Genomic DNA, 243,793 nt, shown 5'->3' with positions numbered 1-243,793 from the left:
GCTGCATTCCCCACCCCCACCCCCTGCTGTAGAAGGGTAGCCTCAGGTTCTCCCACTGAGGAAAAGCTTCGTGTGGCTTTAAATTGTAAATGGAATCTAGACAGGGGCTTGGAGCCAGGTCTGATTGAGATTTGCCAAATCCCGAGGCTCTACTCTGTCTGCTTTCTGCTGGGAAACAGGTTTCCATTGTCTACTGACTAACTGAAGCCAGGAAGAAATCCTCCAAGGCCTGAGGACACAGAGTTTAGGCCGGTTCTGTCTGACTCATCTTGGGAGGATTGAGAGGCCAGCAAACATTCTTGGTCTCAGACGCTAGTTTCCCAAATTGCCATATATAATTAATTCCACAATGAGAGTCTTTACAGAAGAGGCGTTGAAAGGGGGTTCTGAGAGGACCCCATTAGCACTGTATCACCTGAGTTGTGGCTCCCAGGTGCCTGCCATTACAGCCTGTGATTCACCCAGCCTTGGCTGGGCTTCTCCCTGGACACCCACCTCTAGGGATGAGGCCTGTCTGTGGGTTCAGACTCCATGGTACAAATGGTTACAAATACAAGGCTCTGAGACGTTTCTAGCATGCAAGTTTTATTTTTTACTTTTTTGGGGGGTATCAGAGATTGAACTCAGGCACAGTTGAGCACTGAGCCACATCCCTAGCCCTATTTTGTATTTTATTAGAGACAGGGTCTCAGCTAAATTACTGAGGCTGGCTTTGAACTTGAGATCCCCCTGCCTCTGCTGCAGGGATTACAGGCGTGCGCCACCCCCACCCAGCTAGCATGCAAGTTTTATTAAAATAATTTTTGGGGTGTGTGTGCGAGTCTCACAGTACATAGCTTCAAACTGTTTGGAGACTCCTGATGTACTCCTGGGATATTTTGGTTGGGGAATTAGGTATAAACCCTCGGCTTACAGGATTTAAAATTTATACTAATTTGATACAATTCCTGGTACTAGAATACACCTAATCTTGTTTAGACAAATTCTCCCAATTTCTTTACGGAAAAGGTTTTTATAAAAGGTAGCTGGAGAGGGCTGGGATTGTGGCTCAGCGGTAGAGCGCTCGCCTTGCATGGGCGGGACCCAGGTTGGATCCTCAGCACCACATAAAAATAAAGGCGTTGTGTTGTGTCTATCTACACCTAAAAAAAAAAAAAAAAAAAAAAAAAAAAGGTAGCTCAGCAAATACTTGTGTATCCAACTAGCTCAGCGCCCCTCGGGGCTTCCCTTTCCTTCCCACCCTCTAGACATCTCCATTGAAAGATCTGATGGCCTTCTACTGACCCCAGGAGGCCCAGTCCTTCCACTTCCAAGGGGCCCGCAGGCACCTCCGTGACATTATAGTGATGCCAGGACATGGGGTGGACCAAAGAGGTAGTCATGAGATAGTCAGGGCCCCCTTGTAACAGGCGTCCACTTCACCTTTTGAATATAGCACTGAGGTTTTTGTATTTGTTTATTGTGGTGCTGGGGATTGAACCCAGGGCCTTGGGCATGCAGGCAAGCACTCCACCAACTGAGTTATATCCCCAGCCTCTGAGGCTTATTTTTAAAAGGGACACGTTTTCCTTTTCCTCTTCTCCCTCTCCCTCTCTCTAACCTGGGGACGGGGAACAAGGTTACCTAGATTTATCTGTTTTCCACAGGAAGGAGATGTCTGCCAGAGGATCTGGGGAGTGAATAACTCCCAAACTCACAAGTGAATCCTAACACACCAGCAAGGTGCCCTGGGACCCCCTACCAGAGCACCCCTGGAATGCAACCCTTGACGAGTTCTTTTAAAACCCCCCTGTTCCTTCTGATGGGCAGAAATCGCAGCCTCTGGGACAGGAGGAGTCCCCTGAGTTTCTCCTTTACTAGCAAAGCAATAAAACTCCTTTTCCCAAAACTGCGTCCTCATTATGAAATTTGGCATTAATTGGCACTTAGGGACAAGGACCAAACTTTTGGTTACATCTTGAAAAGGGCACCTTAACTGAGCTTGCTATTAAAAGCATGGTGTGTGCTTTCCCACCTTAATTCTCAGTTTGTCAGGTACCAAAAGTTTGTTACCTGCCTTACTCATCCACCCTTAAATGACCTTATCAGCTTCAGAAACCAGGTGCATCTTCGGAACTAGGTTTTCTAAGGACCAACAACATTGGGGGCTGGGGTGGTGGCTCAGTGGTAGAGCGCTTGCCTAGCATGTGTGAGGCACTGGGTTCGATTCTCAGCACCACATATAAGTCAATAAATGAAGGTCAATCAACAGCTAAAAAAAAAAAAAAAAAAAAAGAATAACATTGTCCAGGAGCCACGGAAACAACAAATTCTGATTCTTCCATGGGAGAACGCAAGAGTCCATCCAGCCAATCACAGACCACCTCGAGGTGAAGATATTAGGAAGCAAAGACCGTCACCTCACCATATATCCCAGGCTAAAATAACACTGATTTTGCTCATTGGAGGGGTATTCCTGTGTCAGGCAGGGCAGACCCCCCTACCCACCCACCCAGCACAAATCACAGCTGCGCAGATTGCCCTTCCCTTTGCCAGTGATTGCTTGGGCCCAGGGTATTGGACTATTTTGGCCAACGGGACAGAACCTGAAGGGGCTGGAGGCAGGTTCTGAGAAAGAACCTCGTGCTGCCTTTGAATACAAGGGTTCTGAACATAGACGGCACGACTCTGGTTTAGTGTGTCATTAGGAAAAGAAATACATACACAAACTCCTAGCTGGAGATGCGTCCCAAAGTGGGAATTCATTTCTAACCTTCACTGGGTAGGGATTATTTAGTTGCTTTTTGTTTTCTAACTATAGACAGACATGATACCTTTATTTTATTTATTTATTTTTATGGGGTGCTGAGGATAGAACCCAGGGCCTCACATGTGTTGCTCTACCAAGGAGCTACAACTTCTGCCCCTATTTAGTTGTTTTTTAAATAAGAAACTGTAATGCCAGATTCATGGGACCCCAATAGACCTCCAGGAGCCGAATCCGATGCAATCACACAAGACTCTTTATTGCAAGCTCGAGCCTGGACTCACAACCATTCCCGACGCAGCGGTCCCAGGGAGTGAGTTCCGGCCCTTTGTTCAGTGAGATTTTATAGGTTTGGGGGGATACTCTATGAGTCACAACATCACACAGCAAATCATTCCATACCACGGGAAAGTCAAACAACAACTCTTAACATTGATTAGCACATTCAATGGCGGGAACAAGTTGGGTAGGGGTGATTGGTTAGTACAAGAGGGGGATTCGTTTGAACTGATTGGTTTAGGCCACGAGGGGTGGACTTGCTAAACTACATGGTTTCCCAACATGTTATCAACCACCATAAACTACTGGGAGGTCATCTGGCATCCCAGGTATTTCCCTGTCTCATGCTGATTGGAGGTTGCTAGGGGGTTGGAGGTTGCTAGGGCGTTGCTATGGGTCCTCACCTAGCCTAACTGAGTCAGGGACACCTGGCGCCTCAGATCTCTCCTGTTATTTACAGACAAACAACTCAGCAGGGTGGGTTTTTCCAAGGACAAGGGTCACGCCCCCTTCCTTGCACAGGCTTTGCTCTGAGGTAGAGGCTGGTTTCTCAAAACCACAGCAAATGCACTGAATAGCATTACCCAAAGGAGAAACGTCCTCTCCAGGATGCAGTTCCTTCTCTGCCGCAGGTGGCTGTTGGTGGCATGCTGACTGGTGGCTGTGTGCACAGGCTTTGGTGCTAGATCATTTGGGTTTAAAGTTTTGCCTTGTTTTCTCCAAGCTCTTGTCACTGTAGGCAAGTTATTTAACACTTCTGTGCCTCAGTTTCCTCATCTATACAAGACTAGTATCTGATATCATTGGTACCCCAAACTCTTCAAATCCAGGACTTGCCAGTCCCGTTGTTTGTTTAGAAGCCCGATTTCCATCCTGAGAAACGCATCATCATATACCGGCTCCCAGGTAACCACTGCTTTTGGAGAGAGACAACTCTAGTTTGCAAAAGGCTTGGCTTATTCTTGAGCAGGGAGACAATATTCACCCCAGCTGCTTGGGCAGGGATAGGATCTGACCCAGGGTAGCTAACCACCAAGCTGGTCATGGACCTGTCAAAGCCTTTGGTATGGAAAGCAATGCTCACCCAGGCAGGGTGGTGGCAAGTCACACCATGGATGTTTCCTGGGGCCTCCAAAGACCTGAAGTTGAGAAGAGTTGCCTTTCTCTAAGGAGTTAGGATCTGAAATCAGTGTCCATCCGGGACATCTACAAGTTCTCTCTCAGGGGGTCCAACACAGCCAAGTTTTCCTCTAGGGATGAGCTGAACACTAAATGAAGCTGATTTACAGTCAGGGGACATGTCATACCAGCTTTAAATACTGAAACCACACTCAGTGTCCCAGACACCCATGTAACGCACGACTCGGGGGAACTGAGACTGTTGGAGGGAACAACATATGTCCTGCCTCACGCTTGCTCTGGGGCACGTGGCCACTGATTGCAAAAGCAGGTGGCAACAGACAGGTTCTTCTTCTTTTTTTAAAATCTTTTCTCCCCTCCCACCCCAAATACAGGCAGTCAAATTTGTGGGAGTTACAAATGTGACTTTGAGATTCTTCCCTAGGACTGAATGAGGCTCATCTTCCTTATCATGAGCTGCATGTCCCTGTTGTTTGACCCTGTCTGGCCATTGGAAGAGCCCAGTGGTGGCTTCTGGCCTCTGAGAAGAAGGTCTGACCTTCGCCATGATCCTGTCTTCAGACTTTGACTTTCTCAGAGCAAAGTTCCTTCCCCCAGGCGGATGCATTTTCTAGGATCAGAATTTTCAAATGGCCAAATCATCTAAGGTCACACATACTAGTAAGAGAAAGCTGTGGCTAACTTTTCCCATGTCCCACGTTCTGTTTTGCTTCATTTTTCTGATAGGAGGGTAATGACAGGCTTTAAGGAAGGATATAAATAGCATCCCAGATGGGCGAGTGGGAGGGGTGACAGGTCTTTTGCCCAACTCTACAAGATGTCCCAGCCAAATCTTTTTTTTTTCCCCTTTTTGTTTTTTTATTTAGAGACAGGGTCCTGCTAAGTTGCTTAGGGCCTTGCTAAGTTGCTGAAGCTGGCTTATTATTATTATTATTGGTATTTTATTTTTAAAATTTTTTTCTAATTAGTTATACATGTCGAAGAATGCATTTTGACATATCATACATAAATGGAGTATAACTTCTCATTCTTCTGGTTGTACATAATTAGAGTTACACCAGTCTTGTACTCATTATCTGCACATAGTAGAATGAATCGGACATTATTACCCTATCATTCCTACCTTCATATCCCCTCCCCTCCCTTCATTCCCCTCTGTCTAATCCAAAGTACCTCTATTATTCCCTAGGTCCCCTGCCTTATTATGAATTAGCATCCACATATCAGAGAAAACATTGAGCCCTTGGTTCTTTGGGATTGGCTTATTTCACTTAGCATGATATTCTCCAGCTCCATCCAATCACGAGCAAAATGCCATAATTTCATTCTTCTTTATGGCTGAGAATATATATTATATAATATATAATTATATAATATATAATAATATATTATATTTATATATATATACCATATTTTCCTTATCCATTCATCTGTTCAAGGGCACCTAGATTGGTTCCATAATTTAGCTATTGTGAATTGAGCTGTTATAAACATTGATGTGCATCACTGTAGTATGCTGATTTTAAGCTTTTTTGATATAAACTGAGGATTGGGATAACTGGGTCAAATGGTAGTTTCATCCCAAATTTTCTGAGGAATCTCCATACTGCTTTCCAGAGAGGTTGCACCAATTTGCAGTCCTACCAGCAATGTGAGGGTACCTTTTCCCCCACATCCTTGCCAACATTTACTGTTGCTTGTATTCTTGATAATTGCCATTCTGACTGGAGTGAGATGAAATCTTTTTTTAAAAAAATATTTTTTATTTTTTTTAAGGTGGACACAATATCTTTATTTTATTTTTATATGGTGTTGAGGATTGAACCCAGCTCCCCGCGCATGCCAGGCAAGCGCACTACCGCTTGAGCTACATCCCCAGCCCGAGATGAAATCTTCAGAGTAGCTTTAATTTGCATTTCTCTAATTGCTAAAGATGATGAAAATTTCTTCATATATTTGTTGATTGATTGTATTTCTTCTGTGAAGTGTCTATTCAGTTCCTTAGCACATTTATTGATTGGATTATTTGATTTTGGGGTGTTGAGTTTTTTGAGTTCTTTATATAACCTGGAAATTAATGCTCTATCTAAGGTACATCTGATTAAGATTTTGTCCCATTCTGTAGATTCTCTTCGCATTCATTGTTTCCTTTGCTGTGGAGCAGCTTTTTAGTTTAATTCCATTTTATTTAATTTGATTCCCACTTATTGATTCTTGATTTTACTTTTTGGACTGTAGGAGTCTTGTTGAAGAAGTCAGTTCTTAGGCCAACATGATAAAGATTTGGGCCTACTTTTTCTTCTGTTAGATGCAGGGTCTCTGTTCTAGTGCCTAAATCCTTGACCTACTCTGAGTTGACGTTTGTGCATGGTGAGAGATAGGGACTTAATTTCATTTTATTGCATATGGATTTCCAGTTTCCCCTGCACTATGTTTTAGAAGAGGCTATCTTTTCTCCAATGTATGTTTTTGGCGCCTTTGTCTAGTATGAGATAACTGTATTTATGTGGGTTAGTCTTTGTGTCTTCTTTTCTGTACCTCTGATCTACATGACTATTTTGGTGCCAAAACCAAGTCGTCGTTGTTACTATAACTCTGTAGTAAAGTTTAAGGTCTGGTATTGTGATGCCTCCTGCTTCACTTTTTTTGCTAAGGAGTGCTTTGACTATTCTGGGTCTCTTATTTTTCCAAATGACTTTCATGATTGCTTTTTCTTTTTCTTTCTTTCTTTCTTTTTTTTTTTTTAAATAGGGGTTGAACTCAGGGGCACTCAGCCACTGAGCCACACATCCCCAGTCCTATTTTGTATTTTCTTTGGAGACAGAGTCTCACTGAGTTGCTTAGCGCCTCACCGTTGCTGAGGTTGGCTTTGAAATCACATTCCTCCTGCCTCAGCCTCCCGAACTGCTGGGATTACAGGTGTGCACCACTGTACCCGGCTGCCTTTTCTATTTCTATGAAGAATGTCATTGGGTTTTTAATTGGAATTGCATTAAATCTGTATAGTGATTTTGGTAGTATGGCCATTTAGACAATGGTAATTCTGCCTATCCAAGAACAAGGGAGATCTTTCCATCTTCTAAAGTCTTCTTCAATTTCTTTCTTTAACGCTTTGTAATTTTCCTTGTAGAGTTCTTTTCACCTTCTTTGTTAGGTTGATTCCCAAGTATTTTATTTTCTTTAAGGCTATTGTAAATGGGGTAATCTTCCTAATTTCTCTTGCAATGGATTCATCATTGGTGTATAGGATCACATTTGATTTGTGGATGTTAATTTTTTTAATATTTATTTTTTAGTTTTAGGTGGATGCAATATCTTTATTTTATTTTATTTTTATGTGGTGCTGAGGATTGATCCCAGTGCCTCACACATGCAAGGCAAGCACACTACCACTTGAGCCATATCCCCAGCTCCTATGGATGTTAACTTTATATCCTACTTATTTGCTGAATTCATTTATTAGTTCTAGAAGTTTTTTGGTGGAATTTTTGGGTCTTCTAAATATAGAGTCATGTCATCGGCAAATAGTGATAGTTTGAGTTCTTTTTTTCTTATTCGAATCTCTTTATTTTCTTTCTTTTCTTCTAATTGTTTTCACTCGTGTTTCAAAGACAATGTTGAATAAAAGTGGTATAAGAGGGCCTCCTTGTCTTGTTCCAGTTCTTAGAGGGAAGGCTTTCAAATTTTTTTCCATTTAGAATGATGTTGGCCTTGGGTTTAGCAGATACAGCTTTTACAATGTTGAGGTATGTTCCTGTTATTCCTAGTTTTTCTAGTGTTTTGAACATAAATGGGTGCTATATTTTGTCAAATGCTTTTTCTACATCTATTGAGATAATCATGATTCTTGTCTTTAAGTCTGTTGATGTGATTAATTTTGTTTATTGATTTCCATATGTTGAACCAATCTTGTATCCCTGAGATGAACCCTACTTGACTGTGGTACACTATCTTACAAATATGTTTTTGTATGCAATTTGCCAGAATTTTATTGAGAAATTTTGCATCTATGCTTATCGGGAATATTGGTCTGAAGTTTTCTTTCCTTGATGTGTCTTTGTCTGGTTTTGGTATCAGGGTGATACTAGCTTCTCATAATGAGTTTGGAAGGGTTCCTTCCTTTTTTATTTCATGGAATAATTTGAGGGGAATTGGTGTTAATTCATCTTTGAAGTTCTTATAGAAAGCAGTTGATCCTGGGCTTTTCTTAGTTGATAGGCTTTTGATGTCATCTTCTATTTCATTGCCTGAAATTGATTTGTTTAAATTATATATGTTTTCATGATTCAGTTTAGGTAGGTCATACGTCTCTAGAAATTTGTCAATGTCTTCAAGATATTTTTACTTTCTTGGAATATAAATTTTCAAAATAGTTTTTGATTGTCTTCTGTATTTCAGTAGTGTTTGTTGTGATATTTCCTTTTTCTTTTTCTTTTTTTTTTTAAGAGAGAGTGAGAGAGGGGAGAGAGAGAGAGAGAGAGAGAGAGAGAGAGAGAGAGAGAGAGAGAGAATTTTTAATATTTATTTTTTAGTTCTTGACGGACACAACATCTTTGTTGGTATGTGGTGCTGAGGATTGAACCCGGGCCGCACGCATGCCAGGCGAGCTTGCTACCACTTGAGCCACATCCCCAGCCCGATATTTCCTTTTTCATCATGAATTTTAGTAATTTGAGTTTACTCTCTCTTAGCATGGCTAAGGGTTTATCAATTTTATTTATTTTTTCAAAGAAACAACTTTTTGTTTTGTCATAAACATATGTGTGTGTGTTTTGTTTTACACTATATGTATATATATTGGGGGGGGGGTACCAGAGATTAAACTCAGGGACACTCAACCATTGAGCCACATCCCCAGCCTTATTTTATATTTTATTTAGAGACAGGGTCTCACTAAGTTGCTTAGTGCCTTGTTGGTGCTGAGGCTGGCTTTGAACTCACAATCCTCCTGCCTCAGCCTCTGGAGACGTTGGTAGCTGCTAGGATTACAGGCATGTGCCATCATGCCTGGCTAAAAATATTTTTTTAATTATAAATAGACACAATACCTTTATTTCATTCATTCATTTATTTGTTTGTTTATTTATTTATTTTTTTATGTGATGCTTAGGATTGAACCAGTGCCTCACACCTGCTTGGCAAGTGCTCTACCACTGAGCCACAACCCTAGTCCTGTTTTGTCAATTTTGAATTTAATTATTTCCTGTCTTCTACTGTTTTTGGTGTTGATTTATTCTTTTTCTAGGGCTTTGAGATGTAATGTTAGATAATTTATTTGTTGACTTTCTCTTCTTTTTTAAAAAAATTTTGTAGATGTTGATGAATCTTTATTCATTTATTTATACATAGTGTTGAGAATTGATCCCAGTGCCTCACATATGCTAGGCAAGTGCTCTACCACTGAGCCACAGCCACAGCCCAACTTTCTGTTCTTTTAAGGAAGGAGCTCAATGCAATGAACTTTCTTCTTGGCACCACTCCCTTATAGTGGCCCAGATTTTGATATGTTGTATCACTATTTTCATTTACTTCTGAGCATTTTTAAAAAATTTCATCCCTGTTTTATTCAGCTATCCAGTGTTTATTCAATAGCATATTATTTAATTTTCAGGTGTTAAGAGTAGCTTCTATTTAAAAAAAAATTTAGACATTGAAGGACCTTTATTTTAGGCCATTTATGTTCAAGGTTATTATGGAGATATGATTTGTGCTGAGAATTGAACCCAGTGACTCATACTTGCTAAGCAAGCACTCTATCACTGAGCCACAAACCCAGCTCTATTCTATTTTTTTTATCATTGATTTCTAATTTCATTCCATTATGATCTGATAGAAAGCAGCATATGATCTCTGTTTTTTTTTTTTTGTATTTGCTTAGAGTTGCTTTGTGGCATAAGATATGGTCTATTTTAAGTGTATTCACTCATTGATGGATAAAATACTCTCTATATGTCTGTGAAGTCTAAATTATTGGTTATATTATTTTGTTCTATAGTTTCTTTCTTTAGTTTTTGTTTGGAGGATCTATCTAATGGTCAGAGAGGTTTGATAAAGTCACCCAGTATTATTGTGTTGTGATTTATTTGATACTTTTTTTTGTGTATGTGGTGCTGGGGATCGAACCCAGGGCCTTGTGTATGCAAAGCAAGCACTCTACCAACTGAGTTATATCCCCAGCCCTGATTCTTGAATTTGAGATGGGTTGTTTGATGTATATAGATGATCCATTGTTTGGGGCATAAATATTTATGATTTTTATGTCTTATTGATGTATAATACCCTTAAGCAGGATGAAATGTCCTTCTTTGTCTCTTCTTTTGCTTGAATTCCATTTTATCTGATGTGAGGATAGAAACCCCTGCTTATTTACAAGATCCATGTGAACGGCATGTTTTTTTCCAATTCTTTCACTGTCAATCTGTGGATGTCTTTTCCTGTGAGGTGAGTCTCTTAGAGACAGCATATTGTTAAGTCTTGTTTTTGAATCCAATTTGCCAGTCTTTGTCTTTTGATTGATAAGTTTAGGCCATTTATGTTCAAGGTTACTATGGAGATATGATTTGTATTCCCAGTCATTTTGGTTTATTTCTGGTTTTTAATTTGAAGGTTTCTCCTTTGGTCGATTATTCCTTTAGTGTAGTTCTTCCCTTTGCTGGTTTTCACTTTTTCTTTTCATTTTATCTTCACGAAATATTTTGTTGAGAATGTTCTGTAGTGCAGGCTTCCTAGTTGTGAATTCTTTTAACTTTTGTTTATCATAGAAGGTTTTTATTTCATTTTCAAATCTGAAGCTTAATTTTGCTGGATATAGAATTCTTGGTTGGCATTCATTTTCTTTCAGAGCTTGGTATGTATTATTCCAAGACCTCCTAGCTTTGAGGGTCTGGGTTGAGAAATTGGCTGAGATCTGAATTGGTTTCCTCCTAAACATAATCTGACATTTTTCTCTCCTAGCCTTTTAAATTCTGTCTTTATTCTTAATGTTAGGCATTTTTATTACAATGGAAATTACAGCCTTGGTGTGCGTCTTTTGTAATTTTGTACATTTGGAGCCCTGTAAGCCTCTCATATTTGATTTTCCATTTCATTCTTTAGGTTTGGGTAATTTAAAATTTTTATTTAGTTGTCAATGGATCTTTATTTATTTAGTTATTTTTATGCAGTGCTGAGAAATGAACCCACTGCCTCACTCATGCTAGGCAAGTGCTCTACCACTGAGTCATGACTCCAGCCCCAGGTTTGGGTAATTTTCTGATATTATTTCATTGAAAAGATTGTGCATTCTTTTGGTTTGTATCTCTGTGCTTTCGTTTGGAAAATCTTAAATTTGGTCTTTTTGTGTTATCTGTTATTTCTTGGAAGTTCTGTTCATGTTTTTAACATCTTCTCTCCATGGTCAACTTTTATTTTCATGATTATATATTTTGTCTTCACTGCCTGAGAGTCTGTCTTCCAAGTAGTCTATCTGTTGGTGATACTTTCCATTGAATTTTTAATTAGGTTTATTGATTCCTTCCTTTTGAGGATTTCTGCTTGATTTCTTTTCAGAATCTCTCTTTATTAAAGTGATCTTTCACCTCCTGAATTTTATCTCTGATTTCATTCCTTACATTGCTTTTACATCACTCAGTTTAACTATGTACATTTTATCTTTTTTTATATATATTATTTTTTTTGGATACCATACCTTTATTTATTTATCTATTTGTATGTGGTGCTGAGGATCAAACCCAGGGCCTTACACACACCAAGCAAGTGCTCTACCACTGAGCCACAGCCAGAGCCTCTTAACTCTGTACATTTTAGACTCCTCTGACATTTCATCTACCGTATTGTCAATGGATTCTATTATTGGAGAATCTTGGTTTGTTTGAGGTGATTTGTTCCCTGTTTGTGTGTCTCCCCATCTAGCTGTGTGGATCTGAGGCAGTACAGTTTCTACCTTGTAGACTTACAGTTGTCCCTGAAGGTTTTCAGTACCTCGCCTTTAAGGGGAAGAAAAAAAAAAAAAAAAACAGCCCAATGAAAAATAATACACAGCCTTAAACCAAGTAGCTCTACCAAGACATCTACCATTTTTGTTTTGTTGGAATAAACAGAAATGATATTTTCAATTACTGCCTACAATACAAACAGTAAATTAGCAAAAGAGTTTACAATTTCAAATGGTTGACAAAGAGAGAACAGAAGTGGTATAGGATGTGATGTTTATGAGGAAGGAAGAGAAAAGATAAGATAAAAGTAAAAAATTATAGGAAGGGCTAGGGCTGTAGCTCAGTGATAGAGCACTTGCCCAGCATGTGGGAGGCCCTGGGTTCAATTCTCAGCACCACATATAAATAAATGAAGAAACTAAAGGTCCATCAACAACTAAAAAACATATTTTAAAATTATAGGAAGAGTGAAAGAGGGATTAATAGAGGTTGGCTTTAGCAGGAGAAAAGAGAGAAAGAGAATCCAGGGAAACAGATAACAGGAAAAATATATATAAAGTAAAATTTTTTTGTAATTAAAAATTGAAAAAAAAAAACCACACACACAACAAAACTGTAATATACTATCCATACATCCCAGGCTTCAATGAACCAATGCATAAAAAAATACTTGGATTAAAAAATGGTATACGGGCTGGAGATATGGCTCAAGCGGTAGCGTGCTCGCCTGGCATGCATGCAGCCCAGGTTCGATCCTCAGCACCACATACAAACAAAGATGTTGTGTCCGCCGAAAACTAAAAGAATAAATAAATATTTTTTTTAAAAAATGGTAGACATGTGAGAGGAAAAAGAGAAAGAGATGGGGGGGAAGGGAGGGAGGGAGAGAGGGAGAGAGAGATCGAGAGAGAGAGAGAGAGAGAGAGAGAGAGAGAGAGAGAGATCTCGATGAAAAATTGTTTCTATTGGAACTCAAAACTTTCTTAGTTCTCCTTCTCAGCAGTTAGGTGGAGTTGTCTGGAGTAGGATGCTGGCTCCACTCTCCGCATGGGTGGGGTTGCTAGGGTAAGGGTTAGATGTACAGGTGGAACTCCTGGAGGCAGGGTGCAGGCTTAGGTGTGCTCCAGTCTCTTGGCTGGGTGCCAGTCGGTCTGGAGATTTTACATCAGTGTGTTTCCAGCACTCAGCAATTGCCATCCCACCCCACCAAATCTTTTTATGGCATATGTTTCATAATCTAGAAAAGTCGCACTGAAGTTTTGGTAGGGCGGGTAAGTTAAGTTAGATTGCATTCATTTAAAGAGCCTGGGAGGTTTGGAGATTCTACTTGGAAACATACTGTATGGTTTCATTCAGGATACTAGAAATAAAACCAGCAAAGAAAAAAAGGAAAAAATGAAGGGCTTAGGAAGGTCAGGTTTCAAGTTTCTCCCCAGGGTCTTTCCCACTTCTGCAGAATGCTGCTAACAATTGTTCACAAGACTGACTACAGCCCTGAATGCCAGCTGGATGTGGAGATGTTTCTTCCCCGGAGTTCCATGGTGAATTCCAAGTTGGAATGAGGGCAATTGGCAGCTGGATGGTTCCCATAATTAAAAAAAAAAAAATATTTATACAGCAATAGCAACTGCTGCTTATCTGGTTGAGGTATTCTGAGCAAACTCCACCCTGAAGGGGCTCAGATGAAGTATAACTAAACAGCCCGAGAATCCCAGCCCTTCTCACATGAGAAAGGCCAGCCCTCTATGGGCTGATGAGGCAGAGGATAAGTAGATTCCCCAGGAATTGTTCAGTCCTCCAGGAAGCAGAGACATCAGTGAGCCCTGTGTGTATCAGACCTTGTTAGAATCCTCCTACCTGATGCCTCAATTTTTAAAAAAAAAATTTTTTAGTTGTAGTTGGATACAATACCTTTATTTATTTATTTATTTTTGTGGTGCTGAGGATCAAAAACCTAGGGCCTCACATGTGCTAGGCGAGTGCTCTACCACTGAGCCACACTCCCATCCCTGATCCTTCATTTAATATGACCACTTCATGGATCTTCCTGGGTTGGGCATTTCCCAACTACAGTTGCTATGGTTTGAATGTGTCTCCCCAAAGATCATGTATTAAGAACTTAAACCCCCAGAGTCATATGTTAGTGATGTCTGGAGGTGGGAACTGTGAGAATTAGATGCGGTCATGAGGATGGGCCCCCTAGATGACATTAGTGGCCTTATAAGAGAAAGACCTAAGCTAACACACTTCATCTGTCGCACCATGTGATGCACAGGCTACTGGGAGGAAAGGCTGAGACAGTGGAACTTCTCTGGGAGGAGGGAGAAGTGACTGTATATGGCAAGCTCCTCCTGTCCTGTGTGCTGGGCTGGTGGCCTAAGACACTAAACTGAATGATGGTGTCCAGGTGATATCAGAAGAGCCTCTTGTCACCTGGTGAGTTGACACACACAGTGCCTTGGTGTCAGCAGACACTGGCATCCTGTGTCATTTAAAATTTATATCCACTTTGTTTCAATCTTGGCACAACTCTCCCCTGTTTAGTACCCCTTGGATATAGTTTCCAGGGCCTTGGTTGGCATTTGTTCACACATTTAACACTAAACACATCCTGTGCACCTCTGCACAGCCTGGCAGCATCCAGGAAGGGTCTTGAAGGGTGATCTTCACAAGAACCCGTATTACAGCAAGACAACTGTGGAGGGGAGGAAGCAGAGGAGCCCTCTAGCCTCTAGTCCCTTGTGTTAAATTCTCAGAATTCCTGGAAACGGCAGCAAGGGCCGTGACCCATGAGGAACATGGACTTAGGATGCTGTTTGAAAGCAGACTCAATGTAAGCTTGGCGGTTTGAAAGCATGCTAATGATGAATGTCACTGGGGAAAAATAATCGGACAGAAACAAAATATATTTATTAGAAATATTACAGTCACACATCTTACACTTTCAGGTTAATACATCTATGTTAGCATGTCATGTCCTGACAGTGCTTGGTTCGATCTAATGTGCTCTTTGTAGAAACTGGGCCATGGACGTATCAAGTGTACTCAACTAATGCAGTTAAAAATCAGTGAACTACACAGGATGTTATGGGTTCAGCAAAACTCCAATCTGGGTCAGAGGACTGAAATGGCCAGTGAGCAAGGGCAAAAAGTATTAAAAATATTTTTTTAAAAGGCTGCGAGGTTGTATGTTCTACTGGTTCTCAAAATGGCTCTCAAAACGTGGAATGTAAGAACTAACTTCTGGGTTTGGTAGGTGGGCTTGTCTCTAAGGAAGAGAGTTCACCATCTCCACAGGCCAGTGACACGTCCACTTCCTCTATGGGGAAGAGGGAAGGCAGAGACTGAGAACTGACATTTGTCGGTTGTGGGGAGGAGAACACAACAGCTCTCCGTTCTCATGAGAGGCTAATCACTCTGATAATTTTTTTTGAGATGGCATCTTGCTCTGTTGCTATATTGTCCAGGCTGGCCTCAAACCTGGGGACTCAAGTTATCCTCCTGCCTTGGCCTTCCAAGTAGCTGGGACTACTGGTGGCTGCCACCATGCTCAGCAGGACATTTTTGTCTTCCACCCAGAGCATCTACTTTGGATGACTTCTACAAGAGCTGCCCATCAACAACAGAACAAAGGACAAAAAACAGAAGACCAACATTGTTTCTGAGGTGTGAAGGGCCTAGGAGGCAGGTTCCTCACCATGCTGCCCTGGGGAACACCAGCCCTACCACCAGTCAGCTGAGGAGCAATCCAGGAGGCAATGCAGTGCAGAGAACTGCCACTTCTCTTTGTGTCTTAACTTCTCAGGATCTTGTATTTTGCAGCTTTTATGGAAAAATCATACATTAAATTTTTTTCTGCAGAACCACCAAATAATTTTAAAGTAAGTACCAGCTGGGGGGAGATGGAAGAATCATGGCTATGATGGTCTCTAAAATCCTCAAGACAGACAACTGGAAATGGTACAATTTGCTGAGAACTAGAGAAAACAGAAGATGCTATTTAATTTTCTTAGTTTACCAGTTTTTCACGGTCAGTTTTGTGCTCTGAACGTTCCCAAAACTTGCACCTCCACACTCAGATCACATCTTCGACAGTAAGGGAAACTCCTTGAATTTTAAGAACAAACTGCATGTGGCAGTTTGTTTCACAGGACGTTTTCCCCTCCTTCTTTACTGATAAAGAAGGGTCAGTGTGGCCAGTCATGGGTAACGTGGGCTCCTACTGGAGACGGCACGACTACACATGGCTCTGCCTGGCCCAGAGCTCCTCTGAAGCCCTTTTCACATCATCATTGCAAACAGAGTGTCAATCAGGCTCACCATCCCTCTGTGAATCCCAAGACCTCAACTGCTTGTCCCATACAAAACCCTGGGGTAATCCCAGTTTAGGCACCACCACCCACAGCTCAACCCAACTAGTTGGAATATACGTCTCTCCACTTTGATGGTGGCAAAGGAGAAGCTTGGGAATAATGAAGATGCGCCAACAATGTCACCTGCGATGTTAACACAGGTGCAGGAAGCAGCACAGGCAGGGACTTTCATTTGAACACATTCAGCTGAAGGAGAAAGTTAAAACGGTTACAGCTGAATCCCAAGCTTCCATTTGAAAACAAGGGGCTAGTTACATAATGAATGCTGGTCCCCAAACAACTGCTTGGGAGCTTGACTGCTGCACTGCTGTGGGGCCACAAAACGAGTCCCCGAGGCCTCGGAATGACATACCACACATCTCTGCTCCCATTCCAGGTATTCTGACTCACTGATCCAGGGAGGCTGGGCATGTGGCTTCTAGAAGCTTCTCAGAGGATTTGGATCCAGAGCCACAGCTGAGAACCACAGACCAGACTGGGAGGCAGAGGTTCCAGCCCCACGCAGGTCACAGCAGTTTGAGAATCAGGGCTGGCCTCCCTGATCCACTCCCAAGACAGGGAGTGGACTTGAAGTCTCCATAACCTGTCCCTGAATGAGCGGCTCAGATCAGCAATCAGGATTCACTTTAAAGAATTTTGGCAGTCGTTGTGATTCTGGGGGACTTAATGTAAAGACACCCTTTGTCAGAGGGGTACTAACAGCTATTTGGCACTTAAAACAGCAAGTCATGGACATTTACACATCTACCTTGACTGCCTGTGTGAATGGCCCCCTCATTTGCTACAGAATACATTTATTTGTCCAAGTAGAAGACTAGCCACCAGATGGATACCTAGACCGAGCACCTTGGGAGGTCCCCGCCTCTACTAGGGTAACCAGTAGGATATTAGGGGAAATGCATTTCCCTCCATTCAGTGATATTGGAGCCATCAAAGCCCACCCCCAAGAGCTTCTTTTTGTCATGCAAATATAAAAGGTCCAGTATGAAGTTCCAAGGACGAAGTCGCCTGGAGTTGGAATACTATTTGGATTTGCTGTCTATCCAGAACCCAGAGGGACATACATCCTCAGCCTGTTTGTGCAAAAACATAAAGACCACAACATACACAACATTGCACACACACAAGTGACTCTATCAAATTCTTCATGTGTGACAAATGTGCGTGGGTATGAACAGGAGGTGAGTAAATGGGATAGAAGGCGCTGTGGACAATGACTGTGGTTTCCCTTTCAGCCGGTAAACCATCCACTGTACATGCTCCCTGCTATGAGACACCTCAGGGGACCTTCAGCAAGGCACCGCAGGCTCCTTTGCATACTGAAGACTCAAATAATTGAGTTCTACAGAGCCAAAGTGTTTCCAAGGTTGCTTTGAAGCAAAGCAAAAGTTTCTTTGTTTTTTGTGTTTTGTGGGGCGGTTGACAAGGGCAGTTTTTATGAAAGCAAAAGCCAGGGGTTTTAAGTAAAAAAAACAAAAAAACTGGTTTGGAGGTGTTGTACCTCAAGAATCTCTGTGCAGATTACGCATCAAGTCACCAAGTCACAGAAATATGCCTGTGGGATCTTGGTTTGGGAGAAGGAAGGTCATCCTCTTTAGAAACCTGCCATGGAAGAGCAAAGATTCCCCAACTTATAATTCAAATGCATTTGCATTTGCAATAGGGACACTGTAGAATCCAGCTCTAGTTTCTTCTTTGAGTGTTGATTCACTTGGTTTGAGCCTTTCTTAGAAATCCAGGAGGCTGGGCAGTGGGCAGAGCAAGACTGGTGGCAACCAGGTGCTTCCAGGACAAACTGTCGTTGGTGGCAGTTACTTCTTTTGGGCCCTGAGGTTTACGTCTCAAAGTACTTGTAGATCTGGGCCACATACTGCATCACGCTCTGCCAGTCAGGCCGGTCAGTGTACAACATCTCACTGAGCTCCTGTAGGGAAAAGGAAAGGGGACAAGTTAGTTACAAGGGGAATGTCACAGACCCCTTGCCACTAAGGGACTCATATCCAGGTCTTGGCTTTTACTGCCTGAAAACTCTCCACCTACACAACGATGTAGTGCTAAATGTGCCAAGGTAAAAAAGACTTTTCATCCTATTTATTCCCTTTTAACAGATGCAAGGCATGGCCTCTTGTTGCTTTTGTTTTTAAACATGACAGCATTAAGAAAGATCTGCAAACAGATGATCTCAGCCATAAATTTGCTATCAGAAAATGATTTCTGTTTTCCTTAATTACAGTCACATATAATTAGTCTCTGACTTCCAGGGTTCCATAGCAGTGGACATGTAAGGTATACTCTCTGCTCCTTCATGGACTTTTTCATATGCCATTCCCCACGCTGCTGGGTTGTTTGGCTGGCTCCCACTGTGCTGGATGCACTCTGTCTAAGGGGACTGCTGCCCAAGGTTGACAAGACATGTAATTTATGTTCACTTCTTCACTGTTCCAGAGTTCACAATGAACATCTCTGTGCAGGACTGTTTCCTTCCATTGAATTACTTAAGAGAAATTCCTAAGAACAGAGTTGAGCCAATATAAACACTTATTTTGCTAACATTAAGTCATATAATTTAATGTGTGAGTTTTTGTTGTTGTTGTTTATTGCATTAATTTAGTAAATTTCTTACATTTACATATTTACTTTTGCTAACCTCTTCCTCTTATTTTAAAAATTTCATTTGTTTATTTTTGCTAACTTTTCAATGCGCAAGCTAATACAGAGGCTATAAAGTGACAGGGAAGAGGACTAGGCATTCTGCAGAGCAGTCAGTCGAGCTTTTTGAAAATTTGTGCCACTGGATTTGTTTAATAATTAACTTTGGGTCTGAATTTGTATTCTTTTGTGGTCACAGGAGAATAATGGGAAAGAACCTTGATGGAAAAGCCAGAAGCAAAGATGCAATGGAAAAAATAAGGCTGAACTGAGCACATCTGTTCCTGGGCGGTGACACGACTAGCTGAGGTTGTTAACCAGCCGTTTATCCTCTGATTCAACAACATCTAAATATATTTTGCTTCCTTCTTTGCTTCCTGGTTATGCTAAAATTATCAGTGTATCATTCATTATTCATTGAGAAGGAGTCAAAAAGGAGTAAGTGGAACAATCTACATAGAATAATTTTAAAAGAAAGAACAAAATTTCCCCAGATTACAAGGATCAAAAAGTCTCTTTCCATCTGGGCATGGTGGAGCATGACTGTAAAATCCCAGCTGCTCCAGAGGCTGAGAGGCAGGAGAATCACAAGTTTGAGGCCAGCCTTGGCAACTTAGTGAGACCTTGTCTTAAAAATAAAGGGGCTGGAGATGTAACTCAGAGGTGAAAGTGTCCCCAAGTTCAATCCCCAGTACCAGAAAAAAACCAAAAACATGATCAAGAAAGAAAAAAAAATCAATAAATGGGACTTTATAAAAATTAAAAACTTAGGCTGGGGTTGTGGCTCAGTGGTAGAGCACTTGCCTAGCATGTGTGAGGCCCTGGGTTTGATTCTCAGCACTGAATATAAATAAATGAATAAAATAAAGATCCTTCAACATCTAAAAAAAAAAATTAAAAAAAATAAAATTAAAATTAAAAACTGCTCTGAGAAAGAGTGTTAAGAGAATTAAAAGTTACAGAGTGTGTGGCTGGGGTTGTAGCTCAGTGGTAGAGCATTTGCATTGCATGTGTGAGGCACTGGGGTTTGAGTCTCTGCATATAAACAAACAAATAAATAAAAGTCCATTAATAACTAATAAAATATTTTTTAAAAAGTTACAGAGTGGGAAAAAATAGCTAAAAATCACATATGATAAAGGACTTTTATACAGAATATTGAAAAAATTTTAGGGCTGGGGCTGTGGCTCAGGGGTAGAGTGCTCACCTAGCATGTGCGAGGCCCTGGGTTTGATCCTCAGCACCACATAAAAATAAATAAATAATAAAGTATTGTGTCCAACTACAACTAAAAAATAAATATTTTTTAAAAAAATTTAAATCCAATAATAAGAAAGCAATCTGATTTAGAAATGGGCAAAAGATTTGAATAGACACTAGACCAAAGAAGATATGTGGCCAATAAATAGCATATAGAAAAAAGCTCAACATAATTTGCCAATAGAGAAATGCCAATTAAAACAAGATACTCCCCTACCACCCCACCCTATACTGGGGAATGAACCCAGGGGTGCTATATCACTGAGCTACATCCCCAGCCCTTTTAATTTTTTGAGATAAGGTGACTAAGTTGCTGAAGCTGGCCTTGAATTTGTAATCCTGCCTCAGCCTCCCAAGTAGCTGGAATTATAGGCATTATATACTTGGCAAGGTACACCCCTATACCTTTTAGAATGACTAAAATCTAAAAACATGGCAGTACCAAAAGTTAGTGAGGATACAGGAGCAAAAACAAAACAAAACAAAACAAAATAAAACAAAACAAAACCCACCTCTTTTTCAACTTACTTTTTACAACTAAAACCACTGCAATAAAAACAATCAGCTGGGCGTGGTGCTATGAGACCATAATCTTAGTGATCAAAGGATTGCAAGTTCAAGGCCAGCCTGTGCAATTTAGCAACCAGTTTTAAAAAGCTTTAAAATAAAAGGCTGGGGCTGGATGTGTTGGTGCACACCTGTAATCTCAGCAGCTAGGGAGGCTGAGACAGGAGGATCAGGAGGGGCTAAGCAACTCAGGAAGACCCTGTCTCTAAAGAAAATACAAAATAGGGCTGGGGATGTGGTTCAGTGGTTTAGTGCCCCTGAGTTCAATCCCCAGTACCCCTCACCCCCCCCCCCTAAATAAAGGCTTGGGATGTCACTCAGGGGGAGAGTGCCCTTGCATTTAATTTGCAGTACCGAAGGTATTAATTTGCCCAATAATTTTCCAGACAAGCAAACACACAAGAAAGCAGCAAGTGGATGCCAGGGTGAACAGGGCTGGGGTTGTGGGGCAGTGCTTGACAGCAGGATGAAAACTAGGGGCAATATTTTTTTGGTTGGGTTGGGGGTACAGGGATTGTACTCAGGAGTACTCAACCACTGAGCCACATCCCCATCTCTATTTGTATTTTATTTAGAGACAGGGTCTCCCTGAGTTGCTTGGAGCCTCACAGTTGCTGAGGCTGGCTTTGAATCCGAGACCCTCCTGCCTAATATATAATGGGGAGGGTGTCCAGGTAGCATTCAACCTAAAAGAGGATCCCATAACCCCCGACTTAATGTTGACGCAGGCCTTCTCAGAGGAATTTGTGCTAAAGGCATTGGCTAGCCCTATTCACTTAAGAGAAAAGGTGAATTTAGTGAAATTCCTGCATTTCTGTGATAGTATCTAGATAATAAAGCCTCAAGTGGATAATCATAGAAAGTGACATATGAGATTTTCTGTTTGTTTTGCCAGGAAACATTCAGTTATACTCACTTGGCCATCTAATGGACCTATGGTCTTTTTTTGAACATGATCCAAAGTTAGGGTTTGAAGCCATCTGTCTTACAAAAGCCAGACCCCATGATATAGGATCGAAGAAGTTTTTTCCCCTCCCCCCCAAAGAGATTTTAACTGGATTTTTTTTCAACTAATGATACAAAAATCTAAAGAAACTTGTGAAGCAAAATGACTGCAGAATCCCTCTAGATGTTTATAATTGCCTTTAAATAATAATTTTCACTCTGATTAATATAAAATATTAATTTGTGATTTAATGGGTTATTATGAAGCAAATATTATGTATAATGACCAACCAGATCAAGAACAGACCCCTTTCCTTTCACAATCTGCCTTGACAGGTTGTCATTTGTGTCTTTCAGAATCTTTCGCAACACTAATCTGGCAAGAAGAAAACTTCTACTATTCATATGAAGCTGATTCTGATTTTAAGATAGATTAAGTACCCTTTACAATTGCTACATCAGTGCTAATACAAAGAAATGATTCTTCAATGAGGTGGATACTATGTATGGTTTCCCATGGAATAAGAATCTAATTCTGGGCTGGGGTTGTGGCTCAGCGGTAGAACTCTCGCCTCAGACATTCGAGACCCTGGGTTTGATCCCCAGCACCACATAAAAATAAATAAGTGAAGTAAAAGTACTTGTGTCCAACTACAACTAAAAAATAAATATATAAAAAAAAGAATCTAATTCATGGAATGCTGAAGACAAATAAAATGGAAGAGAAAAAAGTTCCAGCCAGGATGAAAATGAATTTGATTTAAAAAATAATGACTATGATTTTCCTCAATACTTTGATGTTAATGAGCTTATAATTAACATCAGAAATGTACTAAAGTTTCCTATTTTATTCACTTAATAACACATAGTTGTTAATTACAATCTATAACCTGGAATTGTTCTAAGAACCTTTTAACTTAGTTAATAACAAAGGCAAGTCATGTGTATGCCCATGTTCATGGAAGTACTATTCACATCAGCTAAATCTGGAAGCACCCCCAGCGTCCAAAGGATGAATGGATGAGCAAAGGTGTGGAACAGACATAAAATTGGGATACTTTTCAGCCTTTAAAAGGAAGGAAATCTGAACATATGCTAAACATGGATTAAACTCTGAGGACATTATACTATGTTAAGTAAACCAGCTGGAAGGACAAATACTGTATGACCAAAGATTATGTAAGACAAATACCACTTATATAAGGTACCTGAAATAGGTAAATTCATAGAGACAGAAAACAGAATGGTGTTTGCCTGGCTGGGGATGAAAGAATGAGGAGTTAGTGTTTAATAGGCACAGGGTTTTAATTTTATAAGATAAAAAGAGATGGAGGGGATGTGAATATACTTAACACCACTTAAAAATGGCTAAAAATGGTAAAGCTTATGTGTATTTTACCACAATAAAATAAAATCAATATCATTTATTGACTTAGATGATTATACTAAATGTTTAAAAAGACAGTTGGAAAAAAAGTAAGGCTTCTTGCTCTTGAGAGATTACAACCTTGTAGGGGTGGAGGGAATGGATATAATCAGATGAATCATCATATAGTAGGGCATGGGGATATCAAACTATGAATAAATTGCTTTAAGAGCCCAGAAGGAAGACAGGGCTGTCACAGAAGCAGTGTTACCCAGAGGTGATAGGCAATGGCTCTAGAGTCTGCCTGCCTGGCTCGGATTCTTGCCTCTGATACTCATTAGCCATGTGATCTTTTTTATTAACTGCATGTGCCCCTGTCCCACCTGCATCATGTATCTACCTCACAGGATTTCTGTGAGGGTTCAGGAGGGTCAATATATGGAAAAATCCTAGAATTGTGTGTGATATATAGTAAATATGAGAAAAATGTGTGTGTGTGTGTGTGTGCGCACGTGCGCGTACGCAAGCCTAATTAAGCTCAAGGTAACTATTGAAGCACACATAAAGTTTACACCAGAATAGGCTCAGTCATGCCTAACGTATATTTAAAATCCTGAGTTGTAATGACATTACTCCATTGGGGCCCAGAGGAACACTATCTGTGTGACTATCCTGTTGGCTGCTTCAGCTCACTTGGTGAGCAACAGCCCTCATGGGCTAAATGAACAATGAAACAGTGTCCCCCCACTAAGCCACAGACAATCAGCCCTGAGGACACATTACTGTCATTCTGTGATAACGACAATGATGCCATATATCCTCTCTTACCCAGTGCTTTCTGTAAGGAGTTGCTCACCCCAGTGATGTGGCAAGATAAATCTCTCTCATTACACAGTGGCTGGGGAGGAATGCTGTCTAAAATTTGGGAGACACTGAAGAACTTCACTTTTTAAAGATTTTATCCTTGTTAATCTGCTATACCCAGAAACCTAGCTGTACTTAAATATGTAATTATACATGGAAATTTTTCCTGCATAATCTTAATAGAACTTAATCAAAGATAGGGTTAATTATGATTGTCACTTCTGATTGGGTGTAGTTTTAAAAGTGTTGAAGGAGCATCTCATTATTAACCTGACTCCATTTTGCTTCTCCCGGATCTTTCCTTTTCTGAGTTGCTCTTTTGAAGAAACCTCAGTGTATTTTAAATTCCAGGATTGCAGGGGCTGATAAGCATTCTGAGAACTAAATGGAGACTGTTCCCTAAGAAGTGGCAATTTCCTTGAGACTAATAAGATTCTGGATGACCAGGCCCAAGATAATGATCAACCAGATTATGACCTAACTGGGATTGCCTTTGTTCTCTCACAGCTATATAACCTCAAGGTAGCTCCTGATTCCCCAAAGCCAGCCCTAAGATCTGTCTTTCCAGTGTGGCTACACTGAAATTGAAGTTCTCTTCTTGTTTCACCACTGACTTCTCTACCTGTTTTGTTTTTTGAGGGGGGATAAGTGGCTAAATCTAATTTGTTGGGACCCCTAGAGTCGGGCTTCTGCGCTGGGACTGTGGTAATGGTGTTGAGTGTAACTCAATACATGGCTTTTCAGTCCGTTTCAAGACACTGGAAAGTAGAGGCTGTGGGTGTAGCTCGATGGTAGGATAGGTGTCTAGTATGCTTAAGGGCCTGGGCTCAGTCTCTATCACCAATAAGATATTTAAAATCAAATTTAAGAACATAAGAAATTTCTACTTTGCTGTATAAACTGGTTACATTGCTTACAAACATTCCTGAATGCTTTCAGGATTAGTTATCATGTCAGCAGCCACTTTCAACTGTCTATGCAAATGAAATTGTTGACTCCAACAATCAGGTCAAAAAATTATCTCATTTATGTCCCAGGTCAGTAACTTCTATAATGCTTTAGATGAAAATTAAGAAAAAAATAGCAAATTTAAAAAGAAGCACATATACTATAATACTAGAAAGAAAAAAAAATATTCTTTGTATAATATAATTTCCTAACAAGTTTTTATCATTTCTGGTCCTTATGTAAACTGTTTGTACTTGTTGGTTGTCCCACTATTTCCAGACAGTATAAATCAAATTCCTCTTACTTCATCATGGTTAGATGTGTAGGGCCCCTTACTCCCTTTTAATTTCTCTGGACTTAAATATACATGATAGGGATATTTGTTTTCTTAAAGGTTTAAAAGAATTTGGGCTCACTGGGACTCTTGTTTGTGTGTCTATGACTACATTTTAAAATATGCATTCAATTTCTTTAATGGTTAAAGTTCTATTTTTGAATAGGTTCTAGAGAAATATTTCGATTTAATATTTTTAGAAATATTTTGGTATTTCTCTGGAAATTTCTGTTTCCAATTTGTGGTATAACATTGTTCATATTACTAAGAATTCTATAATAGGTATACTTGCGCTTTTTTATTTTTTGGATTCCTCCTGTCTTCCAAGGGTTATGAAATTGTATCCTGCTGTTTTACAGCTTAGATTTTCCTGATCATGAATGAAATTGAACATCTTAAATAGTTAGTGGCGATTCATGATCCAGTTCTGTGAGTTGTATATTCTAGATTTTGATAATTTCATTTTACTTTAAAAAAAGTTTTAAATTTTTTTTTGTAGTTGTAGATGGAAAGACTACCTTTATTTTATTTGTTTATTTTTATGGGGTGCTGAGGATTGAATCCAGTGCCTCATACAAGCTAGGCAAGTGCTGTGCCACTGAGCCCCAGCCCCAGACCTACTTTTTGAGTTTTGATGAACCTTTATTTATATGTGCTGCTGAGAACCAAACCCAGTGCCTCACATATGCTAGACAAGTGCCCTACCACTGAGCCACAACCCAGCCCCTTGAATTTAATAATTTTCAGTGGTTTATCTCTTATTACTTATTAGCTGGAACTTTTTATAGGTGATCAGTCTAATCTTTGCATTTACTGTAGTTTCATTACAATATTTTATTTTATTCATCCTGGTTGAGACTCATTAAGAATCATGGGCTCTTGTCTTCATCATTCTGGAAATTTTTCAGGTACTCAATATTCAAATATTGTCTCTATTCCATTATTATTTTGGGGGGTACCAGAGGTTGAACTCAGGGGCACTCAACCACTGAGCCACATCACCAGCCCTATTTTGTATTTTATTTAGAGACAGGGTCTCAATGAGTAGCTTAGCACCTTGCCGTTGTTGAGGCTGACTTTGAACTTGTGATCCTCCTGATTCAGCCTCCCAAGCTGCTGGGATTACAGGCATGCACCATTGCACCCAGCTATTCCATTATTTTTAACCTCTGTTTCAGGAATTCCACTGGACATGGGACATGGAAATAGACTGCTTTAATCTTCTAGGTCTCTTAAACTCTGTGACAGACAGTACTAGCTGGTTAACTTAACAGTCATTCCCAACCTCTCTTTCCCTTGGTAGGCTTCCCTCTAAAGAGGCTGGAAAATGTTATATGCTGACTTTCTCAAAAGCCCCTGCAGTCAGGGTGGTCATATAACAGTACTGCCAGTGAATTGGAGGGACCCTAGGAAGCCTTTTGCTTTCCTTATCAAAGGAGAAAGATATGAAGGATTTGCTCTATTCCTTCCCTCTTCTCCCTTCCCCGCAGGTGGGAATAATGTCTGGAGTTTGGTAGTCACATTAAACCACAGAGAAATATGGGAACAAAGAGCCAACAGATAGATTGTGGAGTGCAGTGAAGAGACATTCCAGGTCTTTTATTAAAACACTGAGCAGGAACTAAACCTGAAAAATACGTTTGAACTTCTCATTAAAATAAAAAAAAATTCTTTGTGATTTCAAGCAACTGTTAGTTGGGTTTTCCATTTCTTGAAGCTGAATGTATACTGATAAAAGCCCCCTATTATATTTTCCATTTTTGATTGTTTTATATTCTGAGCAATCTCCTTATATTTATTTTCTAGTTCAGTAGTTCTTTCTTTTGCTGTATCTAATCAGTTTGGCAACTCATGTCATTGTTTTTTTAATTCCAAATTTTCATTTGTAGAAGCTTTACCTGATTACTTTTCCAAAACTCTTTTTTATACTATCAAGGTCCTTCCTTATTGTTTCTATTCCTCCTTTTGGGTCTCTTTTAATAAATTTAAATGTAGTCAATGTAAAGTCCTTCATTATTATTTTTGTGGGTTTTTTTTTGTACCGAGGATTGAACTCAGGGGCACTCGACCACTAAACCACATCCCCAGCCCTATTTTGTATTTTATTTAGAGTCAGGTCTTACTGAGTTGCTTAGTACCTTGCTCCACTGTATGTGGCACAGGTCTTTCAATATGAATCTCCAGTTCTGGTAGATAATCCTCTTGCTTGTTGTACCTACTGACTAGCTTAGTTGGTAGCTTTCTTGAGTGATCTGGATGATTCGGAATTCTGACTTGTGAGCCTATTTCCAGCAGCCATTGTATTACCAAGAGACTCCTTCATCAAAGAGTAGAAGCCAAGGGCTTTGCACAGCACAGATACAAATTTGGACTCTAAATGTTACCTGGCTCTTTTTTTTTCCTTACAAGAGATTTTTTTTTTTCCTCCCACAAAACATCCAAGGTGGAGATAAACTTCATTACTTTTCTGAATGATGCAGGTGTAGCTTTTAAAATCTCAAGATTTTAAAATCCTTTCACTAAGAGGAAGAGTACACTGTGAGCCCTGGTTTCATGTGGGGATCTCAGTACTAGTGCTTTGTTTAAGGGAGCTTAGATTCTTATCTCTTGTTCCTGTGATTAAATAAAGCCTGCAGCCTCTAGGACTTATGAGGTATCTACTTATTATAAGCCCTATATCACCAGCCCCATCTCTGTCCCCTAGGGTTGCCATGATCTCAGGTCATGCCTTATGGTTTGGTTTTTATTTTCTAAATTTCAGGCATCTGTTTATTTTCTATTTTTTTCCGAAAGCTTGATTATATATTGACATTTAAACATTTTTTTTACAATTTTACTTATTCTAATTAGATATATATGAAAGTACAATGCAGTTCAATTCGTATATACAAACAGAGCACAGTTTTTTGTGTCTCTGGTTGAATGCATCGACACTTTATTTATTTATTTATTTAAAAAAGTTTTTTAGCTGTAGTTGGACACGATACCTTTATTTTACTTATTTTATGTGACACTGAGGATCGAACCCAGTGCCTTGCATGTGCTAGGCAAGCGCTATGCTAACCTCAACCATGTATCGACATTTTAAAAAATGATATTTTATTGGGATTTCTAGATGATTTGTGGGCTTTAATGATAATTTAGCCTACTGTATTTCCAGAACTGAAATTTATCCAGTGAAATCTTAATTGAAAAAACACTAAATCATTTGTGATCAGACAAACTGGATAAATTTGTACAGGGATCATGAGTAACAGATCTGCAAATAGATTTTGGTGTTCTATAAGAAACTATCAAGTAGATGGCATAAAATTCTTTCTCATATATTGAATAAAATATAAAAAGGATACAAAATAGGATACTTACCAAGCTGGGTTTGATTCCTACACTTTCAGCTGCTTCAAATGCCAATAAGAGATTCTTCTTCTAGGTTACAAAGACAAAGAGGATAAAATCATCATCTTTTAAAAAAAAGTAGTTTTTGCTAGAAGAGAACATCAGTTGACACTCCCCTATAGATTATTTATGATTTTAAGACAAATAATAATTAAATATGAATACAATGGTCTCAGTTTGAGGATTAACATATTATAATTACATTGAAAATAACATTATTGTCATCTATCAAAGATCCATAGTTCCAAAGTCATGATCCTCTGCCACTCAATAAATGATTTCAAATTGGGTGCAGTGGCACATGCCTGTAATCCCATTAACTCAGAAGGCTCTGGCAGGAGGATCTCAAGTTCAAGCACAGCTCTGGTAACTTAGGGAGACCCTCAGCAACTTAGGGAGAATCTGTTTCAAAATTAAAAATTTAAAAAAAAATGTAAATCAGTGGTAAAGTGCCCCTAGATTCAATCCCTAGAACAACAACAACACATTTGTTTCAAGAGGATTTTCCTCTTTATTACTCTACCCACTGATCAAATCATACCGAATTTTAAGTCTGCTCCAGATTTGGATCTTTCTCCAAAAGTGTTTTTTTCCCTACAGTTTCTGCTTATCTTAGACTTTTCTTAGTGGGAGAAGAACTTCATGTCTCTTTTATCATCTAGCTTCTTACTCATTTTAATGAAAGCTTAAAGTTTACAATATTCTCCTGTGGCCCAAATTTTCCATTCTAACATGGAGGTACTGCCTCATGGACCGTAACTTCTCTGCATAGCTTCTCATTTTCTCTTTTTTCATACACTCAAGCTGTTAAACATACCATTCAACAAAATCCTTTAGCTCAGAGCCCTCTAGAACCTCGTACGAATTTTTGGATTATACCCCAGTCTTACTAGAGTTCATTCTTAGGTTTTCTTCTAAGGTAAGAATGTGGGGGAAAAACATTTTCTGGATGTAATCACATGTGACAATATCTATATTCTTTTTATTTATTTTAATTAGGTATATATGACAGCAGAATGCATTTTGATTCATTGTACACAATTACACACAATTTTTCATTTCTCTGGTTATACACAGTGTAGCATTGCACAATATGTGTAGTCATACAGGTACTTAGGGCAATGATGTCCATCTCATTCCACCATCTTTCCTGCCCCCATGCATCCTCCTCATCCCCACCCTTTGCCCAATCAAAATTCCTCCACACACGCCTCCTCCAACCATGGATCAGCATCCACTTATCAGAACATTTGGCCTTTGTTTATTTTTTGGGATTGGCTTACTTCGCTTACCATGATATTCTCCAACTCCATCCATTTACCTGCAAATGCCATGATTTTATTCTCTTTTAATGCAGAGTAATATTCCATTGTGTATATATGCCACAGTTTCTTTATCTATTCACCTATGGCATCTAGGTTGCTTCCACAATTTGGTTACTGTGAATTGAGCTGCTATGAACATTGATATGACTGTGTTACTATAGTATGTTGATTTTAAGTCCTTTGGGTATAGACCAAGGAGTGGGGTAGCTAGGTCAAAACAAAGTCTCGTCTACCATCACACTTGGTTAACAGTTTGGACAGAAAATTCTACAGTGAAAATAATTTTTCTTTAGAAAAGTATTAGTGCTGCTCCATAATCAGTCCTAGTTTTTAGCTCCTGAAACTCTTTCTGGCTATTCTTTAATGTTTCTTTGGAGAGATGAACTTAAGAATCATTTGGTCATGTTTCTAATTTGGTCATAATTCATTTTAAAGCCATTAGGATTTATTAAAATTTAAAATTGGTGTATTAAATATTATTGAGAGAAAAATGTTCCACTACCTATTCATGTTCTTTTGTTTCTTGCAGTGTTGGGGATTGAACCTAAGAGTTCACATGTGGTAGGCAAGCATTCTAACACTAAGCTATGTCTTCAGTCCTTTTTATTTTAGAGACTTGGTCTCATTAAGTTGCTGAGGCTGGCCTCAAATTTATAATCCTCCTACTTCAGCCTTCCATTGGCGAGGATTACAGGCATGTGTGACTATGCCTGGTTGTTTTATGTTCCTTGGTAGAAATTAACAATTTTATATACTTAGGTATTATACATAGCCACATTTGGTAGTACACACCCACAGTCCCATGTACTTGGGAGGCTAACGTAGAAAGATGGCTCAGTCTAGGAGTTAAAAGCCAGCCTGAGCATCATAACAAGTCCCTGACTCAAGATAAAATAAAAAGGGCTGAGGATATAGCTCAGTAGTAAAGAACCCTTGAGTTCTATCCCTAGCACTGGGGGAAAAAAGATTTTATACAGAATTTTATACTCTATTCCATTTCCCCCATAGCTTTCACTCTGCCTGAGACTAAAGGGTTTGCCCTGACACTAAAACCAACTCTGAGAAACCAGTGAGAGAGAAGACCCAGAAAGATGTGGCTCTATTTTCTTCCAGTTGGTGGTTGAGGCTTTGAGAAGCTGTGTTCTGGCCTAAGATTCCAACTTTTTTCCTTGAAATTAAGAGGTATTAATCAGTTGGACTGGAAATCTCACACTTGCTTCCATAATACTCTTCTATTCTGCTAAGTTGGGGCACTGTGCATTGGTTTCCGTATTCAATGCGGCCCAAAGCACTCTCCTATGTTGGTGCTAATGAGGCCTTTTCCTTATTGTAAACTTCTTCGGGTTAGAATAATAAGGCGCTCTGTGAGCCTGTTTTTAGGTTATCATCACTCCTGGAAGTCAAGATACAAACATTTTTATGGCTTTTGAGATGTACTGTCAAATTGCTTTCTAAAATGTTATACCAATTTCCTTTCTAGCAGTAGTGCCCATTTTTGGTACCCTTACCTGGACAGAATATTAGGACTTCCAAAAGGCTCTGCCAAATGTGTCAGGCTTAAATAAGATATTTTATTTTTTATCTGTATTCTCGGATTACTAGTAAGATCTAAAAATGAAGGCATTTCTATTTTTCTTTTTTTAAGTTTTTTTATTATTTATTTTTGGTACTGGGGATTGAACTGAAGGGCACTTAACCACCGAGCCACATCTCCAGCCCTTTTTTTGTATTTTATTTAACAACAGGGTCTCACTGAGTTGCTTAGTGCCTTGATAAGTTGCTAAGGCTGCCTTTGAACTCATGATCCTCCTGAGCCACTAGGATTACAGGCATGCACCATGGTGCCCAGCTAGGTGAAGGCATTTCTAAGTAAAGATTTTATAGGGAACTCTCAAGGCCCTCTAGTGTGATTTACATAAAACCAATTGTGTTTCTTTGCAGATATGACAGAATAGTCCATACTGCAAAATTTTCTCAAATGCTCTGACTTGAGTGACCAGGCGTCACTATCCTAATACTCTTTCACTGGAACGTTGTCACAGGCACTGTGTAGCAGCCTCTGACAGGAGCAAAGAGTTTATTTTTTTATTTTTTGGGGGTACCAGGGATTGAACTCAGGGGTGCTCAACCACTGAAGTCACATCCCCAGCCCTATTTCTCTTATTTATTTATTTTACTTATAGGTAGACACAATATCTTTGTTTTTTATGTGGTCCTGGGGATCGAACCCAGTGACTCATGCATGCTGGTTTCCATATTCAATGCAGCCCAAAGCACTCTCCTATGTTGGTCTAATGAAGCCTTTTCCTTATTGTAAAGTTCTTTGGGTTAGAATAATAATGCATGCTAGGCAAGCACTCTACTACTGAGCCACAATCCCAGCTCCAGCCCTATTTCATATTTTGAGATACGGTCTCACTGAGTTGCTTAATGCCTTGCCAAGGCTGAGGCTGGCTTTGAACTTGTGATCCTGCCATCTCAGCCTCCCATGACACTGGGATTACTGTTCCCAGCTAAAGGTAAGCCCTCTAAAGAAGCTGGGAGTGGGAACTCATTTGTCTATAAGATGTGAGCTTCAGTTGGGGACAGTGTGAGGCTGTCCTGCAGTGTTTGCCCTGGGGAAGAAGGTGTAGGCAGGCCTGAGACCTTCCAGTTCCAAGACAGTCTAAATCCTCAACCTAGAGTATAACTGTCACCAGCCTGGCTAGCGGGAGTTGAGCTGTTGGAATACCTCTCCTGAAACTGAAGGGAGAAATGATGCCAATTCTAGAAATTCTCCTCTCACATTCATATTTCATTTCAGATCTTAAAATAAGCATACTCCACTCAATCACCTGACTATAACTCATGCCCTGTGACTGCATATCCTTTTAATGTCACAGAAGACATCCTTGTTAGTTTTATCAGAAATTCCCTATTTAAAACCGGTGTCAAGCTTACTTGCTTTAATTGCTTTCATCCATATGGGAGCAGCTCATGATTTCAGAAACTTCTGGGCTAATCAATAGCTATATCATAAAGTTTCATTTTAAAAAAGATTATTTACTCATTTACTTTTATGTGGTCCTGGGGATCGAACCCAGGTTCTCAGTTCTCTACCACTGAGCTACACCTCCAGTTCCTATATCATATAATCTATAGATCACAATCTTAATAGACTTTCACAGATATTATAAGGCCTCTTTTTATGCCCCTTTAAAAAATATTTTTAGTTGTAGATGGACATAATAACTTTATTTATTTATTTTTGCAAGTGGTGCTGAGGATCGAACCCAGTGCCTCACGAGTGATAGGCAAGTGCTCTACCACTGAGCCCTACCCCAGCCTTCTCTTAGTGCCCTTTTTGATGTCTATGTACTCTAAAAGACCCTCTAAAAAACCAAAACCCCAACACTGAGGCTTGCCAGAACAAGACTGCAGGCTAGAGTCTGGATGATGTTCAGTCATCCTAAGGATATCTGAGGTCTCTGTTTCATTCAAGTCAACTTGTTTCCATAGAAACCTACTTCAAATATGCCTTTGATAGGGGACAGTCTGACATGAGTGGTGGGAACATGAAGCTGAAGGAATAATTCTATAAACTGGGCACACTGTGCTTTCACTTCTAAAAAGCAATTTACCTGCAGCCCTGCCTGGCTTCAGTCCACAGGACATGTTACATTCCTCAGCAAGCTGCCTATTATCTGCCAGAGAAATGCAGGCCCAAAATAACGCTGATAAGAAGAACATAAATTACCCAGAACAGGGGGGGACCTTCTGTGACCCTTACACAGACCAGATCCCAGGACTCAGGAAGATAAAGTTAATTCCCCCAACCATAAAATCTATAAGAACAGGTTCAGTTAGAACTGGTCAGCACCGGCCAAAGTCCCCCTACAGTTGTCATGGGGTTGGGGGACTTGAAAGTCGGCTGTCAATCAAAAGTCAAGAGGTGAACCTGAGTGAGACTCTCTGGAAACTTTCCTGGGACCCCCATTAAACTGGGGTGCAATAGAGACATGCTGTCCCCCTCCCAAAATGACCTACTTTTCTCTTTTTAGAGTGTCCCCTTCCCCCTTTCCTACTCCTTCTAATAATCTTATGCCTGTTAGAATTTCTGAGTAACATGTCTGAAATCTTTCTGATTTGACTGGGGGGACTGTGAAGGGGAACCTCAGTTTCCTGGAAGGCCCCATCCCTGAAAAACCCATTTTGGGAAAACTCTCCTGTTTATACCATCTCTCCTCTGGTAAGATTCCCTCCACACTGGGCTTCACACATGTGCTCAGTTAACACATCCTGAAAATGCTTTTCCATAACCATAAGGAATCTGGCCTCTCAGCCCCAGGGCACTCTCGTCACACCTCAAGTAGCCCGGAGAAGTGGCTGCTGCAGTCACTGTACTTGGAGGGCAGCCAGGATGGGGGGGGGGGGTTAGAAAATAGGAAGCCAGATGTTCCTTCAGGGAACGGTGGGCAGGTGGTAACTAGGTGGTGGGACACAAACCCAACTCCAGTTGACAGAGAGGATGTGAACCCAAACAGATCTTAAAATGCGGCAGGTCTCTGGAGCTGACTCCTGAACCACATCAAAGACCCATGGTCTTTCACCTGTTCCCTGAGGTCAGCAGATAGATCTGGGAAAAGGAGTACAACCCTGTAAAAGACTCATGAAAGACCATGGGTTTTTGATGTAGAAAATAGGGGCCTCTGGCTTGTCAGAGCAACAGAAGGAAGGACATCAATGTCTGCCTGCCCTGCTGCATGTCTCCAGGCTGCGAGAGGCCACTGGGCACAGAGGTCATGTCCCAGTGGGGGAATATCAGGGATCCAGAATGAAACCAAGAGGTTTCGGACACCAGGAAGCAATGCTCATGACTTGAAGTGTGAAAGCGAATATTCGCAGGCCCATTGTTTCCAACCAGACCTGAATTCGATTCAAAGACATAGAAGTCAAGTCTGCTGACTGCAGACCAATGTCACTTTCCAAAGACACAGGCTTGTTGGAGGTATGCAAGTGCTCAAGCTCACACTCCCTACAGTTTTAGGAAGGCCTTAATCACTTTCCTTTGTCCTATGCCCTCTATTTCCTTGACTGTTTCTGTGATCAGTGGAAAGGCAAGGGCTAAAAAATTAAGAGGGTGCAGGGGATGGACACCCAGATCATGGTCAGATGCATGGTCAGATGCTTGTGAGGCTATGCCAGATGCCTTGGCCTCTGTGAACCTTCTGGCCCCAACTCCACTCCTACTGTCTGGCTGCTCCCTCCCCTTCCCTCTGCTGGGTCATCTCCCTCTTTCTATAGCACAAACACCGGAGTCCTCATCTTTCTACACTTCTGCTGTGGTCATCCGTTTGATGTGGCTTGAATGTGTCCTCTAGTGTTCATGTGCAGGACAGTTGGCCCAGTGTGGTGTTAGGTGGTGGAACCTTTAAGACACAGGGGGTAATAAGAGACGATTAAACCACTGCACGTGTCAGTCGTGCTCATGGAGCATGACTGGTTCCTACAAGGGCAAGTTGCAATAAAAAGAGCAGCCCAGCATCGCTGGCTTCTTGTCTCACCCACTGATCTCTTCTGCACATGCTCCCACCATGTGATGCCATCTGCCCCAAGGTCTTTCTCAGAGGCTGAACAGATGGGACACCCAGTCTTGGCCTTTCAGTCTCCTAAACCGTGAATTAAACCTCTTTTTTTTTTGTACTGGGGATTGAACCCAGGGGCACTCAACCACTGAGCCACATCCCCACCCCTATTTGAATTTTATTAGAGACAAGGTCTTACTGAGTTGCTTAGCGCCTTGCTGTTGCTGAGACTTGTTTTGAACTCATGATCCTCCTGTCTCAGCCTCCCAGTGGCTGGGATTACAGGTGTGAGCCACTGTGCCCAGATAAACCTCTTTTCTTTATAAAGTACTCTGCCTCAGGTATTGTATTACAGCAATAAAAAACCAAGACAATTTCCCTTAAGTCATAGTGACTGGATGATCTCTAGGCCCATAGCTTTAAATATCATATGTACCCTGTCCAATACAGTAGCCACTTGTGACATGTGGCTATTTAAATTGAAATTAACTAGTCATACTAGTAATAGTTCATGTGCTCTACAGCCCATGTGGTTGATGGCTGCCATATTGGACAGGGCAGATATTATTCCACTACACAGCACTTATCTTCACTGATGACCCCAGATGGCTATTTCCAGCTCTGACTTCCCATCTGAACTCCAGACTTGCTCTCCAGTTCCTTTTCTGACACTAGTACCTACATATTTCTGACATCTCAGACTTTAACAGGATTAGAAACAAAACCTTTTTTCCTTCAAAATGTTAAATAATTCTGTCCATTCTGCTTTATAGATTATAGACAAAGCACCCACATAAAAGTGCTCTAAAATTTTAATATGCTCTATGATGGTTAATTTTACATGTCAACTTGGCTATGCATCGTATGTCCATTTGACTCCTGATGTGGGTTAAAACCTCTCTATGCATTTCCCACCCTGAAAAATGGTTTTGTCAAACTGGATATCCAGGAGTTATCTTTGACTCCTTCCTCTTCTCTTTCCTACAACCAACCTGTAGGTGATTCTGTATCTAAGACATATTTTGAGCGCTTCTACATCTTTCTATCTGCACTACTACTACAGTCTCAGTTAGTGGGTGAAGTCAAGGAAAACGAATTCTCTGGATGACTCCTGCAATAGCTCCTTCTTCATTCTTGTTCTCCTTCCAATGCAATCTTTCACATAAAAGTCAGAGAGCTCTTTTATAAACACCAATCATGCCTCTCCACTGTTTAGAATCCTTCAATGGCTTCCCACTATACACAGAGTAAAGAATAAACTTCTCACCAGTCACCTGCAGAAGCTCTATGGGATTTGGCCTCCTCTGCCTGATCCCTGGCATCTCCAGAAGCCACTCTTCCAACTCCCTGGAATCCAGTCAATGCTTCCTTCCATATCCTTGACAGCACCCCAGCATTCCCTTCTTAATTGTTCCATGAGCCGGAAGGGCTCCCCTAGAGCTTTGTATGGCTCTCGTTCACATCTGTTCTTCAGAAATCAGCTTGAGTACCATCTCCTCAGAAGACTGTCTCAGTCTTCCTGATCTAATAGGATTGCCAGGAGTGGGATGTTGCTCAGATGAGATCCCCACTGACCGCTCTTACAGTACTGTGTTTCTCTCTTGGCTGTTTCACAACTTGTAAAAGTTGTGTTTATCATCTGTTTATCTTACGAGGGCACAGAACAAGCCTGTGTTGGTCACTGTTGTCTTTATGACTGTGCACCAAGCTTGGCAAGAGATACTTTCTGAGTGAAAGAGTGCAGGATCCAGGCATGGTGTTTTCTAAAGCACACTCTGTGGAATATGATTTTGTAGTCAGAGGTTGACAAGCTATTGCCTCTGCACTGAATTCAACAGCCACGGCCACACAGTTACATACTGTCAAGGGCCACTTCAGCTTAATGATAAGGTTGCATAGTTATGACAAAGACCATTATGGTTTGAATGTGAAATGTCCCCCAGAGGCTCAAGTGTTGAAGGCTTGGTACTCAATGGAACAAAGTTCAAAGGTGAGAAGTGGGCTCTGCTCTCATCAGTGGATCAATCTGTGATGGGTTCATCGCTGAGGGCATTACTGGGAGGGGGTGGAGACTTTAGGAGCCTAGTGGGAGGAGGTAGTATATTACTGGGGGAATGCTCTAGAGGGGCATATTGGTCTCTGGCCTCCCCACTCTCTAAGCTAAGCGACTTTTCTACACTGTGACTTTTTATTGTGATGTCCCACCTCACCTCAGGCCCAGAGCAATGGAGCCAGCAGACTATGAACTGAAACCTCTGACACTGTGAGCCAAAATAAATCCTTCCTTCTTTAAGTTGTTTTTCTCAGGTATTTTGTTGCAGTGACAAAAAATTGACTAACATACCAAATGACTCATAAAGCTATTTGGTTCCTAACAGATAAGTCTGCTAATCCTTGTTATGGGCGATTATAGCAGAACTAAAACAAAACAAAAGGTTCTGTGGGTCTGATATATGTTGAGTTAAACAAAGTCATATGAAAATCTCCAAAAATGTGTCATAACATACCATTTCCTTTTTTGCACTTGCTGGTTCTTTGGAATAAACTTTGTTTTGCTTTTTGTTTTTGCAGCATTGGGGATCAAACCTTGCGTATGACAGGCAGATGCAGTATTTCACTGCATAATTGTCATCCCTGCATGGACAAGTATCTCATGCATCCTAATCTTGTGTCAAAGGTAGTTTAATAATAAATGATTTTTAAGTAATACTGGCACAATGTTTTTAGCTTCATATAGTGGTTATACTCTTTTTTCGCAGAAAAAAAGGCATAAATATCTGTGACAATTATGCATTGAAATATGATGTTCTTCTATGGAGCTTAAACCACTAGCCTTGGAATAGACTTTGAAAAATGCTGGTTTGAACAATGAAGGTGAAATTCCATTGGGTTTTCTCTGGACGGTGTGTGATAAGAATTTCTCAGTAGTCACAGTAAACTGGCCTTCAATACTTCAGGGGTAAGTATTGAGAAGGGAAGCTGAGAAGTATCTACTAAGGATTGGACTTCATAGAGTAATCATGCATTCAGTAGTTATCTGTCCCTGGTATCAATATCCTAGCATCTCTTTCAACTCTATAAACAATCCCCAATGAGATATATCAACATAACTAGGAATACCCCCTGTAGTTCTAGAAGAGAACGGGATGACTGAGCAGTGACTTACTTTTTCTTGACTGTTCAGCTCATGGTACGGGATGTGGGCAGGCAAGTAGGTGTGGAGCAGAGCACAGAAGGCCAGGCCATCACTCCAGCTGCTGCTGAAGTTGGTGATGTCAATGTTCTGCAGCAGGGAAAAAAGCAGTATTAAACCCCTAAACTGAGCAATGTCAATACAAGGGAGACTGTTCGGTTAGGACTCTAACTTTGGGTTTTTGGAAAGGCAACATAGGAACGAACTACCCCAAACTGCTGGGAGGACATTTGATTTTGGCACCTGGAAAGGCTTGGTATGGTCCCAATTCTTTTCCAGGATAGTAGGAAAAGAAGGTGTAAATACTGAAAACAACAGGAAATTCTGGTTGTCTCCTGCAGGAGTCTTCCCACTGAGTTGCTTTGTATATCTCAGTACTTCCCAGATGTATTTGGCCAAGAGAGAATCATCATCAACATCATGTGTAACATAATCGGCAACAAGCAGTTCAAGATGAACAAAAAGGTCGTAAAGCCCTGAGTGACTGGTCTGGCAGCTTGTCCTGCTTCCTCACCTGGAGACCTCCTCAGTGGGGAGAGAAACCTTCAGGCTCCACTGTCCCTCTGGGAGCACACCATCAGTGGGGTCACATGGGGAAAATGGGACTCCACCTTCAGCACAGGCAGGGCTCCTGGTGGCTGTCTGGTTCACAATTATGAAGAAGCTAAAATCTAACGTTAAAAAGCCTCCTAGGCAGGTGGCCTAGGCTTGCAGCTCCAGGGTACCTCTGCCTTGCAGATCTTCAGACCTTCCTTGCTTATTCTTAAAGGGTTTCCTTCCCTGGTTTCACAAAGCTTATCCCAGATGCAATGTCAGGTTCTCAGGCCTGTGAATGCTTTCATGTTTACGTGGTTCAGTTCAAATGTATTGAAATAGCTCACAAGGGAGGTCTGCCAGGGGTTGCAGAAGTGGGGCCCACTTGAGGCTTGGGTTTTATGTCTGTGTTCTGAGCAGCCTGAAGGTGATAAAAGGAATTGGGCCAGTGCAGGACTCCTTGCAATCTCTTCACAGTGGCTGGGGCTTGAGCACCCAGTCCTGGGAAAAAGGGGAGTCAAGAAAGCTGGCAAAGATTTTGAAGAGGGCTGATGGTCGCTGGCTCCTTCTAATGGAGTGGATGTTGACAGCCCCTCCTTCCCTCTGCCCAAACAGCCAAATGTAACTACAACCAGTCAACTCTCTGACTGCCCTGGTGTTTTTTTCTTTTTTTAGAGTGTTTCTATCAGAGGCAACTGGCAGTTTAAAAGGACAGGAAGAGAGAAGTAGAAAATGGCATGAAGTTAAGTTGGAATAGGGAAGGAAGACTTTCATGGAATTCTTCTCAAAGTGTGTAGAGAAGTTTTAGAGAATATACATAGGTGGAAATAAATAATAAAATACAGCAGAATGTTTCCTGTGAAGTTTCCTTGGAAGCAAATGATCTACGATCTCATTTGTGTTTTTTTTTAATACCTTTATTTTATGGGTTTATATTTTTATGTGGTGCCGGGGATCAAACCCAGTGCCTTATGCATGCTGGACAAGCACTCTACCACTGAGCCATAACCCCGACCCCCATTTGGGTTTTTATCTAGATTTTTCCAGTATTAGTTTGAGCTAGCCTCGCCCTTAGCCACAAGGTTGGTCAAATACCTCATTGGTGAGTAACGAAATTGAGACAGAAGAGGTGATGTGACATGTCACACATGAGCCTTTCCTGAAGGGCACAGACACCAAGAACCCACACCTCTGCCTTTCTATCAAACCTCCTCTTGCCTTTAGCCAAAGTCCAAGATGATTCTGGTGGACCCTAGACCTTTATCCCAACACACAGGCTATCTTGAGTCTACTTTGCAATTTCATTCACCCAGGGAAGGACATTTGGTTGAAAGCAACACACCACAGTGATAATGCCTCTCTATTCGGATTTTCATGACTGAAGCACAATTAACTTGTAATAGTTGCTAAGCATCAGTGTTACATAAAAGTCTGAGAATGCCACTGTTGCAAGGGGCCCTGTATCCATTTTCAGTTTGACTGTAATGGCCCTCTGAGAAGCTGATCACTGGAATTATTTGGCTCTAAAACCTCTTTTGGTTCAGTAGTTACCTGGCAAGACCCGGATACTTACAGACTAAATAAATAAATAAATAAATAAATGCTTTGGCTTTGTACTTTCAGAAGAGGTTTATATGTTTAAAGAACAGAGGGGGAAAAAATGGGCCAAGGGGTTGGGGGAAATGACCTATTTCACCTGCTTAGATTCAAGCATTCAAACTACACATCACTCTGGAAAGGGGAACTTAAGGGGGAAGGACAAGGTCAACCTTGGGGAATGGCTTTTACCAAAAATCAAATTCCTTTCCTTTCTTTCTTTGCCACACACAGGTTGCCTGAGACCCCATCTCCAACTAACCTCTCATATGGCTGTGACTTGGAGGAGGGAAAGCCAGGATGTATTTCCAGAGGCCACATGCTTATTATGCCTCTTATTTATGATGGCTCCTATAGTTTCTTTGTAAATAGAAGCAAGCACCGCAGAGGGCCTGCAAGCGTTCCTTCTGCAAGGCAACACAGACCTAGATCATTTCATTTCCAACAGAAGGCCACATTTTAAACCGGAAGTTGAATGCTCAGTGGTCAAGATGAAGGTCCTTTAAGTTTCAAGCTCCAAAAATGCTGGGGGTGGTAAGAGTAGTGATACTTGTCAAATGCCTACAATGTGCCTGTCACTGTGTACTTTGTCATTTAATTTTCAGAACTGCCATACATGGTTAGTTGGGTTATGCCCATTTTATGGACAAGAAAGCTGCAGCAAAAAGAAATATTAGTGCCAGAGTCAAGGTTCAGTTCCATGTGACTACAAAGGCCAGTTCCATGTGACTATAAAGCACATGTATTGTTTTCTGAGGGACACTGTTACCCAGGGAGGAAGAGGTTGGGGGTGGGTGGGTGTTGAGGCAGGATGAACTGAGCATAGAATTCAACACCATCTGCAGTGCTGGAAGCAGACCCCACAATTCCTGGATTCACATCTAGGACAAGAATAAACAGAAATGCTGAGGCGAGAGAAAGCAGATTCTAGAGGGAGTCAAGGATGGAACTTTGACTCCATTACTCTTGTAAGTTAGTAAACTAGAACCACATTTTCTGACACCAGGCTATTGATCACAAGGAACAGGCTCTAGGGTAAACAGCATCACTCTTCTAGCACTAGTGAATGTTACCACACTGAGGAACTTATATGTCCCAAATGGGCCAGATTCTCCCTTCCTCCTCCAATTTATTTTATATTTAAAACTTTAAAAATTTGCTAAATCTTTTTCTTTTTTTTTGGGGGGGGGTTACTGGGAATTGAACCCAGGGGCACTTAACAACCGAGCCACATCCTGAGCCTTTTTGCATATTTTATTTAGAGAGGGTCTCACTGAGTTGCTGAGGCTGGCTTTGAACTTCTGATCCTCCTGCCTCAGCCTCTTGAGCTGCTGGGAATGCAGGTATGTGCCACTGTGCCCAGCTGCTAAATCTTTCCCTTCCTAAAACATGAGAACATTTAATAGACATGTGTCTTGTGTCAATTATCATATTGTTACAGGGGCCATTGATTTGGACCCAGCCCTTATACTAGGCCCCAGTGGATCAGATAAACCAAAATGGGTTTAATGCTAAATAATCCATCATCAAACTGAAACCTCAAGGAAACATTCCAAGACACAGACATTTTCCCTGAAAATAGAGATTCTAGTCTACTCAAGTCAGAAGAAGGAAGTTGCCCTCGGCTTTCCTCTTCACAAGCAACATGATGTTAATATGTGTTTTTTGTTTATACTGTTTTCCTGTTTCCACCTTACAAAAACCCACCGTTTTGTCAGCAGGAGCTCTCACTCTTGTTTTATAGCATGAAAGCTGTTCTGATCAATGAACTGAGAATAAAAACCATTTAGATTTATAACTAATTGTTATAATTTTTTCTTTCAAAAGATAACAATATGAAATACCATTTCCTTTCTTTTTTCTTTTTCTTTTTTTTCAGTGGTGCTGGGGATTGAACCCAGGGCCTTGTGCATGCGAGGCAAGCACTCTACCAACTGAGCTATATATCCCCAGCCCCCCATTTCCTTTCATCAGCAGAATCTTCAGAAGCATTTTGAGAGGTCAAACGGATCCAAAGATATGATGAAGCCATCCATCTCACAAAATTGAGAAAGTGTCTGGTATATTAGTAAACAGAATCGCAGTTAAGAATAATCATTGATCTATCACTATAAATGAATAAAAGGTTCAGACTAAAATCTCATGACATCAAATCCATGATTGAAAAATGAAACAAAATCACCTGTCACCTCAGGACAGCTCAGATTCACAGGATATTTCAGAACAGATTACAGCCTGCAGGTCTCTCTGGAAGATTGAGACACATTTTATCTACTTATTTATTTATTGTTCTAGGATCAAACCCAGGGCTGGGGGTGTAGCTCAGTGGTAAAGCATTTGCCTATCAGGTGTAAAGCTCTGGGTTCCATGCCCAGGATCACCAAAAAGAAAAAAAAGAAAAAGAAAAAAAGAAAAAAGGAGAAAAGACAAACATTTTAATGTAAGACATACTTCGACAATAAATAATGGGCTGGGGCTGTAGCTTAGTGGTAGAGCACTTGCCTTGCATGTATGAGGTGCTGGGTTCAATCCTCAGCACCACCTAAAAATAAATAAAGATATTGTATTCATCTACAACTAAAAAAATTTTAAAAAATTAATAAGAGTGCACAGAAATCATATTAGAAAAGCGAAGAAGTATTCCACCTTTTAAAATAGGGAATTATTATGGGAATTCCAAATTTAGGTAATCTAATCCCACATCCGGGTCAGGAAATGTTTCTCTTATGTGTAAGCTATTCTCCATGTTTAAGACTTTTTACTGTTCTGACACTGGCAGAGATGGAGGATAATCAGCTATGATTGATTTGTATTATTAGACTCATTCCAAGAACATTACACCATATCAAGTAAAAACCCTACCCTTTTTATTACAGAGTGGAACAACCTCAATTCTTGTTCCCTGAACGTCACTTGAAATGGTCTCTAATTGCATTTGAGTGCCAAGAGTGTCAACAATTCCGTACTTGACACGGCTCACTGAACAACTCAAATTGTGTGTACACATTCTTATCTCAGGAGAGGATGGCTGTCAACCTACAAGCACTACGCACTTCTCAGGCGGTTGCTTTTGTTGCCATTATTACAAAAGTGATTTCATTACCAGACATGGAGGCATATTTCTGTGAGCCACAGGTATATCTTTGTGAATGAGGAGTTAGCTGACGTGGTGTGACACAATTTGGTTATTTTCTTTTCTCTCTCTCTCTCTTTTTTTTTAAACATAGATGTAAGATGAATTACAGAAAATAGATGAGTTGATGTATGCTTTATCACTCTCCCCTCACTTCACTCTGAAAGAGCCACACTGCTTACATTATGGTTCCTTTGTGGACCTTCTAGAGACCCCTGCAAGCTGTGTGGTATGCAGGACTCCTACCAGCAGAACAGAGGGAAGGTCAAGCAGGCTAAGAATGGGAGTGGATGAACAGGAGAGAGAAGAGTTGTCCCTGAAGACCCTGGCTTCATGGGGGCTGTGCCGTACACTTTGTATGCAAATATGGTAGGGGTATAGGTTGAACCCAGAGATGCTTTGCCACTGAGCTATATCTCTAGCCCTTTTTATTTATTTATTTATTTATTTATTTATTTAGAGACAGGGTCTCATTAAGTTGATCAGCTGGCCTCTAACTTTGCAATCCTCCTGTCTCAGCCTCCTGAGTTACCATTGCACCTAGGCTGGTCTGGTCTTTTTGACTGAAGTCTCAGATGTAAAAGAGGTAACATTACAAGTGTATTTGACAGTTACATTTCTAGGAGCACTTAGAAGAAAATGTTGTAAATTACAGAATTTTGTCCCTTTTGGTGCTACAAAGTCGGTTGAGAATGAATATACTGAATCATACGTGAGAAGTTCAACCTCTAACTTTAGCAAATATTCCAGACTGCCTTTTGAGTGGGTTGGGTGTCATCACAGTTCCAGAAGGATGAATGCAGAAATGCAAAGGCTGTACTTTTTTTTTTTTGGTACTGAGGATTGAACTCAGGGGCACTCAACCTCTGAGCCACATCCCTAGCTCTATTTTGTATTTTATTTAAAGACAGGGTCTCACTGAGTTGCTTAGTGCTTCGTTTTTGCTAAGGTTGGCTTTGGCTTTGAACTTTCGATCCTCCTGCCTCAGCCTCCCAAGCGCTGAGATTACAGGCATGCACCACTTTACCCAGAGAGGCAGTACTCTTAATGCATGGAACAGAAGCAAAGTAAACCCTAACAACCTAGAGCATTTTGCTTCCAGAAGATTAATCTCATTTGTCTTCTGTTGCCTGGAAACCCAATATTTAGTAAAAAAAAAAAAAAATTAATCATAGGAAAGAGAAGCCACAGAGCACACACTGAAATGACTCTTGTGCTCAACTCTACTGAGGATACACAGTTGGATTTGGTGGCTGTGTGACTTTATTCCTACCATTCCATCTTCTCTGAGGATCTCTGGTTTCCTCCATTGCATTTCTAAGAATGGAATGACTCTGTAGGCACTAAGTAGCAAAGTTTAAAAACAATTAAAAAGCAGCAAAGTAAAGCTTCTGGGAAAAAGGCAGGAAATGGATTAGAAAATGTAGTATGTTAATTCCTGCAAAAATTAGCTCTCTCAGGCTGAGGGTGTCTTAAATATCCTTCCTCCCAGGATAGCTCTGGGGCTTTTCTTGGAAGGTCTTTATTGTCACAGCTGTGAAATAATGCTTTTGTTTGTCTTTTAATGTAACAATTTATAGATCCCAGAGGATAACAGATGATCATTCCTCACTAAGGTTCAGCATGTGTAAGAGACCAGGAAGGCCCAGATTCACTTTGAAGATTTGGTGGGACAGAATACAGAGCATATACACTAATCAGAAGGTTCATGTGAAATTGCAAAAAGGCAGCCTATTCCTTCCCTGTACTTGTATTTAGCACTCATCCCTTGTCTCAGGCAGGTGTGTGTACCATAGAATTTTAATATGTTTCAGCTTCAGGCCAGGCCATCTGGTCAACCTCAAGTGACCTGCTTTATACATGGACAGTGTGGCCTTCTACCAAGGACTTTAGTGACCTGTGCAAAGGCTTCTGTGCCCCCCTCTCCATATAGCATCCTCCCTTCTGCCATCCCATCCCATCCCATAGAATGAACTGTTCAAGGTGCCTTCTCTGATTGCTGCCTTCTCAGCTACTGTGTTCTATTCATTGCCAGCTCTCTGTACTGTGATGTGGAGACTGTGCCCAAATGGAGGGCTGGTGACCAGGGCATCACCTTGGGTTTCTTTTCCCATGGAGATTATTCCTGTGCTTGTTCTCTAGAGGTAAATTCTAGATGGATACATTTAAAACTAAAATTGTAACATTAGTAGAAGGAAATGTAGAAGAATAGTTTCATAATCTCAGGGAGACAAAGTTATCTACAGCATAAAATTCATAAAGCATAAAAGACAGGGCTGAGAAATCTTACTATACAATGAAGTTTCTATATGACAAAATTTAAAAACTATATGTACGTATATATAGAGAGAATGAGAGAGTACAAATGATGAATATTTATAATATATGCCTATAAGCAATAAGGAAGAGAGAACACAAGTAAAAATGGTTGTAAGAATAAACCAGTGATGCATCAAAGAGGAAATACAGTCTGAAACCTATAAAGAAATTTTCAGTCTCACCAGAAAATAAGAATGGTGAAACAAAATTTTCACTCATTAAAAACTAAAAAGACTGGGCTGGGATTGGGGCTCCGTGGTAGAGTGCTTGCCTAGCATGTGTGAGGCACTGGGTTCAATTCTCAGAGCCACATATAAATATATAAATAAAATAAAGGTTCATCAACATCTAAAACAATTTAATTTTTTTAAATTAAAAAGACTGCTAATTCATAGAGTTAATGAAGATATGGGGAAATGAATTTTCTTATATTGGGTGATGAAAATATAAAATGGTATAGGATTTTAGGAAGACAACTGGAAGTATTTTTTTTTTAAATGAAATTATTTGACCCAGTAGTATCACACTGGGGAGATCTGTTCTAGAAAAGACATAACTAGAATGAAAAAAAAACTAGAAAAGACATGTAGAATATTGTTCAGAATGGGGAATTAGAAATATCCTAATGGAAGTAGGCTAAGTAAACTTTTTTTGAGATTTTTTATGAAAAATAATCTATAATATAGTTTCCTAATCAGCAGAAATTTCTGTGAAGCTCATGGGAAAAATCTTAGCTGTTTTTTTTTTCCCCCCCTGGGGTGTGTGTGGGTGGGGGGTGGGGTACTGAGCCATTACTGAGCCACATCCCCAGTAATATTTTGTATTTTACTTAGAGATAGGGTCTCATTGAGTTGCTTAGTGCCTTGGTTTTGCTGAGGCTGCCTTTGAACTTGTGAGCCTCCTGCCTCAGCTTCTGGAGCTGCTAGAATTACAGGCATGCACCACCCTGCTGGTTTTTGAGGGTTTGTTATATGCAATAGTTTGTTGCTTTTTGGTAATATTTTGATAGATGTCAACCTAGAGGCTTGGTCCTATAGTTTTCTACATGTTCACTGACTTGGTTAAAGAAATTTGGGAAGGATATAAATAACAAATTCATAGATTCAGGATCCAAAAATATTTCAATAAGCAAAAAATAGAAATCAAATTAAATAAGATGGCATTTAACTTGATTCTTCTTCATCTTTTGTGTATTTCCAATTTTTCTATAATGACAATGTATTATTTTTACAGTGAGAAAAAAATAATACACGCTACTAAAAATAATAACAAAACACATAGACAAAATAGGCCAATGTGGTAATGAATTTATAATTTCCAAGGCAATGAATTTATAAAAGTCCTATTAATTGTAGGATTCAGGGTCAAATAAATTGTAGAGGAGTGCCCTCTTACCCGTATTTTTTCAAAATTTGAGGAAGAAGAAAAGACTCGGTTATAGATGAGGGAAGGCAGATGTAATTAAGAACTTGCTAGGTCTGGGGATACTTAACCTAGCATGCACTAGGCCTTTGGTTCAACTCCAGCCTCTGGCCCCCTCCCCCCAACACACACTAGAGGGGATGGGGCCCATAGCTCAAATGTAGAATACATGCTTAGCATGCCTGTGGAAGAAGTGACATTGGGATTTCCAAAGCCAGAACATAAAAAGCCTTGAATTTCTATCCAAAACTCTTGGAATGCTCTCTCTGGGGCCTCTGTAGCTTCTGAGGTATGCAGAAATCTGTGGAGAAAGCCTGGCCAGCCCCTAACTATTCTAGCCTCTAGCCATTTAAGGTTCTAGACCTCAAGGAACAGAGGGGAGTCACACCTGAATTTCAGATTTGTGGTGGCAGCGGAGGGACCCAACACTATTGTTATTCTAATCTACTAAATTTGGAGGTAGTTTGTTTTGCAGTTGTAGATAAGCAAAACAACTTCACATCACTTCTGTGACATCTGCTACAAAGGAGAAAATCATCTCTCTGTGACAGTGGAAACCAATCTTTTGTCCCTAAAGCAGATAACTTGTGTTTTCTTTCTTTTCTTTTTTTTTTTTTCCTATTAGTTGCTCATGACAATACAATGATTTTGACATATCATACATTTATAACTTGGGTTTTCATTGGAATTTCTGTCCACTTTTGATCCTATTCATAATATTGCTTCAATCACTTATTTCTCTATTTAAGATTTTATATTTGGACTTTATCTCCCAAATCAAGTCTGACAAGTTGTATTTAAAAGAGTTTATGGGCTGGGGTTGTGGCTCAGCGGTAGAGTGTTCACCTAGCACGTGGGGGGCCCTGGGTTCAATCCTTAGCACCAAGTAAAAATAAATTAATTAAGGTATTGTGTCCAACTACAACTAAAAAATAAATATTAAAAAAAAATAAAGGAGTTTAAAAAACATGGACCTGAGCTAGGGACATAACTAGGGATTAAAGGGCTTACCTAGTATGTATGAGGCCCTAGGACCCCTAGTACCACAGAAATAAAAACAAAACCCCCAAAATGAACCTGTTTAATCAATCTGGTCAATTCTTATTAAACATGAGTCTCAGGAACCAAGATTATGATGGCTTCCCCTGTTGGTGTTCTCCCTTCTGGAATATCTCAGGTGGGTAGAAGGGTTTTTGAAGTAGAGGCCTTATTTACCACAGCTCACGGTAAATAAGAGAAAACTGGCCTTTATTTTTCTCTGTAAAACTTTCTTGGCTCTTCTTCCTGTTTTCTTCCAGGTGAATATTTAACTATTTTTTAAGTTTAGGAAGAAAGACATTCTGTTGGGGTTTTAATAAGAATTGTATTCGATTTATAGGTTAATTTGGAAGGCCACTTTTTTATGATTTTACCCATTTTCTTTTTTTAAAACCCCACTGGAGGAACTAAGGATTTGGAATATAGATAAGAAGGCCATGGTTAGTGAGTTCAGGAAATACTGTTCTGTGGTTTACCTGGCAGGGTCAAAGGGAAAAGTTATGGGGATTGTAAAAAAACAACACTCCTTTGAGGATAAGAGCTTCTAATGACAAGGAGACTGCTGTATCAATAGAGATGTTTGGGCAGACACCACACAGCTACTTTCTGAAATAGAATAAGAAGGCTTTTCACACCAGAAGAGTGGCTGAGACTTGTGATGGTTAATTAACTATGGGTGTCAGCTTGACTGGATGAAGAACTATCTGGAGGACCGGTAAAGCATGACTTTTGAGTGCCTCTGTCAGCGTTTCTAGAAGAGACCTCGTGTGAGTGAAGAAGACCCACCCTCAGTGTGGGCAGGCACCATCCAATTGGCTGGGGAATCAAAACAAAAAAATGGCAGAGAAAAGGATTTTCCCTCTTTTCTGGAGCTGAGAATCTCTTTCCTTTCCTCCCCACTTCTGCCTTCTGAATGGAGTGACACAGTGAGAAGGCCCTTGCCAGATGCTGGTGCCATGTTCTTAGACTTTCCAGCTTCCAGAACTGTGAGCCAAATAAACTTCTATTACAAATAAATTACCTATTATGTAGCATTCAGTTACAGCATAGAAAAGGGATGCAGACAGGGCTCTTATCTTTCTTGCTTCCTCCTTTTTCACTTAAACACTTGAGAGCCTCCACCCTTGCAATTTCCTCCCTGAGGTTCTCTGGTTTGGGTATCTTGACCCTTGGTCTAGTTTGTCTATTTATTTTGATGTGCTGAGAAATGAACCCAGGGTTGCTTTACCACGGAGATACATCTCTAGCCTTTTTTATTTTGAAACAGGGTCTCGCTAAGTTGCCAGGTTGGCTTTGAACTTGCAATCTTCTTGCCTCCTGAGTAGCTAGGATTGTAGACTTGTGCCATGGCATGGACCACTTGGTCTAATTTAACTGCAAACTCTGGATCCTGCTGTCCAATAACTCTTGACCCATTTGGCTGGGTCCACATCCATGTTGGCACTCCCTACCCCAATTCCTGCCAGAAGCCCAACTGATGGGCTTCTATACAGCCAACGTTGGCAAAGGAAGATGAAATATCATAACTAAGCACAACTTTGGTTCTATAGCGTCCTGTGAGCAGATCTTTTCTGTACCTCTCACCCTGAGAATCAAATGATTCTCTGCTAGGAATCCCTAGTTCCAGACCATATTCCAGGTCTCTGGAGAAAACATTTTTGGAATTTTCTTCCACAACTTTTCTCTTCTACTTTTCTGTAGAGTTGAGTATCTTTGTTAAGTTCCTTCTTATTATTTTTTCTAAAAAGGTATAGTTATTGGGAGCTCTGCTGGTTCTACTCATCCTAGAATCACCCAGTCACTCACTTTTCAGGCTGACTTATCTGTTAGCAACTGTTATACCCTAAATTCTCCTAGCAGAGAGCTTATCTATATCCATCAGTTCCCCAAGAAAATGTTAATGAAACCTAATTATGAACCACATGCACTAATGATTCAACTCTACTTAAATCTATAGCCTTTTGTCCATAACTACAGTTATCAAACTAATTGAGCCCCTCTACTTGTAAGATGCTGAGGGATATACAAACAATGAAGCATGGTCCCTGCCCAGTATAGGTCACCATATGCATGAGTGAGGCAGGGCAAAATACACTTGAGCCTGCAAAGTAGCACATGCCTATAATCCCAGTGTCCTGGAAGTCGAAGGCAGGAAAATCACAAGTTCAAGGCCAGCCTCAACAATTTAGTGAAGCCCTAAGCAACTTAATGAGACCTTGTCTCAAAATAAAAAACTACAGGGCTGGAGTTGTGGCTCAGTGGCAGAGCCTCGCATGTGTGAGGCACTGGGTTCCATTCTCAGCACCACATATAAATAAATAAAAAATAAAGGTCCGTCAACAACTAAAAAGGGGGGGGGGGCGCTGGGAATATAGCTCAGTGGTAAAGTTCAATTCTTTACTGGGTTCAATTCTCAGTACCAAAACAAAACAAGACACACATAACACATGTAAGTCTGGGATTTGGAGGAGTCATGATGAGGTCTGGTTCCAAAGAATGAGTAAGTTGCTAGTAGGATTTACCACAGAGTTCTGGGACCCAGGGGACAAAAGTCTGGGCTCTCTTCTGTCTTTATTAAGATGATAATCAGATTTAACTAAGCCTTGGAACACCAAAACGCTAATTACTCTAAAGAAGAAACCAACCCAAATTGCAAGCAGCTCCACAACTCTTCCTCCCTCCCTCAGGACAGCAGCTGTGTGATCGACTTCAGGAAAATGACTCAACTTTTCTGGCCTACAGTTTCCTCATCTCTCAAATGAGGTGGCTGGATTATATCAATGGTTTTGAAATGATTTGAAATGATTAGTCATAGGACCTGTACTTCCATCTAAGTTTCCGCAGAAGTCCCCCCCCAGTGAAGTTTGAAAGCCACAAGATTCAATGATCTTTTCTTTTGCCTTCTTTCACATATATTCTATTTTTAACTAGCCTATACAACAGCCACTAATTAACATTAAATACAATTAAATATTCAGTTTCCCAGTCCCATTAACCGTCTCTTAAGTGCTCAATAGTTACATGTGGCCTGTAGCTGCTGGATTGGATAGCATAGATCTTTAACACTCTGAAAGTTCTAAAAGACAGTGCTGGCCTGCATTTATACAAACATGTGTATGTACATGCGTGTATGTATGTACGTGTGTGTGTATGTGTGTATGTAGAAATATTTTATACAAATGGTAGCATGCTTTTTATCCTTACTGAGATATACGGGGAGAGTGCCATTCACTACATATAGAAAACAATTATAATGAAGAGATCAAGAAGCCAGACAGCAAGAGGTAAATACTGGTTCTGTCACTTACTAGTGGGTCTCTGAGCAATTACTTGACCTCGTTATGCCTTAGTTTTTCTGTCCTTAAAAATGGATATACACTTTAGACATGGCTGGGAATCTACCTGCCATCCTTGCCTTAAAAACCTTTAAGGACCCTAGAATCAAATGAATTAGACTCTGTAGGAAAAGACATGTCTTAAGATAAGCCAGTAAGTTTTAGAAAACAACATGATTTTCTTCACATCATGATGCTCTAGAGCTCCAAATTGAGTATTTTTAGTAAGAAAAAAAATTTAAAGGTGGTCCTTCTATATTTTTGGATGTGCTTACTAAGAAAATTACACATAATTGAAGAAGTCTAAGAAAATCTATTCCAAGGCCAAGTTTAATTTATATTTGACAAATAACCTTCAACCCAGGGTCAATTTCCCATCCTCAGAAGACTGAATTCAATCCCTGAAATCATTAAGACTGTGGCTAAATGAGTTCTTTTTTTCCCAAAATGAGCATTTCATGAGTAAGAAAGTGGAAAAAATGTTCAGTGTAGATTCACTTGGTGTTGTTATTATCTGAACAGACTTACATGCTTTCCTGGGGGATGGAGAAGGAACAGCAGCAAATATCAAAAATTCCTCCTTTTTGTTCATGAAGGTAAGATAATGGCTACTGGTGTTTGATGGTATCATGCGCCAATATCAGCAGCTAGCATACTTGACCCTAGGAAGACCCCTGCCTAGATCAAATAGCCCACAGGAGGAAAGAAACCCAGGGTGCTTTAAATCAAACTATTTCTTAGTAGGAGGAAACATTTTTTAATTTTGTTTTGAAAATCTTACTTTTACTTCTATACATATGAAAAATGTGTACACTGGCAATTTTTTAAAAATTTACTTTTAATTGTTAAAAAAATGTACACATTTATGGGAGTACCATGTGCTGTTCAGTTACAGGTATATACTATATGTGTTCATATTAGGATAAGCATATTTATCTCCTAAAATGTTTATCATTTCTTTGAGATGGAAACATTCAAAATCCTTTCTTTCAGCTTTCTGAAATATATATTGACAACATGGCTGATGCTCGTGCCATGTCCTGAGCTTCTAGAACTATGAGCTACATAAACCTCTTTTCTTTATAAAATACCTACCCCTTCACATTATTTTTGTCATAGTAATGTACCAGTACACCTGGTGACAACTGCCTGTTGACCTGGCCCATTCATGGAGCTCTCCTTCCATCTGCCTCAGAAAGTGTCCCTGGCAAGAGCAACTGAGCCTAGGTTCTGCTTCCAATTTTGACTTCCAACCACAGTGGGGCCAGCTAAACTCTTTCTCATTAATGCAATTTAGCTTTGTGGCACTGTGTTTTAAAAATATGTTCTTTTGTTTGCTTTGAAAAGACCTGTTTACTCTGCACAAATTTGGCAAAAACTGACTTCAGCTTTAAATCTCACAACTATCCCACAAGGCCTCTCAGCTCCTCAGGCAAGACCACCTCTGCTTTTTCGCTTTTTAAATCCATACATCTTCCCATGCAGCTGGCAGGTGACTAGAAATCAGAAAGAGGAAACCAGTAAGCATACTAAAAATGAAAATAAGATAAAAGGAATAAGATAAAATAGATACTAATAGCCACAAGAAAATGTGAATTATCTAAACTTTCAGATTATTTATAAGGCTAAACTAACTATAAGAAATACATCTGGGCTGGAGATGTAGTACAGTGGTTCAGTGCTCTCAGAGTATAAGCAAGTCCCTGGAATTCAATTTCCAGTGCCACAAAAATAGTAACAATAACAACAACAAAGATAAACCTAAAACATGTGACTAAGAAAGGGTGGAAATAAAAGAAGTAAAAATATATCACACAAATAAGAGCTAAACATAAACAGGAATAGTGACTTTGGTTATCATAAAATGTAAACTTCTAGCTCAAGAGGATTAACTGAAATAAAAGGTGAAGCCTACTAAGGAGATATAAAAGCTAGGAACTTTTAAGTTTGGTTGAAAATGTTTAAGGTCAAAACTTAGAAATCAAAGATTTTAAAAACAACAACAAAAAATCACAATCAGAGTTAAAAGACCTCAAAGCACCTCTCAGAACTGAATAGATCAATGGGACACACAGTGACGGGACATGCTCCACTCCTGAATGAGGCTCAGGGGCCAGAGGGTGCCTCTGGAACAGACATTCAAGACCAGAGCTTCATGACTGAGCAACTAAGAGGTCCTTTCAAGGATGTTCCTGGGAACAAGAGAACACTCAGTCCCAAGGGATATTTAAGTCTTCGCTTTTAGAGAATACAAAATCTGTCTGGAATTTTCAAATGAGAGATTTCCCAACTGCCACCCAAGATGATGATGATGATGATGATGATGATGATAAAAAATCAGTTTTTGAACATCAGAAGCTTGTAAATTAAAAAAAAAAAAATTTAAGTACTGGGGATTGAACTCAGGTTGCTTAACCACTGAGCTACATCCCCAGCCCTTTTTTATATTTTATTCAGAGCCAGGGTCTCACTGAGTTGCTCAAGGTCTGGCTAAGTTGCTGAGGCCAGCTTTGAATTTGTGATCCTTAGCTTCCTGGGCTGCAAGAATTACAGGCTTGTGCAACTGCACCTGGCAACATTTTTTTCGATTAAGAATTTATCCTGGGCTGGGGATGTGGCTCAAGTGGAAGCGCGCTCGCCTGGCATGCGTGCGGCCCCGGTTCTACCCTCAGCACCACATACCAACAAAGATGTTGTGTCCGCCGAAAACTAAAGAATAAATATTTAAAAAAAAAAAAAAAGAATTTATCCTGGGCTGGGGATGTGGCTCAAGCTGTAGCGTGCTCGCCTGGCATGTATGGGGCGCTGGGTTCGATCTTCAGCACCACATAAAAATAAAATAAAGATGTTGTGTCCACTGAAAACTAAAAAATAAATATTAAAAAAATTCTCTCTCTCTTTAAAAAGAAAGAAAAAAGAATTTATCCTGTCACCAACCCTACTACAGAAGGCAGTGTTATGGTTTGGATCTGGATTGTCCCCCAAAGGCTCATGTGCTAAAGACATGGTCCCCAGTGCAGAAATGTTCCGAGGTGGGACTTTGGGAACAGACTGATCACGAGGGATTAATCCATTGATGAATTCACAGCTGAATGAACTACTGGGAGGTGGTGGAGATTATGGGAAGTGAGACTTGGTTGAAGGAGTGGGTCCCTGGGGAGTGTGTATCTTGTCACCAGCCCTTTCTTCTCACTCTCTGCTTCCTGGCTGCTATGGGGTGAGCAGCTTTCCTTTGCCATGCCCTTCTGATGTTTTGCTGAGCCCATAAAACAAAATAAAACTCCTTTAAGTTATTTTTCTCAGGTGTCTTGTCACAGCAACAAAAGTTGACTAACACAGGCAGTAAAGTAACTAGCTAAGCAACAACAAGTTAAATACCCCTTTATTACTAATAGAGTAAAAAAACAATATGCTTTGGTTGTAGCTGTGGTACATGCTTGTGTTTCCAGCTACTTTGGAAGCAAAGGCAGGAAGATCACCAAGTTTAAGACCAGCCTCAGCAACTTAGTGAAACAATTGTCTTGAAATAAAAAAAGTGGGGAAGGTGGGTGGGAGGGAGCTAGAGATGTAGCTCAGTGATAAAATACCTCTGGGTTTAATTATCAGTATTAAGAAAGATCAATCATTCCATAAAACATACCATGACAAAGTTGTGGTTTTTCTCCCATATAAGAATGTTTCACCTCTAGGAATCTATCTATATTGCTAATTATATAAACGAGTTAAAAGGGAAGACATCATATGGATAGCTCAGTAAATGCCAAAAAATAATTTAAATATTATTCTTATTTCTGGATTAAGGAAAAAAACAAAATCAAATCGCTCAGTAAACTCAAAACAGATACAAGTTCCTTTAGCTGATAAAGTATTTACCAGAAAACAACCCAAAAATCATATATATTTTTTAATATTTATTTTTTAGTTGTAATTGGACACAATACTTATGTTTTTATGTGGTGCTGAGGATCGAACCCAGGGCCTTGCGCTTGCTAGGCGAGTGCACTACCACTGAGCCACAATGCCAGCCCCCCAAAAATCATATTTAAAGGTGAGATATTATTAATGGAAAATGAGGCAAGACTATCTACCATCAATAGTATTATTTAATATTGTTCTGGACTTTCATGAATGCAATAAAACATAAAAAGTACAAAAGGCATAAATATTGAAAAGAAACAAAAATCATCATTATTTGTAATAGTTTACCTAGAAAAGTCTAAAAATCAGTAAGTAATCAAACAATAAAATGTATAAAGGCATAAAAATGATCACAGTAATATAACTAATGAGGGTCAACATTCAGAGAGCCCTTGTGGTGGAGCATCAGTATAATATGCAGTACTAACGGCCACTTTTTGGTTTTTCTGACCAGTTGCAACCTGTGTCAGAGAACTGGACTAACAGATCAACAGAAGAGAACAGAGTCAAGGCACATACTGCATTTCCATTTCTACCTGGATCTATCAAGTAGTCGAAGACAGACTGTTAAAGAGATGATGCTAGGATACCAGGCTGGGGATATAGCTCAGTGGCAGAGTCCCTGCCTAATATATGCAAGGCCCAGGGTTCCATCTCTAGCCCTGTGCATGCACACACACATGTGCACACACCACACATACACACACAGAAAAATAAATAATGCTAAACAAATAGCCATGCCATCCATCCATTTAGGATAAAAAGGTAAAAAAAACAAAAACTCTTAGCATATAAATTACAAAAGGAAAAAAGGGCATGTAGAGTGTACACCTTTACCACTGGAAGACAGAGAAGCTGTACCTACAAATTTATGACAGGAAATAATTTCTGAACTATAATTTTTTTTGCCCAATGAAACCATCAAATATCAGGGTAAAGTACAGATGAAAGCCATAGAATTCTACCTTCCATGAACCCATTCTCAGAAAGATACTGTGAAAAAAAGGGGGGAATTAGGAGGGGGAATTAAAGGACATGGGATATAGAGGATCAAAAACAAGGAGCTGGGCGTGGTGGCACATGCCTACAATCCCAGTGGCTCGGGAGACTAAGGCAGAAGGATCGTGAGTTCAGAGTCAGCCTCAGTAACTTAGTGAGGCCCTGAGCAACTTGGCAAGGCCCTATCTCTAAATAAAATATTAAAAAAAGGGCCGGGATATGGCTCAGTGGTTAAGTGCCTTGGGTTCAATTCCCATTTCCAAGAAAATGAGCGGGAGGTGGGGAGGAAAGCAAAGAAATAACAGTGACTGGGCACCAGGCAGAGAGGACAGCATGTGGAAGGCCAAAGATTTCAGGTCAGATTTTCTGAAAATGAAACTGGAATTTCTGACTCATATGATGCATGGAAGTAGTTCACAGAGAGTTTGGGGCTGAACAGTGATAAAAGTTGTGCATCCCTAAATCTAAAAATCCAGTTGAAAAGTTTCAGATTCTGGAGCATTTTGGGTCTCAGATTTTCAGATTAGGGACATTCAAGTGGTTCTATGAAAATGATGAAAATGGAAACACTTTTGCTTCCAAACATTTCCGATAAAGGATACTCAACCTGTAATTACACAGAAAACTAAATAAACTACAAGCAAAACCATTTTAAGTGTAGGAGGAATAAAAGGTTGTGCAACAAGGAAAGAGCAATAATGGCATGTACTGTGCTACTACATGGCTACCAGTGAATCACATTTCTATCGTTTTTTTTTTTTTAAGTTGTCAATGGCTTTTTATTTATTTATATATGGTGCTTAGAATCGAACCCTGTGCTTCATACATGCCAGGCAAGCACTCTATCACCGAGCCAGGACCCCAGTCCCATTTCTATCATATTAATGAGAACTCAAAAAATCATACAATTATGAGAGAATAAGAAGACAGGAAGAATGGGAGAGGGGTAGTCGAAAAGAGCGAAAACTTCATTTCTTCTATCAGGAGCTCCAGACATTAAAAAAAAAAAAAATCCAGAAATTGCAGTTTTGAGCATCCTCCTTAGCTCCTTAGCAATGCTCACTGCACTGTCCGGATGACCTGACCTGACAGTGCTTGACTCTGGGGAGTGGAAACAGACCTCTCAAGACAGGCTGGCTGCTTGCTTTTAAGAGGCTTTGTAGATCTTATTATGGGCATGTTTAACTTAGATGAAAATAAAAACTAAAACTAAAACTAAAAGATCTCTCATAAATCTTAAGGAATAAAGATGATCATACAAATAGAAAAATATGCAAAGCAACTATACTGGTAATTCCGAATGACTATAAAAAAGATTAATGAACTGATAAAAGGTGCTGTATTTCTATTAGTAATGAGAAATTATCTTATCCCAGGATGAAAAAGATTTAAAAAAGTATGTCTATTCAGGATTTGAGAAGGTACAATTATCATACATCAAATTATAAAAGTGTAAAAGGAATAATTTTATAGTAAAAATTTGATAATGTGGATCAAAATGGGAAGGGCAATATAGCCCTTCATAAAGCAAATTCACTTCTAGGAATTTATTTTATAAAAACTTAGAACTGGGGCTGGGGTTGTGGCCCAGTGGCAGAGTGCTTGCCTCCCATGTATGAGGCACTGGGTTTGATCCTCAGCACCACATAAAAATAAATAAACAAAAAATAAAGTTATAACAAAGAAAAAAACACAACTGTTTCACAAGTATTTAACACAAACTTAGAAAAAGGCATGACAGATGATATTTATCATCATGATGATTTTTAAAAACTTTTGGTGAAATTCATGTAACAAAATTTGCCATTTTAAGCTAATTCTGAGTGTACAGTTCAGCAGCTTTATATTGGTAATACTGTGCAACCTTTGCCACTACCTAGCTGCAGTGCATTTTCATCACCCCACAGGACACCCTGTACCTATTAAGCAGTCACTCTACTCCCTCTTCTCCCTTCTCCTCAACCTCTAGCAATCACTACTTTGCCTTCTGTTTTTATGGATTTTCCTATTCTGGATCTTTCCTGTAAATGGAATCATACAAAATGTGGCCTTTGTATCTGGCTTCTTTTACGCAGCACGTCTTCAAGACACATTCATGTTGTACTATATGTCAATACTTCACTCCTGTTATGGCTAAATAAAAAGTTCAGGTTCTAGGATTGCTAGGAGGACTTAAAGGGCTCAGCAGAGTCACAGCTACTCAATTATAGCTATTCACAGATTTATTACAAGGAAAGATACATATCAAGCAAAATTAGGAAAGGGAAAAGGCACATCCAGTGAAATCCAGAGGAAAGCAGGCACAAGCTTCCAAGAATTTTCTCCCAGGGGAGTCATTCGAGTTAATTCTCCCAGCAATGATCTGTGAGAACATGTATAAAATGTGACCTGCTGGGGAAGTTCACTAGTGACCCAAGACCCAGGGTTTTTACTGGGGGCTGGTCATGTAGGCCCCCTCTGCCTACTACATGCCACACTCTAGGCACCCAGAAGGAAAGCAGGTATTTAGCATAAATCAGAGTTTGCAAAAATAGTTTAGACAAAGCAAGCCACTCTTCCCAGTTTTATTTCCAACATTTCTGGGGAAGGGGCTACTGCACCCAGCTTAGATTGTCATGGCTGCTGCTTGGAGTTCATGTACATGAAGGAAAAAATCCTTCCCCATCTGCTGCACAAACAATCAGACAGGTCTCTCTGTGCCCTTCGATGGTTTTGTTCAGAAAGTTGTTCTTGTGACTTGAGGTCTCAAACATATGGGCAGGTACACACAACTGGAAGTGAGAGGGAGCGCTCCAAAGTGCAGGCTCACAAGAGAAAACCAAATGGAAAGACAGGTAACCAGGAGAGGGCTCTGAGTCCATCACAACTTGGAAAATGAAAGTCTTTTTGTCTTAGATACGTAGGTGGCACGTTCCTGTAAACTCAGAGGCTTGGGAGGCTGAGGCAGGAGGATAACAAGTTTGAGGCCAGCCCAGTTAATTTAGTCAGACCCTGTCTCTGAATAAAATAAAAGGCTGGGGATGTAGCTCAGTGGCAGAGTGCTCCTGGGTTCAACTGTAGTACCACAAAAAAACCAAACAAACAACATCAAGCAAGAAAGCCTTTATTTTCCAACAAATTCTACTATTATAAAAATAGGCCTATGTCATTTAAAATGTCTTCACAAATCACTGTGTTGTAAGCTGTCACAAAAGTAGAAGATATGTGGAAAGTAGTCTCAACAGAGTAGAAACTCACAATTTTCATTTTCTACTGGGAATATATCTTTACAATAAAGACAGGAAAAGGCCCTCTGATGACAATAAATAAATCAGAGAATTTTACTTTCTTTGAATTGTAGCCCTCAAGAGACCTGTCTCAAAAAAGAAAACAACACATAGAGTCTCAAATGGCCTGACATTTCAAAGGCTGCTTGCTATTTGGATAAGCATATTCCACTGTGTCTGTGGGAACTCAGAGATGGAAAAACAGAAGTTACGTGCCACGTGGGTGTTCTGTCCAGATTCAAAACATGATTCACTTTGGACAAAGACTGATTTTTTTTTTCTGGCCAAAGAAAAGAAGCTAACGGTCTTCATTAACAGGTTAATATCACACTCTAAGATATCTATCTGTCCTTTAAAGATAGTGCTGGTATCCCTTGCTATCTGAATTCTTAATGATATAAAATCAGAAACTGAACAGAGTCAGATAAATTTTCAAGTAAATCCCTTGACAGCTGAACCCTTGCTTCTTGCCATCTGAATGAAATGCAAGAATCATATAGTGTTTGAATAACAGGAGATCCTTTCTTGATTTGTCTAAGGGAAGGGCCAGCAAACTTTTTCTGTAAAGGGGCAGACTATAAATAGCTTTTGTTTTGTACCTCATCTGGCCAAAAGGTCTGTTGTACTTGGCTCTGCATTTGCTGCAAAAGCAGCTACAGATAATGTGTATACAAATGGGTAACAATATGAATGGGTTACAAATGAACTGTTTTATAATAAAACTTTATTTACAAAAACATGTAGTAGGCCAGATTTGCCCCTTGAGCCATCTAAATCAAGACTTTAATCAAGACCAACAGTATCAGACCCATATTATTACGATTTCAAATGGCAAAAACTTTGATGATATAAAACATCACTCCTATTATCTTTATAAAATAAGAGGGGACTATGACAAAATGAGAAAATTCTGAATTATAGTATGTGCAAATCAGGGTAAGGACATTTTAGGTATATCACTTGAAAAAAATACTATTTTTCTGAAAACGTTTCATCAGATTTTTATGTTTATATTTTAATTTTAAAAGATGCAGTTTAGCAATAAATACCTTGTTAATTATCACATGGCTTTGAAGTGGGATGGCAGAGATGTTATGAAACCCAACCCAACAGGAACCTAAAGTCCATTCCTTGTCTTACAGTTCCAGAAGAGCAATTTTCGTTAGGTCTTGTTTTTCTACTTTAATTTTTTCTTCCCCCCCAGAAAAGAACTGCTTTAACTATCTACTGTAATACCCCATTATGGCCTTTTCCCTCAGACTTCTTAGAATCTGTCTTAGAATCTGCTCCCACCCCCACCCCACCTTTCTTTGTAGTGCTGGGGATCAAACCCAGGGCTTTGCGTATGCTAGGTAAGTGCTTTACCACTGAGCCACAACCACCCCCAGCCCTTACATTTTTTTAAATGTAAGGGTGCTGAGAAAAGAACCCAGTGCCTTACACATGCTAGGCAAGTGTTCTACCATCAAACTACAACCTCAGCAAGACCTTACTTTTTGACTTAATGTACTATGCACATCTTTTCCCCTGCCATTAAAGAGATTTTCCCAAAGCATAATTTTTATTCCATTTATTCCACTGTAAACATATATCATAATTTATTCAATTCCCCTATTTATATCATCTCTAGTCTATTTTAAGTAATCATAAATAAAACTATAATGAATGTGTTATAATTACATCTTTATAGGCATTCATGCTTATTTCTTTTACATGAACACCTAGAAATACAATTTAATTCTGTTAGAGGGCATTTTTGTTTATGTTTTTTGGTACTGGGGATTGAACTAAAGGACACTTGACCATTGAGCCACATCCCCAGCCCTATTTTGTATTTTATTTAGAGTCAGGATCTCACTGAACTGCTTAGTGCCTTGCTTTTGCTGAGACTGACTTTGAACTTGTGATCCTCCAGTCTCAGCCTTCTGAACCACTGGGATTACAGGCATTTGCCACTGTGAGCAGCTTACAGGGCATTTTTAAGATTCATGCTACACATTGCTAAATTTCCCTCCCTAAAGTTGGTATTCATTTGCACTTCCACCAATGGTGCAGTAAGATTCTTGTTTTGATCACTTCATCATTAAAAAAAAAAAAAAAAAAAAAAAAAAAAAACTTCCAGGGCTGGGGCTGTAGTTCAATGGTAAAGCACTTGCCTTGCATGTGTAAGACACTTGGTTCGATCCTCAGCACCACATAAAAACAAATAAAGATACTGTGTGTTCATCTACAACTAAAAAAAATTTAAATAAAACAAAAAAATCTTCCAGCATGGTAAGTAAAGAAACTGTATTTCATTTATGATTTCTTTGATGACCAGTGAGATTGAACAATTTTTACATTTAGTTAAAATAGCAATTTTATGGTTTTTTTTGGGGGGTGTGTGTGTGTGTGTGTGTGTGGAGGGTGTTGAGGATCAAACCTAGGGCCTTGTACATGAGAGGCAAGCGCTCCACGTACTGAGCTATATACCCAGCCCAAAACAGTAATTTTAATTTTTGATAATTTATATTATTTTTTTTTTAGTTTTTCGGTGGACACAACATCTTTGTATATGGTACTGAGGATCGAACCCGGGCTGCACGCATGCCAGGCAAGCGCACTACCGCTTGAGCCACATCCCCAGCCCAATTTTTGATAATTTATAACAATTTATGATAATTATTATTGATTTCTTTCAATTTTATTATTTATTTATTTTCTCAGAGCTGGGGGCCATATACAGGGTCTCAAGTGCTAGTCAAGCACTCTACCACTAAACTACATACCCCATAAATGATTCAAGAGAAACGCTTTAACTTACATGGAGTTTGCTCTATTGAGTTCAAGTCTCTATAGTCATAGGTGGTTGTCAGAGTCTAAGTAACAGAGAAGATATTCAAAACCCCGGGAAGGTAGGATTACCACTTTCTCCCCCTTGAAGATGAATGAGGAATACAATGGAGGACAAGTGTATATGCAACTTCAGGGAACCATGTACCAGCTGGGACTTGGCAAAGGCCAAGTCATCATCTCTACTATGGGACTGAACTCCCACTCAGAAGCCTTGAGTTCCGTTTCCACCAGAAATAGTAAGGCATGATGCAAAAGGCCAACTCCCCAATCTCACCCAGACCCATTCTGTACTCACCCATTATCCTTAACCACACCAGTCTTTGTTCTGTCTCTCTAACGCATTATACTCCTTTCTTCCCAAGCCTTTTATATGAACTGTTCTTCCTCCTGGGATCCTTCCACCCCATCACCGCAGGGCTGGATCTCCTCTCATTCTGGTTCTAATTAATATGTTACCTCAGATGCGTATTCCCAATCTATAGTTCTTCCATAATTATTCCATTCTTTTCTTTAATTCTCTGCATAGCACTCAGGCCCATTCCCTTCTTCTTCTTTCTTCTAATTTTCTTGTCTGCCCTTCTACTCTTGACCCACCCACTTCCTGGAGGTCTAGACATGGTTGCTGAATAGCATCTAGCAGGTGTTCAGTATAGAGTTGGCTCTACATCTGTGGATTCCACCAATCTCAGATAGAAAAAAATTATATATATATAATTTTTCCTATCTGCAGCTTCTACAACTATGGATTCCACCAACCTTAGATCAGGAATAATTTTTTTTTAAATTGCATCTGTACTGAAAATGTACAGATTTTTCTTGTCATTATTCCTTAAGCAATAGAGTATATAACTATTTACGTAGTCTTTACATTGTGTTAGGTTTTTCTTTTCTTTTTTTTAAGAATAATTTTTTTTTAGTTGTCTATGGGCCTTTATTTTATTTATATGTGGTGCTGAGATTTGAACCCGGGGCCTCACACATGCCAGGCAAGTGCTCTACCACTGAGCCACAACCCCAACCCTATGTTAGGTTTTTCTAAGTAATCTACAGATGTTTTAAAAGAGGATGTACAAAGGTTATATACAAATACTATAATATTGGATATCCATGGATCTTAATATTCTTCAAGAGATCCTGAAACCAATCCCCTATTGATACACAGGATGACTATATAACCCTTAAGTGAGTCTATATATAAATAAAGTTAGTTTGGTAACATTCCCACAATCACCACCTTGGGTCTAAAATTAAGTTTGATTATTCCCCAATCAATATTCTTCTGATTATCTCAGGCCAGAGTTCAAAGTATCCCTATGATGTTTCTTCCAGAAACTGCATGAATCAAAACTAACAGTAGCACCCTACTCAATTTTCTGGGCTCAGCCTGATGCAACACTACCCGTAGGCTGACAGCAGCATCCCTCCAGGTGCTGGGGAATATAACCCTGGGCCTTGTACAGGCTCTACCACTGAGCTACACCCCAGCCCCCAGTACCAGTTTTCAACTGCAGCTCTTCCTATGACTGCCACCAGACTCCCATTAGTGCTCTGAACCTCACTCCTGGGGCCTCAGTGCTTGTGAAATAAAGCTATAGGGCCCTTGGAATATTTTTTTTAATTGGTTCTTTCTGTTATACATGATGGTAGAATCCATTCTGATTTAATTATGCAAGCATGGAATATTTTATTCTAATTAGAAGTCTAGTCTTGTGGACGTACATGATGGGGACTCTCGGATTTTGATCCAGCCTTGATTAAAATTAAAAGATAAAATGTGAATCACATTGATGTGTGATGGTGTGTGTGTGTGTGTGTTTTAAATATTTTTTAGCTGTAGACAGACACAATATCTTTATTTTATTTATTTTTATGTGGTGCTGGGGATTGAATCCAGTGCCTCACAGGTGCCAGGCAAGCGCTCTACCATTGAGCCACAACCCCAGCCCTGATGTGTGCTTTTGAAAGAAAAGATCTTGTTGGTGATGAATTTTCTTATTAAATTACCTTGTTTAAATTATCTAACTAAAGATATGGAAGAGTTGATTAGAGTATATTTATATAATAGTGACTACGAAAGTATTTAAGAAAAACACAATCCAGGCATGCAAAAGGTCATTTGAGCTTAAACCTGTGGAGATTAGGTTCTTACTTACTGTGAATCAGTTTTTCTGTTTAAAATTTCCCGAGATATTTAACTATTCTCCACAATTTTTGTTTTAATCTCTCATGAATGAAGCCTTTAATGATGCAGCATACCATGGCAACAAAGCTTGTAAACAGGTTTGTTACAGGAAATAGCCTTTATTTATTAATGTACAGAATATAAGAAAATGTTCACGTAAGTGGTAAATGAACTCAAGAAACTTTAGACAAGCAACACAGTCATATCTATATCTACATCTAACTATATCTGGTCTAGGTTTTTTTTTTTTCTTTTAAAAATGCTGGGGATTGACCAGGGCCTTGTGCATGCAAGTCAAGCACTTTACCAACTGAGCTATATCTCCAGCCCCAAGGTTTTTCTTGTTTATTAGAAAGCTCTAGAATCTTTATGTCTGGCCTCAGAGAATGCTTAAAACAAGAAGTGTCTCTAGTAAATCCAACTATGCAATCTGGTTCTTTCATGATATCTATAGGTTGACAGGAACAGGCTGGCACCAAAACAACAAAGTGCTGAGTTCTTACAACTACCCACAAAATGCCACATGGGGTGATTTATGGTTTTAAATCAAGAACTACAGTGCTGCAGAGCCCTTGATCTCAGTGCCCTCAGACCTCACCTAGGCTGAGAATGAGTTTGCTCTGTGTTCTGCCTTCCCTTTGCCAAGGAACCCAAACCTGGAATACCCTCTGATGAACGTGCAGAATTCACTTTTAAGTCTCTTCAAAGTCTTCTGTACCTCTCAAAAAGCATGAGGAGGCACAACCACTCCTTACCTGTATAGGTGACACACTGGCTATATCCCTAGGGCTCTGCCATGTTCTTGGACTTTGTGGCTAATACTGGTCAAGGTCCCAGGGAAATTTCAAAAGGGTGAAGTATGTCAACACCCTGAGCAACCTTGGAAGTGGATTCTTTTTCAGAGCCTGAAGGTGAGAGCCCAGTCTAGTTGACACCTGGACACAGAGGCAGAGAACCTTGCTGAGCTTGCAGTGGCTTTGGATCCCCACAATTGCAAACTACTAAGTGGATGTTATTTAAGCTGCTACATTTGTAGCAATTTGCAGCAATAAAAAGTAAGAGAGACCTTATTGGGATCGTGAGATAACATACCATTCTATAGTCCTTTGGTAGACTCAGGTGTTTAGTTAGTTTAGGTGACAGACAAGTGATTTTCTCTTCTTCAGGCCATTAGTGTTTTCATTATTCATGATTATTGTGTTTCTTTTTATATTTATCTTTTAGTTATAATTGGACACAATACCTTTATTTTATTTATTTCTTTTTTAATGTGGTGCTGAGGATTGCATCCAAGGCCTTGAACATGCTAGACAAGCGCACTACTACTGAGCCACAACCCCAGCCACTCTGATTTTTTTTTTTACAATATGAAGACTCTTACCAACTCAAGACACAGGTTAAGAATGCTCGTGGGTTGGAGTCTCCATTTGCTGCCTATTCACACTAGAATCACTAGGGTACCTATCTTAGCCCCTTGAGGCTGCTACAACAAAATATCACAGACTTCATAGCTTATAAACAATAGAAAATTGTTTTTTCTGATTCTGGAATCTGGAAAGTCCAAGATCAAGGTAGATCAGTGATTGGGTAGGGCCTATTTCCTGGTTCATAGGGGAAACCTTCTGGCTGTGTTACTAGAAGATGGAAGGGGTGAGGCAGCTCTCTGGGGTCTGTTTCATAAGGGCACAGATCCCATCGGGGGTGCCTGATTGAAGTGAGCTCATGGAACTGCAATGGAGCAATCCTGAGCTGCAGCATTGGCCTGGTACTGTGATTGGGGAGGAAGTCTCCACCCTATTCCTGTGAGTCACCAGGAGTATCCTTGACTGTGGCTGGAGCTATCTTCCTGCCTGGTGACAACTGTGATGATGACCTGTACCTGCATGAAGCAGGGCCACCCAGGGCTATGCATACCCCAGTGCCTCTCAGCCCTGAGCCTGGCCCGGCCACCCAGCCCTGTGAGTATCCCTGAAAACCCTAGGCTTGGCTGAGCGGCTGCCAATGCTACCTCACTCCCCTCCTCATTGTTGCCAGGACCTGACAGGTGATGGATCTTGCCAAGTATTTTCCTGCATTTTCCTGGAGGGGCGGCAGTGAGCACCTCTGCCATCTCTTGATAGCTGAGTGCAGATGGACCTATCACACACCAATAGATCACTACGTTAAGTGCAAACCTCAGTGTGGGCAGCAAAGAATTGGCAAGATCTGTACAGAAATCCTGTGATTGTGTGCAACAATTGGCTGTGTGCTTACCTGAGCCCACCTGGGTGGCTACATAAGCTTCATTCCTCACATCCTCAGAGAGCCAGTTCAGGAACCCTGTCCTGTGCACTGCTTCCCTTGTGCTCAAGAATAAGTTCCAAAAAAACCTCCTTTGGATCATATAACTTTGCCTTTTCATGATTTCTATCTCAAATTAAGTAAAAGAGCCCAAAGTTGACCTAGTAATATTAATAGCTGAGGACTGGCAACACCTCAAGAACTGTACTTGGGTTTTTCATGGTTTCTATCCCAAAAGGACCAACAGTTGCTGGCAGACTGGCAACATAAGCACCTTCCAAAAGCCTATCTCCTAAAATCATCACACTAGTGATTAGGTCTCAACATATGAATTTGATGGAGGAATGACAAAAAATACTGGGGCCTAGCTCCTCCTTATGAGATCTTGATTCTTTAGAACTACAGTTAGACCCAGATATAGGTATTTTTTAAAAGCTCCCATTGTTCCAAAGTGTAGTCTGTATTGAGATTATGCCTCAATGGGCAGAATGCTAACACATCTTTCATAACCTCCACTCCCTGGTATTATACCATGATGATTCCACGTTAGGTCACAAAACAGATCTTATATATGTAATTAAGGTTATTAATGAACTGACTCTAAGGTAGGGAGATGACCTGGGTGGGCCTGAGGGGTCACATGCAAGTTTTAAGAGCAGAGCATTTTCTCCAGTGGATAAAGAGACAGAAACTGGGTGAGCATGAGGTGCTAGGTTGGAGATGGAGGGGGTCATGTGGGCAAGACCCAAGGGCAGCCTCCAGGAGTTAAGTGAGACTCCTGGTGAACAGCCTGCAAGTAAATGGGGACCTTGATCTTACAACTTCAAGGAAATCTGTCAACAATCTCAATAAACTTGGAAGTTGCTTGGTCCTTCCCCAGAACCTCCAGATGAGGATTCTCATGTGACACTCTTCTTTCAGCTTTTGAAAGACCCTGTCTTCTTCCATTTTCTGTTGCTTTAACAAAATACCGGAATCTGGGCAATTTGTAAAAAAAAAAAAAAAAAAAAAAAGGAGGTCTATTTGGGTTTATGGTTATGGAGGCTGGCAAGTCCAAGATCATGGTGCTAGCAACTGATGAGGGCCTTACACTACATAATAACAACAAGCTCAGATCTCATGCCCTCTTCTTAGAAAGCCACTAATGCCATCAAAGGGACCCACTCTCAGGACTTCATTTAATCCTTCCAAAATCCACTAACATGGATTTTGAGATTAAATTCCAACATACTTTCAAGCCAAGCACTGTCACGCAAGCCTGTAATCCCAGCTACTTGGAAAGCTGAGGCAGTAGAATCATAAGTTTGAGTCCAGCCTGTGCAACTTAGTGAGATCCTGCATTAAAAAAATAGAAAGGGCCAGAGATACAGTTCAGTGGTACAGCACTTGCCTAGCCCTGGGTTCATTCCCCAGCATTGGAGGAAAAAAATAAAAAGAGTTTCCCACACACACTTTCATATCAGAGAAGACTTTGAAGTGCAGAACTAGCCATGCCAAGTGGGACCTCTGACCTACTGTGAGGTAATAAACAGGTGGGGTGTTAAGTTGCTAAGTCTGTGATAATTTGTACACAGCAAAAGAAAACTAATACAGGGGCTGGGGCTATAGCTCAGTGACACAGCACTTGTCTAGCATGTGTGAGGCACTACATACAAATAAAAATAAAGGCAGTCTGTCTAACTACAACTACAAAAAAAATTCTTAAAAAAAAAAACTAATACAATGACAGAGATGAAAGCATTAAAAATTCTGGGCCATTTCTAACCAAACTCGTCAATCGCATTTCCCTTACCATAAACTTTGGTTATTACTTTGCGCCTTCTTCCTTTCTACTATAATACTGCTCTTGTGTTCTAATTTAACACAGGAAACCAGAGGTCTTTAAACCTTTTAAGCTCATCACTTTAAAAATTGCTAATAGGGTGGGGAGTGGGGGGTGCTGTACAGTGGGAGGCTGAGACAGGAGGATGAAGACTTTAATGCCTCAGCAGCCAGGGCTAGGGATGTGGCTCCATGGTTAAGTGGCCCTGAGTGCAATCCCGGTACCAACCAACAAACAAAAAACAAAATTGCTAAGTGATGAATCCTAGTTTTGTTTTTTCTTCCATTACGAGACTGAGAATGAAACCTAGGGCCTTGCACATGTCAGGCACGTTCACAACCACTGACTTGTACCCCATTCTGCATTCCAGCTTTTGATATACAGAAAAGATGGAGGGAATCCCTACCAAAGGCCCTTGACTAAATCACCATATCAACCACAGAATCCAGGACATGGCAGCGTCCTAAAAATGCAGCCATTTGTGCAGGTGTGGGGTGGTTGTACTTTGTCATAGTTCTTGGGAGCTAACAGGACTGTGGAGAGATTTAAAATAAATCCCACATTTTCATCAGAGGAGATTCCTGGCCCAGGTCCCTTCTCAGAGGCAAGGCAGAATTATTAGTGGTTAGAATTATTAGTGGTTAAGTGGAAATTCTTCCATCATAATATAAAACTAGGAGCTAAAAGTAGACAAGAAAGGGAGATGCAGGAGTTCTCTGGGTCAGGTCTATCCCTGATGTGGAATATAGCTAACAGGCATAAGGAGCACCAAGTTCAGGGATGGAGAGTAATTTTCAGGCCTTCTGGGAATCTGATATTCCAAAATAAGACCCAAGGATGTAGAAATTCAGCAGAATGTTTATCTTCTCCTATGAGAGGCATTTCAAGGTCAGTGAGGACCTCCCTCCACAGCCAGAGCTCCCTCTCAATCCTCAGGCCATCTTAGGTGAACCTGGGGTTTTTTCAAGAGTCCAACTTTCTAGTGCTACTTGAGTTAGAGCCTATATCTCAATATCTCGTATTATCTAAACTCCAATTGATGAAGTCACTAACTGGATGGCCTCCTGACTCTGACCCTCTATGCCTGGCACTGTTGTTTTCATATCCATGGGTTCAGTCAACCACAGTCAATTACGGTCTAAAAATATTAAGTGGAAAATTCCATGTTTTGAGTGAAAGAGATAAACCACATTTATATGACATTTATTATAATATATTGTTATAATTGTTCTGTTTTCCTCTTGGTTATTATTGATTTCTCCCTGTGCCTAATTTATATATTAAACTTTATCATAAATATGTATGTTTTTAAAAAGCAGTAAATATTGGGTTTGGTACTATCCAAGGTTTCAGGTGTTCACTGGGTATACTGGAATACATCCCCAGTAAATAAAACAGAACTACTATATTTGATGTGGCATAACAACCTTGATGGAAAAACCAAAGTCTTTCTGGTAAACCTTCACTCAAATGTCACCTCCTTGATCGCTGTATTACAATTACATCCATACAGCCATAATTCCCAGTCCTCCTTCCCTGTTCTACTTTTCTTCACAGCATACACCTCCTACTAATTTAGTACATATTTTGCTTTTTAAATTTTAGTTAACTGCCAGTCCCCATAAGAATATAAGTCCCCAAAAGCCTGTCTCATTCACTACTGAATCCCCAGCACCTAAAATATTATTTGGTACTAAGGACCCCTCCACAAAAACTCATTATTAAATTAATATAGAGGTATTTAACATAACCTGTCACACTGTTTACATGCAGTAAAAAGAAAGTTAAGTCAAAATACACATGATGGGCTGCGGATATAGCTCAGTTGGTAGAGTGAGTGTTTACCTTGCATGCGCAAAGTCCTGGGTTCAATCCCCAGCACCACCAAAAAAAAAAAAAAAAAAAAAAAAACGTTACTGGTTTTCAGAAGACTATGAACCTTGTTGAAAATGATTTGTTCTGGCTAATTATGAGAGCTCTCAGACAAATAGATCTAGACAAAGAATATTCTATTAAGGAGCAAAAGGGCAGACACATACAGTTTATATTTCCCTCTAAATTTACAGACATTTAACAATGAGTGAAAAGTATTCTTCAGGAAAAAAAGTGGTAGGTCTCATCAAATGCAAAATGTCTTGAAAACTATTTTAAGATGTTCACAAAACAACAAAGAAGTTGTTACAGCAGGAAATATTATTTTCACAACTATGACTAGAAATATCTTACTTACTGTCTATCTCATCCCTGCCTTCTAATTATAACGATGTCACATCACAAGGGGCTAATTCCTTCTGAAAAGTCTGTCTTTTTTATGTGCCTTCTGGCAGTTCCCTCAATCCATTTCTGTAGCGGGGAAATGATGGTGCCCAAAACCAGCCACATTGCGGCTGAGCCACAATTAAGGCTTCATTCCTGACTGACTACTCTTGTTAATTGTTTTCTTCAACTTTCCATTACCATTTCTGTTTCTTTTATGGAAAAACATCCCATAATCAGGTTTCTCTCTCTAGCTTTTTTCTTTTCCATTTCCTCAGCCAGCAAGGCTGACATGCTGAGGGATACTGTTATTGAGGTGACCTCTGTTTTCAGAATGGTTCAACCCTAAGACAGGGGCTGATGCATGGTAGACAGAGTCACTGAAAGAATAAACAATGATAGCCGGGCGCCTGTAATCCCAGCAGCTCGGGAGGCTGAGACAGGAGGATTGTGAGTTCCAAGCCAGCCTCAGCAATGGTGAAATGCTTAGCAACTCAGTGAGGCCCTGTCTCTAAGTAAAATACAAAATAGGGCTGGGGATGTGGCTCAGTGGTTGAGAGCCCCTGAGTTCAATCCCTGGTATCAAAAAATAAAATTTAAGGAGAAAAAAAAAAAAAAAAACCAATGGGCCCGATTGTAGGTACCGCTCTGTTTCTCAACTATCTGGGTTGGATCTCAGCCAAGGCCATTTCTTGCTAGTTTTTTCTCTGTCCCTGCTACCCACAAAATTTTGAGGTTGGGAAGGGTATGTTGTGGTGCCAAAAATCTTTAAAAGTTTTAGCAAAATGAGGGTAAAGGTATGAGAAGGCTAGTCTGAGTAGAAAATGAGTAACTGGCAATTTTAAATAGGTCATCTATTTAGTGTGAAAAGTACAATGATAAAGCTTCTAGAAGAAGAGAGGATAATATCTTTATAAACTTAAGATAAACAACAATTTTTTTTTAAAGAGAGAGAATTTTTTGATATTTATTTTTTAGTTTTTGGTGGACACAACATCTTTATTTTATTTTTTTTAATGTGGTGTTGAGGATCGAACCCAGTGAGCATGCTACCGCTTGAGCCACATCCCCAGCCCCAACAATTCTTTTTTTTTTTTTTAATTTTTTTAGTTATAGCTGGGTGCAGTGGCACACACCTGTAATCCCAGCAGCTTGGGAGGCTGAAGCAGGAAGATCACGAGTTCAAAGTCAGCCTCGACAAAAACGAGGCACTAAGCAACTCAATGAGACCCTGTCTCTAAATAAAGTACAAAATAGGGCTGAGGATGTGGCTGAGTGGTAGAGTGCCCCTGAGTTCAATCAAAATAAAAAAAAAAAAAAAGAGTTCTGAGCAAAAAAATAAACAGTAGTGAAAGTGAGAGTAAATCTACCCCATGAAGGATGAATGGCCACATGAACCTTTGACTTCAGAGTCCACCATGGCTGGCAGATTCCATTCCTAATAGTCCCAACTGCACAGGCCCTTTTGTGTCTGAGTCATTAGCTTCTCTGCTCTGCACCTCTGGAAGCCCCCTTCTCTCGATGTCACCTGTTTTAATCTACCCTTCCTCCAACGCCTCCTCCATGCCACCTCTCTAGGGCCTTTCTTTATCTCACATACCTGTTTTCCTTTCTTCTCTGGGTTCTTTCTATGTGGCATTTAATTAATTCTGCCATGTATTGTAATAGATTGTTCTCCCAAGACTGTCCTTCTGGAAGGTGAGGCTCAGATGTGATCTTGTATTGTATTATTTGTGAAGAGCCCCACCTTACTTGAGATAAATCTGCTTTGCACCCAACTCCATGTAAGGAAGGCTCCAAAGCAGGCTAGACTTAAGCTTATCATGTTCAAAGGACAGATTTTTGTTGTCAAGATTACTGTGATCTCAAAATAACCAAGGGATATAATACAAAACTAAGTAAAGGTTTGGGTAGATTATAAGACATGTAACATTCACTAGAAGACCTTTAAAAGAAAGTAAAATTCCTCATGATTGAGTTGATAAATTTATGTGTCTTTGTGGAGGCAAAGTAGATACCAAAGTTATATTAATGTTATTATAGAAATTATGTTTCTTGGTTCAAAGCTATTGTACAAACTGAATATGTTTTTGGTCTTGTTAATTTCATTTTGTATTTTCCTTGTAGAACTTAATAGCTTTTGCCTGTTAATGTTTTGAAGAAGCACTCCTTCTAACAGGACAACCTGAGTTAATTTTCAAATTAGCCATCACCTATAGGACAGACAAAATATTAGGCTGACTTCTAGTACTAATACTGACCTCAATTAAATGGAAGGGATAAACAAAATTAAAACCCAGTACACCCACTTTAAGATTGGCGAAATTGGCTTGATGGATGTTTAAAACCAAAACCAAGTTAAGAAAATTTAAGGGCTAAGGGAAAATAGCCAATATTTGGTTCTTGCCCTCTGAGGTCAGTAAGGACCCAGGGAACTACAAGATTTCTCTAAAGGCTTTGCAACTCTGGGCCATATTACTTCCTGATCAGGAGGATCAAGGGGACCCTGGAGAAGAGGAAGCCAACCAGTGCACATTCTGTAAAAAGGAAGGTCATTAGGGTGATGTCCCTGATGCTTCCAAGGGAAGCCACATGTGGTCAGCAAGACCCTGATCCATCCTAGTAGGTGGCACTAAAGAAGATAAGAGGCTTCTCACAAGTTCCCAAGTAACCCCTGAGGAATCTCAGCTGATTCTTAGTAATAGATAGAAAGAAACAAGGTCAATTTTGACCAATTTGATTTTATATACCTGCCAGGACAGTTTAACCAAAACCATAGTCGTACATGGGCATTTAAAAGAAAAGCCAATAGTTCTTTTGATGTAACTGGAGATGTATATTTATCAGTTGTGGGAGGCCAACCTTACGGGTGACTGAGTTACACTCCCCAGCTGGGTGCTGAGGCGCTCAGTCACAGAAATGGGTGTGTCTTGCTATAGCCCCGTGGGTGAAGCTATGCTCACCTGTTCCTTTGTAATATACCCTCTTGCCCTGTTTAGGATAGAATCTTCCATGGAAGTGCCTTGTGTGTGTCCCCTCCTCTTACTGTGCCTTGGGTGTGGCCTACCCAGGTGTCAGTCAACCTACTGACAGTGGACATCATGAAGATAGACCCAGCCCCTGAAACCTGACCCCTTGCCTCATTTGAATAGCGTCTCCTCAATAAAAGGGGTCAGCGTGCTCTCGCTCTCTCTCTTTCTGCGGACCCTTAAGGTCAGAGGAGCCGACACAGCAACCCCAAAGAAAAAGGTATTTGTGTCTCTTGTGTGGTTATTTCGTGCAACCCAGTTAGCCCAGTTCAACTAGAGTGACCCCTGAGCCTTTTAGACGCGAGAACAGAAACCCGGCAATCAGTCCTCTCAAAAGTAAATAAAACAGGAAGTTATAAAGAAAGGGTTTTTGCACAAGAAAACTTGATACATGAGTTGGTTCTGAGTCAGTTCAAGATGTACAAGTCTTCCTAACCTACATAGGCAGACTTGATCTGTGTTTCTTCCTTTTTTTTTTTTTTTTTTTTTACTGGTATGATTATTATAAACTGCCACTCAAAATCCCCTTCTAGAATTTGCCATTTATCACTTCCCTTCTGATGACTTGATTTTAATCAAGATCTGAAGAGAAGACAGTCTTCAACCAAGCTGGAAAGTCCCTTACCAAGTCTCATGATCACCAGGATTGCTATCTGAACTGCTAAAAATGGGAAGACTCAGGGTGATTTCTACCTTGAAAAGTTTATATCTTGGATAGATGAAAACCAAAGAGTAAATGAAAATGAAACCAAAAGGTATAAAAAGAAAAAGAGGGAATTTGTGAGAATTAGAAAGCCTGATGGTCCATTTTCAGAATATAGTGTTTAGCTTTAATTGGATCCAACTATAGCCCTTCCCTTTTGCTCCTCATGATCCTAAAATTAGTTGATCATGGAGATTGTAACCCTGAACTCCTCTAATCAGAGTGAAGGGTGGTGCTGCATGGGGTCAGAGATATGAATCAGTGACTGCCTAGGTGTGCTTGCTAGCCAGGTTCCCATAGCATGGCCTTCTGTTAGAAGTAAGGGTTAGCCTTGCCCACCCACTTTCAAGCACATGTTTGATTTCTTGTGGCACCTCATTATTTCTAACATCACTGAAACAGTGAAAATTCAAGCCACATTCAAGATGGACTTGCCAACCTCCATATGATATAAAAAAAATTATATCTTAAATATCAAAGAATTCCTTAGAGCAGTAAGGAAAAGAAAGAAAATGATTTTTAAAATAGCCAAGGGCTGAGTATACAGTTCAGAAGAAGAGAGAATTATTAGTATGCATAAGGCTCTGAGTTTAATTTCTAGCACCAAAATAATAAAAGTGGGCAAAGGACCTGAATAAAAACATCCTCAAAGAGACTATCCAAATGGTAGATCAGCACATCAAAAAATTCTCAATCCTATTAGCCCAAGGGAAAATACAAATCAAAACCACAAAAAAATACGTTCACCCAAAGACCAAGAGTAAAGAGATTAAGGACAAGCCAGCATGGTGGCATATCCTTGTAAACCCAGCAGCTCAGGAGGATCACAAGTTCAAAAGTAGCCTCAGCAAAAGCAAGGTGCTAAGTAACTCAGTGAGACCCTGTCTCTAAATAATATACAAAATAGGGCTGGGGATGTGGCTGCATGGTTGAGTTAAAAACAATACTAAGAATTGGTGAGAATGTTGAGAAACACATCTTTTTAAAGCTGATTGGGTGTAAACTACTTCAGAAGTCTGCTTGGCACTATCTACTTGGATATAAGCATACTGTATGGTCCAGTAATTCCATTCCCAAGTGGGATAAGAACATACATATTCTAAGAGTTCACGTACAAAAGCATACCTGTACTATTTATAATAACTAGAAATGACTTAGTTGTCTAACAACAATAGAATGAATAAATAATAATCATACCACAGGTTACTAAATGATGAAGAAAGTAAACAAATTATAGCTATTTGCAACAATATGGACAAATCGTACTAACTTAAAACTGTGTGGGGAAAAAAAACAGACATCAAATATTACAATATTTTTGTTCCATTTATATGAAAGTCAAGTGCAGGCAAATCTAACTTAATATTTGGGATACATACGTTTATAGATAACTATAAGCAAAATTGAGGTCCACAGATATTTTAGGGTATCGTGAGGGATCATGGTTGGAAAGTCGTATGAAAGGTGGCAACTGTCAATGCTGAGTTTCTAGACAGGAACAGTGATGACATGGCTTTTGCTTCATTTGTAAACTCTATATCAACAGACTTTTTTCTTTGTGATATTTCATAATTAAAAAAAAAAAACTACGTCAGGTATTATTGCCCTATACGAACTTCAGAGAAAATAAACACTGTCTTAGTAAACCAAGACTCTTATTAAAATAACTGCAAGCATTCTTAAAACCACAGAAAAAAATTTTAGAAAAATCCTGGAGGACAACATCTTGGGGTCTTTGTGTGAATTAGGAGGATGCTTTACAAAAACTGTGTCTGAGGAGAATAAGCCTGTCAGGTGTACTGGGGAGGGCAAAGAGAAGGGTTCCCTCCCCACAGGAAATGCAGCTCTCTGCATTCAGGAATATGGTCTGCAGGGAAGTCTGAAGATGGGCTTTGAGTCCCACCTGCCTCTGTTAGGCCTTTGTGCAGTGCACAAATATCACTTTCCCTGGCAGCTCTGCCTGGGAAGAGAGAATGGTGACAATCAAATGACAACTGGACCAGTAAGCATATGCATACATGGAACATATCCTGGAACAGGGCCACTACCGTCCATCTATGTTACTGTTCCTTACCGCATAGCCTTCTGTCTTCTTCTGGCACCATTTCAGTAGTGCGTTGCGCTTGGAGCCACCGTATTCACGAGCCAGGGCTGCTAGAGGGTCTCTTCTTTCCACACTTGTTAGAAAGAAGAACACATAGTAAGGAGAAGATACTGGCTTTTAAAACTCTCAAATATACAAGCAACAAGTAACTAGATTAGAAAAAATAAAAGCCTAAGTTTATCCAGAGGTACTCCAAAGAGATAAATAAATTAGTCACATTTAATAATATATCTTATGTCTCATTAAATAAAAGAAAACCTAAATCATGCTTCTTGACAATCCTAAGCTGGGGAGAGTTTAATTCTGTTTTAAAAATCCATCTATCTATGTATCTATAAACCTATCTGCCTATTTATTGGGTACTGGGGATTGAATTCAGGGGCACTCCACCACTGAGCCATATCCCCAGTCCAATGTTATATTTTATTTAGAGACAGGGTCTCACTGAGTTGCTTAAGGCCTTGCTTTTGCTGAGGCTGGTTTTGAACTTGTGATCCTCCTTCCTCAACCTCCTGAGCTGCTGGGGTTATAAGCGTGTGCCCAGCTCTTCTTATTTATTTAATAAAGCACAATATAATTTTAATTAAAGACCCCTATACATAACATAAAAAACAGATCTGAAGACCACACCTATATCTAAGCAATGTTAAAAGGTAACATGTAAAAAAAGAAGGGCATACTAAAAACACCAGATCTGCTGCTTATGAGAGGTAATAGGAGTAGAGAGGGAGGAGAAATAAGTAAGATAAAATGAAATGACCCCAAAACTGGGGTTTTGCACACACTGAAGTGATACTCAATTCTTAGTACCTGATGTAGCCAATATCTTTTTTTTTTAATTTATTTTTTAGTTTTCGGCGGACACAACATCTTTGTTTGAATGTGGTGCTGAGGATCGAACCCGGGCAACATGCATGCCAGGCGAGCGCACTACCGCTTGAGCCACATCCCCAGCCCTGATGTAGCCAATATCAAGGTGACTTTGCTAATACCTTAGCATCCTGTGATCAAAGGTTTAGATGCCCCATCCTTGATTTTCTATCAATTTGACATTAATTTTCATGCTAGCCCAAATTTCAGATATTTAAAAGGGACTTAAAACCATACATTTCCTTCTATCATAACTAAACCAAAACCTAACTATGTTTCTATAGGATTTTTGTACAGTATCCCATTTCTCTAACACCATGTGCACTCATTGTAATAGTGAAAATTTATTTAAAAAAAAAAGGCACATCCATAGGCAAACACAAATGAGTTGTGATCTAGTCACAAAATGTTACTCTATAGCAAAACGAAAGAGTTTAGAGCCAGCCTTAGCTAAAGCGAGGCACTAAGCAACTCAGTGAGACCCTCTCTCTAAATAAAATACAAAATAGGGCCAGGGTGTTGCTTAGTGGTAACTAAACTCACTTAGTAGTAACTAAAGTGAGAAACAGCATTACATTTTTAGTTATTCTTCTCCCTGCTTAACACAGACCTCTAAATAAAATACAAAATAGGACCAGGGTGTTGCTTAGTGGCCTAGTGCCCCTGAATTCAATCCCTGGTACACCCCCTCCCCCTCAAAAAGAAGTTATTTATCTTTCATTTAGCTGACCTTTTTGGGGGGAATTCACATTTTGTGGATGGCTCCTATGCTTCTGTACATTAAAAAATTTTGTTATGTTTTTTTTTCCTGTTAATCTATTGCCAGTTTATTTGATAGACTAAAATTATTAAACCTTCAGGGGAAGGTTGAAACTTTCCTACAGTATCTATTCAATATTTAATAAAAATCTTTGGGCTGGAGATATGGCTCAAGCGGTAGTGCGCTTGCCTGGCGTGCGTGCGGCCCGGGTTCGATCCTCAGCACCACATACAAACAAAGATGTTGTATCTGCCGAAAACTAAAAAATAAATATTAAAAAAAAATTCTCTCTCTCTCTCTCTCAAAAAAAATCTTTTAAAATGATCTTTAAAAATGGAATAGGATGATCCTAGACTTTAGCAATATGAACCAAGATAGAGATATTTTTGGAAAAACAGTTCAAATGTTAATTCAATTTTTTTTTGTACATTTTGATGAATGCTTATCTGTACCTGATATATATGAAGTCAAGCCTGTAAGTTTCTTTGGTCAGTGTTACTATTAACTACAAAGCTCCAGTGACCATGGCTGGCATTATGTCACCCCTCAGAACTGAGCTTCTGTGCCAGGCATGGTAGCATACACCTGTAATTCCAGCCACTCAAGAACTTCAGACAGGGGCTGAAGATATAGTTCAGTTGAGAGAGTGCTTGCCTTGCATACACAAAGTCCTGAGTTCAATCCCTAACATCACACACACAAAAAAAACAAAAAACAAAATAAACAAACAAAAGAACCTCAGACAGGAAGATTCCAAGTTCAAGGCTGGTCTTAGCAACTTAAGTGAGATCCTGTCTCAAAATAAAAAAACAGAAAGGGCTGGGCAAATAGCTCAGCAGTAGAGTGTCTCTGGATTCAATCACTACTACTATAACAAGAAAACAAAAACAAAAACTGAGCTTCTGCACTTTGCACATTAGAAAGAACAGAAATGAGGGGCTGGGGTTGTGGCTCAGCGGTAGAACGCTCACCTAGCACATGCGAGACCCTGGGTTAGATCCTCAGCATCACATAAAAATAAATAAAATAAAGGTATTGTGTCCAACTACAATTAAAAAAAAAAAAAAGAAAGAAAGAAAGGACAGAAATGATGAAAGCTTGTAAAAGTTTCTGTATAAATATAAGACTAAAGCATTCAACAAACATTCTTTCTTTAAAACATAAGTAAATATGATCCCTCCTCCAAATTTAATAATTCAGGTTGAGAACTTCTAAAGTAAGTACTTGCTATTGTCACTGTCATAGGTTAATCTCAATGACATGAACATAAAATTTAAATAGAAAATTAATTTTACTAATTTAACCTTTCATGACGAAAGGTACAATGTAAACAGCATACTAATGTACACATAGCATTTTGAATGTGTTTAAGATACTAGTTTGAGAAGTGCACTAATTCTGGTCCTTAAAACCTATCTTGATTTTCTTAAATCTCTGCAAATAAACAGGACAATATATAATATTTAGGGATTGAAATTAAACCCTTAAAACAAATGATTTCATCTACTTGGGTCCAAATATAGTCTATTCCCAAAGATTCAGAATTGGCACTTATTCGGACTTTCCTTTTCCATATTGATGATTATAATATTTATTATAAGTTGCTACACTAGACAGTTTTATATATTCATCTATCTACCAATTTATAAGTATATTCTGAGTGAAATGCTGTATATATCGCAGAATGCAAGGGCCTGGGAAAGATACCAAGGACAAAATATCTACTATTCCCTAAATTACAGCCATTCTGTAGACAAGGGCAAAGACTATGCAAGTTATTCACACTGCAAAGCAGCATATTCAAATGAATGAAAGACACCAAAGTCAGAGAAGGGGAACATCAATGCTACCAAGGTGGTTAGTATCACTTCATGGTAAGTTTGAATTTGAAGAAGCAGCAGTATTTAGGAGTATAAAAGGACAAAAGGAAAGCATTTTAATCCAGCAAATAAAGATCTAGAATCAGAAATGTTCGCATTATATTGCAAAGGCAGGGAGTTAGGTAGGCTTGGAAGGAGGGAAAAACTGGGCCATTCTAGCTGGTGAGTGGGGGTGGCACTAACTTGTGGCTTAGCTAAAAAATAAGGAGTGTGGATGACAAAGTAATGGGAGTTTCTGAGAGGTCTGCAGCAGGATGCACTCAGTGCATCAGAAAAATAGCATGGAGAAGCAGAGAAGTCATAAGGGATGCAGGAAGCAGCTAAAGGAGGTTTACTGGAGTCTAGGTGATCAGAAGCACCTAAGGGGAGGAGGTGGCAGAGGTGTGAGAGAGAGAGAGAACAGACTACTGATAACCATCTTGCCAGGCTCAACATTCTCTCCCTCTCTCACTAGATCTTTAACATTCTTGCTAATGTTCCTTTAAACACTGATCTCAAAAATGCCTTTCTAATGCTTATTATATGCCACTGTGTTCTGATTAATGTGCCTTAAAGAGCAGGTCTGATCTTAACCACTATTCAAAAACAAAAACAAAATCCCACAGACTTAGTGGTTCCCCACGGCTGTACCAAAATATGTAGGAACCTTTCCCTTGCCAATGAGAACTGTTTGCAACAGGCCTGCGACTTGCCTTTTCAGAGGTTAACATCCTAGTCGTCCATCTACCACTGAACCCTTCACAGAGAGCTGCTGTATACGCGTCAGGGTCCCTGCCCTGAGAAGCCCAGGTTCTGGTTCCACATCTTGCTCAGGATAGCACATTGCACATCCTGGCGGAATTTTCACATCTCTCTAGACTTCCTGATCCAATTAACAACCCTCACCCCCAGCACTGTGCTTATCTTTTTTTTTTTTTGGCAGCCCTTCATTTCACATAGTACAATATAGTATCTAATGTCCCTCTAATTTTAGACTCATTGAAGGCAGGTACTGTCTTTTTTTGTTGTTTGTGTGTGGTATTGAGGATTGAAGCCAGGGCGGGGGCTCTACCACCACTAAGCTCCAATTCCAGCCCTTTTTAAAAATTTTTTGAGAGAGGATCTCTCCAAGTGGCCAAGATTTGCCTCGAGCTTTTGATCCTCAGCCTCCCAGGTAGCTGACATTAAACGTGTGCCACTGAACCTGACTCAGGTACTGCAGCTTAATAATTTTCACTCAAGAGGTACATACATAAGCAATTGTCCCTGGGGGATAAAACAGAAGGAAGATAGTCCAGTGTTTTCTGATTTCTTATTGTTTAAAATATGGTACCTGAGTTTGCTTGGTGGTTTCAACCCCCCGGTGGAGGCACTCAGCAGTCTGGTACTCCCGAAGCCCAGGGAGGGGGGTCTGCTCAGTGATTCCAATGAGGGACTCTTTCTGAGGTAAGGGTCTGGCTTCAGGTCCTCAGCTCTTCCCTTCAGAAGATCTGTGTGAACAACAACATTATCACCTATATTTGAAGAGGAGAAATCTAACAGGCCATCATACTTTTATTCTCTTTTTTTTTTTTTTTTTTTTTTTTGCGGGTGTGTGGGGGTGTGTACTGGGGATTGAACTCAGGGGCACTCAACCACTGAGCCACATCACCATCCCTATTTTGTATTTATTTAGAGACAGGGTCTCACTGAGTTGCTCAGCACCTCACCATTGCTGAGGCTGGCTTTGAACTTGTAATCCTCAGCCTCCCGAGCTGCTGGGATTACAGGTATGAGCCACTGTGCCCGGCATCATACTTATTCTTAAGTACAATTCTTATTTTATTCTCAAGTACAAATATACAAACACTCACACACACACACACACATATATATATATATATACATACCCATGCATTTTTTTCTCCTGAAGTAACAAAAATACAAACGGGGACATGGTATTTGCTAATGATGCTTTAGGCAGTACCAACTACATAAACTACAGGACCTAGATGCCAAATTAGCCTCTAGGCAAAAAATGATTATTAATTTAAAAATGACTTTATCAGAGCATTTAAGCAAAGTATGGGCCTTCTAACAGGCTGTGCAACTACTCAGTTTGGATGCCGTGACCCTGTCCCTGTCCCCAAAGAATGTATTTTATTTTATTTGGTAGGCACCAGAAAGAATGAGCTGGCAGGAAAATGCCTCATGATTATCAGCTCACAGTCAATAGCAGAGAAAAATCTTGAGGACTAAGAATGATAACTTATAATTTTATAAGAAAAAAAATATTCTAATCACAAGGTCTGGTTCACCAAAAATTTAGCAAAAATCATCCTTTTAAACGTTCCAAATACTGTCATATTAGTCTGGGTCAAAACAGGTCCTCAAATGGGCTGAATCCACCAGATAATCCTTAAAGCACCATAAAAGTAGAGAACAGGAGAAAAAAATTTGAGAATGATTTATATTGATAGAGGAAATGAGCTCAGAGAATCAAGTTCAAAGCTACAGGACAGGCCAGTGAGCAGGCTGAGAGCCCTGTGGTTGCTTCCTGTGGACCTACATATAGTTATAGAAGAAAACAATACTTCTACAGTTAATAGCCATCAATTATGGGTAGTGAAGTTGGGAGTGAGGCTAATTAGCTCTAAATACCAGAGAAAAATAGTGTTTACATCACTAAAGAGAACAACAAAAACAGCACATTAATCCCTGTTTCTGTAGCTTCTGATGACCTCAATGTTGACAAGCAATTTCTGGAAATGACTAAAAGAAAACAGTTTTCACTGTGTAATCCTTTCTTTATTATAGTAAATAATATTCCCATAGACAGGTGCCTGGTGGTGGATGAGGTGGGGAGGGTTGCCAATGAGCTATTTACTCCCAGCAATAGTTGTGGTCTCAACTTCAATATTTATCTTGTCAATCAAAAGGATGATTTCTCTAGACCAATAGGAAACTTTGAAGCTGGTGGAACATAGAGAAGAGGATACATATACTATTGTTCAAAGCTCACCTACCAAGTATATTTAAAAATGGTTAAGATGGTGAATTTTATGTTATGCATCTTTTACTACAATTTTCGAAAAAGCAAACCAAACACTATGCATATAATTAAGTTATTCCCTATTTTATGTTATGTAATAAGTTATGCAGTTTTGAAAATCAGTCAGGCTTTCAATCTTCTGTTTTGGCTTTCTCCCTCCCATGGGGCTCAAACTTTAAGGTGAGGCCAATACTCATTTACCATTTTGAAAATTCTGTGACTAAAAATGATACTAAGTCAACTGTGCTTATGCTCTATACGCCAAAGAACAAAAGTTTGATGACAGCGTATCTGTTTACAATATAGCTTACTAAGTACATTAAGCCCATTATTGAGAGCTATTGCTCAGGGGGAAAAAAAAAAGATTCTTTTCAAAATATTACTGCTTATTCACAGTGCACCTGGCCACCCAAAAGCTCTGATGGAAATGTACAATGAAATTAATGTTGTTTTCCTGCCTGCTAACAGAGCATCCACTCTGCAGCCATGGATCAAGGAGTAATTTCAAATCTTATTATTTGAACAATACATTTCATAAGGCTATAACTGCCATAGGTGATGATTTTAACAGTAAGAAGTGGATTATACACGGTGATATCTTTTTTTTTTTTTTTTTTTTTTTGGTGTTGCTGGGGTTTGAACCAGGGCCTTGTGCATGTGAGGCAAGCACTCTACCAACCGAGCTTTATCCCCACCTGGACAGTGATATTTTAAGAGGCATATTTTAAGAATTGTGGAAACCATAGGCAAATTCAAAATAAGATAGATTTTAAAATTTTATTTGTTTATTTACTTATTTTAAAGAGTAGAAGAGGGACTGGGATTGTAGCTCAGTGGTATATCACTTGCAGTGCATGCATAAGGTACTAGGTTCGAATTTCAGCACCAAAAAAATAAATAAATGAAGATATTGCGTCTGTCTACAACTAAAAATAATTTTTTAAAAATAGAAGATATTCTTTTGAGAATCAGTGTACATATCTTTGCAGACGTATATAAACGTACGTATGTACATATACATATGTATGTAATAGAAAACAACAACCAAGTTTGGCATTTCTCTTTAGGTCCACGCATGCTGAGACACCCTTTTGTCTCAGGGCTGCACAACTGGATATAACATCCACAAATGTCTACATGCAGTGCTGGAAATCAGTTGAAAAAACTGATACTGATTATTTTCCTACATTCAGTTTCATGAAAAGGCAAGCAGAAAAGTCAGCCCCACAAAAAAGTAGGTCAAAAGAACTTCATGTTTAAGGTAATTTACCTGAGAGGGGAAGGTCTGGAAGATCTAAGCGCTGAGTCACACCTTTGTTGGCTGGCCTCAAGCTGCTGTAAGTCGAATGCCTCTATCAAAACAAAAGGGCACAACAGCACAGGTGAGCTTGTGACACAACAAGCTCAACAGTAACAGGGCTGGGGGTGTGGCTAGGTGGTAGAGGACTTGCCTAGCATGCATGAGGCACTGGGTTTGATCCTAAGCACCACATAAAAAATAAAATAAAAATATTGTGTCTAACTATAATTAAGAAAATATTAAAAAACCCACAATACATTAAGATGACTTATAAATAGGAAAAAGATCAATAACTCAAAAGAAAAACAGAAAAAGCATATGTGATCACACACATTCAAAAGATACAAAATGGAGCTGGGGCTGGTCAGTGGTACAGCACTTGCCTCACAAGTGTGAGGCACTGGGTTCGATCCTCAGCACCACATAAAATACAAATTAATACACATTAGATTGGATAGAGAGAAAGGATGGGAGAGGAGGGGAGCAGTAGGGAGGATAGGAAGGGTAGCAGAATAGAACAGACAATATGATTGATGTATGTACATTCCATGTATGTATTATATATCAAAATACATTCTGCTGTCATGTATGACTAAAAAAAATTAAAAATAAATAAACAAAAATATGTGTGTCCATCTCAACTAAAAAATATTTTAAAAGATACAAAATGACCTATAAATATATGAAGTGCTCAACCTTATCAATAAACAAAGTAAAATAAGATAACACAGTTCATTTACGCAAATCCTCAAAATGTATAAAGGGTGTCAAAATTCTGGGAAAATAGCACTTTATATAATGTGAGTGAAGTGCAAATTTCAAGGTAATATATCAAAATTTTCATGTGCCAAGAAAGAGCAAATCCATTTCCTTTTCTAGTAATTCATTTTCTATTACTCAGAACAAATTTGGGTCTCAGAATTGGCTCACTGAACTTCATTCTAGTCCCTTTGTAGGGTGACTCACTGAATTACATGAGACTGAAAAGCTAAAGGGTATATTTTTCAAACTCCCTCAAAGTTTGGTTCACCCAGTGATCTACCTAGCTTTTGTCAAACAGGCCCATTCTCAGAAGACCTGAAAGGGGCAAGGGAGGGTAAATGTGCCCTTCTGCGGCTTTTGCTAGCAATCATGGCTTAGAGGCATACTGCCTGTCTCTGGCAGGGATGGAGATTCTGGTGTGTGATCCCATAACTTCATGGTATTATGAAGGTGGGGTAGAGCTTGTGTTCTGCTGTCATGAACTGCACCTGCAGCAGTATGGTCCTGAAGCCGGCCCTAGATCCTGGCAAAAATGGGGGTCCTAGGCCAGCACTTAGTGAAAGAATTCCTGATTCTGGCAGAAATAAAAGATTCTTTTTTTTTTTAAGTTATTTTTGTCTTGTTACTCGACACTAAACCTAGGGGTACTTAAGCAAGGAACCACATCCCTTTTTAATTTTTATTTTGAGATAGGACCTTGCTAAGTTGCTGAGGCTGGCTTTGTGATCCTCCTGCTTCTCCCTAGTCATCAGAATTACAGGCATGCACCACTACACCCAGCTGCAGAAGATTCTTTGATGGGCCAACTTGAGATGTTTTGAGAACCTTTCCTAGAAGCTCAGAGAGACTAGAACCTTCTCCTCCAGTCCTTTCAGTATCAAAACCCCTGAATCACTCTAGCTTAACTAGCGAAAGTGATTTCTGATATTTGCAAATGAATGAATCCTAATACACTCTTACATAAAAATAGTTCCTTAGGAGGTCAAAAATTTGTACAAGGACCTTCACTGTACTGCTTTTATAATAAGGTAAATCCAAAACAATCTAAACATCCACCTGAAGGATATGGTTACCTACATGTCCTCCCACCCCACCCTAAACTCCTCCCATTACTTGGCCCTGCCTGTCAAGAGGGCCCTCCAAAAGTAACTAGCTCCTCCAATGATCTAGGCCCCCATACTCTCGAGGTGGAGGTGGCCCACTGCCATTTTCCCCCAAAAAATGTGCCCATCCAGTGCTGAATGAAGCATTGCCAGTCCATGGGGTCTTCTCCCTTTTTTTTTTTTTTTTTTGTATTCTCTTTCATGTGCTTTCATCATCAATAGAAGAGTAGTAGCTAAATAAACCACTGCATGTAATGTAGCCTTTAAAAAGGATGAATTATTTCTCCATATATTGACATATAAAAACATATTCCTTCATTTGTTGAACAAATATTTATTGGGTTTTTACTGTGATATGACTATTATGCCAGTCGTTCTAAACAAGGGACCTAATAGCAAGCAAAGTCTCAAAAATCCCTGTCCTTATCAAAACCAGCCTCAGCAACTTAGTGAGGCCTTAAGCAATTCAGGGAGACTCTGTCTCTAAATAAGGTATAAAAAAAAAAAGTTGGGGAGGGGCTGGGCTGTAGCTCAGTGGCAGAACACTTGCCTAGCCTGAGTGAGGCACTGGGTTTGATCCTTAGCATCACCTAAAAATAAAAACCAAACATAATAAAGCGTCCTCTGGGTTCAATCCCCAGTAAGGGACAAAAAAAATCCTGTCCTCACAGAACCTATGCTCCACATTAAAGTGAAATGAGTGTCAGAATAACATGTAATCCCATTTGTAAATCGAACACATGTCTTCTCCTCCCCCCCTATCCCACTAGGATACACAACATGCCATAAACAGTTGTTTGGGACCTTCTAATACCTGCATGGGAGAAACAGCAGCTGCTGGAGTGGTCCTTACTGGTATTCCACTTAGGGGACTTCTGGGGGTCTTATGGACAGAAATATTCTGTCCAGTTCCACCTACAAAGGAAAGAGATTGAAACATACATGTTTGTTCCAGATCAAAAATCACAAATAATAGTTCTCAATTTGTTATTACTTTTTTGGTGACTTCAATATTCCATGATGTTCAGTGCATTATCCTTTTCTCTAGAGTGAATTGGGGAAATGTGAGGGGAAAAGCTAACCAAGTGGGAGTTGGTCTTAGATATAGGATAAATGAGGAAAAAGAAAATGTCTATATAATAAGGTTCCTCTAGGAGGAAAAGAACAGGAAAGCCCAAACACAAATCATTAACTGTTGATTCATTTCTTACCTGTGTCTGACTCACAGTGAATATCAATGGTCTTATTCAAACACAGGAACAGGAACTACACCTGGAGGCTAACTGGTGGAAATGTTAATGAGCATTATCAAGGCCTCTTTAAAATGTAAAAGACCTTGAGGCTCACCTGGGGAAAGCTGCAGTTGTCTGGAGACAACTCTTTGGTTCCCAGAAGTGGGAAAACTGAAAGGTGGGGATAAACCCAGATGGATGTTATTGGAAGACCATAGCCTTCGTGCTGTTTTCACATAGATTTTGCTCTATGCTCTACCCAGAACCATATGTAAGCTCCTAAATTAGCACACCAAAATGGGTTTTTCTGCTAACAGGTCCCTTCATGCATGGTGGGAGTTTTATTTCTTCTCTATTAAATAAATACTGCTCTGTTTATTCTTCCCATCTATGATTGTCTATGGATTTTATTCTTAAAAATTTACGAGACAAGAACCCAGAGAAAACTGGTGAAGTGGGGAATCTAGTCTCATCTCAAAACTCCAGTTTCAATGAGGCTTTCCTATCTTTGAATATGTATAGCCTAACATGTGAGGCCAGTTTAGCTGCAAACTATTTCAGCAGACAATCAAGTACATCCTAGGATTAGTTATTCCAAGCCTCCAATACAATGCATATTTGTTATAGTCAGGGAAGAAAGATCGTTTCTGAGGAGAGATGCACATTCTGTTTCTTCAATTTAATGAACTCTGTATATTACATATATATGGTATGAATGTGTATTTTTCTCATATACATAAGTAAAGCCAGAATCAGGCAGTCAGTATAGATAGGTAAATCGAGTCAGAGGTAAATCGAGTCAGATCAATCAATGAGGCCAATTTTGAGTGAGTCAGGAAAGTTGGAGATTGTCCTCTGAGGGATTGAAACGTTAATTCCTCCAGAGCCCTTCCTCCATCCTTACCAAGAACCTGCTCCTGTTCCAACATGTTGCCAAGGTAACCAGTCCTAGGAATTGTCCCTCCCTACAGGGAGCTATAAAGTTGTTAATTAATGTGTCAGGAGCTGCACCATCCTGTCCTTCCCCCTTAGGCCCACCCGTTTCCCACCTTTTGGCTATCCCACCAAGCACTGGGTGGGTGGGGGGCTAGTCACATACACGGGATGGAGAAAGGTAAGGGGAAGAGGGCAGGAGAACAAAGGAAGCAGAACGCCTGGCTTTTGGGGATGCCAGGATGACAGCTACAGCCCCCTCTCCCTCCGGGGGGGAAAAGTCTGTTACCCCTTTGTAAATAAACCCTGTTTTAGATGCTTGCCTCTAATGTTCAAACTTCAACATTTGAGGGAGCAGAACCCATCACCGGTAACTGGCAATATCCTAAGGGTAAGTTTAACTAAAGGGAAATTGTGAATCTGTCAGCCCATTACATTAAAGGTGCAAATGCACCAAGATCAGGAATGACCAAAAAAAAAAAAAAAAAAAAAAAATCAGCATCAGAACATGGGCTGGGGTTGTGGCTCAGAGGTAGAGCACTCGCCTAGCACCTTCCAGGCCCTGGGTTCGATCCTCAGCACCACATAAAAATAAATAAAGGTATTGACAACTACAACTAAAAAATAATTAAAAAAAAAAAAAAAAAAAGAGGTAGAAAGAAGTCTTAACAGCACACTGCCGGGTAAGAATGGCCAGGGTCCCAACAAAAAGGATGAATGCACAGCCGGGATGCCTCATTTCCTGGAAGATAAAGCCTCTGGCTGACGCTGCTCATTCTCAGGAGATGTGAAGAAGGAAGACAGTAGTGATCTGAATGTAATGGCTACAAGAAGCAGAAAAGGAAGAAGGCGGCTAAGCAGAAATTAAGAGGTTGGGAAGAGGTGTAGAGAAAAGGGAGGCTGTGTTTGTTTTATCTATGAGCTAGACTCTCCGTTTTGGCCTCACTGAGCCTCTGCTGGGCTGTCCAAGGCATGACCTAGAAAGAGCCCTGGTGGTCATTATGGAGCAGAGATGATGTGTCAAGACATGATTTGAATGTGAAGCTTTGCTTTTGGAAAAAAACTATTAAATACCTGAGCGTCCCAAGTCAAATGACTTGATCAGTGACTTAACAGTCGTCGCAGACTCTGCAGGTGCTGGAGCTGTTCTGGTGACGTAGACGCCATGCCACCGGCCAGCAGCTTCGACCTCTGAGGGCTCAGATTCTTCATTCACAGCTCTGCATGGTAAAGAGCATATTAAGTTGAAAAGGTGGAGGATGTCCCCATGGGGAAAAGACAAGATGGAAATAGAACCAATACAGAGAAAATGCACAAAGCTGGAAGGAGGATTATAAATTTAAAATGCTGTTTCCTGGATCAGCTTTGCATCTTTAGGAAATAACATACTACTCTCAATTTTTCAGAAAGAGGTGTTCTCTAGGAAATGGTCAGAAATAATGTTTATATGCAGAGTGACTTGATGGTACCTCTAAATAAATGAGTCTACTCTGCAAATGATGAAAAAATACAAATGTTTATTTAAACATTTAGCTTCTTATCAATGGCAGATGCTGATTGGCTTGTGGACATTTGTTCCAAACCCCAGGTAGCATACTCAGAGGTTGGAAAGATGAAATTTTGGGACTCTCCTGCAGCTAAGATTTCAGGTTCCACCAATCAGAAACACTTGAGCAAGATCTGGAGTGAGACCTGAACTCAGGGAGAGAGGTAGGGCATGGGGCATTCACTATGGTGATACAGACTGTAACAGAGACAAGTTGCTTCTAGTATTGGCAATGGTGGTTGTAGCTTTCCAACTGGGCAGGCAGTCTCCCAATTTTAAGGCTCCCCAACATGGTGGAGACATAAGGGACTTAGGAAACTCATCCTGGAAGCTTAGCTGGGAGTCTTGTTTCTTTAGCCCTCCCAACAACTCTGCAAGCCACTTAATATCTTTTTGCCTAACCCAACTAAAGTGCAATACATTATATACAACAGAATCCTGCTTCATATATCCTGTTGACCCTCTAAATTCGGTGTGCTATTAATCTTCTACTCTCACCAGAATTTTTTTTTTCTCCTTCTTTTTTTTTTTTTCTTTTTGGTGTTGGGGATTGGACCCAGGGACCCTTAACCACTGAGTCACATTTTCAGCCTTTTAAAAAATTTTTTTATTTTGAGATAGGGTCTTGCTAAGTTACTCAGGACCTCAATAAGTTGCTGAGCCCGGCTTTGAATTTGCAATCTTTCTGCCTTAGCCTCCTGAGGCCCTGGAATTACAAGGGTGCATCACTGTGTCTGGCCACCCAAATTTTCTGGTAGGTTCTTGGTGTGGTTCCTAAATTCCTGCACAGACTCATAGGAGAATCTTTTAAAGACAGAATATGTGATTCTGTCCTCTCATGCATGGCTTCCTCATCTCATGTCATTTAATCTCCTTGTGAATGAGCCAAGACAAGAACTCCCAACCTCCGATTGCTAAATCACTGCTGAAAAAAAAAAAAATCATATTGCCACAGCTGTTTTGCAAGATGACTAATTTATGAGAATGGATCAAGTAAAATATTTCTGGCAGTATATTTTAATAAGGTCAGTAGAAGTTTAAAATACTTATTTCCTGATCTTTCTGAAAGAAACCTTAATAAGCTTCTGCAATTTAATTTACTCATCCTTAATCCTCTTTGCTTTCTTCTGTTGCTGTATAATCAACAAAGAAAATTTAAATGAAGCAGTGTTTTAATTTAAAACACTTAAACCACTCTGCCCTACTCTCTTGACCTGACTTCCCTTTCTTTTGAGTGAAAACAAAATTAGCAAACTCAAAACTTTTTTGGAAAAAAAATATCAGAAATTATAGGGGGTTTGGTTTTAAAAAAAAATTAAAGGTTTATTGAAAGGAGTTAGTTGTTGTATTTCCTCCTTGTGTTACACAGTATAAAACCAGACGGTGAGCTGGGCACAATGGCACTACCTACAGTCCCAGCTACTCAGGAGACTGATGCAGGAGGATCACTTGAGTTCAGGAACTTGAGGTCAGCCTAGGCAACATAGAAGACACCCTGTCTCAAAAACCAAACAAACAAACAGTAGAAAAAGAATAAAATCAGGTTAGGTCTAAGCAGGGAAAAAAAAAAAAAAACCCTCCTTTTTATCACAAAGATCATCAACAAGGTAGGATACCTTCTTAATGGATACCACTTAAATGACTTGCTATCAAAGTACCTCTAAGGAAGATCATTTTCTAAAAATTAATTTTAATTTCACTCCTTGTTAATTAAATAAGAATAAAATGGAGGATCCTACCTTCTGTTGAGGTATTCCTAATTTTCTCTTTGATTCAAAACATCAAATGATAATTAAAAAGACTCACATAGACTTCATAAGAAAACCATAAAGCCCTGCCTTGAGATACCAAAGATGATATTTCAAATGATCAGTCAGTCTTCTTGGCTAGAACAACATCAGTCAGTATGAGGAAGCTAAGCAAATTATGTAAGTAGATTAGAAAAATACCCACTAGATACCCACCATATCATATGACTCTGTGTGTACGTATGTGTGTATCTCACATGTGTATAGAAGGGATACACAAAACAAAGTCTGAATTGAATAAACATAGAAAACAGTTAAGAATTTTTTTTTTTTTGTTTTTTTGGTTTTTTTTTTTTTTTTGGTGCTAGGGATTGAAGCCTTGGGCTTGCAAGACAAGCACTCTACCAATTGAGCTATATACCCAGCTCCTATTGGTTTTTTTTTTTTTTTTTTTTTTTTTTTTTTTTTAAAGAGAGAGTGAGAGAAGAGAGGGAGAAAGAGAGAGAATTTTAATATTTATTTTTTAGTTTTTGGCGGACACAACATCTTTGTATGTGATGCTGAGGATCGAACCCGGGCAGCACACATGACAGGCGACTGCGCTACCGCTTGAGCCACATCCCCAGCCCCTATTGGTTTTATTAGTACAGTTAAACATCCATTATCTAAGAATCTGAGATCTAAAATGATCTAAAATCTAAGACTTTTGAGCACTGACATAAAGCCAGAAGTGGAAATTCCACACAACCCCATAGGACAAGTATAATTAGCACACATGCACTAAAAATATTGTATAAAATTACCTTCAGGCTATGTGTATAAAATGTATACGAAATATCAGTGAATTTCAGGTAAAGACTTGGGTCCCTTCCCAAAATACCTAATTATGTATATGCAAATATTTAAAACATGAAAAAAATCTGAGATTCGAAACACTTCTGGTCCCAAGAATTTCAGCTAAGAGGTACTCAGCTTGAACTTTATTTTAAAATAAACCCTCAAATTCCCTATACCAGATTGTTTTTGAATTGTTAGAACCCAGCAACAAAGTATTACATTTCCTTTGTTTTTAAATAGAGGGCTATGGACTTAGCTCAGTTGGTAGAGTGCTTGCCTTGCATGCACAAGGCCCTGGGTTCAATCCTCAGCACCTCAAAAAAAAAAAAAAAAAAAAAAATAGAGAGGGCTATGCTTATAGCTCAGTGGTAGAGCTACTTGCCTAGCACGTGTAAGGTACTGAATTCTATCTTCAGTGCACATCAAAATAAATTAATAAAATACAGATATTATTTTTAAAAATAGGAATTCTGCATCCCATAAAGAATATTAAGAAACATTTAATGCCTGTAGCCAGGTGTATATCAGCAAATGCATTAAATAAAAGAAAAATTGTAAGATACCACTATCAGGTACATATTTGTTCAAGAGTAGTTATTGCCTCTAAGACCGAGTTTAGGTTCTAAGGTCAACCTGAAAATAAAAATCACACATGTAAATCAAATATGCCTTGAAAATCTCTTCTCACCCAAAAGTACAACTTAGATGACTTTGTAAATATGACTACATACAAACATATCTTTCAGTAATTCTAACATATAGGTTCCCCTACCACTGCTAACAGAAAATAATTTTTGGGGGGCTGGGGATGTGGCTCAAGCGGTAGCGCGCTCGCCTGGCATGCGTGCGGCCCGGGTTCGATCCTCAGCACCACATACCAACAAAGATGTTGTGTCCGCCGAAAACTAAAAAATAAATATTAAAAAAAAAAAAAAAGAAAGAAAATAATTTTTTTGTATTTTGTGTTTAGGAGACACATTTAAAACAACAGAAATAAAGAATGTCTTCTATCTGCTCCCTGTGTATGAAACTATAATCATTATAATTTTAGCAAAATAAGTGTACATAACTCCTCTGTATATGCTAGAAAGTATACCATATATCTTTAAAACATATTGATATTAATCTTCTATAAAATTCCATACTATTATACCTTACTTGAGAAGGAAAAGTTTGACAGAGGTCCCATGGCTCTTAAGTAGGGAATCTGAAATGCAAATCCAGCTCCACTGGTTATGCTTTTGTCAAATTTTCCTTAATGCCTGAATGTTCCATGGAGGCACACAAAGGTTCTAAAGTTTCTTCTTAAAATTTATTTTAAATATATTTAAGAATAAGTTAAATATCTTAAATATATTTAAAAATTATATTTATTTAAATATATTTTAAAAAATCATGCCAATATTTATTTCAGTAAATAAATCCTATTTTTATGCAAGAATTTGCTTGTAGGAGCTGGTAACAAATAATCTGAATATGACAAACATACTTTCTGATACTTTGGCACATGAACCCACCACGTGCATACCCATCAGCCACAGTGAGATGCATGTCCGCCACTCACAGAGTGGAAGTCTACCTTACATGCCTTAGTTTTTATATGTGTGTGCATGCGCATACATGTCTATAATTATTTTTTTTCTCTAAAAATTTCATTTAATCTCTCCAATTCATTGCTTTCCTTGTTTGGTTGTAGAACAGAGTCTTCAAATGACATTGATTTTCTACAGTATTCACTTCATCAAGATGAGACTTGATGTAGCCTATTTCAATCTAAGCATAGGTGAGCTCCTACATAAGACAAGATGATTTTTTTTTTCCTGGTGCTGGGGTTGAACCCAGGGCCTACCAACTAAGCTATATCCCCAGCCCTGGCAAGATGATTTTTGAAGTATTCAAAAATCCAAGTAATTCTACTTGGGAGACACTGAATTACACCACTGTTAAATTCACAACTGGCAGATTATTATTTGTTAAAAGGACTGGTCATGCCAAACACATGATTACAATTGCTGTGGCTCCTGGAAACGACCCTGCCCCAGGCCTCTCCTGGTGCCATTCAGGCATACTGCCTTTGACTTCCACTTGCCCATCTGGTTTTTGAACTCAGCCTGGTTAATCAAGTTTTGTTCCTTTTATGTCCTGCCTCTGCATTTTGCTTATTCTATGCCCTTGCCTGAAATATACTTTTCTCAAAATACTTTTTTACTGTTTTGCACAAAACAAATCCACCCCACCCCCCCCCCCAAATACTGAGGAATGAACCCAGGGCATAATACATGCTAAGCAAGTGCTTTTGCACTGAGCTACAGCCTCAGCTCTATAAAACAAATCTAAAAGAAGTTTGTCACTTTGCTGTGAGGCAGAAATTATGAAGTATTCTCTTAGGTGTCAAACAGTATCTTCTGAACTTTACCTTCCAATTGCAATATTGGCATTCAGAACTAGTAAAACAAAGAGGAAAAAACCAGCAATTGGAACACATCTTAATCTCCAAATTTCAACACAGTAAGAGAAATAGTGCAGAATCTTGCATCGGCAATGGAAACTAGATACTACCTACACAATTTTAAGTTTCTGTTACACAGAATAAGTGTGTATGTTGGGGAGAGAAAATACCAAAGGGCTTTCCCTAATTTCCTTGCAAAGAAAATGGAGGCATGAGAAAAAACCCATTAGTATTTCCCATCCTCAAAGGCCAGGAATGGGGAGGCACATGATGCCTAGGGAGCATGCAGTATCTTTGCAAAGGATAAGGAGATGAAGACTGGATTGTCTGGAGAAGCTAGAAATCGGTTATTCCAGGCACAAAGGGCAACAGTAACAAGGGACAAGTCAGGAGAGTCACAGAATGGACCTAATGTGGACAAATGGGCCAAACAACAGCAAACCCAGGAAGTTGGCTCCTTCATTCCAGTTTCTCCAGAGAAAAAACTAGACATAAAGGAATTTCCCCTACTAGACACCTGCTCCCCATGTAGTCTGAGTTTCAATTTACCTTAAAGAGCCTTCCCTCCAGCTTAAGAGGCAAAGCAAATGCATCTAAACAGCTTCTATAGTTACGGATCTCACGCAAATATGGACCCTGACACACTTTAATCAATTCAAGCAAGGGTCAGTGATGAGAAAAAGAATCCCCTAATACAAATATTTGAAAATTAAAATATTTTAAAAGTTCTGACCTACAAAGACATTTCAGTATATAAAATAAGGAGACTTACTTCATTCAAGACAGAATAGACATTTGTAAATTTATGATAGGAAACAAGGCATTCTTGATAGCATCTACCTTAAAATTAAAAAAAAAATGTGAACAAGATGAAAGATGACAACTTAAAATGAAAGGTTGAGCTTGAAAAACAATATAAGTAAGGTAATAATCCCATTAAAATATCTGAAGCAGAACTAACTCAAAAGAAAAAGAGGCATATTTGGGAAGTCTCTTTGGATAGAGACTAACACCATCAAGACTAACGCCATCACGCAGGCCGGGGCTGTGGCTCAGTGGCAAAGTACTTGCCTAGCATGTGTGAGGCACTGGGTTTGATCCTCAGCACCTCATAAAAGTAAATAAAATAAAGGCATGCTGTCCATACATGACTACAAAATAAGTAAATAAATAAATAATAATAAAAAAAGACTAAAGAATCGTAGCTCTAAGGTAAATAATCTGGCAATATTTATGAAAATAAAAACATGAATACTCTCTAATGCAGCAATCATATTTTTAGGAACCCATCCTATAAAAAAAAGGTGGTGGTGGGGGCACGGTGCTGGGAGTGTAGCTCAGTGGTAGAGTGTGCATTTAGCATGCTTAAGGCCCTGGGTTCAATTCCCAATATCAAAAGTAAATAAGTAAATAAATTAATAAATTAAGATACAACCATATACGGTTATGTTATACCATTATTTGAGGGGGGAAAAAGATTAAAAAATGTAACCTTGGCATCTCAGCATTTGAATATTCTCAGATCCATGTAGAATACCATGCAGCTATTAAAATTACTTAGATTTGTAATACTGCCCAGGACACATCAACTGAAATGTGAAGGTGCATGGTACTGTATAGAATATAATTCCAAATTTATAAAAAATATAAAAATGAGCCCTACTGGTACATTTATATGATATATGAGTAAAGGGAAAGATGAAGAAAAATACACATACTGTTAACACTGATTACCTTATAGGATGATAACAAAAGAAGGAAAAGGATTACTATTTTTCTTCACATATCTCCAGTTCATCATTAGTATTCCCATATATTACTTCATAATTAAGAAAAATCATATTATTATTATTATCATTATTTTAGTACTGGAGATTGAACTCAGGGGTACTCAACTGAGTCACATCCCCAGCCCTATTTTGTATTTATTTAGAAACAGGGCTGGGGATATAGCTCAGTTGGTAGAGTGCTTGCCTTGCATGCACAAGGCCCTGGGTTCAATCCCCAGCACCACATTAAAAAAAAAAGAAAGAAAGAAAAAAGAGGTATTTAGAGACAGGACACAGGGTCTCACTGAGTTGCTTAGTGTCTTGCTTTTGCTGAGGCTGGCTTTGAACTCTCCATCCTCCTGCCTCAGCCTCCCAAGCTGCTGGGATTACAGTTATGAGCCACCACACCCGGTGAAAAAAATCAAATTATTAAATCATTAATCTAATTGTTTTTAAATTTCAAATAGTTTTAAATTTTCAATCTAGACTTCAAATTCTATGTATTACTATTTTCTGATACTCTAGAGTTTTGCTTTAAATATTACTTTATGCAAAAATAATGTTTTCACGTTTCCTTTTTCAAACAATGAAATCATTAAAAGTTACATTCAGGGCTGGAGATGTGGCTCAAGCGGTAGCGCGCTCGCCTGGCATGCGTGCGGCCCGGGTTCGATCCTCAGCACCACATACAAACAAAGATGTTGTGTCCGCCGAAAACTAAAAAATAAATATTAAAAAATTCTCTCTCTCTCTCTCTCTTTAAAAAAAAAAAAAGTTACGTTCATATTCCATTTCAACCTATTCTCTACAACTTATATTTCAAGTCCAGCTTATTTCTACTTCAAATTCTAGTTACTTTAAAGTTCTGAAACTAGGGTCTAGAGATATAAGCTCAGTGATAAAGTACTCCCTAGCATGTACAAGGCCCTGGATTTGAGTCACAGCATGGAGGGAAAAAAGTTCTGAAAATATATTAAGGAAAAAAGTTAAAGCAACATAAAGGTCCTGAAGAAACATGATCAATGATTAAAAATCAAACAACAGACTCTTCTAAATAATAACATATTTATTTAGCACTTCATAAACTCTTACATATAAAAATATTCAACAGTACCTGGAGTAAAGATAGATCAAAATATGCATGTGAACACAGTTGTGCATTTTAAGTTGAGGTTGCATTTTTCTTATTTTTTTTTATTTACTGTTGTTTATATTTGAAAACACCCAGCAAGTAAATTTTAAGTCATTCTAAAAATTCTCAATCTGAGGTAAATATCTCTTAGAATAAAAATTTCAATCCTACTAGACAATTTCAGCAAGTATCTTAATTATTTTTACAGAGAAGACATTAACGTCTCTTCTTTCCCACACAAAGCTAAATATTTCTAGTGAATCTGTACTCCCCAGTTTGATTCCCCAAAACATCTTCCTGAGTTTAAAAAGCATTCTTGATCCTAATTTTTCCTTTATTAGATAACAACTCCTATCTTATCCTTAGCATGCATGATGCAGCTAACAACCCTACACTGTATACACTGTAAACGTCTCCTCACATGAGAAGTACAGCAGTAGGCTTTTGCCTGATGGACTTTGCTGAATCAGGTAAAGATATTTACAAATGTTCTTCCCAACTCTGAATTGTACACTTCTGCATTAAAAAATCTTTTAAGTTTTCATGGTAAGTTTTATTCACAAGTCTTTTGTTGTAAGTTGTCCTTCATTAGTTTTCAGTTAGCACTGTTACTGCATACCTATCTGGTTAACTTCATCTTTTATTATCAACCAAATATCTATTTATGTTTAGCTCAATGAAGATTCTGGAAAATAGACCAAAGCTTAGTGGTAGCTTGTTTCAGATGAGGTAATAAAGCGAGACCCCAGCTTGGAAAGGCTGAATCAAGACTTGATAAAAGGGAGCAGAACTTTCTAACTTCTTCAGAATAAGGCATCATGCAGACGGCTTCTTATTTTGCCTTGGGTAGTGTGAATTCTCAGATTATCAGATACTATACCAAAAGGCAGCATAAAAATAAACTCCAAAAGGAGAACCCATACATTCACCAACACTTGGAGTTTGCTATGCAGTTATTCTTTCTGAACACTCCGGTTGCATATAAAATATTTCTTTCAAAGGACTTGTTTTTAAATTTTTTTTCTGAACTTCATTTTACTCTTCCAAAAAGAGAACACTGAATCTTCTGAGGGGGGGACAAAACGATTATCTTTGATCATGCATGATTTGATTCCAGAATGTAGGAAAAAAGTAAAGAGACTTGATTGCAATGACTCTGTGGGGAACAATGAATGTACACAAAACAACTGGGTTCTTTATAAAGCAGTAATTTCTCCTCTACAGACTCCCCCTTTCATATAGAAATGGCTGTAGTTTCCAATCATGGCAAGGGCTGGACTGTCTTTCTTCCACCAAATGCTCTGCTAGCTGACAGAGACCATGGAGCTGTGAAGATAGAAATGGAAGGGAAGGCTGGTAAAGGAGTGACGTAAGGCAACGGGGTCTTCGTTTATAACATAAGAATTAACAGCCTATACTGTCCCACAGAGAAAAGCAAATACCCACAATAGGGCCAATAAGCTTTCACTCCCACTATTACAATATTTTTTGGAAGTCAAAGGTTTTCAGACAGAAAAATGTCAAAGATTTCAAAATGCCATTACGAGGCTCCTTCCAGCAGAACTTCTCCAACAAAGAAATATGTTGGAGAAGCAGAGATGTCCAGGTAAACACCTGCCCCACTGTCATTTACAGAGAGGTTCATGCTTACCTCTATTATCAAGGCTAAAAAAAATATATATATATATATATATTATTATGACAGACTAAAAATCCTAAGGGTTTAAGGGAGTCATATCAAAACGAATCTGTAAAATGGGGATCAGGAACCAGAGAGGCAGATGTAGGTCTTTAGGCTTAGACCAGGACTGGGGATATACGTCAACGGTATAGCATTTGCCTCGCATGTATGAGGCCCTGGGTTCAATCCTCAGCACAGCCAAAAAAGTAAAAAAAAAAAAAAAAAAAAATGTACAATTACAGGCTATATATTTAATATTAAACCTGTAAATTTAAACTATGAAAGAAATATATAAATGAAGAGATCATGCTTCCTGGAGTGAAAGGATACCAAGAGGACTAATTTTTACATTAAAGGTCAAATGAAAGGCCAGTGGTCGTGACAGTTGTAGGAGCTAAGGTGGGTCTGTTCAGTAATTGCTTAGGAATTCCATGGGAACTGGCCCCCTCTATGAAGGCCAGGGATTTAGTATCACAGACTTCATCTTAGCTCCCAAGAATATATACCTCCAGCTCCCATACTTCCCCTTCAGCAGGAGCTACAGAACGCTTGCTGAGCAGCTGTGAAACATTAGAATGCTAAGAACAATACAGAGGGCAGCACAAGTACACACAAGTGATGTTAGGGCACGACATGGATGTGCACATGCAAGTTACAAGCCAATTCCAGCAGAGTCTGCACAAGACAAGCCACCACACTGCTCACTTCAGCTGGGACAATGTGAGAATCAGTGGGTGGTACGGGCTAAACACATGTGATCTGAGATATTCTATCATGGAAGCAAATGCCCTTGATCAGAAACAAATTTTCAGTGTTTTCAAAGACCTCTTTCTTTTTAAGATCTCTCCCATGGATGCTTGCTTGGTGTTACATGATGAACACAGTATGAATTGTGTAAGCCATCCTAAAAATAATGGCTTTAACTTTTTTAGAATGAGAAATAAATGCATATGGGTCATTCTCTGCCACTGTTCACGAAGCCCATATCATGTATTGCACATCAACGATGTCTTTCATTAAAAAAGTTTGTGTGTGGCCTATAGAACCATGATGTGTATCCTTTGTATTGGCCAGGCCTCAGAACTCAACTTTTTAGAAGAAGATCTGATGACCCCATTCCCCCTCATGCTGGGAATCTAACCCAAGGCCTTGCAAATGTAGACAGGCACTCTACCTCTGAGCTATACCCCCAACCCCAGATCTGGTGTTTTAACTTCAGTGAAAGTCTTCATTTTTTTTGGTACCGGGAATTGAACTCAGGGGCCCTTGACCACCCAGCCCTATTTTGTTGCCCAGCGCCTCGCCATTGCTGAGGCTGGCTTTGAACTTGGGATCCTCCTTGTCTCAGCCTCCCAAGCCACTGGGATTACAGGCATGGGCCACCACACCCGATTGAAAGTCTTCATTTCGATGCCTTTCTCTTAATTGTTCAAAATGGGAAAAGCCAAAGTTGAGAAAGTTTTTCATTATCCTTTTATTCATTAATTTATATATTCAGTAAAACACAGACTGCTTTCAGGTTTGTTCAAATTTCTGTGACAGAAAAATCAGGCCCACAAGTCACAGCTAAAATTCAGAGATTTTTGAACTGAGGTTCAAAGATTGTACCAAATAAATGGAGTTTATTAGCACTCATTTCTGACTTTCCCACTACAGGAAGGCCAGTTGACCAACCAGTCTCAGAATAGCATGGTTTAAAGAGACCCTGAAACACTATTATATATGATGGAGCCAGGTCTAGGAAGGGGACACTGGTGTAAGAATGTCAGTGCCTTAATTTCCCATGAATCTTAACATCAGTTATTCTTACTCTAAAATTTAAATAAATAAATAAATAACATCAGCTGGCTGTGGTGACAGGAGTTTGTAGTTCCAGCTACTCAGGAGGCTAAGAAGGGAGGACCCCCTGGATGCACAAGTTGGAGACCAGCCTGGGCAACACAACAAGACCTCATCTCGAAAAATTGATAAATAAAACAAAAATATCTCTGAAAACGTAACAGGAATGAAGATCTTTAATCAGTTAAATAATATCCCACTTTGTTTTAGTTACTGAGTTCTTGGTAACAAGTGCTAATTTGTTTTCCTATCTAGACTCATCATTCATTTGCCCACCTATCAGCCCAGCTCTTAACAATCTCCTTGAATATCAATCTGTTCAAAATGAGAATACGAACCAGTTAACCCCATGTCACAGTCAAGGTGCTTTTCGGGATGCTCTTACCTTCTCTCAGTTGTGCTTGGAGGACCTCATCAGAGGGTGTTCTGCAAGTTCTGTGGCTGTGGCTGAGCCAAGAATGACCTTTGAGTTCTTATGAGATGACTGTCGAAGTCAAATTAAGTGTCGAGCACTTATTCAGTCAAGATGGAAACACTAAGTTGCTGCAGGAGCTTTGAGGTATGAGTTAGTTGGTTTCCATTCTTGTCCATGGTAGGTGCAGGAGGTAGCTGAGCCATCAGTGAGTAACTTTGAAATGGTCAGCTGCTATTATTATTATTATTATGTATCAGGGATTGAACCCAGAGGCATTTTACCACTGAGCCATATCCCCAGCAGTTTTTAAAATATTTTATTTAAAGATAGGGTCTCAGCTGAGTTGCTTAGTGCCTCACTACATTGCTGTGGCTGGCTTTGAATTCACAATCCTCCTGCCTCAGTCTCCTGAACTGCCAGGATTACAGGTGCACGCCATTGAGCCCGGCAAACAGTCAACTCCTTAAGGGGAGCAGCTTACCAGACAAGTGAAAAATCAGACAAGAAACCATCACCAGCAGTTGTCTGATGTTCTGCCAAATGCAATGACAGGCAAGAAACATTCTGATGCCAATGGTTTCCCATAATGTGCCATGTTCTGATTGGTGTCAATTCTAAAATTTGAAAGGTTTTGTGATAAAATTGTGATTTTGTGATTAAATTGCTAGGTTTGGAAGATAGGCTTAAGAAAAAAAAATCATAGGAGCTGGGCATAGTGGCACGTGCCTATAATCCCAATGACTCAGGAGACCCTAAGCAACTTAGCAAGACTCTACCTCAAAATAAAAAATCAAAAAGGGCTGGGGATATGGTTCAGTTGTTAAGCAACCCTGGGTTCAATTCCTGGTACCAAAAAAAAAGGTGGGTGGGGAGAAAGAAACATTCTGTGTTTAAAAGAAAAAGTAACTTTAAATGTGAAGATGCAGAGTGTATGAAGCCTTGGACTGTCTGGACACACAGAGATTACCTATTATGTAGATTACCTATTAAGCCTGTATCTTAGAATCTATGGAAGAAATTCAATATCTCATACAATAACCTATTTAGGAACACCATGAAAACTCAGGGTTTGTCTTTTACCATTTATCTTTAAAATAACTTAGATAGGAAGTAACAAAAGCTATGACTTAGTTCTTCTTCCAAAGGCGGACATTATGGAAGCAAGACAGACAAAGGCAGACGCAAAAGCAAACTAGAATGACCCTGTAGTCCTTTCAGCAGGGAACACTGGGAAATCTCCTGCCTTCCTGTAAAATCACGTCTGTGGCTAGAGGGAAGACGGGTGACTGGGAAATAATGATTCTGGTTTTTTCAAGACTGAAGTGTGAAACTGGACACATTATTCCTTCTCTAGAGGCCACTTAATAAAAAAAATCATAAACAAAGGAGCAGGGATTTATTGGAGCAGGTTTTATGATAGAATTTTATGATTCTATGATAGAAATTTATGATAGAACTGAATTCTGAGAAGAAATCCACTCTTTCCAATGTCATGACACTCATGATCACAGAACACCAGACCTCAAGGTGCAGAAACAAGCCAACAAACAACCCTTCTGATCCTGGAAAAACAAGATTAGGGTAAACTGTACACATCAAAATTCAGAACCCACTAAATCTGATTTTATAAGACTATATTTTACATTTGAAAGATATCTAAAAACTCAAAAATAGTTTCCTAATATTCAAAGTTAAGGACAGTGACTCCTGATTGGGGAAAGATAGCATCTTATTAGTCAAAGTCTAAAATATTGCTTATAATTTTATCTATGTCCCCCTCCCTTTAAATTTTAAATAATAATTAGTTTTAAGCTCACCTTAGGAATACCTTCCTCTTAAACACCTGTTCAATAGGGCCTTTGTGCTAAAACATCAGAAGGGGAAGTCATGAATCTGCAAGATCTTTTGTTTTCCACACTAACTTATCCTTTTTAATAGAGTGGGTTATGTCAGGCCTTATTTGAAATAGCCCATGAGAGCAGTGATTTGAGCCTAGATTTGGAAGGTTCCAAGTAGGGAAGTGGCATGGTTAATGGTAGACTGATCGAAGAAAAGACATCATAGAACCTGGCACAGAGAGACACAAAAGCTTTTGTCTCTATAACACAGCCTCATGCACAGTGATTAAGTGAGAAGCCAAAGCACTGTTCAGGGGCTCATCAGACTCACGGAGGTGGGGCTCCGCCCATGACCCACCTGCTATGGCCCTGCATGTCCCCCAGCTCCTTTTGTAGCCTGGCGTTCTTCTCTTCCTCTTCCAGCAGCCTCCTCTTAACAGAGCGCAGTTCCTGCTGGGCCTCGCACTTGATGTCATTGGCCACAACCACTGCAGTCTGCAGGTCTGCCTGGAACCGCCTCCATTCCTCTGTCTCCTCCTGAAAATGCCAGAGCCCACACCTGTGAGAAAGGCCTGCTGGGGCAAACATGCAGGCAGGGGCCTAGAATCACCATATCAATCACCAAGGAAGTATACAGGGAGGCCCTGCATTCATATTGTCACCCTACTAAGAAGAGGCACAGATGGAAATTCCTTCCTCAAGTCACAGAATTCTCCATCCTAAAACTGAACAATTGATTTAATTTTACTTCCTGCCAACAGGAAGGCTCAAGTTGTTGAAATGTTCGGTGAGAAAGCAGACTTAGAAAGGGCAACTGGTATTTTCCTAATGTTTCCAAACCCTGGGAACCATTTATAGTGAGACAGTGGAGAAGGTCCCTGTTCACAGCTGTAACCCACACTCACCTTTATCTGCTTTGTCAGGGTCTTCAGCTGCCGTTCCAAGTCTGACTTCTGTTCCTCCAATTTGATCACATTGCCTAGAAGCAAGTGATTGAGACAGGAGTTGAAAACGTTGTGAGACTTCTGAGAGAAAGTAAGCTGGGAAGCAGAGGGACAGCTCCACAGGTCACAATAAGGCAAATCCATCCCTTCCACTATAAATTCAGTTTTTAGCACCCAGCGGATGGGGAGCTAGCAGCAGAAGGTTCTTCCAAGACAGGGATTGGGATAATTTGGGAAATAAGTAGTGGTTTTTTTGTTTGTTTGTTTGTTTGTATTTTGGTTTTGTTTTTTTTAGGATATACCACCAGAAGTACCACCATGTGGCACTATAAGAGAAGACCTCAATAGCTGTTCACACTTACACACTTGTGTTGGGCACTTCCCTGCTATTTGCACACAATTGTCCTGAATAGTCTTTATCACTGAAAGGTAGAGGGCTTTTGTATAATAGAGGATGTAACTGGTTATTACTCCTGTGAATCTGAAATGCATTTCTAGAGTAGCAGTTCTTAATCGTAGTTAAACCTCAGAATTACATGCGGCACTTTTCAAAAGCACAGATTTGTAAGACACCAACTCTAGACCTATGGGCTCCAGAATCTCTGAGCACAGACAGAATCTGGGCCCAGGGATATTCTAACAGCTTGATCACCTCTCCTAAATTAAGAACAACTTTCCTCACTGGTTCTCCAAGTCTCCAATTTGCTCCATGAGGCTATCAGAGCCATTTAAGTGTTCTCATCATGTCAGTCACCAAGGTAAAATTCCTGAATGGTTTCTCTCTTCTAGAGCAGCACTTGTCTATTAAGGATATGAATCAGAATCACTAGAGAAGGTTAAAGAACAAATCCTTATGGTCACATCCTATTCCAGCAGTAGAGCCTAAGAATCTGTGTTTGGGATCAATGCCTGAGTAAGAAAATCCTTCTTCACTTTTTTTTCTTGTTCTGCCTGTTTCTCTCAAGATTCTTATGGGAAGGAGTGATTAGGGCTGGAATTGAGTGTGCCTGGTTCTCCTAACAAAACTATATCTTAATAATACCTTAATATTCCTAACAGAAGTTTAAAAGCCCTTAAAAGATGCTCTGTGTTATTTTTCAGTCTTGGATAGATTATGATATAACCACTGGGGATGGGCCTGAAATCTGCTGTGGACACTAATTATACACTGGTTTTTTTGGTTGTGTCTGGACTGACTCTTAAGAATTTAAAGACAATACAACCATTTTCTCAATAGCAATATGCCACAAAAACAAAACCCAAACAAAACAGAACTCATCTCCTTTGACTTCACTTTTTTTTTCAAGGGCAGTGCTCTTTAGAAATAGTCTTTAATTGTATCCTAGTACCACTGTTGAGCCTGGGTGATACTGAGAGCCAAGACTCTACAGTTCGTCATGTCTAAGGAGGAATGGAACAGGTACTGTCACACAGGCGTAGACCGCAGTCAATTCTCATTATTTGTGGTAGCTACATAAAGTTGCCAAGCTCACTCAACTAGCAAGGACTGAATCTCTGCCCATAGGGGAAAAACAGAGTTAGGTTCCTATAAGCCTCTGATCACAACATCTTTCATTAACTGAAACACTGTTTGCATTACATAGGTTTGTCTGCCCAATGAATATGTTAAACGTGTTAGAAACATGCTCTTCCCTTTCTTTGTGACACGGGGAAAGATATTTTTTAAATCTTCTGTAGCATAAGGAACCTTTCTGGCTCACAAGTTTAACTTCTCTCACACCTTCTGGGTGTGCAATGAGGACTGATCATTTTCCTGATCCTGAGCCATATAAAGTAAATTTCTCTGGTTTCTGACATTGCAATAATGCTGCCTGCTATACTTCCTTTTGGCCTCCATCTCACAAATCCATAAATTTATTCCTTTTCTATCTTCTCCATAGCGTCATCTTGCACTATATGTGTTACTTTAGCACTTTCCAGAGCAGTCTTATGAGCAGATTGAAGAAGTTCTTCTTTCTTTCTCTAAGTGCACTGGGTTGTTGACTCATTAACATTGAACTCATGCCAGTGGCTCAAAACTCAGTCCTGAAACAAGTTTATCTGACACACATGACTCTCCATCAAGGTGTATCACAGCTTTCTTTTCTTTTTGGTCCTGGGGATTGAACTCAGAGCACTCAACCACTGAGCCACATCCCCACCCCTATTTTGTATTTTATTTAGAGACAGGGTCTCACTGAGTTGCTTAGCTCCCCACTTTTGCTGAGGCTGGCTTTGAACTTGAGATCTTCCTGCCTCAGCCTCCCGAGATGCTGGGATTACAGGCGTGTGCCACGTGCCCGACCCTATCACAGTTTCTTATACTTAGGGTCAGCAGAAGGCACTTCAGTATTGCACTGTGATAGAGGGGTGCATTTTAAACAGCAAAATCACCAAAAACAAGCACAAAAATACTAAAAACATGGTATTAGTAGACTGTAAAAAGGACACTGGTATACAGTATCAGAACTGAGATAAGAAGACAGAGTTTTTGATCTCAGTTGGAAATGTAAGTGGTAGGATGACTCTAATTTTTCACCTCTCTGTGAATTTCCAAAAATAACCACGAAAGCATCATGAGTACTGATTTGGGATTACAAATAAGTTTTAGTTAGTAGGTGAATTCATGAACACAGAATCTGTGAATAATGAGGATTAATCGTACATATTGGGGAACTTCTCAGGTAACTAAGCTATTTTTAGTAATGTGTTAGTGTTAAAAGCTCTCTACATAATTCTTTTGTTGTAAAAGCAAGACACATTAGATGTGATAATTTTATAAAACTTATTTGAACAAAGCAGGCAATGTTTAATCTTTTAAAAATATTTCCCTAGTCAAAGCAAACAATGAGCTTATAAATAAATCATATTTTGATGTCTCTATAGTAAGAAGTGGCCAACATCTGTTATCTGATATCCTACTGTCAACGGGACACATGTTGGAATTGTTTTCTCCCTCAGACCAAAGGCACACATTGTTCACGCCACTCTGAACCTCTATCCATCAGATCCAAAAGACAGCACATTGTCTGTACTTGATGAGTGTAGTAAACAGTTCATTTTGAATGACCCTCTCCTACACTGGGACTATCTGTAGAAAAAGTCCATGTGAACACAGTCACAGCTAAACTCAAAACAGACTAAGTGGTAAAATATGTCACATGTATCTGTCTTAAGACAGAGGTAGCAGCATGGCTCTGCCTCACGACACATACTGGTACCTAACATTTGAAATACACATGCTCCTTCTCGTAGTTGTTTTGTCTACTGACTCATGACTACTCTGTCATTTACTTTCTGACTTAATTTAAGAGATTAATGATTATTTCTTAAGTGCCATTATTCTTTAGAGATTACAGAGTAGTCAAAAGACTCTTCTTAGACCCCAGACACACACATTCTTAAAAACTGTTTCACAGTCACCTGCGAATACCAGTTTCTTTAGCATCCTACTCAGGCCCGTTCCACGTTTCACCTGGACGTGACATCACTTACTTTCCAGCTCACTAATGAGTTGATTATTGTGTAACTTGACAGCCCGGTGCTGTTCCACCTGATCTTCCAATTCGAATATGGTTTCTTTCATGTCTTTTATCTCTGCATCACTCTCTGATGCTTTCTCTTGCAGTTTTAGGCTGGTTCTGCTCAGCTGTTCTGCTTGATGATCACAGATCTCCTTCAGGTAAGAATAATCTTTTTCCATCTAGAACAGAGAAGGTTCCCCAGTTAGTGTAATGGCAAAGAAGTTCACCAAAAAGTGGCAGAAAGGCTGGCTCGTGCAACAGCAAAGGATGCTCTTGGCATGTAATTTTTCTTGCGTTCTTAGTCTGAGAAACAGACAAGGCTGTGAATGTTCAGGAATACGTGTGTATCCAAATGGCTGCATTTTGTGCCCCTTTTCACAAACAGAAGGAAAGTACTTAAATGTACTTAAAATAAATTTCTTTCCCACACCAGGGTAGAACACTGTTTTTGTGAGAGGCGCTGGTGCTACACTAGTAGGAGGGATGGGATGCCTGGTGTGGCTGCTCCATCTTCTATCTGCTATGGAGCAGCGCCCTCTGCTGGTGAGACACAAACAATGCTCCTGAAACCTGACCAATCTGCAAATCCCCCAAATCTCAACCCTAAGATACTAGTTGCAGCTTTTCTTTGGAGAAAATAAAACACAAGTGTGATAGACGGCACAGAACATAGAAATGTGCATGCCCCATAAACAGAGGAGTAGCACATAAAAGTAATTTCATCTGTTTTTAATTATTACAAGTTGTAATAATTAACACAGAAAAAGCACTCCAAATAATGAAATAACCATTCACCCAGATACACTTAACAATAGTTGAGTTTTGCCACATTTGCTAAATCTTTTACTTTATTAATATTTGTTAACATATCAACCTTCTCTCCCACCTCCAAGAGTGATAAGCATTATTCCCAAATTGATGTATGGTCATACTTTGAAGGATTTTCCACTTTTATAATAAATATATGTCCCCATGATAATGCGTAGTATTGTCCTGGATATTTAAAAACTTTCACACAAATGATATATTATGTTTTTTTCATGTACAATATTACACTGAGGTATATAATAAGTAATATGCTTTTGTCCTGTACTATACAATTCTTGTGTTCTTATAACTTGTTTTTTTTCTTTTTCTTTTGTTTTTGGTGCTGGGGACTGAACTCAAGGCTTTCTCCATGCAAGGCTTGTAACTTGTTTTTTAACTGGGTTTTGGAGAGGAATCCATATTGCTACACATCTCATTAGGTCATTACTTTAATTACTGCATATTATTATTATTCCCCATCTGAAAATATTAATTAATTCATTATTTTGAACAACATGGCAATAAACACCATTGACCCTTTTCTATAGTCCTTTAATGGATATTATTACATAGCTGTATATTTAGGGGAGTAATCTAAACTTGATACCCATAGATTTCTTCCCAGGTAGTTTTTTTGGGGGAGGGGTTTCAGGACTTCATCTGCAATTTTTTTCCAACTGCATTTCATGTGCAAAACCTTCTGGCTGTGAACTCTATGGGGATAAGGACTTCATCTGCTGTATTCACCACTGTATCCCCTGTGCCTAAAAATCAGACACAAAGGAAGCAATAGGGGGATATAGCTCAGTTGGTAGAGCACTTGCCTTGCATGCACAAGGCCCTGGGTTCAATTCCCAGCACTCTCCCACCAAAAAAAAAAAAAAATGTAGTTGATGAATGAATGAACAAACAGTGAAGGGCAATTCTGCAGTGTTTTTCACTTGGGAAGCTATGGATGGAAGAATGGAAGGAAGGAGGAAGTGGGTAGGTAACAAGTAAGAAAACTAATAAGAGAACCAACACTGCCAAAGTATACTACCTGTGCTAAGGGTCAGCATTGCTCTGTGAAACTTGTATTTCTTTTATTCTTTCTTTCTTTCTTTTTTTTTTTTTTAAAGAGAGAGAGAGAGAAAGAGAGAGAATTTCAAAATTTATTTTTCAGTTTTCGGCGGACACAACATCTTTGTTTGTATGTGGTGCTAAGGATCGAACCCGGGCCCCACGCATGCCAGGAGAGCACGCTACCGCTTGAGCCACATCCCCAGCCCCCTGAAACTTGTATTTCAATTGTAAAAATGTGTGGCTCTGGACTGTGACGTAGAATATATCACTGCAGTTTGTGGTCAAAATATTTGAAAGCTGTTGTTCATTAAAATGGTTCCAGCTCCAGACTCTGGGAGCTGGACTACCAGGTTTTAAATCTACCATATCAAACCTTTTATCTTTTTAATCCCTCTGCCTGAACAATGGGATGGTTCAAGAAGTAATATACTCAGAAAGTTTATCACAGTGCCTGATACATAGTAAGCACTTAATAAGAGCCACTCTTTATCTTATAATGAGCTTAGGTATACAATATGAATAATAATATGGGTCCATTCAACCAAGAAAATCTCAATTTGTTGAAAAAAGCCAGAAGTCTCATGATCTTAACAATAGCTATTTTGTGAAACAGAAGACAATTTCAAGGAGAAGCAGCCACAACATTTTAAATACAGAAGGCTGAAGTCTGAAGGGATCTGGAGAGCAGTAAGGGAAGGCAGCCTTTGTTGGGAAGACTCAGGCAGAGGAATGTTATCCGAATTCTAGAAATATGCATGAAATTGTCTGGGATGTCTGTGAGTCAGCTGAGCAACGGAACCCAAAGACTGAGCACACCAAGGAAGGTCTGAGTGCAACCAAGGCTGCTGGACCCTTTATAGACTCCCGTGTCCCTCTATTTCTCATGTGTTGGCTCATCATAATCATGGGCATCAAAGAGTGGTGACATGGCATAGCGATGGGTACAGTGTGGACTGCCAGGTCAGTAAATCTATATAAATCAGCTACTGTTTCAAATGCTAGAATCAATTCTTGATTTGGGAGTAATTCTCTCAATTTAACAGTGTATTCCAGAAAGCTATTGAAAAAAAAAGGAAGAAAGAAAGAACAGGAGGCTGAGGCAGGAGGATCACAAATTCAAGGCCAGCCTTAGCAACTTACTAACTTACAGAGGCCCTAAGCAAATTAGTAAGATCCAGTCTCAAAATTTAAAAAAAAAAAGTGCTCCTGGGTACAATCCTCAGTACCTAATAATAATAACAATAAATTATAATTATACAAATATAATAATAATGATAATATATTATTATAAAATGTTTTAAAGAAAAGTAAAAACCAAAAGACCTTAAGTAGCCTCAACACTTCTTACAGGGACTCGATAAATAACAGGCTGGTGTTTTAATATTCATTTCAAAGATTAACAAAGAGAGGAAGAAATTAAATCACTTGAAAAGAATAATCCTGTGTATCAAGTAGCTGAAAACAAACCTTTTAATTTCATGACTGCTAAGAGTTCTAGGCTGGGGGCTGGGGATGTGGCTCAAGAGGTAGCGCGGTCGCCTGGCATGTGTGCGGCCCGGGTTCGATCCTCAGCACCACATACAGACAAAGATGTTATGTCCGCCGAAAACTAAAAAATAAATATTAAAAAATTCTCTCTCTGTCTCTCACTCTCTCTTAAACACACACACACACACACACACACACACACACACCCCAATAAAGTCCTTTAAAAAAATTTAAAAAATAAAAAATAAAAGAAGAGTTCTAGGCTGCCTTTTAGGTTGGCTTTTCTGCTGGCCAGCAACACAAACTCCTTTGAATTTTAGCTTCTCTGGATCAGGAATTACACTATCAGACACCCAGCAACGTGATTTTTCCCTTGAAAAGAGAAATCTCTTCCATGGATTCCAAACATCTCTCATCTTTGAAAGTCAACTTCTTGTGGCTGGGGTTGTGGCTCAGTGGTAGAGCCCTTGCCTAATATGTGTGAGGCACTGGGTTTGATCCTCAGTACCACATAAAAAATAAAATAGGAAAAAAAAAGAATATTCCATTATTATAAAAAAAATCAACTTCTTCAGAAATGGGTGCTTTAAGATTATATTACAAGTGGATTCAAAGGAATTTCCCAGGAACACCAGGACTTCCTGGGGAGAGGGCAGTGAAAGCCATTCCGGATGGCCTAAAATTGCCAGAGGCACGCGGCAGCAGAGGTAGCTCCACAGCCCAAGGGCAGTACTGGGAGCACACAGCCAGAGCAGCTCTGAGACCAGACCCACTGAATCTTGGCAAATGTCACTATCTCCCAGCGCTCAGCCAGATACTGAATTTGGGGAAAAGATTCTATCACAGGTCAGGTTCCCTGGAAACACGTAGAGATGGAGGGGTGGACATGGGAAGTTTATTGAGAACTGCCTGGGGGTGGGAGAGGGGTGTCCAAGCTGTGGAAGAAAGAAGCAGAACCATGAAATTGTCACACAAAGACTTCAGTTAATCCCCTGGGGATTAACACGAAGATGCCCCTCAGTACTGATCCAGACGGAAGCAAAGCCTGGAGCTTGGTCCTCCTGGGGGGTTAGCCACAGTATGGGCTACCCTGTGGAAGGCAGCTCTCTTCAGCAGAGTTAAGTCCTGGCAGGAGGGCATGCTACAGACCTGGAGAGCTCCTGGGGAGTGGTGCCCCCACCTCTGCAGATATTAGAGAACACTGTGGTGCCACATACACACATCTAGATTATCTTCTTGGGGAAATGAGTAACTGGTCAAAAATAGTTTTACCATTAGATCAATCGACTACAGTGAATAAAGACCTCCATACGGCACATCTGTTGATCTTTGTTGGGTAAGATGAAGTATAAAGGAAATCAAACTAAGAACCAAGGTCCCATCTTACACAAACTAGTCCCAAGAATAGAAAATTTCAAATAAAGAGAATACACTAAGGAAACAGGTTTACAGCTAACCTAGCAATGTTTCAGTATAGAAAGAACTAGGAATTCACTACATCAAAATCAAAGCATCCTGCAAGACGAAAATATGGTTTAAATATTTTAGTGTTGTGGTTCTTCTTTTTTTTTTTTTTTTAAATATCTTTACTTCATTTATTTATTTCTATTGGTGCTGAGGATGGAACCCAGCGCCTCGCATGTGCTAGGCTCTACCGCTGAGCCACAACCCCAGCCCTGCTGTGGTTATTCTTAATAGGTTCTCAAGCAAAGAACTTTTTTGAAAAATCAGACCCTGCCTTTCATACATCATTTCATCATTCAGTCATGTATGAATAACATAGAGACATAGGCAGATGTAGTTATATCACTGTAATAAATTCTAAATAAATTCCAATATCATTAAAGTTGTTTAGATGGTTCTGTTAGAAACCAGCAAAGGTGGATAAGTTATGTTGCCAATAGTAAGGTACATGGCTTGTAAAATAAACCCTCTGTACTGCTTCTTATGTAAGGATGTTGCGTTTTTGTTTGTTTGTCTGTGGTACCAGGGATGGAACCCAGGGCCACACCCATGCTAGGCAAGTGCTCTACCACACCCATAGCCCAGTTTGTCATTTTACTTGGCTTTTGACTGAATCTGGTGATTATACTGTCTATTTGATAAAAATGATCCTCAATACTAAAAAAAAAAAAAAAAAAAAAAGTAAATCATCTAGGAAGGAAGAAAATAAAGATATTAAGATCCAAACCCAGGCTGGGGATGTGGCTCAAGCAGTAGCGTGCTCACCTGGCATGCGTGGGGCGCTGGGTTCGATCCTCAGCACCACATAAAAATAAAAAAATAAAGATGTTGTGTCTGCCGAAAACTAAAATATTAATATTAAAAAAAAATTTCTCTCTCTTTAAAAAAAAAAAAATCCAATCCCGGGGCTGGGGCTGGCGCTGGGGTGGGGGCTCAGTGGTAGAGCACTTGTCTCGCATGTGTGAGGCTCTGGGTTTGATCCTTAGCACCATATAAATAAAATAAAAAGGCACTGTGTCCACCTACAACCAAAAAAAAAAAAAAAAAAAAGAAATAAAAGAAAAGAAAAAAAGATCCAACCCCCACACATTCCAATAGTGACTTCTTTTTCAACAAACCTCAGAAATGTGAAATGTGTAACTAGGGAAACATCCTAGTTGCCTATAGTTTTACTGCTTCTAAAGGGACAAAAGGGTCTAAGGAAGGCCTTAGGTACAGGAAATGAAGTATCTCCTGGCCTGGAGATCTTTGGCCTAAAGCTGAGGGGTCATCTATGGCTGACAGGCAGGTGCTGACAGGAGCTCAATGAGCAGGCCTGAATACCTTCTTTGGTTCAGCAGACATCATTCCTCCCCAAGCTGCTCCAGGTTCTGTGCTCCCTCTCAGGAAACAGCACAACCACATGTGCTGGAGGATTGGGGAATGGACCAAAGGCCTCTTTCCAGGGATCTCCAATATCATATTGGACATCAAACCCTAATGGGCCTAACTCCTAGAATATCTAATGTCTAAATGTCTTTCAAATCCTGTCCTCCCTTCTATCTTGTCCCCTCTTCAGTCCTTCATTCTTTCTCACCTAACTATGGCTAAAGCAATCGTTCTTTCTTTTTCTTTTTTTTGGTACTGGGAATTGAACTCAGGGGCACTCGACCACTGAGCCCCATCCCCAGCCCTATTTTGTATGTTACTTAGAGACAGGGTCTCACTGAGTTGCTTAGCGCCTCGCTTTTGCTGAGGCTGGCTTTGAACTTGTGATCCTCTTGTCTCAGTCTCCCAAACTGCTGGGATTACAGGAGTGTGCCACCGCACCTGGCTAGCAATCTTTCTTTTGTCCTTTTTAAAATATATACTTTTTAGTTATAGTTGGACACAATACCTTTAATTTATTTTTACATGGTGTGGAGTATCAAGCCCAGTGCTCCCAGGCAAGCACTCCACCATTGAGCTCCAGCTCTAGCCCAGCAATCATTCTGAATCTGGGATTCTCTCACTCCCTTGTTTAAAACTCCTCAAACCAAAAGCACAAACCACAACAAAACAATAATTTGGACTTCATATAATTAAAATTAAAACAAAAAAAGTGTGCCTTCAAGAACATTAAAAGACAGTAAAATGATAACCCACAGAATGGAAGAAGATATTTATGAATTACATCTCTGATAAAGCATTATATTCAGAATATGTAAAGAATTCTTAGAACTCAACCGTAAGACAAAAAAATGTGTGAGGGATTTAAATTGTTTCTCCAAAGATGATATACAATTGGTAAGTATGCACATGAGAAATGCTCAGTATCATTAGACACTGAGGAAATGACTAATGTCATCTTTGGGGAGGTGCACATCAAACTTTAGACAGCTTACACAAAAAGACAATAACAAGGGAGAGGAGGATGTGGCAAAAGTGAAACCCAAACACATTGCTGATGGGAATATAAAATGGTGTGACCACTCTGAAAAACAGTTTGAGAGTCCCTCACAAATTTAAATACAAGCCAGGCGTGGTGGCGCACACCTGTAATCCCAGCGGCTTGGGAGGCTGAGGCAGGAGCATCTCAAGTTCAAAGCCAGCCTCAGCAAAAGCAAGAAGCTAAGCAACTCAGCGAGACCCTGTCTCTAAATAAAATACAAAATAGGGCTGGGGATGTGGCTCAGTGGTCGAAAGCCCCTGAGGAAAAACAAAGTTAAATATAGAATTAAATGATCAGGAATTCCACTCCTAGGCATATGCCCAAGAAAAATGAAATATATTAATACAAAAGGCTGTACACAAACATTAATAGCAATAGTATTTTCAATAACGAAAAAGGTAGAAACAATTTTCTCATCAACTGAATGGATAAACAAAATATGATGGATTTATACAATGGAATATTAGCTATGAAAAAGAATGAAGTACTGACATAGGCTACAGTGTGGGTGAACCTTGAAAGAACTGCACTGAGTGAAAAAAAATAGATGATAAAAGTCACATAGTATATGATTTCATAAAATGTTCAGAAGAGGCAGATCCAAAGAGTCACAAAATAGATTAGAGGTTGCCAAAGGATGGGAGGGCAAAGGTGATATGGGGGAAGCATGTTATGGTTAGCATATGTGTCTCTCAAAAGCTCCTGCTAATGCAGAAATATACAGAGGTAAAACTATTAGATGATGAGAACTGTAACTTGGTCAGTCCATCCGCATTTGAATGGACTGGGTGGTCACCATAAGCAGGCGGTGAGGATGGAGGAGGTGGGTCACAGGGGTTGTGCCCTTGAAGGGTGCACCTACTCTGCGGCCCCTTTTTCTTGGATCCTCTCTCCAGCTGCCCTGAGGGAGCAGCTCTCCTCTCTACCTCACATGTCCCCCGTGATGTGCTCCTCATCTTAGGCCCAGAACCATGGAGTCAGCCCTCTATGGACTGAGACCTGTGAAACTGTGAGGCCCCAATAAATTTTTTCTCCTCTAAGTTGCTCTTGTCAGATATTTTGGTCACAGTGACACGAAAGTTGACTCAAACGGCGGTGACTTTAATACGTGGTACAGATTTCTTTACTGGGTAATAAAAATGATGTAAAACTGATTGTGGTAATGGCTACACAACCATGAGAATATACTAAAAATTACTGGCTTGTACATTTTCTGAATTATATCTCAATAAAGCTGCTATTTAAAAAAAAAATCCTTCTAAGACTTACTATGTCTTGAGGGTGAAACTCAATCTACGTGGTTGGTATTTCTTCCTGTTCACTTCCAGGGACCATCCTATGCATTTCAGCAATGACAAAAAAATGAGCATTACTTCCTCAAGGGCCAGGCTTTCTGGCCTTAGGACTTGTTATTGTCTTCTAGTGACATTCCCCAGTCCCTACCCCAACACTTCACCTGGTAAACTCATTCTTACCCCTTCTCATGATTCAGGCTAGAAGTCAAACAAAAACATTTCTTGATGATTCAGGTTTTTGCTGTAAACTTTCCCACTGTATTATAATCAAGTAAAATTCTTCTAGTAAATGAGGCTTTGTTTTTTCAGTGTGTGTGTGGGGGGGAAACAGCATTGGCCTAAGACCACATGGTATTAGAGTCATTAGGTCTGCTTTATATATTTTCCTATCTCTTTGCTGGGTGCAGTGGCGCTTGCCTGTAATCCCGGCAGCTCAGGAGGTTAAGGCAGGAGAATCTCAAATTCAAAGCCAGCCTCAGCAACAGCAGCAAAGTGCTAAGCAACTCAGTGAAACCCTGTCTCTAAATAAAATACAAAATAGGGCTGGGGACATGAACAAGTGGTCAAGTGCCCCTGAGTTCAGTCCGTACCAGTTCAGCTCCTGGTACCCCCCCCCACACACACACAAAAATATCTAGGCATGTTGAAGTCAAACCCAGTTTTGATCCTGGTTTCATCAATTAATTAATTAGGCTAATATTGACAATATCTACTATGTAAGGTTATGATGATTATAGTGCCTAACACATATAAAGCATTAAAATACTAGCTATTATTATTAAAATATGATAAAATTTGTTTTGAACATATTGATAAATTATAGCAGTCTCTTTTAATTCCACTGTAAATTTCTTTGCCATTCATTCACTTATTCACTGACAAGTATTTACTGAATACCTAATATGTGGAAGAAACAGCAATGCTAAAATTATATACAGCATAAAAGTAAACAAACCTGGAATGACAGCTTGAGTAACTCTGCCATGAGTAAGGATGTTGTATTTGTTGTTTTTGTTTTGATATCTAGCTTGGCTACTATAAAACAACTTCTGCTTCATTCTTGGCCACACTGTGAACAGGTACTGCTGATACTGATAGCTACATTGCATTCTTACTGACCTAAGTTTAAATTTTTCTTTCCTTTTTGCAATGCTATTCTGCCAAGGGAGAAGAGAATGTGCTAGTTTATTTACACTTCTGTTATGGAAAAGACTGATGGAAAACTCAAAGATGTAGAATAAAAATCTGAATTTTACCTTTGGGAACTCACAGGCAAGCTGAAGAAGCAGGGGCTGTGTGCTGGGAATGGCATTGGCAGTAGCAGAGCCCCATAAAAATGCTGCCCCAAGAATGTACACAGGAGGGAGATGTTGGGGCAACTCTAGGGCTCCCAAAGAGTCCTGAGGTCTCATTCAAGGACAAGAATAGTGCTCGGGCCTTGTCTCATTAAAAGAACTAACGTGTCTAAGAAGAAAAATGAATTTGTCACAGGGGATGAAGTTCTGGCAAGGAAACTCAGAAAAGGGGCAGCCCATGTAGGTCGGCAGTGAGGAGCACCCTCCTCCAGTGGAACCACAGTATGTGTAGGAGGCAGAACCATAAGTATTCTGTGTTCTGATCCCCCACAAGGCCACATTTCTTCTCCACCAAAGTTCAGCTTCAACCCTTCCCTCTGAGTTTCAGAGATCGATCTGCTGGGAAGAACCTGGTATATACCCCATCATGTGACTACTGTGTTTGGGGCCATGTCGCTATTATATCTCTCATAATAAGGGACACATGGGCATTCTAGCTGTGTAATTTAATCTTTGTGAGCTTCAGCTCCTGGTGCACAGCCAGGCAGGAGGGGGCCTTCGGCAAATTTCCCTGTAGGCCTCTCCTCATGTTGCCACCCTGAGGTGCCTCCTTTGAGTCTACCTCCTCCAGGCTTCCACAGGACAGCTGCAGCAGGCTGCTCATAGAACTTCCTCACTTGCCTTCCTCCTCGTTGATGTTTTGTGGCCAGAAAATGGGGTAAATTGTGTCTCAACTGAAAAGGAATGAAATCTTCATGTCTTTGGGTAAGTAACCTTAACCCGTCACCAGTCCATCATTCAGGCAGGAGAAACAAATATTCTCCAAATTTCCCCTGAACTCTACACAACAGATTTGCCAATACTTCCAAGCACATCCTGAGGTGCTATGAAGGGCAAAGGCTTTCACACAGAGATCCTGGTTGATCTAGAACAATATCATTTATTGAAAGAAGCCATGAGAGTCCATGAGTTAATGATCCAATGGAGCTGAAGGCCTCTTTGAAGAAGTGTCCCCATAGCTAAGACTGAAAGCTGCAGAAAACACCAGGCAAGAGAGACAGAGAGACCACTAAACCAACACCCAGAGGCAGGCAAGGACTCAATCTAGCTGGTTCTGGGCAAGGGGGAAACAGTGGGGCTGAGGCTGGAATGTAGGGATGCCAAGCTGCTGGGCTCTGGGCATCCATGAAGTGTCTGATGAAATGGGAAGCCGCTGAAGGACTTACATGATTAGGTTACCATGAGTGCCTTGTGGAAAAAAGTAAAGATATGGAGTCCTGTGGGGAGGCTGTCAAACAGTGCCTATAACCCCCTTTTTCTTTCTATGGGAACCTCAATTTTGTTTAAGAATCAGGTTATGAACTTATTTCAAAAGCAGTGGGCTGGGATGTAAATGTGGTCTTTTTTTTTTTTTTTTTTTTTTTTTGCGGTGGTAGTGCTAGAGATTGAACCAGGGCCTTGTGCCTGCAAGACAGGCACTCTACCAACTGAGCTATATCCCCAGCCCACAAATATGGTACTATTTTGACCAATCAGACATAAAGAGAAAGAAATTGGGAGAAGCTTCCAGGGAACCAGGTTCTACTCATAGAACTGAGAGGTCTGAGGAGACGTTTTCTGTTTGGAACCACAACATGTGGTTAAAAAGGCCCAAGAAAGCTGAGCTACCCTGTACCCTTGGCAGGAGGGTCAAGAATAATAGAACAGAGCTACCAGCCCATAGCCCTGGAATTATGGAGCCCCGGAACCACTGCTAGCAACTACCTGAATTCTGACCTCAGAGAATGGAAGCAGCGAGTACATCAACTGGCATACATCACAGACACTGGAGTTTTCTGTTTCATGTGGTCCAAGGCATCACCTGGGGATTCTATTGGACCACCTGATTACTTAAGGTTTTAAGATCTCTTAAGTCCTTAAGACATTCTATTCTGAAGTCATGGCCATAGGATTATTCACTCATTACATCTTTCTCTCAAATTCCAGTTCTGCAATCTTTGCCCAGAGGTTGCTCTAATCAGTTTGGCCTCAGAACCAAACTTGGTCACACACTGATCACTTTGACTCTACTGGGCTCCCCTGACCACCCACAGTGAGTGGTTATTTATAATCGTCTTACTTCCTTGGAGGAGAACCATGAGTTTCTGAAGAAAAAGCTAGTTTCTAAGCATACCAACTATAAGCTTTAAGGCCTCAGTATTTTTCTTTTAAAATTTCTAAGTTTCAAGCCTAGTCAAGAAAATCTATTGTAAAATCAAGATCCCAAACAACTGAAAATGGTGAAAGTCAAAAAATTTAAACCTGGCACGGTGGCATATGGTATATGCTTGTATTTCTGGCTACTCAGGGGGTTGAAATACAAGGATTCCTTGGTCCCAGGAATTTGAAGGCAGCCTGGGAAACACTCTGAGACCCTGTCTCAAATAAATAAATAAAATAAACTTAAAGCTGGGTTGTCAAGGGCTGGGGAAAAAAAATAACTACAAGCTGTTATCTGGCTACAGGGGCTACCTGGGTACCTAAATGCCTCACAGGAAGCTGAGGCTTTGGGGTCCTGTAGACATCACACCCTTTTTCAAAATTATACAGAAGTGTCTTACATAAGCTGCCAGAAAAATGTACAGGGAATCTACCAGAGAAAATGAAAAGAACGGAGATATTGGGGTTGGGGATATGGCGAGTTGGTAGAGTGCTTGCCTTGCATGTATAAATCCCTGGGTTCAATCCCCAGCACCACAAAAAAAAAAAAAAAGAATGGAGATATTATTAGTGAACTGCTAAGACAAATAAATACAAGGAAGAAAAATCCTATGAAACAAAAACATAGTTATTATAAAATTCTACTAACTTTCTATTTATTTCACAAGGAAAAGTACTATATACTATCCAAAAAGAAGTACATTTGAAGATTTCAGAGATTCTTTTGAGTCATTAAGTAACATATTTGAATTTCTCTTATAGATTCACTAACTCTATTAAATCTATCAGGTGAGGTAAATCTGTTAACTATTAGATTGTAGGGTGGGTTGATATTGCTTTTCCCCTTTGTAAATACACGACTTTATTCTTTTATCGGATCTACTTCTTCTGCCAAGAATTAGAGTGGATGAATATGATGCTCAAGGGATAAAGTACTGATCACCAAACAGTCTGCTCAGTGATAAATAGAACAGTCCACTCTGGCAGCTGCTTAAAGTCATCATATGTGAAGATTCTGGGCAAAAATGTCAAGCGAAATGATGAGCACTGAAGAATTAGGATTCACTCCAGGAATGCCAAGATGACTTAACATAGGACTAACTACCTTAGAGAATCTGTTATTGTAATTCACCTCTGTAACAAAATAAAGGAGAAAAAAGCAATGTGATGGCACAAAAATAGATGTCAGTAGATACAGAAAGAATTTAACCCTTATCCTTTATTTAAAAATCAGACACGACTTATCAAAACACTTACAATAACATAATACAGGTTATGTACCAAATGTCTACAACAAAAATAATTAATGATGAAATGTTAAATGCTTCATTTTTGGCACAAAACCAGAATACACCCACCATCATACTTCTGCTCAACACTGTGGATGGAAAGAGGCCTGCCTGAGGTCATAAGACTTGTCACTGGGCAAGTCAGGAAGACCCAGTCTAACACTTATATCTTTAATTCTGTGCTAAAACTGTTCCTGTTATCCTTAAGGCATGGGTCGCTTAAGCAACATCATTTGAATTCACAATTGCCGATGGATTAGCTGATATTCTACAGTGGGGATACAATAAGCTACTATGGTTTGGATATAGTGTGTACCCACCAAAACTCACAATGAAATTTGATTCCCAATGTAGTGGGATTGGGGGATGGGGCCTCTAACAGGTGATTAGGTTTGGGGGGCTCTATCCCTATAAACGGATGAATGCAGTCTCATGGGAACTCTCATGCTCCTGAAACTAGACTGGTGACCTTGACAGGAGATTGTTACCAACTAAGCCTGACATCTCCCCTCACTCTCTCACACACCGTCCATCTTCCAAATGCAGAGCTTCTCCTTCCAATTTTCCACTGTAAGTTGAAGCATAACATGGCCCACACCAGATTTGACCACCTGGTTTTAGATTTTCCAGCCTCTAGAACCAAGAGCCAAAATAAAGCTTTTTTCTTTATAAATTACCTAGTCTCAGATGTTCTGTTAAAGCAACAGAAAACAGAGATGGTCTCTTCCATAGGTATGGAGCATACTTTTTCTATGTTAATATAAAACAGCAGGAAGATTAAGTTACAGATTCACTGCCATTACAAATCAATGTCTTTGCAAACAACAGTGCAAAATCATAGACCTGAGGTCTTGATAGGTATAAAGAAACCTTTTGTGGCATCATATCTCATCTTTTACCTCAGACTTTCACCTCAACACTGGCTAAAATCTTTTTCATCTTCCATTAGAATTTGATAACTTTAGTTAGCCAGAAATAAGATATGGAATATATAAATAACAGCTTGATTTTATAACATTTATAATAACTTGATATTAAATATATATATCTTGTGCCTTATATTCTACAGAGAATGCAAATACTTGCCTTTTCCTCCATATCATATTAAGTTTATACCAGAAAATTCTACATTTTATTGTCATTATTTAGCCAAAATCACATGAAAGCAAAAAATTCATGACTTTAAAGAAAGAACAAAGTTAAATGAAGAATTTTACTTAAGAAGCTAGGAAGAAAACAAACAAAAATGTATAAAAAGGGATATAAAAGAATTTTAAAAGATAAAAGAAATGTATAAATCAGAAATAGATTCTATAAACAAATCTAATGGGGATCACTGTATTAATGAAAGATATACTCTATTCTTTTTTGGCAGAAAGATTAAATAAAACTCTGTCAATACAGGTTTGTATGCATAAACAAACTTGTAAAGGACACACAAAAAATGTTGATAGTTTTTTCTTCAAGATGTGATAATAAGGTTATTTATTTATTTTAGTTGTAAATGGACACAATACCTTTATTTTTATTTACTTATTTTTATGTGGTGCTGAGGATTGAATCCAGTATCTCACACTTGCCAGGCAACTACTCTACCACTGAGCTACAACCCCAGCCTCATATTTAGATTATTAGAGGTTATAAAGGTCACTTTTTATACTTTTCTGTATTTTCTAAATCTTCTATAATAAATATTTTATGATAAGAAGTAAGCTATTTTTAAGATACCAAAATATTTCTCACTGATACATATATTCAGTGAGATACCAATCAAAATACCAAAGAGAACAAAGAAGGACTAAAAGAGGACTTGAAAAATGCTCTTTGAGGGCTGGGGATACAGCTCAATTGGTAGAGTGCTTGCCTCACATGCACAAGGCCCTGGGTTTAATCTCCAGCAGCACACACAAACACATACAAAAAGTCCTTGGGGGTGGTAGTGCTGGGGCTGTAGCTCAGTGGCACTGGATTTGATCCTCAATACCACACAAAAATAAACAAATAAAATAAAGGCATTCTGTCTATCTACAACTACAAAAAAAAAAAACCTTTAAAAAAAAAAGTCTTTTGGGAGACTAAATATTTTGTAAAAGAGTACTCAGTAATCTTTAAGCAAAATAGATAAATATTCTACTGGGTGACAATGCAAAGCTTCATTTATCTAGCTATAATTAAATGAGTACCTGGCTAGTAACCTCAAATTCTAATCCTGTGTTTTCAATAAAATACTTATGAATTTAGAACAAAGACAATGGTAAAAACTCCTAACACAACATACTACAACGACCATCAGAAAGCCCAACTGCAGAATCAGGATGAGACTGACAGGTCTCAAGACAGATGAAGCGATGCAGAAAAGTCTGCCTAAGAGCTTACAGCACAAATTGCTGCTTGCAACAGTGATAAACCCCCACATAAAGTGAAAAGGGTTTTTATCCTCGCTCCCCAGCAGACCCCTAATTCACAGACCCAAGAGCTTGATGAAGACAGAAACAGGAAGTCATCTCTCTGCACCTACCCTGTGGGGTAGGCAGACTATCTACAATTATTATCAATCTTGTATCACATAAGAAAATTCCAGAACAATCAAAAGGTCACTTGAAAATGAATGAAGTGATCATTTATTTGATCTTGGGCTATAGAAGATCTTTCTAAATTAAAAAGGTAAAAATAAAATATTTTTAAAGGAAATGATTAACAGATTTGAATGACATAATTTAATACCAAGTGTTGGCAAGGGCTCAGGGAAACAAGTGCTCTCATGAACTGCTCGTGGGAACAGATTGGCATAATATTTCTGGAGGGCAATCTGGCTGAATGTGTTGAAAGTCTTTAAAATGTTTATACTCTCTGACTCACCAAGTCAACGTCTAGGAATTTTTCCTGAAGAAATAATCAGAGAGAGACAAAAAAATGTATTTACACTAGTGAAAGACCAGAAAAAAAATATCCAATAAAACACATATGTTTAATAACACAGGACTAGTGAATATAAGATAGTTATATAATAAAGTACTATCTGGTATTTAAAATAATACCTAAAAGAATAATTGATGGGGAGAATATGCTCAGAAAATGTTAAGTGCAACAAAGAAAAGTTAATAACATGTGCAGGATGGTTCTAAATGTTATTTTCTACAGTGCTGAAGATGAAAGCCCAGGGTCTCATGCATTCTATCATTGACCTATGCCCCCAGCCCTTAATTTTTTTTAAATTCATGATATATGCATATATATATTTGGAAGAAAATATTAAAATAGTGGTTGTATTATTTTTTAAATATTTTTTTAGGTGTAGGTGAACACAATGCCTTTATTTTTATTTATTTATGTTTATGTGGGTTTGAGGATTGAACCCAGTGCCTCACCCATACTAGGTGAGCATTCTACCACTGAGCCACAACCCCAGCCCGTGGCTGTATCATTTCTTGCTGGGAAAATTGGGGACAATTTTAACTGTTACTAATAGCTAAACTCATGATGATAGACTTAGATAACTCAATCGTCAAGCCTCAGCTTAGGTGTCACTTTTCCAGGAAGTACTACTTCTGCACTACTCCTGCCCTGCCCCCCTCCCATATTATTCTCGTGTCCCTCCTCTGCACTAGACTGCAGCCTCAGCAGAAACTTTTTTTCCTTCGGTATGCGATGGAAACCAGGGCCTCATGCATGCTAAGGAAGCATCTACCATTGAACTACATTCCCCAGCCCTATGAAATTCTTTATCAATACATCCTGCCATTTGATGTGATTTACTATATCCCCATTATCCTTTCAACTGCCTGTAGTCAGAAATTTGGATATTTCCTTTTGAATCTCAATACCAGTCCATCTGGAATCACAGATCTTCAAGCATTTAGAATGCTAGGTTCATGAATGAAAGTAACAGAACAAATGATTCTCTTTGCAACTTTAAGGTCAAGGAGAGAAACGTTAGTAAGGATGAACAAATACCAGGTAAGCGACACCTATTCTTACCTTGGCTAGCAGGCTTGAAACATGTTTAATTTCACCATTTGCCTTTAGCAATTCTTGTCTGAGCTCTGTGCAAGACAGTTCCAGTTGATCTTTTTCAGCTCGAGCCACTTCCAACATTTCCTGGACTTTACAGTTCTCTGCTGTCTGCCCCAGGGTACTACTACTGGTCTCCATAGTTTTTTGCTTTTCTCCCTCCAAATGAGACTTCAAGGACCCATTCTCCGTCTTCAAGCCTTCCAAGGTAACTCTACATTCTTCCAAAGTTTTGGCCATCACACTATTATTACACCGCTCTAGTTCTAGAAACCCATTAAGTTTTTCATTTTCTTCCTTTAGGTGCTTAATCGTGTCTAAAGCTCCTTGGTTTTCTTCCTCAACCTTCCGTAAGCTACAGGTCAACTGCTGCTGAATATTGAGCAACTTCTCTCTTTCAAAGCGGCTCTTCTCAAGAATATCTGTGCACTTCTGCTCCAGCTCCAGGATTTTCCCTCCTTGGGCATTGGGCTCTTCATTCTTCACTCGCTCTTGTAAAAGGTTTATCAGTTTCTCATTTTCTTGACTTAGCTGCTCTGCCCTTTCTCGATGCTGGTGAAATGATGTCTCTAAAATCGTCTTCTCGTCCACCAGTTTCTCGTTCTCGGCTGTCAGTTCCTGCACCATTTGCTGCTGGTCTGATAACTCTTGCAGAGTAGCCTGCAGCTCTTCTGCAGTGCTGTGCTGATTTTCTTCCATCTTGTGTATCTTCTCTGTGAGGGAAGCCAGGGACAGCTCGCTGGCGTTATTTGGGGAACTCCCAGTAGGGGAACACTTGGAGCTCTTAAAAGGGTTGCTAGTGGAGGACAAGGGCCGAGACGGGGTATCTGCAGTGATGTGCTCAAAATCAGAGGCATCTGGTGACAAGGAAGCTTTGGTAACATCGCTGCTCGAGGACCCTGATGTCCGCAGTGTATTTCCATGTGTGTTTTTTTTATACTCTTCAATTTCACTTGACAGCTCATTTCCAGTTGGACTGCCAAAGCTTGACTCTTGAGTTATGGATGTTGGGCAGCTGCTGTCACCAATGTGACTTGCTACCCCTTCAGAATTTGGTGACTGCTCGAGGTAAGTCAGTTTCTCCTTCAAGGCCCTATTTTCTTCCTCTAGGTCAGCAAGCTCTTTCTGAAAGATTTTGTTCTTCTCCTCAAGGGCTCTTAATAAAGCTTCTGTGTCACCTGGTGGGGCTGATATCCCATCAACACTTGGGTCCGAAGCATCAGTCCCCTCAGTGCTCAGGGCCCTTCTCTCCTTACATTTCTTTAGTTCACTTCGAAGCCTGTTGATTTCACTGTCTTTGGCTTTGGCTTCTGCCAGAAGTTCCCGAACTTGAGACTCAAGAACAGCTTTTTCTCCACCTTCATTCTCTTGCTTGGATTTTGCTGAAGTGGTCCTCAGGTGCTTGGTAGGGGTCGGGGTACAGGAGGAAGTTGGACTGGACCCAGATTTCCTTGGGTTGGAGGGACCACGTGGCACAGACCTCTCTCTTGAGACAGTTACTGAGAGTTCTCGGGGAGCTGGAATGCCTGTCCGTTTGGTTGTTGAAACAGCCCCTAAAGACAGAAGGAAAAAAATGAAGAAAAACACCAGAAAAGCAAGAACTTTTATAATGGAATGACATCCAAACACATGGCATAGTGAATGATATGGCTATCACCTTTCAACCATTTCCTCCTATTACCCACTTCCTGTTGGGGTTTCTCTATCTCCTCCCACAGCCCTACCCACTTGGGAAAGCTGACTCTCAGTCTGAGCTACTCAGACAATCCTATCGCCAGCTACAGTTGCTGGCACAAAACAGGGGCACACAGTGTATTAATATCAATGGGCACAAGAAAGGTTTTCAGGGCAGGCTGTCAAACATCACTGGATATCAGTAAGAAAGCGTATGAATATGGAATGGCTTGCAACCACTTTGCCCTTGTAAGAGGAAACTGGGACTGCAGACAGCAAGATAGAAAGAAGGAAGCCAAATTTTTATTGGCATTGTTGAGCTGCAATACAGATGCCCTGTTGCTGGTCTTTCAGCTACACCAGCCAATGTTTATGCTTCATATAAGTCACTATGGAACAGTTTTTCTTTAACTTGCAATTTAATACATATAAACTGATACAATGTTGGCAAATAAACAATAGCCATTTGACAAAATACAAGTTTATTGAGCATTTCTCAAAAAAAACTTGCAGAAGGTATCATTAATGTATTTGACTGAGCACAACTCTGTTTAAGAAATCAATGAGTTTAATCTTAGTATTAGAGGGGAGGGGTAGTAATTAGAAGACACAATGATACTAAGCAGAAACTGATCAGACCAATGATGTATCAATTTTAACACCACTGGAAATGGTATGCTATTTGGAGTCACAGAGAAATAAGAATGAATGGGATAAGGGTGTATTATGAATATCTATGGAATAGTTATAAATATTAAAGGGATTTATATGACATTGAAATGATACAGAATTTAGTATATTTATAATGGGAAATATAAAGAATTATTTCTTTATTTTCATCTATGTTGTATCACAGACACATAAAAAATATTCTAGGGTAAAAACCCAGAAACCATTCTTGTTTGTGCTCTGGAATTGAAGACTAATATTAGAAGTGACGGGGAAATGAAAACTCTTGACCTATTTAACACATGCAAAGACCATCAAGGCTGACTGTTGCAATCCTGCTAACAAAGGATCCCAGAAGTGATCATCAATCTCCAGGTGTCTTCAGAATAGAAAGCAGGTGTGGGAGAATGCCCCCCTCCCCAGACAGGCAGCAGATTTAGAACCCAGCCTGACCCAGATGCTCCAACCCACTACCCAGATTGCTAGGGAAAAGGAACAGCCACCAATCTAAACACCTGACTCGGAAGTGATGATGTACAGGCGGGTAGCTTACCTTGCTAAGCACCTACCACTAAGTCCTTTTGAAACTTTGATATAATAAAGGCCAAGCTGTCATATTAATGTACAGAAACTATGATTTTTAAGGTAACTCTTTCAAACTAAGCTCCTGGGACAGAGACTGAGTACCACAACAGACTTTTGATACTTTTAGGTATCTAGATGCCTCACTTGCATCATACTGAATTACTCAATGAAGAAAAGATCTATTTAATTTTTCTTATAAAATGAAGATTAAAACCACTATGCAATGAAATATTTTAGTAACAACAGCTCTCTAGAATGAAGTCATCCTGGGAAGGATTATGATAAACACTGCAAGATAACAAAAGTTATGGCCCAACAGGCATATATGCAAGTCAAGGACTCATTATCACAGCAGCATCTGCCATTCCTAAAATACCACTCAATTCAGGCTCTCCTGTCTTCTTTCCTCCTTCCCCGCTTCTTTCCCCTCTCCCTTCCTTTCTTCTTTCTACCTTCAATCATTTTTTGGTTCTGAAGATGGAGAGAACTCCAACAGAATAGAACAAATTATTTCTAGCTATAATTTAATGAATTCCTTCCTTTTGGTTCTAAATCTCAATCTGGTTCTTCTCAAAAATGTACCTAACTATTCAATTTTTTTTAAAGAGAGAGTGAGAGAGGGAGAGAGAGAGAAAGAATTTTAATATTTATTTTTTAGTTCTCGGCGGACACAACATCTTTGTATGTGGTGCTGAGGATCGAACCCGGGCCGCACGCATGCCAGGCGAGCGCGCTACCGCCTGAGCCACATCCCCAGCCCCAATTTTTTTTCAAATAGCAAACCAAAGTTTATTTATGAACTACATCTAGCGCATTATGAAATATACAATCCAGTTGTATTTTTCATTACATCTATTCTTTTTCTTTTTAAAAATATATATATTTTTGTAGTTGTAAAACAGAATGCCTTTATTTTGTTTATTTATATGTGGTGCTAAGGATCGAACCCAGTGCCTCACACATGCCAGGCAAGCGCTCTGCCACTGAGCTACAGCCCCAGCCCTCTTTTTTCTTTCTTAAAACTACATCTGTATCTGTTCTTTAAGGCTCTCTCTTCTGTGTGCACATCACTTCAGAAATATAAGAAACAGAGGGAACATTTAAAGAGAGCTGCTAAAATGCATCACAGACACATCAGACTAAACCTGGGCTGGTTCGTGGCCTCTCACACCTTCCATAAGTGCCTACTCTCCAGTCCAACATACTTCCTCAGGGTACTCAAGGGAAGAAGTAAAGTGGCAATGATGTAAGCCCCTGAAAGACACCTGCCAGTGGAGTCTCCTTCAAGTACAGACATCCCCAACTAAAGATGGTTCAACTCATGTTGATGTGAAAGTATATCCATACAACCATTCAGAAAAAAAGTTGCTTTTCACTTTTAGTAAGGAATTCAATAAATTAGTGATATTCAACACTTTACTATAAAATAGTCTTTGTGTTAGATGATTTTGCCTGGCTTTATTCTAATGTAAGTGTTCTCAGCATGTTTCAGGTTGGCTAACCTAAAACTGTTAGGCTTTATTATCTTGGTAGGTTTGGTGAGTTAAATGCATTTCAACTTAGCCTATTTTCAACTTAGAATGAGTTGTGGTTTTAGTTTGCATTTCCTTGTGTATTAGTGGCTTAGTAGTAGAGTGCTCGCCTACTACTAAGTAGTCTCACCATAAGTCCAGGAAAAACATCTTTACTGTGAGTTAAGACTCATTGCTAAACAATGTATTCTAAACCCCTAACACTGGCCATGCTACCTTACCAAATATATCCTTGCAAGGTGACAGCAGGGTGTCAAGAGGAATGGGCAGATGGAACTGTGGCAGGCTCAGTCAGCACCTTTATATCCTTTATTCTCTTCCCATTCCCCCACTTATTCCCACTCATGAGCTTAGCTGGCCAGCTAACTGAAAGAGGTTGAAATGAAAGCAAGCTCCACCTCTTAGCTAGGAAGACAAATACAAAAAAAAGAAAAATATTTAATATAATATTTTAAATGCCAGTGAAAACAATATTATGCTGTGATTGATCACAAGTATATAAAAGTAAATATTCATAGAGACACGAACTAGAAGGGAACATACAATATTGAGAACAGTTGAGTATTAAGCTGGTTGCTCTGTAAGTAATTTTCTGTTTCCTTTTTAGTTATATTTATGCAGTAGATTCTTAAAAATGGGGTAACTAAACAGTATGTAGAAATTCACTAATACACAAGGAAATACAAACTAAAACCACAATGTGGTATCACCTCCCACCTGTTAGAATGGCTATGATAAAAAAAATGAAAGATGAGTGCTGGCAAAGATATGGAGAAAACGGAACCCTTTGTACATTGTTGGTAGGAATGTAAATTCTGGAGAACAGTATGGAATTTCCTCCAAAAAAAATTAGCATGTGATCCAGCAATCCTACTTCTGGGTATATACGCAAAGGAAATGAAATCTGTTATGTCCAAGAGATATCTGTACTCCTGAATTCACTGCAGCATTGGGAAATGGCTATGTCGAGTACATGTATTCCCTCATATACTTACTAATTTTTGTGGTGAAACACTTGAAATCTCTCCTAGCTATATTTTAAAAATATTTTATTTTTTAGTTGTAGATGGACACAATACCTTTAATTAATTAATTAATTTTTTATGTGGTGCTAGGATCGAACCCAGTGCCTCACATGTGCTAGGCAAGCACTCTACTACTGAGCCACAACCTCAGTCCCTCTCCTAGCGATTTTTAATGTATTCAACATATTGTTATTAACTAGGGTGATCATGTTGTATGTGAATTTTTTGAACTTACTCATCGTAACTGTACACTTTGGCCAACATTTCTCCAGCCCCTTCTTACAAGCCCCAGTCCACTATTCAACTCTTTATTTCTATGGAACCAACTTTTTTAGACTCTACATGTAAGTGAGATACATGTGTGGTATTTGTCTTTCTGTGCCTGGCTTATTTCATTCAGTGTAATATCCCCAGAATCATTCATATTGTTGTACAAAGAGTTTCTTTCTTTTGAAGGCTGAATAATATTCGACTGTGTGTGTATACTGTATTTTCCTTTTCCATTCAACTGCTGAGGGACGCTTTGGTTACTTCTATATCTTGGCTACTGTGAATAGTGCTGCAATGAACATGGGTATGCAGGTGTCTTTCCAACACATCCAGAAGTGGGACTGTTGGATCAGATGGTAGACCTATTTTTAATTTTCTGAGGAACTTTCATACACAAGGCTGCTTCTCCGAAACACTCCTTTGGAGTGACACTTTCCTAGCTTTTCTCCTACCTCAGGGGCCACCCTCTGTCTCCTTTGCTGATTCCTCCTTCTCCCTCTACGTTTTCCATGCTAGAATTCTTCAGACCTCAGTACTGGGACTTTTTTTATTTTATTACTTTATTTTCCTGGTGACTTTACTCAATCTCATGATCTTTTTTAAAAATAGTTATTTTTTAGTTGTAGGTAGACACAATATCTTTATTTCATTTTTATGTGGTGCTGAGGTTTGAACCCAGTGCCTCACATGTGCTAGGCAAGCACTCTACCACTGAGCCACAACCCCAGCCCCAGTCTCATGATCTTAAATACTTAATCTCATGAACTTAACTGAAGACTCCCAATTAACTTTTCCAGAGACCTCTCTCCTCAGCAACAAATTTGAAAGTTAAGGGACACACTTGATAAGCATAACTGAACTATCATAAAAACATCTTAAACTATATCCAGGAGTTCAAATAATCAGTTAACAGAAGTTTCAGAAATACTGACTGGCGGAAACCAAATGGAAGAATTTATCAAAGAGGAAGAGAATTCTCCAAAGATAAAGAACGTGTTTCCAAAACTCATGTCAAGCAAAATTGATGAGAAAAAGAAAAAGATATATTTTTAATGAAGCTTCAGAATACCAAAAACGCCTAAAAATTTGGGGAAGGCATGTGGATAGAGAATAAAATGAGCCATCACTGTGCATTTGCAGTACTGAATTCTAGAAAGCAATCAAGTAAATGCCTTCAAAGTTCAGAGGAAAAGATTATTTCAGTCTAGAATTCTATATCCAACTAAAATATAAACCAATCACAAAAGTTAAAAATACATGTTAAAAGTCAGGTATATAGTTCAGTGGTGGAGTGCTTGCCTTGCATGCTTGAGGCCCTGGGTTGAATCCCCAGCACTGCAAAAAATAAATAAAAATAAAAATATCAGTATAATTTAAAAATACACATTAAAGCATGCGAAGACTCAGAAAACTAAAGTGTCAATACCCACTCTAAGGAAGTTATTTGAGTGTGTGCACCAGTAAAACAAGGGGCTAAACCAATGTGGAAGAGAAAAAGTGATATAGGAAGCAGTGGCTCCATTACAGGAAACCAGTCAGGGGAAGTCTAAAGATGATACCCAGAAACAAGTTTGAGAAAAAAGTCTAGACCGGTTCAAGAGGACAAAGTGCCACCAGAAGGGAAGTTTCTTTGACAGAATATCTGCCTTGATGAAGACTATGAAAAACAATGAGGAAATAAATTTTAAAAAGTGGAAAAATGGGGCTGAGGATATGGCTCAAATAGTAAGGCACTCGCTTGGCATGCGTGAGGCACTGGGTTCGATCCTCAGCACCACATAAAAATAAAATAAAGATATTTTACCTAAAGCTAAAAAAAAAAAAAAAAAAAGAAAGAAAAGAAAAGTGGAAAAACAAGAAGCTGCATAAGACGGGTAGCAAAACAATGACCTCACTTTGCAGGGAAGAATGCATATGTAGTCACAATAATGTGGATACTGCTTAAATTGACCAGTATGCAGAGTAAGCAAGACCATTTTCTAGAACGTTTGAATATTATCATATTTAAAGACAAAATAGTTATAGAGGAAAGAAACTGAGAGGTATAAGACAAGGTAGAGAGGATACTAGTAATAATGTCTTCCTCTGCCTTTACAAACGGAGAGCCAAAGATACTATACACAGTTGACAAAATAATAAAGATGAAATGCATTATTAAAATAAAAGCTACAGGGCTGGAGTTCTAGCTCAGTAGTAGAGCGCTTGCCTAGTACGTGTGGGGCACTAGGTTCGATCCACAACACCACATAAAAATAAATAAAGGCACTGTGTCCATATATAAGTAAAAAACTATTTAAATAAAGTTAAATAAAAGCAATAACCAAGACAGGAACTAAAAACAGTAACAATATTATGATATTGAGAAAAGGTGTAAGTTTAGGAGTTAAATCCTTATCTATCATAGCAAACAATCAAAAAAAAAATGTGTGTGTGAGGGCTGGGGCAGAGCTCAGTGGTAGAGCACTTACTTTGCACGTGTGAAGCATTGGGTTCGATCCTCAGCATCACATACACATACTGTGTCCATCTACAACTAAAAGAATATTTTTAAAAAATGTGTGTGTGAAAAAATAAACTATAGTAGTATCAAAAGAATGAGAAAACAGGCCACAGATTGGGAGAACATTTTGCAAATGACATTGTTACAAAAGACTGATATTCAAAATATGTAAAGAAGTCCTAAAACTCAACAATACAAAAACAAACAACCTGACTAAAAATGGGCAAAAGATTTGAACAGACAACTCATCAAAAGAGATAGATAGTTGGGTGCAGGGCACCAAGTGCACGCCTGTAATTTCAGTGACTGCAGCAGGAGGATCACAAGTTTGAGGCCAGCCTGACTGAGCAAGACCCTGTCTCAAAAAATAAAATATAAGTAAAAAGGTCTGGAAATGTAGTTCAGTGGTAGAGTACACCTGGGTTCAATCTCTTTTTTTTATTGGTTTTTCAAAACATTACAAAGCTCTTGACATATCATATTTCATACATTAGATTCAAGTGGGTTATGAACTCCCATTTTTACCCCAAATGCAGATTGCAGAATCACGTCGGTTACACATCCACATTTTTACATAATGCCCTATTAGTAACTGTTGTATTCTGCTACCTTCCCTATCCTTTACTATCCTCCCTCCCCTCCCCTCCCATCTTCTCTCTCTACCCCATCTACTGTAATTCATTTCCCTCGTTTATTTTCCCATTCCCCTCACAACCTCTTATATGTAATTTTGTATAACAATGAGGGTCTCCCTCCATTTCCATGCAATTTCCCTTTTCTCTCCCTTTCCCTCCCACCTCATGTCTCTGTTTAATGTTAATCTTTTCTTCCTACTCTTCCTCCCTGCTCTGTTCTTAGTTGCTCTCATTATATCAAAGAAGACATTTGGTATTTGTGTTTTAGGGATTGGCTGGCTTCACTAAGCATAATCTGCTCTAGTGCCATCCATTTCCCTGCAAATTTCATGATTTTGTCATTTTTAAGTGCTGCGTAATACTCCATGGTGTATAAATGCCACATTTTTTTATCCATTCATCTATTGAAGGGCATCTGGGTTGGTTCCACAGTCTAGCAATTGTGAGTTGTGCTGCTATGAACATCGATGTGGCAGTATCCCTGTAGTACGCTCTTTTAAGGTCTTCAGGGAATAGTCCGAGAAGGGTATCGTGGTTCCAGCTTTCCCAGGAATCTCCATAGTGCTTTCCAAATTGGCTGCACCAATTTGCAGTCCCACCAGCAATGTACAAGTGTACCCTTTTCCCCACATCCTCGCTAGCACTTGTTGTTGTTTGACTTCATAATGGCTGCCAACCTTATTGAAGTAAGATGGTATCTTAGGGTGGTTTTGATTTGCATTTCTCTGACTGCTAGAGATGGTGAGCATTTTTTCATGTACTTGTTGATTGATTGTATGTCCTCCTCTGAGAAGTGTCTGTTCAGGTCCTTGGCCCATTTGTTGATTGGGTTATTTGTTTTCTTATTGTTTAATTTTTTGAGTTCTTTGTATACTCTGGATATTAGGGCTCTATCTGAAGTGTGAGGAGTAAAAATTTGTTCCCAGGATGTAGGCTCCCTATTTACCTCTCTTATTGTTTCTCTTGCTGAGAAAAAACTTTTTAGTTTAAGTAAGTCCTATTTGTTGATTCTTGTTATTAACTCTTGTGCTATGGGTGTCCTATTAAGGAATTTGGAGCCCGACCCCACAATATGTAGATCGGAGCCAACTTTTTCTTCTATCAGACGCAGTCTCTGATTTGATATCTAGCTCCTTGATCCACTTTGAGTTAACTTTTGTGCATGGCGAGAGGAGGGGATTCAGTTTCATTTTGTTGCATATGGATTTCCAGTTTTCCCAGCACCATTTGTTGAAGATGCTAGCCTTCCTCCATTGCATGCTTTTAGCTCCTTTATCAAATATAAGGTAGTTGTAGCTTTGTGGATTAGTCTCTGTGTCCTCTATTCTGTACCATTGGTCCACCCGCCTGTTTTGGTACCAGTACCATGCTGTTTTTGTTACTACTGCTCTGTAATATAGTTTGAAATCTGGTATCGCTATACCACCTGATTTACATTTCCTGCTTAGAATTGCTATTGCTATTCTGGGTCTTTTATTTTTCCATATGAATTTCATGATTGCTTTATCTATTTCTACAAGAAATGCCGTTGGGATTTTGATTGGCATTGCATTAAACCTATAGAGAACTTTTGGTAATATCGCCATTTTGATGATGTTAGTTCTGCCTATCCATGAACAGGGTATATTTTTCCATCTTCTAAGATCTTCTTCTACTTCTCTCTTTAGGCTTCTGTAGTTTTCATTGTATAAATCTTTCACCTCTTTTGTTAGGTTGATTCCCAAGTATTTTATTTTTTTTGAGGATATTGTGAATGGAGTGTTTTTCCTCATTTCCATTTCAGAAGTTTTGTCACTGATATACAGAAATGCCTTTGATTTATGCGTGTTGATCTTATATCCTGCCACTTTGCTGAATTCATTTATTAGTTCTCGTAGTTTCTTTGTAGACCCTTTTGGGTCTTCTAGGTATAGAATCATGTTGTCTGCAAATAGTGATAATTTAAGTTCTTCTTTTCCTATTTTTATGCCTTTAATTTCTTTCGTCTATCTAATTGCTCTGGCCAGTGTTTCGAGAACTATATTGAATAGAAGTGGTGATAGAGGGCATCCCTGTCTTGTTCCAGATTTTAGAGGGAATGCCTTCAATTTTTCTCCATTCAGAATGATGCTAGTCTGAGGCTTAGCATAGATTGCTTTTACAATGTCGAGGTAAGTTCCTGTTATCCCTAGTTTTTCTAATGTTTTGAACATAAAGAGATGCTGTACTTTGTTGAATGCTTTTTCTGCGTCTATCGAGATGATCATATGATTCTTATCTTTAAGTCTATTGATATGGTGAATAACATTTATTGATTACCCTATATTGAACCATCCTTGCATCCCAGGGATGAATCCTACTTGATCATGGTGCACAATTTTTTTGATGTGCCTTTGTATCCGATTCGCCAGAATTTTATTGAGAATTTTTGCATCTAGGTTCATCATAAATATTGGTCTGTAGTTTTCTTTCTTTGAGCTGTCTTTGTCTGGTTTCGGAATCAGGGTGATGGTGGCCTCATAGAATGAATTTGGCAGAGCTCCCTCTTTTTCTATTTCCTGAAATAACTTGAAAAGTATTGGTATTAATTATTCTTTAAAGGTTTTGTAAAACTCCGCTGTATACTCATCCGGTCCTGGGCTTTTCTTGGTTGGTAGTCTTTTGATTGCTTCTTCTATTTCATCCATTGATATTGGTCTATTCAAATTGTGTGTATCGTCCTGACTCAGTCTGGGCAAATCATATGACTGAAGAAATTTATCGATGTCTTCATTATCTTCTATTTTATTGGAATATAGGTTTTCAAAATAATTTCTAATTGTCTTCTGTATTTCTGTAGCATCTGTTGTGATATTGCCTTTTTCATCCCGTATGTTAGTAATTTGAGTTCTCTCTCTTCTTCTCTTCGTTAGCATGGCTAAGGGTCTGTCGATCTTATTTATTTTTTCGAAGAATCAACTTTTAGTTTCGTTAATTTTTTCAATAGTTTCTTTTGTTTCAATTTCGTTGATTTCCACTCTGATTTTAATTATTTCTTGCCTTCTGCTACATTTGCTGTTGTTTTGCTCTTCCTTTTCTAGGGCTTTGAGATGAAGTGTGAGCTCATTTATTTGTTGGTTTTTCCTTTTTTTGAGGAATGACCTCCAAGCAATGAATTTCCCTCTTAAAACTGCTTTCATTGTGTCCCATAGATTCCAATATGTTGTGTCTGTATTTTCATTTATCTCTTAAGAATTTTTTATTTCCTCCTTTGTCTTCTGTAACCCATTGATCATTCAGTAACATATTGCTCATTTTCCATGTGATGTAGGATTTTTCCTTCCTTCTTTTATCATTGATTTCCAGTTTCATTCCATTATGATCAGATAAAATGCATGGTATTATCTCCACCCCTTTATATTTACTGAGGGTTGCCCTATGGCATAATATATGGTCTATTTTTGAGAAGGATCCATGTGCTGCTGAGAAAAAAGTATATCCACTTGATGATGGTTGATATATTCTATATATTTCAGTTCAGTCTAGGTTATTGATTGTGATATTGAGTTCTATAGTTTCTTTATTCAACTTTTGTTTGGAGCATCTGTCCAATGGTGAGAGACATGTGTTGAAGTCACCCATAATTATTGTGTTGTGGTCTATTTGATTCTTGAACTTGAGGAGAATTTGTTTTATGAACGTCACAGCACCATTATTTGGTGCATAAATATTGATAATTGTTATGTCTTGTTGGTGAATGGTTCCTTTTATCAGTATATAATGTCCTTCCTTATCTCTTTTGATTAACTTAGTCTTGAAGTCGATTTTATTCGATATGAAGATGGCCACCCCTGCTTGCTTACGAGGACCGTGTGCATGGTATATTTTTTCCCAACCTTTCACCTTCAGCCTGTGTATGTCTTTTCCAATCAGATGTGTCTCCTGGAGGCAATATATTGTTGGATTTGTTTTTTTAATCCATGTTACCAGCCTATGTCGCTTTATTGGAGAGTTTAAGCCATTAACGTTTAGAGTTACTATTGATATATGGTTTGTACTGCCAGCCATGTTTGATTATTTATCTGTTTTTTTAATTTAGTTTGTTTCTCCATGATTAGCTTTCCCCCCGCCCTCTGTCATTACCGAGGCACTTCCCACTGATGGTTTTGGTTGTTGTTTTTCATTTCTTCCTTGTGTAGTGTTTTGCTCAAGACGCTTTGCAATGCTGGTTTTCTGGCTGCAAATTCTTTTAGCTTTTGTTTATCAAAACTTTTAGCTTTGGGGCTCGGGATGTGGCTCAAGCGGTAGCGCGCTCACCTGGCATGCGTGCGGCCCGGGTTCAATCCTCAGCACCACATACCAACAAAGATGTTGTGTCCGCCGAGAACTAAAAAATAAATATTAAAAATTCTTAAAAAAAAAAAAAAAACTTTTAGCTTTTTGTTTATCATGAAAGATTTTTATTTCATTGTCGTACCTCAAGCTCAATTTTGCTGGATACAGAATTCTTGGTTGGCATCCATTGTCTTTCAGTGTTTGAAATACGTTGTTCCAGGATCTTCTCGCTTTCAGCGTCTGTGATGAAAAATCCGTTGTTTACCTTATTGGTTTACCCCTGAATATAATCTGCCTCCTTTCTCTTGTAGCTTTTAATATTTTCTCTTTGTTCTGTATATTGGATATCTTCATAATAATGTGTCTTGGCATTGGTCTACTATGATTTTGTGTGCTCGATGTCCTGTATGCATCTACAATTTGTATATCCGTTTCCTTTTTTATTTCTGGAAAGTTTTCTGTAATTATTTCACTCAGCAGGTTACTCATTCCCTTGGTTTGAATCTCTGTACCTTCCTCTATCCCGATGACTCGTGAGTTTGGTTTTTTTATGTTATCCCATATCTCTTGGATGTTTTTCTCGTGATTTTTTACCAGCCTTTTTGAGTTGACTAGACTCTTTTCAAGATGATATATTTTGTCTTCATTATCTGACATTCTGGCTTCTACTTGCTCCACTCTGTTAGTGATACTTTCAATTGAGTTTTTAATTTGGTTTATCGTTTCCTTCATTTCTAGAATTATTGTTTGATTTTTTTATAATCTCTATCTCCTGATAAAGATGCTTAACTTCTTCTTTTATCTGTTTATGTAATTCATTTTCAATGTGTTCTTTCACTGTTTGGATTTGCTGTCTCATATCCTCTTTAAGGTTCCATTCCATCTGTCTAAGGTATTCCTTGAGTTCTTTATATGACCATTTTTCTGATGACTCTAGGTCCTCCTGAATATTTAGGCTGTCCTGCATTGTTTGTACTCCTTTTCTTCCTTGCTTTTTTATGCTGCTCATGTTACTTCTTGTTCTGTTTGACTGCTGAGTTACTGTTTACTCTTATAAATTTATTTGATGCTTGGGAGGAAAGATATTAGAAGGAAAGGGAAGAAGTCACTAAAGAGAATGAGAGTAGGCAGGTAGAATTCAAGGAAGGGGGAATAAGAAAATTGAAAACAAATGAAAAGACAAAAGAAAAAAAATAGAAAAGAAAGAAAGAAAGAAAAAAATTTTAAAAATAATAATGATAATAAAAAAATGAAAATTAAAATTTAAAAAAAATAATAATAAAATAAAATAATTTTTAAAAAATTAAAAACATTAAAAAAGAGTTAAAGAACAACAAAAAAATGAAAATGAAAGGAAAAAAAAACCCAAATTAAGAAAAAAATAATAATAATAAATGCAGTCATAGAGTTAGATTAACTTCTCTTCCAGTAGGTGGAGCTGTGCCCACTGGGCCAAGCTTCTCCTCTCAATAGGTGGGAACCAATCACTGTGCGGCAGCTCTTCCTCCCAGACTGGGTGGGTCTCCAATCCTGAGAGCCAAGGGCCTTCTCTTGTGTTTCCTCAATCCAGGCCCCGCTCACCTGTGACGCTCACCACAATACTGGCTACACACCAGGTCTGCTGCTCCCGGGAGCCCTGTTTTCATGAACGCCTGGGCACACTCTCCCTGTTTGCCTCCCTCAGACCCTAAGTTTGTAGAGCTTGGGGCTGAGAACTCCCAGCGAATTTGCTTGCCCTCCGGTAGCCACGCCCCCGGTAGCTGGTGCAAGGGATCTCAGTTGTCAGCACTGGTGGGAGCTCCGCACCTCGAGTCCCGTGACACTCCTGATTCCCTCGGTCTGACTATAGCACTCACGGGAGAGCTGGAAGGGGCCCTTAAGGTTTCCCCACTGTGTGGAGAGGGATGGCTAGGGGATTACACACCTGTCGCCGCTGGCTTCAATGAAGTTATCTCCTCCGCCCGTGACGTCAGTTCTCTGCCATGGTGGTATCCCATGCAAATGGTGTCCGTTCGTTCCCTTTGCCAGGTGACCAATGCAACGGGTGGGTCCTGACTGTCTCTCCCAAGCCCCGTTTCAATCCTGTGGCCACTGCCTATGAAGGCTCGGTTGGCTTTTACCTCTGTAAGTTCAGAAGGGCCGACCAGTTATTTCAGCGGGATCGTTAGTGCTGAGTCACGAGAAGCAGGCGAACCGGAGCTTGAATGCAGCCGATCCGGGCTCGGTGTGTGTTCCGAGAGGCCCAGACTGTTAGCCCCAGATCCACGTCAGCTCAGCTTTGCCTAGTGATCCTGAGCAAACAGCATTTAGACAGTTTACGACTCCCTATGCCCGCACAGCTGAAGGGGTCAGAGACTTGATCTCTCCACGCCCGACGCCATGTTGGATCTCCAGTCACAATCATGATGCTGTGATTCAGGCCTCTTCAGGGCAGTGGGGCATAGCTCTGATAGGTGGCAACATGTCCATACAGGAGAGCACTTGAGCAAGTCTTGAGTCACTCCAAGCTTTAGGCATTCCCCGTACTGGCCACCAATTGCTGAAGTCTGGCTAGGCACAAAATCATGAGCCACTCAAGCAGGAACAAACTTTATTTTTTGAAACTGCCGCCAATGCCCCGTACGCCCCCAGGATCCTGATCGACCCACCCTGGGTTCAATCTCTAATGCCACATGAAGAAAGAAAGATACAGATGGAAGAAGAGCACGTGAAAAGCTACTCCATATCATCATGGAGATTTTAATAATTAAAACCACAGTGAGACATCACTACACATCAAGTAGAATGGCTAAAGTCTCAAACACTGACAACACCAAATGCTGGCAAGGTTGTGGGACAAATAGGAACCCTCACAGGGTGCGGTGGTGCACATCTGTAATACCAGCAGCTCAGGAGGCTAGGCAGGAGGATCACGAGTTCAAGGCCAGTTTTAGCAAATTAGTGAGGCTCTAAGCAACTTACTGAGACCCCCCTACTCAAAATAAAAACTAAAATGGTTTGGGGAAGCAGCTCAATGGTAAAATGCCACTGGGTTCAATCTCCAGTAACTAAATAAATAAATAAATAAATAAACAAATGAGCTATCAAGCTGTGTTAGTCAGCTGTCACTGTAATAATATAAAATAATAAACATTAAAAAAAAGAGATTTATTTTGGCTCACAATTTAGAGGTTTCAGACTGATGGGTTAGCCCTGTCGTTTTTGTCCTGTGGCACACACAGAGGGAGCTCATGATGGAGCAAAATCATTCACCTCGTGGCTAGGAAGCAAGAGAGAAGAAGTGGGTCCCCCAGTCACCAACAGTGGCACACTCTCAGTGACTTGAAAACCTCCTACTAGGCGCCACCTCTTAAAGCTGGGCATTGAGCTTCTAAGCTCACTTATTCAAACCACAGCACAAACCATGAGAAGACATGGAAGAACCTTGAGTACATGGTACTAAATGGAAGGAGACAATCTGAAAAGGTTGCACACCTTATGATTCCAACTATAAGGCATTCTGGAAAAGGCAAGACTATAGACAGTAAAAAAAAAAAAAAAACAACAACAATAAATAGTTGAGGAAGTAGTGAGGAAGGAGGGAAAGATAAATAGGCACAGCACAAAGGAATTTGAAGGCACTGAAAATACTCCATTTGATACTGCAATGGTGGGTGAAAGTCATTTCACATCTGTCCAAACCCACAGAACACACACCACCAAGAGCGAAGCCCAGTGTAGCATAGGGACCCTGGGTGCCAAAGATGTGTCAGTAGGTTCATTGATTATAACAAATGTATCAGTCTGGTGAGAAATGTTGATAACAGGTGTGTTTGGGGACAGGAGGTACACAAGAGTAACTGTATTACTTGCCCAATTTTGCTATGCATAAAACTAGTCTAAAAATTAAAGTGTGTGTGTGTGTGTGCACGTGAATGTGTGTTTTAAATGCAGTATAAGCATTATCAAGTTGTTATTTGATCATCCCCAAAAGAGGGACACAAATTGAGAAGAGGACAGGGCATCAGTGGTCTTGCTTTTTATAGGTTCTTTTTCCTAGTCTGTTTTTAAACCTGTGTGTATACTACTCTGATAATAAAAATTATGACAAAGCAATGTGTATGTTTATAAATATAGTGTAGAAGCAGGAAATCCATTGGATTTTTTAAGCAGTACTGAGCCTTTTGACTTAGAATAAAAAAGATGAAAAGAAGTTTGAGGCAATTCAGCAAGCAGACTCTCTGCCATAAGGAACAAAATCTGTTATCTTATCTTGGGGCCCCACCTTGACCATGTAAAATGGAATTTCTTCCATAGCTAGACTGCTCTTTGGTTAGTCTCACTACAGTGTGCTCTAGAGATTCATACAATCTCAAATTAAAGTTAACGGAGACATTCTTTGCAAATCAGAGGAAAAGCCACAAAAGAGTCCTCACTCATCCAAATGAATCAAATCACAAATCAAATTGCCTTCTTTGTTAAAAGCAAACAGTAATATCAACATTTAGAGGTTTTGTATCCCTTCTTTCTTTCTTTCTTTCTGCTTCTCTTTCTTTGCAGAATTAATTTTGCTCATACTCCACTTGCTCAGCAACTTGGGTTAGAATTTTAAACACTTGTAAATCTACATCCTCCTCTTCCCCAAATATTCATGCTGTACCACAACCACCATGAACAGTGCTCCAGAACGAGGGGGACAATAAAGCTTCTGAACAAAAGACCCCTAACACTCAGAAGGGGGCTCCAGCCTTGAGAGGACACAGTGACCGCTCTGTGTTGGGTTGCAGGCTAGATGCGGGAGGATACAAAGCTGCAGTGTTTGTGAGGAGAGATAATGGTATGGTCTGACCAGCTTCTTGCAGGCAACCCACACAGCTGGCTGCAGTTAGTCATCTCCAGAAGAAGCCAAAATGGTTGTGGAAGGGCAGCTCCCAACATGCAAAAGTTTGGAAAGTACAAAGCAGCCAGGGACATCTACTTCCCACTGAAAGCAAAGTGGCCAGAACAATGCCTGACCCCAAAATTCACTCTGCACACAGCATTAGTCTCCCTGCCCATTGTGTGGGCCAAATGAAATCCTCATTGCCCAACTTGAGAGCTTGGCACTGCTGAAGCGAAATCTCCCAGCTTTGTGGGAAAAGAAAACCCACGGTCTCCAGGCAGCAAACGCTAAGAATGAATTGTTATCGAGGGCAGTGGAGCTTTAGTGAATGAAAAGATCTGCCTCCCCACGTGCAGCCTTGTTTCCGGAGAGATGGAAAAAGCTGGACTTCCAGGTTTGTAAGCTTCAATGCAAGTTAGAACAACCTAGTCTAGACCACAATGGAACTCTGACTCCTAAAAGTACTACACCTGGCTTGGCTGTAGCTCTGCCAGAGATCACTAAGAAACATTCAAGTTCCACTATTAAATTCATCTGAGAATTAGATGGAATGGATCCACTGAAACCTGCTTATTTTAATTAATATTGCTTTTTTGGGGTTGGGGGATGACTTTTTTTTTTTTTTTTTTTTTTTGGTGATGCTGGGGATTGAACCCAGGACCTTGTGCATTCGAGGCAAGCACTCTGCCACCTGAGCTATATCCCCAGCCCTGGGGTATGATTTTTAAAATTGACATGAGTCAAAACATAAAAAGAAGTTTAAGGAATCACCTACATATCTTAAATGAGAGTTTACTATGGAAGGGGATAATAAGGAGGATAGGGCTGGAATCAAACCCAGAGACCTGTGTTTGCTAGGCAAAAGTCCTACCACTGAGCTAAATCCCCAACCCAGTGCTTTAGTTTTCAAAGTATATTCATATAAAAAAATCAACTGGCAAAAGTATTAATTTTGTTTGAGGCAGTGTCTCACTATATTGCCCAGGTTAATCTCGAATTCTTGAACTCAAGCCATCCTCCTGCCATATCATATCCTCCTGAGCAGCCAGAAGTACAGAGATATGCCACCGTGCTGGCTTTTTGCTAAAATATTATTAACATCATCTTACAGATCAATAATCTAAAGCTTCATAATTTGCTCCAGGGTCACATAATAAGTAAATCTTCTGATACCTAAGGAATTATAAAATCATGTTCTTTCAGAGCTGGAAGAAACAGAAATTACATACCCTAATTTTTCATAGAAAATAGTATCAATGGCATCCAAATTCTGCTACTATTTGCTAAATTCCCATGTATGAGTTACCATGGAGTATCTTCAGTGAAAGAGAACCCAGCCTTAGACAAGCTAATATTCAACAGCTCACATAGTTGGACTATTATCCTTTATGTAAAGCTGAATTCTGTCTTCATTAACATGGTATACACTGGTTCCAGATTTTTTTCAGAACAGGAATCACAAAATACAAATGTATTGCCTCTTCCACATGACATGCAAGTATTTATTTGAGGGCAATTTTATTTTCCATACGTCTTCTATTCTTCACTCCAAACATTCCTAATTCTTCCCACCAGGCCTCAGGCCCAGAGTTCATTCATTGAATGAACTGTCCAGAGATCTTTTGACTTACCTATGGTCCTCTGAAACATTACCCAGAATCTCAGAAATGCTGCAGATATGGTCTCTATGAGTTAGGAATCTTTGGATTCCAACAGAAACACACAACAAGTTTTCAACAATATAAAGAAAAGTTTTTGGCAGGTGCAACTGAAAGTCTAGGCCAATTTAAGGTCCGGTTCAAGCAAAAGATGTTCTTAGGGTCAGTTTCTTTCCATATCTTGCTTCTGCCTTCCTTCCCAAATCATCTTCATCGGCTGCCTGCCCTTATGATGGCTCCAGCAGCTCAAAGCCTCATATCATATCCCATCAAATGCCCCAACGAACATCTCCTGGCATTCATTGTGTGACTCTTTCCTGGAATGAAGTCCACCTCACTGAAATGTCCAGACATGGAAGCCAACATGAATTCTACTGACAACTGGTCAATTCCAAAGACCACTGGGAAGACTTCTCCCTGGTAAGTACAAGACTCTCAATTTTCTGTACTTTCTGGGGCTAGTTAGTCCCATTTCTTTGCTTTGGTATAAAGAAGGCAAAGATATGAATAAGAAACATTTTGTTGCTTCACCATGTTCTTCAAGCTCTAAGACTGATGAAAACATGTTCAGCACTTTACCAATGACCTTTGTTTTACCCTCAACTAAATTAATATTCCAAGTTTTAAAATAAGAAAACCAACCTCTCTTGTGCAGAACCTATATCGCACCCAACACCTTAAAAATATTAACACAAAACCCTATGCAGTAGGTACTGTTTTATACATATTTTACCAAGATGGAAACTGAGGCACGGCTAAGTCAGATAACTTATCCAAGATTACAGAACATTGAGCTAGGATTCAATTGCAGGAAATATAGGCTCCAATGTTCATACTCTCAACCACTAAATTCCTCATTCCTTGCATATGGAAATAATATATGCTCTTTGTAAAACCAAAATAACCAAAATCCTATACCAGCCTGTGATGATCATTAAGAAGATACAGGAAAGGATCTCTCAAGTTGATACAAACATGGCTGGTCTTATTTGGGATCATAGTATACATATATGACATAAAGCTATAAACATCCTTTTGTGAACTATGTTTTATCATTTTAGAATACATTCTAGTTATAGCTTTCCAGGACAATGTAAATAGATGTAACTTGCTCTTTTTTGATTATATAAAAAATTTCGTTACTATATTAGTATATATACTCATTTTAGTACTATGTACTATCATTTATTTAACAAATACCTAACTTAGCGACATTCAGATTGTTCCTAGACTTCAGCCACATTGAAAAAGACTAAAATTAGCAAATTTCCCCTAAATTCACTACATATATGTATGCACAGGTACATTTACTTCTAGAGGACAGAAGCCCTGCATTCTCAAAAGCAATACATATTCTCAAAAGCAATTCAGTCACAACAGCTATTGCCAGACTGTTTTCCAAAAAAGATTGCAATTATTTACATGATACTATCAATATATAGGAATAATTACCTCTCTGTACCCTACCAACACTGGAAGTTTCTCTTTGATGGGTAAAAAATGCTTTTGTTTGCCTTGAATTTCTGATTATTACTAATGTTAAATATCTTTTTTTCTCTTCTTTTTTGTTTTTGCAATTTGAGTTGCTCATCACCCTACTCCTTACTGACCAACTTGAGTAAACTTGTATTGCTGCAGTTAAATCCCTACTTTAAATTTATATATATATATATATATATATATAATATTTTATTTATTTATACATTCATTATAAAATACTTACTATATATAGCATATTTATATATTTATTTACATATACATACTTAAGTCACATATAAAATCTCTTAGATCAAACTTGTTTTTTTCTTTTACAATATTTAAACAAAAATGTTTTTGCCACATAGCATTGATACCAAAGTGATGTCAAATAAAAGTGTTAATACTTCAGGTTTTATATTTTTTCTAGGAGCAGTTTTGTGAATTTATATTTTGAGAGAAAAATTCCAATTTCCTCCAGTTTTTCATATCTATTGTTCCTGATTTTGTTTCTTCCACACCTGTAAATTAGATCCTTATCTGTTTTCAATATTTTTTTTCTTTTTTTGCAATACTTGAGATTGAACCCAGGAGTACTCTCTCATTGAGCTATACCCCCAGCCCTTTTTTTTTAATTTTGAGATGGTCTCATTAGGTTACTGAGGCTAGCCTCAAACTTGCAATCCTCCTGCCTCAGCATTCCAAGTAGCCAGAATTATAGACATGCACCACTGAGTCTGGCTACCTTTTGCCTTTTCAAATAGTGTTAACTCTTATTTATATTTTATGTTTTCTACTTCACTTACTCCAGTTTTTATCATTATTCATTTCTTTTTCTTTTTTGTTCTTTTACCTACTTTCACTCATACATTTTTCAGTCTGTCTTTTCTTACACTAAAAGCATCTACAACTTAACTTCTTGATTATAGCTGCTATTCTACAGATTTTGCCTCTTTGAAACTCGCCTCTTTCTATTTATTGCTAGATGATTTATAATTTCTAGTTGACCTTTTTTTGGTGGAATAGGATATTTAAGAAGGGTATCTCTTCAAGGTAGTTTTTTTTAATAATAATTTTTCTTCTTTCTACTAATTTCACTAGATTAAAATCAGGTTACTGTGATCTTAATCCAGTGATTAAGATAGTTTCTACATTTTATTTTTGTTTTCTGTAATAAACTACATGGTCACTTTCTGTAAATATACCCTTGACACAGGGGAAGAATGTTTATATTTCCTGCTCCATACATTTATTGAGTATATTGTTTATAACCTCTATATTTTGTCTTATTTTATTTTTGTTTCTTTCAAAGGTTGAAAACTGGCAGTCTCCAAGCTACAGACATGCTTTGTTTAGCTGGCAAATGGCTTTAAAATGTATAAATCCCAATGCCTCCAGGCAAGGCGTGCATTATCCAGTTCACTGTGCAATTCCCATCATCCCTGCTGCCTTCTCCCTAATTCACATATTCATGCTACCCACTGGCCCCTTTGGGATTCCAAGTTGGCAGTCTAGTGTATCTGACCTGTCAAATTAGAAAATACACACATAATTAACATCTTCTAGTATAATATGCTTTTAAATGAATTCTTTTATATTTAGTTTTTGTTTTATGTGTTTTGCTGCATAAAGGTCAAAGACAGTTATATATTTTTGTCTTTTATCAGTATAGTATCTTTCTTTGTTCTGTTCAATACATTTATTCTTACATTCAGCTTTATATGATGCTAATATCGTTAATCTTTGATTTGGGGTAGGTGAATTTAGCTTAAGAATTTTTATTGTGGTACAGAGTTCACTTCATTTTGTTTGCTGTTTGTGAACTTTTTTTGTGTTATGTGGTACTGGGGATCGAACCCAGGGCATTGTAGATGCGAGGCAAGCACTCTACCAACTGAGCTATATCCTAGCCCTTACTTTTTTTTTTTTTAATATTTTTAGTTGTAGATGGACACAATACCTTTGTTTATTTAGCTTTATGTGGTGCTGGGGATCAAACCCAGGGCCTCACACATGCTAGTCAACTGCTCTACTACTGTGCAAGTGCTACAACCCCAGCCCGTTTACTAACTTTTTTTTAGTAACTTTATTTTATTTTTTTTATGTCGTGCTAAGGATCGCACCCAGTGCCTCAGACATGTGAGTAAGCACTCTACCACTGAGCCACAACCCCAGCCCTGTTTGTTAACTTTTATTTCATCATATATCCTTTCCTCACTTTTGCCAATTTGACATTGCTTCTCTTTCTTTCCTTTTGGTCTGCTTAGCCCTCGGGAGCATCTTAAATCCCTGTTACTTTGGAAATTCAGGTTTAAGTATCCCTAATCTGAAAATCCAAACTCTGAAATGCTCCAAAAAGCACTCAAAAACTTCCAGACTTTTGATTTTTTCAGATTAGGAATACTCAAGTTATACTAGGTTTTATCTCTTTTTAGTGGTTATCTGTCATTCCTAACAGTCTTCACCAAACTTTAAGCTATGTAACAATGCCTCCAAATCCATCAACGATAAAAAATGAGATTTTTAGAGAAATTTTATATCTGAATGCCTTGGATGTTTCCAATCCTAGTCCTGTATTTTACTAAGATAGTCTACAATTTTTAGTTCTAGGCTATGTCCTGAATTTTCCTTGGTAGTCAGATCCTTCTTCTAAAGAATCCTCCTCACTTTACACTTACATTATGAATTTTCACTTATGTATACTGTATATAATTTATGTACTCAACATTTCCTGCTGCAAGATTGACTGCTTGCCACTATATCTTATATTCTTAATCTTCCTCTGTATCTTCATAGTTGTATTCTGATCTAATCACCAGCATTTAATTGGATGTTCAAATAGGAAACATGAATCTTTCATGTCTAAAAAGATCCTTCTTTTGCCCTGATTCATAGAATGGTATCTTTTTTTTTTTTAAGAGAGAGAGAGAGAGAATTTTTTAATATTTTTTGTTTTTTTTTTTAGTTTTCGGCAGACACAACATCTTTGTTTGTATGTGGTGCTGAGGATCGAACCCGGGCCGCACGCATGCCAGGCAAGCGCACTACCGCTTGAGCCACATCCCCAGCCCCAATAACTGCTTCTGTCGGAGTTCCACACCTCTTTGCTCAAGGTACCAATGTGATGGTACCACCTGCACTATGCTATAACTAAGTTTATAGATCCTCCTTCCTGCAGAAGACTAAATAATGGCTCTCAGCAATGTCCACATCCTAATCCTTGGAACCTGTAACTTATGTTACTTTGCGTGGCAAAGAGATTTTTCAGATGCTAGAAAAGGATCTTGAGATGGAGAGACTATTCTGCATTAGCTGGTGGATTTGATGTCTTCACAAGGGTATTACCTCATTACAAGAAAGCAGAAGAATCAGAGGGGGAAAAAAAGCAAGTGTGATAACAGAATAAGAGGTTGGAGAGAGATACAGTGAAGATGGAGGAAAGGACCACAATGCAAGGAATAAGCACAGCCTCTAGAAGCTAGGAAAAGCAAGGAAATGAATTTTCCCCTAAAGCCTCCAGAAGGACTGTGGCCCTGCTAACATCTTGACCTTAGACTTCTAACTTACTGAACTGCCAGAGAACAAATCAGTGTCTGCAGCTACTAAATCTGATAATTTGTTACAGCAGTGATAGGAAACAAACATACTGCCTTGCTATATTAAGTGCACTCAGGGCAGGCAGGGGAGGAATACAGAATCATGAAGAAACACTGTGTAAACATTTGGTAAGAAATTAAAATGACTGAAAAGACATCAAAGAAAATGACTGAAAGACACAGGAAAACAAGGAAGGGGGGAAGAAGAGATGAAGAGGGTTAATTTTTATTATGACTTCAACATTTAGCTTATTTAACATTTACTGGGCTGGAGATGTGGCTCAGCGGTAGTGCGCTCGCCTGGCATGCGTGCGGCCCGGGTTCGATCCTCAGCACCACATACCAACAAAGATGTTGTGTCTGCCGAGAACTAAAAAATAAATATTAAAAAAAATTCTCTCTATCTCTCTCTCTCTCTCTCTCTCTCTCTCTCTCTCTCTCTCTCCTCTCTCACTCTCTCTTAAAAAAAAAAAAACATTTACTAACATCTTTTGAGAACCTATTAACTTATATCATTCTAGGAAACCCTGTAAGTAAATACTATTATCCCTACTTTATAAAAAAAGGGAAATTACCTAAGAAATTAAGGGCAGGCGTGATGGTGCCTGTAATCCCAGCAGCTCAGGAGGCAGAGGCAGGAGGATCTCGAGTTCAAAACCAGTCTCAGCAATTTAACAAGGTGCTAAGCAACTCTAAGCAACTCTGTCTCTAATAAAATACAAAATAGGGCTAGGGATGTGGCTCAGTGGTCAAGTGCCCCTCAGTTCAGTCTCTGGTACCCAAAAATAAAAATAAAAATAAAATAAATCAACTAGTCAGCCTATAATTCCACAGTAAGTAAATAAGGAAGTCAAGGTAAGAATCTAGGAATTCTGACTCCAGAACCCATGATATTAACTTGTAATAAAAAATCAAGTACACAGGAATGTAAGGTTGGTTCAACATATGGAAATCATCACATCAATAGACCTAAAGATAAAAATCATTTTTTATCTCAATGGATGCTGAGAAAACATTTGATAAAATACAGCACCCCTTCAATTCAAAACACTAGAAAAACTAGGGATAACAGGAACATCCCTCAACATTGTAAAGGTTATCTATGCTAAGCCCCAGGCCAACATCATTCTAAATGTAGAAAAATCGAAAGAATTCTCTCTAAAAACTGGAATAAGACAGGGATGCCCTCTGACACCACTTCTATTTAACACAGTTCTTGAAACTCTAGCCAGAGCAATCAGACAGACAAAGAAATTAAAGGGATATGGGTAAGAAAAGGAGAACTCAAATTATCACTATTTGCAGACAATATGACTCTATACCTAGAAGACCCAAAACATTACACCAGAAATGTCCTAGAACTAATAAATGAATTCAGAAAAGTAGCTGGATATAAAATCAATACCCATAAATCAAAGGCATTTCTGAAAGAGAAACTAGGAAAACCACCCCATTTACAATATCCTCAAAAAAAAAAAATAATTAGGAATAAACTTAACGAAAGAGGTGAAAGACCTCTACAATGAAAACTACAACACTCTAAAGAAATTAAAGAAGACCTAGAAGATGAAAAGATCTACCTTGCTCTTGGATAAGTGGAATTAATATTGTCAAAATGAACACACTACCAAAAGCACTATACAGATTCAATGCAATCCCAATTAAAATCCCAATGACATTCCTCATAGAAATAGAAAAAACAATCATGAAATTCATCTGGAAAAATAAGAGACCCAGAATAGCCAAAGTAATCATTTGCAATAAGAGTGAAGCTGGTGGCATTACTATTCTAGACCTTAAACTATACTACAGAACAATAGTAACAAAAACAGCATGGTATTGGCACCAAAATAGACCTGTAGGCCAATGGTACAGAATAGAGGACACAGAGTCTAACCCACATAATTACAGTTATCTTATATTAGACAAAGGCGCCAAAAACATACATTGAAGAAAAGACAGTTTCTTCAACAAATGGTGCTGGGAAAACTGGAAATCCACATGTAACAAAATGAAATTAAACCTCTATCTCTCACCATGCACAAAATTCAACTGGATTGAGTTGGGTCAAGGAACTAGGAATTAAACCTGAGATCTTGTGCCTAATGGAAGAAAAAGTAGGCCCAAATCTCTATCATGTCGTATTAGGCCCCAACTTTCTTAATAAGACTCCTATAGGGGCTGGGGATGTGGCTCAAGCGGTAGCGCGCTCGCCTGGCATGCGTGTGGCCCGGGTTTGATCCTCAGCACCACATACAAACAAAGACATTGTGTTGGCCGAAAACTAAAAAATAAATATTAAAAAATTCTCTCTCTCTTTAAAAAAAAAAAAGACTCCTATAGCGCAAGAATTAAAACCAAGAATCAATAAATGGGATGGATTCACACTAAAAAGCTTCTTCGGAGCAAAAGAAACAAACAGTGAGGTGAATAGAGAGCCTACAGAATGGGAGCAAATCTTTACCCCTCACACATCAGAGAGAGAACTAACCTCTAGGATATATAAAGCACTCAAAAACCGTAACACCAAAAAACACAAATAACCTAATCAATAAATGGACCAAGGAACCGAACAGACACTTCTCAGAAGAGGATATACAATCAATCAACTAATCTATGAAAAAATGTTCAACATCTCTAGCAACTAGAGAAATGCAAATAAAAACTAAGATTTCATCTCACTCCAGTCAGAATGGCAGCTTATCAAGTAATATAAACAAAAATAAGTGTTGGTGAGCATGTGGGGGAAAAGGCACACTCATACATTGCTGGTGGGACTGCAAATTGGTGCAGCCAATCTCTAAAGAAGTATGGAGATTCTTGGGAAACTTGGAATGGAACCACTATTTGACCCAGCTATCCCATCCTCAGTTTATACCCAAAGGATTTAAAAACAGCATACTACAGGGACACAGCCATGTCAATGTTTATAGCAGCATAATTCACAATAGTTAAACCATGGAACCAACCTAGATGCCCTTCAGTAGATAAATGGATAAGGAAACTTATATATATATATATATATATATATATACACACACACACACACACACACACACACAATGGAACATTACTCAGCATTAAAAGAGAATAAAATCATGGCATTTGCAAGTAAATGGATGAAGTTGGAGAATACAATTCTAAGTGAAGCAAGCCAATCCCAAAAAACCAATGGCCAAATATTTTCTTTGATATGAGGATGCTGACTCATAATGGCAATGTGGGGGGAGCATGAGAGGAATGGATAGGGCAAAGGGGAGGAAGAGGGAGGGAGGAGGCGAGGAGGTGTAGGAGTGATGGTGGAATGAGTTAGACATCATTACCCTAAGTACATGTATGAAGACATGAATGGTGTGAAAATACTTTGTGTACAATCAGTGACTTGAAAAATTGTGCTTTATATGTGTGATATGAAATGAATTGCAACTGCCATCATGTATAACAAATTAGAATAAATAAATAATTTTTTTTTTTAAAAGATGTCTTCATAGAGCTGGGTGCTGTGGCACATGCCTGTAATCCCAGCAATTCAGAAGGCTGAGACAGAAGATCACAAGTTTAAGGCCATCCTCAGCAATATATTAAGACTGTATCTCAAAAATGAAAAGCAAAGAAAGGGTTGAAGGTGTAGATCAGTGGTTGAATCCTTTCCTAGCATGGGTAAGGCCCTGGGTTTAATCCCCAGTACCACACACACATGCACATATATGCTATTAAGAAGTTTTGATTTAAAAGAAAATCCAGAATAATAATACTTAGGGATATGAAGATGACTTTGCATGACCTTTTAAATCTACTTCCATGAATATATCTTACCTCCTTTGGAGGAGAGAAACCTTCTGGGTTTCCCTACCAGACCCTCCCACAAATAGCAGTAGTGTGTGTTTTTTAACCTGAACTTATTGCCACAATAATTCGTAGCAAGACAAGAGGAATAAGAATCTAACTGTTGCCTTAATCAATAGAGTTAAAAACATCCTCTGTGGCCTTCAAAGCATGTGTCTTTGTGAGTCATTAAATACTTTCAGCAAAGCAACTGTTCCATCAAAAACCAGGGTAGGAGTGGCCACTGAATTCCATTTTGTTGTTTTGTTTTTTTAAAAAACATCAATTCCAACGTGGTTCCTCCCCTTGTTTCTATTTATTTATTTATTTTTGTGGTGCTGGGGATTGAACCCAGGGCCTTATGCATTTAAGGAAAGCACTCTATCAACTGAGCTATATCCCCAGCCCCCATTTTGGTGTTTTGAATCCAGACTATACTGTCACATTTTAAGGCTGGGGGTGGGGTGGGAAAAAAATATATATAGATATATAGATATACACACACACACACATATATATGTATATTTGTATATATATGTGTATGTGTATATACAGTCAATGTAAACCCTTTCACAAACTTTAAATAAAAGAGAAAACTATTTCAAAACAAAATTATGTATATAGGGATCTTAAGGAATTTTTGCATTTATGTAAGCTAAAGGGGTTGAATATCATTTAAAATGACCTAAATTTATTTTTAAAAGGCTCTTGATTTCATGTGCCATGTTCAGGATGGTTCTAATTCTTGAGTGGTCAAATTCACACTTGGATTCAAATCCTGTGGCATGATGCAGAAGAGGAAGTCCAGAGCCTGGGAGTGATGCACTGGGCCTGTTCTTCCTGTGTACCCACCCAACCCACCTTCCCACCCTCAACTTGGAGAGACCTGGAGACTATTCCCTGGAACAAGGACCTTAACTGGATACTGGTTAGAAAAGCTCTAGTACCTACTCACTGGTGTTCTTTTAGGGGCTGGGTAAAAGTCAGGCAGTGGCACTTAGCCCCCAGGAACAAAACAGACATGGTAACAAAATTCAGCATGACTGTGTGGTAAACAAGCCTTTAGAAAGTCTACCCTCCATATTTTCAGTAAGATCAAAAAGGCAATGACATTCATTTAAAGGGAAAATACGATCTCAGGAAAGACTACTCTCACGTGAACTATGGTTTGGATCTGGAATATCCTCCAAAGGCCCATATGTTAAAGGCTTAGTCCCCTTAGCACTACCAGGAAATGATGGAACTTTAAAGTGGCACCTAGTGGGGCTAGTGGAAGGCTTTAAGTCACTGGAGTCATGCCCTTGAAGGGGTCTGAGGGACCCCAGTCTCCCACTCTTTCTCTTTCCTTGGCACTCGAGTCCTGAGATGAGGAGCTTTGCTCTGCCATGTGTTCCCCACCATGATGTGCTAACTGGTCACGGGCCAAAACACAATGGGGTTAACTGACCCCGGACTGAAATCTCTAGAACCGTGGGTTAAAATAAACATTATATTAGCTGACTATCTCAGGGATTTGTTATAGTGACAAAAAGCGTACTAACACAATACACAAAGCAATGCTGAACACTATGGGGCACTTGCTCATTCTGATTAAAAGAATACTGAGATGATGAAAATTTTTTTAAAATTGTGACATGTAAGAAGACTGAGAAGAGCCAACATAAGTATAATAGGAAACATAAAAAATTAAAAACAATGGGAGAAAACTAACCTGAGATAAAGGGTAAAGAGATGTAAAATGTTCTTCCTGTGTACCCACCCTCAACTTGGAGAGACCTGGAGACTATTCCCTGCAGCCAGGACCTTAACTGGATACTGGTTAGAAAAGCTCTTGTACCTATAAAGCATCCACTCACTGGTGTTCTTTTAGGGGCAATGACCAGGCAAAAACAATGAAAGGGGATTCCCACCAAGACATATCATCAAATGTCTGAGTTCTAAGTACTCTGAGTAGAGGTGAGGGGTTTTGATGGTACTGAGAGCCAGCAGCCGAGGGATGACTGGATCCTGTCTGAAGTTCTGCCTTCACCCCCATGGGAGTCAGACAGAAGGTGCTGGGCCCATGGTGAATAAATCATATTGAAGACAGAGAAGCACTTTCTTGACAACTGGCCAGGGCTCTCCTGCCAAGGCTGAGCTGAAGAAGACAAGGGTGGCTCAGGCCTTGGAGGAGCCTCTGACCCACACTCACTACTCTGCAAGGCGAGCTGTAACCTGGCCCATCCACCCTACTACAGGCCCATCCAAAGGAGGTAGGAAGAGGGCCTGGGGAAACAGGCCCTGACGAGATCCACAGAGAGGAGAGGAAGTCAAGTCCTAGCCCTGACCTCCTGAGCCAGCTCAGCCATGGGGTCCATCCCCCCAAAATAAACATTTTAAAGAAGAAAATACTGAGTGTTTATTTGTCTTCAGGATATTGAAATGCCCCATTGGAGCTGGAATTCATACAGGAAATGAAGGGAAATACTCCTGGAAAAGGCAGGTTCTCCCTTCAACACCCCAACCTCATGCTATTTGGCTGATGGGAGAGGTAGAGAGATGTGATCACCTAGTCTCAACGTGGGACACCGTGAAGGTCCATCTTAGCTTGAGTTCTCTTTGGGATAGAGGAAGCCACTGTGGCAACTGTATCCCATTTTGACCCAGCCCACTTCCTTCACCCCTCCTTGGTACTATTTCTGAAGTCAGCCCCCATAAACACACATCTGGGTCTCAAGGCCTATTTCCCCAGGAAGCAGCTAAGACACAATCGACCCCATTGTATATTTATAGTACATGAACTTAATTTTAAAACTTACTTTATTTTAAAAGCATCTTTTTTTTTAAATTAAAATTAAATTCCTGTGTTAGTCTTTTATTTATTTATCTAGCGGTGCCTCCCACATGTCAGGCACCTTCTCCATCACTGAACTACACCTCCAATTCTTGTTTTATTTTTTTTAATCAGGGGTCAAAAATTCAATTGCCTATAGAACCAGATTAGCAGGTAAATGTCTGTGAAGGGCAAAATGAAGAACAAAGGGAGTGGCAGGAAATGTGACATGTAGAGAATAAAATATTTTCAGGCCCCATAAAATATTCTTATTCAAAAAACTCCAAAGCCCTCTATAAGACAAATGAGCTTTGCCAATTCGTGTCATCTAGGCTATCCTTTTACAAAGATATAATCAGCATACATACAAGTTTGTACTCAGTATTGTTCATTCACCTTTATAGCATACATTTCCTCATGTTTGGGTATAATTCTGACAATTACAGTTTTAAATGGCAGTGTGCCTATTATCCACTGAATCCAATCACCATAATTACTTCATCATTCCTTTATGGTTAGTGGGCTAAAATGCTGGGAGGTCACTCAGCCATGTTTGTGACAGTACTAGATAAGGGTGTTTATTGAATGTCTCCCATAATCACTTGTGAGCCTAGATTACTTTCTCTAAATTTAGCTTTTAAGCACTGTTCCTGGTACATACACAATAAGCTTGACAGTTTTGTAAATAAAAGTGACCATGCTTTCTCAAAGATAATACAACCATCTTAATATTGCACAAATATTTTGAAATCTGGAAAGAACCTTCTTTGGGAATAATGGTCAAAGCTGGCCATTTCACCTAAATATGAAATAAAACAGAAACCTTTAGGTCAGCTAATAGTCTGCATTCTTTTCATGCCAGGGCAAAGGCTACACTTGTATTTTAGTTATTGTTTCCCTTTGTTTCCCAGACTTATGCAGCCTTATTTGGAAGTTTCCCTTTTTGGTCAGCAATTGGGGGGAAAAAAACTACTTTGTAGAAATTCAAAATGCTTCATAGTGTGAACTCTCCAGAGCATATAATATAATCCATACTTATAGAAGTTGGGAGAGTCTTCATGGATGTAGACATAGTTCAGGTTCTCATTTTACCAATTTGAAAAACCATCAATGCCAAGAAAGGAAGAGAAATGAGTTCAAAGTTTCTCTCTGAATCTAGGATTTCAATAGCCCAACCTATCACCTAGAGAAAACAGAGTTTGTGTATTCAATGTAAGTCACTAGAAGTCTCTCCCTGTATTGGTCCTCTTAAAGCTAATCCACACTCCATCTCATTTTTCAAATACTGAACTTTGACTCTGCAGTCTTGAGAGGTAAGCAGACAAAAATTCTTCAAGAATGATATCCAGGATAACACTGGTAAGCCTTTCTGTAAATCCAAGCCTACAGAACAGAACTCTCCCACGGTTCTTCCTCCTTTTCTCCTCACTTTAACCATTCTCCTTTCATCCTTCCCCAGCCTCCCAGCAGCTAGTTGCTTCTCCCTTCTCCCTTCTAGGCATGCATGAGTCCTCACAGGAAAAGAAGTCTGAATTTCCCTCCTCACAATCTCTGGGTGGGTCCATCAAGCCCCAGGGGGGCTTGCCACAGCAAGCAAAAAAACTCACCCCTGGGAAAGAAGGGGAGATTGACTTGGGAGATGACAAGAGAGTTGAAACTGAAAGAATGAGAAGTAAGATGGTGTAATTTTTCTTCCAAATTGGAACACTTTTTTTCTTTTAATTTATTGACTTATCCTCATTTGTTATACATGACAGCAGAATGCATTTCAATTCATAGTACACATATAGAGTACAATTTTTCATTTCTCTGGTTATACACAAAGTAGGGTCACACCATTCGTGTCTTCATACATGTACTTAAGCACAATAATGTTCCATCTCATTCCACTGTCTTTCTTTCCCCCATGAAAGACATTTTCTTACCTCCCCCCTCCCTTCTCCACCTCTCTTTTGCCCTATCTAAAGATCCTCCATTCCTCCCATGCTCCCCACCTAAACTGGAACACTTTTGAGAATAAAACTGATAAGCATTCAATGGGACTCTCCTGGGCAACTTGAGGCTTATGGCCAACCTATGGAGGGGTCCACAGATACAGCTGTAAAGCAACATGAGAAAAGGTGCAAGAACCCCAGGGTAAGGAGCAGGTTGTGCTTCCAGGGACAGAGGGGAGGCCAATGGCAGGGGAATAGCACCCAACCTGCAATAAATCTAACAAAGACCATTCAGCTACCTGAGATTATGCCAACCCAGGAATAGAAAGAGATCTCCAGGGAAGCTTAAAATGTCTGTATCTATATCTTAACCTTCGAATCTTTTTATTAACAGGAAATAGTAACTAGTCTATCCACAGTTCTGGCAGGTTTAGTTCTGGTTTCCAGGCATGCAGGAACAGATCAGAGGCAGAAGAGAAGAAATAGTTTAAAAATGTTGAGGAGCAGGGCTGGGGTTGTGGCTCAGAGGTAAAGCACTTGCCTAGCATGTGTGAGGCACTGGGTTCAATTCTCAGAACTACATATAAATAAAATACAGGTTCATCAACAACTAAAAAATAAACAAACAAAACAAAATGCTGACAAGCATATGACCACAGTGTGTGGACTGACCCCAGCAACGAGAGGTCCCCAGAGCACCCCCAGAATCAGGCTGGTAACAGAATTAACATTGATAGTGATGATCCAAGTGATGAGAAAAGAGTAAATGGAAAAGGGATGCCTGCACTATTTTAGTTTGTATCTGGAATAGTTGGCATAAGGTTCTGGATACCAAATTTATTATACATAAAAGGTCATTTTTTAAAACAATATTTTTTTAGTTGTAGATGGACACAATATCTTTATTTCTTTTTATGTGGGGCTGAGGATCAAACCCAGTGACTCACGTATGTGAGGCAGGTGCCCTACCACTGAGCTACAGCCCCAGCCCCAAAAAGATCATTTTAAAAAAAATTTTTAAGTTGTAGATGAACACAGTGCCTTTATTTTATTTATTTTTTATGTGGTGCTGAGGCTTGAACCCAGTGCCTCACACATGCTAGGCAAGCACTCTACCACTGAGCCACAACGCCAGTCCAAGGTCATTTTAATGTATAGTTTATATCTAAAATTTAATCATTGCTCCAATTACAGTTACTGCACTTTCTTATTCTTCTACAATTACTGATTGAAAACCTCAACCAAAACATAAAACACAAGAATAGAATGTCAGAGAAACTTAGGGTATCAGGGAAGCTGTGAGGGACATACACACATACAGAAAAACATAAAAGTACGTACACAGAGAGAGACACACATATGCCTTCTCACAAAACTTTGTCTACCTATAAAAGAGATAATTTTACCACATTTTGGGTCTAGCTGAGTAAGCACATAATTCCACGTAACTGGCACACAGTAATGTTTTCGGATTGAAGGAACAGAAGAGAACATAATGATGAACAGATAATTATCATAATAGTTTCATGATCACTATGAATAGGCTCCTTGTTTATTTGTTTATAGATCAGGAGGTTAGACAGCTGATAATCTGACCTTCTAAGAGTGGCCTCCCGCCCCCCCAATTTGGTTGCTGGTTCTAGAGAGAAAAGCAGAGCCCATTAGATAAAGGAGATAAATTCTTTGGCATACTACACAATGGGGATTTTCAAGAGCTTTGGATGTTGTTGGCACCAGTTTTTATTGGGTATAGTTTCAGGTCAAAATTTATGACTTTACTTTTCTAGGTTTATCAGAAGTCCTAACAGTAACACTTGTCCACAACAAAGTTTAATTTGGGACAAGTAGTTAGAAATAAGAGAAAGATCAAGGTGAAAAGACAGATTTTTCTGAATAGGGCAAGAGTTAAAAAAAAAAAAAAAAGATGAGCTGAGAAAGGATAGTGGTTTGATGGATTTTGAGAAAGGATAATGGTCTGATGGATTTGAAAGAACATGTTTAGGCGCTGGGGATATGGCTCAAGTAGTAGCGTGCTCGCCTGGCGTGCGTGAGGCACTGGGTTTGATCCTCAGCACCACAAAAAAATAAAATAAAGATATTGTGTCCACGAAAAGCTAATAAATAAAGAAATAAAGAACATGTTTACCTTATAATGAATTTTAAATCAGATTTTTCTAAATTCTCTCTTTGGAATTTTTTTTGACATGAAAAGTTAATTAACAACATTTTTGTTGTTACCTTGTTGCCTCACATAAAAAATATGAAGGATAGTGAACAGATATGAGTTATGAAAGACCAGGTAAACACGGGTCCTCTGACAGGAATGAAATGAGACGGTAGGCAAGTTCCCTGTGCTGACCAGAAAGAGTCAGTCCCCTTGGCCTAGAATCATGAGTTATCTTTGTAGCGATGTGGAATGAAGAAAAACTCTTCTCTTCACAAGCTTGTCTGAAGTTCATAACATTAAAAGATTTTTTAAAATCCCAGTCTTAAATACTTGTCCATATTAATTTAGAAATAATAAACCTACTCTCTCCTAAGAATTCAAATGTTTCCTGGAAATATGAGAAACAGCTGACATCAGTTCATCAGAACCCTACTTTACGTTAAGGACTCTTCAGAGTTAGGGGCTAGAGAGAGGACAAAGACAAACAAGAATTCAGCATCCAAGGGAAGGTAGATGCCAGAGAGGACCCTCACCAAAGGGAATGGGAAGTTGGTGGACAAACAGGATGAAGAAGAGAAGAGAGGCTGGGGTGGGTTGGTCCTGAGAGAAGCGTTTTGTCATGTGATAACAAAACCTTCCTAAAGATGGACGCCCTTCAAAATGTTCAGTTTTCATGCTGCTTCTATGGTTTTACATGGGCGGTTATGATCTGATTGGAACCATATAAATTTTTTTAAATAAAGTAAAATAATTCAACAGACTAGATCTAGTGAGGCAACACACTCAAATACTTTCTTGAGTTTGGATGTTTAAATGTCTAAAAACATAAAATCATAGAATGTTAAAGTTAGCAGGAAATTTAGAGCTAACCTCTAACACGCTCTCATATCTTTTATATGAGGCAACAAGATACCAACAAAAACATTTTGTTAATTAACCTTTCATGTAAAAAAAAATTCCAAAGACAGAATTTAGAAAAATCTGATTTAAAAATCATTATAAGGTAAACATCTTCTTTCAAATCCATCAAACCAAACCATTATATCTAAAAAGAAAAATCCTAAGATTGAGATGGATGTCTACAAGGCATTTTACAAAATTCAGCAACAAGTATTTATAATTTTTTTTTTATTGGTGCTGGGGAGGAACCCAGGGCCTTGTGCATGCTAAACATGTACTCAACTAGTGATCTATACTTTCAGACTCTATTTCTATTTTTAAAAACTGTAATATATGAAGGATAACTCCTTCATATAAAAGATGATATCTATCTCATCTCTCTAGTTTCTATGCTTCTATGAATTTATGGTTTATCATAGAGGGCTTGTATGTTTTCTTATTTCTCCCCCAGGTTTTATACATTTTGTTCATTCTGTGATTGTGACCTTTATATCCTTACCTCTACCCCCGATTCCCATGCAGGGAATTGAACCCAGGGCCTCAGGAGTGCTAAGCATGTACTCTACTACTGACTTTATATCCCTACCCTTGAATGTAACTTTTTAATAAATAATTCATTGTTGATTTCTGATTACTACTAACATATATAACACTGTTATATATACATTCACATATACACATACATACTTCTCATATTTGAATATGCATATTCATTTACAAGATGGGTTACCTTACTGAATTCTCCTTAGTTCTAAGTTTTTCAGTGAACTCCATGGCTATTTTTTCTCAATTTTATCCACTGCTGTTCTAATAAAAGAATTACAGTACTTATAAATAATCTAATATTATCTCATTTTTAATAAGCATTTTCAAAAGAGCTTAACTACTTTGGATAGTATATCTGAAAACGATATTGTACAGTCCTACCAGGGTACCGCTGTCTTGTTCCAGATCTTTACGGGAATATTTTTAGTTTCCTGTTAAGCTGCTTTAAGACCATTTTAGTTATTATCTTAAGAAAGGATCCATGCCATTCCAATATGCATTAAATGTTTATGAGGTAGATGTTAAATTTTATTAAATGTTTTATTGACATGTAGTAAAACAATTTTTCTCATTAAATTTACTTATTTTGTGCTGGGGTTGTAGCTCAGTGATAGAGCACTTGCCTCACATGCATGAGGTACTGGGTTTGATCCTTAGCACCACATAAAAATAAATAAATAAATACATAGTACATTTGTAAGAATGTACTATTGTAGCCTCTGTAGCTTTATCTACTCCATTCTTTAACAATCTACTTGTACATTTTTCAATTCTAGTGCTTATTTTAATGTTTTTTTCATATTTATTCAACAAATATTAACTAAATGCCATCCATGTGCTAAGGAAAGAGAAAAAGTGAAATTGACCAAGTTATAATTTACTGGATTAATTTCTGCGCTTCTTAAAAACTTTCCTGTTAGCCGGGCGCCATGGCACACACCTATAATACCAGTGGCTCAGGAGGCTGAGGCAGGAGGATCATGAGTTCAAACCCAGCCTCAGCAATGGCAAGGCCCTAAGAAACTCAGTGAGACCCTGTCTCTAAATAAAATACAAAATAGGGCTGGGAATGTGGCTCAGTGGTTGAGTGCCCCTGAGTTCAATCCCTGGTAACTCCCCGCCAAAAAAAAAACTTTCCTAGGGGTCAAGGTGTGGCCTGTAGAGCACTTGTCTAGTGTGTGTGAGGCACTGGGTTTGATCCCCAGCACCACATAAAAATAAACAAATAAAATAAGGGTATATATATATACTTCTGTGAATTTATGGTTTATCATAGAGGGCTTGTACCTTTCTTATTTCTCCCCCAGGTTTTATACATTTTGTTCATTCTGTGACTATATCCTTACCTCCTCCCGAACTCCCATGCAGGAGTTGTTAAAAAATAACAACTTTCCTGTTTCCCAGACTTCTTGTCTTTTGTGGTTTTTGTTGAGATGTGGTCTTGTTATATGGCCCTAGTTGGCCTCCATCTTATGTTCAAGCATCCTCCTAACTCAACCTCTCCCAAATAGGTGGAACTCAGGAATGGTACTACCATACCTGGTCTGTTTTTTATTTTCTAATGCTTTTTGTGTACTTCATTTTTATTTATTTATTTATTTATTTTATGTGGTGCTGAGGATGGAACCCAGTGCCTTGCACGTGGTAGGCAAGCGCTCTACCGCTGAGCCACAACCCCAGCTCTGTGTACTTCATTTATTTTTATTCTTTCTCGATGATAAAAGCTTTCTGAAGAATTAATTTTCTTTATTTTCTTTATTTTATTTGTGATTATTAGTATTCATGTTATTTTTCTAAATGATTTATAAATATAGTTTTTAGTTCCCATTGAATAAAAAATTTTAAATAGCTTTTAAATTTTCAGTTTTTATTATTTACAGTTTATTGATTATGATCACAGGATAACCATAAAATTTCCCTTAAAAAGAGTATAATGAGGGCTGGCGTTGTGGCTCAGTGACAGAGCACTTTCCTAACCATGTGTGAGGCACTGAATTAGATTCTCAGCACCACTTATATAAATAAATAAAATAAAGGTCCATTGACAACTAAAAATTATTGACAAAAAATGAGTATAATAAGGTTTCTTTTTGGTCTTAATGAATAGGTAAATGTCTTAACCATTCCATGAACATTCTGAAAAAATGGTGTGTGTATGACACATGGTTAAATTCTCCCATTCTACTTGTGAGTGTTCCCATGAGTTTCTAATAGGTTTTCATTACTGCCAATGTTTTGCTATTTAGTGTATCAGATTTTGTAACTTCTACTTTTCTTCTTGGATTATAATTTTACTAACATAAAATGTCCTGTCTCATTTGAGGTACTCAGGGTGTGTGTTTGTGTCTTCAACTGATTGTTTCTATTGTTTCAGTTGAGTGACCTTGTAAGTTAAACAGAGCCTAGAGAGACATCCACAGTTAAATCACATTTGTCTTACTATCAAAAAAGATACTGCCTTAAGATACAGAAAGTATAAGAAAAACAGGCAGCATTCTATCAAGTCAAAGGTCTTTGTAGTTAGGTATAAAAAATATTTACGTATTTTAAATGCAAAAAAAAAAGTGCAAATTCTAATCAAGTGGATTGCCCATATGAGCATGGGGCTTTAGGGGGGAGTTGTTCAGGCTCCTATCAGGGGTGATAAGAATTAAGTAAAATATAACTTGACTCCAAAGTACATTGGCATTATAACACTTCCTTGTTTAATTTTTGAAATCCATGCTGTAGAGAGATTCTGAACTTAGGAATCTATACCTAGTCAAACTGTCAATAAAGCCTAGGGCAATGTAGGTCAGGAGAAGGTTGAGGAAATTTATCATGTGCAGATTGTCCTGTATATGCTCAAATCAAATGTTTAAGAATACGTTCAACCAAAACAAAAGGGGCTAAAGTTTACGTTTGAAGCTTAAGGAATCAATCCTTGGCCCTGTCAGAGATGTCTGTTTTAAAAATCTCAGCAAACTAAGATGGAAATCCCAAAAATTATATGGAAAGAGATCCCTATATTATTTGGAATAAAACATTCACTAGCCAGGCATAGTAGTGCTAGTAGGTAATCTCAGCAACTTGGGAGACTGATTGCAAGTTCAATGCCAGTCTGCAACTCAACGAGATCCTGTCTCACAGTAAAAAATAAAAAAGGGCTGGTGATATAGCTTAGTGGTAAAACACCCAGTTCAATTCCCAATACCACAAATAAGTAAAAAAAAGTCGTCATGTAAATATCTTTTAACCATGGAAGGACTTAGAACAAGCAGAGAAATATTTTTAAACAATCAAACAAATAGTAATACTAAGTTGCGTTTTAGAATTATATTTTTTTATGTTTAAGAGAATTGTACCTATTAAACAGTTACAGGTCAACTTTTTGATTCTACTATAATGTGTAATTGAGTATTAATTTGTGATTTTAATTTGAAAGTGTGCATTTATAGATTCACACATGTAAAAAAGAGAATGTATAAGTGTTTTGAAATATGTATAGACTGAAGAATCACTATGCTTTTTATAATAATTATTAAATTTATAAGACTTAAAAAACCAAAATTGTCATTCAGACTTTAACAGGAACCTAAACATATTAATAGACACAATTCAAAATGCTTAAAATTTGTTAGTAAAGTTTATATATTGAACTGAATATTAATCAAAGATCCCCTTAAAAGTGATCACTAAATTTTATTGGATTTTTAAATAGGATATCACAATGTTGAACTCGAAAGCTTAAATAACTGGTTTTTATTATTCACTTTAATTGACTTAAGTTTTAAAATCAAGTAGTATCTGAAAAAGCATATGATTTTGGTTTTGTCTTAATCTGTGGGAAGAAGACTCTTTTTATTAATGAACAGTTTAACCCATTCATATTTACTACGGCAACAGATATACTTGATCTTATCTTTTTAAAATATGTGTTATCACCGATGTTTTTATGTAGATATCTTCATTTTAATAAAAAAGGTACATTTTCCAAAGTATGTCTCTCAGAACACTTCATGAAATTCTTCTTCAGAACAAAATATACTTGAGAAAAATGCATACTATACTGAACTCTTAGTGAATATATGAAATCCATGAAATTGAAAACTAACGAAAACAGAAGCCAGTAACTCCCACTCAAGCCCTTTGACCAACCCTCCACCACCTGTATTCCACCCTAGCCTTCGAATACTAACAATGAATTTAGAAAGTTTATGTGTGACTTGCAGAAATGGGGCACAAGAGGAAACTTCTCAACTTGTGTAGAGAGGGTTAGTGGAGAGTCTTGGAAGCTAATAAATCAAGAGTTCATAAAAACATAGTATATTATTTTATATAGAATTATAGGGATAATCACCACGGCTTTGAAATGCACCAGAAAATAAGTTGGACTTTTTGGATGGATAGAGGGACAAAAAGATGAATGAATATAGCAAATATTAATTATAGATCCAGGTGATGTGTATTTGCATGTTCACTTATATAAGCCTTTCACCTTTTCAGATTAAAATTCTTAAAAATGAAATATTGGCACAAATGTGGTTGAGAATGATCATCAAAAGAGACTGCTAGTGTTCACCTCCATCCATGCTATCCTCTGCTTGACACACTGCAGACACTTTCCAGTCACTTGGCGTCCTGGTGGGGGTGTGTGACTGAGCTTGGCCTGTGGAATGTGGGTGGAACTGGCATGCACCACTTCCAGGCCCGACCCTTAAAGCCTCCTGCAGGATCCTCCAAGCATTCTCACTCTCCTGAATTCAGGCAGATGGATGGCAATCTAGGAGCCATATGATGAAGATGAAGATGAACATCTAATAACCATCAATAATTCCTCTAAAGGCACCAACTCACAGCAGACTGCGACAGGAGGGATAAATAAACTTTTACTGTCTAAACTGGCTATTTAGGGGATTCATCTGTAACTACAGTTATCATTACCTATAATACAGAGTGCAACCTGAGGAAGTATTACTTTTATATATCATTTGTATTTATCTTTTAAATGCATACATATAAATTTACAAGAAGTAAGCAAACTGTCAACTAGTATCAGGATGAGGGAAAAGCTTCTAAACTCATTTTCTAAGAGATCTTTAGCATACTGGGCACCTTTGCTTGAATACAAACAGTAAAAACTGCAAAACAGACCCCTTCCTCTGGGTTTATACAATCGCAGCTGGGCCCACTCACACCTTTACCCAGATGTCTTTGAGTAGTGTACAGACTGCACAACAGCCCTCTCTGACAATATAAGAACTGAAAACCTGGTTGGAAACAAGAGTTGTTAACTGGGACCTTCTAGGAAATAAGAGATGTGGTCTTTAGCATGCTGTTCTGTTTCTAGCTGCCCTTAGACACACATCCTTTCAAGTCACTTGATCAATTTTTCTTACCCATCCTGCAATAACACAATGCGTCACAATGACCTAATTCAGAACGTCGCAGATACCACCAAAGATGAACTTTGTTTGCCACCACAGCAAATCCAAGGGCTAGAAAATGAATAGCAGTTAAAAACCTGCCTCCTGCCTGGATACACCCCAAAGTAGGCAAGGAAGAGAAGACCTGGAAGAGATAGTGCCCTCCAGCCCTCTGAATCCTGCTGAAGGAGTCTGAAAGGAGAATTTTACCCCCATTTATTCTTTTATTTATTTATTTTGAGATGGGGGTCTCACTATGTCACCCAGACTGTTTTCCAACTCCTGCTTCAGCCTCCCAAGTAGCTGGGACTAGAGTTGTGTGCCATACCCTTTAAAAAGATCCTCCTCTCCCAAACATCTGAGGTTCTGCAGATCCACAAAATCCTAAAATTGTGACTGACTGCTCTCCAAGGACAGATTCTAATCCAATGCACCAATAACTGCCAGTGGGAGGCATCTAATCCTGTTCCAGCCCCCATGGTAAAGCAAAGTGAAAATACATTTATCTTTAACAAAACACTACTTTCCAGAATCTCACTGATACATTTCATCATAGCAATAAGAAGAGACTAGTTAAGATTACACTCATCCTTCCAGTCAAATGTCCAGCATTGAAAGTCCTTACCAAGATTTCCCAATCAAGTGTCTTTAACTTCAACGAATCAGACTCAGTTCCTATTCTGAAATTATATAAACCCTGAAAACTACAAACACAAAAGTGTCATTAACATAAAAATATCTTGGATTTCTTATTCATCAGGAGTGCTTTAAAATGTAAGGTCACTTAGAAATTGAAACACAAAGATCCAAAAAACCCAAAAGCATTAACAAGAATGACAATCTTTTTACAATGTTAACTCAAAGGAAATAATAATAAACAGGGTTTTTTCACATTTCTTGGGCACTAGTGAGAAGTGTTTTGAAAATGTTACAAATCCTTTACCTAATAACTTATCAACAGGGCTTACCCAGGCTTCTTTGCACAGAAAAATCAATATACTGTTCTTATTTTTGTATATATTGGTTATTCTGCACAGAAAAGTTTGGACAACTATTGTGTAACTAGACTTCTATGTAATCTACGCAGTAACCCCACTCCTAAGATTTTTCTTGACAGTGTTTCTGTGTAGTTATTAAAGTTTTCAGTCCTGGCTATTGTACCAGTTCAACATGCCACAGAACCAGGGAGGCACCCACCTTTGCCCAGCCCCAGGAATATGGTCAAAACAAGCAGTTCAAGGACTGAGGCATAAATGACTGAGGCTGAGACACCAAGTTTTTAATCATAGCACTGCTCCCAATTCAAGGGATAAATCATTTGGACATATCAGTTCACTTCAGAGCCTCAATTTCCTGGCTCAAATTAAAAATTAAAAATCACTCCTTTAAAAAAGATTTAATAGTTATGACTGGTCACCTGCCACCAAAGGACTCCAACATTAGATCAACTCTCTCTTTCCAATCACCTGGGATGCCATTTTTGAGACTAAAATAAAATCCACTGACTACACGTGTCAGTACAGAAACGTTCTGTTTCGTTTTTTTAAATGCAACCCGTGGTTATTAGCATCAAAATCTGTGCGGGAGTCCAGGATGAAGGACCAGAAGATGAAATCTAGAGCCCAGCTGTCTCTACAAAAGCTCACTCACTTCATTTCCAAGGAAATAAAAATTTGATAAACTGGACAAGAATAAGGACAGATTATGTTGGGGGAAGACACAGTCACAATCAAGCCCTGGGTCTGAGTATGAGTAACAAAAATCAGCTGACGGGGTCGCCACCTTCCGCGGGACTCCAGAAAAGTGTGTGATATGCAAATGATGCACTGCAAAAACGGACAAGGAGCCAGAAAACCACTGCCAAGTCACACTTTTCGTCGCCCATGGCCCAGAAAGTCTGCAAGAACTGCCTACACCGCAGAGGAGACCAGAAGGGCCAGAGAGGTCACACGGTGACGCCTTCACCAAGACTTCTCCCCCGACCCCACTTCTCGGGCCGGGCCTGGGCGCTCCTTCCCGCTCCACTCTCGGGAGTCCGGGCTGACCCCGGGGCTTTCAGGTACGTGTTTATAGCGAGTGGCATTTCCTGGTCGCGGAACCAGCACAGGTAATTTCACCACCCCATCAGCGCATTCCAAAGGCAAGAATCACATCGCGGGAACTTCACCTTTCCACACTCGCCCCCACTCCGCGCAGCGGGTAGCGCCACCGCCACCGCCGCCGCCGCCGCCGCCCGCCGCCCGCCCGGGAGGCGGGTGGGGGAAGGGCGCTCGGCAGGGGAGGGGGCGCGGCGCGACCCCCAGCCAAACCGCACCGACCTGGTTCGGGATCCTCTGGCCGCCCAGAGTGGTTGCCCATGCTCTGCTGACTCGGGTAGCTGCCGGCTGGCCGGCCTCGGACAGGGTGTCCACCGTGCCGCAGAGCGCGCTGGCTCTGGCTGGAGAGGCAGCTGCGTCCGCGGGTCCGCTCCAGTCAAAGAAAGGGCCGGGCGCCTTCCAGTTCCCGGCGGCCGCCGGCTGAGCCGCTCCTCGCGCCCGCGGGCGGGCCCGCCCCCTCATCTACATACCGCCCGCCCCCTCATCTACATAGCGCCCGCCCTCCTTCGTTCCACGCGGCCCGCCCCCCTCATCTGCCTCCCGCCCGACTAGAAAGGGCTGGCCTTCCTCGACTCCACGCGGCTCGCTGGGCGCGGCCCGCCCATCTCATCTACATAGCCCCGCCCAGTCATCTGCATATCGCTTCCTCGGTGTCCCCAGGGTCCCCTCCCGGTCTTGGGACTGACGCACCGGTTGACCGACTTCTGGCCTCCATCCGCCCACAGCGAGAACTGCAGTTGGACCAGGTAGGCTGGAAAAACCCCACTGCGGAGAGGCTAACGCCAAGAGCCACAGAAAAGGCCAAGAACCGCGCATGTGAAATTAGATCTTTCGGAACCAGAAAAACCTAGAGTTGGCACAGAGAAGACGCTTAATAAAGATGTTTCTGGATGAGTGAATGAATGAATCTATGAACAAACAACTCTTGAGGAGGTGAAGGAAAAAAATAACACTCACAAAGACATGCCCACTAGTCAAGAAGAATACTATCACTAGTAATAAAAATGCATGCGGATCATAAATATTTCTATTTATATACTATACTGCCACTGTTGGAAATGATGGATTTATGCAAATTACCCTGAGCAGCTCTCATCTTAGGATGAAAACACTTAGAACTAACTAAATCTGCAGTGACAATATTTAGAAGTAAAAAAATCATTAATGGAATGCTGGTCGTGTCTTCTGCATCTTTGAACATTACAGTCCATATTCAGTCATTTTTCCTGACTATCAACATATTAGGACATTGCTAATCACTCCCAGCATTTTAAAACTGTATTCACTTGATTTTCAGGATGCTTATACTCTCCTAGTTTTTGGTCCACCTCCCTGGTGGCCTCTTCTGAATCCCCTTTGTTGAACATGACCTCTAGACTCTGGAGTGCCTTACAGCTCAGCCGCCTGACTTCTCAACTCTCTTGGTCTTTTATTTCCCAATTTGTGGCTTTTTTTTTTTTTAATAGGGGGATTGAACCCAGGGGTGCTTAACCACTGTGTCCCACCCCCACCCTCACTTTTTAAATTTTGACACAGGGCCTGGCTAAATTGCTGAGGGTCTTACTAAGTTGCTGAGACTGGCCTTGACCTTGTGGTCCTCCTGCCTCAGCCTCCCAAGTTGCTGGGATTACAGGCATATGCCACCATGCCTGGCCCCACTTGTAGCTTTTAAATACCATCTAAGTATCACCAGGCTGGTCCCCTCTTCTGAAGTTCAGACTTATTTATCCAACTGCTTTCTCAATGACACTTCTTGATGATTCCACTTAGACATCTAAATAAACATCTCCAATTTAACCAGAACAAAACTGAGCTCTTGCTTTTCTCCCAGAGATCTATGCCCCTCATATATTCTCCATTTCCATAAAAGGAAATTCCATTCTTCCAGTGACTCAGACCATAGACTTCAATGCCTCTCACATGCCACATCCAGTTCATCAGCAAATCCTATTAGTATAGATTGTGTATATCATAAATGCCACTATGTTTCAGTACTTCTTACCTCCTCTACTTACTGCCAAGCCACTTACTGTCCAAGCCACTGTCATCTCCTGCCAGGATTACTGCAACTGCCTTCTAACCAGTCTCCCTTCATCCCCTGCTTCTCTATAGTCTATTCTCCAAATACTAGAATAGAGTGATGGTTCTAAAACCTAGCTCAAATCATATCATGCCTCCATTTACAATAGTTCTGATGTGCTTCTGTCTCATGTAAAGGAAAAGTAAAAAATCAGTGGCCTCCAAGTCCCAGAATAATTTTCCCCTTTCCTCCTCAATGAACTCACCTTCCCCATCTCACACTGGTTTTACCGCTCCAGCCTCCTTGCTATTCTTCAAATTAGCTGAGCATGCTGCCACCTAAGGGCCTTTGTACTTGCTATTCCCTCTCCCTGGAACACTCATCGAGATACCTATGTTAAATTGACCATATGATTCACTCTCACCTCCTAGGTCTCTACTCAAAGGCCTCTTCTTATTAGGAGCTTCTCTTATAACACCACATTAAAAAGTAAAACAGACCCTTGACCCTCCTGTCCTCTTCTTTTCTGATCTCTGTGACCCTTATCACCATTTTGTACAGTAGGTTTCCCTTATCCATGGGGAAAATGTTCCAAGACTCCCTGTGGATGCCTGAAATCACAGATAGTACTGAACTGTACCTGTACTGTATGTTTTCCTGTGTGTATGTGCCTATGACAAAGTTTAACTTACAAATTCAGGCACCATAAGAGATTAACAACAATAACTTACTTTAGATCTTAGCAAACTCAGCGTATGATTTTTTTTTTCTATCCTTACTAAGTTGCAAAATATTTTTTATTTAAAGGAAGCATATTATGGCATCTCTTTTGCACATCCATATCGCCAGCATCACTGGTCTTGTGCTTCGGGATCATTAATAAGTAAATAAGGGGCTGGGAATGTGGCTCAAGCGGTAGTGCGCTCGCCTGGCATGCATGGGACCCGTGTTCGATCCTCAGCACCACATATAAACAAAGATGTTGTGTCCACCGAAAACTAAAAAATAAATATTAAAATTCTCTCTCTCTCTCTCTTAAAAAAATAAGTAAATAAGGATTGCTTGAATAGAAACACTGTGATATGGTGATAGTAGAGCTGATAACCAAGATGGCTACTAAATGAGTAATGACAAGGGATAATGTATACAGTGTTTGATACACTGGACAAAGTTCTCAGAGTGGGACAGCCTGAGATGTCATACTTACAATGGCACACAATTTAAAACTTACAAATTGTATATTTCTGGGATAGTCTATATTTTCAGACTGTAGTTGATCATAACTGAAATTGCAAAAAGTAAAACCGAGTGTGGGGGCTGCTATATACTCTGAGTATACTAACTGCTTACCCTCCCCTGGAATATAAGCTTCATGAGAGCAGGAACTCTGAAGAAATGAACAAATGGATGGAAAAATGTGTAGAATTCATCACATATAAATCAGCCCTTAGTTAGACATTATTTCTTTTTAGTGAAAGTACCATAAATTGGTTTCTCAAATAAAATTAACTGGAGACAAAAGTGTTGCAGTTTTCTTTCTGTAATCTACCAAACCTAACACAGCTCTAAACACAGAAAAGCAAATGGACTAAGGACAATGTGACACAGGACAAAAGGAGGGCAGAAATGTGTATGAGATCATGTCAACCCCCCTCCCTTTAAAAAAATGTGAATAATCAGCCCAGAAAAGATGGCTGACTTCCCCAAATGTTTCCAGAATGATAGGTAAAACCTGAGTTTGTGAACATGGTTAACAACAATATAACTTCAGTTATAGAATAGTTACATACTTACCATAGAGTTTGGAAACTGATGAGTCATTTCATTAATTTATAATGTGCTGAGTCATTAACATGTCTCTATATGAACACTGGACAAGTAAGACACCAGCCCAACCTGGACGCCTATGGCTCTTTCAACTCTCACATCAAAAATATCTGGATAATCCTGTGTTTCCTTAACATGGTTCAGATGTTGCCTCTCTCATCTCTTGCTGCATCCGCTTTAATGTGGGCCTTCATCTCTTACAAGAGTGACTGAATTAGCTTCCCAGATCACTTGCTGCTTCCCGTTTTGCTTGTGTTCAAATTGCTTCTCCTTCCCAACTTTTTAAAAATAACAATTCTGACCATATCAATCCTCAGTTTAAAAGCTCCCTGTGACTCCCCTCTACCTTTAAGACAAAGTCCCTGGTTCTTAAGCATGGTAAACAAGGTCCTTCAAAATCTTGGACCCCATCTTCCTACCTATTACTCTAGCCTCATCTTTCAAAAGTGCTATATGTCCTTCTACTTTATATTCCAGCAACATTAAGCCAGTTGTAGTTCCCAAAATACAACCCACTGTCGTAGGCCTCTATGCATTTATATCTCCTATCTCTCTGTTTTGATTACCATCTCCTAACTTGGCTGCCTGGCAAATGCCTAGTCATCTTCTATGAATTGGATTGTGCTCTCTTACTTCCGCCTCCCAATTCATCAGTGAAGCTCTAACCTCCAATGTGATGGAATTTGGAGATAGGGTGTTTAAGAGATAATTAAGTTTAAATGAGGTCATCAGGGTGGGACAATCTGATAGGATTGGTGGCTTTAAAAGAAGATCTCTCTAGCTTTAGGCATGGTGTCACAGGCCTGTAATCCCAGCTACTAGGGAAACTGAGGCAGGAGGATCTCAAGTTTACAGCCAGCCTCAGAAGCTTAGCAAGACCTTGTCTCAAAATAAGCAGGGCTATGGGATGTAGCTCAGTGATAAAGCACCACTGGGTTCTGTCCCCTGTATGATGTGTGATGATGTATGTGTGTGTCCCTCTCTCTCCCCCTTCTTCTTGCTTTCTCTCTCTGATAAAGTGAGGATACAGAGAGAAGGTAACCTTGTAAAAGCCAAAGAGAGAGCCTTCACCATAAACTGACCATGCTATCTGCATTGTGATCTCAGACTTCAGCCTCTAGAACTTTAAGAAATAAGGTGTTGTTTAAGCCACTCAGACGATGGTATTTGGTTGTGGCTGCCCAAGCAAACTATGGCATCACCTCCTCTGATTAGCCTGCCCATCCCAGGCAGAATTAAGATCCTTCTCCTTTCTGATACTTCTCCATTTTGCAAATGCTTAAATTTCCCCATGTAACTACACCATTTGAATCATTCTTCTTAGGAGACTGTCAACTCTCTGAGTGGCAGCAATGCTGTCTTATTCCTCTTTTCCTCCCTAATACCTAACATAAAGTAATTCTTTCAATATTTATTTACCTTACAGTATGGCGAAAACATTAATTTCTCAAATAAAAAAAACTGACATGAATATTTGAATTGTTAAAGGAACCTTTGCTATCTACAGAAATTGTTATACAATGAGAAAACAAAGACATCAAGTCTATCCAGATTTAATCTATAACTTTAACATAATTCAAATCAATCATGAACTTGATGTGTTTATTACTAGGTTCACCTGGAAGAATAAAGGCATTGGGAAATCCAAGAAAATTTGGAAAAGAAAGAATAAAGATGAAACCTACTTTATTAGAATTTCAAAATGCCAAAAATTACATAGTAATGTGATTACAATAAAATGGAAATTAAAATACAGGTTTAAAAGAATTTAATATAAAGTGGCACTTAAAGCTAAAGTTAAGCAAAACCCCTATCTCACTCCTTATGACTAAATTCCAATTCAATACTACTTTAATGGGAAAATGTGAAAATATGAGAGTCCTAGAAGAATAATTTATAAAAAAATATAAAATTTCATCTAAAATGTACAAAAGTTGGGCTGGGGATGTGGCTCAAGCGGTAGCGAGCTCGCCTGGCATGCATGTGGCCCAGGTTCAATCCTCAGCACCACATACAAACAAAGATGTTGTGTCTGCTGAAAACTAAAAAATAAATATTAAAAATTCTCTCTCTCTCTCTCTCTCTCTCTCTCTCTTAAAAAAATAAAATGTACAAAAGTCTTTATTGTTCAGTTTTTCATTTTGAACATTTTCAAATTAATATATAAGTGTCACAATTATAAGACAAAGATCACTATTATATGCCCATCATCTACATCTACCAATTGTAAACATTCTACCACATTTGCTTTTTATTTCTACCACCCCCCCAATAATTGGGGGAAACTGAGGGTAATGGTGAAGGGATGAAGGGGGTATATGGAAAATTTTTATACTTTCCACTCAGTTTCCTATAATCTAAAAAATAAAATCCATTAATTTAAACAAATCATAATCAAATAATAACCTGGAGCTTTAATTAACACTATAAAAAAGGTTTAACACTCTGTGGATGACCTATCTATGAGACATCCCTACCTTTTCCTTATCAAATAATTCCAGGGCTCTGACCCTGACAGAAGGGTCAGGAGTGATTCTTAATTCACAGTCTGAGTCAATCACAGTGATTCCATTCTCCTTGCTAGTGACTAGACTGGGCATGCTGTGGGGCCTACTTCTGGCCAACAACACAGGAGGGGAGGTTTGCGGGCGGATGGGTTGGGAAAAGTTCTCCCGTCTTAAGGAGACCCATTGGAAGAGAAGTGTTCTTGCACTGGACTCAAGATGGCCAGAACTCTAGCAGAGAACTAGTCAGAATGCCAGGCCAACATAACTTGGGATGATAGACCAGAAAGATGGAAAGAACCTGGATCCCCAATGGCATTACTGAGTCCCCAAATTAAACAACCTTCTGATCACCTAGTTTTCTTTTCTTTATTGCAGTGCTGTAAATGGAACCAGGACCTTGTGCATGCTCAGCAAGTACTCCACCATCTCTTGTTTTGTTTTACAACAGTAGTACACTTGTCCAGTGTTGAAGTCCAGCTGAATCGGGTATGATCTGACCTAGTAGCTACTCTTTTTCTCTTCTTACAAGTAAAGAACTGAGATCCAGAGAGATTAAGCTATCTTGCCCAAGGTCATGCAGATTAAATGTGGGGAACTGGAATTTAATTCAGGCCAACCGCCTCCAAAGGACTTGTTCTTTCTGCACTACCCCATTTTGTCTCCAGTAGAAGCTGGGCACAGAATCTTCAAAGAGAAGCCAATATTTCAGGAGTCAGAGAAAACAAATAGTATCTTGCAATATAAGTAACTATAAACTGTGGAATATCCTTAAGGAGGAAACTCTTGAAAATTCTCTTAAATTAGAAAGAACATATTTTCATTTTCAGTTTGTATTCTTAACTTGAATATGAATGACAGCCCTACAGTCTAAAGGAAAGAAGATCAATATAATCAGCACTACAAAGATAATGTGTTTTTTGTTCATTTATTTTTGGCAGTACCAGGGGTTAAACCCAGGGGCACTTTACCACTGAGCTGCATCCCCAGTCCCTTTAGTTTTTTATTTTGAAACAGGGCATTTTTATGGTGCTTAGGCTGGCCTCAAACTTGTAATCCTCCTGCCTCAGTCTCTCTAGTCTATGGGATTACAAGAGTGCACCACTCTTCCCAGCTATAATCACCACTGTAAAACCATGTACAAGGCTCTGGGTTCAATTCAGAACATCAAAAAGTTAATTAAAAACAACAACAACAACAAAATCATACCCAGAAAATCTCCCATACTTATTTCAGTCACAGACTCATTAAGTGACCCTGTTCAGGCCATCCCTTGAGAAGATTATTATCAACCTACTGCCTTGTCTCAGAATCTGGTACAAAAAAAAAAAATGTTACTGGCCTTCGATGTTTTGAAGTACTTCATACTATACGTGAACAAAAAGCAGAGTTGAATTTCTATCTGTGTATTTTGTGCATCCCATATTTTCCTAAATTATATTTCTGGGGTTAAAAATGGGGTCACATTAACAATACACAGTGTATTTTCACGGCTCTAATCATTTACTATTATAACTTGACCTTCATTCTCACTGCAAAGCTTCCCCAATTATTTCTGCCAGAAGTACGTTGCTTTTTCTCAATGAACTTATAGCATGTGTTCTTCACATTCACTGGTCTTCCAAACTCCCTTAAGAAGCTCAGTGGCAGCAGCCCAGCCGTCCACTCTCTGTTCCACTGCACAAGGAGGTCCTACATTGCCTCTGATCCCACATTACCCCGTGGTAGGCCCTGGGGCTCTTCCACAGGCTCAAGCCTAACATCCACACAGTGTCCCAGTTTCTGTGCCTCTGTAATCACATCCTGCCCTGCTACTGACCTCCTCTAGGGGACACCCATGTCTGACCTGGATTCCCACAAGACCCAGGACTGCCTCCCCTGACCCCAAAGGACACTAATATTTGTTGTGATAGTGATATCACTACGGACAAAGATGTTTGGAAAGATAATTACCATAGTTTAACACCAGTTGCTTCTAAGAGGGGATGTTTTGGATAAGTTTTATTTAACTTTCTTCTTTGTACTTTCTTTTTTTCCCCTATTCATCTCTTTAATTTTTTTAACTCATGGTAAAACACACATGAATGTTACCATCTTCATCATTTTTAAGTGTTTCTTTCAGTGACATGAAGTGCATTCACATTGTTAGGTATTCATTTCCAGAATTTTCATCTTGCAAAGCAAAACTCTGTACCCATTAAACAACAACTCCCTACTCCCTCTCTCCTAGCTCCTCACAATCACTGGTCTACTTTCTACATCTAAGGATTTTACAGCTCTAGGTAACCTCATAAGAATGAGATCATACAGTGTTTATCCTCTTGTGACTGGCTTATTGTACTCAGCATAATGTCTTCAAGGTTGTCAATGTTGTAGCATGTGTCATAATTTCCTCCTTTTTAAGGCTGCATAGCATCTGTCCATCTATGAATGGACATCTGGATGGCTTCCACCTTTTGATTATTGCAAACTATACTCTTATAAACGTGGATGTACACATCTCTTGTATAGTCTCTGCATTCAACTATTTTGGATATGTACTCAGACATGGAAATAATGGATTATATTATACTTTTCTTTTTATGACATCACTTTGTTCTGTACTCTTTAAGCTATCAAGCATAAATCATTTTAATAAAAATGGCATTTTCCTTACCAAAAGTTGAAAATTACTAATTACCAAAAATAATAATTAAGTAATTTTATGTTCATTCTACTGAATATAACAGAAAAGATTTTCCATGCCTTAGAGGGAATTCGATTCCTTTATACTTGTAAATAATATTCAGTATCTGTTATTGTACATGATACTATTCAAGTTTTCCATATTCTAAGGGAGGACAAAAAGCTCAAATTTCTCAATAAGCCAAAGGCCAACTTGCTGAACAAGGACTTGGTTCACACAACAAAGAAAACCAAGAGAAACTTGAACATGAGGAGAAAGAGTAAAAGAGAAGATAACAAAGCCAAGTCATTGAATCAGACACAAAGTTCCTTAGGTAAATAGCATGCACATTGGTCTAGAAAACATTCTAATTATGAAAAAGAGGCAGGAAAAGTCCAGGATAGCTCTAGAAGGATAAATAGCAGATTAGTGGTTGCCTGGAGCTAGTGGTAGAAACAGTATGTGACTGGAAAGGGAAGGAGAGAGATTTTTGAGGTAACAATGTTTTAAAACTCATTTACAGTGATGGTTCTAACTCGGCCAATTTATTAACAGCCATTGGATGGCACATTTTAAATGGGTGAGGTTTATGGTATGTCAATTATGCTTCAATAAAGCTGATTTAAAAAAAAAAAAGAAAATCAAGGGAGGTAAGTGCAAGAATTTTCAAGACTCTGTGTTATTTCTGAACTAAAATGAGCCTTGTCCTCTCTTGGAATCAATTAGCATGACTGAAGCTGGGAGTGCCTTGCCTGCTGGGAATAAAAGCCAGAATGACACAGGCTTGGAAGAAGAGGAAATAAGGGGGAAAAGATAAGGGAGAAAAGCTTCACGCTCGCCCTGGAGTTGCTTGCTTACTGAACTGGGCTCCATTCAAAGACACCAAGGATTATTAGGGAAAAAAGAAGAAGCAGGACAAATTGGGACATAGTAAAAACATCTTAACAGAAATACACACGCAATGCTACGGAAGATTTTAAAAGCAAGAAAGCATATCCTGTTGTGAGTTGTTCCAGAAAGGCCTTTTGAAGAGGTGCTACTTATAAGCTTGGTCCCTGCACATTTCCGTCAATGTCTGCAGTGGTAAGAGGGGGCAGGGGGCAGCAGAGAGGGAGGCACTTGGCATAGACGTGCACATCCTGCATAAATAAGGGTGGGGCCACGGCCCTGTGTCTTTGTTCACCAGGTTGAACAAAGGTTTGATTGTGAAAAAGTCACGATCAAGGCACCAACAGGGAAAGGAGATAAGGCTGCAAAAGGGTCACATGAATCAAGGCAAGAGGTTGCCTTACCTAGTGAGGCATGCCTGAAGGTCATGGAGTGGAGAAATAGTCTGATGAGAGTCACGGCAGGAAGATGTTCTGGTCACACAGGAGTTCTCTCTTATACACCGTCTACTTAACATTTTACAGATAACCAATTCTCCAACATAGCCAATGCAGCGCCTGTTGTAAGGCATACTGTCTGATATCCATGGCAAGATGAATACTTTTGGCTAGTAGGTTCCTCTCCAAGATCCCTGTGCCCTTCCGCTCCCCAGCATTGGGTTGTCTATGTTCTGAGCCCGGTGTATATGTCCCCAAATCTGTTTATGCTATTTGTGTGGTATTTACCTAAATTATTACAAAACCAATGAAATATGAGTGGTGGTGGTGGGAAGATTGTTTCTTCAAAATTCACACTGAATGTTTTGAAAAGCCTCGATGAAGGTGAGTCCCTAAAAGTGGGGACAGCAACTGCAAAGGATTAAGAGAATATATACTATCATATGAAAAGATTCTGCATGCAATCTTCTTAAGTACCTTTATTCTTGCTCATGTTTTAAAAAAAAAGACAAACTTAAAGCCAGGAGTGGTGGTGCACACTTGTACCACCATGAGCCTCCCAGCAGTTTTGGAGACTGAGGCAGGAGGATTGCAAGTTCAAAGTCAGACTCAGCAATTTAATGAGACTGTAAGCAACCTAGTGAGAGCTCGCCTCAAAATTTAAAAAAAAAAGTAAAAGTGGTTGGGAATGTAGCTTAGTGATTAAGGGGCCCCAGTTTCAATTCCTGTTACAAAAAAAAGAAAAAAAATTAGCCTAAAACTGGAAGTTACAGATTATGTAATACCAGTGTGAAAAGATGTTAAGGAACTCCAACCTACAGGCCCAATCTAAGAAAATGCTTTAGCCTATAACTAGAGATCAGTGAATGGGTGCACACTTGAATGTTTTATGTGAAAATAAAATGAAATATATATGTTTATTTTTTCTTTAGGATTCCCTAATTTAATTTAAGAAAAGGCCTTGGGCTGGGGCTGTAGCTTAGTGGCAGAGTGCTTGCCTAGCATGTGTTAGGCACTGGGTTAGATCCTCGGCACCACATAAAAATAAACAAATAAAGGCATTCTGTCCATCTACAAAAAGAAAAAAGAAAGGAAAAGAAAGAAAAAGAAAAGAAATGAAATTGTTTTAATTGCTGCATCCCTACCATCCAGAAAGATGCCTAGAACATAGTAAACATTAAATATTTGTGGAATGAATGAATGCATATGCTGAACAACCTTGGTATATTTTTGGCAAATAGTTGGAGAAATGTTTTATAGTACAAGGGGCAAACTGGGGCCAGAGATGCAGGTTTAGGAGTTATCAGGAACCTGTCTATCTTGTAACTCCAGGGCTTGGACTAGTGATTCCTACTTGAGAAGACATAAGACAAAATACCTAATAAAAGGTCTTCAACCTTAAAGGCAACACTTTTGGGGTTGGAAAGGACTTTATTGAAGATCTTCTAATCCTATCAATATAATATCCCCATGAAGGACTTGTTCAGTGTAGAACGAAGACTTTCTTTATCAATAATGTGGATCTACTCGTTTCCAGTATGCTTATCTCTGAAATTCCACAGCTACTAGAACCTTCTACAAGATATTAAGTCAAAACCTGGCCCTAATGTTACTTCTTACAAATGAGAAGTAAAAGTTTAATTTTGCTTGATAAAGTATAAATGATAGTAGTTTGGGAAGAAAAAAAAATGTCATCCCCAGAAAGCAAAGCTTCAGAGATGTTCAGAGCAGCTTTATTCACAGTTGCTAAAACTTGGAAGCAAGGAAGATGTCCTTCATTGGTGAATGAATAAACTGTGGCACTACCAGACAATGGAATATTATTCAGCCCTAAAAAGCTATTAAGCCATGGGAAGATATGGAACAATACTCAATCCATATTACTAAGTGAAAGAAACCAATCTTCATAAGCTGTATGCCATATGATTTCAATCATATGACATTATGGAAAAGGCAAAACATTAGAGATAGTAAAAAGATCAGTAATTGCCAGGAGTTAGGGGAGGAAGGGATGAACTAGGCAGTGAAACTATTCTGTATGATACTGCAATGATGGACACATGTCACTCCGTATTTGTCCAAACACATGAAATGCATAACACTAAGAGAGAACCCTAATGTGAACTATGGACTTTGAGTGATATTGATGTATCAATGTCACAACTGTCTGATATGATTAATTTCATCTTCTGGATAAAGTAATAAATGTGCCATTCCTAATGGGGGATGCTGATAATCGGGAAGGAGAGGGAAAGAACCTTCCTCTCAATTTTGCTGTGAACAAAAAAAAAAAAAAACAAAAAACAAAAAACAAAAAACCCAAAATAGTAGATCTTAAAAGTTTTAAGAAAAAAAGAAAACAAAACTTGAATAAGAGTCTAGGCAAGATGCTCTAAAGTCTAAGGCAGGTGGGGCTGGGGATGTGGCTCAGCGGTAGCGCGCTCGCCTGGCATGCGTGCGGCCCGGGTTCAATCCTCAGCACCACATACCAACAAAGATGTTGAGTCCGCCGAGAACTAAAAAAAAATAAATATTAAAAATTCTCTCTCTCTCTCTTCTCTCACTCTCTCTTTAAAAAAAAAAAAAAGTCTAAGGCAGGTGAATGTTTTAATTTTAATTTTTTTTGCCACAGTTCCTAACTAGGGGATTCTATTAAGGAAGACAGTTTTAGGGGAAAATCACATTTTATAAAAAAATACCCTTTCAGTTTCCATTCTTGGAGCCTTATACTGTCATCCCTTGCTAACTGAGGGAGATGGCTTCCAGGACCCCTGGCTGACACCCAAATCCTCAGATGCCCAAGTCTCTTGTTTAAAAGGTGTAGAATTTCCATATAACCTAGGCACGTCTTCGTCTATATTTTAAGTCATCTCTAGATTACTCGTAAATGCTGTTGCACAGTTATTATACTATAGTTTTTAGGAAATCACGAAATGAAAATAAAAGTCTATACATGTTCAATACAGACACAATTTAAAACAAATATTTTTACATGTAGATGGACACGATACCTTTATTTTATTCATTTGTTTTTATGTGGTGCTGAGGATCAAACCCAGGGCTTCACACATGCTAGGCAAATGCTCTACCATTGAGCCCAGATGCATTTTTTTTCCCAAATATTTTTGATTTGAGGTTGGTTGGAAACAGATGTGGAACCCATAGATGTGGGAGCCAACAGTATATATCATTTCATTTAATTGTCACGACTGTCTGTGACAGATAGGATTAACCCCATCTTCCGGATAAAGTAACAGGCTCAGGAAGCTGAGCAGCTTATTCAAAGTCACACGTGATGCTTCTCCAAGGAGGCTAAAAGGTTCTAAGCATTAAATTCTGACACCCATGTGTCATAGATTCTGACTGAAGAATAAAGGTGGTGAAGGTTCCTCAAGAAACCAGTGTAAACATCCAGGTTGTCCTTGATGTGCTTATAAGCAAATGTATTAAAACCCCAAATAAAACAATGTATTAAAACCCCAGATAAGACAAGTAGGCCTGGGTGAATTAGGGGATTGTCAGAAACCTATCAGAAAAGGGTCTAAACTAACACATTTATAAAATGAGAAGGAGCTATGGTAGTTTAAAATGGTAAGGGCAAAATCCACCCCAGGAACCAGATGGATTAGTCAGGAAAAATCACCAATAGTAAACCGCACTCTGCTCTAGGTCTTCTCCACAGAATTTCATTTTAAAATCCACAGATTTGGCTATTCCCCGGACTAGGAATGAAGTGGTGGTGGATGAATTTGCTTAAGGTCACAAGCCAGGATTTACAGAGAGGACAAACAAGTTTCTTCTAGGTCTCCCTCATGGCCAACTTTTCCTAAAAGTTTTCTTGTTGCTTTCCTGACTGTACGAGTATTTTCTGTTCCTCTGGCATCAAACCCACACATGATTTCTAAAGTAATAGCCACATAAACTGTTAAATATGTGTTGGTTTAATATATGATAAATTTCTTGGCTTAATGTTCTAAAATCAATCCCCACCACACAAAATCACCCCCACTGGTTTGTCTTTTGGAAATGATCAAATAAGGATAAATATCCCTGGGTTTTTTGTTTTTTTTTTGTTTTTTTTTTTTTGTTTTTTTAGGAAAAACCCAGCCAGATTTCACTGCGGAGAGGTGTGATATCAACAATACATATGTCTATTCTGACCCTCTGCGTGTAATTTGCTTAGGAAAGGTACTTTGTACAGTATTAAACTAATTTTTGAAGTAGAAATCAATACCCAAACCAAGACAATTCAGTGGCAAGCTCAGTAATCCAAACAAACTCTCAGGAAGAAAGAACACAACACTGAGAATCCACTGTGTGTCAGCAGCCAGGAAAAGCAGCATAAGAGATCTGGTCATGTTTTCCATTCAGGGACTCGAACATTTCAGAAGGTCATGGCTGAGTTCAAGGGCTGGAACTTTAATATTCCATGAATTCAGTGGAAAGACCTCCAGTTTCCCTTCCACCCAACGTGATGATTACACAGAACCAGAAAAGCAGAACTTTCTTTTGGAACATAAAAACTTGTTCTTCTGTAGGATTCTACAATTCTCTCCCCTTTTCTCCTCTTCTCTAATGAAACGTGGGATACTGGCAGCAGGTCACACTATTCTAAGCATAAATCCACTCGAGGGAAGGAGTAGAAATCATGGTCACTTCCTTAGAAAGAGTAATAAATGAATGCATACATTAAGAAGAAGTAGGAGATTTCATTCAAGGAATTTAGTCATGATGATCTAACAGGAAGGGCAGTCACAGTAGAAAATGTCCTTGTCCTCTATCTTCTCTGCTATAATCATATAGCACCTGAGTTTTTACAATGACCCCCAGAATTTATATTCACAATGCACCATCTCTATATCAGTTACTAGACACTAATTTATGTTACTATAAATATCTATCGTTGATAATCTATCTTCCTTCATCCCTGAAGTTTCAACCCGTCTTTACTATTCTAGCACACTTCCAAGCCTAATTATATTATTACTCTAGCATACCCTCATTCTTAATGTATTATTACCCAAGCATATGCCCCATCCTTACTGTATCATTACTCCATCCATCTCCTACCCTTATAGCATCAGTACTCCAGCACATACTCCACCATATTCTTCTAGCACATCCCCCAGGCCTTACTAATCCTCTTTCCTTCCACAAGCATCGCTTGGTTTAAGGACACTTAAATCTAACAGTAATGCTGTGTTTATTTATTAAACATTGCAGTGGTAAATGGTAAATGTATATATTGTTTTAAGAGTGATAATAGAGGAAACATTAACCTCTGGGGTGCTAGTGGACTATTCAGCTATATTATATTTGTTTCACATAATGACTTTATAATATTTAAACTTGGACCCTTTCCAGATTTCCAAAGGAGAGGGTTATTTTTGTTTTTGTTCTTTTTTCTTTGTTTGTTTGCAATGGTAGAGCAGCAATGGCTATATTCAAAGCATAAGGTGGACGACGGTTACATTTCCCTACTGTCAATTTCTATATCCTATTTCTATGGAAAGATGGGCGATGACATCGCTAAGCTGTTTCCTGCTGAAAGAGGGTGAAGTTGGGGGGAGTAAACCAAAGTCCTTGTTCTGTATCAGGTGAGGTGTGGACAGTGAAGGGTATTCAGCCTCAGGGCAGTCCAGAGGTCCACAGTGACAGATGGCCGATGACTGGACAGGTATTCGTAGGAAGTTTGTTGTTTTTAATGTTTCTAATAACTGGATTCTTATCATCTCATTCTCATGAGTCACATTTCCCTCTTTCCTCTGACTCTAAAAAACTCGGAGACAATCAACCTACCCCAGTGCATATGACTCTCCTAAATGTGCATTAATTCTAGTCTTCTATTTTTCTATTTCCCAGCCCCATTTCCTCATTTATTGTATTTTTATATTCTGACGTGCATCTCTAGAACACATCTCAGATTCTTTCCTACAAGAAAAGGTATACATAAAAACATATACAATTCCATGTCTCGCTTTTCTTTACAATGATTTTGGAAATTCCCTCTAAACCCCTGCATTTGACTGTTGAATGTCCCTTTCCACATGCCAGGTCCTGGGAAGATGCATGCAAGCCAGTAGAGGCAGAGGGACTGTTCAGGCCTGTATTCACACCAGAGTATCACCCAAGCCTTCTCTTGATCTTTGATACTACAACATTCTATAAGGAGAAGTAACTTTCTCATCAAAGGAAGCAGGAGATCTAACTTTTCAACAAGGCAAACAACTTGAAATAAGAAACACATTTAAATGACTTTGAAATGTATGATATTAAGAGAGCTACTAGTTGGACTCAGAGTATAGCTTAGGGGTAGAGTGTTTGCCTGGCATGTGTGAGGCCCTGGGTTTCATCCCTAACTCCAAAGAAAGAAGAAACAAAGAGGAAAAAAAAAAAAAAAACAAGTTCCTGAACCAATCTTTCCCTCCCTTTCCCAAGAGGAGGGGCCAGTATGAGAGCTGAGTACTGGGCAATACAAGGAGAAACACTGGCAGTGGGCCTGGGTGGCTGGAGGTGGCAGGTGGGAGAAGGATTCGTGAAAATGGCTGCATTGAGCACATACATAAATAGAGTATAACGAGAGCTGTATTTCTCATTCCCAAAGATGACAGTTATAAACACAGACTGGGCAAAGCTAGAAAGAACCCTGAGATGTTCAGATAAATGAATTTGGAAATATGGCTTCATAATATGTATATTATATTTTACTATATATTTTATATGTATTTATGACATATTTAATATGTATTTGTATACTTATGATAACGAATATAGTTTTTGTATGAATTTATGATACATATCATATGGCATGTCAATATTCTATGTGAGTATTTACAATCTATAAATTTACACATATAATATGTTGTATATGTGTATACAGAGAGAAACTTGTAACCATTTATTGTTATGAATAACACCATCCGGGCACCAGGGAAACACTTCACATCTCCTTTCTTTGTCCTTGACACAAGAGGGAAGCTGTGGAGGTTCATGGGGTTGTACTGCTGTCCACACTGTAAATGGAGCCTGATTTTTGGAAAGCAAAGTAGGACACCAGGAAAGGGCTTCCTAAGAGATAACACAAACGACTTAATTTGTTAAACTAGTTTTAGACACAATGAATATGATAGAGTCTTCTACTGAGCCAGAGGTGCCAAGTATTCATTATCTGTTTTCTTTCTTTTCTTCTCATCCCAACGGGTGGTTCTGGAATGAGTTCCTGCACTATCTGCAACAGTTGGAAGGGCGACTGAGGAAAATTTCACAAAACTAAACAATTCTTAATATACTATAAGTCATATGTAGTACAGGTTTTTGTTTTGCTTTTTTCGTAGTGTTGGGAATTTTTAAAACTGCCATGTGTTCTAAGGGAAGATTCTGTTAAGGAAGATAGTCTAAGGAGGAGAAAGTAATCATGTTTCATAAAAATATTTCTTTCGGGTGCTACTCTAGATGCTTATGTATAAGATTAGCTTTGTTTTTACAGATAAGGAAATAATTAAAATGAGCAGAAATCAATGAAATTGAAAGCAGAAAAAAAATAGAGAAAATTAATGATAATATAGTGCTGGGTTTTACAAAGATCTATAAAATCGATGAACGTTTAGCAAGACTAAGAAAAAGAAGAAAAAGAAGAAAAGAAAATACAGATTATGAATATCAGGAAGGAAATGAAGTATATCACTACAGATTCTGCAGTCTCAAAATAAATAAATAAATAAATAAAACCTGTATAACCCAGAAAAAATGGATTGTTTGAAAAACACAACTCACTCAATATGAAATAGGTAATATGAACAGCAGTATAACTCTTAGGGAGAATGTGAATTTGTAATTTTAAAAAATCTACTACTCTTGGGCTGGGGATGTGGCTCAAGTGGTAGTGTGCTTGCCTGGCATGCGCGGAGCCTGGATTCGATCCTCAGCACCACAAACAAATAAAATAAAGATGTTGTGTCCACAGAAAACTGAAAAATAAATATTAAAAAATTCTCTCTTTAAAAAAAAATCTCCTGGGCTGGGGATGTGGCTCAAGCGGTAGCGTGCTCGCCTGGCGCGCATGCGGCCCGGGTTCGATCCTCAGCACCATATACAAAGGAAGATGTTGTGTCCGCCGAGAACTAAGAAAAAATAAATAAATGTTAAAATTCTCTCTCTCTCTCTGTCCCCCTCTCTCTCTCACTCTCTCTTAAAAAAAAAAAAAAAAATCTCCTACTCTCTGCCTCTTGCTCCCCCCAAAAAACAAAAAACTACAGGCACAAATGTTTTCACTAGAGAATTCTACCAAATACATAATGAAGAATTAATATCAACCCTATGTAAATTTTTTTCCAGAAAATAGAAGAGCTGAAGATACTTCTCAATTTACTTTATGAAGTAGCATTATCCTGATATCAAATCCAAACAGAAACAGTACAAAACATGCAAATTACAGGCTCTCAGGAATATAGGTGGAAAAATCTTTACAAAATACTAATAAATAGAATTCAGCAATGTTAAAAGAAAATCATACACCATGACCAAGTGGGGGTGTAAGGCAAGTTCAAGAACTGAAAAAAGTCAATCAACATAATCGACCACATAGACAGGTTAAAAAAAGAAAAATCACATAATCATATCTATCAATTTGGAAAAAACAGTCAACAAAATCCCATCCTCTTAATAAAAACTGAAATAGAGAAAAAATCTGAGAAAAACTGGAATATAAGGAAATTCATCAACTTAATTAGGAGCATCTACAAAAAAAAACCCAACACCAAGATAATGTCTAAAGACAAAATGCTTTTTCCTTAGGACCAGGAACAAGGCAAGGATATCCATTCAACATTCATTCATTCAACAGGTGCCAGTGTAATAAGGCAAGAAAAGGAAATAAAAAGCATATAGATCATAAATGAAGAACAAAATTGCCTCTATTTGTAGATGACATGATTGTTTATGTTAAAAATCATAAGGAATGTAAAATAATCCACAAATGCTGTGAGTTTAACAAAGTTGCAAGATGCAAGATAAATATATGAAAATCAATTGCATTTTAATATACTACCAAATGCCAATTCTAAAGCCTATAAACTGCATGATTTCATGTATAAACTGCCCCCTCCCTGCCTTTTTTTTGGCAGTGCTGGGAACTGAACCCAGGGCCTTGTGCATGCTAGGCCTATAAAATATTTTTGAAATAACAAAATTACAGAAATGGAATACAAATTTTATGGCCAAAAGTTAAAAGTCTATGGAAGAAAGGAGGTGGGTATGGCTCTAAATGGGGAACATGAGGAATTTTTGTGGTGGTGAAAATGCTTACAACTTCACTGTATCAAAGCCAATGTCCTGGCTGTGGGATGGTACTATCATTTTGCAAAAGGTTACCACTGGGGGGCGGGGCTGGAGTTGTAGCTCAGAGGTAGAGCACTTACCTCGTACATGTGAGGCACTGCACGCGATTTCCAGCACCACAAATAAATAAGCAAATAAAATAAAGGTCCATCAACAAGTAAAAAAATATTTTAAAAAAATAAGGTTACCATTGAGGAAATTGGGAAAATGGTACAAGGGAGTGATCTGTATTACTTGTAACAATTGCATGAGAATCTACAATTATTGCTAAGTAAAGAGCATATGAAATATATTTAACTATATTTGAAATATCAAATACATTTCAACCATTATGTTGACTTGAATTGACATTTTGAAGAAAATTTATACACTTTGAAAACATTAAAAAAAAAAACCTCAGAAAGCATACAAACTTCAAAGTAATAGAAAAAAGAAAAATACTAAAATAAAACTCAGGGGGAAAAGCTGAGAAGAAAAAAAAAATTACCATACCAAATTCACCCACTACCGATAAAAGCAACAATAATGTGTCAGAAAGCTATTTTTATTACATCTAGAATATAGATCATCTGAAATCCCTGAAACTTGATTTATATCCTTTACTAGAATATTGATTACCCATCGGAACACTGTGAATAAACAGCAAGCCCACGTGAGTGCTCTTGCCCCAAGCCATATCGGGCACACACGTGCCTCCTATATAGCTAGCTCCCTTTCTTTCCTTACATTATGCCATCATTTGAAGGTGGAAAAACTGTTTATAATTATATAAGTTCACAATCTAATTCTGTTTTGCATAGAATCACAAAAACAGTGTGACAGAGTATTATTATTATTATACACTTAGCCTTCTTAGAATGCAATAAACGTCTATCTTCAAAGGAAAGCAGTACTTTGCTTTGTTCAAAAGTTTACCCTGAGTCGTGGGCGTTTTAGAGAGTCACTCAGGTCAACACTGCTCTGGTATTTGAATCCCCCACACTGCACCAAGTGGTCTCCTCTGTAGCATTTAGATTCTCAGCCACTTCCACCCAGGTACAGGCATCTGACGGTCTCCTAGTGGAGTCAGTGAATACACGTCTAAATGTGTTACTTTATTAAGAAATGGGTTTCCTTTTATTTTCTCTTCTACATGACAGGTAGGGCACTGTATTGAGTTTTTCCAGTCATACATATGGGTTGACAAATTTCATTCTAGGATATTAAAGGGTGCCTTACACAATAATCATCATTTAAAAAAAAAGGTCCTGACCTCTTCCAGGAGCCCCTCCGAAAGCATTGCAGGGTTTTTTTCTCCTTGACTGCATTCCACTGGAAGGCCATGCACGGGAAATAACCATGGCTGGCTGATAACAACAACAATATAAGTCACGGACAGCAATACCAGGGGCACTCACACAAGCAGCGGGGAGGATAAGGCCACCTTCAGGCAGCGACCAAGGCGACCACAACAAAACAAAATCATTAAGAGAGAAAAGAAAACGTGCCCAAACTGTACCCCAGGTTGTATCGCCCTCCCCACTCTCATTCTGGTTAATATAAAACATGCTTCCCTTTCCTTTACCTGGGCATAAAAAGTCTGACCTGATACCCACACTCTCTCCAATGGAATTTTTCTTATTTCCAATTCGGGACACACAACACAAGCTTTCCTTATAGAATAATCACTAGATCTACGTGGAAAATTTTGGCAACTCACAAGAGAGGACCTATCTGAGGATTCCAGGGAAATATGTACCCATGAAACAGCTACCAGAAGAAACTAGAAATTTAGAAAATTTCTAATTTACCTTCTCATTGAAATCTAAAATTTTATAACAGTGAGAGTAGGGCAAGGAGTGATGAAGAAGAAACAATTTGAAAGCAGAGAAATTGAGAAATCGGATGAAAGATTAAAAAACACAAGAGTAGATGGAATGGCGCAAACTATGTTGTATGTATTTGTGAACGTCAAAATGAACCTCACTATTATATGCACTACTAAAAAATTTTAGAAGAAATATGCAAAGAAATGAAATGCAAAAAAAAAATTAAAAGCCCAGGGGCTGGGGATGTGGCTCAAGCGGTAGCGCGCTCGCCTGGCATGCGTGCGGCCTGGTTCGATCCTCAGCACCATATACCAACAAAGATGTTGTGTCTGCCGAAAACTAAAAAATAAATATTAAAAAATTAAAAAAAAAAAGCCCACAGAAGTAAAGAAATACACAAAACAAAAACATAGTAGATGATACTTTTTTTTTTTTTAAATTCAGAGGATTCATGAAAGTGATTAAAAGAATCAAAGAAAATATGTGACATGGAAGATATACCCAGGAGACCAAATACACACATATTTTAATTTCCTGAAAGAGACTCCAGGGTGAAAAGGGGAGCAATAATCAAAGTAATAACTGAATGCCTAGAAGGCATGGAATAAAATCCACCTCTCAATTCTAATAACAACCTAAGTAGGAAGAGTAAAAATATTATTATCTCAAGCCAACTTTCTGCATCATATTTAATGGCAAAACACCAAAAACTGCTCAAAGTAAGGTAAGAGCAAGTTCAGGACATCACTAGTATTTAACACAACTCAGGTCACACAGGTAGACCAGCAGGAACCAGAAATAAAATGAATAAGTACTGGTATGGGGGAGATGAAAGGCATTGTTCTCTGTGGCTGAGCTAAAGGACCACACACGAGAATCAACTGAAAATCATTAAGTAAAGATGGTGAGGAAAAGCTAGTCACAAGTGAAACAACTAAAGTTACAAAAAAGTACAATGAAGCCCAGCACGGTGGTGCATCTGTCATCCCAGTTACTTGAGTGGTTGAAGCAGAGGGATCACTTGAATCAGGAGTTGCCACCCTGGGCAAAATAGCAAGACCTTGAATCAAAACAAAAGCAAAAACAACAACAAAAAAACAAACAAACAAACAAAACCTACAAATATTCGCTTTGGTGGCATTAATACTAAAAGTGGAATGAATCAGAGATTAGCACAGCCCTTGCTTACATAAGAATGACATTCAGATTTCATTCCATATTTTTAAAAATAAGGGAAAAATACAATAAATGAAGAATCCCATTCATAGTAGGAATGGAAGCATAACATGAAGACATAAACTTAGAGAACTGACACAGAGAGAGAGAGAAGAGATAAATTCTAGCGGGGAAGAAAAAGAGAAGAGAGGACTTGCAGAAGAGGAAAAATAGCCAGGTCCCTGGATGGAGACATGGCAAAGGTATTGTCATTCTTTGGTGAGAGGCAGGGAGAGTTCCCACTTCTCAGAACTACAGGCTGAGAGTGGAGGACCCAGAAAACGCTATCCCCAAACCACACTCGATAACCTTGTGCCTAGGCAGAAAGCCAGAGGAAAACCCTGGCCCCGTTCCAAGGCCCTATCTCAACCATGCACTCCTAGGAGATGTGGGGCCATAAAACCACTGAGTGCATCATGGAGTTTCAGATGCAGGACTCTAACAAGCCAAGCTCACAACAGCCTCACAACTGGGTTCACCCTGACACGGTCAAAAGCTAAAACCATGTAGGAATGGACAAAGTGTGATCCATCCATGCTGTGGCATGTCATTCAGCCTTAAAGAGGAAGGACATTTTGACTCATGCTACACTATGGACGGAGCTTGAGGACATTATGCTGAGCAAAATAAGCCGATCACAGAAGGACAAATATTGCACCATCTTACTTGCATGTAGAATCTAAATTAATCAGACTCATAGGGACAGAAAGCAGAATAGTAGAAGCCAGGGACTGTGGAGAGGAGGAGAAGGGTGGTGACCCTTCATTGGGTACAGAGTTTCAGTCAGAGGAGATGCAGCAGTTCTAGAGAGCTGCTGTAACTAGTGTGCCTACTGTCAACAAGACTATGTTGCACGCTTAAAAATTTGTCAAAGGGGTGGATCTCAAATAGACCACAATTAAAAAAAAAAAGAACTAAATGTAGAAGAAAGAGCAGGAAATAGTGAGTCTGAAATGTCATTTATTTTTAATATTTTCATTTTTTAGTTGTAGTTGGACACAATACTTTTACTTATTTTTATTTTTATGTGGTGCTGAGGATTGAACCCAGGGCCTCACATGTGCTAGGTGAGCGCTCTACCACTGAGCCACAACCCCAGCCCCTGAAATGTTATTTTTTTTTTCTCTTTTTTTTTTTTCAAAGAGAGAGTGAGAGAGGAGAGAGAGAGAGAATTTTTGATATTTATTTTTAAGTTCACGGCGGACACAACATCTTTGTTGGTATGTGGTGCTGAGGATCGAACCCGAGCCACACGCATGCCAGGCGAGCGTGCTACCACTTGAGCCACATCCCCAGCCCTGAAATGTTATTTTTTAATCACATAATGTATTCATCCATAAACGATTCCTCTAAAATTATGAAAGCAACAACAAATTCATTCCTGGCACTCTGTGATTTTACCGGCTCTCTTCTCCAAATGGACTTAGACTCCTCACCTGCCCAGAGTCCTTCCCTCGGTATTCAACACCTCCTTGGGGCCCTTTAGGGCTCATGATGAAATTGGCATGTCCTTAGGCTGAGCTCCGTCTCTGAGTGCCCCTTACCCCTTGCCTGCAAGACTTCCACCACTGCCTTTTCATGCATGTCTATTCCTCTTTTTACATTTCCTGAACCTGCAGGCATGAGGTGTCCCAGGTGTCCCTACCACCTCCAACGGTCTCTTGCTCTTGCTTCTGTGAAATGGACACCCTCCATCTCTGAGGTTCTTGCAGCAGGACCTGGCGTCCCAACCCTGTCCCCCCCCCACACCCACTGCTGTTGTCTGTCATCTACTGACTCCACCCCAACCTCTCAATTCCTTGACATTCCTGGGTGAGGTGTGCCTCTTGCACGGCACCCCCATCCTCACTTCCAAGATCTACCTGTCTTAATAGGTAGCCCGGAAGCTACCTATCTCCTGGTTTTCTCTCAGCTTCAGTTCCTGAATCTGCAGGTCCTGTCTCCAATATTCACTGTGTGTGGATTAGAACAGTCAGCTTCATGGCTTTTTGCCCTGGTCTCCTGATCTATAAAATGGAATGGTAATAATGACACTGCCCATAGGTTTGGAGTAAAGACTAAAGGAGACTAAACTTATTCAGTATGTCTATTAGAATGGTGGTTAGCACACAGTGAGCTAAGAATATCAGTGTTGATAGTAGTCACACAATCACAAGTGAAGATGGTAGAAAAGATATGAGGGCTTCTACCTGCAGCAAAAAGTGCAGCAGAAGAAAAAACTCTGGGTTTGGGAAACTACAAAACCTAGCGGGGCCTCTGTTTCTTTACGCATAAGAGAGTGATGAGAACGTTTACCTCCTGTGTCTGAGGAGTCAGCACCTGGCAGGAGCCTCGGGTCACTCCCTTCCCATGTCAGAGAGGGTAGGTAGGTCAGAGCCTAAGATATTACCTGAGTATAATGTAAGCAAATAGAGAATGGATGGACATGGGTACTGGCATGGAAGTGAGTCAGTTCTGACCTTGGAACCACACTGCTTTGTCCTCAGTGATAACACTCTAAGCTATCTAAGATTCTGTGACGTTAAAGCAGAATGTGGTCAAGGTAAAATTGGCACTTAACACATTTCTACTTATTGAACTTTTAAAAGGAACTGACATCAATTTAAAATAGTGACATTCTTTTCAGTCCTATATGTGATATATATATAGGATCATCTGAAAGAATATTTCTGTACTTTACCAGTTTTCAAAATGTTCACCCTGTGGTCATGTGAGCCTCCCTGCCAGCTGCCTTCTCTAGAAGAGATCTGTGTGCCCTCCTTATCCCTTGGTGCCCGTCAGACCTCATTTCACTAACACTACTGTTACTTTGAGCAGAAATATGACTCTACACCCACCTTAAAATCTGTCAGGAGAATCCAGAAACCCTACTTCTTTCCCATGTCAGAGAGGGTAGGTAGGGTAGGGAGGGTAGGTATTTACTTCTGAGTCAATAACCAAGAAATGAAAGCAAGGCTCAAAGAGACACATGTACACTGGTGTTCACAGGAGCACTATTCATAATAGCCAAGAGGAGGAAACAGATAAGCTGTCCATCAACAGATGGATGGGTAAAGAAAATGTGGTAAATATATACAGAAGAATATTATTTAGCCTGAAAAAAGAAAAGGAATCCTGACATGTGCTACAGCATGGATGAACACCAAGGGCACAGAAGGACAAATACTACATCATTCCACTTCTAGGGTAGTCAAATTCATAGAGACAGAAAGTTGAATGAGGATTGCCAGGATTTGGTGAGTGGGGGGTATGGGAAATTAGTGTTTCATGGATACAGAGTTTCTGTTTTGCAAGATGAAAAGACTTCTGAAGACAAGATGGTGGATAGATAGATTGCAAAAACAATTGGAATATTCTTCATGCCACTAAACTTCATACTTAAAATAGAGTTAAGATGGTAAATTTTATGTTATGTGTATTTTATCACAATTTCAAAAATCCACCAGGAGGGCTGGAGATGTGGCTCAGCGGTAGCGCGCTCGCCTGGCATGCGTGCGGCCCGGGTTCGATCCTCAGCACCACATACCAACAAAGATGTTGTGTCCGCCGAGAACTAAAAAATAAATATTAAAAATTCTCTCTCTCTCTCTCTCTCTCTCTCTCTCTCTCTCTCTCCCTCCTCACTCTCTCTTTAAAAAAAAAAAAAATCCACCAGGAGAGTTATAGATGGTTGTTCTCACCCTTTAAATTATATCCAGAAGGGGTCTGGGGTTGTGGCTCAGTGGCAGAGTGCTCGCCTAGCACGTGCGAGGTCCTGGGTTCAATCCTCAGCACCACATTAAAAAAAAAAAAAAAAAATATATATATATATATATATATATATATATATCCAGAACCCAATTACTGTTCCTCAGCTCCCCACTTACCAACCCAGCTCGGGCCACTGTGACTTCTTTCTGAGATTAATACTGTGGCTTCCAATCCAATATCCTCCTCATTCCAACTGTCCACTCACAAGAGGATGCCAAAGGATTCCTTACAAAATGAAGTCAGGTCATATCACTGCTCTGTGCAAAACTCTGCGAAATTACCCAACCTGCCTTTCTCATCCATGGCTGTTGACTTGTGACAGCCCCATTGACCTTCTTACTGCTCCCTGGGCATGCCAGACATGGGCTCATGACAGTAGAGTGTATTTTGACATATTGTATATACATGCATATGGGTCTGTATCAGGTAGCTCCATGAAGGCAAGAATCTTTGTCCTGGCTACTGCTAGAATAGTGCCAAACATGGAAAACACTCAAAATATTTGTTGAATTAGTGAATAAATATAAGAAGGGTTGTTTTGAAGTCAAGTAGAACTTGACCTCAGAGCCAGAACTTGGACTGCAAGGGCATCTTGATGGTTTGACAAGGCTGCCACCTGGTGGCCAGATTCCCTTACTGCTTTCTGGGGGCTTCCCTAGAATCTCATTTGACCTTGAGAAAAGGGGTTTATGGGGCAGGCAGGAAACTGCCTCCTGAACACAAGGAAACCCAACCCTTCTCTAAAGCTTACACTGGTTGGGTAAGATGAGCTATACTCAAGGGGTACCTCGGGAAGAATAAGAACTGGCTACAATTCTGCACATGTGAGATTGATGGAAGAAAATCGTGCATGTTCAGTGTGGACACCTGGGTGGGCATGGGAGCTACAAAGCCAAAATTGTTTGATTTTTCTGCAGCCAAGTTTCCCTGATCTGGATAAAATACTACCTTCTGCTTAAGGCTGTTTTGATGATGAAATGGAGTAACAGACCAGAGGTCGAACAGGGGCTGCAGGTGACAGGGCTCGATGTGGTAGTGGCTGCCCTTTTGTGATTTTTGCTGCTGCCTGGTTTTTGTTCTTGGAAGACCATAAAGCATGGATCTAAAAACTAGATAGTCTTTAAACAAGCAAAAAGGAAAGGCTTCCAGAAAATTCATGTCTCTCAATTCAATCAGTTCCAATCCCAAAAGAGTCAAATGTCCACTTAAAACAAAAGTAGACAGAAGACACAATATAACCATTATTACCAAAAGATGAAACGTTTTCTTCTGCTCCTAGGCTTGAGAGATTCTCCCAAAGGACAGATCAATTCCCAAGAAAAGATGTCTTAATACAGGAATATTGCCAGGCACAGTGGTGCATGCCTGTAATCCCAGAGGCTCAGGAAGCTGAGGCAGGAGAATCACAAATTCAAAGCTAGTCTCAGCAACTTAGCAAGGTACTTAACAAGGTACTTAGCAACTCAGCGAGACCCTGTTTCTAAATAAAATATAAAAAAAAAAAAAGGCTGGGGATGTGACTCAGTAGTTAAGTGCCCCTGGGTTCAATCCTTAGGACCAAAATAAATAAATAAATAAAACAACATAGGAATATGACAAGTTTATATATTGTGACTTGAAAATCACAGTACTATATTATACTTTCATGACAAAATTCTTTCAAAAATTAATACAGCCTAACAAAGAAATGTTAAATATTTGAGGTTATGGATATGCCGATTATCCTGATTTGATTACACATTTTACACAAGTTGAAGTATAATGCCATATTCCATAAATATGTACTTATTATGTGATAACTAAAGATAATATAATAATAAAAAATGAATATACTGGAAATAAAATACAGAATACCATATATGCATTGGAGAAAACAAGTTAAAATTTCAAAAATTAAGACTGGAGTGACTTCCGTCCCCTAAGAGTCTACATATAATTTAGCCTTTTCCTTTCAGAGGAAACCAACTACACATTGCCAGCATTTACCTGATTTTCTTTAATTCGATTCTTTTCTTTCACAGATTAACCTATAGGGAATTACTTTAAGTTCTGCAAGTGTCTAATGGTTGGTTGATGCCATTTCTAAACACAAGTAATTTCCATTTTCCATTACTTGTGTTAGTATCTCAACTGAATTAAGATTTTTTTTAATATTTCTTTTTTTAGTTTTAGGTGGACACAATATCTCTATTTTTCAACTTTTATGTGGTGCTGAGAATCGAACCCAGAGCCTCATGCATGCTAGGCAAGCACGCTACCACTTGAGCCACATCCCCAGCCCCTGTATTAAGATTTTAAGACGTGCCCTTATGTATGACTAGTACCAGCAGTTTCATTCTATTTTTTTTTTTTTTGGTACTGGGGTGCTTAATCACTGAGCCAGCCCTTTTTATTTTTTATTTTGAGATAGGCCCTTAGCTAAGTTGCTTAGGGCCTTGCTAAGTTGCTGAGGCTGGCTTCAAATTTTTGATCCTCCTGCCTCAGCCTCTCAAATTGCTGGGATTATAGGCATGTATCACCATGCTGGGAATTTTTTTTTCTTTTCTTTCTTTCTTTTCTTTTTTTTCTTTTTCTTTTTTTTTTTTTTTTAATGCATGTTGCTATAATTTGGATCTTGAATAACCCTCAGAGGCCCACATGTTAAAGGTTTCATTCCCCAGGCTGGCACTAGTGGGTGGTGGTGGAACCTTTGAGAGGTGAGGCCTAGTAGGAGGTCTTCAGGTCACCGGAGACATTCCCTTGAAGAGGACTGTAAGACAATAGCTCTTCTCACTCTTTTTTGCTTCCTGGCCATGAGATGAGCCGTTTTGCTCCACCTCATGCTTCTTCTGTGATGTGCTGTCTCACCGTGGCCCAAAGCAGCAGGATCTACTGATCGCGGATTGGAACCTTCAAAACTATGAGCCAGAATAAACCTTTTCTCTTTATAGGACTGGGTGCCCTGGGTTCAATCACCAGCACCAAAAACAAAACAAAATCTTTTCTCTCTGTTAGTCAAAGATCTCAGATATTTTTTTTATAGTGACAGAAAGCTAACACACATGTAAAATGCAATCGAATATTCAAATGTCTACCCAAATAAATGTCTACTGTGTGATTGCTAAGGTGGCAATACCCGAAACAGAGAAGTGTTGATGCACTGCTCCCAACATTTGGTCCTAACAGTCACTCCTTTGTGACTCCACAAAGTAGTCATTTTGGGGATCTCATGATGGTGTACAAAAGTGCCAGCTATCCAGAAGCTATTAAGGTCTACCTATATTTAAAAATAAAAACTCCAGAGCTGGGAATATAGCTCAGTGGTAGAGCACTTGCCTCGAATGCACAAGGCCCGGGGTTTGAGCCCCAGCAATGCAACAATAACAACAACAATAATGATAATAATAAAAGTTCCAGAGACAAAATGTAATTCCAAATTCAGCTCTATTAAGTCAAATCATTTCATTGCATTAAAATAAGTAAACTGACAAAGTGAGTTTGGAAACCTAGGAGAATGTCTTACATTCCAATAGCCCATCGCAATTTACACAGTATTCCCAGATGTTTGTCCCAAGAACATCACTGTAGTTGTCTCCTTCATTTGATAAATAAGGAAGCTAGTGCCCCATGGGGTGTAGGAACTGGCCCAATTTAGGAGTTCCTATTAAGCCAGGATCTTTTGCTAGAATTCTGAACAAAGGAACATGCCTGAGCAAGCAATCAGACAAACCCCAACGAATATCTAAGAAACAGGGCAAAAGGCAACAGGGCAAAAGGCAGATAGAACAAAGAATTAGCGAAGGGGAAAAAAGTTTAAGATATGGGCTGTGGATGTGACTCAGCGGTAGAGCGTTTGCCTTGTATGTGTGAGGCCCTGGGTTCCATCCCCACATCCCTAGTACCACACATGCATCACACACACAAGTTTAGATGATAACTTGTATTTATCCTGTTTTAAACTTTTTATAGTAATCTATGTTAAAATTTTTCAAACAGTGAGGAAAAATCTAAAATAAAAATCTCCCTTCACCATTTTCAACAATGGTAACATTCCTCAGAGAATCAGACTTGGATCCTTGTAGAGAAAATATTTATGATTTTAATAATTGCCACATCATTAAAACAAATGAGACTACACTATATTATAAATGCACCATGTTATTTTCCCCACTTAGTATCTTGGAAATCTTTCCCTTTCAGTACAGACAAATCTGTGCCCATTTTCATATTGTATACCACTCACCCAAAACCTCATTATTCAACCAGCCTTGTAACGATCATACACTGGGCTGTGGCCAGGATTTTGCTATTGTAAATAACAGTGCAAACATCTTCCTCATAAATATTGGCATCCTTTTCCAAGTATATCAATAATGTTAAAAAAATCAACAGGCTGAGATGCACAGCACAGTGGAAGAGCACTCGTTTAGCATGTTCAAGGGCCTGGGTTTCACAAAATAATAATAACAACAAAAACAAACATTAGGAATACCTGATCAAAGATACATATTTAAAATTCAGGCAAAATATTGCTAAATTGTTACCAAAGTATGATTTGGCAAATTGCCAAATGTCCTTGTGCTACATCCACATGTGGTGTGCCAGCTCCTTGCACCCTGAGTGACACCAGCAATTGTCAACTGTTTTAGTTTCTGCTAATCTTTTAGGGGAAACAATATATGAAATTATTATTTTGATTAGCATTTCTTTATAAATGAGGTTTAGCATCTTCTGGTTATCTGTATTTCTTTTATATGAACTACCCATTTTCCACTGTATTCTTTTCTTTATAGATTTGTATAAATTCTTTGTAAAAAAGCTCTTTGTTACATATATTGCAAGTAATTTCCTCTTTTTATGAAGCACTTTGAAATATTTATGTAATTACATTTTCAATCTTTCCCTTTGTGACTTTTGGGCCTGTTCCTACTTAGAAAAGCCCAAGGCTAAGACTACAAATTAATTCTCTGATGTTTTCTCTTTGTACTTTCATAGTCTCATTTTTTATTATTTAAATATTTATTGCTTTTGAAATTTTTTTTGATGAATTAAAATAGGGATCCAGATTTATTTTTTCCTGAAATTTTAATCAGTCTTTGTGTGTGTGTATGTGTGTGTGTGTGTGTGCCTGTGTGTGTGCAGTGCTGGAGATTGAACCCAGGGCCTCACACATGCTAAGCATGGGCTCTCCTTGTAAGCTATACCCCCAGTATCTCAGTCCTTATTTTTGAGTGGATTATCCATCTTGGTGTAAAATGCCAACTTCACCCAATACTAAATTAGCCAGTGTATCTTGGACTTTCTCTGCTGTTCCTTTGAGCTGCCCATTTCTTCTCTAGCTCTAAGATGTTTATGGTTAGACCCTTAATTACTATTTTTCAGTAGAGGACATTTATTCTTCTACATCAGGTTTTATCAACAGTGGTGCCACTGACAGTTTGGGCAGAATAATTACGGGGGACTATCCTATGCCTAAGATGTTTGGCAGCACCTCCACCCTCTTCCCACTAGATGTCAGTATCACCTTTCAGTCTTGACAACCCAAATCATCATCAGACATGGCCAATTACTCACTGGGTCTTAGGAGGGAACCAAGTTCAGACCCTACTGAGATCCAGTTTCAGATATACTCCAGTATAATTTTATGCATGTTTTCCACTCCCAAATTCCCACTAATATTTTAATTAGGATGAAAATGAATTCATAGAATAATTTAGACATCCTATTACACTTAATGTGTTATACTATCAAAATTTAATATTTATTATAAATCTTCTTAACCAAAAACCAACCACCGATAGTCTTCCACTTACTTATATCTTCTCTGAAGGGCATAAACTTGTTCTTTAAAAGAGTTTTTAAATGCTTTTTAATATATAGTTCCTTGTACTACTAAGTTTATTCCTAGGTATTTTACTTTTATCATTTCTTCATAAACAGGGTTGTTTATTATATTATTATCTTTTAAAACTAGTCATTGATAAGAAAGCTATTTATTTATCCATTTTGAGTCAACCCTCACTATGTTGGCCTTGAACTCCTGGGCCAAGCAATCCCCCTGCCTCAACCTTCAGAGCAGCTGGGCCTACACATGCCATATATTTTATATCACCAAAGAAGCCTCCATATGTTTATAGTCTACCAAGAGTCTGTTATTAATCAGAAAGATTGATAATTGTGACAAATATATCTTGTATATCTATTTTTCAGTATAGGATATTTATTCTTCTACATCAAGTTTTATCAACAGTGGTAACACTGACAGTTTGGGCAGAATAATTACTGGGGACTGTCCCAGGCATAAGACAGGCATAAGGCAGCACCTCTACCCTCTGCCCACCAGGTGTCAGTATCACCTCCCAGTCTTGACAACCTAAGGTAGTTTTTCTTTGGTTTATTATTATTCTACAATAGATCAGATTGAGATTCTCTATTATTCATTCATTCTTGGTTGACATAAATCCACTTGATTGTGATATATACTACTATTTTTTAATTTCTTGTTGAATTCTATTTGCTAATATTTGAACTTACATTTTTTTGCTTTTAAATAAGCTTTTTATTTTAGAATAATTTCATTGATAGAAAAATCATAAAGATAGTACAGATTTTCCATATATTCAGCATACATTTTCCCCTATTAACATTTTATGTTAGTATGGTACAATCATTACAAGTAATGGATTGATAATTATATACTATTTTCATTAAGGTTCATACTTTCAAATTTCCTTAATTTTTTAAAATTATTTTTAAAAATATTTATTCTTAAGTTTTAGGTGGACACAATATCTTCATTTTACATTTATGTGGTGCTGAGGATCGAACCCAATGCCTCGTGCAAGCTAGGCGAGCACTCTACCACTGAGCCACAACACCAGCCCCTCTTTAGTTTTTATCTAACATTATTTTTCTGTGTTAGGATCCAATCTACAAGCCATCTTACATTTAGTAGTTTTGTATTCTTAGTCTCTTCTTGTCTGTAACAGTTTATCAGATTTCTCTTACTTTGTATAGTCTTATGAGTCTGAAGAGTATTCAATAGTTATTTTGTAGAATGTTCCTCAATTAAGATTTCGTCTGATATTTACCTCCTGAGTAGTTTCAGTAGATTCATTGGTATTACATATCTTATTCTGAATTACTGAATTAGGCAAAGTCGACCTACTTAGTCCCTCACTTGAGCCTGTCGAACAAGATGGTAAGAGACTAACTCCATCACAGAGGGCTTTATCTTCTAGGTAATTCTCACTTTGGTCACACAAAGAACAACCATGGGAAGATTATAGAAAGAAAAATCAATTTTAAAATTGGAGAAAGCTGTTTAAACACTAACTGAGGTACATTATTAAAAGTGTACTTAAGAAAAATGAACTTAAACATTAGAATTTGGATCAAAACTGAAAGATATACCCAAATACAAATACTACATATGGTGTAGTCAAAGAAAGAGAGTAAACAGATCTAACAGATATTTTAAACTATAAACCCCTAGGGTCTTTGTTTATATCAACCTTGTTGCCCTTCAACAAATGAATGGATAAAAAATGTGAGATATATATATATATATATATATACACACACACACATACACACACACACACATACATTGGAATATTACTCAGCTATAAAAATGAGTGACTTTATGATTTTTTTTCTTGTAAGTAGATGGATCTGGAGACTACCATGCTAAGTGAAATAAGCCAATCCTCCCAAACCAAAGGTCAAATGTTCTCTCTGATACACAGATACTAACACACAACAGGGTGGGGAGAGGGGAAGAATAGTAGTTTAGTAGATTAGACAAATGGGGAATGAAGGGAAGGGAGGAGAGATAGAAATAGGAAAGAGAGTGGAATGAATCAGACTTAACTTTCCTAAGTTCATATATGAATACACCACCAGTGAAACTCCGTATAATGTTCAATTATAAGAATGGAATCTTAATTAGAATAAGTTATACTCCATGTATTTATAATATGTCAAATAACACTCTACTGTCGTGTATATCTAAAAAGAACAAATAAAAAAAAGACAAAAAAGAAATGCAGTTTGTCTACGGACATACTGGGATGTCTGATTTTTAATTCTTGGACAAAATAGGATGGAATATATAATGTGCTCTCTAAGGTTGGAATGTTCCCCTAATGATCTCCGAGGTTTCTTTACTAATGGCTTTCAACTCTCCTAAATAGTTTGAAAAGCCTCTCTTGGTTATTGAAAAAGCTACAGAAAACTTTTTCCAGGAAGCTTTCTGAACATGTAAGATGTTGATCTGACATTTCGGCATCAATATTTGAGAGTAAAATTGTTCTGTCATTTTTTAGTGGGCTTTAATAATTTTTGGAATCAGTGTTAGGCTAGTTTGGTCTGAAAAATAAGTTGGGCTTTCATTATTGTTGTTTGCAGTACTGACAATGGAACTCAGGGCCTCACATATGCCAGGCAAGAATTTTACCATTAAGCTACATCCTCAGCATTTTTTAAAAAAATTTTTATTTTGAGAACTGGGGGTGTGGCTCAGTGGTAGAGCGCTTGCCTAGCATGTGTGAGGCACTGGGTTTGATTCTCAGCACTACATATAAATAAATTTAAAAAAAATAAAGGTCCATTAACAACTAAAAAAAATATATATTTTTAAAAATTTATTTTGAGACAGGGTTTCACTAAGTTGCCCAGGCTAACCTCAAACTTGTGATCCTCCTGCCTTAGCCACCCAAGCAGTTGGGATTACAGGCAAGTATCACCATGCCCAACCATTTGTTGTATTTTTTTAAGTTATGTGTATTTGTGTGTGTTTGCATGTGTGTGTGTGAGTTTGTGTGTGTTTATATGAAATCAGTCTTTAAAATAGTAAAACTTTTATATAGAAACACCAGGCAATTTCCCTCACATCCGAAAGCCACATACAACCTTTAGCGATTCAACTTTTTTGAAAACTGAATAAATTAAAATACACCTTTGGAAAGGTAGTCTAGAACATGTTTTTATGAAGAATACAAAATCATAAGTGTACCAATCTTCAACATCTATTATAAATGAATGATGATATACTTCAGTTATTTTCCCTTCTTAAACCATTTAGCAATTCAGGGAGAGTTGTGTGATAAGAGTGAGTCCATGGAATACTTAGCTTTCTTATCTGAATGCTCAAAACCTTTTTGCAGAACCTACACCACCCTGCCTGGAGCCCAAGGATTTCACACAGGCATGGTAACAAGGGGATTATAGAGCAGACTGAGCAAACCATCACACGTACTTCCTGTGACCTTTCTGATTCTCATCTCTCTCCACATGGATACACGTTAAACTCCCCTGAGGGCAAGGACACTCCCTAAATCAGTTCCTGGCACAGGGTGAGTGATTAATAAAAATCTGATGAGGGAAGAGAGGAATGCATCACCAATGTGCTTTTGTATGGCCAAGATGAATGGCTTCCTAGACCCTCCTACCCAGGTCCCTCCTACCTGTATTGGTCCTCAGGCGACTCTCAGCTAGCTCAGAGATGGCTCCTGCTGTCGAAGTCTTTTTCAGTCGAACTACCCCTGATGAGGTGGTACTTCCAGGTTTGTTGAGCATATCCTCACTACTGGCCCTCTTGAGCTACAAGAGAGGTTGGAAGGAAAAGAGAGAGGATGAAGACAGGTTCTCAGTAAGGAGTGCTGCAAAACAACAAGGTATCTGAGTGGAACCGTGTGCCCAGTGGCTTAGATACAATACTCTGGGTAGCACCAGTGTGTGAAGTGAAAAAAATGTCAAGTTAGGCAAACCTGTGCCTGTCATTTGCAGGTCAGAGTATGATCTTCTATAAGATCTTCTACAATCATTTCAAAGAATAGAGTTAAGATGATGGTGTATAGTACCCATCACGTCACACTTCAAAATCAGTGGTCTCCCCTTAAGTGCAGAGAATACATTCCAAGTCCACTGCTAGTTCTTAAGTTTCCAGCCCTTTATATACTGTTTCATTCCTACAGTAGATCTTACCCACCTTGACATAGAATCTTTTTTCTTTCCTTATGAAGTTGAGAATTTTAATCTCTTCACTCGAAGCACTACCCAGCGTGTCTGAATTGCCAGCATCACTACTCTTGCATTTTGGGGCCATTAATGAGTAAAATATTAGTTATAGGTTACATAAACCCAAGCACACAGATATGGTGACAGTTGGTCTGATAACCAAGACAGGGTGAGGAGTATCCGCAGCATGGATGTTGAACACATGGATGATTTACCTCCCAGACAGTATGGTGCAAGGTTTCATCATGGTACCCAGAATTGCACGTGATTCGAAAGTTATGAATGGATTACTTCTGGAAATTTTCACTTCATATTTTTTGGACCATGGCTAACCGAAACTGTGGAAAGTGAAATGTGTAGGTAAGAGGGGGACTGAATAACTGGAAAAAAAATCTGGTAGAAAAACAAACAATGGCACTGGCGAAAAAAGAACTGTGAGCAGCACAAAAGGCAGGATAGGGCGGTGCACAGAACATTTCTAAAATGGCTTAATGTACATCAGGAACGTGTCTGTATAACCAATGTGATTCTGCAATCTGTACACTTGGAAAAACGAGAAATTATACCCCATTTTATTCAAATGTATGATATGTCAAGATCATTGTATTGTCATGAGCAACTAATAAAAAAAATTTTTAAAAAGTACATCAGGAGGAAATGATTGGAGAATCTACATGACACCAGGCACTCTGTAGAGCATCTCATAAAAGAGGTGTTCAGCCACAGTGTTGAGGCCTCAAAGGCAGCTCCATTCTGCTCCACTGGCTTTGGAGCCACTTACTGAGGGTTAGAACTTCACACATTTGCACAATTAAAAAAAAAAAAAAAGAGGCATTTTCCATTTTCGTATCATTTAAATTTCAAGGCATAACCACATGCCCCCAGAACAGTTTGAAAGAGAAAAAATACCAATACCAAATGTTGGTGTATTTATTCAGCAGCAACTATCACGTCTTGCTGGTGGGAAGGCAAATTAGTAAAATTGCAGTATCAATGCAGCTAAGTATTTTCACCTTATGCTTCCGAAGCCCTACTCCTAGCTCTGTGTCCAAGAAGACGACTTTAAAAGAATGTTCATAGCACCTTTATTTGTAATAGTCCCAGTCAAAGCAATCCAAATATCCTTCAACAGAAAAGACATTAAATAGTGGTATATTTCACAATGGAAACACAGCAATAGAAAAAAAAATAAAGTTTGACATTAATAAATGGATCAATCTCATAGGTATTCTAAGTGAAAAGAACCAGAAGCAAAAGATCACTTACTGCCTAATTCCATGTATGTGAAGTCTAAGAATGGCAAAGTCAATTGATGGCAACAGAGGTCAGAACAGAGGTTCTATCTGGGGAACTTAGATATAAGAAGGAACCTTTTGGGTGCTGGAACATCCACATATACATTGGGTGGTGGTTATCTGAGTATGAACTTGTATAAATATCCAGTGAACTGAATAACTAAGATCATGATGTATGCACTTTGCACTTACTGTAGTATGCTGTGCTTCATTAAAAAAGAAAAAAGGTGGGGCTGGGATTGTGGCTCAGCGGTAGAGAGCTCGCCTAGCTCGTGCAAGGCTCTGGGTTCGATCCTCAGCACCATATTAAAATAAATAAAATAAAGATATTTAGTCCAACTACAACTAAAAAAATAAATATTTGAAAAAAAGAAAGAAAAAGGGGGCAGGGGTTGTGGCTCAGTGGTAGAGTGTTTGTCTAGCATGTGCGAGGCACTGGGTTCGATTCTCAGTACCACATATAAATAAGTAAATAATATAAAGGTCCATGAACAATTAATAAAAATATTTTTAAAAAAAGAAAAAGAGATTGGGAATTTAGTTCAATGGTAGAATACTTGAGCAGGATGCACAAGACCCTGAATTTCATTCTCAGCACTGCAAAGAAAGAGAGAGAGAGAGAGAGAGAGAGAGAGAGAGAAGAGTAAATTGGGGTGGAGGTGGTTGCAATTTGAAGCAAAGTACTGGTCCCATTCCTACAAATATTAACGTACTTTTGTTTTAATTTTTTTAAAAAAATTTATTTTGGCAAAATGAGCCTAACATAAAATTTACTATTTTAATCATTTTAGGTGAACAATTCAGTGACATTAAATATAGTCATAATGTTCTATGGCCATCACCATCTGCAGTCATCTCAAACTGAAACTCTATTCATTAAAAAAGAAAAACATACTTTCTTTTTTTGTATCAATGATTGAACTCAGGGGCACTCGACCACTGAGTCACATCCCAGCCCTTTTTTGCATTTTATTTAGAGACAGGGTCTCACTGAGTTGCTTAGTGCCTTGCTGTTGCTGAGACTGGATTTGAACTCGTGATCCTCCTGCCTCAGCCTCCCAAGCCACTGGATGGTGCACCACCCCACCCAGCCCACATACTTCATTTTAAAAAGAGGACCTTGCCAGTAATCCTAGCAACTTGAGAGGCTAAGGCAGGAGGATTGCAAGTTCAACACTAGCCTCAACAACTTATTAAGACTCTGTCTCAAAATAAAAAATAAAAAAATAAAAAGATCTGGGGATGTGGCTTAGTGATAAAGTACCCCTGGGATCAAACCCTTGTACCACCAAAAGAAAACAAATAAAAAAAAGGGTTGGGGGACATTATTTAAAGACTTAATATTAGCCAAACAACCCTGGTCAAGATTTTAAAACAAATTAATAATTTAAAAATCGGGCTGGGGATTTGGCTCAAGCCGTAGTGCGCTCGCCTAGCATGCATGTGGCCCTGGTTCGATCCTCAGCACCACATACAAACAAAGATGTTGTGTCTGCCGAAAACTAAAAAATAAATATTAAAAAAAATAATTTAAAAATCAAATAATATTAAAAGAACGACTTTCATTTAGTAGATGATCAAATTTTTTAGACAACAGCATAATCCCTGGTTGAGCAACTGGATAAATATGGCACCTGAGGTTGTCACAGAAGTTGCACTATTGCCCTTTTTTAGGGACTCCAGAATTGTCTTCCCACTTCCCGTCTCAGAGTAAAAGGTGTTTCTTTGCTCAAGATTTCCAACCTCTCAAACCATCCATCAGATTGTCAGTATATGTGTTCGATATTAAATGGCCACAGTCTATAATGTCAGCAGCTTTCTCCCGATAGGAAAATATAAATGAACTTATTTTTCACTCTGCCAAGAATCATGACCAAGTGCATCCCTGGTTCCCAAAGGAAATCAATTCTGATCTCATACTTTTAAAAATTCTCAAGGGGACACCTCAAATGAAAAGTGGAAATCATTGTAGTTAAGGGAATACTCAAAGCAAGAGTGCAAAGGGTCTGCACTTAGTTCTACTTTCCTCTCATTGGCCGACATGGTTGAAATCAGTTCAGTCTGACTTGAAGCACGGAATTATCAAACCCTTTAGCAAAAGGCCTAGAGGGCAAGTGCTCAACCTTCAAATCAGAACAGGGCTTCCACAAACCAGAGCACTTCCATTGGGGTAGAAATAAAACCACTTCAGCCTCCACCCCAACCACACCCTGGGACACTCTATCCCTTCTTCTGTATGGGTTGGGTCCTGAAGATGTGGGGTCTTGAGGAGATGCCAAGCTGAGGCAACAGAAAACAGGAGTTGGCAATCAGGGGGAAGACTTGCATGGTAAGATGGCCTGGCCCAGCAATAAAGGAAGTGAGGGTGATCATAAGAATTGCAATGGGGGTTGTAGAAATAACAGTGATCAGGAGAAATGCTCAGGTGGCCGAAGCACCAGACTCAGGACTGGAGGGTTCAAGTGCACAGTTAGTGGTGGGAGAACTGAGACCTCCTGCATTCAACTCTAAGATATAGCATTTTGTTTGGGGCAAGGCAGGAAGGGAGTGGGGGATGCAATAGGGGACCCAGGATATGGAATCTCTATATGCCAGCTTCCCAGCAAGCACATGGGAAGGAGGCAGCTCAGGGTTGGTAAGGGCTGTGCAACCAGGCTGTAGAGACAGGCTGCTAGGGACAGATCCTGCCCTGCTCTTTCCTACCTATGTAACTAGAGGAACTGTTTTTTAGTCCCCCAATTCTAAAATAGAGAAAATAATCATCCTAGTTCTATGATTGTGCCCTTAATTAAGCACCAAATTAAGAACACAACAAGTATCGGTGGATATTATTATTAATACATCCCCAAATACTGAAGTAACTGGTTAAATATAACCTCTGCTTCAAACACGTTGAATTTTGACTGTTGGTCTCAAAACACTTTAAATTCACAGCATAGATAAACATGAAAATGCCCTTACTAACCACCTAGGACCTAAATAAAGAATATTTCACACCTAAAAGAATGTGAGAGAGGGAAGAGAAAGATCCTGAGAAGCTTCCTCTCTTGGCCTTCCCTCTGTCTCCTCTTTCTGCTCAAGCCATCTCCTCCACACCTAATGAGGTCTTTGGAATATGGAGGCTAGCTACAAAATCAGCTGTTGCGAATACTGTCAACGTTCAAGGAGATTTTGGCCACTGAATAGCCTTTTACATCTATCTCATTTAACCTGTTTGCCTTTCAAGGAATCCTGAAACTAGATAAGGTTCAGATTTGCATACCAGGAAGAAGTGGGCAGGGAAAGACAGGTCCTGGGGAAAGAAAGGAGGATGCTTCTGGAACACTGTGTTCTTAGGCAGCCTGGAGTGGTCCTATACATGCGCATACAGAAGCCAAGGGGGAGAATGGCAGGGCAGAGAGCTCCGAAGACACCCCTCTTCTTCCCTCCTTGTTACTGTGCCAGGGCTGCTTCTCTAGGGGCCGAGAACTTTTCTGATCCACCTAGACACTATACTTCAGCTAAGTGTTTACTGAAAAAGTACTATTGACTGGGTGTGAAGCATTCTGGAGGGAGCAGGTGGGTGCCAGAGAACAAGAGGTGCTTATTCCAATAGTCCCTGGAGAGAGGGCTGGGATTCTCGGCTCCCCCACTGCCCCAGGTGCAATGGTAGAGGATTCAGATCTGAATCAGTAGAAGTCAGGACCACCCATGTGTGTAGAACATCAGGCAGCACAGCTGGATCTGCACTGGAGAGCCCCCTCTGTGAGCAAGGGGCAAATGGAGGCAGAGAAGTAGAGAGAGGGTGGGCAGATCCACCTAATGGGAGGCCAAGTTAAGGCAGAGTCTATTTTGAAGATCAGGGCAGGTAAGACTACATTCAGGTTTAGGGATAGAATTAACAGTATAAGTAGGTGGAAGGGAGCCGGCCATGGCAGCTCAGCACAGTGGGCACTTGTTGATTCTTCCAGGTCGTTTACCTGCATGTTCCTTCTCATTCCAGCACAACTCTATGATGCTGCATGTTAGGAAACATTAAGTAAGTTGCTCAAGACTATATAAGTGCAGTGGAGCTGGAATTTGAACCCAGGACTCTGTTTCCGAGTCCCATATTTTTTCCACAACATCACCAGTTTGAAAAGCAATGGGAGCTGGGTGCATTGGTGCACACCTATATTCCCAGCAACTAGGGAGGCCAAGGAAGGAGGATCGCAAGTTCAAAGCCAGCCTCAGCAATTCAGTGAGGCCCTAAGCAACTCAGTAAGACACTGTCTCTAATAAAGTACAAAAAGGGCTGGGGATGTGACTCAGTGGCTAAGTCCCTTCCCCCCATTCACAGGGCTAGAAGGAAAATTGTCATGTCGCCATGGTCCCACAGTTTAGTGGCCAAGGGCCTGGGCTGGAAATCCAGATGACCTGGACGTGATCCTGGCTCTGCCAGTTGCCAACTATGTGACGGTAGGCAAATCACTTCACCTTTCTGTGCTTTGGTTTCTTTACCCTCTAAATAGATATAATAATGGTGCCTACCTCATAGTGTTGTTTTGAGGATTAGAGGAATTACCCACCCAATGTGCTTAAATAACTGTGTCTAACTCATAGTATGCCTTCAACAGAAGTCAGCTATAATAACCATGAAATAAAATTAACATTATTATTTTTATACTATTGTTACTCTATACAAACTGATTTCAAATTAAGCCAAGGATAATAAGAAGGGAATATTTTTAGGAAAACGTTAAAGCAATGTGATGGAGATTCCAGAGTGCACAGTAGAACATCAAGCAAATCATTAACTTCTCTGAAGCTCAGCTCTTATGTTAAATCCATTCAATAACGCTTCAATAACATCATACAGTGTGCCTGCTTATGATATACCTGGCTAGTGCTATGGTTTAGATGCAGTTTGGTATTCCCCAAGGGTTCCTGTGTTGGAAGTTTGGTCCCTTGTTAATAGGTGGAGGCTCCTTTAAGAGGTGGGGCCTAGTAAGAGGTCATTATTGGTCCTACTCTGCGCTTTAGCTTTCTGTCCTACCAAGTATTCTCTTTCTCTCTCTTGTCTCTTTCTCTTGTATTCCCACCACTGTGATGCCATTCATCACAAAGCCCTCTCCAATGCCCACTTGATGTCAATGCCATGACCTTGAATCTCTAGAACTGTGAATTAAAAAAATAAACCTCTTTATAAAGTTACCCAGAGCCTCAGGTATTTCATTACAGTAACAGAAAATGAACTAATATAGTCAAGGATACCAGATACTTTACAAAAGTATTGTGAGAATTGGAAATTAAGTATATAAAACACCTTAGCTAACCACCCATTGTGCCACAAATAATAGCTGCTCTTAAAAGTATTGATACTTTAGTTACCAGTGCAATGCTAGCTTGGAAGACCACTTTTGAGTTTCTTTTCTGCCAGCGATACCCGCTTCTCTGCTTCTTGGATCTGAGATGCCACTCTGTACCATACACAGATCTCATGCTATCCTTCTTAGGAAGCAGGATAAAAAAAGATGTGCTACAGGCCAATGTAGTACCTCCTCATCACGTAGCAGAGTTAGTTTGCAGAGAGGCAAAGGTCTTGTTTTAGTTTTGCATTGCTAGGAATGGAACCAGGGCCTCATGTACATGCTGTACCACTGAGCTACACCCCCAGCCAGCAGAGTTTTTAAAGAGAGCATTTTATTTCCCCTGCATCTTCCATGAGAGAAAGACTGGGAGGTACAGCACACATACTACAAAGTGATCCTACCTGTCCTCAGGAAAAAAAAAAAAAACAGCTGAAGCTACTTATTCTATCACTACTCTTTTTTGGATGCAACATCAAATAGGAAAAGCCCCTTGTCTCAGTTACTGATTTGTGACCTATCTCTATTCATGGCTGCATTTTTTTGGCTCTAATTCCTGGTCACACAACAGCACCAGCACCACCCAAGGTTTCTGGTTTGTTATAGAAGATCCCTACAAAGGTTCTGTGCTTTGGTGTGGCTTTGATAGGTTGAAAAGGTATTTTTGCTAATGGTTTCACTGATACTTAAGCTGCTGAGCACCTGCACATGAAAGCTTGCAAAAGGAAAAAAGTTTAAATACCTCACAGATTAAAGAAATTAAGAAAGTCCTCTGAATTTCACGAAGATGAGGGGAAAACCCAAAGTTCTAAAATCATCAGCGATAGTGTAATCTGGTCTTCAGAAGGAGATGACATGTTATGATTGCACAGTGGTCCTCAAATGTGAGCAGGCACCAGAATTCTGGGGAGGGTTTGTTGAAATGAGATTGCTGACTTCACCTCTCTTTAAACCCACCATCAGGGGTAGGGATGTGGCTCAAGCGGTAGCGCTCTCGCCTGGCATGCGTGAGGCTCTGGTTCGATCCTCAGCACCACATACAAAGATGTTGTGTCAGGGATGAGAGGTGGGAGGGAAAGGGAGTGAGAAGGGAAATCGCATGGAAATGGAAGGCGATCCTCAGGGTTATACAAAAATGACATATAAGAGGAAAGGAGGGGTAAGACAAGATAATACAAATGGAAGAAATGATTTACAGTAGAAGGGGTAGAGAGAGAAAAGGGGAGGGGAGGGGAGAGAAAAGGGGAGGGGAGGGGAGAGAAAAGGGGAGGGGAGGGGAGAGAAAAGGGGAGGGGAGGGGAGGGGAGGGGAGGGGAGGGGAGGGGAGGGGAGGGGGGATAGTAGAGAATAGGACAGACAGCAGAATACATCAGACACGAGAAAGGCAATATGTCAATCAATGGAAGGGTAACTGATGTGATACAGCAATCTGTATACGGGGTAAAATTGGGAGTTCATAACCCACTTGAATCAAACTGTGAAATATGATGTATTAAGAACTATGTAATATTTTGAACGACCAACAATAAAAAAAAAAAAAAAACCAAAGATGTTGTGTCCACCGAAAACTAAAAAAATAAATAGTAAAATTCTCTCTCATAAACCCACCATCAACTACCATGTTTCTGATTTACTAGGTCTAGGGTAGGGCCCAAGAATTTGCTTTTCTACCAAGTTCCCAGGAAATGCTGATCTTCTGATCTAGAGACCACACTTTGAGAACCAAAGTTTTTTTTTTAATATTTATTTTTCAGTTGTAGTTAGACACAATACCTTTGTTTTATTTATTTATTTTTTATGTGGTGCTGAGGATGGAACCCAGGGCCTCGCACGTGCTAAGTGAGCACTCTATCGCCGAGCCACAACCCCAGCCCAGAGAACCAAAGTTTTAGTGCAGCACTGTCCACGGAAATATGAGGCATAATTTTATATTGTGTGGTGGCCACATTAAGAAGTAAACCGAAGCCAGGTGCAGTGGTGCACACCTGTAATTCTAGCAGCTTGGAAGGCTGGGGTAGGAGAATCACAAGTTCAAAACCAGTTTCAGCAACTTAGCAAGGCATTTAGCAACTCAGCTAGACTTTCTCTCTACTAAAATATAGAAAAAGGGCTGGGGATGTGGCTCAGTGGTTAAGCATTCCTGGGTTTAGTCCCCCGTGCCGAAGAAGAAGGAGAAGGAGAAGGAGAAGGAGAAGGAGAAGGAGAAGGAGAAGAAGAAGAAGAAGAAGAAGAAGAAGAAGAAGAAGAAGAAGAAGAAGAAGAAGAAGAAGAAAACTGAAGTATTAGTAGCAAGGCACTAAGTAACTCAGTGAGACCTTGTCTCTAAATAAAATACAAGAAGGGCTGGGGATGTGCCTCAGTAGTTGAGTGCCCATGAGTTCAATGCCTGGTTAAGGAAAAAAAAAGAAGTAAACTGAAACAGATAAAAGAATTTTAATAATATATTTTCTTTACCCAAATCTAAGCAAAATATTATCAACATGCAATCAAAGTAAAATAGAGTCCTGTGTCAATGATAGGATATATTCTGAAAATGCGTTGTTAGGCAATTTTGTCATTGTGAGAACAACATAAAGTGTGCTTCTATAAACCCAGGTGGTGTAGCCTATTATACACCCAGGCTATAGGAGATATATATATATATATATATATTAGCCTATTACTCCTAGGGCAGAGTTAGCACAAAATGACTGAGCTGGGTACAGACTTCATGGACCAGCAAAGCCTTTATTCAGCATCAAAGTTGTGCATCAGGTGGGTGCACTTTCTGGTCAGAAAATGGCCATGGTTACAGGAGAAATCTGGGTTAATATAGGTTATGTTGGGGAGACTTAACCCTTGAAGACTTTAACAGCTTGTGGGCAAAAGGTTGCAAGCACCTGGATCTTGTTTTTACTGGGCATGGTTTGTACTAGGCAGTGTTTTTACTCTGCAGGAGGAGGGTTCAAAGTTCAGAGTCCAATGCCCATCCTGACCTCCGGAGGTCTTCATCTTGTCACGGAGGCAAGACTGATGGGCAGTTTGCTATCACTGGGAAGGGATTTGATTAGGGAAGGGATCCCATTTCACAGGGACTTCCACCTTCAAAGTTTCTGTCTCTCCCTCCCTTCTCCCAGGCCCTACTGTTTCTGGGGCTTTATTAATTTCATATCCTTCACTGTGCTGAGCAAAACAACATGAGATTAAATCAAGCACAAGAGCCAAGCCCTAAAAAACAAATGCCAAATGTCTCCTTTGATATAAGGAGAGTAACTAAGAACAGACTAGGGAAGAAGAGCACGAGAAGAAGACCAACATTAAACAAGGATGAGAGGTGGGAGGGAAAGGGAGAGAGAAGGGAAATTGCATGGAAATGGAAGGAGACCCTCAGGGCTATACAAAATTACATACAAGAGGAAGTGAGGGGAAAGGGAAAAACAGTACAAGGGGGAGGAATGAATTACAGTAGTGGGGGTAAAGAAAGAAGAGGGGAGGGGAGGGGAGGGGGGATAGTAGAGGATAGGAAAGGCAGCAGAATACAACAGACATGAGTTTATCAATATGTAAAGCAATGAAGTGTAACTGATGTGATTCTGCAAGCTGTATACGGGGTAAAATGGGAGTTCATAACCCGCTTGAATCAAAATGTGAAATATGATATATCAAGAACTATGTAATGTTTTGAACAACCAACATTAAAAAATAAATAAATAAATAAATAAATTGACTATAAAAAATGGTGTATTTGTTAATCTTGATGAAACTACATTAAACATCATTATTACCTAAAAAAAAAAAAATAAAATAAATCAAGCACAAGAGAAGTTGATGCAATCAAGAGGCACGGTAATCATGAGGCTGCTGCTAGATCACATAGCAGTTTTATGGCAAATTTTTTCTTTATAAATAGAAGTACCCTCCAAAATAATGATGAAAAGTACAGTATAGTAAGTTTATAAACCAGTAACATAGTTTCTTTCTTTTTATTTTTTAAAGAGAGAGAATTTTTTAATATTTATTTTTTTAAGTTTTTTGGTGGACACAACATCTTTATTTTATTTTTATGTGGTGCTGAGGATTGAACCCAGGGCTTCACGCAAGCCAGGCGAGTGCACTACTGCTTGAGCCACATCCCCAGCCCAGTAACATAGTTTCTTATATCATTATTCATTTTTACGTACTGTACATAATTGTACATGCTATTCTTTTATGCAACTGGCATCACAGTCACACAAACATATTAACACATGAATAATGCATTGTCCTATGACATCACTAAGCCAAAGGAATTCTTCAGCTCCATTGTAATCTGATGGCATCATCAGTATACGTGTGTGTCACTGATTGAAATGTTGTTACATGGTACATGGATGAATATTAGCGAGACATTCTTCATTTTTTAGCATTAACTCTTCAAATCTGGTGTGTATTTTTACATATAGGGCACATCCCAATTTTGACTAGCCACATTTCAAGGGCTCCAATTTGTTCCAGGTGGTTAATGGCTACCATATTTACAGCATTTTGTAAGAATGATTACAGAAGACTGGGTCCCCAAGCCTCATACAACACAACCACACTATAAAACTGCTTTCCTAACCACAGCTGAATTCTTTGGGAGGATTAAGGCTGCTCCAACACCAAGCCCTGATCCCTTGACCCCAGCAGGCTGCACAAGGTCAATGCTGGACCACACCTGGCCAAAAACAAAACCAAAAACCAAAAAGAAACTGAACAGGTCTTTGCTTCTTGTTTGACTTTTTTATTGTTGTTTTAAATAAGTAGGAATGAGCAAAAAAGTGGCCAAGGCTTCTAAGAGATGTAGGAGTCACAGCATGCTGACCACCATGCTTCATCCCCATGTGAGAGGATGCTGGGTGTCAGTGGGCATCATAGAAATAAAGGGGCAGAGTTAAGTAGAGACATACAACAGAGAGAGTGGCCTGCGCTTGGTCCAGCCTTACACCCTTGTCCCCACAGTGACGTGGAAGCCTTAGGCCCTCCAGATCCTCAGGTGCATATCCTCAGATACAGCCAACCTCCAATAAAAAATATTCTGAGTTTGGGGATAAAGCTCAGTTGGTAGAGGGCTTGCCTCGCATGCATAAGGCCCTGGGTTCAATCTGCAGCACCACACACACACAAAAAAAATGCATCTATACTGAACATGCACAGACTTTTCCTTGTCATTATTCTCTAAACAGTATAGTATAACATCTATTTTCATAACATTTATATTATATTAAGTGTTACAAATAATCTAGAGATGAGTTAGAGTTTATAGGAAGATATGAATAGGTTATATGCAAATTCTACACCATGACATACTAGGGCACTTGATCATTCTTGGATGTTGTTGTCTGTGGGGAGTTCTGGAACAAATCCCCTAGGAGTAGCAAGGATGACTAGATTTCTCTCAGCTGGAGCAAGCTCAAGCCACTGTTTCGTAGTATGCAACCCAGTTAGCCCTGGTACATAGACCTGGGTCTTCTAAATGGCCAGGATGGGGTGAATCAGAGTACTCTAGGTGCTTGAGTACAGTGAGAATGATATACACCCCCATTCCCCATCCTGCTGATCTTGTTGTCCATGCTTTGTTCTGCCACTGCTCCCACAGTTCAGCCGGTATTGAAGTTGAGTATTTTTGGTGGACTTCTTTCACTTTTCCTATTTTGATCCATTAAAACCATATGTATCCATTTACTGTAAAGCAAATGGAATAAGTATGATGTCCACCATGGAGTCCAGGCAGTGGTACGTGAGTGTTTTCTGTATGATTCCATATCTCTATCTGCTTGTAAGTTTTTGCAGTAAACTTTTAGGGGAAGGAAATCTACTTATTTTCTGACCTCACCATTTCCTCATTTTCTCTTCTCTTCTCTAGATTTTTAGTTCTCATCATCTACCCACCAATGTAAGGGGAAAGGAGATTGTCAGAGCAAAAGGGGATAAAGGAGTAGGCATGGTCCAATTCCTTCTGCTACTCCTTCCCTCAAGTCTTGTCATTCTCTAGAATCACAACATGAGATCCCAGGAATATGGAGAATAGAAATCCTCTAACATGAACCGTGCTTTCCTCTGACATTTTCCCTGTGAAACAAGTTTCCAAAACACGAACCTCCTGATGTCAGAAGTGGCCAACATCTCGCTATCCTGATGAAACACTCCTGCATATCAGGATTTATTATTTTTTTCATGCTTTTTATAAAAAATATTTCAATGTATTCCAGAAGTAGTTCTAATGATCTATTATTGATAGAATATATGCATTCATTTAAAAATCTAAAATGTGATATTAGGTGAAAGATAATAAAAACAAAATAAATGGAAATGAGGTTGAGTCCTCGATAATAGAATAATAAAATTATGTGACAAACACTTTAAGTCAATTTACTCCTCATGGCAACTAAGGTATTACCTTCCTCTCAAAGTCAAGAAAGCAGAAGCTTAGGATGGTTCCATGGTTTCTCTGAGATCTCACAGCTGGAATGTGGGAGAACCAAGTTTCCACATCAGGCTGCTCTGACCAACACCAAACTTCTCTATTCCACCAGGCTTCTGCTCCCAGAAGAACAGGGGGACATGGGTATTCATCAAAAACTCTGAGCCCACCAGGTAGCTAGTAACTTTTCTTTTTTTAAAATGTTATTTATTTATTTAGTTAGTTAGTTTTAGGTGGACACTATATCTGTATTTTTTATTTTTATTGGTGCTAAAGATTGAACCCAGTGCTTCATGCATGGTAGGCTCTACCACTGAGCCACAACCCTAGCCCCAGCCAGTAACTTTTCTTAGCACTAGGGTCAGAGAGCTGCAAACAACAAAATAGCAGATAATTCCTGCCATCCTGGGGTTCAGTCACAGGGAGACAAACATTAAATAAGCAAATGTATGCAATGGTATAAGAGTCAAGAGGGAAAATAAGGCAGGATAAGGAGGGCGGATGGAAGCTAAGGGGCACTTTGAATACAATGATCAAGGATGACACCTCTGATAATGCACCTTCCTGGTAGAGGCAATCGTCAACACAAACATGCTGCTGCAAGAGTGTGACTGGCATGTGTAAGGGACAGTTGTCCTAGTCACTAGGAAATTGTGGTCAAAGCTATGGAAGAAAATGACAGTGTTTGAGAAGAAATGGGGTCAGGTCTTTGAGAACACCTCAGTGACTCTGAGTGAATGGAGAGAGCCCTAGAGAGTTTTAAGCAGAGAAGTGACATGTCATGACGTGACTTTTGTGCTAAAAGGACCACTCTGACTTCTGCCGAAAACAGAAGATAGAGCATAGAGAGGAAAGCAGAGTTTAGGAAAGCCAGGACAAGAAAAGGTGGATGGATGGCAGGTCACAATTGGTATAAAGAGGTTGCAGCTGACATGTATTTTTAAGCAGAAGTGATGGCATTTCACTGATCCATCATGGGACACTAGAGAAGATCATGTGTGTGAGCAATCAAAAGGATGGTGTTGCTGTTAACTCAAAAGGGAAGATTTGAAGGAGAGTTGAGGGATGGGGGAGATGGAATAAAAGGAATCAAGATTCAATTTTGAGCCCAGCATGGTGGCCTACGCCTATAATCCCAGTGGCTCCAGAGGCTGAGACAGCAGGATCATGAGTTCAAAGCCAGCCTCAGCAAAAGTGAGGCACTAAGCAACTCGGTGAGACCCTGTCTCTAAATAAAATACAAAATAGGACTGGAGATGTGGCTCAGTGGTCGAGTGCCCCTGAGTTCAATCCCTGGTAACCCCCCCTCAAAAAAAAAAAAAAAGATGCAATTTTGGACATGTTATCCCAGAGGCAACATTTAGATTTCCAAGAGGCAATGTCACAGAGGCTATAATAGGGGTCCTGGCTGGAGATGGAAATTTGGATGTCATCCACATACAGTGTTAAAAGCCAAAATAACACTCACTGTCACCTAGAAAAATAGTTCTCCATAGGGATAATGCTGTCCTGGGAAATGTTGGAAATATGAGGTACATTTTTGCATGTCACCATGATGGAGATGCTACTGATAATGGGTGACAGGATGGGAAATCTAGATGTCCTACAATGCATGTGACAAGTTGGCAAAATTTATTTCCCTACCACCCATGCAATTTTCACAGATTCTGTGACATCCACATAGGTGTAACACCTTTTTCTTATCATTCAGTCCTAACATCTACTTTCATTTTATAAATAAAGGCAATGTACTTGTTGCACAATCCTTAAGACATGCTGAACTTTCTTTTTTTTTTTCCTTTTTGTAGCACTTGGGGTTGAACCTAGGGGTGCTCTGCCACTGAGTTACATTCCCAGCCCTTTTTACTTATTTTTAGGTTGAGACAGGGTCTCACTAGGTTGCTGAGGCTGGTCTTGAACTTGAGATCCTCCCGCCTCAGCCTCTGAGTCACTGGGATTACAGGAGTGTGCCACCACACCCAGTGACACACTGAACTTTCTAAGAATACAACCATCATAATAAAACAAAAGAAGACCGCACTATGTTTGGCTCAGAATTTCACCAAGAGCATTCACTGTTTCAAAACAATCATCTGTCATTGACACACGCCTGAGTCAGACTACATCGTCACTTTCACATCCATGAGCTCTCCGGAGCAGCTTGGTTCTTTTGCACAGTCATGCTCAGGCATTTGCAGATGGAAATACAAGTCATTGAATACTTTTCCTTTTATACGAGAGTCTGGATACTATATTGATTTTGCAAACATCTGCTTGCAGGTAAGTGAAACGGTCTATGAATTTCATCTCAGAACACCCAAGGAGGTGTCAGGTATGGCGTGTGGAGAATCTCTGATATAGAGAATGAATGCAGCTGAAAAACAGGTGAGTGCAAAGTCTGTACTGTGGACCCATCTAATATTAGAGATGAATGGGGATGAAGAGGAAGGAGAAAATGAGGGAAGAATGTCTCACCTGAGGGAGGACATGATAAACAGTGTTGATTGGCCAAGAGACAGAGAGAGATACAGAGAGAAGAGAGGAGGATAGAGAATGACTGGATTGTCAGGGTTGGGAAGATTATGAGTGATCTTGAACCTCATCCAGGGACACGATGGGGCAAAACTGCCTAGAGTCCACATCATTCAGGGCAGAAGACCCTATTTTTGTGTTAAACATCTCTTAGATTTCCTTTCTCATCCCCATACCACCCCAGCTCTAGGGTGCTCCATACTCTGGGGCTCTTCCTTAGGAGCCTGTTTCCCAGTCCTGAAAGCTCACTGGTTTGCCAACTACCCTCTTCAATCCTCCCAATCTGGGCATCAAGAATCACCACAGCCCCGTCCTGGGCATCTTAGTCTCTACCTTGCTGAGCCGGGACTCAAAAGCCAAGGAGGTTGAAGATTTAGAACTCCTCATGCCAGAAGAAGCTGTAGGAAGGGGCCGTGCACGTTCGGGGCCATGGCTCCCGGCTTTGACGACAGGACTCCAGGGCTTGGCTGCGCTCCTCATGTTTGTCCTAGGGCAGGGGACTGTCTTTCTGTAGAAGAGCAGAAAAGGAAAACATGTATCTCCATAACTTAAACCTGCCAAGTGACGTGGTCAAGCTTTACCCCTCTCAACTGCTGTCACAGAGAATGAGTGCTTAAGAGTTGGCCCGAAACAGAAAACTTATTCCTAAGATGACACCTTTGTATTAGGATAAGTTTTACAACTCTAAAACAGACTTTACCAAATTATTGAAACATGTACTATTTAATGATACTCTGACATTACTTTTTGGCAAATTAATAGCTTGTTATCCATCAGAGACACCTAACACAGTAATGTACCAGGTTTACACACACACACACACACAAAAAAAAAAAAAAAAACAAAAAAAAAAAAACAGGGCAGCAAGAATCAAACCAGGAAACAGCCAGAAGATTTGCAGCTTTAGGGCTGGCAGAGGAATAACCAACCTAATTTTTAAATAGACATAAATGAATTACTTGAAAGTTAGATTTCATGGAAGCATAAAATGACTCTTTTTTTCTTCTTTTGGATAAAAATGGCTATCATTTAAAAATTAATAAAGCCTATTTTAATTGGTCAGATTTGACATTACGGGGCAGAGCTGCTGCTCTGACTGAATTATTTTATGAAATAAAAATTGTTCAGGGGCTGGAGTTGTGGCTCAGTAGTAAGAGCACTTGCCTAGCATGTGTGAGGCCCTGGGCTCGATTCTCAGCACCATGTATAAATAAATGAATCAAATAAAGGTCCATCAACATCTAAAAAAATATTTTAAAAGATTGTTCAAAGTAGAAGGATGCTGCTAAAGTTCTTGGGGGACATTCACATGCAGAGAGACTGGGAGGGTGGCCTGGGTCTCTCCACTGGCAATCATTTTTAAAAATCATCCTAATCTGTTATTCCTGAGCCAGAAGTAGCTGGCACACCCCTTTCCCCATCCTCTGTTTCTTCTGTCAGCAATGTAACAGGACTGGATTAAATGCCCTTGAGGGTCTTCTTCAGCTCCAACCCTACCTTTACCCATCCCTGTGAACTCTAATGGCCAAGAGTGTGACACAGGGCACCCAAACCAAAGTGCTGCATCCTTTGAAAAAACATCACAAATGCACTTTAGGGCTGGGGTTCTGGCTCAGTGGTAGAGCCTTTGCCTAGCATGTATGAGGCACTGGGTTCGATTCTCAGCACCACATACAAATAAATGAATAAAATAAAGGTTCATCAATGTCTAAAAACAACAACAAAAAATGCACTTTAAAAAAAACTCACATTGGGCTGGAGATGTGGCTCAAGCGGTAGCGCGCTTGCCTGGCATGCGTGCGGCCCGGGTTCGATCCCCAGCACCACATACAAATAAAGATGTTATGTCTGCCAAAAACTAAAAAATAAATATTAAAAAATTCTCTCTCTCTCTCTCTCTCTCTCTCTCTCTTTAAAAAACAAACAAGCAAACAAACAAAACACTTACATATGGGGCTGGGGTTGTGGCTCAGCTGTAGAGCGCTTGCCTAGCCCGTGTGGGGCCTTGGGTTCGATTCTCAGCACCGCATATGAATGGATAAATAAAATAAAGGTATTGTTTCCTACTACAATTAAAAAATAAATATTTAAAAAAATATATTTACATGGAGCTGGGAGCTGGGCCCTGTGGTACATGCCTACTATAATCTCAGCAGCTCAAGAGGCTGAGGCAGGAGATCACAAGTTCAAAGCTAGCCTCAAAAACTTATCAAGGATCTAAACAACTCAGCATGACCCTGTTACTAAATAAAGTATTAAAAAGGGCTGGGAATGTGGCTTGGTAGTTAAGGGCCCCTGTTCCAAGGGGAAAAAAAGAAAAAAAAATACTCATAGGCTGGGGATAGAGCTCAGTGGTAGAGCACTTGTCTAGCTGGGCAAGGCCACCTTATGCTCCTGTCTCCTTTCTTGGTTGGAAGTGAACATTTCAACTGACAATACCTCTCTCCTCCAGAGTCATTATTTCTTCCTATTTAAACAAAGGGATTAGCTGGGGACATGGGTCCAATTGTCAGCCTGTGAATGCCACCGCTGGTGAAAATGTTTTTTTTTTTTTAAAATGGGTTCTTTTTAGTTTTACATGACAGTAGAATACATTTTGACATAATTACACAAGCCTGGAATATATTTTGTTCTAATAGTAAAGACTTTGTCATTTGCTTTCCATAATGTTTCTGAGAAAAACTACACGTGATTTCAGTGATATGATGAGCTCAGAACCTTATGAACCTCAGCCTGGTTCCAGGTATCATGATTTAAAAAAAAAAAAATCTCGTATAAGAAAAGCAGCATGCTGCTCCTGTATTTTACTGATGTTCAGCAATGATTATTTTTATTTCTCAACCCACAATTTTTGTTGCTGGTTTCCACGGCAACAGCAAAAGAATGTCTAGGTTAAGACCTGTTCAGTAACTAATTTCATTAGGACTCCCTCCCGAGATAAAATAAACTAACAGAGCCTTAATGATTCATGAAGAAAATTAGTAATGAGTACAGATCCCAACAGCAACCCATCAGTCTGACTTGGGGAGATGGTTTAAATAAAATATCTGCTTCATCAATCAACACCACCATTTATGGGTGATAAGAACTACTTACAAATGACTATGACTTTAGGAACGCATAAGGCGATTTTGCAAGGCATCTAAGTGTTCCAAAATCTGCCCAGGTAACCCCTGAAACTCTCCCCTAAGAGCTTAAAAAATATGAAGATTTAAAAACAGCAATGGGGGGCTGAGGATGTGGCTCAAGTGGTAGCGCGCTCGCCTGGCATGCATGAGTCACTGGATTCAATTCTCAGCACCACATAAAAATAAAAAATAAAAATGTTGTGTCCACCTAAAACTAAAAAATAAATATTAAAAAAAAACCCACAGCAATGGGCTGGGGTTGGTGTTGTGGCTCAGCAGTAGAGCGCTCACCTTGCACGTGCAAGATCCTGGGTTTGATCTTCAGCACTACATGAAAATAAATAAGTGAAATAAAGGTATTGTGTCCAACTACAACTAAAAAAAAAAAAGCAAGAAAAGGGACAGGACATTATCTTTGCAGTCTTTCCCCCAACATTTCAGGAATCCAAGTATAAAACAAGGAAGGAAGGAAAAGGAAGAGAGGGAAGGAAGAAAGGAGAGGAGGGAGGCAGGCAGGTCATGTCAAAATTTGAAGATCTTAACTCCTCTCTTAATCTCTGGCATCAGATCTCATGAACCCCTGGATGGTGCATCCAAAAATGCTCAATCATTTTTCCAAGTCTGACAAGTTGCTTGCTCTGAAGTAAAGCTCTGCAGGTTACTTCATTGGTCATATCCCTCCTTTCTTTACCATCCCCTTGAATTCAGCTCTTATTCCCAAATGAATGTCCCCAATGAACTCTTGTCATCTGGACCCCTCCTATTTCCCACACTATTTTCTGAGTATCCTTCATTCCATTCTACCAGCATTTTTTTTCCCTTGAATTCAGCCTTGTGTTCATACATCAGCTAGATTCTTTCCTTCCAATCCCATTTTGTTTCATAATTGATAATGTGAGATAATGAATCATCAATGTCCTACTCACTGTAACCAGGAAGAAATGCCCACAAGAAGAGAAAATGCCCAGGATGGGATGCCTGGGAGTGGCCTCATGACACCTGCTATGGAGAGGTGATAGACTATGCAGGTCGGTGCAGACAAGAGGATGGGAATTGGTGTGTGAGGAAAAGAGCTGCTCCCTGTGCTCCATCAGACTGAATGGAAGTCTTGCTTCCTGCTTCCCAGGCTCCATGTCTTAGGATCTTATTAAACATCACCTGTTGTCTACCCCAGCTCCGACCAGTGTCCTTGTGATGCCACTGAAATATTCTAGAGGCTTCTCTCTTTCCCCTGATGTACCCACCCCCAGTCCTGGGATTTTCTGGAACACAGAGCTATGACCTCTGAGCTGTCTGCCTGCACAGCATGGACCATGTTAACCCAGCTCTCTGTCCCCCTGCAGCAATGCCTTCAGCCCTAAAGGAACATTGATACCTCTTAGCCCTCCCCTGGTTGACTCCAGGTTTCCATCCAATCCACTTCCCATTGCTCCTACTACTCTTTTCTCAGATACCACCCTTAGGCCTGGCTCTGCAGCACAGGGAACCAGTTGATCACATAAATGGTGCAGTGACAGACGAGTCAAGATTCAAACCTAGTTTACATTGGCTCCAAAACCTGAGTGCTTAAACACCAGGATGGGTATGGCCTCTCTAGATAATCCCTGTTCACATGGCAAGGCATGAGGGCTTGTGGATCAAAGGCACCTGGAACAGACACAGCTTCAGCTTGATTGTGTGAGCTTGGGCATGCTTTTTGAGCGCTGTGAGTCTCAATATCTTCACCCAGAAAGGAGGAGTTGAATAGTGACTTCACAAAACCGTGATGCCTATAGGAGAAGGTAGGAATCAAATGCCAGGCACATAGAAGACTCTTAGCATATATGAGCTGCTTTCTAGACAAAATTGTTGATTGTTTTAAATGGAGGGCTTCTCTGCTTTATTAACTCAACAACACACAGTGACAGATCAATTAAATATTGAGGGAAGGAGGCAGACAGACATTCAATGTGAGGAAAATGCTCTTCTTACAGAGCCATCTATTTTCATTTGGAAACGTGAACGGGGGAAAGCAGAGAGGGCAATAAGCACTGAGGGAAGACGCCTTACAGTCATTAGAACTACTGCTAACAAATCTCAGCTGCTGCAAGATAAACACAGGTGGGGATGCTGCCTAAGTAATATTTTCTAATGGATGCAAATTAATAACATGAAATGAATAGATGGTCCCTAGGCAAGTACAAAACAGTGGGGGCAAAAAGTGTTTCTTAAAAACCTCATAGACATCACAAAAAATCAAATCATCCAAGGGAATACTGTTAAATCTGGAAACCCATTCCCCAAAGAGAGTACAAAATGGAGAGAAAGGGGCAGAGAGAGGGTATTCCCAGGGATATATATATATTTTTTAATTTGTCAAACATTTTATTTTCTTATCAAACTTTTCCTATCCAAAATAGCAAAAGACTAACATTTAAGCTATAACTCATAAATTGTACAGTATAATGTAGAAAAGAAAGAGGGGAGGGAGGTGGGGAGGGAGGAAAGGAAGGGGCAGGGGACAGCTATTTTAGGAATACAATGAGGTGCTTGGGCACAGGGGAGGTCAGAGCCCATGCATATGTCTCCTGCTCCCTGAAAACATGTTATTTTGCTACCGAATCTCCGCCTTCACAGCCTGTGTTGGGGGATTATCTTGGGGCTCTTGGTTTTATTTCCCTTTTAAGGCAAAGAAAACTGGAAGGTGATTGGGAAACCATTCTGGATAATCAGAAAATAATGACAAGTCTGTGAGAGTGGGAGAAGGCATTCAGGTTGCAGCTTCAAGTACAATAAGCATTAGGAAGCGGAAAGCTAAAGCATTCAAGTCTGAGAACTAACAAAATAAGAATGTGCACATAGCTCAATTACCATGGGACTTGGCAGGAAATAGAATATTAGTGAACAGCACGTTGAAAATATCTAACTAGAGCTTGTTAGAACATGTGTTGAGTTTGCTACTGACCACTTGGAAGGTAGTGGTTCTAAGTCTGGCGGGGGACATATGGCAAAGTGTGAAGGCATTTATGGTGGTAATACCTTGGGTGTTACTGGGTAGAAGCCAGAGAGGCAACTGGAACTATAGAACCAAAGAAGCGGTCCTATGATAAGTAAATATGTGGCCTCAACGAAGTTGAAAAACTGCTGTAGGGCAAGAAGGAGAGTCCTGGGACTCTGAGTTACAGAGGGACGGACACACAATGCGCCTGGAGAGTTTCCCATTTAACATGGAAACCTTGTTGCACCAAATCTGGTTAGGGAAGAGCCAAAGAAATCTCAGGCTTTAGCCGGTGACCACAGGAAATTCTTTAAAGATGATTATTTCCTGTGATCTTGGGGTTGAAAAAAAAATTTTCCCAATAGCCCTAAATTGCTTCCTGGTAAATAAGGAAAAGGACAGATTTCCTTATGGTCTCAGAAGAAAAACTGCAAACGAAAACACACTGGTCCCCTCTGCAGACATCCCCAGAAGGGAAAGAGAATCAAAAAGGGACCAAACAAAAATTAACTGAGAAAGGACATTTGTATGTTACGGATCACACTACCTCAAACCTGAAAATAAACACTGAGAGGGGAATAAGGACTCACAGAAACTATGGCACACGGCCACAGGCAGAAACCCACAAGGGATAGGGTGTAATCTGGAATAAGAAACAGAAGCAGAGGTGGTTCACAAATATGATACACAAGCCATAAACAGAGGCTGTAATCTGGCAGCTATATTGAGACCAAGCACCCAGAATCACGGGTCTATGATGTCCTTAGGTCTCTAAAGCTGAACCAAGAGGTCAGTATCCCAAAGAGCTGAATGACCACTAATGAGTAGTTATTTCCTTACCTATCATGTGGCTTCACATCAAAGACTTAAAAGTGAATGGGCCAAGGCAGTAGAAAAAGGAGACAGAAATAAAATTCTTCAAGAGCCCTTTCTTTGGGGACAGTTTAAAAGGATCTACTGCAGAAGAAGAAAGAATAAAATCTAAACTGTAAGAAAACCCAGAGACTTTCCTATTTATTTCGATGGAAGCATCCTGTGCCCTATTTATTCAGTCCCAGTTCTGGGCACCTGAGGATTGCCGAGAGGAACTGCTGACAAGGGTGTGGGCAGGGTTTTGGAGAAGCAACGGGGAAGCTTGCAAAACCCTAGGACTGGGATCCTTATCATCCCTAGCTCTGCAAGGGGGTAGAGGTAGAGGAAGCAGTGGGAAGCTAGAAGGAACTGGCCCAGGATTCAGAGTTTGGGCTTTTAGTACAAAAACACAACCAACTACGGAGACTTAGGGAAGGCAGCAGAAGAAAAAAAATTTTCAATGGAGTTAATTCTCTTCTCCCTCCAGTGGACCAGCCAAAGCAAGACATGGAGCATAGAGGCAGTGTCTCCAGCAGAGCACAGAGATGGTAGGGGAGCCAACAGAGGACGCCCACGATACCTGCTCAGCACTCAACTTCCAAAGTGACCTTAAGTCTCTCCACTCTAGAAAACCTCCCCAACCCAAGTCCAGGAGGGTCTCCTTGACGGTCCATTTACCTGTGTGCCACCTGGCCTGGAAGCCCTCCTGGGGGCGGCCTCATGGCCAGACTTAGTGGAAGGATCCAGAACAGACTCTCAATAACTAGACTTACCCCTCAATCTTCCCATTGCTATCACCAACATAGCTTTTCTCTTACTTTCCCAGACTGCAAACTTTAGAGTCGTTTTGGACTCTGCCCTTAGGTTACCATTCTCAAATTCCCCTCCCACATCGGCCAATCCAACTCCTTGAAGCACTTTGGGTGGGAGCCCTCTACGTCCCAGAATAGGCTTGCACTGAAGTTCTGCCTGGGGCTCATTCTTTATGTGTTCCTGACAGAATTCTGAAGTTTGGGCTGCGATTAGTCACTCTCTGCTCAAAAACTCTTCACTACTTTCTTATAATATTTATCCACACGAAAGAAGCAGGCACAATGTTCAGTATTTTCTTATATCAATCATCTCTCATGTTTCTGACTATCTGCCAGGGAGCTGTTGTCATGGATCTTAAAGATCAGCAACAAGGGCAGGGGATGTGGCTCAAGCGGTAGGGCGCTCACCTGGCATGCGCAGGTTCGATCCTCAGCACCACATACAGATAAAGATGTTGTGTCCACCGAAAACTAAAAAAATAAATATTAAAAATTTCTCTCTCTCTCTCTCTCTTAAAAAAAAAAAAAAGATCAGCAACAACAAATTGTCCAGAAGTTTGTTCAATTCCCAGTATAGGCCCAGGTAGTACCACTTCCAAGCTGTGGACCCAACTGGGTCATTTAGAAACAAAAGGAATTTATTGCTCACAGTTCTGGAAGCTGAGAAGTCCAAGATCAAGACACCAGCAAATTCAGTGTCTGAGGGCTCATTCTGTGCTTCAAACTCATCCAATTTTATACATGAAATATGTATATTTTTATCCATCAATGATATTTCAATGAAGCTGTAAATTTTTCTTTCATTTATAATGATGCAATTAAAATGTTAAACTTTAGTTTTAAAAACTATTATTTTTTTAAAAAAATACCACAAGGCAGGAAGGGGTGTTATTCAGAGGTAGAGTGTGTTAAGCTTAGCATGTGTGAAGCCCTGGGTTCAAACCCCAGCACAAAAACAAACAACAAAATCTCTACAAATCATTATGTCCAATGGCCTATCACCACTGCACTTAGGACAAAAAGCCAAACTCTTTGTCATGGCCCCCAAGGTCCTGGGACATGCCCACCTGCTTGGACCACTCTTCCCTGCTCACTCTACTTCAGTTACAAAAGTTGTTTCCAGTTCCTTGAATAGGCCTTGCTATGTGCTCCCAAAGAGCTTTGTGCTTTGATCTTTCCTCAAATTCACTTCCTCTAAGATGCTTTTTCCTCCCACTTTGTAGAGTAGCTCTCTCATCCAACGTATCAGATCACCTTGATCGTGGCCTTATTTCTTCTGAGCTTTTATCACCAAATGAAGACTTGTGCCATAAATGATTCATCTGCCATTAATTCTCCGCCTCCCTCCACCATGGAACGTGAGTAATATATCTGGATTTGAAGTATCCCCCCAAAGCCCATGCACTGAAGGCTTGGTCCCCCAGTCTATGGTGCTATCAGTAGATGGCGAAACCTTTAAGACTCTGGTACAGCCTAGAGGGAGGAAGTTTGGTCATTGGTAGCAAGGGGATATTGGGACCTCAGGTCTTTCCTCTCTCTTTGCTTCCTGGCTGCCATGAAGGAAGGAGATTCTTCTACTATGTGCTCCCATCATGATGTACTGGGACACCATAGACCCCTAAACAACCATGAATTAAAATCTCTAAAACCTTGAGCCAAAGTAAGTCTTCTCCCTTCTTAAATTGATTGTCTCAGGACCCTGCCAATGATAGGAGGCACTCACCTAAGCAGGTGCTAAATGAATTGGTGAATACAAAATAGAATAGAAAGCAATGACAATCCGTTTTCTGTAAGACTTATGAATATCTCTAACCGTTGCAAAAAAAGGGGGTCCCGGAATTGCTTTCAGAATGAGAACCCCATTGATATAGAGCCTTCTAGGGTTATTACCTGAAAAATAACATTCATGTTGATGTATAAGCACTCATATTATAAAACTTAATCCCACTTAACTTATAGTCATGCTTGAGAAATAGTCCCTAAAATTATTCAGTACCAAATCTCTAAAGTCATTTCCTGCTCCATCTAATTTCCTGAATTTATTCCGGAAGGATGGCAGGATAATTTTTTGGTATACATCCTAGTTTCATAGTCAAAGTAAATCATACATTTTTTATGGCTTATGGCTTAACTAGATGTCTTAATAGAAACATCATAAATGAATTTGTTAGTAGATGTTTTATAAAGTGGGAGCCGATGGTAACCACAGATTTAAGGAATGAATAAAATATCGAAATGTGAGAACTTTATCTTTTATCCAGCCTTTTCTGTTTCTTCCCGAGACCTCTATGTCAGATGGGACAAAGGGCAAAGCACTATGATGTCAGTGGTACAGCTTCCAGGACAACAACAAGCCAGTTCTGTCTCATTCTGTTGTATTTCCTCTTAAGAACAATGCAAGAACCCCACACACCCAGCCACGGCTGTGCCCTCCACTAATGGGCACAATGCCCTGGAACTCTTAAGACCCAAGAGGGAGGGGCAAACCCTTCCCCCAGCACTGGTTTTCTGACCACAGGAAGACATCCTCAAGAAGAAACCAGTACCAGCTCTGCAAACTCAGAAGAGGCAGACCCCGCATGCCACGTGCCCATCCTGACCACACATGCTAACTATATCGCAAATGGAACTCCACGAGAGAAACCTCAGGTCATCTCACGAGTCCACTTATTGCAGAAGTGCCTTAAAAATTCCAGAAAGCAAGCCATGGTGAAAGCATTCCACCCGGTCTACCACTTCTGATTCAGAGGCAAGAGCTGGCGTCAACTCTTTGACCATCATTGAGGGAATAAATCCTACATCAAATGATTTTCGTGAGTCACACGACAGGACTTCCTCCAATGGCTCATTTCCCCTCCACTACTTCAGTTATGATCACTTATTTTTTCTTCCCCCTGAAAGACACTCCTCTCTACCAGTTCTTCACACTCATCTGCATTGGATATCAAAGGTAGGGTCTGCTCTCTCCTCAGGAGGCCAAGTAAAGAATTCGTCCAACAAATGTCCAAACTTTTTTGACCAATTCCTGACTCTGTGTGTGTGTGTGCGCGCGCGCGTGTGTGTGTGTGTGTGTGTGTGTGTGTGTACAACCAATTTAAAAGTAAAGTGTAGTTGGAGCTTGGTAAAAACCTCAGATGTTAGCAAACGGGAGAAAAAAAAACCAGACTGGACTCTGGCTTCTCTTTCTCCATGTTGGTGGTTTCTCTTTCATAATAGTACCTTCAGAGTCATTTGGTCACTGATTATACTCATGAAGAACTTCCACAAACAGAAACAAGATTGCTATAAAGGTGACCTTATTGAATTCTGCAAAGGCAGCCTCTAAACCTTGCAAGCTTGAAAATCAGAGTAGAGGGTCTCCACTGGATCCCAATTACAAGGAAGGCTGTGGCCCAGGCATGTGGGGAGGCTGGCAGGGAGAGCTCCTGACAGTCTGTCTGTCTGAGGAACTGAAGAGCTTCCTGGGAGAACTCTCAGCCTAGGAGAAGAAATATAGTTAGGAATCGGGCCATTAAAAACCATTGAAGGGCTGGGGATGGGGCTCAAGCAGTAGTGCGCTCGCCTGGCATGCGTGTGGCCCAGGTTTCATCCTCAGCACCACATACAAACAAAGATGTTGTGTCCGCCGAGAACTAAAAAATAAATATTAAAAAATTCTCTCTCTCTCTTTCTCAAAAAAAAAAAAAAAAACATTGAAAGAGCTAGTTCCTCAAGAAATTCTGAGGTGTCCCACCAGATTTATTGTGCCTTCTGTGCTTTCTTATTGAAGATATTATTTTCTGGCACCTTGAAACTACAAAGCAACAGGGCAGTGGCAGTGAGGGTGCCCAGGGTGATGGAGGAAGCAGCCTGCCAGGGAAAGGCTCCCATCTGTGGCCCCAGAAGTTATGGAGAGATATCTTCAGGACTGTGGGCAGTAGAGGCCTTAAGTGTAGTGGACATGATGGCAGCAACCATCTGGAAGAGTGGCTGAGTCTGTTCATTAATGTCACTCCTTAGGGCCACCAGGTAGAAACAGGGGGAAGAAAGGACTTACCTGGAGCGTCTATAGGAACAAATGAAGCACAAACAACATCGAGATTGTCCCTCTGGGGTCTAACTCATGCCTGCACCATCACCCTGGGTACCTGGGTTTGGCGGGGGGGACACCCTCTATTGAACAGAGAAAGTGTGTTCTCTTGCACACATTGTGGGAGACAGTTATTGCTCAGAGCACCATGAGTTCTGGATTTCTTTATTGTTAACGGATTAAGTTAAATCACTGAATGCAGCTGATTTCCTTTTTGTTCTCACATTCCTGAAATTTTCTTTCCTAACCCACAGGCTTTAGCTATCTTCCTGTAGAGCCAGCTGGCTAATGAAAGCAACTGCTGTGCTTTGCAGGGTTAATTTATTCAGGGGCCTGCAATAGGCCCTGTCTCTCTCCTCAGCACCAAACCCTTCTAGTATTAGGTTTTAAATATATACAAGAACTACAAAGATGAGGGATTATTTTGCAGGCTGCTCCCGGGATTATCTTGTCATGACACATTTCTTACACAGTCCTCAGGAGTAATTCTACAAGGAACAGAGAGTACAGTTAGCACGACATGATCTGTGCCCAGGGTGGGGGACAGAAACGGTTATGTAACAGTGCTGCGGCCGCACGCTAAGGATGAGCTCTTTATGACACAGTCTCATCTGACAATGTCCTGGCCTTCAAACAACAGGGCATGAGCTATATCATAAAGCCAACCCCGCCTCTTCTTTGTTTCAGGATACAGGACATTGAGTGACCCATATGGGGCCTCTGTTCTCCTCTGCCCACTCCTGCCAGCCACCATGCATACAGACTCCGGGAACAGCCAATGCCCAACAGATACTGGGACACAGCAATCTATAATCCAGCCTCCAGCCTCCCCATGGCTACTCCAACCCCCAAACAGGGTTCCCACTCCTGGTTTCTGCTTTCTACCTACCTCCTACTTGTCTCCTATAAAACTCAGTCCCTGGTCTTTTACCTGAAGATTAGTCCTGCTTCAAAAACCCCAGTGAGCATCCTCAGCACCCTGTACACAAGCTCACCAGGGATTGAACTCAGGGGTACCACATCCCTGGTGAGCTCCTCACACCATAAGAATGTTGTTGACTTTGTTCCCCAGCCCAGATGACCCAGAGGGAAGGGTTCTGTCTCATTCCTCTTTGTTTCTGTAACTCTAGGCCCAGTGACAATAAATGTTAAAGATGGATCACAGAGGGAAATGTGAAGTTTGAAATTAGAAAACATCCAGCAGAGGAGAGGAGAATCTTTGTGACCTTGAGTTTGGCAAAGATTTCTTTGATACAATACCAAGTACATAATCCATAAAATAATTAAAAAAAAAACTAATAAATTGGAGTTCATCAAAATGTAAAACTTCTGGTCTTCAAAAGACATGGCTGAGAAAAATGAAAGGATAAACCACAGACCAGAAGGAAATTTCTATGAAGGACTTTATTCCTGAATTTATAAAGAGTTTGTAAAACTCAATAATCAATAGTAGTTTCAATAATCATAATGAAATGCACAATTCAATAAAAAGTGGTCAAAGACTTAAACACATACTTCACCAAAGAAGATATTTGAGCTGGGCATGATGGTGCACGCCTATAATCCTAGCAGCTTGGGAGATTGAGACAGGAGGATCGGGAGTTCAAAGCCTGCCTCAGCAAATTAGGCTCTAAGCAATTCAGCAAGACCCTGTCTCTAAATAAAATACAAAATAGGACTGGGGATGTGGTACCCCTGAGTTCAATCCCTGGTATGCCCCACCCCCCCCCAAAAAAAAAGAAGATATTTGAATGGCAAATGGCAAATGAGCACATGAAAAGATGCTCAACATTATTAGTCACTAAGAAAATGCAAACTGAAACCACAAGAAGAAGATATTATCATACACCTATCAGAATGGCTAAAAATTAAAAAGAAGTGTTAGAAAGGCTATGAAGCAAGTAGAGGAATAATTTTGTTGTTCTATAGCACAGTCGGGTGACTATAGTTAACAATAATGCATTGCATATTTCAAAATAGCCAAAGAGAAGATTCTGAATGTTCTAACCCAAAGAAATGATAAATGTTTAAAGTGATGGTTATACTAATACATCAACATATTGCTAATGGAAATGCAAAATGGTACAGCTATTTTGCAAAACGGCATAGCAGTTTCTTAAAAATTAAACTTGAGCTGTGTGCAGTGGTGCATGCCTGTAATCCCAGTTGCTCGGGAGGCTAAAACAGGAGGATTGTGAGTTCAAAGCCAGCCTCAGCAATGGCAAGGTGCTAAGCAACTCAGTGAGACCCTGTCTCTAAATAAAATACAAAATAGGGCTAGGGTTGTGGTTCAGTGGTTGAGTGTCCCTGAGTTCAATCCCTTTTCTCCCCCAAAATAAAAATAATAATAATAATGAAAAGGCTGGGGGATGTGACTCAATAGTTGGAAAACTTACATGCACAAAGTCCTGGGTACAATCCCAGCACCAGAAAAAAAGTCAGCAGATATAAAAGAATGAACAGCACAGAAAAGGAAACTATCAACAGAGCAAAGAGAGCATACAGAATAGGAGAAAGTATTTGCAAACTACACATCTGACAAGGAATATTAATCCAGAATATACGAGGAACTCTAGCAAAAAAACAAACCAAAATCAAATCTGATTAAAAAATGGGTAAAAGACCTGAATAAACGTTTCTCAAAAGAAGAAATATAGATGGCCAACAGGCATATGAAAAAACAATATCACTTATCAGATATCAAAGCCACTATGAGATATCAATTCATCTAGTTAGAATGAACATAATTTAAAAAAGGATGTGGCAAAAAAAGGAACTCTTTCTTATACACTGTTCAGAATGTAAATTAGTACAGTAATTATGGAAACCATTATGGAAATATCTCAAAAAATTAAAAAACAAAACTACCCTATGACCCAGGAATCCAATTGATGGATATGTTATAGTTTGGATCCAGAATGTCTCCAAAGACTAGTATGTTGAAGGCTTGGTCCCCAGTTGATCAACATTCAAAAGTGGGGCTTTGGGAATTGATTGTATCCTCAGTGGGTTAATCCATCAATGAATTCATAGCTGAATGGACCACTGGGAGGTGGTGGAAATGGTAAGAATTGAGACCTGGTTGAAGAGAGTGAATCCTTGAGGGTCAATCCTTGGGGACTCTATTTTGTCTCTGACTCTCTTCTCTCTCTCTACTTTCCAGCCACCATAAGATGAGTGGTTTAGCTCTACCACATGCTCCTTGCCATGATGGTCTGCATCACTACAAGCCCAGAGCAATGGGGTCATTGACAATGGACTGAAACCTTCACACTGGGAGTCAAATAAATTTTTTCTTTTTTAATACAGTTTTCTCAGGTAATTTATCAAAGCAACAGAAAGCTGACTAAAAAATGAATTACACACACACACACACAGAGGAAATAAAATTATGGTATCAAAGAAATATCAGGACTCCTGTTCACAGCATTTGTCATAGCCAAGGTAAAAATCAATGGATGAATGGATAAAGAAATGTAGTATATATACAGAATGGAATGCTATTTGTCCATAAAAAGAATGAAATCAATTCACTTGCAACAACATGCTTGAGCCTAGAAGACATTAAGTAAAATAAATCAGACAAGAAATATAAGTACTGGATAATCTCATATTTGAATCTAAAAAACTTAATCTTATAAGAGAAAAGAGTAGAATGGTGATTACTAGAATCTGGGGGTGGGGGTGAGGAGAGGTTGGTCAATACATACAAAGTTACAGTTAAATAGGAGGAATAAATTCTGAAGTTATACTGCACAGTGAGGTGACTACAGCAAATGATAACAACACATTGTATATTTCAAAATAGCTAGAAAAGAGAATTTTGTATGTTCTCACCACAAAGAAACGATAAATGTTTGAGGTAATGGTTATGCTAATTACCCTGATTTGATCATTGCACAATGTGTTGAAACATCACACTGTACAATCTTTATGTGTCAAAAATAGGACTGGGGTGTAGTTCAGTGGGAGAGCACATACTTAGTTAACACAAGTCCCGAGTTTAATCCTTAACTTTGCTACATAATAAAATAATGAAATGTTTTAAAAGCTAAAAAAATATGAATGAGCTACTTATATGCATTAAAAAAATGGATGAATTTTAGGGCTGGGGATGTGGCTCAAGTTGTAGCACGCTTGCCTGGCATGTGTGCGGCCCGGGTTCGATCCTCAGCACCACATACAAAAACAAAGATGTTGTGTCCGCCAAGAGCTAAAAACTAAATATTAAAATTCTCTCTCTCTCTCTCTCTTTAAAAAAATATCCTATTAAAAAATTGATGAATTTTAAATGCATCATGCTAAGTGAAAGCAGCCAGAATTCAAAGGCTGCTTACTATATGCACAATTCTTATTCATCTTTTCATCCCAGATCAAATGTTACCTCTTCTCTAGATCCTTATCTGATTACTACCTTCCCCACACCTATGAAAAGAACACATGATTTGATATGCCTTTCAAGCATTTTTCTCTCTTACGTTTAATGCCTTCTTATGTATGACAGGGTATGCAAATATCACCTCTCCAACTAATTCTAAGCACCAAATCTGATTCATTTTGCATTCATGCACAGACAGCATCTGGATCCATTCCTTACACGTGGGAAATGCACAGAAATTTTGTTTGATGGGTTCATTAAAAATTAAATGGACAGGATACACTATGGCAGATAAAGTTGGTGTGGTCAGCACTGTCACGATATAGTCCAGGAGTTTATACAGCTTTGAGGGTCTTTTGATGATATTTCAGGTGAATGAAGGAATGAATACCAAAAGACAAAGATCAGCATTAGAAAGAAATCCACTCAGGGGCTGATGCATGAGAACAGGAAGCTGATGCAGGAGAACTTGAGTGAAACTAGAGCAAAGCTCAAATTCATATGAGACTCAGTCAAATGTTGAAGTCAGAACCCCAGTACCTCACAATGTGACTATATTTGGAGAGATCTTTAAAGAGGTAATTGAAGTGAAATGAGGTCTTTAGAGTGGATCCTAATCCAGAATAATGGATGGCCACATAATGAAAGGAGATGGGAACACAGACGTAACAGATGGAAGACCTTGTAACTACACAGTGAGAAAATGCCACCTACCAACAAAAGACAGAATCCTCAGAAGGAGTTAACTTGCTGACACCCGGATCTGGAAATTCTGGCCTCCAGGATTGTCGGGGGGGGGGGGAATATATATATAATTTCTGATGTTTAAGACTGATGGCTTAGATAATGCACATCCAGTCTACACTGCTTTGTTATGCAAGCCCTGGAACACTAATTCAGCTGTGAAGGAAGGATGGGACAGCAAGATGTGGACTTGAAAGCCATTCCAGGTGAGAAGAGCACATCCAGAGGCAGGCAAGAGAGCAACGCCAACGTATGGATGTTGGGGTGGCTCAGGGGGCAGTAGGAGATGAGCATGGCATGTAGTGCACAATAGCCCTGGGAAAAATGGGTTGGCAGAAGATTGTGGAGGTCCACAATGGCAGGTTAAAGATCTTAGGCTTTGCACTGGGGTTGTGGCTCCGTGATAGAACACTTGCCTAGCACCTGTGAGGCACTGGGTTCCATCCTCAGCACCACATAAAAAATAAATAAATAAAATAAAGCTATTGTGTCCACCAACAACTAAAAATATAGTTTAAAGAAAGATCTTAGAGTTTATTCTGTAGGCAAATGTGCCTCTTCCCTCTAGGGTTGGTGGCAGCTAGGTAGTATCTATCACGGGAGGAAGAACATGGCAGCTTCTCTAGGCACCCTGACAGGAAGTGGCACACACACCTGACAGACAAGGGTGTCAGCATGCCTGCCAGCTGCTGCCACCTGGGCCACACTGCTGACACTCGGGGGTAGGGAAGGTACCTGTAGTGGCTTTCTGTATGGATTTTTATTTATTTCCTAATGGGAAACTTAGGACCACAGCATAGCTCTCTTGTTGATCAGAGCAAGAACATATAATGGAGTCCTGATGCCCATAACCACCATGATCAGCAGCTCATTCTTCAGGATAGATCCCAAATGTTATGGTTTAGATGTGAGGAATCCCCCAAAGCTCACTTGTTAAGACAATGCAAGAAAGTTCAGAGGCAAAATGGTTAGGTTATGAGCATCTTAGCCTAGGCAGTGCATTAATCCACTTGAATGGATTAATTATAGGAAAGGTGGTAATTACAGGAAGGAAGGGTGTAGCTGCAGAAGGTAAGTCACTGGGGGCATGTCTTTGGGGTATATATTTTGTTCCTGGTGAGGGGAGTTCTCTCTGCTTCCTTTTGGCCATATCGTGAGCTGCTTTTCTCCATCCTTCTATTCACCCCCCTCCCTCTGCCAGCTCATGTTTCCACACGAACCACAGTCATCCTTTTAAATATAGGTCAGATATTGTCATTCCCCTGCTCCAAACCCTCTAGTGGGTTTCCAGGCCCCTCAGAATAAAATCTGACCTTCCAACTATGGTCCACATACATGCCCTGCACCTCTACCCGGGGGGCCCTGGTCTTCCCATCATTCCCTGTGCTTTGCTGCACTGGGAGAGGAAAAGTCAACCCTAAGAGGAGTCATGGGAACTCACTTGTTTACACAACCAGACAGCTGGGGACCGTTTCATTCTTGTGTTTGCTCAACCAACATTTTTGGACCACCTTCTGTATCTCAGGCACTGTGGCCAGCACCAGGATACAGGGATCGGCCAACCCCATCTCTCCCTACCTGAGGTTTGTGGTCCAGTTCAGGGAACTAGTCAATAACCACAAAAGACACAATGTCAACAGTGAAAATGCAAGATTTCATCGAGAATGGATATGACCAAGTCAAGGAGGGAAAAACCCTTCAGGTGACATTCCCAGGGTAACAGGCATGAATGAAATGAAAAGAGAGACATCCACGGGCAGAGGGAACAGAAAAGCAAGGGCAGCAGATACTGTGGCAGGAGGTAGAAACACAAGTATGTAGGACTTCACGTTCCTGCTCTGCAGGGGCCACCTTGGCAGGGGAACCTCACGAAAGATTCATGATTTGGCTCACGATTTCAGGTGCAGGGGACCACCACCCCTTACCTGCCCTGGCTCTGTCAGGTGGGCCCAGACCCCCTCAGGGAAGGCCAAAGAAATGCCCAAATGGTCTCAGTAGTCCAAACTACTTCACCAAAGCTGCTGTACCAAATGCTTGTCCTAGGATCCCCCCTCCATGCTGAGGCTACCAGGTGGCACAGAGGAAGCCAGGAGGACTTCCTGTATATGTGCTCAGACCCCATCAAGAAGAGAGAGCCTGGGCTGGGGTTGTGGCTCAGTGGTAGAGTGCTTGCCTAGCATGCATGAGGCACTGGGTTTGATCCTCAGCACCACATAAAAATAAAAATATTGTGTGCACCTAAAACTAAAAAAAAATATTAAAAAAAAAAGAAAAAGAAAGAGAGCTAGCCGGGCGCAGTGGTGCATACCTGTAATCCCAGCTACTTGGGAGGCTGAGGCAGGAGGATCTCGAGTTCAAACCCAGTCTCAGCAATTTAGTGAGGTCCTGAGCAACTCCTCAAGATCCTGTCTATAATAAAATATAAAAAAGAGCTGGGGATGTGGCTCAGTTGTTAAGCACCTCAGTTCAATCCCTGGCAGCACCCTCACACCCTGCCCGGCAAAAAAAGAAGAGAGAGCTAACAAAAGTTCCAGTAGCAGGTGGATGCCCCAGAGGTCTGCAAGCCCCCAGGATCTCATCCTTATCTACCTGTGATCCCTCCCCAACTCCTATACCCCAGGGTCATTTACTTCAGGCACTTGTGGCTCTTCTCATTAGGAGGAGACCCATTACTGCAGCAACCAGATGAGACTCTCGCCCAGCCGGCCTCAGAGGGACCCTCTGATTCCCCAAGTTGTAATGTTTTGCTGGTTTACCTCACCCACTCTTACAATTGTACAAAAGAAATAAATGCCCTGCAGTCTCTTCCTCTTGTTCTCATCTCTTTCCTGCAATGTCCTTCCTGAATTCACTGACAACCAAGTCATTTTCTGCCTGCTAACCATCTAAACTTAATCCATGTCTTTTCTCTCCCATCGGTAGCACCCCTTTGGTGATCAAAGCCACCCTGTTTATGCCTAACACCAGGTTAAAGCGCTTTCCTTCATTAAGGATCATTGTAAAACTGTCATCATTTGGTTTGCACTGTTTCTCATTTGCAGTCAGCCACAGAACTTCCTTTTAAAGTACCTTAAGAAGGTAACTGGATTTTAGGGAACTGAATACATGTTGGTAGTAGGCTATGGCAACAACTGTGAAAAGAGGAATTAAATGACTAAAATCTAGGAAACAGTGGTCCCAATGAAAGGAAGGGCGGTAGGAGTGCAGAGGAGGAGATGAAATAGGAGAGATGGGGGCGATGGAATCAGCGTGGGGTGAGAAGTGATTGAATGTGCACCAAGGTGGGGGCCTCAAAAACACGCTGACATTGCCTGCAAGTGCTTCTCAGAACAGCCTCAGCTTTTTGGCCCTCCTGGCCTCCCTTCCAAAGAAGCCCTCCCCTACAACTCTTCCATCACAAGCCCCTCACGATAGCTTCACAGCTAGGATCATAAGCAGTGATGGGGTTCATTAGAGTGTTTACTGTCCCTTCTCTACTAGTGTGTTGGTCCCCAAGGCTGGCATATTATCTCTCTCGCTCACCCTTGTCTCCCCAGGGCCTCACACTGCCTGGCTCAGACTAAGTCCTAGATAGATGCTAGATACCAAACTGCATGCTATAGTTTGGGTCTGGTTTGAGTGTAGCCCCCGAAGGTTCATGTGTATGAGGTTGATCCCCAGGGTGGTGGGGGTGTTGAGCTGGTGGATCCTTTAAGAGCGGGGGTCTTGGGGCTGTAGCTGTAGCTCAGTGGTAGAGAGCTTGCCTTGCATGTATGAGTCACTGGGTTCGATCCTCAGCACCACATAAAAATAAATAAAGGTGTT

General features: G+C 39.6%; 1 protein-coding gene and 1 non-coding gene across 7 annotated transcripts; one reads left to right on the top strand and one right to left on the bottom strand.

Moving 5' to 3' along the window:
- Positions 1-18,306: 18,306 nt before the first annotated feature.
- On the bottom strand, positions 18,307-223,509 carry Specc1 (sperm antigen with calponin homology and coiled-coil domains 1). Of its 6 annotated transcripts, XM_077800659.1 has the most exons (16): positions 223,363-223,509; positions 206,902-207,037; positions 198,011-198,015; positions 172,570-172,654; positions 145,659-145,666; positions 109,198-109,405; positions 105,664-105,737; positions 105,090-105,295; positions 90,579-90,724; positions 88,154-88,254; positions 85,445-85,526; positions 82,477-82,633; positions 77,625-77,727; positions 38,857-38,973; positions 28,772-28,831; positions 18,307-18,396 (listed from the first exon to the last, which is right to left on the bottom strand). In XM_077800659.1, the coding sequence occupies exons 1-16, from the start codon at positions 223,507-223,509 to the stop codon at positions 18,307-18,309; spliced, it is 1,725 nt and encodes a 574-aa protein (XP_077656785.1). The 6 variants fall into 6 exon arrangements, with proteins under 6 accessions (XP_077656785.1, XP_026267138.2, XP_026267139.2 ...); XM_026411353.2 differs by lacking the exons at positions 145,659-145,666; positions 172,570-172,654; positions 198,011-198,015 and adding an exon at positions 126,514-128,099; XM_026411354.2 differs by lacking the exons at positions 145,659-145,666; positions 172,570-172,654; positions 198,011-198,015 and adding an exon at positions 126,514-128,099 and having other exon boundaries at positions 105,117-105,295.
- Trnaa-ugc (transfer RNA alanine (anticodon UGC)) lies at positions 110,827-110,899 on the top strand. Its single transcript has one exon. It is a non-coding gene; the product is annotated as a tRNA-Ala (tRNA).
- Positions 223,510-243,793: the final 20,284 nt, after the last annotated feature.

This window comes from Urocitellus parryii, chromosome 7 (genome assembly GCF_045843805.1).
Source record: "Urocitellus parryii isolate mUroPar1 chromosome 7, mUroPar1.hap1, whole genome shotgun sequence".
Lineage (NCBI taxonomy): Eukaryota > Metazoa > Chordata > Mammalia > Rodentia > Sciuridae > Urocitellus > Urocitellus parryii.
This window is presented reverse-complemented; position numbering and strand designations above follow the sequence as displayed.

Bases quoted from the DNA above. Each gene is read 5' to 3' on its own strand.
- Specc1 (XM_026411353.2), bottom strand. From the start codon at position 223,509: ATGAGGAGCGCAGCCAAGCCCTGGAGTCCTGTCGTCAAAGCCGGGAGC. The intron at 88,255-90,578 runs GTATTTAATAGT...TTTCCTTTGTAG, and splicing joins ATTTGACTTGGGACGCTCAG to GTGGAACTGGACAGAATATT. The intron at 28,832-38,856 runs GTAAGTCACTGC...TTTGTAACCTAG, and splicing joins AGCTGAACAGTCAAGAAAAA to AAGAAGAATCTCTTATTGGC.